The sequence below is a fragment of the Sander vitreus genome, chromosome 4, assembly GCF_031162955.1.
Source record: "Sander vitreus isolate 19-12246 chromosome 4, sanVit1, whole genome shotgun sequence".
Taxonomy (NCBI): domain Eukaryota; kingdom Metazoa; phylum Chordata; class Actinopteri; order Perciformes; family Percidae; genus Sander; species Sander vitreus.
The window spans coordinates 7147489-7387151 of record NC_135858.1 but is presented as its reverse complement, the minus strand read 5'-3'; the positions used below and the strand labels follow the sequence as shown (position 1 = coordinate 7387151).

General features: G+C 41.4%; 10 protein-coding genes across 15 annotated transcripts; 7 read left to right on the top strand and 3 right to left on the bottom strand.

The window, feature by feature from the left end:
- Positions 1–1144: 1144 nt before the first annotated feature.
- synpra (synaptoporin a) lies at positions 1145–27514 on the top strand. Its single transcript, XM_078247377.1, has 6 exons — positions 1145–1162; positions 1293–1358; positions 24150–24274; positions 24688–24886; positions 26264–26455; positions 27263–27514. The coding sequence occupies exons 1-6, from the start codon at positions 1145–1147 to the stop codon at positions 27512–27514; spliced, it is 852 nt and encodes a 283-aa protein (XP_078103503.1).
- A 7290-nt stretch (positions 27515–34804) lies between these two features.
- On the top strand, positions 34805–40642 carry LOC144516564 (uncharacterized). Of its 3 annotated transcripts, none has more exons than XM_078247941.1 (3): positions 34805–35137; positions 35259–35648; positions 36064–40642. In XM_078247941.1, the coding sequence occupies exons 1-3, from the start codon at positions 34945–34947 to the stop codon at positions 36948–36950; spliced, it is 1470 nt and encodes a 489-aa protein (XP_078104067.1). In that variant the 5' UTR covers positions 34805–34944; the 3' UTR covers positions 36951–40642. The 3 variants fall into 3 exon arrangements, with proteins under 3 accessions (XP_078104067.1, XP_078104068.1, XP_078104069.1); XM_078247942.1 differs by having other exon boundaries at positions 34807–35137; positions 35292–35648; XM_078247943.1 differs by having other exon boundaries at positions 34808–35137; positions 35295–35648.
- Positions 40643–43824: 3182 nt separating this feature from the next.
- LOC144516563 (interferon-induced GTP-binding protein Mx-like) lies at positions 43825–50280 on the top strand. 2 transcript variants are annotated; one of them, XM_078247940.1, is made up of 13 exons: positions 43825–44010; positions 44129–44330; positions 44527–44664; positions 44801–44955; positions 46444–46582; positions 46680–46878; positions 46969–47047; positions 47140–47262; positions 47366–47507; positions 47751–47909; positions 48015–48091; positions 48176–48427; positions 49201–50280. In XM_078247940.1, exons 1-13 carry the CDS (start codon positions 43924–43926, stop codon positions 49465–49467), a joined length of 2019 nt encoding a protein of 672 aa, XP_078104066.1. In that variant the 5' UTR covers positions 43825–43923; the 3' UTR covers positions 49468–50280. The 2 variants fall into 2 exon arrangements, with proteins under 2 accessions (XP_078104066.1, XP_078104065.1); XM_078247939.1 differs by having other exon boundaries at positions 49177–50280.
- A 3746-nt stretch (positions 50281–54026) lies between these two features.
- Positions 54027–65596, top strand: LOC144516562 (interferon-induced GTP-binding protein Mx-like). 2 transcript variants are annotated; one of them, XM_078247936.1, is made up of 12 exons: positions 56740–57245; positions 58658–58795; positions 58926–59080; positions 59594–59732; positions 60010–60208; positions 60291–60369; positions 62324–62446; positions 62554–62689; positions 62764–62922; positions 63053–63129; positions 63259–63522; positions 63647–65596. In XM_078247936.1, exons 1-12 carry the CDS (start codon positions 57059–57061, stop codon positions 63869–63871), a joined length of 1881 nt encoding a protein of 626 aa, XP_078104062.1. In that variant the 5' UTR covers positions 56740–57058; the 3' UTR covers positions 63872–65596. The 2 variants fall into 2 exon arrangements, with proteins under 2 accessions (XP_078104063.1, XP_078104062.1); XM_078247937.1 differs by lacking the exons at positions 56740–57245; positions 58658–58795 and adding an exon at positions 54027–54110.
- Positions 65597–70261: 4665 nt separating this feature from the next.
- LOC144516560 (interferon-induced GTP-binding protein Mx) lies at positions 70262–79825 on the top strand. The gene is made up of 12 exons (XM_078247934.1): positions 70262–70586; positions 76102–76239; positions 76363–76517; positions 76919–77057; positions 77146–77344; positions 77450–77528; positions 77620–77742; positions 77872–78013; positions 78088–78246; positions 78358–78434; positions 78513–78779; positions 78889–79825. The coding sequence occupies exons 1-12, from the start codon at positions 70400–70402 to the stop codon at positions 79111–79113; spliced, it is 1890 nt and encodes a 629-aa protein (XP_078104060.1). The 5' UTR covers positions 70262–70399; the 3' UTR covers positions 79114–79825.
- A 682-nt stretch (positions 79826–80507) lies between these two features.
- thoc7 (THO complex 7) lies at positions 80508–84043 on the bottom strand. The gene is made up of 8 exons (XM_078247935.1): positions 83974–84043; positions 83583–83703; positions 83346–83473; positions 82183–82269; positions 81221–81278; positions 81037–81103; positions 80869–80938; positions 80508–80663 (listed from the first exon to the last, which is right to left on the bottom strand). The coding sequence occupies exons 1-8, from the start codon at positions 83990–83992 to the stop codon at positions 80602–80604; spliced, it is 612 nt and encodes a 203-aa protein (XP_078104061.1). The 5' UTR covers positions 83993–84043; the 3' UTR covers positions 80508–80601.
- A 964-nt stretch (positions 84044–85007) lies between these two features.
- Positions 85008–112914, top strand: atxn7 (ataxin 7). Its single transcript, XM_078247932.1, has 13 exons — positions 85008–85156; positions 86521–86618; positions 90974–91186; positions 91381–91449; positions 97685–97789; positions 103749–104031; positions 106696–107024; positions 107481–107563; positions 107782–108062; positions 108256–108445; positions 108555–108676; positions 108816–109953; positions 111857–112914. Exons 3-13 carry the CDS (start codon positions 90982–90984, stop codon positions 111872–111874), a joined length of 2823 nt encoding a protein of 940 aa, XP_078104058.1. The 5' UTR covers positions 85008–85156; positions 86521–86618; positions 90974–90981; the 3' UTR covers positions 111875–112914.
- Positions 112915–114976: 2062 nt separating this feature from the next.
- On the bottom strand, positions 114977–119464 carry psmd6 (proteasome 26S subunit, non-ATPase 6). Its single transcript, XM_078247933.1, has 8 exons — positions 119179–119464; positions 118325–118530; positions 117029–117174; positions 116713–116932; positions 116364–116472; positions 115959–116127; positions 115286–115363; positions 114977–115193 (listed from the first exon to the last, which is right to left on the bottom strand). Exons 1-8 carry the CDS (start codon positions 119321–119323, stop codon positions 115097–115099), a joined length of 1170 nt encoding a protein of 389 aa, XP_078104059.1. The 5' UTR covers positions 119324–119464; the 3' UTR covers positions 114977–115096.
- A 2732-nt stretch (positions 119465–122196) lies between these two features.
- On the top strand, positions 122197–131625 carry slc2a9l1 (solute carrier family 2 member 9, like 1). Its single transcript, XM_078247376.1, has 12 exons — positions 122197–122253; positions 123861–123956; positions 124554–124714; positions 124791–124915; positions 124992–125121; positions 125459–125607; positions 127517–127704; positions 127806–127916; positions 129994–130095; positions 130683–130758; positions 130854–130981; positions 131429–131625. The coding sequence occupies exons 1-12, from the start codon at positions 122197–122199 to the stop codon at positions 131606–131608; spliced, it is 1503 nt and encodes a 500-aa protein (XP_078103502.1). The 3' UTR covers positions 131609–131625.
- A 9039-nt stretch (positions 131626–140664) lies between these two features.
- prickle2b (prickle homolog 2b) lies at positions 140665–235877 on the bottom strand. 2 transcript variants are annotated; one of them, XM_078247930.1, is made up of 9 exons: positions 235688–235877; positions 234991–235076; positions 154769–154952; positions 149216–149329; positions 148727–148864; positions 145204–145407; positions 144411–144597; positions 142496–143386; positions 140665–142271 (listed from the first exon to the last, which is right to left on the bottom strand). In XM_078247930.1, exons 1-9 carry the CDS (start codon positions 235727–235729, stop codon positions 141319–141321), a joined length of 2799 nt encoding a protein of 932 aa, XP_078104056.1. In that variant the 5' UTR covers positions 235730–235877; the 3' UTR covers positions 140665–141318. The 2 variants fall into 2 exon arrangements, with proteins under 2 accessions (XP_078104056.1, XP_078104057.1); XM_078247931.1 differs by lacking the exons at positions 234991–235076; positions 235688–235877 and adding an exon at positions 160580–161070.
- Between the last annotated feature and the right edge of the window lie 3786 nt (positions 235878–239663).

Below are 239663 nucleotides of genomic sequence, written 5' to 3'. Positions count from 1 at the left end.
TGAGATTCACTCCCTCCCCCTCTCTCTCTCTCTCTCTCTCTCTCTCTCTCTCTCTCTCTCTCTGCCTGGGCAAACTCATTAAATGACAAACTGCCCCATCTCTTCTGATAGACCTCGAGAAAAACAGCATTCAGCCTAGGATAATCACACAGTCACCTGTGTGTGTGTGTGTGTGTGTGTGTGTGTGTGTGTGTGTGTGTGTTCTTGTTTAACTATATTCGTGGGGTCCAAAAACCGGGAATACAGTATGGGGTGTGGGGTCCGGACAGCTTTGTGGGGCCAAAATGCTGGACCCCAGAAGTTTAAAGGGCTGTTTGAGGGTTAAGACTTGGTTTTAGGTTTAGGGTTAGATTAGGTTATGGTTAGGGTGAGGGTAAGGATTAAGGTTAGGCATTTAGTTGTGATGGTTAAGGTTAGGGTAAGGGGCTAGGGAATGCATTATGTCAATGACGGGTCCCCAAAAAGATAGTGCCACGCACTATGTGTGTGTGTGTGTGTGTGTGTGTGTGTGTGTGTGTGTGTGTGTGTGTGTGTGTGTGTGTGTGTGTTATCATTATTTATGTTCATTTGGTCATTCAGGTTTGACTAAATCACGTTCATCGAGATAATATCGGCTATGTATTTGTATGTATAATATTTTGATAATATATTGCTCCCCTTTAGCTGCAGCTAATATCAGCCTACAAGTTAGTATAGCAATCAGAGTAATGCAACAAATATATATATATATTTTTTTTTCTGATTAAATGTGAGCTTATTTTTGTTTCAAAATGAAAGTTTAAAATCATTTTACCTGGAGGCCGTAGACTTTATTAGATTGCAGTGCATCATATCTGATTTCTTTCATGTGATCAATGAGATAATTGATGACCCAGATTGGTAAAATAACAAATCAGTTCCCTCCTCTTTGCGCAGACCACACACACACACACACACACACACACACACACACACACACACACACACACACACACACACACACACACACACAATAAACGAAGAGAAATCCTCGGGTTCTTCCGGTTGGAGTCGGAATCAGAGCCGAGAGCCACGCGCGACAGACGCATCAACCGGTCTTGGCTTGCGGTTTGAGATTGTTTACATCCAATCAAACAATTAAGAAAGAAAGTAGCCTGCTGCTGAAATGGACACCTCTGATCAGGTGAGTAAAAACCAGCGAATAGCAAAATCATTGGACTCAGACATGTGTGTGATTATCTGCTAAATTGGCCGATGTGTCGTTAATTGGTGATAGAACTGAGAATGCTTGTATCCTCTGTGTCCTCGTGCAGCTTGCGTCTGTGGGGACGTTTCAAGTGCTAAAATTACCTCTGGGATTTATCCGTGTTTTGGAATGGGTGAGTTGGAACTTTGATGTTTTTCGCATGCAATAACGTAATTATTACATCCGTGAATTATAATGTAGGCCTATACGATGTGATGAGTGTCTGTGTGGTAATGTTATTCTTACACATGACTAAACATCTGGTTTTAACTTGGTAAATCCCTGCATCTCTCTGGTGCAACTTAAACTTTATCACATCTGTTGACTTTTGGTGTCTGCATTTAGTGGTGTTTGTGTTACTTCCACACGGCGAGGGACCCTACCCGCAATTATCTCGGCTATGATCCGTTTCACCGTGACTAAATGGCTCAAGTTTATGTAAGGATGTCTCCGTGAGAACTACACTCCAGGAGAAACCGCTCTGTAGGTTTTCAATTATGCGTATTTTGGATGCGTGTGCCAACCCTGCGCGTTTTGCGCCAGTCCACAAAAAATTGCCCCATTTTACGCCAAGTGAAATGATATAAGAGGAATCAACAATGAGAACGGGGTGTCCTAGCTCAGACTGAATCAAAGCTTTCCTACCTCTTTCTGTCTGGGTGCCGTTTGTAGTGTAATATTGATTGTACAGTGCAGAGAAGCCTAAAGGCAATAATAGATAAGTAATTTCATTTGATGTGAATTTAGAGAAATTACTGTAGCCATCAGCTTGTGCACAGATATGATGGATACGTGTGTGTGTGTGTGTGTGTGTGTGTGTGTGTGTGTGTGTGTGTGTGTGTGTGTGTGTGTGTGTGTGTGTGTGTGTGTGTGTGTGTGTGTGTGTGTGTGTGTGAGAGAGAGAGCTTGTCTTTCCCACTTTTATAAATGCCATCAAATCTACAGAGAATCCTCAAGCAGCACAGCGTTCATAAAAACAAAAACAGAGATGCAAAGGGAGTGAAGTCTATCAGTGAGGTGAATTTCCCAGTGTGTCCCTTTCGGCTGTTTGTGTGTGACCGTATTCACTGTGATATTTGTGGGCCAGAACAAGCAGATGATCCAAAGCACTATCTGTATGATTAAGATAACACTGTCATAGCTGTTCCTCTGTGTGTGTGTGTGTGTGTGTGTGTGTGTGTGTGTGTGTGTGTGTGTGTGTGTGTGTGTGTGTGTGTGTGTGTGTGTGTGTGTGTGAGGTGGAGGGCAGCATGTGTGATTGTGTGAAAATGACTACACGATGCTGATTGTTCCAAGGATCACCTGTGAAGGATCACCTGCTAAAAAACATATGCAATCCTATGCAAGGTACAATTCATTTGACATTTCCCCCCCTACACACACACACACACACACACATACACACACACAAACCTGAGAATGGCTGGCTACCAGCACAACTTCATGACACCATTATAAAAATGACCTTTTCCTCGCTGTGCCTTCTTATTTTTACTTAGGGAAACACTTCAAACTTCTCTTTTGGCCAGAGGGCTTATAAAAATGCAAACAATTCAAATTATGACCCAGGTATTTGGATGTATTCTGCAGAAGCATCATCTGTGGTGTAGTTGTGTTGTTAGGCTGTTCCTCTCTCATACCAGAGAGAGCACGAAGCCTCAGTTGGTCTCAGAATGATCTCACTTTTTCAGCCTCCATCTGGAGTGTAAATGATGTAACTGCCCTCATTTGGCCCATGATTACTCTCTGACTCCAGTTCAGTTCTGCTCCAGCCTCAGGAGACTCTGACAGAGATGTAGAAGTACTTTTTCAGAGTACACTGGAATTAGGACTAGGACTTGAGTATTTTATTTTACTGCAAGAAGAATGTTGACATTGGACAATTCTGCAAAACCCCAGATTATGTGTCAATGATTTTTTTTTACGTCTAGTGCCAATTTTTTTTTTTTATTCTCTCTACAATATCTGCGCATGACAACTAGGCCCTACTGTTACCATTAGTGGAAGACCGTGGTTATGGCAGCTAAACTATTATGGCATGATTAGGCAACTAAACAAAACTTTAAGGTTAGGGAAGGATTGTGGTTAAGATGAATAAAAAGTCGGTCTATGATGGGACACAAACTCCAGTCTCCCACATCATAGTCAAATATGTTACACCTTGTTACGTGAAGGCTACACCGCTTCATGCATTGGCACTAAATGTTGGATTTGGACATGAATTGTGAGGTGCAGAATCGTCCAATATGTATGTAATTCCTAGGAATTCTGGACTAGGGTTGTTAGCCCTCTGTTAAAACAGCAGCTTCTTTTTAACCTTAAATACATTCAGCTAAAGTTAGACTGACTTGTGAAAAACAATGTCAGGCACTGTATTTATGCTTTTGACAATCATTATTCATTATCAAAATGTCCCACATAATGACACCAGTGGAATATATGTCTGTCAGTTTGGTTTGTTTACACGCCATCGGGCATTAAAGGAGGTAGTTAAGGCAGCCATTGACATTTACTTTGGTAAAGATAACGAATCCTTGACTGTATAGCTGATTGGCCATATTGACAAACAGAAGGTTTTTTTAAAGGTCACGTTAACTTCAGTCAAGATAGTTGCAGTAGACTAGTAGTTTTCTCCATCTTTAGTCAGTAGGTCTACTGGGTCTGCATGAGCTTAAGGCAAATAAATAATCAGCCATGTCTGCAGGAGATTCTAGAGGATAGTGTGTGTGTGTGTGTGTGTGTGTGTGTGTGTGTGTGTGTGTGTGTGTGTGTGTGTGTGGCATATTCGTCTCCAAACAGCTGTAAGGTCCCCTCTTCTCCACCATGGACCAAGTCATGCAGAAGTGTCCTTTGAGATGTGCCCAAACTCTTCACTGTGTGTGTGTGTGTGTGTGTGTGTGTGTGTGTGTGTGTGTGTGTGTGTGTGTGTGTGTGCGCATGCATGCGTGTGTGTGTGTGTGTGTGTGTGTGTGAGAGAGAAAGAGACAGAGAGAGAGAGAGAGAGAGAGAGAGAAAATATGGAAGGAGAAATAGAGCAAAATTGTACAGTTGATTGAGCACATGATGCAAATGATATACATGTGTTTTTTTATGCACTGGTGCATCATCATGGCTGTTGTATCATCTCACATGGGGAGATTTACCAAGTACTGTATCAACAAAGTGGTTTCCTGTACTACAGCAAAACTCAGGCTGATGAGTCACAAGGAGTGAGTCCATCATGAGTCTAATTTATGAGTAAGGGTCCTCCTCTTATTCAAAACCCAGGACTTACCCACTGTCCTATGATGTCATCCTCAGTACCTTACTGTACGCCATTTTAGTTTGCCTGTGGGCTGAGCAGTGTGTGTGTGTGTGTGTGTGTGTGTGTGTGTGTGTGTGTGTGTGTGTGTGTGTGTGTGTGTGTGCAACAACAGATCACTTGTCATGGGGGGGGTTATTATTGCTTGGGCCTGAATATAGTATTTACTTACTAAATATAATGTCTATATATGTCAAATAGAAAATGTTCAGGAAGCGTCTTCGATGGGACCACTTAGTCCCGCCCACTTAGTTACTGCCTGTCAGGTTTTCCTTTCTCACATGGCACATATGCAGTGTTTTACAAAGTTAACACCAGTAGATTTACCAATTCTTCACTTCTTCAAATTCTCAGTACTTTTTGCAAGTATGGGTCCAACAATCTTTCTCTAGCTAGAAAATGTGTGTTCCTGCTATTTTTAAAAATGTAGCCTGAAAATTAAGGATAGCATATTGGTAGAACTGTACATATCCTTGGCAAATGCTCTTGGAGTCAAAGCTGTAATGCATATACTGTATGTTGGCCATTGTAAAAGTAAATATGTGATACCTATTATTAGGTTAGTCTTAAGAAAGCATGAAATCAAATTCTTACTCTGATTAATGCAGACATCTTTTTTGTATTGTAAGGAAATTACATATCCAAAACACTACGCCAAATAAACACTATTTCTTTTCATTGGGAACTTGAGTGTGAAGGGCCAGAATTAGTCTTCAGTTATGCAAATACAGCAAAGCCTCACATGAGTAAAATACACCACAGATTAAACAGATTTTGAATGCAGCAGGATTGGCAAAATTAGCATTTCAAATTGCATGGCAATCACAGCTCTTTCTCTCACTCGGTCTTCGTCTCTCTGTCTTTTCGTCTGTCACATTTTGTGTTATTTCACCTTGGTAATGTGTGATAGGTTTTGACAGATTGCTGAACAATGTTCATGATAGATGTTTGTGCAGGAGCATAAGCACACACACAGCAAAGGAAAACAAGTAAAAGCAGAGAGATGCAGATGGGGGAGGAGACAGCTGCCGACAGATATCACAAGAGACTTGCCTGGTCAAAGATCTGTTTTTCAACACTGAAATCACTCAGTTCCCTTTGACAAGGGGACACGAGGCTGGGGGAAAATGACACCACTTTTAAACGCTTCAAGAGATGGCGTTAAGCGTGTACTAGCCATTTAAACACGCCTCTCATTGTCGTCATTGGTGTCTGTTTGGGCCAGGCAGGAGAATTAGAGCAGCAGTGAAACTTTTGCAAAAGGGCATGTTTCATAATAACTATCACAAATGTCTCTGTAGCTGGTGGTATCTGTCAACCCTGACATCTGTCAGTCAATCTCTAATGTCTCATATCATTCAAAGTTTTATGTCTGATGATCCCTCTTCTCAAAGTTGGGTGTTGCAATGTGCAACATTTGCACAAAGATCCTAAGAAATCTTTTTCATCACAAAACTCCTGTGGATGTTTTTGTCTATTGTTTCAAATACTAATTAAATAACTACCTACCAATCAAATATATTCCAACCAGCAATACTAGTAAGTATGCATGTCCTTGAATGTTTTTGGGAAGCTCAAGGCTGGGATACACTCAGAGAGAACAGGAGGGTTTTTTACACTACACTCAGGATATGTTTAGACGGAAACGATCTGAAGAGAAAACGCAAAAGTGGCGTTGCGTTCTCACTTTTTATTCCACGTTTAGACGAGCGTTATGGGGGGGGGGGAATCTGCGTGCATATGGTGACGCAAAAGTGCGAAATGCGATCCACCAAGTCCACCAACCTTCCTTCTACTTGTCTCCCTCTCCTCCTCCTCCTCTCTCCCTCTCCTCTCCCTAGTAGTGCGAAGCAAACAACAAAAGCTGACAATTTTCAGACGAGGAGGTGGAGTTATTGCTCCAAACAATGCACACACAGCACACACACACACACACACACACACACACACACACACACACACACACACACACACACACACACAAGCACAGTGCGTTTTTACCCTTTAGACGGGAATGCGACGGTGGAGCGTTTTTAAGATTTCCACTCTGGAGGGTGGTTTCACTTTTTTTGCGTTTTTAAGCCCCAAAAATGCCGTCACCGTCTAAACGAAAGGCACATCTGACAAAATATTTTGCCGTTTTCACCCGTGAGTGTATTCGGGTTAAACAGGGCCTTAGTCCTGGGCCCTGCGCCTCATAACCGGTGGCTCACTAAACCCCACTCTACAGCAGAGGATTCTTGACAACACAAATAGGTCTAATTTAATGAAAACAATATTGTACTTGATTGCGAAACGAGGGGACTTAAAAGCTGCATTTTTATATTAACAATGGATCCATGGAACAATGGATCAAATCTTCAAGTTTGAAAAGAGTCGCTCTTTGAGACAAACCCACATGAGAGTTATCCCCTGACTCTGCCATTCCCCTCAGCTTCTACAAGCATGTTAGTGTATTTCAGCTAGTTGTTTTGGTTTTACAACCAGCAACTTAACTGTTTTGGTTCAGTCTCCTTGTCTCATTAGCCCCTATTCCTGCAGCAGGCAAAAAAAAAAAACCCTGTCCAGCAACAAATAACAGACAGAGAAACTAGCTGGTGAACATACTGGAGCATTTAGCAGCTAAAGAGACAGATGTTTTTCTCAGGAGTTGGTGTTGTCCAAAACAAAGTTAAAAGTAACGTGAATGTTGGACTTACATTCATCAGGGGTCCAGAAACATTGATGAATGAAATCCATGACCAAAAATCAATGAATGCAGGTTTAATCAATCTTCTAGTAAATCTACTAACTGATCGTGAATTATAAAGAAATGTGAAATAAAACAGTAACTTTTGGTGCATCTGCAGAAAGCTTCCAGCAGGAATGAAAATGTAATGGCAATCAACTAGTCTGTACTGTAGATGTTATTTCTGCTGGCCTCTCAGTAACAAAACAATAAAGACACTGATCTAAAATACTGACCTGCCAGGACTTTGGTTCTGATTTGGTTAGAAAGAAAACAATTTTTTTATCTAATGATTTTAGTGACCCCTGATCGTTCAGCACCAGTTACATTCCATGATGTGATCTTAAGGTAAGCTGGGGTTGAGGGCTGTATAGAGCTGCTGAGCTCCTGCATGTGACGTGGCATTTATTGACCATCAAGTCAGACCTAGACCTCTGTGTTTCTCTCAACCCTGAGATGATGGTCCGCCATCTGTGACTCGGGCAGGGAAAGGTTAGCCTGTCTTCTCCTGTTGTTAGATATGTCTACTCGAACAAGACATCCCACACACAAATAGTACATGGAAGAGCACAGGTGTCGAGACAGTATGTACGCGTAGGAAAGCATTAAAAAAAAATAGAAATGTCAAAAAGACACACTGTATTCATCTTACAATACATCAAGATTATTATAAGTAACTGAGATTAACCAAAAGAACGATAGTTACGTTATTGTAAATCCAGATTCTATGAGTATAGGTGTAGCCCTCTAAGCCACGGTATGGGTTTATCCCTTCGCGCATGCGCAGTCGTGAAGATTTTCTTTCCCGCCCTTGCGTACCGCTCGGGCTTCAACTACGTCCGTAAATACTGTATATAAACAGAGCGGACCCGTTGCTTTGCTCCTAACATAAGCTTTTTTTTTCAGCTAATGTAACTGGAGCAGGTGGCCCGGATCTTAGAGGGCTACGCCTATACTCATAGAATCTGGAGTTACAATAACATAACTATCGTTCTATTTCGTATAGGCTTCGCCCTCGAAGCTGATGTAGTCAATTCCACCTGCGACCCAGAGCACACAAGTGGAACATAGACTAAACTTTTGCCTCTCTCTCATGCACTGACAGGAGACTGTATCAGATAAGCCGTTATCTAGGTAACGGAGCCCACCATGGTAATGATTTGGCCTAGCTGGCTGTAAGGCCCAAGCCGAGAGTGCAGGCATGCATGATTGGTGAGGGTAATACATGATTGATAATTATGGGACGCCCGAGTTCCTCCAAGCCACCCAGAGTAGGGGGGGGGGGAGGACCCCAGGCAGTACACATGCAGCGGCACATATCATGATTGTAGGCGTGCATGGTGAGAGGAGAGCAGACAGAAGGCGGGGCATCATTTGTTGTTGAGTGAGGATAGGACCGAGTGAGTCAGAGAGGGTTCAGACATATATCCCGCAAATAGAAATGGATGAAAGGGCATGGGGACGCCCAAGAGGCCGCTGCGCAGATGTCAGCTACTGACATGCCTCTGAACAGAGCTGTTGATGCCGATAGTGCCCTTGTAGAATGTGCCCCGATGCCCTGGGGGGGTTCCGCCCCCTCCGTGTTATAGGCCTGGGTGATAGCCTCGGACAGCCAGTGAGACAGACGCTGTTTTGACAGGGCCGCTCCTTGGGAGTGTTCCCTATAGTGAACAAACAGCTGCTGTGTCCGCCTTATGTCCGCCGTGCGTAAAACGTACTGTGATAACGCACGCACCGGTCCGCCGGTCGTTGTTATGAGGCGGGGGGAAAAAACCATAGAGAGGAAAAAACCCTCGACCGAAAGGAATTTGTTAAGATTTTCGGTGTGAAAGAAGGGTTAGGCTGTAGGGTGGCTGCGCTCTTGTCCCCTCTAATGGAGAGACAGGACGGCGAAACTGACAGCGCGCATAAGTCGCTCACTCGCTTGGCTGACGTCAGGGCAAGGAGAAGCGCCGTTTTTAGAGACAGCAACCTGAGAGGGGCTTGTGTCAAGGGGAAAAGCGTATAGGAGGGTTCTGGGCCAGGGATGGTGGGAGAAAGCGTCCACGCCGAGGGGTGGATTGTCCCGTGTGCTCAAGGAAAACCACAGAGCGCACTGTGTGTTTTCTCGTGAGGCGAAAAGATCCACCTCCGCTTCCCCGAACCTGCTCCACAGCTTCTGAATGATAGTGGGATTCAATTTCCACTCGTCGTGAGAGGGCCCTCCCCTCGACATTAGGTCTGCTGCCCGGTTTAGTATCCCGGGGATGTAAACAGCCTTGAGGGACAGCAGATGACTGTGTGCCCACAGCAGAAGGCTCCTGGCTATTTCCAATAGCCGGGCCGAACGTAAGCCGCCCTGGCGATTTATGAGCGCTGCTGTAACATTGTCTGTCTGTACGACAACATGTCTCCCCGCTACCACTGGGGCGAAGTGCTTTAAAACCTTTAGCACCGTGGACAGCTCCAGGCAGTTTATGTGTGGGAGAGGGGGAGGTGGCCATTCCCCTCCCACCACCTGTGATTCGCACATTCCCCCCCAGCCAGTGAGGGACGCATCCGTGTACACTGTCACGTATGACGTCACCTTGCCCAGGGGAACCCCAGTTGACAAGGTCTGGGGGTTCCCCCAATATGACAGGTCTGACTGCAGAGAAGGAAGGATGGTCAGCATTCACCACTTGTGGCATATGGGGTCGACGCGCTGATGGAAGAACCACCTCTGGATTCCTCTCATGTGGAGAAGCCCCAGGGGTACTACCATGTAGCCCGCGGACATCATGCCCAGAAGGCGCATGACGGACAGCGCTGACACCTTTGCGCGTGACGTGGTGCACGACAGGAGAGAGATCAGCGCGTCTTGTCTTGGCGTTGACAGCCTGGCCCTCATAACAATCGAGTTTAGCACTACGCCCAGATAAACTATCAATTGTGTGGGAACCAATGAGCTTTTCTGCCAGTTTATGGCGAAATCCAGTGTCTGCAGGTGTTGCAGAACTGCCACAGTGAGCAGCGCCGCCGTTTCTCGAGAGGGAGCCAGGATGAGCAAATCGTCCAGATAAAACAGGATTCTGATGCCTTTTTTCCGCAATGGCTGAAGTGCCGTCTCCATGCACTTGGAAAAAGTGTGGGGGGCCAGTGAGTAACCAAACAATAGTCGGTTGTACTGGAAATGAGCCCCTTGGAAAAAGAAGCGCAGGAATTTCCTGTGCCTGGGAATGATTTGGGTGTGAAAGTATGCGTCTTTCAGATCCACAGATGTAAACCATTCTTGGTGGCGCACGCATTCCAACACATGTCTGATAGTCAGCATGTGGAATGGACGCTCCATGACACACCGGTTGAACTGGGACAGGTCGAGGATGGGGCGTAACCCGCCTTGCCTTTTTTGGAGTGAGAAAGTAGCGGGAGTAAAATCCCTCGTTCTCCTCCCCCGGAGGAACGCGGGAAATTGCTCTTTTTGACAGCAGTTCCCGTAGTTCTGACGTCATGGCTTCTGATTCTGCCTGGGATGTCACAGTTGTCTCCAACACGCCCGCAAAGCGAGGCGGGGGGGAAGCGAACTGGAGTGTGTAGCCCCGCGATATCAGTTTTGACATCCACGAGTCCATGTGTGTCAGCCTGATCCATGTCGCGCTGTGCTCTGAGAGCGGCGCGCGCATGTCTGTGTTGTTTACAGACATGGCTAGCAAGAACCGCAGAGCCCGTCCCGCCGCTGGGTGAGTTTATGGTAGGGCCCTATCAAAAGGGTCATCGTTGTCCTCATCCCGCTGGCATAGCCGGGGGGAGGAGGATAACTGAGCAGCGCTAATTGTAGCGGGTGGGCGTTTGCTCCCGCTGTCTGCATAGTGAGAGAGCGGTGGAGCTCCGCCAGCAGCGGTGACCTGGTGTGTGCTTGTGTGGGGAACATCTGTCATGACATCAGCATAATGTTCAGTGGGAACAAAGGCTGCTCGGTTGAAGGGAAACTGCTCTTTAGAAAGACTGAAGTGGCCCTTAAAAGGGCCGTTGTGTTTCCAGTTTTCAACCGTGGAGGGACAGACGTTCCCCGCGCCCCGTCATTGCCACCGTCAGCGCTGCTTGCTGGGTGGCTCCGGGAGCGGGTTTGACCAGGTGGGAGCCGCCTTCATGGTCCTTTGGCCCCGTAAAACCTGTCGGTCAGGGGCCGGCTGCCGCTGTGGGGGGGCAGGCGGAGGAGCGGAGGTCGAAGCCTGGGAGGGTGCAGCGGAGGCTGTGGGGCGTTTCCTCTTATGGCGGTTGGTGGAGCAGTGGCGCTGCTGTTGGGGATCCGTTTTCCAGGAGCCAAGCCGCCGTAGGCACTCCGCTTCCTTGGTCGCCTGGTGAAGGTGGGACGTGGCCGTCTGTAAGCGAGGCCCAAATAGTCCATCGGGAGCTATGGGGCCGGACAGAAGCTCACGTCTGACCTCCGTGGGTAGCTGTGACATGTGGAGCCAGATATTTCTTTGGGCCACAGTCTGGAGCCTGGATCCTCGACAACGCCACCATGGTCGCCGTGGTGAGGGTGAGGATGGCGGTCATAGCTTTGCCGATCTCCGTGGCTAGCTCCGGAGGAAGAGCCTCCGGGTTGGTGGCCATGGCGGAGACGGCGGAGGCTAGCAAAGCTATGTGGTTTTGCGCCGCCAAGCCCTGGGCCACACATTGGTGAGACCGGTCAGTTACCTGGGCGCAAACCTGATCCTGGGGGGACGGCTTCCGGTGGCTGAAAAAAGTAGCCTTCGGAAGCAGGATCGACGCCAGGCTCTGCTCCAGGGGGGGGACCGAAGGGAAGCCTGCCTCTGTGTCGCCATGAACCCGTGTGAACGGGGCATAGCGAGAGACTGGAGCCCTCAGTTTCCCGGGCTGAGAGGGAGCCTCCTCCACGAATGGCCGAAGTTCTGTAAAGCGCAGCCAGAGTGGAGCCTGTTTGGATGGCGGTTCCTGAGAGTAGACGTCACCACTCAGGAGGCCGCGAGTGGGGGCTGGAAGCTCTGCCGGGAGCACTATGCCTCTCTGGTCCGCCGCCTTTTTTATTATGTCCGGCAGGTCCAGAAAAAGAGCCCTGGTGGTGGAGGGTGGAGCCGTCTGTGGCAGAGGGGAAGACTGCTGAGGCGTAGAGGGAAGGCTTCGATCCCTGTCTTGAGTTCCAGTCCTCTCAGCGGGGAGGAAGGAAAACCGGTGAGGGAATCGTCATTCGGGGGAGACGAGTCATCGGACTCGTGCCCGTCGAAGACGCCCTCTTCCAGCGGTTCCAGGGCGTCGACGGTGTCACGTCGGTCTACCCAGCTGCCGTCCCCCTCTCCGTCGACCTCAAAAGCCAGAAAAGCATCCGCCCACCGTTGAAGCTCTTTAGATGGCAGGCGGGCGCAGAACGGGCAGGAGGCATCGGAGGTGAGAGCCTTGCCGGCGTGAGAGGCACCGAGGCAGGTCTCGCAGCGGGGGTGGAGGTCCGGCGAAAAGATGTAGCCGGCCTCGCAGGCGGGGCAGAGGCGGACGCTGCTGGAGCCGGAGGTCTTCATAATCTTCATACTGCTTGCTTGAAGAAAAAGTGGGAGCAGAGCAACGGGTCCGCTCTGTTTATATACAGTATTTGCGGACATAGTTGAAGCCCGAGCGGTATGCAAGGGCAGGAAAGAAAATCTTCACGACTGCGCATGTGCGAAGGGATAAACCCATAGCGTGGCTTAGAGGGCGAAGCCTATACGAAATAGAACCACTGCGCCTCACATATTCACACTGAACTCTACACTCATTTATTTGGACCCCAATCCTAGTCTGTCATTGCCAGACCTGTCTCCACAGCACTGTGTAGTAAGGTCTGGCTATACCACACATACATTCTGGGATAGGAAAAAAAACACTCTGAGTGTTTGCATTTCTTTAAACCAATTACTGTACAATCGTCTTGGGCGGCGCTAAGCTTCGGATGCACCGACTGTGGCTCTTCTAAATGGTCTCGGGAAGCAACTTGTTTTGGTGGAAACGACAACGCCACAAAAGAAAACGCCACATACAATATTAAATTAACTGTTCACGTTACAGTAACGTGAGCTATTTAAATTAGCTGGATACATGGTTAAACGTAATTTGCTCTAACCATTGTATTGCCGTGTGCACTTCATCCATAGCAATTCCCACCCCAATCGGTCCCAAAACGTCCCAGTTAGATAGTAGATGCCGTAAACATATTCTTTGTAAATCTTTGCAATCATCCCCGAAAGAACCAAGCAGGCCCGCCTTGTTGCACGATCCAACATTTCTTCAAAGCATGCCATTTTCAGCATGTAGCTTGCTAGCTCGAAGTTTGTTGTCGAGTTTGAGAATGGTGAGAAAGGTGAGGGACATCCGGTGTGTGGGAAATTATCCTGGAAATGTACTTCCATTGATCCAGCCTACACCGATCCAAACCCAGCCTTTACTTCTAATATTCCCTTTTAGAAGTGAGACACAGGGACTGACATTAATTTGTTTGATCTTATGTGGAAATTCCTTCATGCATATATAAACCCAGCATCATATATAACTACAGACACACACACACACACACACACACACACACACACACACACACACACGGTGGGGTTGTGTTACATTTCTGTTGGGAGCCCCAAGCTTAAGAAATGCAGTGACATAGCTAGGTCACCTGAAGTAGCTATGGAAAACCCCATGGGGAGAAGAGGGGACACTGATACAAAAATAAATGGAGATTTTCTTTTTTGCCTGCATGTGGTCAGTCAAGCTTACGGAGGGATTGAGCAGAGAGATAGTGGTAAAGATGAATCTGGGCTATGCAGGGCACAAAGCGCTCCCTTTGCAGGAAAGGAGTAGCCGCCGATGGTGCTGCTACTAAAGCAAAGAACAGACAGCTTTCACATGAAGGCTTTTGGTCGCTGCTTCTTTGTGTTACTTCTGTAGTCAGTGAAGTAGTTTTTCACACTAATGTAGCAGCCAAGATTAATATCATTGGAGCATAAGCATATCTGTTTGATGAGCAGGAAAACCCCTTTGTCTCAGGTATGAAAGTAAGGATGAAATAGTAAATTGACAGGGTTTTCTGCTACTCTTATGCATTTATTCTAGCCAACTTAAAAGTAAGGTATCATCAGTGTTACTTGAAAAGCCTAAAAGGAAGCTTCTTGTGGGCTTTTTTTTTTATTTTTATTTTTTTTACAATGTTAAGTGAATTAAAAACAATAACGTTCAATTTAAGTGCTTCTGTCTGCTCGCCCCATTGTGGTTCCGTTTCTCATCTGCGTTTGTCTTTTGTTTTCTTACTCAACTTAAATATGCGTAAATTTGCTCATGTTTGCACACTGCAGCAGAACAAGTGAGACTGTGTGTGTGTGTGTGTGTGTGTGTGTGTGTGTGTGTGTGTGTGTGTGTGTGTGTGTGTGTGTGTGTGTGTGTGTGTGTGTGGCTAATGCTTCTGCCTGAGTGGTGAGAGCAAGATATTTTGACTCTACATTGTCATACATACACATTGCATGCTCACATCTAGGTCCTTAAACACTCAGAAACGCACACGTGCACAGAGAGAGGTTACACACTGAGGCTCACATGCAGCCATGCACACACAAACATGGTGATATCAGTGAATGGGAATGCTGTACGAATACACAAGCAGGAATATACAGGCTTCTACATCCACAGTAGCATATTACATAAATTTGAAAAAAGCCTAAAAAAAAAGCTAAGTGCACCAAAGCAGAAGAGAAATGATAGCTTGCATGGGGCACATAAAGGAATTGGTTATCTCAATTGCTTTTGTGTTTGGTTAAGAATGTTCCTCAGCAGGTTTTTGGAAATTTGAGAATGAGACATGCTGTAATGGCTCAGAAATAGCAGCAAGCTTAACCATTAAGCACGACTCACAGACAGACAGGTTAAGATCAAAGTTCACGTTTACTTGAATCAAAAGGCAAGTGTCAAAATCAGGTTAGGGTTCGCACAGGCAAACTTATCCAAATAGGGGTTAGGCAAAGAATCATCAATCCATGGATCAGACAGGGACGGGTTTCAGGTTGCAGGGTTCAGTGTTCAGGGTTCAGGTGGCTGGAAAGGTAAGGGCACGAAGCGAAAATCTGGCCCGGGGAATAAGTGGAAACGTATATACTGCAGGGCTGACAAGGGAAAGTGGGAATAGGTAAGCAGGCACAGATAGTGACCCAGAGCCTGACACGTGTAAACAAACAGGCGTGTGCACAGATGAATAGGCAGCTAGTTCGGTTAGCCAGCAAGTTTCCCTATACGCACTTAGCTACAAAAACTAATCCAGGGGGCTCATTTCCGTTTTTACTTTTAGTCAATTCATGTAAAATTTATATTTATTCAGAAAGCTTTTGGAGCTTTGAGTGCAAAGTAAGCATGATCTCAAGTCAGGACAGCTCCAATTATGAGAAGAAGATCCAAATTAATAGGTGCTTCTCAAAATATTCCACAACAAAATAATTTGCCTTGCTGCATATGCTTGTCTCTCCTTCCTTTTAAAACCACTCACTCCATACGGTTGGTTTGTGTAGTTTTTAAGAGTCGTTTGATCTTAAATCATAGTAGTGGTTAAGCAATTTGAAAGTGATATGCCTCTCTCTCTCTCAATCTCTGTCTCACTCTCTGTTCCATCTTTCTCTTTCTTTCTGTCTTCATAAAAAGTGTCCTAGATATTTTCCCCTCTCCGTCAGGCAGGGATAGGGGCTGAACATTTGAGGCGGTTTTCTCCTCCTGAGGCAGCCACTTGACACCACACTGTTTCCTATCGACTTGAATAGAGCAGGTGGACGGTGTGTGTGTGTGTGTGTGTGTGTGTGTGTGTGTGTGTGTGTTTGTGTGTGTGGCATCTTTGTCTCATTTAACGTGATCCTCACCTCCCCGGTCAGTGCTACTTACATCCCTTCCTCTGCCACTTTAATAACATCCTCTTGTTCAAGCAGCTCCACTCTTGTCATCCCTCTTATTTTGTTTGATTGAACGACAAATGTTCTTCATTATACCAAGCCCCAATTATCATTATACCAAGCCCCAATTACTTAAATACTCTGTTTTTCTGCCCTACTTCACCTTTCCTGTTGCTTCTCTGCCTGGTTTGTTTTTTACTGCACCACCCTATTTGTTTTCCAGTTTTTCACAATGGAGGGCTTTTTGTATTGTACAGTAGGTCTGCTTGCTGGTGTTTAAGCCCACTGCAGACAGTTTTCATTCCTGTAGCATGGTTTCTCTCTCTCTCTCTCTCTCTCTCTCTCTCTCTCTCTTGTTCCCTGAGGAGCCCAGCTGGGAGAGGCAGATAAACACACGGGGGCGCAGGGCTTAGCACCCACCCTACTTCCACAATGCCACGCTCTCCTGTTCAAAGGCTCCAGCCTGAAATGAGAGGGGCTAAACCCCAACAGAAAATCACAGGGAGAGGAGGCAGCTGCAGGGAGGGAGCAACAGAGTATATAGACATACAGAGAAAGAGAAAGAGAGAGAGAGATGTTTATCTGGGGGTGTTTGTGATAATTAGGAGGGAGTATTTATTCTCTCGCTCTTCTGGTCACTTTTCTTCTACCATTTATTTGCTCAGATAATCACATGCCACACTCTGCATGTACAGTATTCATCAGTTCTTTTAGCTGCATATGTGAATCTATTAAGTATGTTAGCAGTATGAGCACATTTCTGTGTGTTTGTGTGTGGCCTCATCTTGCCTCAAAACCAACCAAAGCTAAAGAGAGTTAATCACTTAAAAACACTTCCGTAGGGAAATACCCTGCAGAGGTTCCAGCTGTGCAACCTGACAGTCAGGCAAAGCAGCATTCAGCCTCCCCCTAAGGTCTGAAGCTGCAGGAAACCAATACAAATTTGAGTCCTCTGTTTATCATACAGCACTCTTTGATTTAAATCCCCCTTTAAGGTTGCATATATAACAAGTAGTCGATGAAAACTCTACAAGGAGATTTGATGAATGGTTTTCCTATGCTCAATGCATGCATTTAGCCACAAGGTGGCATAAACCATACATTTTAGACAGATAGTGCACAATGGTTTCATGAGATGAGCCTTATGGCTAACATGTTTACCTTTTCAAAATATATCACACTAAAATCAGTGGGGACAGTATTTTTCTCTGTATTTCTTTATTTGATTTCACTGGTTTCCCAAAAAAGGGCTTCACTTTGCCTTCAGTATGGCCAATAAACACAACATCTGTTTGTTTAGCAGTTGATTCTATAAACAGGCAAATGAGCAGACAGAAGTGACAGTACATACAATAAATGGACCACCGAAATCAAATTGGTCCGATGAAAGTTGTTAGAGAATGAAACATACTCTCGTTTGAAACACACACCAAATGCAATGTTAAAAGTATTTCTTACCACATCCTGTATGCCAAACCATATCTCCAGTAGGAGTATGGTCTGGCTACATAGCTTATCTATTCTGGAATAGGGGAATCATTTCTTTAAAACAATCACAACCTTCCTGGGTGGCGTTAAGCCCCGGATGCAGCAACAGTGCCCTTGCAAAATAGATAGCGGAAGGGGAGGGACATCCCGGATGTCAGGCTTCATCCATAGACTATACAATCATCCCAGCAATGTACATCTGTTGAGCCAGACTACCAATAATATGACTCAGAGAATGTAACACTGATAAAGCCCTTTATGGTGACATGTTAGCTGTGTGTGTATGTTGACATCTGTCTGATTCAGTTTAGTTTAACATAACAGCTGTACACAGCAGGCTCATATTTGACTGGAAATACTGCATCCTCACATTTATGGCACACATTTAGTAAACGCTGTCCTGCTTAGTGCATATTTATACATTGTGAATGCAAACACATGCCTGAGACAAACATGCACACTTAATCTCTATATACTTCAATAACATGCTCACAGATATTGCAAGATGTGTGTTAGGCTACTGGCTAGTGCAGCTGAATGATCTAATAATGCTGATGCTTATTAAATAGCGCCCTCCAGAGGCTGAGGGGCATTTCAACTAGAGCGATATCTTCTCCCCAGCTGCTGGCAAGCTGCACATCCAGCTGCCTGTAATATGGGAGAAGGGAGGCTCGCACTAACCAGGCGTCAGATCTGATTATGGTGATCATCGTTGTGAGAAGTCTAGAGGCTACGGGAGCTTTATATGGAAAACTGGGCTGAGAGAGAGCGCATATTAAGGGCAGAGGGTGTGTGTGTTAGAAGGTTGGATGTACAGTATGTGTCTGTGATTGTGTGTTTTAGAAGCCTGTATGTCTGGCTGATCCTGACTTTGGTTCCAGTCCTTCAGTTTTAACTCAAGACACCGAAACCTGTTGACCAGCCACTGTCTGCCCTGTCAGCTGCAGTGTTCCTACCAGTCATGGAATACAATTAAGCCACTTAATCCATTGCATTTTCATTAAACTAATGATAACCGGTGTTAATGAATACATTCATAAACATCTTTAGCTGCACTGGTATTCATTTTTAGCCCTCTAGCCACCTCTAGCCACAAGCATTTTTTACTGCCTTTTGTTTAAATTTTTCCAATCACTCACACAAAATTGCTGTACTTCATGTCATTAAAACTACTTATCACGTTCAGGTCAGAGTGATGAGAGAAGAGCTAATTATCTCTCTCCTTTGTCAAATGAGGCAGGCAAAGTCCAACAATTATCTCTCTGTGGGCCACAGTATTGTTGGAGTGGGCAGCAGAGGAAACAACTTCATTTATTCACAGCAGTGGTAGTGGACTGTATGGGTAGGAAGTGAGAGAATGCTAATATATACTATATATGTCAGTGTGGGTTTTTGTGATATTGAAAATTAAGAAATGAGGAGTGTGGATTAGAATACAGAACGAACAAAAAAAACAGTTGATGTGTTATATAGTGGTTTTCATTAAGTTCCTCAGTCTCTTATAGAACACATAGCACAACCTCAGTATCACAAATGGTTGGTTTTATACTCATAAAAGCAGCAATATTTATTATTTTCCACCCATTTGCCATCTTGTACAGGCTGCAAAACATGTCTAATTGGCATTTAGCACTAGGTTGATCTGCTGCTGTTTGTATAATGTGTCCATAATGAATCTACTCACCGCTTCCTGTTTTGCAATAAGGTATCTCAGCCACGTTTTCTATCAGCTGTAGAGCTAAGAGGTTAATTAATCATTCATGTTGTTTATACAGGCAGACTGACATTGCATTAGTATAGAATTAGCAGGAGAGGAATACTAACAAAGAGGTTAACCGAGTAAATAACAATGTGTAGTCCAGTATCATCTTCAGAAATTGCATCTAATGAGTAATCTAAAAAAAAAATATGGGGCCATAGCCTCATTAGTTTTAAAATTAAAGCTTTAATTATCCTACTGTATGTGTTAGCAGGTTCAACTTGAGCAAACGGACGCTTAATTAGTCTTCCACTACATATTCAAAGGAATTGTTGAACCTTTTTACTTACTTTTTATTTCTTACCTAATCTCAGAAGCGGTAGAGGGCAGAATTGAATAGAGGAGTGAAGAGACATTAGCCACACACACACATACTCACATACTCACACACACACACACACACACACACACACACACACACACACACACACACACACACACACACACACACACACACACACAAACTTGCCGTGATTTCCTCAGGCAGCCTTGTCCAGCTTCTGTTTCAGCAGTTACTCAAGTAGGATTCAGTAGGCTACTGGATTACATCCTCTCGTCTTCAATGTGTATGGTTATATTTGCTCCGGTAAGTTCAAGTTTAAATTTTTTTTACTGTGGATAATAGCTCATTCAAACAAACACAGTGGGTAGTATTTTAATATGTGATCATTCTGCCTGATATTTGTGTCATCAAACTGTTGTTATAATGGCAGTAAATCAAATTGTGACTGAAGAGGTTTTTAAGTTGTACAGCCTGTAATGCAAGCTAAGCTGTGAGGTTCTGTCTTTGTTTAACTGTAATCACCTACAACGTTCTCTAACATATTGCTAATGCAGTTTTCCCTGTCAAATTACATTTTATTTTATACAATTGATATTTATTTCATTTAGTAATATACTTTATTCTTAGATTATTATTTGTTTGCTGCTGTGTTCAAAGTTTAGATTCTCCTTTGTGTCTGTGTTTATAGTCCAACGGGAATCATTTATTGTATTGTGGGGCCAATTTGAAACAAGGCAAATGCTCAAGGGAGAATATGAACCACTTTTTTTCCCTGTGGTGCTGAAGTCATCACCAGGTGCCAGACACAAACAGTGCTTGTCTCTTCCTCCAGACTCCGAGACTCCGTCTGTCCTAATTCAGCTCAGCCGACACACTCACTGCAGCTATTGTATCCATGTGCTGATGTAGCCAAAATGCTATCAGCTTGTGATAAATTGGCTTCACGGCAGTGAAATTGTTGAGATGTCCATAAGCAAAATGGTGGGACTGCTGATACTCACTGTTCACTACTTGGGCTTGTTACTAGAAATTCATTACACTTACAGTTTTAATGTTTCCTGTGGCTCAGTTTTGAGGTATAAAACTCACCAGGCACTTTGTCAAAGCTGCACTAATCAATATTTTATATAAACATTGGATCAAATTATTTTGTGTAAAGTGAGAGCTGTTGCTCATAGTGACAAACCCACAGGTAATTATTACCCAACTCTCAAATTCCCCACAGCTGAAGCGCTTTAGTGTCTTTCAACTCATTGCTTTGTTTTTCGACCCACAACTTTAAATCTGCATTGTTTCCAGCAGCAACAGCTGTTTTCAGCAGGCAAGTTCTAATAAACTCTACATGTCCATGGTTAGACAGACAGAGTTAGTGACGTCGCTGATGAACTTAGTGAAACATTTAGCAGCTAGAGGCAGATATTTCCCTCGGGAGTTGGAGGAGACCAAAACAGAGCTAAACATAAAGTAAATATTGGACTCACTTTCGTCAGGTGGCCAGAAACACAACTCAAAATGAACGCTAATGTTGCTCTGTCTCTGCTGGAGTTGTGATTAGGCATGCCAACTTTATAACGTGATAATATGTCCATGTTGTGTTTTCAACTTGTTCTGCTACCCCAAACGGCAATAAAATAAATGAATAACGCTTAAGTATATTCATTTTTGTTATGTACAATTGAAAAACAACCGAGTAGGCTACATTTACCATGGTTGGAGACACTGTAATCCAATGTTGATTGACTTGTTAGGGCAAACCTGTCATGGTTGACACTGGCCCAATCCCAAAGTCCTTAAAGGGCTTAGGGTTGTCCCAATGTCGAATTTCAAAGGGCCGAATTTCACTTACCGTGCCCTTTCCGTGAGTCTGCATTGATGCAGACTTCACCAAGGGAATTACCCACAGTTCAAAGTGTTGTGACGTTTACCGGGGTGACCATAGGGAAATCCGGAAATTACAAAGGTAAACAACTGCACGACACACGACCACAGAACACAGACCAACCTGTTGTCCAGCTTGTAAAACAAGAGTTTGAAAAAATTTAGAATCAGGCAGCCGTCTCTTTTGCCTTTGCCGTGTGGAAAGCAACAAACTTAAAATGAAAATTCCCAAACCAGCAAGTGTCAATAACATCTTTGTTATTAAACATCACCAAGGTAAGGTATGTGATCTCGTGAAATGCTGTCCCAATCCCATTTATACCTATCTGAGCTCATGTGGCCTCACACACTCACTCACTTAGCACCTGAGATCAATTAAGTCTGTGAGTTCTTAGTCCTTAGTCCTCAGGGCTCACTTTGGGATTGGGCCAATACCAATAAAGTCAGTTCAAACCAGAGCCAGCACAGCGGATGTGACTGATTTCGCCCATTTGCATAAGCCCAGTAATAAAACATCCAAGTTTAGCAGTGGCTGATACAAACAACAAACTTCAACACAACCTTCCACAACAAGTCCACCATCTTTGCTGGGGTCTAGACATAATTTCAGTCACTTGGTCACATTGGTGTGAAGTCATAACAGTGTGCTGTATCAAAGCTGACATAGCATATCATGCCAAAGGTTTATCCTGAAATTAGAACATTGGATGTGTTAAGTTATTCGCACATGTGTAAGTAGTGTAATCATTATCAAATCATGCATATAGACGAAATAATTCTCATTTGATTGTTGTATGTGGAATGTGTTCTGTGTGACTTCACAACACTGTACAACACTGGACTCATGGCTAAAAAGAAGAGAAAAAAATCTAATTCCCAGTAGTTTGAAGGTCCCATTTCCTCATCTGTGCTTGGCCTTAAAGGAGAATTCCGGCCAATTTTACGTTAATCTTGATCGCTATAGCTATGCGAGTACTTTCGATAGAAAAAACCCCGACCCGAATCAGTGCAGGTAACACGGAGAAGCTGCAGCTACATGTATAAGCGTCCCCTGAGCTAAAACGGCAGTTGTCGGGGCAAGTTTTAGAGTGCCTTTGTGCCTCTTAACAGACACAAACATGAACAGGGCCCTTACGTGTCAACAAGATGCGTTTTCAACTCAGACATTGTTTAAATTCACCTACCCTGGTCCCTGTCTCGATCCTGCCGGTAGGTAGCTTGTCCTGCTGTGAGTGTATTCAAACAGGCTTCTGTGATAATCATCCCAATAACAATCCACGGAGCGGTGGTGGTGTGGATATGTCCTCCAGAGGACAGGTCATGTCACGTCTTGAAGTTTATTCCCCCCTAAAAAAAAACAGTAGTGCGGTAGTAGCTGTTAGCTGCCCTCATCCCAATAACAATCCACAGAGCGGCGATGGTGTTGCTATGTCCTCCAGTTACTGAAGGCTAGCTTAGCTTGCGCTTGGAGCAGCAAGTTCATCTGCCTGTTGCCCCTCTGTCTGTCTCGTTCTTTCCAACTCTTGTGAGGCTAGTTCTTCGTCTGTATACTCGGGATCAAATAAATAAGGACGACCATCAAACTCAAAAGGCTCTTCCGTGTGTTGTATATCTGCTATGTTCTCCATAGTTACGTTACTCCAAGCTTCTTCCCTTGTGAACAACTTCGCTCTTCACTCTTCACACACTACTCTTTACCTTTTCCTGCTACAACTGAATTCCCAGGAGACAGCGCGATGGTACAGCTAAGCTTCAGTAACGCTATTACTGTGCAAGCCACAGACATCGTTTATCCCGTTTCCATGTAGTTACATAGTCACTGATATGGTCATAACCACTACAGTGCTCAATTACCTATTTTGAGGGGGAAATAATCTAAACTTTTCGCTGCGAAGGCATGATCTGGCCTATGCAGGACATCCACCAGACCACCGCCGCTCCATGGATTGTTATTGGGATGATTATCACAGAAGCCTGGCTGAATACACTCACCGGACGGCAGCTAGCAGCTAACGGCTATCTGGCTGTACACACTCACCGGAGGGCAGCTAGCAGCTAACAGCTACTACCGCACTACTGTTTTTTTTTAGGGGGAATAAACTTCAAGACGTGATATGACCTGTCCTCTGGAGGACATAGCCACACCACCGCCGCTCCGTGGATTGTTATTGGGATGATTATCACAGAAGCCTGTCTGAATACACTCACTGGACGGCAGCTAGCAGCTAACAGCTATCAGCTAGCAGGGCAAGCTAGCTACCGGCAGGATCGAGACAGGGACCAGGCTAGGTGAATTTAAACAATGTCTGAGTTGAAAACGCATCTTGTTGACACGTAAGGGCCCTGTTCATGTGGCACAGACATATTAGTTGCATTTTGTGTCTGTTAAGAGGCATAAAGGCACTCTAAAACTTGCCCCGACAACTGCCGTTTTAGCTCAGGGGACACTTGTATGTAGGTGCAGCTTCTTCGTGTTACCTGCACTGATTCGGGTCGGGGTTTTTTTCTATCGAAAGTACTTGCGTAGCTATAGCGATCAAGATTAACGTAAAAATTGGCCGGAATTCTCCTTTAAGTCATCTATTGGCAACTAACTTTAGATTTTTCTTTCTTTGTGCAGCTCTTTGCCATTTTTGCATTTGCGACATGTGGGGGCTACTCTGGGCAGCTGCGGGTTAGTGTGGACTGCATGGAGAAGGCCCTAAGCAACCTCAGCATTGGCATCGACTTTGCTTATCCTTTCAGGTGAGTTCATTCATTGTCTCAAAGTGTGATGGTAGGAGTATGAACCATGATGATCCATTCTGAGTTTGTAGTGTGAGCTTTTCTAAACACAAATACATCAGTGCAATCTGGACAGAATATGCAAAGGTTTTACAGCCTATTAAAACTAAAACTGTTAAAATACAATTTGGCATACCTCAGAGGGCAGATAGATCCCAATTGTACCTCAGAGCGGATGTTAACTGAAAATCTGTATAAAGACCTTTTTCTTTCTATAGGTATAATGCTAAAAGTCAGAGGATGTCAGAGAAAGTTATAAACAAGGGAAGACGTATACAAATGAATCACTGTATAATCATTTATGACCTTATGAGGGTAAAATCATTTTGTGTAGTGAGTAGGATTTGACCCCTGTACCTTCTTCTGTGTATCAGGTTGCACCAGGTGTCCTTTGAAGCGCCCGTGTGTGAGGGTATTAGGAGGGAACGCGTTTTCCTTATTGGAGACTATTCATCCTCTGCAGAGTTCTTCGTCACCATTGCGGTCTTTGCCTTCCTGTATTCCCTCATGGCCACCATTGTCTACATCTTCTTTCAAAACAAGTACCGTGAAAACAACCGAGGACCACTCATTGTGAGTACAATGGACTCCAACCGGGGACATTTTCAGTTGCTAGTGGGAAGTAGTCTATATCCACAACGTTCCACCTCCTGTATTGCTCCGTTGCCGGCGGAAATTCCGCCGTATGTCCTTCTTTTCGGACGGATGACCGTTACCTTTAGCTTTCTTTGTGTTAGAATTTTAAACTCCGGTGGATTTATGAGGACTATGGTTAACTGCTCCTCAGATCTCTTCAGGGTAAATACAGACAGCTAGCTAGACTATCTGTCCAATCTGAGTTTTCTGTTGCACGACTAAAACAACTTTTGAATGTACACGTTCCACCAAAACAAGTTCCTTCCCAAGGCTATTTTGCAGCGGCACTGTTGCTGGCTGCATAGCGCCGCCCATGACGATAGTAATTGCTTTAAAGAAATGACAATCAACCAGAGCACATTTTTCTCCCATCCCGGGAATGCTGTGTGTACTAGCCAGACCTTCCTCCACAGCGCTGCGGCAATGCAAGACTAGTGGGAAGTTACTCGACATTATACAATCTTCCCCTTAAATTCTCAATTAATTCCTGTGTTTCCATCTTACACTGACTCTGCAACATGACATCATGACTTTGCGTCATACACGCCACTTTCCTAAAGCCAAGTGGCGTGTTATCTGTATGCATTTTGAGCTATCCGCGTGTATGTCTACGCTGTATACAGCGGACGGCAGTCTGCAACGTCACAGCGTAAACATACACGCCACTTTCTAAAGCCACGTGGTGTGTTATCGCAAGGCTACCGTTGGGTTTAGGAAACGTCACACGCGGGTTGGGTTTAGGAAAAGAAGAACCAGTTGGGATTAGGAAAAGAAGAACAGGGTTGGGTTTAGGAAACGTGACATGCGGGTTGGGTTTAGGAAAAGAAGAACAGGGTTGGGTTTAGGAAAAGAACAAACATGGAAAGGAAACATCACACGCGGCACACAAAGGAAACGTCACACGCAGGACACAATCCCTGCTCTCCTGGGTGAAAGTCCTGTGTTTTACCCATCCTCCACCCGACCAACTTCCCCATGCGGATTTTCGTCCTTTCATACTACTCGCTACGGTGTCAATTCACACGCAATCGCAAGGTAATGTAAGTCAATGGAGGCCATGATAAATACGCTAAAAAGTGAGTATTCGTCTTGATAACACGCCAATAATGGCATACGAATTGGCGTATCATACATACGCCACTTCATGAGATCACTCTGGACTCTGCCAAATGAATCATAATGCTAAGACATAGCTGCTCAAAGCAAGCCCCATCATTCAACCACTACTTTAACAAAGTAGTGACAAAGTAATGTTGTGGTTTTTTGAGATTAATGTTTTTGATAATCTGTCTTCTCTCTCTTACATGCCATCAGGACTTTGTAGTGACAGTGGTGTTTTCCTTCATGTGGCTGGTCAGTTCCTCTGCCTGGGCCAAGGCTCTGTCTGAGGTGAAAATGGCCACTGATCCAGATGAGGTGCAGCTCCTTATCTCTGCCTGCAAAGTCCAGACCAACAAGTGTGTCTCTCTGCATGGACCACGCTGGTCCGGACTCAACACCTCAGTGGTAGGTTCACAGGATGTGTGTCCCAGCTGAAATTTAGCAGCTGAAACATTTTAAATAGTTCAAATACCAAAATAGTTGAAATTGTAGCTGATGTGTCAGTCAAAATAGGATCACTGAAGGAAGTTGAAATAGCAGTTAAAAGGAAGCACTGAAAGAACTTGAAGTTTTTAAGTGTAAGGGCTGAGGGAAGTTGAAGTGTCAGTTAAAGTACTGAAAGGATTTGAAAATTCAGCTGAAGTGTAAGTGATGACTTGAGCGGGATGTTTGAGTTGATGTGAAAATCCTGAGAGAAATTAGTGGCAGTTCAAGTGTATGAACTAACAGAAGAAGTTCAGCTAAGGTGTCAGTACTAAAAAGCAGTTGTTGTAAATTGTGTATGAAGTGTGGAAATTGTGAGAGCGAGTTAGAGATGAGTTATTTTGTTGTTGTTCAAATAGGAAGACCTGAAAGGGTTTGAATTGTCAGTTCAAGAGAAAGAGATGGATGCCGTTAAAATGGTATTTGTATTGGTATGTGTAACTGAAAGCTGTTAAATTGTCAGGTGAAGCTGAAGTTGAGGGAGGATAAAGAGGGTGATGAGGAGTCGAAAAGGTCCAAAGATTTCTTTTGAATGAAGAAACTTTCCTAAAGAAGCTGACATTTTGAAAGTTTGAATGTTTCTATGAGGAGGTATGTTAAAGTAGTTGAAAAATTAAAAATAGCATCCAGCAGAATAAAGATATAGGAATACTAGAATATGAGTGTGCACCGCGGACTAGAATTTCTAATGTGCTTAATATCGCTTTGCCTCGTTCTCTTCCCCTTTAGGTTTTTGGGTTTCTCAACTTTGTTCTATGGGCTGGGAACATCTGGTTTGTCTTTAAGGAGACCGGTTGGCACAAGGGCGCTACAAGGTTAGCAGGCGGGGCATCTGAGAAACAGTCCAACACCTTTAACCAGCAGCGCTACAACCAGGGAAGCTTCGACCAGTCAGGGAGCTACAACACCCAGGGAAACCTCGGACAGCCATCTGAGTACAGCCAGGTGGGAGGGCCCACCTCCTACTCCAATCAAATGTAGCCGTGCCTTTTCGATTCGTGAGTGGCACTTCTGCATTTTAAACTAAGGCAATCGGGGTTATCAGAGAGAGAAAAAATATGGTCATAAAATAAGGCATCAAAGGTGTCAAGTACACCCATTGTAGATACAAGTATTGTTTGGTATTATACAAAATTATTAGATATAGTCTTTTACTCCTTCTCTGTCAGAGGTGTTGTTTGCTGATTGTTGTATTTCTTGTAGTTTGAAACTCGTAAGTGATGGCCTCTCTCTCTGTGCTTGGTAATTGACATTCACTGTTACGACTGGATGTCTTTTTCAAACTGGTTTGCACTGTTTTAGAAGGAAAAAGTGCTCTATGTTTGTATACATTTTTGTTTCGAAAATGGGGTCGACTCAGTGCATGATGTCTTACTGTACATGTGCTAATATGCTCTCTGTGAAACTAGTAAAGTAAACAGTTTATCTCTGAAAGTTTACAAAGATCACATGCCCTGAATCATTACTGAAAGTTTATTTACATCCCTATTATAGCATATTCTTTATTCTTTTTTCTAATCTAACTGGAACTATATTTTAATATTGAGTGTTTCTTATTTAGATACATATTCAGAATTAGTGACGTTTCTGTTATATTTGTTAGAATAAATAGATTCCAATTCATGTCTGACATTGATCATGTCAGAAAGTCTAAACACTTCATTTACAAAAAACTGTAAATTGCAAAAAACACTATACAGGAACTGTGCAAGACAAAAGTACTGTATATGCAACCATTGCAGTATGTTTATGTTCCTATGGTTTCCACTTCTTAGTTGCATCTGCACAGACATCACAAACATCACACTGTCATTTCATATTTATGATGTAAAGAGGAAGATGTTCTCCCTAATTGTTTACAAGTGGCCGTTCCTGCTGCAAATTGCTGTGACTGTTTTCTATGCTATCCTCAGACTACTGGGAAATTATAGTTATATAATAATAATAATAATAATAAGTTATACCTCTCTAAAGCATGTCCAGAGTATTCTTTTACACTGCTGAAGCCCAGCAAAAAATGGCACATCAGTACTACAGTGATAATAGGGCTCATAACTAATATTGAGTTTTTGTTCTTTATAATCCCAATTCAGTTTTGTACAAATAAAAAAATAAAAAACTGCAATTTATGTATATTAATATTCAAAGGATAATTCCAAGGTTTGCTGTTTGATATGACTTGTGCAACCCTGTTTCTTGACCTCCAGCATGTGGCTTGCATCAGTATAATGAAGCAGATTGAAAATCCATGTACAGTGTGTATCATAGTCTGACATCCATGATTAATGTGTACGGGTCCATACACTGCCACATGCATTTAGTTCATGAGTATGGATAATAAAAATGCACAAATGTGCCCATAAACAAGCTGTTCTCCATGTTTCGGCTCAGATCTCTTTGTCTGCTCTGTGTGTGAAAAATTTACATAAACAAGTTAGTTTCTCTAGTTCAGTGATTTTCAACCACTGGCGGCACACTAGTGTGCCGTGAGAGGTCGTCCTCTGTGCCGTGGGAAATTATCCGATTTTACTTAATTGGTCCAACAATTTTTTTTTATTGAGTTACTGCAAATAATTTGCCATTGTTACGCATCTGTGCCTGCAATGTGATGACTGGCAGATAAATTAAATACTGTTCTGTGTCAGTAGGTGGCAGTATAGCGCAATAATGACCTTGTTGATTTAAGACAATAGAATTACTGCCACCTGTGGCAGTGACAGGATCATCGATGTAAGCCTGCAACAGTGATTGATACATTTTTAAAAAGGAAAAATGCAGATTCTGATCTTATTAGGCTACAATGTGTCATTTTCTAACATTTGTGGTTTGGTGGTGTGCCGCGGGATTTTTTTTTATGTAAAAAATGTACCGTGGCTCAAAAAAGGTTGAAAAACACTGCTCTTGTTGATGGATCAGATTGTACACCTGATGTTATGCAAGCACTTTGCCCTGAAAAGTGGTTGACCCCAGACCTTTGACCTGTTGCCTTGGTTGGATGGTCTTTGAGGGATGCTTCTTGTTCCATGAGAGTCTGCCAGGTACAATGAGAAGCCCACAATGACAGCTGATCTTTCTGTTGTTACCTGGGACACACAAAATAAGTAATTTACATGTCAATCAATTAAATGGGCCTTCAATATGCAAGTAGCCTACTCTGCACCATTTTTACAGTCACTTATTAACATTGCTCGGTATTCCCTGCTTTCCTAGTAGGCTACCCAACTGCTTCCTCCGCTGCTTCTACGGCACCCCAGCATTGCATATACGGCGTATAGCATAATAAAAGTCAAACCATAGACTGTATTAACCCAAAGATCCATCTATGACTATATCTATTTAAACCGTCTCTTATAGAGCTCAACAGTGACCGGACACTTTTTTAACGGCTCTGGTTCCGGAAGTGTTTTTCCACATTCAACTGTTTCATTGACGGTTTGAAAATTGCTTATATATAGAGTTTTAAGTCTGGAACCAAGCCAACTAGCTCTGAGATGAATCCCAGGTAGCAAACAGACTTTGGGCCAACGTTGGGCCACCGTCTACTGTTGTGTTGGGCCAACGTTGGGTGCTGACGTTGGCCCAACGTAATTTTGTCAGTTGGACCAACGTTGGGCCAACCATGTCATTAGACGGCCAGCAGACCTTCTGCCAACCTAAAAATACCTTACCAACCTTCTGCCAACTTAAAAACCACTAAAACAACATTGGGCCAATGTTTGGCCAACCATGTCATTAGACAGCCAGCAGACCTTCTGCCAACCTAAAAATACCTTACCAAACTTTTGCCAACTTAAAAACCAACTTAAAAACCACTAAAATGTTGGGTCAACCATTTCTTTAGACTGTCAGCAGATCTTCTAACAAATATAAAAATATAGCCTATTTTAACTATCTGCCAACTTCATAAATAGTAAACCAACCTTCTGCAAACTTAAACTTAAATAGGCTTTACCAACCTTACCCTCAAATTTTAAGATTGTGACATGGCCTATTCATTGTTGAATTGCATTAAGAGATGGCACAACAGACAAACTGAACTGGTTATAAAAATGAACCTATTTATTGGTAACAAAATGAACTTATTTATTGCAATTTAATGCAGTTAACAACGTGATGTGGTGCTGTTATTACTAACTAGAGCAGATAATAGATAAATAACACTCAGAAAAGTTACTAAAGAAGTCCAACTGTAGGCGTTACTTACAGGGGGGATGGAGGGGTTGAAACCCCCCAAAAAACCTATAATTTCCATCACAAATAAAGACTTTTGCATCATGACCTGACGCTGAAAAGGCACAGCTCTGCGGACACAGAATTCGTGCTCTTTGTCGCCAAAGGACGTAAGAAAGAAAGTTAAGACTGGTGAATGAAATGAGTACCACAGTATTTTCTGCAGATTTGAAACATATGAAAAACATTTCAATAAAACTCAGGATGTTAAAACATCTCCACCCCGAGTAGAACAGTCCAATGATACATTCTGCAGATTTTCATTCTGGATCTGCAACGATTTACTATTGCAACGATGAGTCAATTGACACAACATTACCATAATAATAATGTGAAGGCAGGAAAAGCAACAAAAAGGCGGTGGGAAAAATACAAAGACAAGGCAAAAAAAACAACAACAAAAAGTTGAAATAGGCGGAGAGAAAAAGCATAAAAAAGCAAGAACAAAAAAGGGACAAAAAAGGCGGCAAAGAAAAGCGGGAAAAACCCCGCTGAACACTGAGAAAATGTGCAGATTCTCTTCCGTATTCTGCAGAGTTTTTTTTGCAGATTTGAAGCGAATTAGAGATTGTGTGTGGCTCTGATGATGAAGACGGAGCGGAGGAGGAGAAGTAGCAGCATATTCTCCTGTAAAAAAAAAACAAACATAATGGAACTTTTTAGAACATTTAAGACGTGTCGTTATATTTAATTACACAACCCAAAACAGAAAAAGTTGGGGTGTTGTGTAAAATATAAAAACAGCAAACAGAAAAACTGAATGTGATCATTTGCGAAAAGGACATAGTCAACATATCAAATGTTGAAAATTACACATTTGACTATTTCATGGTACATTTTGATGTCCATTTTGAATTTGATGCCAGCAAGACATTTCAAAAAAAGTTGGGACATGTTGGGGTAGCAATTTTTTTATACATCTTCATGCAGTGAAGATAAGGCTGTAGGCCTAGTGACGATGAAATACACCTCTGTTTAATGGTGGGTTAGACAGAGGAAGAAAAAACAATCATTGGAAGACACTTACATTCACTTTCACAGCTGCTGGAATCTGCAGGAGGGGGAGGCATCTGCTTTTCTGTGTTAAAGAAAACAATATAAGTAGTAATTATCGAAATGTAAATGAATTAAAACTACAAACACTTGCAAAGGTATTTGATCAGCCTTGAAAAACATCACCATTACTTGTTAAAGGCCTTGTGTACCTTTTTCTGTTGCTCTTTTTTTTTCTTCCTCCATTTTGGTCTCCACTATACTTCAGCCAGGTTTTTATTTTTTCCTCAGCTTCCACTACTTTTGCTCCTTGTTTTTTGGCTGTATCTGTCAGCATGAAATTAAAGAAAATTAAACAGAGCAAGGGTTAGCCGACAGATTATCTGAGGTGTATTTTGTGGAGTTCTGTATCATTAGTTGATTAGCTGGCATTCTTCCATTGACTTGCATTGTATTTCATAAATATGACACATTCTGTGAGACTGTAAGGGGTTGTTTCCTCTGTTGCTATTTCTAAGTTATGTCTAAGTTTTGAATGTTTGAATGTTTTTTAAAACATATCACCTATGACAATTTTTGCCAGCAAGAGTGTAGAAAAGGGGCTCTTCTGTCCTCTCCCTTGCCAATTAAAATTGTTGGCCAACTCATCGGTTATTATTTCCCTCATGATTATGTGGACAATGTCTTTGGCAGATGTTCCACCCAAGCTGGTAAGATATCTTGTCTATGAAAATAAATCATGTGTTAAGCAGCAGTAAATCAGGTCGAGGTCTCTACATATGTTGGTATTATTTTAAGTGAAGTTACAGAACATCATTAGAATTTACCAGAGAACGATGTGTGTCTCTGTTTGACAGCCTATCCTCCAGATGTTTTATGCCTGCCATGCTCCTTAATGGAAACTGAAACTCCTCATTTCCAACTTCAGCTGCATTCTCTCTTCGCATAATGGCGTATTCTGCCTGACTTGACCCGTTATCTCTTTCAGCATCTGGTAGAGCCGGAGTTCTCTTTCTGAATCAGACAAACATAAGATGCAGCATTTATTCATTATAACTACACAGAATTCCTGTGTATGATTCCTCAAGGCTTAGTGGTGCAAGTTACATTGACCACTGTATGTTTTCGTCTGTACCTGTGTGGAGCCTGCTTGCTGAGGCCTGCACTGGAGGTCTTCCTGAGGCTGCATCAGATGTAAATATATTTACATATTTTGACGATGGTCTGTTGGACACGGACACATTAAGTGTAATCAAATGTTTAAAAGCGCAGTGAACATTAGTTGCAAATAAGCAGTAGTAATGTATACTATAGTGAGCATATAACATTTGATCGGGGCAAAAATACATTTTGAAAACGGCAAAAAAGGCAAAGGTACAAGACCGTGTACAGAAACTAACTTCAATCAATGGTAGAAGCTCGCCTCGCTCTAGCGTTCTCTTAACACTAGAAGTGCCGGAATTCCATAACTACTAGAACTGCCGTGAGCGGTCATTTTGACCGCCAGATTCCAAACTCTATAATCTCTCATGATAAATACCTAATTGCGATAATGTATTATGTATTGTGTTAGGATATCTTTAGAAAAACGTAATAACACAGAAATGTACATTTTAACGAGTTTAATTATACATTTGAGTAGTAATACGTGTTTCAATAATTCATATCATGGCATAGTAAACCGTAATTATTTCATACATTCATATCCCGAAAAATGTGGTGTGGAAATTCACTCAACTTAACTCATAACAGCCAAATAACAATTAAAAGTATCTTATTTGAACATTTAGCTATAACCTAACCTGGCACTGCCTCCGTTTTGGCGTCGGTGCGCAGCGCTGCTCGGACCGTGCGCCGCTGCCCTTTTTTCCTCCATAAACTCCGCTCTCAGCTCCTCTGTCAGTTGCTCCGGACAATTTTACTGCTGGTGCACTCCTTGGAGAGGATGTGTGCAATGATTCCAGCCAGCTCGAGGATGTATAAAGTTATATGAACATCTAAACAGCCACCGGCCATCTACGTGTTCCGCGCCTTTCACAGAGCGAGCGCCCGGTGTTTGCCTTCTGATTCAGAACAGAGTCCATCCACGCCGTAGTAGCCTACGTTACCGACTCGGGCTTTGCCTTCGGCCCATTGGTGATGCCCACACTTGTTACTTGAGACCGCTAGTTACGTTTCTCTGACAGAGACTACGGTAGTTACTAAGCAACCAAGATGCATCTTCAACCGCGCCAAAAATTAAAAACAATACCGCGAAAATTCGAGCGGTCAGTATGACCGTGTATGGCTGAAATAGGTCAAAGTGATTGTATTTTCTTTGCCTTTTGTGTAATGTATATAAAAACAATTTTAAATTAAAATACAGACTATTTTAGGAAAAGTCAGGCAGCAGCAGGATTGTATTTTTTTATTCAGCAAAGTTATTACACATATACATTTCAAAACGGTCAAAATGACCGGCATGTCCGTTCTAATACATCCATGGATTTCGCGGGTATGGTAAATGTTTCTATGGTAACAGCGAGTTGGACCAATCAGAGACGTTGCTGTTACGCTTAGGATTGTGGATAATGTAGTTTATCTCCATAAATCGCGGATAACATGTTTCTTCAAGGTTGATTTCATGCAGACTTCTAGCTTCTACAGGAGCAGGAACTTCCGTTTCACAACCACGTAGCTCGTGGTCAGTCTACCTCGGATGGTTTAGACATTATGGCTGATAATCTAAATCCTTATGGAGAAAATCTATGGGATTTTAGATGTGCAGTCTCCTGTGTGACCAGGAGGCGACAGCAGTCTTTCTGAGCGCTCCCCCCGCTTTAAAAAAACAAACAAAAAAAAAACCATACCGAGAGAAGAAGAACCGTCCACAACTGGGCCACGTTCAGCCCCGACAAAACGTTGCATCACGTTTTTTTAAACAGATACGAGGGCACTCTGCCCACGGGTTTACATACACATCTCTGCTGATTGGGTATCACCATAGACTGGTATCACCTGTGACACAGCCAATAAACGAAAGACACACTCACCCAACTTGAGGAAACATATCTCAAAGCCGTTGCACACCGTAGCAAAACGATGCAAACCGTTTTGAGATTGAACGTGCCCCTAAAGTCACATACCAAAATATCTTTCGTGTCAGAACAGCATCCGAGATGACATCGTTCTCTGAATAGGCTACATCCATGGCTGACATGGCCACTCTACACTATCTAAACGCTTTAATTTCTGAGCGGCTGACAGCGGCGGCTGTGGAGATTTTCGGGGCGGTGGAGAAAACGTTGACAGAGTACCAGGGAGAAATCAGCCGATCCAAGCAGGAGATAGATCACCTGAAAACACTGGTGCTCTGGCCTCAAGTCAAATTACATAGATCAGGTAGGTGGATTAAATCTCTCGACTCTCAAAACTAAGATGCAATGTCTTCATGTCACATTTAAGATATAAATGTTAAAGTAAAATTTAAAGTAAGTGTTGTTGTTGTTTTTTTTATCTCTAGTCTCGTCCCTAAATGCACTCTCATGTCATTCAGCAGCTCATCAGGTCAGTGCTCTCTGCTGTGATAAGGAGGCTCCTCCTGAGTGCTGCCCCCCAGATGTGAGCCTGAGCACCCTGCATATTAAAGATGAGCAAGACAGGAGGGCTGATCAGCAAGGACCGCCCTGTAGGCAGCAGGGCGTTACCACCATGTCTCCTCAGTTTGTGAAAAGAGAAGATCTCGAGGAGCCGCCCTCAGACTTCTGCAGAACATTGGCTGTTAAGCAGACAGCAGATATTAAAGCCGAGCCTGATGGCGACGAGTTAATAACATGTCCATCAACCAGGGAGGCTGAGATCCCCTGTGGAATAAATCCAGAGTCTTCTGGACTTCAGCGAGAAGCCCTGAAAGGTGAGGAGAGGACATCCAACACAGGCTAGGAAAATTAGAGCAAAAATGTATTATTTATGTATTATTATACACTAAAAATGCTCTATATTAAGACATTTTGATTGGGTTTGTCGGGTAAGTCGCACGTCCATTTGACAATGCAAAAACTAAAACTGCATTACAATAAGAAATATTTTCATAATGAAATTATTATTTGATATTCATGTTATCTGTCAGTTGATGTTTGCACTGCATGCCATCAACAGCAGGGTGAAAGAAATTCCCAAATGCAACACTGGATGTTCATCTTTACTTAGGTTTGAACATGCTGATAACACTTACAAAAGGTGAAAGGAGTTATATGTAGGCATGTTTTTGTGTTCGACAAAAGGTATCTTGCAAAATTTAGTACATTTCCACACCTCTGTCCTTGTAGATCTGCTTGAGATCACTCATCAGGGGCGGGATGGGCTTGATGGGCAGCAGTACACTGGACAAGACTGGAGCCCCAGTCAGGACCACAAGGACTCTGATCCCCCTCAGATAAAAGAGGAAAAGTTTCCATCATCTAGTCCTCAGGAAGTTACTGACCACTACTATGAACCCCCTTTTCAGTCAGAGAGCAGTTATGATGAGCCTAATTCTTCAAGCCCCAGCCATGGCAAGACTCGGAACAACAAAACATTTTACACAGCAGAGAAAAAGAGAAGAGCTGTTGAAGGAGAAGGCTGCAAACTGTCCGTACTGACAGTTCCTCAGCCCTCCTACTACTTCAATCTAGACAATACTGCAGCTCCACGTGAATACGGAGAGAATACAGAAGGTGTGGTGAATGGAGAATGGATTAAGAACCTCACACCAACAGGAACGAGGCAAAAGAAAAAACACAACTCCAACTTGCGCAGTAGGAAAAGAGACAGTATTGGAGTGAAAGAAGACATGAATGATCTGACCAGGGAGAGAAGACATACTTGTCCCATCTGTGCCAAACGTTTTAAGGAATCGGGCCATTTGAGGGATCATGTGAGAATCCACACAGGAGAGAAGCCGTTCCAGTGTAAGGAATGTGGCATGAACTTTAGACAGAGTGGAACTTTGACTTTGCACATGAGAATCCACACGGGGGAACGGCCATACCAGTGCAGCGACTGTGGTCGGCGCTTCAATCGAAAAGGTGACATGAAGACTCACAGGATGACGCACACGGGGGAAAGACCCCATCTGTGCGTGTTGTGTGGGAAAAGCTTTAAAAGGAAGAGCAACTTAAACACACATCTAAAGATCCATTCAGAGGACAAAATGGATTACAAGCAACCATTGTGATAGGTTAAATACTGTTTGAATCATTCAGATAGTGACCATCTGGAAAACATGGATTGTCAGAGACTTTAATATAGACTGTATAATATAAGATCATTTTTATCATCCTAGCGGCAAAATTTGTGATTTGTTACGTTGATGAGCCTCTACAAATTTAACATTAAATACATTTAAGACAATGTAAATATTAATTTTGCACTTTCATTTTCTCACTTGGTCTAGACATGCTAATTATTGAAGCTAGGCTCTATTCATTAGGATGTGTTTTGTTTTTATTTGAAGTGAGGATGATGGCTGGCTTCATGTTATTGGCAGGATGTATAAAACTGCTACAGGCCAAGTGATAAAACAAAACAAAAAATGTTTTTTTAACCTTCATTTATTCAGGGAAGGTTCACTGAGAGGCAGCCTCTCTTTTGCAGCAACGTCCTGATCACATTCACACAATTGCACACATTCATACCTGGAAGCTGCCCAGTACAACCACAGTCTGATCTGCTGGCCACTGAGCAGCTCTAATGGAGCGGTTGGAGGTTAAGGGCCTTGCTCAAGGGCACCTCAGTGGTGGTGATGAGGAAGGGACAAGCGCTGCTCTTTCACTTTCCCCACCCAGATTTTATCCTGTCGGTCTGGGGATTGAACAGACGACCTCCCGGTCACAAGCGTGCGTCTCGCGACATTCAAGTTAGAATGTAGCAAGTATAAGTATAATAAGTACAGTAAACGTCCAACGATCAATGAGGGGTTCTTGTTTATGTTAAAGTTTTAGTGCTTAACTTTTTGATATTAATGAACATCCCTCACATTCAAGCCATTGTTGCTACAAAGCTAATTAAGACTTTCGGCACACAACACAACTCTCTCTGTATTTCTCAGCATGGCTATATTCAGAAGATTGTGTCGTCCGGCGACTTTCCCGCGCAGAAACTCGAGTGAAGATAATTACCTCTTCTGAAGAGTCCATCATGTGTTTTTTATCCTCCGTGTCCTCCTTGGTCAAACTAGGCACTATAGCTTTAAGAGAAATCTTAAATCTGCACTTGAATATTTTTATATTCACAATAAAAAAATGTTTTGTCAATTTAGTTGCTTATTAAGTGGCACATGTGGGAGGGACCCCTCATTAGCTTATTGAAAATATTGAGTAGGCTGTGATAGTGTTTAACTTTGCTGATCCGACTGAAACGAGTCTGAGAAATTACCTTGATGTTTGGGATTATTATGGGGTCTTTATGATCATTTATGTTTCTTGCCCATCAATCTTCTTTTCAACAAAGAATGTAGGTACAGAACAAGTGAAGTTAAATGTATTTATAGAACACATTTATAAACACCAAAGTGCTTTAAAATGCGACGAAATAATTAAAATGACAAGAAACAGTTGACTGTAACAGACAAATGTTTATTTTAATCATTTTATCGTTAATCATTTTGACAAGAAATAATATGTTTAATGCAATGGCGTCCTCCTCTTCTTTCACCAGCGAAATTCTGGAGAGGTACGTATTTTTTTCTTACCCATTTAATTTGTGTTAATTTACCCATTTAAGTCCACCTGCTGTTAAATAGTAACAAACAAAAATATCTGGTGGTTCACGCCCTCGTTTTCCTTGATTTGGTCATGGAACATTAGACAATCACAGCACGGTACTGTAGGTAAAAGTAAGTTGAATACATCACCTTCTAATGAGAGACCTTTTATAAAGGGTTTGTAAGTTGTAATAGCTTTATTAGAGGCTAAATAATGTACTAATGTAGCCTAAAAATCTAGACGCACCCTAGCAGCAGCAAATGTAATTTGCAGCCAGGGGGTCTAGCAACTCTCCATTGGCTTGCGAGCTGGAAAAACCAAATCTGGCGGGGCCAATCACATTGTGTATAGAGTCGGTGGGCGGGCTTATGGCTGCTGCTGCTGGAAACAGCGGTCTTTCGAATCGGCTTTGGCCGCGACTCTGGAAGACTTGGAGTTAAGCTTTTCTTTGAGAAAAGAACAAAGAACGGTACTGAAGTCATTCTTAAAAAAGGAAGATGTGTTCGGAGTTTTGCCGACCAGATACGGCAGAAGTTTAATCTATCAACTAGCTCTGCTACCTTCTTCGTTGCTCTGGTTGGTTGTAGCGCTATCCTATTGCGTGCAGAGAGAATTTGAAAGACAACCGTTTATCCTGCCCCTCGGATTGAGCCCTGCCAATGGTGTGTTCCCAGACCCAACATTTTGATGTGGGTCTGGCTTGTCTGGCTAGTACTAATGCTTTGTAGCAGTTATAAGACATTCACTATTTGGGTTGCCAGGTTGTGTCTCGGACATTGCTTCTCCTCCTGCAGCACACGCTTTGTCTTCACAGCTCTTTAGTTCATCAGGTAGACTCCTCCAATGGGCCCATTGACCTCTGACCTTCTGGAAAGTACTCCACAGCATCTGGATCAACATCCATCTCTGTACAATTTAGTAAAAAGAATTGATGGATTGATTAAAAACCCTTTATTGATAACATGTTAAGATTGATGATTACAGATGACTTACTAACCTGCTGTTGTATTATTACAGTGAGAAACCTATGGCCCTCAATAATAATTTACTAGCATTTACAACTGCAGACTTGGTGGTTTATAATAAGATGAGACGCTCATTACTTTTTGTTAATTCCATTAATTATGGCCTAACTATTTAATGATCTGCCATGAGATTTTTTACAAGCTGACAATATTGGTTTATAGGTGTGACAAAGGCTCTGTCACTTTTGGATGACACATGGTAAACCCACACAGGTCACAAAGCACCTAGACAATTAATTTGCAGTCACACTTTCATACATATCATTCAGTAAAACACTGTTGAAAAAAACCCCACCACATTACATTAGTTTAGTCAATTCAGTTCATTCATTTAAAGGTTCAATGTGTAGGAATTTCTCCCATCTAGCGTTCTAGATCATATATCGCAATCAACTCTCTCGCACCACGCAGTTCAAAGTACGTATTACAGCTATGGTAGCCTTCACTCTTTTTTTCTGATTTTTTTCGGTCTCTTGCTCTTTTCAATATCCTTTTTCTTTTTCTGGGTGAAGAAGAAGACTCCTGTTCCTGAAAGTTGGATTTTGAATATGTGTGGTCCTCCATGTTTCCTACCCACGATACCCATTAGCAGCATTAGCAGCATTAGCAGCACGTGTGAGTTTATCATGTGACAGCGAAAGGCGAAGCAGTATGTCCTGTATGTCCCTTACCGGCTAACGTATTTCAAGATGGCGCATGAATATGGAGCGTCTACCCAAGGGGGTAAGCGTCTCCTCACAACCCGAACCTCCTATGGCATCATTTTGATGCTAATAAGCACTCACCCCCCGTTAGCATTCCATTGACTGCCATTCATTTTGACGTCACTTTGACAGCGAATAACTAAGCGTTTAAAGACTTTATTTGTCCATTGTTTATTTCTAAAGAAACACGACAATGTATAAAAGTCTCCATTACCATGTACCTCACGTTATGGCGCCATAGCAGACGTTTTTGTAAAAATAGGCTAACGATTGTGTCATAACCACGCGACTTACTGTTGCATAGTAGAGGAATTACCGTATAGTACAGGAGAAGCTCGCAGACAGTTTCGACTTAAATTAGCTGTTTAAGTTTAATTACTAATGTTAACTAGCATTTTAGTTAGCAATAATTAGCCTGTGTCCATGTTATCTCCTTACATATACCTACGCTCTCCATCTCTGCAAGATTGGGAATGATTGAAATTTTTCTTGGCACAGCTACCAGAAGACTTACAACTTTCAGACAGGTTGCTCATGTCACATTTACGCCGTCTCTCTCAGTTGGAGGCTGCGCAGTAACGCTCGGCGCTCACCGGAAAAGTGCTTCTAATGGCCTTCACTGGTCTCCGTCCAGAGCAACGGGATCTGTTGGTCCATTCTTATATACTGTCTATGCGTCTACCCCAGTTCATGCGAATCCATACCCACTCTGTCGCTCTCTGGGACATGTTTTCATGCTAATCGAATGAGTTTTTAGCTTGAAAGACGCTAGCACAGACCGCCGATTAGCTTACAACGCTAGTATTCGGGGCACAGGGAACGTAAAAACAAATCGCTATTTATACCACTAAAAAGGCTCAAAATATCACCAAACTTCAACGGTAGCATAATAAGGGTCCCTAAATGTTAACTGAAGCATTGAGAACTGTGTAAGTGTACAGACAGTTTATTGAAAAGATAGATTATAAAGACACTCGCGTTCACGTTTACGTGCCGCCGCCGTCTTGGAAACCAGTCATGACTTACAACTGGCGATGCAAACTAAAATCAAAAGCAATTTGTTCAATATATCTGAAATAATCGCACTCTGCATAACTTGTCTAGTGTACTTACTCAGTGGATAACTGTCCATCTGGTCCCTCCGGTCTGGGTCGCCGAAAAAGTTTCAAGTACAGCCCTGTTTATCAGAGAGGGGAAATCTTCAGACTGTACAAAACACTGCATCTCTTGAGCATCGCGATGCAACAGGTCCCAGTCCGTGCAACACAGACACTCCTGTTCGGTGGCCATAGCTTCACAATGTCTGCAGGTACACCACCAGTTTCCCGAAGTACGAGGCTGTGTTGCGGCATAGCTCTCTCTCTCTCGTAGACCTTTCATGGAGCTCCCGAAGCTCTTCGTTCATTAAACTGTCTGTACACTTACAAAGTTCTCAATGCTTCGGTTAACATTTAGGGACCCTCATTATGCTACTGTTGAAGTTTGGTGATATTTTGAGCCTTTAGTGGTATAAATAGCGATTTGTTTTTACGTTCCCTATGCCCCGAATACTAGCGTTGTAAGCTAATCGGCGGTCCGCGCTAGTGTCAAGCTAAAAACTAATTCGATTAGCATGAAAACATGTCCCAGAGAACGACAGAGTGGGTACACATCTGGTAATAACCCCTAGGTTTGTTTTGCGCCGGAATTGTCCTTTAAGTAATTTCTATTTTACAACAAACTATGTTACTTAACTATTATTTTGAACACTCAGGTGTGCTGATGGTGGTAGATGCCATATATCTGGGTCATGTAGGTAAGGGTAGATTTTCTGTGTGTAAGTATTTGTGTTTTCTAAAGTTAGATGAGTGGAACATGGTTTGTTCAAGAGTCTGTTATTTGTTTATGGTAGAAACTAGCAGTGAAATTATAAATGTCTAAATGGTAACATAATTGAGAGATAATTGAAGCAATTAAGAGTTGTTTGGTCTAGTGGGAGGGGCTTAGCATATATAAGCCTCTGGCCACCTGGGGATCAGTCTGAGGGTGGCTACAAACCAGACAGGTGATGTGAAACTTTGACAAGCTTTGCTAGTGAAAACCTTGTGTAAAAAGATGGGTTTTTTTTGTTTCTTATGTTTTTGCTGTGGACGTCCTGCGTTGTTAAACCACTTTTTTGTAAATAAAAGCACCTTCACGTTTTGCAACTCAAGCCATCGTGTTATCAACTTTTTTGTTCAGATTCCCAACACTTTCTTTAACAATATTATGTATTGGTTAAACATGAATACATTAACCTCTAGTATTTCTAAGGTAACATTAGATTAGTGGTAACCATGTTTTGTGTGTTAGTTTTGTCTCCTATCATTTACAGTTTGTAGTGTATTTGTCACAGCCTGATCTGTGTGTGTGTGTGTGTGTGTGTGTGTGTGTGTGTGTGTGTGTGTGTGTGAGTCAGTCAGTCAGTGTGTCAGTGTCAACAGGGGCGTGGCTCTACAGTCATTACCAGGCAGACCTGACTTCCATTTACCATCAAGCTCAGGATAAGAAACCCTGTGTGCCAGTTTAGCTGGTGATCATGTTAACTGGTGATATTTGCATAAAATCAGTGAATATTCAACAAGGCCCTGCCTACTTTATAAGAGCGTTCTGCTCTGCCTCCGAAAAATAAAACGAAACAACGCACTAGAGATCTAGCTGGGATTTGAACCTTGGATGTCAAGGTTGACATGACAAAAAAGTTAACAGACTAGCTTCTACATCATCTATGCCAGGGGTTTTCAAACTTTTTGTGTGTGTGGATCACTATTTGTGATCAAGAATTTTCACGGACCACCTCATAATACACATAATAAAATATGTCTACACACAGTCCTACCTGAAATAATCTGCTCCTCTTAATAGGCCTACTAGCACTAAAACTATAACTGGTCATCTCATTAGTACAACAGGCTCGTTAAAAGAAGGTTTACTACACACAACGGCTGCCACATATTTAATTTATTTATTGACTCAAGCGCCTGAGGGCATAATCAGGTTCATTTGAACAACAGGCTTATTTCCATAGCAAATAAATCTATACAGTAATAAGAACACTTGGATATAGTCAACATTTCAAAACCATTGGCGATTTTAATTAACATGGGCGTATATTTCTCTCATATGTTAACTCAGACTAAAAGTCCATTAAAAGTCCAATATATAGATAGAAGGGGCGGAGGCAGAGCAGAACGCAGGGCAGGGCCTTGTTGAATATTCACTGCTTTTATGCAAATATCACCAGTTAACATGATCACCAGCTAAACTGGCACACCGGCTCTTCACTCACTCATCGCCAGATTGTTTTCCGCTCTCCATGTGGTAACTCTACAGGCTTAAGACGCCAGTGAAGAATCTGACTTTGACCCGTTGTAGCGTAACTTGTGACTCTGCTGAAAATATCCTCACCTGTGTCTCCTCCGCCTCCAGCAACTGCCTAGGCTGAGCCTGCCTTCCTGCTGATCCTCTGCCATTGCCTGCCACAAACTCACCACCTCCAGACACCATCTGCTTTCACCAGGATTGCCACCTCACCACCTTGTTTTACTCGCTTACTTGCAAGTACTGAGATACAATAAAACTACTAACTCCAATCCATTGAATCCATTTTTTATTTTTTTTATTTTTATTTTTTTTATTTTTTTAAAGTAACAATTACAGTAGGGTTTGTTATCTAATTAAAAAAAAAAAAAAATTAAATGTCTAAAGCTGTAAACAGCAAGAGAAACAAAAGCGACTCCGGAAAACCGAGGTTGTGTGAGAAACGAAAGCCAGGAAAACGAAAGTTAAGTTTTGATTTCTCATTGCAGCCAGATTCTGCAGTCCGACTCCGGCACACCGAGGTTGTGTGACGGTGGCAGAAGTTGAATTGTCATTTACCTTTTTTTTATTTCCTTTTCACAGGAGACAAGAGTCAGCATGAACACTCTGAACCAACAGTATGAGGAGAAGGTGCGTCCCTGCATCGACCTCATTGACTCTCTTCGCTCTCTGGGTGTAGAGAAGGACTTGGCGCTGCCAGCTATCGCCGTGATTGGAGACCAAAGCTCGGGGAAGAGCTCCGTGTTGGAGGCGCTGTCAGGGGTGGCTCTGCCAAGAGGAAGTGGTAAGTCAGTAAAAAAACTCTTTACTTGTATCCTAATAGCTAAAACATACGGCATTCATCAACACTAGCGGTCCGTCCGTTGATTACAACTTGTAATTTTGTGCTATCAGAGACATCTTTCATAATTTCTCCCAAGTAGCCTACACTGGATTCAACGTGGACTCTTCCTCTCTTTTTCCACCCTTTTGTAATTCAGGCATTGTGACAAGATGTCCTCTCGAACTGAAAATGAAAAGAAAGAAAGAAGGAGAGGAGTGGTACGGAAAGATAAGCTACAAGGACTGTGAGGAAGAGATAGAAGACCCCGCAGATGTGGAGAAAAAGATTCGAGAAGGTACAGTATACAGCGTTCTCAAATGTCAAGATCAAAAGCCAACTATTGGAGGAGGTTAAAGGGAGTTGTATTTGCTTTTCAGTGATCAGCACTACCATCCTCTGTAATTATATTACATAATGTCTTCTCTCTCCAGCTCAGGATGAAATGGCCGGGGTCGGGGCGGGGATCAGTGATGACCTCATCAGTCTGGAGATCTGCTCTCCTGATGTTCCAGACCTGACGCTCATTGACCTGCCCGGCATCACCAGGGTGGCTGTAAAGGGACAACCAGAGAACATTGGAGACCAGGTATGCCCGAGTAAAATATCTTGAGTATTGGACGCATTGCGATGAAATCTGGTACAAACAGTCATCGTCCTCAAAGGATGAATCATAAGGACTTTGGTGACCCCTTCAGTGCTCTAGTGTCATAAACAGATTACATGGCCGCTTGTTCAACATGTCAGTTTATGCCCCAGGAACAGAAGACTTACTTACCCCCTTGAAATTTGCTGTGGATATCAATGCAACTTAAATGACGAATCCCAGTCATACAGATTTAGGCCCTGACCTTTCCTTGAGTAATGCAGTTAGGCTAAAACAGGGGTTTTCAAAGTCTTACACTGTAAAAGTTATCTAATGCTGAATTATCTATTACTATCAGTAGTTTCTGTTTGCACTGTTCCCATGCATCTACAGAAAACTAAAACTGGATTACTTTGATACTGAAGAAATCTTAAAAAATGGGATGATTCTCATTCAAATAAAAAGTCATCATCCTCATCAGTTAATGACCCACTTTGAAAACATGGAAATAAAGAAGCAAGAAAAATGCAAGGTTATACAGTACTTCTATTTCATTCTAGCATAATCCTGTTTGACTGATTAGTTTACATACTTGTTTGTATTTTCCAACAGTGTGTTTTAACAGATGACTGATAACTGATAAAGTAGCATCTAAGACCGGCTTTGCTTTCACTCTGTGGAAAAATACTACACAGTGGATGTGCTGGTCATAAACAGGGCTTCTTCTTTTTTTGTAAATGTAACCTGTAACTCTACAAAGTTGCCCTTGGAAGATATGCTGGGTTAGGTCACTACTGTAGGTAGTAAGCTAATTACTCAGATGTTGCTTAAATGGCACATTAGTGTATATATTTGTTTCCCCAGAGCATTGTGTTTTGTGTGATTGACTGTAGGTTACATGACACCGTAGCTTGATGTGGGGTTGCGTCTCCCCAAAAGTTGATTTTGTTTCAACTTTTCGCCACAGGGCTGCTGTGTATTTTTCCGGTTTCCTCTGCATTCCCCAAAGCCGCAGCCTAAACTCCGTACCCACATCCAAATGAATGTGAGGACTGGCATTTTTGCCACAACTCCTGATTTGGTGTGAATGCAGCCTTATGTCAGAGCAGAGAAAAACAGTTTTATTAATTTCTTACACTTTTAATATTGCATTTTTGGTATTCGGAAAGTCTAAAGACAATACAACCCACCCTTATTATACGCTATATTGCTCTTATTACAGCTCCATGCACACTACTTCAACACGTGGACAAATCCAAAGCTTGACAGGCCTAATACACCTAGGTTGTTTCTTTCCATTTTTCATCCATCCAACAATTTTGCGTGTCATGCTTATTTTAGCCTCGCTAGACAGTAGTGAGTTTTAGTCTTGTTATAATGTATTTGTTCATTATTTGATTGTAACAGTCCCAAACACCATAGTTACTTTGATAGTTGTACAGATTGTAAGTTTATAATTATACGTCATGTTATATGAATGAATACTTTCAGATAAAGAGACTGATCCAGAAGTTCATCAAAAGACAAGAAACCATCAGCTTGGTGGTTGTTCCATGCAACGTGGACATAGCAACCACAGAGGCTTTGAAGATGGCACAGGAGGTGGATCCTGATGGGGAGAGGACTCTGGGTAAATAGAGCTGATTTTTAAGAAAAGTCACCTGGCTTTTTAGTAACGCAAAACTTGAATGTACTTCTGTAGTTCGAAGTGGACTCTCTCTTTTCAGGTATCTTGACCAAGCCTGACCTGGTGGACAAAGGCACAGAAGAGACAGTGGTTAAAACTGTCCATAATGAGGTCATCCACCTGAAGAAGGGCTACATGATCGTCCGGTGCAGGGGTCAGAAGGATATCACAGACGAGCTGTCCCTGACTGAAGCAATAGAAAGAGAGAAAGCCTTCTTTAAAAACCATGTGCAATTCCAGTAAGTTTTTATGTTAATTTTATACAAACAATGATTTGCAGTTTTAGCAGTTGTGCAGCATGTAGTCTGTAACGTTTATTTGTGCTGTAGGATCCTCTACGATGAAGGCCGTGCCACTGTTCCTAAACTGGCAGAAAAGCTCACCCTTGAACTGGTGCATCATATCCAGGTAAATACTTCTTAGTGCTTCCCACTATTGTCCACCACAGATGACTTTGCCCACTTCAGTTGTTAAAGGTTTGACCCATCTGTGATTTGCAGAGATCGCTGCCTCAACTGGAAGAGCAGATAGAAAAGAAACTAACAAAGACTCAGGCAGAGCTCGAAAAATATGGCAACGGACCCCCACCTGACGCAACTGAGAGACTCGGTTTCCTCATTGATGTGAGTTTACGAGCTGACACAAATCAGAGCACCTCCTCGATTTTGAGCTTCTTAAAAAAACTAATTTGCCCTCTTCTTTTTATCTGAACCTGTTATATTTTAGAGAGTGACAGCATTTACATATGATGCTATCAGCCTCGCCGCAGGAGAGGAACTCAAATTTGGAGGCAGGCCTAATATCTTTGCCATACTCAGAAAAGAGTTTGCGGTATGGAAAGATGTCATAGAGCGCTCTGGAACAACATGTAGGTGCATTAACAACTTGGTCATTACATCACTTGAACACTGTAATGTAAACTACTGAGTAAGATAGTACAATATTGTCAATATGTTTTGCTGTAGACTGCTGCATTGACTGTTGTACTAACCAAGTGTCGACCTTCTTTATGTCGAATTCTCCCCCCCTACCCCACCACCACACACACACACACACATACATACACACACACACACACACACACACACACACAAATTCATCCCTATTGTAGTCAACTGGAATATTGAGAGAGAGGTGATTCAGTATGAACGAAAGTACCGTGGAAGAGAGCTGCCGGGTTTCATCAACTACAAGACCTTTGAGGGCATGGTCAAGGAGCAGATTAAACAGCTGGAAGGGCCTGCTGTCCTGAAACTCAAGGAGGTGGCAGGCATGTATTATCATGATGCTACAATGATTGCAGGCCATCTAAATATGCAAGACATTTGAGTTATTATTAGATCTTGTATTGTCTAATTTGTATTTTCTCTTTTAGAAATTGTGAAGAAAGAGTTGTTTGAGTTGGCACAGAGCAGCCTTGTTGGACTTCCTTACCTCATCAAAACAGCTCAGGTATCATTTTCATTGCCCATTGCTACTGTGTACATATGACTGAATATTGTTGAATATTTACTGACAACAGTTTGTGTCCTTTAGATGAAGATTGAAGCAATCAGAAAGGAGAGGGAGTCTGCAGCAGAGTCCATGCTGAGGACTCAGTTTAAGATGGAGTTGATTGTTTACACTCAGGACAGCACATACAGCAAGAAGTTAGGGAAGCGGAAGAGGGAAGATGAACAGCCGTGTGTGACTGTCTTCAATGGTGTAACAGTAAAGTCGAGCACCAGCAGCACTGACAGTGGGGCCACCCTGAAGGAGATGATTAAACACCTTAAATCCTATTACCAAGTAAGTGAAATTTACATGTTGGGCATTTTATTTTTGTGTCTCACAGCATTTAATACATCACACACTTTTTAGATGCCGTATAAAGGAAGGAAAGAAAACATTTATTTTAATCTTCCACTGCATAGACAATCTCCTGTATTCTTCTTTGAAGGTGGCATTCAACTATATTTTATTATCAGACTAAGTCAGCTACATGGTTGACATTTTATTTAATTGGCAGCTAAATAACACGTATTCAGTATGCAAACAAATTTATATTTACCAGTATAGGCCAATATTTTAGCCATCATTTTATTTTCATTAAATTCATTTAACTTCCATGTTTGTGTCTAACATACATTCAACACAAACGGCTCTGTTGCATGTAAATGTACTTAAAATAGCAATAGTATGCTTTATTTTTCATTTACTCATGTTGGCACAAGGTGGTGGTTACTGTATGCTTTATTTTTAATCTGAGCTCATTTCACAAACAGCAACTTTGCGCACTAATGACTATTTATGCCCTGACTTTATAGACAGTTGTAGCAAAATTTGCCCTCCAAATATTTTAAAAATTCCCTACACCGACTGTATGTAATTGGAGTATAAATGGCAGTAGAAAACAATTGAATACTGAATAGTATGCAGAGTAGATCATTTCTAACAACTTCCAGTATAAACCATGTCCAACTACTGTATAATCCAAACACAGATATTTTTTGTAACATAAACAGAGATAGTATATAGTATAATACTTTGTGTTACAGCCCTTTCTCCTCTCCAAACCACAGATTGCTGGCCAGCGTCTGGCTGACCAGATCCCGCTGGTGATCCGCTACCAGATGTTGCAGGAGTCTGCCGTCCAGCTGCAGAGGGAGATGCTGCAGATGCTTCAGGACAAGGAGAAAACTGAGACCCTGATTCAAGAGGACTCTGGCATAAAAGCCAAGAGAATCCACCTTCAGAATCGCCTCAAGCGCCTGTCAAAGGCACGCATGCTGTTGACTGACTTCAGTATTAACATATACAACTTCAACACAACTTATTGCAGTCCTTGAAACCAGATTACTAATAGAAGAAGTTGCTGAATTTTCGCATTCTTTAAAAAATTCTGTTGCAGATTTTTTTTCATGTTTTTGACATTAGTAATTTATTTTATTAAGTAGGGCTGTCAAACGATCATTTTTTTTCTTAATCGCTTAATTTCTATAGTTAATCGCGATTAATCACATGTTTTATCACATGATTAAAATTCTATTTATTTTTTTCAACATATGGGTTTTCTTGAGTATTAGAGTTTAGTTTTTGGCTTTTTTGAACTGACATCCTGCATGAAACCACAAAAGCTGCCTCTCAATCAGTCTGTCACAGACATGTTTGCACCGAGTACACCATTTACGTATTCAGCTTCACCGACCGTGTTGTCCATTGACGTGTCCCAGTGAGCCATCATGCCAAGAGGGTTCAACACGTGGGAGGTAGATGTACGTACTCTTTTAAAGCATTACCCCATAATAACTTTATTTAACATGATTTAACAACAGAGAGTAGCATTAACGTAATATTAGGTAATAGCCCAACAGCCAATCCCAAACACATGCTATATATTATTCATTGGAGTGTGTGAGATGTGAAAGAAACACTTAGCTAAGTTAGCTAATAAAGTTAAACAGGTTGATTAGTTCAGTGCTTATGATGTCAGCTGTAAGCCCGTTGGACATGCGAGTCCAAAACTGTAAAAACGTTTCATAGATTGTAATGTAAACATAACTTACTCAAATAAAACTGATAACATATGTAACCTCTCTTGTATTGCCAGTGCTACACATACTGTCTTGATAATGTATAAAATAAAAATATTCACCTCCTCACCTTTTTATATATACATGTTGCTGATGTGAAAATGCTATCATTGGTTAAATGCCTTTATAGTAACACTGAAGATAAAGTTATATTTGCCCAGCATTACCAAAACATTACACTATCTGTCTAGCTTTCGGTGTGCATTGTTTTTCACAGACTTACACTTCAACAGTTTTACGAATCTTGCAAAATGATCTTTTTTATTGACGAACATCAGTGTAATTTATGGCTCAATTCAAATGAGATCAAATAATTATTGGTCTCTCGCCAGTGATTACTGAAGCCTACATTTTTTTTTTTTACAAAATAAGGTTCCATGGTGGTCCACTGGAAGGGGAGGGAGTTCGCTCACAGGATTTTAGTCTGACCCACCGGATGTAGACTGTGGGTATATAAGCTGCCATTGGCCGCATATTTCACGTGGCATTCTCCTCCCCTTCTATCTGCATGTTACTGTTTTAGAAATCCTCTTTGCTACGGTAAACAACAACCTTCAAGTTGTCATAGAAAGAAATTCCGTATAGCTAGTCGTTAACTTGTGTTTAAAGGAATATGACTCTTACATTTTGCTCATCTATGGATCAAATTGATTTTACTACAGTTGCAGGACCATAACAACTTATGAATGCACCATGAAAAAGCCCAGACTCGCAAGACTCACGTGCCCGATGTGAATCAGTTTTCGGTCAAAGCCAAAGTCCCAAGTCAGTCGGAGATTTGGCACATCTTTGAACTCTGACAGTGACATGCACCAGTGACATTGACTTGACCAATGTACCTATCTGTTCCACTTCACACAAGCTTTTGTGATGTCGTTTTAATAACATTCTGCAAGAGCCACATACAGCTATTAAATCGTCTGTGGTTTTAACTTTGAAAAGTGTTGTTGTGGAGTTTTATGTAACATAAAACCTATGTCTTTTGAACCTTTGTACCTTTTTATAACAATCCAACAAGCATGCACACTTGACACAGCAATTGGCAAGGTGTGTGGAAATAAGTATGCATGATATGAGTCTCTCTTTCCAGCTCTCCTTTGCAATTTCAACTACTTCCTTACCTTTTTATTTGAGAGACTGTCTGAAGGTATGTGCTATTCTCCCCGTTTGTTTGAATCATTTTGTGTGATTCTGCTTTATGTTTCGCCATGTTTTCAAGTGTGACCATGGGGCAAGTGGTGTGATTATATTCGTTTCATTGATTTTGCCTTTATCAATCAACATTTGGAAGATGTAATATTAATTCAGCTTTTAACCAAACTATTAATATTCAGTCTAAGTATAAAACTTTTTGCAATTTTGTTAACTTGATTTCTTCATTTAGTCATTCATTCACACGTAATTTAGGCATTGTGACAAGATGTCCTCTTGAACTGAAGATGACCCCATCACAGGTCATTCAAAAAGTAGGTAGTGAAATGAGGGAAGGTTGTAGATATTTAGAATTTGAAGTCACCTGAAATGGAGTATTTCCAAATGTTATGCTTCCCTCCTTTTCAGAAGGTAATATTAGAAAAGTACAATTTAGTAAACTTTTTATTCCATTTTGCATATTGGATAACTGCACTTTGCAGATGAGAACTTGATACAGTTAATATAATGTTAAAATGTCAGTATCCAACTATATCCACCAGCTACAATAATATATTCTGTATACACATTAATGACTTAATGTGATACAAATAAATAGACCAAAAGCACATAGGCTCTCTGCCCACTGATGAGTCACCACCCCATTATTTTTATATGAAAGGGGATAGCATGAATTCCCTGAATTAAGACATCTTATGTGTTTGTACAATTTTAAACACACAAATGCCAGGGAAACAAAAACCTACCCTACGAGTTGGCTCATAATTTTCTATCGCCCGGAATCTGGGTTCAATGATTTGATTCTGGGAATATAGGCCATAAAAATTCTCTTTACAGTTTTTATTTTTACAAAAGTCTTCATGATGAACCCTCTAACAGTATGAGGAGAATGGGACTCATTGGCTCTCTGGATAAAACAGTGAGACATTTACAACTGCAGACTTGATAATGAGACATTATTTTTTGTTTAACTTTATTTATAGCCATTTATAGCCACCTGACCTGCTCCTCCCATGAGCTCACCTGCTTTCCATTTCCCTGCAGCTCCAGCAGTATTTCAATTATAACAACCTGCGAGCTAGCAACCTAGTTAAATCAAGACGGCCACCTTAATACATCTCTGGATAGCATAACTTCAATAGTTGTCAAGTTGTCAAAGAAAACTTCTGTATGTATGTGTCAGTATGAGGAGAAGGTGCGTCCCCTGCATCGACCTCATTGACTCTCTTCGCTCTCTGGGTGTAGAGAAGGACTTGGCGCTGCCAGCTATCGCCGTGATTGGAGACCAAAGCTCGGGGAAGAGCTCCGTGTTGGAGGCGCTGTCAGGGGGTGAATGCAGGAAATTAAGTCTTTGACTCTCAAAAATTTCCCTAGGGGAGCACACCCAGACGCCCCCACTTTGATATGTCCATTCTGTTCCATATATTTATATAGAACAGTATACCTAGTATACCTATATACTAAAATACATTAAACTACACCACTGCACTCATCCTTAATTCAGGCATTGTGACAAGATGTGAAGGAGAGGAGTGGTACGGAAAGATAAGCTACCAGGACTGGGAGGAAGAGATAGAAGACCCTGCAGATGTGGAGAAAAAGATTAGAGAAGGTACAGTCCATCCAACTGAACAAACGGCATTGTGAATATCTTGTAATAAAATAGTATTGATGAAGCAACAGAAATTATTTAAGTGTCAGGTAAACCAGAGAACATTGGAGACCAGGTGTGTCAGAGTAGTAGTTTTGCACTCAGTACTTTGGTTATTAATCACCGGCTGTAATGCATAACTATTACCATTTTAAGCATCAAAAACATTGGTTTGTCGAGTCATCTGTCTGTACAGATTATTATGGTCTTCAGACAATAAATCCTATTGACTTTAGGTGACTTTTCATCTAGCTCCACAAACAAACCAGTTTCCACTTGTCCAACTGTGGTTCATGGTAAGATACCTAAAAAATTCTCTTTACAGTTTTTATTTTTACAAAAGTCTTCATGATGAACCCTCTAACAGTATGAGGAGAATGGGACTCATTGGCTCTCTGGATAAAACAGTGAGACATTTACAACTGCAGACTTGATAATGAGACATTATTTTTTGTTTAACTTTATTTATAGCCATTTATAGCCACCTGACCTGCTCCTCCCATGAGCTCACCTGCTTTCCATTTCCCTGCAGCTCCAGCAGTATTTCAATTATAACAACCTGCGAGCTAGCAACCTAGTTAAATCAAGACGGCCACCTTAATACATCTCTGGATAGCATAACTTCAATAGTTGTCAAGTTGTCAAAGAAAACTTCTGTATGTATGTGTCAGTATGAGGAGAAGGTGCGTCCCTGCATCGACCTCATTGACTCTCTTCGCTCTCTGGGTGTAGAGAAGGACTTGGCGCTGCCAGCTATCGCCGTGATTGGAGACCAAAGCTCGGGGAAGAGCTCCGTGTTGGAGGCGCTGTCAGGGGTGAATGCAGGAAATTAAGTCTTTGACTCTCAAAATTTCCCTAGGGGAGCACACCCAGACGCCCCACTTTGATATGTCCATTCTGTTCCATATATTTATATAGAACAGTATACCTAGTATACCTATATACTAAAATACATTAAACTACACCACTGCACTCATCCTTAATTCAGGCATTGTGACAAGATGTGAAGGAGAGGAGTGGTACGGAAAGATAAGCTACCAGGACTGGGAGGAAGAGATAGAAGACCCTGCAGATGTGGAGAAAAAGATTAGAGAAGGTACAGTCCATCCAACTGAACAAACGGCATTGTGAATATCTTGTAATAAAATAGTATTGATGAAGCAACAGAAATTATTTAAGTGTCAGGTAAACCAGAGAACATTGGAGACCAGGTGTGTCAGAGTAGTAGTTTTGCACTCAGTACTTTGGTTATTAATCACCGCCTGTAATGCATAACTATTACCATTTTAAGCATCAAAAACATTGGTTTGTCGAGTCATCTGTCTGTACAGATTATTATGGTCTTCAGACAATAAATCCTATTGACTTTAGGTGACTTTTCATCTAGCTCCACAAACAAACCAGTTTCCACTTGTCCAACTGTGGTTCATGGTAAGATACCTAAAATACTAAATACTGAGCCAAACTTTACAACAAGGGTCTGTGCTGGGTCCTTTTTACACTCTACATAAACACTATATATAACCAGGGGTGTCAGACTATGGGTGGAAAGGGGACTGAGTACCCAGGGCCCTCGTTGTGAGGAGGGCCCAAAAAGATGCTAAAATGAATAGGTTCTCCAATGTTTTCTCAGTTAGCCTTTTAAAATTATATCAGATTAGTAAACAGAATGTGCCTTTGGAACATTGGATGACTGGTTGCTGATAATGGGCAATGTAGATATTGCATTAAAGATCAGCCACTTCTTTCTACAACAGTCAAGAACCCTTTTGCAATTATGTAAGCACATAATGTAATCTGAAAACTGCTGCCCTGGTTAAAAAAAACAATGCAACTGATCTTAGCTGGTATTCTGTCTGTAAAGGAGTGGAATGGAAATTTCTAAGTGACCCCAAACTTTTGACCGGTAGTGTATATGAACTACTGCATATACATGTATGCATATACAGGCACCATTTCATGAAATGGCCTGAACCTGTATCTTAACATTTAGACAATCGGAGCATGGTGTCTAAGAGTGATTGCAATCTTAATGATTAACAACTTAATGATGAGCAACATGGCTTAATGATGAAATAAGGACATGTATGGTCCTGGTCCATTCTTGTTTACTGCAAAAGAAAAAACAAAACAAAAAATGAATTAGGAAAACTATTATTCCTATTGTCAGCAATTAATATGTTAGTGTCATCACAGTCAGGATGAATTAAAATGAACATTATGATTTTCATTCAGTTTGATTCCTAAAGACCTATCTGGCCAGTATGTGTGGATTAACCGTACTTGTGGCCAGATTAGAGGCCATGTTTTGTGTTGCAGCTCTGTTGGGTTGCACCACATCACTTTAAAGCTAACCTGCTCGAGGCCAGGGCAGGAAGCAGCACTGGCAAGTAGAATAAAGCATAAAATGGAAGAACTCAAAAGTATAAGTAGCTCAAAATTGTAAGAACGTGAGTAAATGTACAGTTACTTTCAACCATTGATGCCAGGTCAAAAGAGCAATTGAAAACCCTTTAAAATCATTATGTACTTGTATAGTCCAAAACTACAATACTTGGCTTCCATGTATCGATACAGTATTGCAACGGAAAATATCGCAATCCTATGCTGTATCGCTCCCCCCCCCCTAGGTGGCACAGTGGTTAGCAATTGTCACACAGCAAGAATGTGTGTGGACGTCTCTGTCCGTCAGTGTTATAAGCATAATAACACAACAGCTCCATTCAGAACTAACCACTCATTTACATACTCAAATACCACCAAGTAGTAAGTCGGGTCTTGTTTATTGTTTTGAGTTTCAACAGCTGGTCCTGAGGTTCATCTGCAGAAGTTTCAGTGGCCCATTGTTATATTTGTGAAGCAACTTTCATATTTTTTTGAGGACTGTACTGTAAAAAGAAATTGTGGGAGTCCCCACAAGTCGGGGGTTGCTACTGATGTGGACATGTGACAACCAGCAGCTTACACAGTTTTAACTGAAATGAGAGCAGCCATTGCTGCAGAGATGATTGTTGTATTGGCACATTTTTGGTTAGTTACTGATAGATGAGCTCATAGACTTTCTTTTGCAATGATAGTTGCAAAGTTGCAAAATGATACTTGTTGATCAGCTGTGCTTGCTATTATACCTCATTAAAAAGGTATTATCCAAGAATGTGATGCATAATATGACCATCCTGCATCAGAGCTTAATATACACAGGTGGCACTAGGGGTGGAAATAACCTGAAGCCCCAAGGTATGATATTATCACGGTATTTCTGTCACAATACGATATTATTGTGATTTTTAAACATATTGCGATATTCGGCGATATATTGCAATTTCTAACTTTAAATGTCCCCAAAGGAAAACTTTGTACATCTCACTTCAATGAGTCCATCTATTGGACTGAAAAAGCAATTGATTTTATTATTCTTGTACCAAAAAGTTAAATGCTCATGTGTAATTTATTTAATAAAAAAGCAATACTTGGCATCCGTGTATCGATACAGTCTTGCCACGAAAAATATTACAATACTACTGATTTTTGTAGCCAAATGGCTAGTGAATGTTAAAAAAAAAATTGGCTGGTGAGTCAAGCAAATCTACCATTCTATCAATGTTGATTCCTGTTGGTATGTAATTTACATGTGTCTCAAAAGTCCAGCGCTGATTTTTTTTTTTTTACCCCAGTCCAGCCCTGCCTACTGCTAATCAACTTTCCTCCTCACATTCATGTCGTAGCATAAAATCAAATAAAAGAGGTTATGTTGATATGTTTTTCCTCGGAAGATGACTATATAGACTACGTTCGGTATCCGCTCCGTTAGTGTTTGTCCCTGTGTGACAGCAACAACAAAAAAGAAAGTCAAGGAAACGAAATCTAACTTTTTAATTTCCTTTGAGGGTTGCATTGCTGAACCTATCCGCAGTTGGCATCTGTCACACTTTTGGCATCCGAGCATCTGTAGCTCGGCACAGGCAAAACTAATTTCAGTGAACAGGATTTTTTTTCTATCGGTTTTATTCCTTTTTTAAACACAGTTTCTTTCCAGATAACAGCATGAACACTCTGAACCAACAGTATGAGGAGAAGGTGCGTCCCTGCATCGACCTCATTGACTCTCTTCGCTCTCTGGGTGTAGAGAAGGACTTGGCGCTGCCAGCTATCGCCGTGATTGGAGACCAAAGCTCGGGGAAGAGCTCCGTGTTGGAGGCGCTGTCAGGGGTGGCTCTGCCAAGAGGAAGTGGTAAGTTCCAGTCACTGAGACAAAAAAATTAAAATATTATACGTGTGTTTCCTAATGTTACACAAGTAGGCCTAATGGGTTTAATTAAGGTTCATACGTGCCATTGGTCGAATTAAGAAAGTGAGACCACCACCAGTGTCAGATAATATTTAAAGCTGCAGTCAGATTTTTGGCCATGGAGCAGAAGAACCACAAGCTAAAAAACACGACTCCATTATCAACTGGGAGGCGGAAATCTCAAAACCTGCATGGCTGGGTTTACAGCAGTTGTGTAAATGAGGACAGCATGCCAACTTGTAGGCTACAACAAAAACTGCCAGGTATCAAGAGAGGCACAACAAAAAATCACAGCCTTACAAAGATATCCGTGAAATTCCTGTTTGTGTGTATGCAATCGGCTTATCTGCTCAATGAGGTAACAATGCCTTAGAACAGTCAGAAATTATTTCTACATTATTGCCATCTGTTATATTATGTTGTTGTTTTCACTTTTACCTTTGTTGCATCTCTCTCTTCCTTCCTGTCATCTAACTGGCGCTATTTAATAAAGGCACAAGATGCCCAAATAATATTTCAAACTAGAGAGGCAGTATTCAGTTAAGGGTTCAGTATGCTTGAAAATAAAATAATAACTTTGATAAGTCTCTTCAAGTCATCAACAGCTGGTCCGGAGGTTCATCTGTAGAGGTTTCAGTGGCCCATTGTTATATTTGTGAAGCAGCTTTCATCTTTGTTGAGGAATCTACTATACAAAGAATCCCCAAAGAATCCCCATTGGGGATCAATAAAGAATTAAATTAAATTAAATTAAATTAAACGGTGGGAGTCCCTACAAGTGGTGCACTAAAGCACAAAAAATTAGCTTTAAGATAACTCTCAAAAACTCAGCACATTGTGATTTCATGTGAATGTGGCAGAGAGAAAGAATATAAGATGGACAAAAGCCTTCAAGAAACTGACCAGCAACATCAGAATGTGACAAGGGGACACTGTAGGAGCCTGAGGGTAATAGCCTAATAGGATATGTACAACTGTAATACTAATTACCACTGTTTGTGTGTATACAATCAGGTTACAATCAGCTGCCTATGTCAGCGTGCTAACATCCCCACAATGGCTCAAACTGTTTAGCAGGTATAGTGTTCACCATGTGTACATAAAGCCACACTACAGAAATGTCCCTGTTTACATTTGGGTCATGGATTTTGCCAAGAAAAAGTTGACATAGGTGTTAGACTTCTCTACCATATTTATTTTGCCTGGTACATGTTTTGAAGATGAAGAATATTGATCCAACTTTATAAAGATGGTCTCAAGTGTTTTCTAAGAGCGCCAACTGCTTTTCATAATTTCAACAAGCACACTGGATTTCACTTTTTCCCCTCATCATAATTCACTCTTCATTAATTCAGGCATTGTGACAAGATGTCCTCTCGAACTGAAAATGAAAAGAAAGAAAGAAGGAAAGAAGTGGTACGGAAAGATAAGCTACCAGGACTGTGAGGAAAAGATAGAAAACCCTACAGATGTGGAGAAAAAGATCAGAGAAGGTACAGTATTCAACATTCTTAAATTTCACCATCAAAAGCCAAGTATTGGAGCTACTGATTTTTTTTTTTTGGTTTTAGTGATCAGCAATTCCATCCTTTAATCATTTTACATCATGTCTTCTCTCTCCAGCTCAGAATAAAATGGCCGGGGTCGGGGTGGGGATCAGTGATGACCTCATCAGTCTGGAGATCTGCTCTCCTGTTGTTCCAGACCTGACGCTCATTGACCTGCCCGGCATCGCCAGGGTGGCTGTAAAGGGACAACCGGAGAACATTGGAGACCAGGTATGCTTGTGTTTTTTTAAAGGTAGTGTTTATGAAATTGCCGCAGGTCGGGCTCGGACCCTGGGCCTCTGCTTCAAGGAATAAACCTGTAACTGGGCCCCCAGGTGTGCTTGTTCAGTGTCCCCAAAACACATGGTGAGCAGTTTTCATATAGACATTGTCTTTGGAAGAAAGTTGTTCCAAGGAAAAATATTGACAGTGAGGTCTGTGGATTATCCAGATATAACCAGTATAGAAATCTACCAAAAAAAGGAAGGACCAGGGCCCTATTTCACCTACCCCTACACAACATCTCATTAATGACTTCCCATATTGACATTTCCACTAGCAAGACCTTCAGTCCAAATAGCAAAGCAAATTAGACTGCCATGAAATGGGGGCCGCTAGCAAAGCTATAGACTTTTAGTTGTGTCATATTCCCTCATTATGTGATAAGAACTGACTTGGGCACAATAGTGATTTGGTAGTTGTACAGCTTATAACTTGATGTATGATATGAATACATTCTTTCAGATAAAGAGACTGATCCAGAAGTTCATCAAAAGACAAGAAACCATCAGCTTGGTGGTTGTTCCATGCAACGTGGACATAGCAACCACAGAGGCTTTGAAGATGGCACAGGAGATGGATCCTGATGGGGAGAGGACTCTGGGTAAATTGAGCTTGTAGAGGCTAAGCCCAAGCATTAAGCCCCTGAGGTGCTGTACCAATGGTAGAATAATTGACAGACTGTTTACCTTTTTTGATCAATGAAAGTCCAAATCGTATTTGCAGTTGAAATCATTGGTTTCATTTATTTCCATCAAATATTTGTGTGTGTGTGTGTGTGTGTGTGTGTGTGTGTGTGTGTTATTGGCTCTTACAGAGCTAATTTTGAGAAAGCACCTCCTAGGTTACTCAGTTCTTAGGTATCTCTCTCTCTCTTTTAGTTATCTTGACCAAGCCTGACCTAGTGGACAAAGGCACAGAAGAGACAGTGGTTAAAACTGTCCATAATGAGGTCATCCACCTGAAGAAGGGCTACATGATCGTCCGGTGCAGGGGTCAGAAGGACATCAAAGACAAGGTGTCTCTGACTGAAGCTATAGAAAGAGAGAAAGCCTTCTTCAACGATCATGTGCATTTCCAGTAAGTTTATTCTTTTTGAGTAATTATACAAATTATAGGGTTTGACAACTTGTGCAGATGTTACTTTTTATTCTTGCTGTAGGACTCTCTATGATGAAGGCCATGCCACTGTTCCTAAACTGGCAGAAAAACTCACACTTACGCTGGTGCATCACATTAAGGTGAATTTGTCTTATTGCTTCATCCTAAAAATTCACTATATAAATTATGACTAGTCACCTTATGTATCTAGTCCATTCCTTCAACCACCTCTCTCTTCCCCTATGCCCATGCGTTATCATTCTTCATCCAACTACCATATGCCTTCAGACTTTACCTCATCTGGCCTGCTGTAACCCCTTTTCCTCTAGAACCACTCAGCTGACCTTCCCACTCACTCACTCACTCACTCACTCACTCACTCACTCATTCACTCACCTGTTTCCCATTTCCCCTAATCAGCCCAGTAGTACATATAGCAGTTATTTTTTATCAGGACTCTGCCAGTTTGTCAAAGTTGCAATGTCGCTTTCTTGCTTTGTGTTATTGCTTTCAAGCTTCTATTACCTGTAACCTGTATCTGTACCTGCCTACCTGCAGCTGCCTGTAAGCATAAATACCCTCGCTTTGACAATAAATCATTAATAAAACCACTGGGCAGACCGACTATTTTCACAGAATCGGTTACTTGAATTGATTATTATTGACTACTTTATTGACTACGTATTGAACCGTTCGAGATTTGATACTTTTTGCAAATATGGCATCAGTTTCTCTTTGACGCAGTCCATTATAGTATGTCAGCCTCTACAACACAGCTGTTGGCCATTTTTTGAAGCGTCACATCCCCTGCAAAATGACTCTTTCATTATCAGAATTTGATCAATTCGTTCCAATAACATTTGCAAAGTCTAGAAGAGCCGCATGATTAAATCATTTAATCCGCTTCAAGTTAGCAGAGTGCTAAACCGGAAGTAGCCGGCTCGGCCAGCGGTGGTCATCAACATTTTTGGCTTCATATGAATGAATGGGGCTTTGTCTCGAATGCTGTATCCAGCTTTTTTCACACATCCATGGGTTTGACAGGACAGTACATATCAGACACTAAAAAGAGTCGTTCAAAAAGATTTGTTCTTTCATTTTTGCCCATCATTAATACCACTCTGCATGCATTGTCTGCGTTTGGATCCAATCCTGCATATGCTAGTCATGAAACTTTAGGTGTTAGAACAGAAACAATTACGCGAATGCAGACACTATTAGAGCTACGCAAGACTGATTTCAAACATCGTGTTCTGGACTGTGTTACCTAAAAATGTGTGAGCTGCACTTTGAGTGTGCATGCTAGATGCGCTATAGCATGAAACAGAGTCAAGAGAAAGCCGCCCCCTTATGTTTGGGTACACTTCCGCTCAAAATGCCATGGCTGACCAGTTAGATGAAGCTCTATCTGAACATGTCTGTATGCCAAAGCATATTTATGACACTTCGTCACCTCTTCATTCAGACACACACCCCATCGTCTGTTTTCTTTTTTTTTCTTCCATCCGTGCAGAAAGCACAGCAGCGCACGTTCCTCCACAGACGACATGTTTGTTTACTACTGTGTAGGGCTGCACAATATGAGGAAAATGTCAAATTGCGATTATTTTGACTGATGTTGTGATTGCGATATGATTCACGATATTGTAGGGAATGTTACATTTTTGGATCATCATTCTCATTTTCATTGAAACACAAATAAAAATGTACTATAGTCATGTAGTGTGATTTTTGCGACAATCTGTACCAAACAAAGATGTTTTCCTTTAGTCTGTAGGATAGGATTTGTAGGCCCGGGACGTCTCTGCAGCACCACAATACTTCATTCAGAATTAGTCCATATTGCGATTTCGATAAAATTGCGATTAATTGTGCACCCTTACTACTGTGGTCATGGAAACACTCTGATTAGCTCTATCTTAGCTCTATATTGTCCTCTTGAGGACTTACGTTTGTAACCTACACCGGTGCGTAAGAGCGCACGTTCAGTATGTTCACCAGGGACCCGTGTCTGTACCAGAGGGGCCAGGTATTTGTGTACTTGCATGGACGATGTTTCTGCCCTTCAACTTTTGACCCATGTGTGATTTGCAGAGATCTCTGCCTCAATTGGAAGAGCAGATAGAGGAGAAGCTAGAACAGACTCAAGCAGAGCTGGAGAGATACGGCACTGGACCCCCAACGGATGACACTGAGAGACGTGTCCTCCTTATTTATGTGAGCTTCCTAACTCTAACACCTAACATTTACCTCCCTACAAAGACAAATGCTCAATACCATGTATGAATATTAAATGTTTATATTAAATATTTGTTGTGCTGCAGAAAGTGACAGCCTTCACTCAGGATGCCATCAGTCTGACTACAGGAGAGGAGTGTGGAGACCAGCTCAATGTCTTTTCTACACTCAGAAGAGAGTTTGGGAAGTGGAATGCCCACCTGGACCACTCAGGAAAAAACTGTGAGTGTATCATTTTGATCTGGTCTACAGATGTCCATCAGCAGGACTCTGAAATATTGGTTTATGTGTTGCAGTGAACAAGAGGATTGAGAGAGAGGTGGAGGCATATGAAGAGAAATACCGTGGAAGAGAACTGCCGGGCTTCATCAACTACAAGACCTTTGAGGTCATGGTCAAGGAGCGGATCAAACACCTGGAAGAACCCGCTGTCTTGAGACTTAAGGAAATAGGAGGTATATGATTCAATATATGATACATTTAAATGTTTTTATTTATTAATCAAGTTTTATTGTCTTACCATACAGCTGAAGTGCTTGGTGGAGATCAAGCTGCTTCATCTTCTTGTATTTCCATTTCCTCCAGATGTTGTTAGAAAGGTGTTCATACAGCTGGCCCACAGTAGCTTCATTGGATTTCCTAACCTCATTACAACAGCCGAGGTAGTACTCTTTAATGGGTTTGATATTGATTTTGTAATGATTTGATTGTCATCAGTATTTTTGGCTCTCACAATTTAATTTGCATTCTGTTTTGGCAGTGTTTAGACTGACCAGAATCTTATTTTCTAGGCAAGGATCAAATCCATAATGCAACAAAAAGAGTCCACTGCTGAAGCCATGCTGAGAACCCAGTTCAAGATGGAGTTGCTCGTTTCCTTTCAGGACAGGACATACAGCAGTTGCAGCAGTTTGAGTGACCGAATGAGAGAGGCGGAAGAGAAGGAAGACAAATGCAAAGGCACGAACTTTCATAAAGAAAGCAGTATTGTGTACAGCATGGATAATCATGCAACACTTCAGGAGCTGATGTTGCACATTAAATCATACTACAAAGTAAGTTTTAATGTAGAGGGATAATTCATGATCAAAAGTAATGACAGCAAAGTTTAGACAGAGGATATGTGTTTTTAATAACTGGCCTCGTTAGTCCAACTCTTCTATCTTTTTCCTTCTTCAGATTGTCAGCCAACATCTGGCTCATCAGATCCCGCTGGTGATCCGCTACCAGATCTTGCAGGAGTCTGCCATCCAGCTGCAGAGTGAGATGTTGCAGATGTTTCAGGATAAACCGAAATTGGAGTTGTTGCTGAGTGAGGATTATGACATTGGCAGGAAGAGGGTGGCTTTACAGAGTCGCCTCAAACACCTCATGAAGGCCCACACATACCTGGTGGAGTTCTAGAACAGCATGATTTTGTTTTTCAGCTTGTCACATACATTTATGGTTGGGCAGTAAGTATATTATTTGTCACTTTGGGTATTAAGTGTAGAATCGTCATTGTCTATACAGCTCGTCATATTAGAACATGCTCTGAAAACCAGAAGTTACTAATGCACCATTTCATGATTTGGCCTGAACACGTACCTTAACATTTAGGCGATCAGAGCATGGTGTCTAAGAGTGAGTGCATTATGATTGTGTTAGATTTATCTAGCATTCTCTCTGTTGTTGTGATGCTTCAAATTGATTATGTTGACACCAAAAATTAAGACATAGTTGCAAATACTATTTAAACAAGCTGTGTCTTGATAAGAATAGAGTACCTTTATTTGATATAGCACCTTTCACCGACAGTCACAAAGTGTTTCACATGATACGATTGTAAAATAACAATGGAATAAAAATTAAAAAGACTTAAAAACACAAAATTACAAACCTGAGCCAAAAGCCAGTTTTAAGCCGTTTTTTAAAAGCATCAACAGAGATCACAAACCGTAAAAGAATAGGAAGGGCATTCCACATAGAGAGCCACCACTTTAATGGATCACCTTTTGTGTTTAATCAAGTGCGTGGGACAACCAATAATCCCTGGTCAGAAGACCTGAGTGACCTATTGGTAATGTAAGAATGTAATGATGAAGAAATAGCAAAAGAAAACATGCAGTCATAATTCTCTATTATATACTTTTGTTCTTTTGCGAAAGAATACAAAAACTTATTTCCTCCAATTATTTGTTGGTGCTATTACAGTTGACATAAATTAAAATGACCATTGTGATTTCATATCACCTTTTGAGTACGCGTGGCTTAACCGTACTGGTGCCCACATCAGAGACCATGGGGCCTTTCCCAATTCCAGAATTTGTACCAGAGATAATATATTTATAGTTATATACCGGCCCATCCACAGACAGATTTGGATTAAAAGCGGGTGGGTGAAATAATACAATAATGAGGAAAATATTATTAACATTCTCTAATATGTGAACGTCACACTGGGTGTGTGGAAACATTTATTTAGCCTACTGAAAGCAGCCTCTCTAATCATGAAAGTAAATGAAAACACTCTACAGTATATTATTTAAAAAGCAATGTTGCCTACAGCAATTGGTGCAGGGGCAGTTAAATGTTAATGTGTGTCTCTAAAACGGAGAAACAAAAAGTCAGAGGGCCTCTGGACACAGAGCTGGACTCTAACAAATACATGTTTATGTTCAGGAACAAAAGGTTCCAATTTCTAAAAAAGCCTACTTTGTAATTGGCCTTTTGCCTCATTAAAAAGATGATTATCCAGGAATGCACATAAGCACATGGGACTGCAGATGAAAATTAGCTTTAAGATAACTTAACAACAACACATGCAATTACGGCTGGGCAACATATCAATATTATATCGACATCGACATTGATATATGAGGCTAGATACTTAGTCATTATATCCACATTATTGGTGATTGCCTGAATGATGATTTAGCAGCATTCACAGTATTGTTATCAGATTCTTTATTCTTCTGGTCGCCTCTAACTTCTGCATATTTTCAGCTACAAAAACCATTCAAATATCAAACTGTTCAGCTCTTTAATCACATGATGGGATTTTAACATCTTTCTGCTATTTATACTTTTTAAAACATTAAGCTTTTTCAATTTTTATTTTACATTAAAGTCAATGGAGCAATCTGCAAATCCTCTTCAGGCTTCTTTCCTTTTGAAATGCTACTCCTCCTACATACTTTCACCTACAGACAACATTCAAACTTTAAACTGTTCACAAAACCTTTAGCTATTACAGTTTTATTCAGATTTGTGATCTCATACACAGTTTTTGTGGTATCACTGTTTAAGCATTACTTAGAGTGGGTGATGACATCACTTGAGTGGGAAGCCTTGAAAAATAGTCTTAAAACCTCTATAACTTGCTCTCACGCCTACAACATTTACTTGTCATAGATACTTTATACATCAAAATGTAGCTATTATTGTCCTTTTTCAGCCAATGTGCTCATTTAAGCAATAAAAAAAAACTGATATGTAATTTTTAACTGTATCTACACAAATAATATGTCTACAGCTTTAACAAAGTCTTAGGAAGCTCAAAGTGAAGAAATTCCAGGAATACAGTTTACAGTTGACTGGGAAGCACGAAAACCAGCAGCGTGCTGCCAATCATTCTGAGATTCTTTCTCTCCCAGGTGTCACTTTGCTATCACTGACATCACACTACATTATGAACCACCCAGACCTGTCAGGTCATCTGAGACAGGTTTGCCTTCTGTCCCCAGAGTCAGAACTAACTTTTAGTGGGATTAAAATGTGATAAATATAGAAGCACTTTGAATTGCGCTGTTGCTGAAATGTGCTACATAAATGAAGTTACCTTAAAGGTGTAGTAAGTGATGTTAATCCAATAAACTTTGTCAAAATCAGTAAATATCTCCTCACGGTCCCCTAGTTCTGTTTTCTGTGTGCGTTAAAATAAACGGTGTTAATACACAGCCCTGGCTGTGTAAATGGAAAACAAACAAAGGAGTGCAAGAGCCATAAAACATTGTTCCAGCCAATCAGCAATAGGCAGCAACATTTGATGGTAGGGGGGAGGCAGTATTGAATGTGCCGGCCAGTAGTTATCTGTCTTTGAATCTGGGGGCGGAGCTTCTGAAGGTTGGGGTTGTATTTGTTTGGCAGTTGAGTTCAAATAACAATGTTAAAGGTGTAGTAAGTGATTCTGATTGTGTTAGATTGACCTAGCATTCTCGAGAACAGGACACATTGGCAAGTGTGGCAAGGGCAGTGGCACTGGAGTAACCGCCACCTGACTAACTATCCAACAATGCCACCTGGGAACTTTCACCACAAGATATGCCTTATCTCTGCCTTGACTGACACCATTATACAAAGGCTACACAAGTTCGTAGACTGAAGCAAGACAGAGACATGTTTCCAAAAAGAAATCAAATTTAGGTAAAAAATATAGAAATCCAGGTCCAGGTGGAAGTTTATCGGAGCCGACCCACACTGGCCAGTACCTAATGTTTGACTCTCACCACCCTCTAGAGCACGTGTCAAACTCAAGGCCCGCGGTCCAAATCTGGCCCCTTGCAGATTTAGATCCGGCCTGTATATAAATTTGGGTTCACAATAAATTTTGGCCCACCTAGTTGTGCGCCAAACCAAAAACACAAGAAAGTGCTTTTTAAACTGCAATTACCTGACATTCAAAACAGAATATGGCAGATATGCCAACTCTGAAACTCAGAAATTCCCCCAGAAGCAGAGAGTTTTCATATTCAGGCTGGTTGTTGTTAAAAAAAAAAATGTATCCTTGTTTTGCTCTGAAAAATAAACTGGACAAATTTACAGTTCTACCATGAGTGCTACAAAAAAAAATTAAGAACTGTGAGTGCCTTTGAAAATACTTGTTTTTTTAATTTATATGTGACATTCTGGGGTTCTTTTATTATATCATACTTGTTTTTGCAAAAATAAATAAAAAAAATAAGCGAGAGAGAGAGAGAGAGAGAGAGAGAGAGAGAGAGAGAGAGAGAGAGAGAGCGATCCGGGGCTATTCATAAAAAATTTGGGGGCTGTTAGTAGCCCGGGACACCCAGGCCTAACGATGCCTCTGGGACCACCAGTGTCAGATAATATTTAAAGCTGCAGTCATTGATTTTTGGCCATGGGGCAGAAGAACCACAAGCTGAAAAACATACCACTCTGATACATTATGTTTTATAAAGTTGTTTTGGCTAACATGTTATCCACTGCCAGACATTCAGCAGACATGAAGCAACATTAGCATTCAGTTGTGTTTCTGCCCACTCGACAAAATGCTGTTTTCCTTTCCTTTTCGCTCTGTTTTGGTCTCCACCAATCTTAGTAAATGGTTTATAATGCTAGATGGTCCAGTGTTCACCAGCTTAATTTTGATGCTGTCAACAGCTTTCATAGAGACTATATATTTCTTTGGTACAAATCAGTTCCCGTAAAAACTGAACTGGGACATTTTTTTCTGAAAAGACAAATCAAATTTTTTCATCACTGTAAACACATCTCCATTATAAACTGGGAGGCGGAAATCTTAAAACCGGCATGGCTGGTTTTACAGCAGCTGTGTAAAAGAGGGCAGCATGCCAACTTGTAGGCTACAACATATACTGCCAGGTAACAAGAGAGGCACAACAAAAAAATCACAGCCGTACAAAGATATCCGTGAAATTCCTGTTTGTGTGTATGCAATCGGCTTATCTGCTCAATGAGGTAACAATACCTTAGAACAGTCAGAAATTATTTCTACATTATTGCCATCTGTTATATTATGTTGTTGTTTTCACTTTTACCTTTGTTGCATCTCTCTCTTCCTTCCTGTCATCTAACTGGCGCTATTTAATAAAGGCACAAGATGCCCAAATAATATTTCAAACTAGAGAGGCAGTGTTCAGTTAAGGGTTCAGTATGCTTGAAAATAAAATAATAACTTTGATAAGTCTCCTCAAGTCATCAACAGCTGGTCCGGAGGTTCATCTGTAGAGGTTTCAGTGGCCCATTGTTATATTTGTGAAGCAGCTTTCATCTTTGTTGAGGAATCTACTGTACAAAGAATCCCCAAAGAATCCCCATTGGGGATCAATAAAGAATTAAATTAAATTAAATTAAACGGTGGGAGTCCCTACAAGTGGTGCACTAAAGCACAAAAAATTTGCTTAGAGAGAAAGAATATAAGATGGACAAAAGCCTTCAAGAAACTGACCAGCAACATCAGAATGTGACAAGGGGACACTGTAGGAGCCTGAGGGTAATAGCCTAATAGGATATGTACAACTGTAATACTAATTACCACAGAAGGGGGAGAGACATGATCTGAAAAAAATGTGGATTTTATTTGAGGAGATTAAAACAGAAAGTGAATATGGCTGCTGAGAAAGAAAAGCATTATGCAAGGTTAAATGAAATACATCAATTTTATTTTCTTAAAAGATTTTTACAGTAAAAAAATTGTTTCTTTATAAATTAAGAACACCTTTAGGGGTTCAACAAACTAAGATAGCTAGATAGATAGAGATAGATAGAGATACTTTATTAATCCTGAAGGAAATTAAGGTGTCCAATAGCTTATACACATACACACACACATATGCACACAGAAATATGACATCCACGTACACATACATACTACAAAAATACAAAGGAAGATCTCAATAGTGTGCCCTTACAGTAAAATTAAATTGTAGCAAAAAAATGCAGAAAGGTGCAATGGTAACATAGTGTAAGAGAGTTTCAGTGCAAGTCCATTTTCAGTGCAAGTTCTCTACCTACTCAAGTACAACAGGCTACACATATATCAAAAATAGAATAATAATTACTTAACTATACATAGACACTAATGAAAGACGAAAGACGAAAATGTTACGTTAAAGTTGAAAAATGTCCATACAGACAAAAAGAACAGGGTGGTGTATTGACCATACAGGCAAGCTAGTAAAATCAAATGGGCAGGTGGCTAATATAGCCAGTAAGGGTGGCCAACAGTGGCAATCAGTCCAGTCCAGGGTAGTTTATATGTATGCATAAAGGCACCTGGATGAAGGCATGGTATAAAGGGATGTGTGCAGAGCAGACTTAAAACACTTCAGAATCACACTCCTCCCCTTCTGTGTAGCATTGAAGAGATTAATGGCTCTAGGGACAAATGACCTACACAGCTGTTTTGCAAGACAGAGACAGGAGCCCACCACTGAACATGCTCTTCTGCTTAGAGAAAGTGGTGTGCAGGGGGTGGCAGTCATTGTCCATTATAGAGAGCAGTCTGTTCAGGGTCCTCTTATCTGCAACTGATGTCAGTGACTCCAGTTCCATGCCCACCACAGAGCCAGCTTTTCTCACCAGCCTGTCCAGTCGTCCAGCATCCCTCTTCCTAGTGCTGCCTCCCCAACATACCACAGCATAGAAAAGGACACTGGCCATGACAGACTGGTAGGACATAAGCAGGAGTTTTCTGCAGACATTAAAGGACCCCAGTTTCCTAAGGAAATAGAGCCTGCCCTTCTCTTCCTAAGGAAATAGAGCCTGCTCTGCCCCTGCAAGTGGGCTGAGGCTAGAAAATGGTCAGGCAGACTACTTAGGAGGTTATTTTATTTTGTAATCAAATATAAATCGTAGAATATTTTGCTCAAACAATAACTCATAACATTTTTAGTAAGGATTGGTATTACAGTTCATCTGCCTACATTAGCAGTACTGACTAACTTATGACAGTCAAGAAAAAAAAGTAAGAAAGAAAGCCAAGGAAACGAAACCCAAGTTAACTTTCATTTCCTTTTACCGCTGCATCCCTGAACCAATCCGCAGTTGACATCCGTCACGTCACACTTAAGTTTCGGCATTCGAGTATCTGCAATTGTAGCTCGGCACGGTTTCAGTGAATGGCACTTTTTTGCGGTTGTAATCCTATTTTAAACACAATTGCTTTCCAGATAACAAGAAGTCATCAGCATGAACACTCTGAACCAACAGTATGAGGAGAAGGTGCGTCCCTGCATCGACCTCATTGACTCTCTTCGCTCTCTGGGTGTAGAGAAGGACTTGGCGCTGCCAGCTATCGCCGTGATTGGAGACCAAAGTTCGGGGAAGAGCTCCGTGTTGGAGGCGCTGTCAGGTGTGGCTCTGCCAAGAGGAAGTGGTAAGTTCCAGTCACTGAGACAAAAAAGATGGATGGATAGGCCTACTTAAGGTTCATTATTCTCCTGTCGACTTTTCTAATTATATCTGAGTCAGCACACATGTAGCCTATGGCCGGGCATCATTTACTCTTTACCCCTCTTTTGCATCTTTTGTTGAGGAAGTAACCTCCTAAAATGTGCATATGACAATTAATCACCTCAATGATACATGCATTCATTTTAATTTTACAGCAGCTGAATGGGACTTTGCTTCCAAAAATCTACAAAAGGATGCAGTAACATTGTTTGATTTTCAGTATGAGTGTATTAAGTGATGCACTGTACTCAACTATGTCAATCATTGCCTGAAACTATGGACTCTTGTTATGGCACCTCCAATATAGGACTTTGGCAGGCAATTATTAAATAATAAAACCGTAGAACAACATGAGAATCACCACAGTGTTAGTCAGTGAGATGTATAACAATAATCTGGTGGAGTTTGCAGAAAACAATTTGATTTTATTTATTTTATTATGAATATAGTCTGCCGACACCAAGCGCATACACCTTGAGCCTACCACGCAACCTTGTGTAGACGCGCACTATATTTTTAAGCGTAGATGGCGTGACCGCGCTTCTCTGAAGCACAGATGGCGTGACCGCAGTGGACAATGTGACGGCGAGACAGCGCCGATTAAACATTAAGAACACATTTTTATTAAAGATTTGAGTTGGATTTTACAATGTGTTTATGGAACAAGTATCACTAAGTACAAGCGCAAATAACACCGCTGGATTTAATCTTCATGGTAACGTGGATGATATATCCATCCATCCATCCATCTTCATCCGCTTATCCGGGGTCGGGTCGCGGGGGTAGCAGCTCCAGCAGGGGACCCCAAACTTCCCTTTCCCGGGCCACATTAACCAGCTCCGACTGGGGGATCCCGAGGCGTTCCCAGGCCAGGTTGGAGATATAATCCCTCCACCTAGTCCTGGGTCTCCCCCGAGGCCTCCTCCCAGCTGGACGTGCCTGGAACACCTCCCTAGGGAGGCGCCCAGGGGGCATCCTTACCAGATGCCCGAACCACCTCAACTGGCTCCTTTCGACGCAAAGGAGCAGTGGCTCTACTCCGAGCTCCTCACGGATAACTGAGCTTCTCACCCTATCTCTAAGGGAGACGCCAGCTACCCTCCTGAGGAAACCCATTTCGGCCGCTTGTACCCTGGATCTTGTTCTTTCGGTCATGACCCAGCCTTCATGACCATAGGTGAGGGTAGGAACAAAAACTGACCGGTAGATCGAGAGCTTTGCCTTCTGGCTCAGCTCTCTTTTCGTCTAACGGTGCGATAAATTGAATGTAATACCGCACCTGCTGTGCCGATTCTCCGACCAATCTCCCGCTCCATTGTCCCCTCACTCGCGAACAAGACCCCAAGGTACTTGAACTCCTTCACTTGGGGTAAGAACTCATTCCCTACCTGGAGAAGGCACTCCATCGGTTTCCTGCTGAGAACCATGGCCTCCGATTTAGAGGTGCTGATCCTCATCCCAGCCGCTTCACACTCGGCTGCGAACCCGATCCAGTGAGTGCTGAAGGTCACAGGCCGATGATGCCATCAGGACCACATCATCTGCAAAAAGCAGCGATGAGATCCCCAGCCCACCGAACTGCAACCCCTCTCCACCCCGACTACGCCTCGATATCCTGTCCATAAATACTACAAACAGGATTGGTGACAAAGCGCAGCCCTGGCAGAGGCCAACTCTCACCTGAAAGCGAGTCCGACTTACTGCCGAGAACCCGGACACAGCTCTCGCTTTGGTCGTACAGAGATTGGATGGCCCTGAGAAGGGACCCCCTCACCCCGTACTCCCGCAGCACCTCCCACAGTATCTCCCGGGGCACCCGGTCATACGCCTTCTCCAGATCCACAAAACACATGTAGACTGGTTGGGCATACTCCCAGGCTCCCTCCAGGATCCTTGCAAGAGTAAAGATCTGGTCCGTTGTTCCACGACCAGGACGGAATCCGCATTGTTCCTCTTCAACCTGAGATTCGACTATCGACCGAACCCTCCTTTCCAGCACCTTCGAGTAGACTTTACCGGGGAGGCTGAGAAGTGTGATACCCCTGTAATTGGCACACACCCTCTGGTCCCCCCTTTTTTAAAAGGGGGAACCACCACCCCGGTCTGCCACTCCTTAGGCACCGTCCCAGACTTCCACGCAATGTTGAAGAGGCGTGTCAACCAAGACAACCCCTCCACACCCAGAGCTTTAAGCATTTCTGGACGGATCTCATCAATTCCTGGGGCTTTGCCACTGTGGAGTTGTTTAACTACCTCAGCAACCTCCACCAGGGAAATTGATGCCAATCCCCCCTCATCCTCCAGCTCTGCCTCTACCATAGAGGGCGTATTAGTCGGATTTAGGAGTTCCTCAAAGTGCTCCTTCCACCGCCCTATTACCTCCTCAGTTGAGGTCAACAGCGTCCCATCCTTACTGTACACAGCTTGGATGGTTCCCCGCTTCCCCCTCCTTAGGTGGCGAACGGTTTTCCAGAAGCACCTTGGTGCCGACCGAAAGTCCTTCTCCATGTCTTCTCCGAACTTCTCCCACACACGCTGCTTTGCCTCTTTCACGGCAGAGGCTGCAGCCCTTCGGGCCCTTCGGTACCTTGCAACTGCCTCCGGAGTCATCTGGGATAACCTATCCCGGAAAGACTCCTTCTTCAGTGGATGATATAGAGTGAAAAAATGTGCGTGAGGCATATTAATACTTGAAAATATTACGAGTAATCGTTATTCCCATTTACTTTCTGCAGTCCGACTTCAGTTCACCACCTCACCATATGCGTCGCCAATTCCTATTTTGTCTCCAAAATGTGCGTACGCATGGGTCAGAGTTTGCGTGGAGGTCCGCACATTCTCCCGTTAAGTTTGTTTTTTATAAATCACAACCTTTGCGTGGGAAGTGGCGTACGAACATTTTCAGCCCCGTTTTGTGCGTACGCCACGTTTATAAATGAGACCCCAGGTCTCTAAATGAGCAAAAGTTTAGGGAAGTGGCTGTACGCTGCTCTACATCGGAGGTGGAAACTACGACAGAAATACACGGAGCACAAACGCGACACATCTGACGCAGCATCTCCACGGCAGAGCGCGTCCATTATAAACCTGAAGCTGCATGGACCACGGAAGGCGCGCCGCTGCTCATCTCCATTTTTACAGCGAGAGTGGAGAGAGTGTCTCATGTGACCTTGTTATTTGTACATGCTGTTGTCATGACCTGGCTCAGGTGGTCATAACAAAGAGGGAGACAACACCATGTTGAATGTTTAGACAATACTTTATTAAACCAAATGGAACCAAATTAACAAGATACAGAATAAGATGTAGAAGTCAGTGGAAGCAGTGGTGTGTGCATGAGTGAGTGTGTGTTGGTGTTGTAAAGTGTAAACTCAGCAAAAGGCAAACCTAGGAGAACATAACCTAACCAAGTCAAACCTTGGTGTGCCTGTGGAGATAGCAGGGAGGGGGAGAGACAGAGGATACTGCAGCTTAAGAGGCCTCAGCACACCAGACCCAGGTGAGCTGAGTTACTGCAATTAGTAACCTGAGGCCTGTACTACGAAGCGAGATCAACATGTCCTGGATTTCTTTCAGTTACCCGGCTTCACCTAACCTAACACCTGCGGTCCTGCATAAGCTGTATCACGACGCTGGTTATCAACTAGTTCAGTCAACCCAGGGTTTCCCAATCCAGCGGCGCGCGCATTCACATAAAAGAGGCGGTTTGCACAGCACGACCAATCGCAAACATCTACCAGAGCCGCTTATATTTTACATAAGAAGAGGAAATTATAATTCTACATAAATATGAATAACACAGACACGGTTTTGCAGGCAAAACGCAATACAGTCGCTGCTTCCTAAAACAGGAAGGAAAGCTGGCAAAAAAATAGCCGACGCTGTAGATGCGTAAATCACAACGCTTATTAATATCACTTCCCCATCAGTCACGACCAAGATCTGATTATCATAATTACACTTGTGCACTTTCCATAAACTGTCGTTGCTTTAGCCTAGTATTTCAGTTGCAACCCTGGCAGTGGGAAGCCATCGTGAGAGCAAATAAAATATATAAAAACAAAATTCAAACTGATGTGCGCATTGGCAACACACGGCTCAAGATGCCGAGCCGATATGTAATTCCCTCCCATTACAATATATATATTTCATAAATATACACATCAGGGAATGTTAACGGGGTTGTCGGTCTCTAAATGTTTTAACTTTTATGTGCGCACCCCTCTCTCCCTCTCTCTCCCTCTCTCTCTCTCTCCCTCTCTCCCTCTCTCTCTCTCTCCCTCTCTCCCTCTCTCCCTCTCTCTCCCTCTCTCTATTAGTATTGATTGGTCAGTAGGCGGTGCTTTTACACTGGTTGATCTCTAATCTCCAACATAACCTGCTCCCGACCAGGTTAGGCGTTCAGCATAAGTTACCACGGCGATTGAACCCGATCACAAGTGATCCACCTTCGTAGTACAGAAAACCCTGTGTTGAACCTGAAGTTAGCTTGTTAACGCCAAATCTCGCCTCGTAGTACAGGCCTCTGGAGACAACAGGAGGCACAAGTCAAAACACACCTCCTCAATGTAGACAGCAAAAACGCTCAAATGACACCAAAGGGCATCACACTGTGAATATACAAATCACAACATCTAAACAGGAACATGTTGGCGTTATTTTGTCAGCTAACATGCTATCTAGCGGTAGGCTAGATGGAGCCGGTTACCTCCAGGATCTGTGCTAACCAGGCTAGCGGTGGGGGCATCAGACAGAGTTACGACACGCACGGAGATGAGAAGGGTATGTATGGACTTATCTAACTGTGAGGGATACGGTGAATAAGCTAAAGTCCAAATAAGTCGGCGTGTTCCTTTAACTGAGAGGGATGGATCAGGGACCCTCTACTACATACAGTATATGGTATAAAATAGTTAGTTACCAACAGTTAAGGTTTTTGAAGTTAACAATAATTTGCTGCAGTAACTCTGAGGACCCCCTAGGGGTCAGGGACCCCATGTTGAAGATCTCTGCGTTCGAGCATGCACTGGGTTTCATTCCAACCCGCTGCCATTTGCTGTGGGTCATCCCCTCTCTCCCCCCATTCCTGTCTGTTCTCCAGTCTATATGTAGGTGCTTTGCTAATGTCAGCGTGCTAACATGCCCACAATGGCTCATACTATTTAGCAGGTATAGTGTTCACCATGTGTACATAAAGCCACACTACAGAAATGTCCCTGTTTACATTTGGGTCATGGATTTTGCCAAGACAATTATGACATTGGTGTTAGACTTCTCTACCATATTTATTATGTCTGGAACATGTTTTGAAGATGAATAAGATTGACCCAACTTTATAAAGATGATATCAAGTGTTTTCTAAGAGTGCTGACTGCTTTTCACAAGCACACTGGATTTCACTTTGTCCCCTCATCATAATTCACTCTTCATTAATTCAGGCATTGTGACAAGATGTCCTCTCGAACTGAAGATGAAGCGAAGGCGTGAAGGAGAGGAGTGGTACGGAAAGATAAGCTACCAGGACTGTGAGAAAGAGATAGAAGACCCCGCAGATGTGGAGAAAAAGATTAGAGAAGGTACAGTATTACATTTCACCATAAAAAGCCAAGTATTGGTGGAGCTACTGAATTTTTTTAGGCTTTAGTGATCAGCACTTTGTACCTTTTGTACTCATTTTACATCATGTCTTCTCTCTCCAGCTCAGGATGAAATGGCCGGGGTCGGGGTGGGGATCAGTGATGACCTCATCAGTCTGGAGATCTGCTCTCCTGATGTTCCAGACCTGACGCTCATTGACCTGCCCGGCATCGCCAGGGTGGCTGTAAAGGGACAACCAGAGAACATTGGAGACCAGGTATGCCAGTTCAGTCCCCCAAGCCCACTGTCAGCAGTTTTTATCAGGGCAATGTCTTGGGTAGAAAGTTGTTCCAAAGATAAAAAAAAATAAATAAAAATTGACAGTGAGGTTTATGGATTATAGCAAGGCTGTACACTTTGGTCCTGTCATTTTTTACTCATTATATACTTAAGCACAATAGTGATTTGGGGTGGCAGTAGCTCAGTCAGTAGGGAGTTGGGTTGGGAACCGGAGTGTTTGCGGTTGAAGTCCCCATACGGACTGGTGGTGGACTGGTAGCTGGAGAGGTGCCAGTTCACCTCCTGGGTCCTCTTGAGCAAGGCACTGAACCCCCATCTGCTACATTTCCATGCCTTTCCAGCTCCCTCACTCTGACATCTCTCCATCTCTTCTTTCAGATAAAGAGACTGATCCAGAAGTTCATCAAAAGACAAGAAACCATCAGCTTGGTGGTTGTTCCATGCAACGTGGACATAGCAACCACAGAGGCTTTGAAGATGGCACAGGAGGTGGATCCTGATGGGGAGAGGACTCTGGGTAAATAGGGCTGATTTTAGAAAAGGACCACTTGGACAAATTACTTAACTATTAGATAGGTCACTGTCTGTTTGTCTTTCTCTCTCAGGTATCTTGACCAAGCCTGACCTGGTGGACAAAGGCACAGAAGAGACAGTGGTTGATATTGTCCATAATGAGGTCATCCACCTGAAGAAGGGCTACATGATCGTCCGGTGCAGGGGTCAGAAGGACATCACAGACAAGGTGTCTCTGACTGAAGCTATAGAAAGAGAGAAAGCCTTCTTCAACGATCATGTGCATTTTCAGTAAGTTTATTCTTTTTCAGGTAAACATTTTCACGGTAAATTATTAATGCTGTGATTTTCTATATGACATGACATGTACTCAGTAGCCTTTAATTCTTCCTGTAGACCTCTCTACAATGACGGCCACGCTACTGTTCCTAAACTGGCTGAGAAACTCACACTTGAGCTGGTGCATCACATTGAGGTGAATTCTTACTCCCTCAAATTAAGAGTTTACCATACATTGCTTTGCTTACTTTAGTTGTTAAACGTTTCTGCCCATGTGTAATTCACAGAGATCTCTGCCTCGACTGGAAGAGCAGATAGAGGAGAAACTAGCACAGACTCAAGTAGAGCTGGAGAGATACGGCACTGGACCCCCAATGGATGCAGCTGAGAGACTCTTCTTCCTCATTGATGTGAGCTTCCTCATGCTACATAACATTTACCTGGCTATAAAATGCTCACCGTGGATGCATTTAAAAAAGTATTACATAAACATAAAACCCCTGTAAACAATTGTTTCTGCTGTCACGTGTGTGCTGCAGAAAGTGACAGCATTCACTCAGGATGCCATCAGTCTGACTACAGGAGAGGAACTCAAGTGTGGAGACCAGCTCAATGTCTTTTCTACACTCAGAAGAGAGTTTGGGAAGTGGAATGCCCACCTGGACCACTCCGGAGAAAAGTGTGAGTGTATCATTTTGATCTGGTCTACAGATGTCCATCAGCAGGACTCTGAAATATACGTTTGTGTGTTGCAGTTAGCAAGAGGATTGAGAGAGAGGTGGAGACATATGAAGAGAAATACCGTGGAAGAGAACTGCCGGGCTTCATCAACTACAAGACCTTTGAGGTCATGGTCAAGGACCAGATCAGAGAGCTGGAAGAACCCGCTGTCAAGAAACTCAAGGATATAGGAGGTATATGTTTTACTTTATTACTCTAATTTTCTTTTCTTATCATACAGCTACCATTAAAGTGCATGGTGGAGATCAAGCTGCTTCATCTTCTTGTATTTGCATTTCTTCCAGATGCTGTTCGGAAGGTGTTCATACAGCTGGCCATAAGTAGCTTCATTGGATTTCCTAACCTCATTAAAATAGCCAAAGTAGCAATCTTTAATGAGTCTATCAAAATTCAAAATGCATAATATAGTGTTCACACTGACCAGAATCTTATTTTCTAGACAAAGATCGAAACCATCAAGCAACAAAAAGAGTCCACTGCTGAAGCCATGCTGAGAACCCAGTTCAAGATGGAGCTGATCGTTTACTCTCAGGACAGGACATACAGCAGCAGTTTGAGTGACAGGAAAAGAGAGGAGGATGAGGAGGAGGAGGAAGGCAAACTGTATCCCATATCACAACTTCATAAAGGAAGGAGTGTTGTGTACAGCATGGATAATCATGCAACGCTCCAGGAGCTGATGTTGCACCTTAAATCATACTACAAAGTAAGTTTCAATGGAGAGGGATGATTCATAAACAAAAACAATTACAGCAAGGTTTAGACCCTCATTCTTCCCTTGTCTGTCAAACTTTACATTATTTTTCCTTCTTCAGATTGCCAGCCAGCGTCTGGCTGACCAGATCCCGCTGGTGATCCGCTACCAGATGTTGCAGGAGTCTGCCGTCCAGCTGCAGAGGGAGATGCTGCAGATGCTTCAGGATAGAGAGAATTTGGAGTTCTTGCTAAAGGAGGATCTTGACATTGGCAGCAAGAGGGCTGCTTTGCAGAGTCGCCTTAACCGCCTCATGAAGGCGCGCAGATACCTGGTGGAGTTCTAGATGAGGCCTTCCAGGCCTCGAACAGCATGAGTTCACTGTACCTTGTTCATTTAGCAAACACAGTACATTTGTGGTTGCAGGATTGCTATGCTAAATGTTTTTAAACGTGTCAATTGTTAAATGGACACATTTGCTTTAGATGTAACAGCTAAGTCAAAACAGGTTACAAACAGGTTTGCGGGGGATCGTTTTAATTGTACTGTAATATGTATTCCGGTTAAAGAAGTTATGCCTGTTATTTCACACGGCAAAAGCAGATCATAGGAGCACACTATATAGAGCACACTATATAGGTCACACCCTAGTTCAATTCCTTCCAGGGAACTTATAGAATAGAATAGAAAGATTTTATAGTCATTGTAGTAAATACAAGGCAATTCGGAGCACTACTCCTGATCAGTGCAATACAAAACAACTGTCAACAAGACAACAACTTAAGCAAACAAACAGCTGACAACACAGCTCCAAACATAACTGTTTTAATATTATATATTAATATTATAACTTATCATCCCCAGAAAAGATTATTGATATTGTGCCAATATTTTGATGCTTTGTCATTGTTTCCTACTGATGGCTGGACCCCTTTAAACAAGCATAGTTTGTGTTTCTTAATTTATAATTACAGAATTAAACATTTTTCAAATGCATCATTTTTTTTATATATTTGTTCAAATGTATTTGTTTAAATAAAGCAACGGTTCGACTTGAATTGACTGTCTAATGTGGTTATTCCAACTTGCTTTTACAGGCAAGACTACTCAATCTTTTCTCTTAAAATAAATAGTTTTTGTTTTTTACTTAAGAGTTACATATTCTCAACATGAACAATTACTGACTTTAAAGGAAATGATGGATACTCTGACTACTACTACTAAACATTGATCAAATGGACAATTACTACAATCCTGATCTGTCTTCTTCCAGAATAGTATAGCAGTAGAGGATGTGCAGCACCTTCATATTACACTACATATATGAACAGTAATGACCAATTCTTTCCAATTCCTAAAAATCCATTAAACCACTCTTATTTTAGCTGCCTAGGACTGTCTTCTATCCGTTTGATTCTTGATGGATGTGGTAAACCGTACATCGAGCTTGCTCATGACTACTCACAAATAGTATCAGTATAAACATAAGTACTTTAGCTCCCCCTTGTGGTTTTACAGATAAAAATATACATATAAGAGATAGTCCAACCAAGCATCTTCCATGATTGAATTCATTTTTTTCTTGATTACCATTAATGAATGCTTTTCTCTTCAACTTTTATTCCTGTTATTTAATATCTGTCTGATGTATCTCTCTTGCATAGTCCTTTTCCATCATGAAATCCTTGCAAACAGAATTATGTTATATGAGAAATGTTGTGAAAGAAATTGAACAAGATGTTCACAAGTCAAATTTATTCAAAAATACATACAAAAAGTATTTTTAAGCAAAAACAAAAATCATTTAAAAGCGGTTCACTTCACGTCTTCAAATTCATTCCCCATTCTCTGCAGGGCTCTCTTGATTGATGTCGTCATTGTCTGATTTCTCGTCATCTAGGAAAGATAAAAAATGATTAGCAAGGCATAGGTACCTTTACTTTTACAGAACTTCACAGCTAAACATATCAATGGTTTGGTTTTTTTAAAACAAATGTACAGATCAACAGCTATTGAGAATAAAGAACAGAGGGAGTGAAAGGGAAATCGAAAAGCACAAACAATGGCAAGTATGGCACCCAAAATGTCCTTGTTTACTCACTCTCAAGTGTCTGCTGTAGTTCCTGTATGGTGCTGAGTAGCACATGGAACTGCTTCTTTCTTAATTCCAACTGTGTGGGACAATAGGAAGAGAACAATTTGAAATACAAGATTGCTAATGATTGAAGACATTAGAGTTAGAAGAGATGATAACTGTACTTGGCTTTACTTTTGCATCTACGTTCTCCTTGGTGCGAGACAGTAACTGGAGTTCTTTGTCAAGCGCCTCCAACTGCCTGGAAGTGACCAAACCAACATTAAGCACATCATCGGATTATCCAAACCAAAACTGCTCTAACACGTGAAGTAGAACAACTCAATATCTGGATGAAACAAATGAGAAGCTGACTCACTTCAGCGTTTCATGGCGGTCTGGGTGCTGCTGGATAACCTTAGCTAAAGCATCGTACTCTGAAAGGGAAAAAAAGAAAAGAAAGAGAGAAAATGTGAGCCAAGGAAAAAGATTCAAACTAGCCAACTAACCACAAATATGTATATACATTATTTTGACAACCTATATTGGCACCAATTCTTCTAAAATGAATGATGACTTCAGTGCAAAAGAAAAAAAATGCAGATACATTTATCTTTTTTTAACCTTTTGTCAAATCTGAAATCTATTGACTACCATTTAAATTTGTCATTTCCATTTTGAAATGCATTCTCTATCCATCTGTTATTACTGCTAAAAACACATTGGATGTCTGAAGGCTGCTGGTAAAACAATGTGTCTACTGCTCGATTTATAAAATTACACAAATCACCCTTATGATTCATCATTTGTTTAAACTCAATCCGTGAGCGTCCGTTTCATGAATTACAAACGAGTTTGCGGTTGTAATAATAAACTGTAATAACCTGCTAGACAAACATTGCTGAGCTCCTCAGAGAAATATAGTTTCCCCTGTGAACAATTTAGGTTTTTCAGTATTGATTAATCTGACGATTTTACAGTAAAAAATAAAATGTCAGAAAGTAACAAAAAATGCCAATCACAAGTCAAAAGGATTGCTTCTTTAGTCTGACCAACAGTCCAAAACCTAAAGATATATTTAGTTTACAATAATATATATTAAAAAAAAAAAAACAAATCCTCACATCAGAGAAGCTACTAAATGACAGAATATCTACTAACAGTTTCAGCACTATGTTACTATGTAACTGTTCAATGTATTGGTTTTACTTGAACATGGTTAGACTACATCTCCATCGTTGCCTTAGGTATCTCTCAGTCTATGTAAAACACTACAAGTATTACATCTTTTTTTTGTAAATAATTGCCTAAATCGATCTGGAGCACTGAAAATATTCTTACCTTGTCGATTCTTCCGTATTCTCTTTGCTCGCTGAATTTCTTTTTTGCATTCTGCTATCTTCTCGTGTGCAGACCCGATGCTTTGTTCTGCAACGTAGACAAGGTGGTGACAATGTTAACACCTTTATAACACAAACACAGACATTGTTTTGTGGTGACCCTGGTGGCCCAGTGCTGCTAGTTACCACATAGAAAGTATGAGTATTTCTGTTATATACAGTGGCTTGCATAAGTTTACACACCCATGCTAAAGTTGACTAAAAAGAGGAATAAAAAAACATATTTTGGATATTGATCATAATGCCTTCATTAAAAAACACCAATTTTCTTTGTGAATGAATAATGTATAGTAAATAGGGCTGTCAAACGATTACATTTTTTTTTAAATTGCTATTAATCGCTGAATTTCTATAGTTAATCGCGATTAATCACATATTTTATCACATGATTAAAATTCTATTATTTTGCATTTCAGAACAGTTTTTAAGTACAGATTAACAATCGAAAGCAATTCTTACCAGTGTATCTTGATTGGGAATCAAACGAATGCAAAGAAAGTGACTTTATGAACTTGATTTTAAGATTTGTAATTATTTATTTACTGTAAACAAAAGAAAAATGTGTGAATCTGTCATTATTGCACAATTCCTCCATGTACCTAATTAAAAACTAAAAATCCCTATCCTTACCAGAGTCAACATAGTGTTTAGTAACTCCTAAATAATGTTGATTACTCACTGACGTCCAGTGATCACTGGTTAATGAGACAGCGTTTGCAAGACTTTGCAGCAGTTCCAGTTGGGCTGCTTTCTCCGTATCGTACAGGCTGTGTATTAATATTTTAATATAGTATACTTGTGCTGTATTTTAAGGAAGAACATTTATTTATTTACGATACATTCTTCATTCACAAAGAACACTGGTGTCCTTAAAGGTTGGGTTTTTCCTCATTTTTTTAATTAAGGCATTAAGATCAATATCCAAAATATGTTTTATATTCCTCTTTTTAGTCAACTTTAGCATGGGTGTGTAAACTTATGCAAGCCACTATAAGAGAATATACAGATGACAGGTTGTCAACACTTTGTGTGCGTTATTAAATACAAAGGGGGTCTGGGTTATAAATAGTCAGAGCCAGTGTCAGCAAAATCCCTATACCTTACCTATGTTAGTGTAGATTTTCTCATAATTCTCCATTTCACGCAGATTCATGTCATAAACCATCAACGTCTTCCCCATGGAGAATTCACACTGGGCCAGTGTGCCCATCATCCTTTGATACTGTGTGAACCTGGACAGAATTACAAAACGGTTAATGACTCTAAGCAAGTTCTTCACCACACTTTTATAGAAATTCTTGGTGACAAAGTCCAAGGCTGGGATCTGTTGGGCTCACGTACCCTTCCTCTGGGGTCCCAGTCGAGTTGCACCATTTGGTGACACTCTTAAGCAGCACGTTGATTCGGCGGTCATCTCCAGCTCCGTCCCCGTCAATAAGAAGACGTTTCCGAATAACTTCATCTGGAATAGGGGCGAAAGCGGGAATCAAACAACCTTTTAGATACTGCTTAAAAAATTCAAGAGCCGTTGAGCTATCTGTGAGCTAACGTTAGCTAACATGGCTACTATATATTAGCCGTTTTGAAAGCAATCTGCTTCTACGTGTAACGGTTCGTTTTTGACAGTATGTCTGGGTACATATGGATACTTTAAGAACTTCGGCACACATTTCTACTTGTGTCTTTTGCCAGAGAGATGAAATAAATGAATTGAAATGTTAACGTTACTTACCATCTGTAACAGCTCCCATGTCTGTGTCGAGCTAGATAAACTTCATTGAACAGCAGGAAGTGAACAAAGCAGACGGCGATGATTGGCCACAGAGGAGAGCAGTGTGAAGTGAAAGTTTTTTTTAAAAGCTTTATTCAAGAAAAAAAATCCTTATACCTTATTATTAACAAGTCATTTATTAAATGGACTAAATACTATAACTATAATTATTTTCTCCCATTCAAAAACAGGGATAGCTTCTATTTCAAAGTATGACTACAGGCTGAAAAAATAACCCAGAGCTGCATAACAAAAGGACATGAGTTTTAAAAAAAGATCTGCATCTGCATTGACACTAAAATGCTAAAATGTAGCCTACACTGGAGGGTCAAAGAGGGCCTTTTAATTTTTCCAGTTGTGAGCTGCTCCTCCATTATAAAACAAAACATAAAGGTTCAGTTATATCACAACTTGGTGTCCTTGTCAAACATTTTAAGTTCAGGAATAAATACACTGAGAAAATGCTTCTTTTTTTTTTTTCTTTTTTTAAATCCACAAAAATCACACCTGTAATCCACAGCAATTCGAACAGTTATATTGTACATATTTGTTATGGTGTCTTTTACATATTTCTATTTTAATATTTCTATTCCATATGTATGTTCTTAATTGTTGCAGTACTTTGATATGTTGTTTATTGTCTATTCCATTTTCATATGTTTATTGTATGCACCAAACCCACCAAGGAAAATTCCATTCCTAAGTGAAAACTTACTTTGGCAATAGATCTTGTTCTGATTGGGATTCGGATTAAACATTTTCAAGTACACCTTTCACAGAATGAATTCTATGTAGTAACTTATACGACACCTCATTGACCTTGTTTTTTAATACCGCGCTCATTATAAACGTCCCAAGTTTTATGCCATTGTTTCTCATTTAAGATAACGGACCAAAAACACTGATGGATGAGCTGCTTTAACCGTTGTGGCTTATCAGAGTGAGCGTACGTGCGGGCGCAGTGACGTCTCTGTCCCAGAATGCAGTCTGGTAAACAGACATGGAAGCACCAGGTGAAGACCTCCACAGAGGCTGAGCACTGCACTCGCTCTTTCCCACCGTCTTCTGTCTCTTTCGCCCAGTGCATCCAGTTGATATATATCTGCTTGGTGTCACGTTTACGCCTACAGCCTCCAGAGGCTTGGTAAGAGTGAATTTGTTGTCGATCCGTGACGACTGCTAATGACTTCTGCTGTCTGGTCAAGCTCCTGCCAGCTTCCTCGCTAACGCTAGTCATGGCTGGCTACAGGCTTCAACTAGCAGGCTAATGTAGCCACCACTGCTCTCTAGTAACGTTTGCACCAGTCACAGACCCACACTAAATGGAGCCTGTTTTCATGACATAACTCCTGATAGACATTGTGTCTTTTTCACATGTCGTATATACGATTAACGTTTACTTTGTCTTTTCCATTAAAAAAAAGTGAATACGTGTGTAGTAGAGGGGGAAGCAACGCTAGCCAGTAAAAGTGCTTGCTCTTGTTGGTCTCTGCTAGCTAATGTCAGCTAGCTAACAGAGTTGTTCTGTCAAGTTGTGCACCTAACCTACTTGTCAATGACAAGTACTTAGTTTCTAAGTAAATTACATAATTATATCTTTTGTCAATCATGGCCTTTTGATATACTGTCTTTGTAGAGCCCAAACCACGATTGGATTCATACTGACATGTTTATATTGTAATATAGAAGACTGTTTGGAAGAACAATGTTACAGTGTTGATACATTCACTCTGATGTCAGTAATAGTTAGTGCATGTAGAAATGTGTAACTGGCTGGGTGACTTTTCAGTATGATCTTGTGTTGACTCTCAGTGGAATTGTATCTGGATAATATGATCATATATTATGGTTGTGCAAAATTAGTTCATTTACCCATTTTGTTTCTATGATTTTACTAATACACTTTGTTTAAACTGAGCACTATCATACAAAGGAATTTCTAGTCCTTGTAGCATATTTCTAAATTATTAACAGTTAATTCACACTGATTATGGGAAAATGTGTGTTCACAAGTAAGAACTATTCACTAACTTAAGAAATGAAGCCGAGTTTGAAATTATAAGTTGATTTGGTCCTGCGCTTTAATATGCTACAGCAAAAATATTTAATAGGCAACAGCGAAACCTTTGACAAACAACCTTTGAGGTATTATGCAAATTTAAACAAAAAGTAAGTGGTTGTAATGTATAGGCTACACAACCGATGAAATTGTATGGTTTTGTGTTTGTTATAGTTTTGCATTTGCTACCTCTTTGAATATTTTACAATGTGTCTTGCATCAGTTAAGACAACTAAAACAATCAGAACATGATACAATCTCAGTGTTTAAATGGGGCTGGAGAGGGTGGTTAGGGATGGCGTAACATGGATTGGATTAGAGCATATTGAAGAAGTCCACAACAATGCCCAGTGTTATCTTTCCTATAATTTAATATCAAGAAACAGCAGAACAAAGAACTTGATACTGACTCGTCTTCTCTGCATTCTTGTCTGTGTGTGTGTCTCCAGACTTCCTCTCCTGTGTGTGTGGCGGCCAACAATCACCAAAACTGATGAGGATCGTCTGATTGAGTTAAAATAACTTCCTTTTTTCTTATTTTGCCAAGGTAAGATCTCACAGGTACTCATTATTCTACATTCTATTGACAATAACTGTTTTTTTTAGCTGGACAATAATCATAAGTAGTTGTATAGCTTACAGATGTCTACAGTAGTCGCTTACAATAAAACATATTGGAGTTCAATTGTTTTCCAGAAGGCCCACTTACTTTTTATTTTCTTCAGGCTAATTTAAACATACACAACGTTTGTTTCTGGATATCAGAAACCAAAAGTTAAATTTTAGCTTAACTTTAGCAGTGATGGTCGGGGGCCGAGGATTTTGAGCAGGAAAAGAAAAAGGCGATAGATAGAGAAGAGGAGGTAAATGGCAAATAAACTAAGATTCTGTTAGCAGAAGTGCCAAACAGAGACATTCCTGCTTATCTGTTGAGTAGGCCCAAGAAACAGGCCTAATGTTTAAGTGTGGGTTGGTGAGTGGTGCGTAGGGGGATTTGAACCCATGACCTCTTGCTCTGAAAACCAGTATCAACCTTGTTGAGCTACAGCTCCGGTAAGAAACCATGTGTCCCCAAACCCAATCGCCAAAGCATAATGCCAGAGTACACAGTGGCATGTTAAGCTATGAGACGAATTAATGAGCTGATCATTTCAGACAGGTGTGTTGATGCTGATAAACATCTAAAACACGCAGGGAAGGTGTCCAAAGCACAATGGCTGATTATGTATAAGATGTAATACTGGGGTCTTGAACTCACAACCTCAGGACTCAGAAATTCATTAATCATAAAAATTCTGAGAATTTGTGTACTTTGTCTAGTAAGGTCTGTAATTAATTTTATTAAGTCAATCCGGGTCAATGAAATTACAATGCAAATGCAGGATTTTAAAATACTGTCAAAAATCAATGAATCACTAGTAAATCTTAGAATGTGTGTTCTTTGTCATTTATATTATAAGAATTGTATGATCATCTTGCAACACCAAGGGCTGGAACTCAGAACCTTTGACGCCGTAGGCAGGTGCTGATCTCAGCGAGCTATTATTTGGGTTATGACACAATTGGCCTCACAACATCTAAGTAGACAAGGGGCAGGATTGCATTAAAATGCAGAATTTTAAACTACTGTCAAAAATTCATTTCTCACTAGAAAATTCTGAGAATGTGTGTACTTGGTGTTGACAACATAGAGATGAATGTAATTTATTTTCACAAATGGTAACATATTCATTATATTCGGTTTTTGTTGCGGCTACAGCAACAGTGTGTTGCTTATTGAGGCTACATTTTCTGCTGGTGCTGTATTGGGTTGCATATATTGAAGGTGAGGTACAGTGTTTGTTTATTCAACCTGTTTTTTAGACTATAAATATTACAGATACCTTTTTAAATATATGTAACCCAATACAACAAAGACATAATGTAATTACAGCCTTTTGTATTGGACTGCCTAATATTTGACAGGGGTCTTTATTTTGTTATTAATAGTATATTATCAGAAGATCTCACAAAAATGCCTTGTGTGAGATTACCGTGCATGTCTAAAAGGGGCTATTGAGGAAATACTGTAATTTGAACAGTTTGCGATGGTTTAAAAAAAAAAAAACCTTCTGACAAAGTCACTGCTAGTAATAAAAATGGACTAGTATTAAGGCATCAATATGTTTTGGTTTTTTTAGGATTCTTTTTTTGGGCTCTTTTTGCCTTTAATTGTAATCTGGCCGCTGCAGAGTTGGCCTTGGCACATGGGGCGCATTCTCAACCAGGTGAGCTACCTGGGTGCCCCAAGGCATCAATATGTCTTAAATGTTTTGCTAGGTGTGGGCAATTAATGGACTGGTAATTAGGGCTAGGGATAATTAAATCTCAGTTGTTATAAAATAGTTCCTAAATAAATGTTTCAAATGCATTTATTCCTGTAGTAGTCTATGCTTTATAGCATATATAGGCTAGTCGAAATGTGTATCTTTATTCCAGTGTTGTCATTAAGAGGCCGAGTTTGTAGGAATATTGATCTGCATCAGAGCATGTGAGGGGAGCGCGAGGATCCCGCAAAGTGACCAGTGATCTCAGCCCCGCCGGCATCCGGTTAACTTTTTGCCGGCGGCTGAATGAGGAGCTCCAGGCACTGGCAGCATGGAGGGAGGGCAGGCACGTTCATCTGATAAATACAACGCAGCGGGGGAAATCTACTTGTTGATATGTAGAGTATTATGTGCTGACACACTGTTTGCTGAACGTAATGCAAATTTTATCTGTATAATATTTTTCAAAAGAACAAGGCACTAAAAGTTGAAATCTATTTTCACGTGGTGTCACCCTCAAACTACAGCAACAGCATCTACTGTAGCATCATACTTGTTATGCCTGCTCACCCAGTTGTTGTAGGTATCCATATAAATATTAAAGAAGTACAGTGAAATTGTATTGATCATCCAGGTAACCTTAATGTAATATACTGTATTCTACTCAGGTTTAACCCTGTGTGCCAGTTTTAGATTTGTTGGCCCTTCCGGAAACCTATGAATAATGTCAAAGTCAGATGTCAGACGCTAAGTCCATGTTTTTCTACAGTTTGACAATTTCAACAGTTCTTAAAGTAGCCAGTTTACATTAGAAAGGCTGAGTTCTGAAATGCAACAACCTCATAAGGTACATATCTCTAAGTCAAAAGTGGACTCTGGAGTGTTCATATCTTTTGGAACACTTTGATACAATGGATCAATTTGTGACTGAGGCGTATGCATGTGCAATAAATAAAGACTAAAGTAAATAAAACCTGTAAGACACTGTCAGCAGCTTCAGGACAAACTTATTAATTTGTATTTCTGTATATTTAGTGTTTGTCTTAAGACTAAGCCAAGTTTTGAACTATACACTTGAAATTAGCAACAGATGACCGAGGTCATTTTTGCTCAAGGCTCTTCAGGTACGCCACATGGGAATACAGTCATCTTTTCTGCCATTTGATAGGAGGATTGTTTTCATTTGATATCAGAAAAAAAACAGGGTAGAAGACAGTTTGAACTGGCCTTGTTTTTATGTCAAACTTACACATGTATTAAGATTTTTTGATTTGAAATAGAAAAGATGAATGGTTACATAATCAACCACTACATCATTTATATAAAATAGGTGGACGTAAGATGAAGACAAGACATGTTTGTGCCTTTTTTAAGTTAAGTCAGTGAGTGTATTACTTTGCCTTCACAAGAATCAACAGTCTCTATACTAAATGTTGTCTGTGGCAAGACATCTTAAAGAGCCTCCATTTCTTGTTTTCTTGCTTGGCAGCTTTTGTCAGTTGAATATCTGCATCATTGGGGTACATCACAAACATTTCATTTTGAAAGTGAAAGTAAAGACAACTTGGCTGTGGATAAGTCTGTCTTTACACTCCTGAAAAGTCTGTTATGGATCTAATTTAGTGTTTATATAACTTGTATAAAACTACTACATATTGCTGTGTAACCAGAGTGAACCAGAGCGTATGCATGTGTATGTCATATTTAAAGTGCTCATATTATGCTTTTTGGCTTTTTCCTTTTCCTTTATTGTGTTATATATCTTTTTTGTGAATGTTATAGGTTTATAAAGTGAAAAAGCCTAAAGTCCACCCCAAAGGGACTTACCACCTCCAACAGAAAACTCTGTTCACCAACTGCTCCAAACAGCTCCACTGTAGTCCAGCCTTTACTTCCGTGATGAACGTGCGTCACTTTGTAACACACGTTATAATGCTCGCCTAGCTGCTAGCGTGGCACGCCCTCATACTCTGCTTCTGACTGGGTAGTAGTCCTTACCTAGCTACTGCGCATGTGCGACTCCCAACAAAGATGGAACAGAAGTGAGATGTCTCACTCTGTAGCTAAAACAGAGAGCTCAACACACAGGGTGAAAAGAGGAGCTGCAGCAATGTGCAGTACAACAAAATATGGTGTTTTTTAAACCATGTAAACCTTTTCTCTTATAACCTCTTAATACCGTTATTAACCTGAAAATGAGCATAATATGAGCACTTAAATAGTCAAGATTTAACATTAACCATGAAGCCAAGTTGTTGAGCATGGCATGTTGCCTATAATATATCTATTTTTTGAATTTATTTTATTTGTTTATTTGTCAGGGGCCATGCACAGTTCAAGCTCTGTACCAGAGTTAGCTATACAGAAAGCTAACTAGCCAGGGACCCATAACCCCTCAGATGAACTGCCAGACAATTCAGTATATTTTATATAAGCTTTGTACTTGTTGCTTGTCAAGTGACCACACACACAGATGTTCTTCCTTTTTTGAGGGGCGGGTGCGGTGAAACAACACACGTTTGCCCGTGTCAATCAGTGAAAAAGTCCTCCTATCCCGAACACGACCAATGCTGACTCTCGTGTTGTTACATTGTAGCGGAAAGAATGTCGGAAAGGGCCGAGGATGACGTCAGGGGGGAGCAGCGCCGAGCGGCCAGGCAGCAGCTGAAGCAGCAGCAGATCCAGCGGAGAGAAGGCTCCACAGCAATGGCGACTGTTGCGGAGCGGAGATCCTTGCCTAGTCCAGAAATAATGCTGGGACAGCCTTGGAGCAACTGGGTCGACGCCGCCAAACTCCACGGCAACGACGGTGAGTTCCCCAGCGTCCCGAATGTGCGCGAGGGAGCGAGGTAGAGCGCGACAGTTGCCAGTCCTGTCCGTTTTTTGGCCGATTGCATGCAGTTTTTGGTGGAATATGAAGAAACGCTACTGGTAGCAACAGCACGAGCAGGCAAGCAAGTGCAACTATTTATTTGTCTATGTGTCGGATCGCCTCATTTTCAGGTGCTGAATCGGAGGAAAGTTTAAAAGACTTCGGGAAAAATCGAGAAGCCATGCGTTTGTGCAGAGAAGGTGAGTGTTTTTTTTCTTCTCTTGGGCCAAAGGTGTATTTTGGTTCTGGAGGTTTGCACACATATACACATACACATACACACACACACACACACACACACACACACACACACACACACACACACACACACAACACAACACATTGATTCAAACACTTCACACGCGTCGTTTGGCCAACATGTAAATCTACTGTATATCATGCCCTTCATGGATTGACTGGACAACCAACCGGATACAATAAGTGAAACGTGTCTGTTATTCCAGTGGCAGTTGACATTTACATCTGTCCTTAAAATAACTTAACTGTTAACAACTTAGACTCGCTGTACTTGGGTATAGGCCCAAATATAGTAAAAACAATACCATTTTCTGTTTGGGGAATACACTTAATGGACTTTGTTCATTATCCATATTTCTGCCATTTTACATATGCAACCATCCACCATATTTCACGTGTCTCTTAAAACAACAAGGTTTGTTGCTTTAAGAATTTTAAGGTTTTGAACATTTAGAAAGTTAATTAGTAGAAACGTGTATGGTTTTTCAATACAAGAACCCCAGATGGAAATGTCACTGTTGAAACAGCGATTGGGACTTTTGGTTGAAAGCCCTCTCTTAGTCATAGTTTTATTTAAATGGTATGCAGTTACGATATGGCTTGCTCCTATTTCACCAGCTACACAAAATAACCAACAGTAATGTCTTCGTCACCACATATTTTGACAAATCTTGTGATCAAATGGAAATAAATGCTAAATTTAGGATAACCTTTTAATGTATTTTGAAGCACGTGCTCACTAACCAGCATGTCATGTAAATTATTCAGGCCTGATACATGTAAACTTTATAAGTCTGCCATCACCATTAATAACAAAAATAGGATCCTGATTATGATCCTGTTAGTAACTGTGATCTCAGGCTATGGCAGGATTTCTCTCTGAATCTCAAACATATTGTAGGTTTGTCTAATTTAACGGGCAATAACGGGGACGATTCAGTCATTGGTGGCAGAATAAAGAGAAAGGACATCATTTGACATAGGCTAGGTAATAAAACCCACAATGTCAGAAATGCGCATCATCTGGCTTCTGAGCCACAGAGTGATGTTTCAGGGCAGTTTGAGCTAAACAAACACCTTGTTTAGCATTAACTTATTTACTCTGCTGGCAGGCCTGGATTTAGAATCACTAAAAAGGTAAATTGGTATAACAAGAAACAAACATGCACCATTTTCCAGTAAGAAAATCACTAAGACATCAGAATAAGCAAGTTGACAGGATGAGTTGAAAACCTGTTCATTTAACTCAGAATTTAATGAAATAATGATGAGCAAATTTGTGTGATACAGTGATTGTAGTTTTAAGCTTAGCTTAAAGCTATAGTGCGTAGTTTCTGTCTCCCCCATAATGAATTGTACGTAATGACAACAATTCTGTCAGTGCATCCGCATGACACAAGCCTTCCGTGATGGCGCTTCACCCCCACCCCTCCTCCACACAGTTGCTAGTAGCCAAGGAGGACACGGAGGATTAAAAAACATGATGGACTCTTCAGAAGAGGTCATTATCTTCACTCGAGTTTCTGCACACGAAAGTCGCAGGACGACGACACCAATTTCTAAACACAACCATGCTGAGAAATACAGAGAGATTTGTGTGGAGCTGATAGTCTTAATTAGCTTTGTATCAACTCATTTGGCAAGGTGCTTGAATGTAACTGACGTTAATTATTACAAAAAAGTTACGCACTAAAGCTTTAATGAAGTTTAATGACAGGTATGGGACGGTCATCGCAACTACTAGGACACCAACATTTACATTTGTCCTTTTCTTTGAACTAAGTGTAGAGGGAAAATAAATGTCCTCTGTTGTTTTCTGTTCTGAAAATGTATTTGTGTATATAATAGCCGCTTTCCGACTGGAGGGATTTTTGCAGTTCCTAGAACATAACATTCCTAGAACCATTTTTTCCTCCTGTTCCGACTGGACCATTTTGGGGATTATTAAGTTCCTCTGGCCGCAGTTCCTGTAACTCTTTCAGCTCCTACTTCAGGGCAGGGTCTTTTCTTTTTCCCTTTCCCGCATGTGGTGGTTAGATGGCTGTGTTACAATGACAAAAGGTCAGTTCCTATGTCCACTTGGCCAGTGCGAATGCAAATGGAAAAACCGGTTTTGGGGGAGAGTAGTTAGAACTGTTTAGAAGTGGACTGTTCCTATAACTACGTTCCTGTAACTACTTGGTCGGAAAGAGGCTAATTTGGCGCTAATTAAGCAAAAACCTCAAGGATCATCTTCTGACACTCAATTTAATTCTACAGCCAACAGCAAAGCGATCACTGTGGTGTGAATTATTGTCACTGAATTTGACAGTTTTCAGGCTTTGGTGATTTGTAATATAGAACACATTTTGGAGGCACACGTGTGTTGGAATGTTTCTATTTCTGTCTGAATGTGTCAATGAGGAGTGATCATCAGAAAAGATGGCACATTCCCCTTTGGTCGCATGATTTTGGCCCACACTTATGATGTCATCAGTGTGTCCAGATTTAGTCTTTTTATTTTATTTTGTTAACGTGTTGCTGAAAAGGAAAGTCGATTGCAGGCTACTTGACAGGGCACTTATCTAATGTTGCATTTGCATTGGTCAACAATGTGGTCTGTGTGCATACCCTAAGAACATTGCACAATGTCAACAGCATGTCACAGAGGTTCCCAATAACAACAAAAATAGAGCTTTCCTATTTCATACATAATATTTAAAATAGTGTGAAATACATTGCACTGCAGACACTGAGATGGCGGCTCACCTAAAGAGATGTTGTCTGCTTTGTGCTAAAGAAACGCTGCTTATAAGTGGATAAGATCTCCAGGTCAGAAAAAGCATTTTCACAGGAAGGCAGAGAGACTGAATGGTTTGGTCACTTGATCATGCAGCAGTGTCTGTTAGTGTTGGTTGTTTGTGTCATGGGGCTGATCAACACATGCTGCTCGCAGCAGAAGTATGTGTTCATAGAATGTTATTTTGTGTGTGTGTGTGTGTGTCTAGTAGGGGTATTACAAGTGCATGACTACCTCTCCGCCATGACTCACCACCAGATTCCTCCTGTGGTGTAACCGACATTCTAACGCACATTCTAATACACACAGGTGATTAGCACATTGTAAAAATTTATGGCAAATAATGATAAATCCACTCATCGTCTGCCTTGCCTTTTGTACATTTTTCAGTGGCACTATCACAGTCAGGGAAGCTGGGAAATGTAGTGCCAGTGTCAGCCACAGGTCAGATTCAGCCAGCTTGTGTTCTGCTCAGAGGCAGCCAGAGCTGCTACTGTTCCACCTAGATCATTCATCACTGCCATGGATGAGGATGCTGAGATTAACTGGACTCTTCATTCTCTTACTCTGTCTCGTGCTCACAGGCTCCCTTTCTCCTCCTCCAGCGCAGGTCCTCTGCTCACTCTCGCTTTGTCTTGCTGACGCCTCGGCCTGATTCTCTGCTCTCTTTTTCTCTGTGTTTTTTTCCCCTCCACGCTCCTTTCTTGGCTTCGCTTGGTCATTCTGTCTCCTCTTTCTCCTCCACGGTGACTTCCTTTCTCACTCTATCCTTTTTTGTCTCCTCCTTGCACAAGAAGAAAATGGAGATTGAGAATTGGTTAGACACAGTGGCGTTGGACCACTTTTCAAGTCAGGCCATTTCAGCGGTACAGTTCAGTCGGTGCCAGTGCGTTGAATGCAGAGTGAGGAGGCGATCTAGCCAGGCTCCTTTTTTATAGTTGAGCAATCCGTTTTGAAAAACGCTCCAAGTGAACAACAGCAGCAGTTTGGGAATGAGTTTTCGTTTGACCTCGCTATTGATCCAGCAAGGAAATGCGGTTGGCCTGTTGGACTCCACAGCTCTTGGCCTGTTTCAGTAAAGGATCTGAGAGAAGGTGGAGTTTTAATGGAGAATACTGCAAATGGGAAGTTATTGATTTAGCAAATATGTGTGCTCTGTTATTACAACTTTAATTTGCTAGTAGTACAGGAGAATAACTCATAGAGTTGAATAAAAACTGAAAAGTTACCCAGAACTCAGCCAGCTTCTAACGACTGCTGTAATGGATGGCAATGGGTGACCAGTGTGTGAGTACTGCCATCCACATCACATTTCTGCACTTGTTCTCTCTGCATAGTATTCAGACACGTCAGTGGCATGCTTCCCTACTAAAGTTTTATATAATTTACATGCCTTTGTCCATTAAGTGAAGACATTGGCCTTTCTTTCCTTGGTGCCAGCCGCTGTGAAAATAAGTCTTTCACTGTTAAAGGAGACACTTAGCAGAGTGGCTTCAGACATTTGACACACATTATGTAGCATCAGGCTTGTCAATTCATCCACACAAGACTGCTGCTGATCTTGAGAGGGAACCTCGCCAGGTAGGCTCTTTACATGGTCTTTGCTTAATAGCCCTCATCCCTTCCAGAATCGTCCAAAGATGTTTCGAGAGCCCTTGACGGCCCTGGTGGAGTACATATTGAAGAGGAGCTCCACTTCTCTCCTCTTGTCTTGTCTTCTGCTCATCTCATCATAACGCCCCAGGCAGTCTCTCAATTAGCCTCCTTAATTAGATGGTTTTTGGTTTTGTGTGCCAGGGTAAATTTTGATCACATTCTGGTGAGGAGCGGCACTTCCCTCTGATTTGCCTTAGAGTGTCTTGTGAAGTGTGAGACTTGGTTCTTACAATTTGGTGGCTAGAGATGCTGGAGCTGCAGCCATGTTATTCGTGTACCTTGGAACTTATGGTTCTTAGGCTTTTTTATGACCGTGTGCCTGAAAGTTGCACTGCCTTAGTGGCACTACAGGAAAATTCCCATCTTTACATCCTGATGAAATCAGCCATTTCTTCCATTTTCTCTTCATTTCAGTTAATCCAGACAGATGCACTGCAAGGAGTTGTCAAGAGTTTTTAGGTGTGTGTGTGTGTGTGTGTGTGTGTGTGTGTGTGTGTGTGTGTCCCCACATTTTAATTGTTACCTTATGTCTTCTTGTGTTAAGCATGAGCTGGCTTTAGGAGAGGAGGTTTCAGATGAGTCCCAACTCATTAGGAACGTGACCTCATGACTGAATTGGAATATTTTAATGTTATGGACTTTAAACATGTCTTTACATCTCACTGTGACATGCATCTCTTATAACTTGACAGATGAAACCCAACATCTCTGTTTTGAACTTCGGTTAAACATTTGTTAGTCTGTAAAATGTCCGAGGAAAACAAAGAGAAATGTCTATCACAATTTCCTGTAGGCCAAGTTGATTCAAATTGGAGTTCAAATTTTGTTATTCAGTTTACTATCACATGAAACAGAATCACTCCAACAATTAATTTATCAAAAGTTGCCAATTATTATTCTATTCACCAATAATCGACAAAGTGTTGCAGCTTTTTATATATTTATAGAGAGAGATTTTTTTTAAATTCTTTTGTATCATTTAAATGCAGTGTGCACACATTTTAGGCTGACAAATTGTAAGACATGAATTTGAAATAAGAAGACTGGTTTAAAATGAATAGAGATATTCATTATGAATTGAAATACAAGACCCAAGTTTTGGCGACTCTTCATAGAGTTGTGATGTGCCAGAATCTTTTAGATTAAGCCTGCTAACATTGGGAGCGTAAAAGAGATGGGAGAAGTTGCCCAGTACAAGAACAACACAGGAACCATTAGGGGAAAAACCTATTGAGATCTATACCATGTGATCCTCGAGAGACGTTCATTTTTTGACAGTGTGTAACCTTTTGGATTGCTGTCTCGGCCCTTTTCCTGCTTCTTTCATTAGGACGTTCCCTATGATGAGGGAAGACTCGCACTTGGGAGTGAGATGCATTTGCTTGTGCAAACTTTGCTTTGGTGATTTGTTCACTTTGTGTCAGTTTGCTTTAAGTGAGCGCTTCAGGTTTTTATAGTCTTAACTTGGTTAACTTAGGGGGGGTGTGTGTGTGTGTGTGTGTGTGTCCCAAATCTTAGCCAGAATGTGACCAATTTTCCTTCTTGATTTAAGCAACAAAGATTATGCGATCAAACTGGAGTTACCCTATCATGAGCTATTACAGTGTTATGACAACAAATGATGGCCGTTTCAATGTAGAGTCAGAGTCTGCTGCCAACTGGAGCACCAAGTGATCGTAGGTCTATTTTGTTTGCCTCTCCTTGACTTGTGCCCATCTGGTTGATTCCTTCCCTGTGAACAGACATGCCCATATTTGGCCAGTGTCCTGCACAGGACGACTTCTACCTGGTGATGTGCAGCCACTGCGGCCAGGTAGTCAAGCCCCAAGCCTTCCAAGCACACTACGGTAAGTGTCATGCACGTGCGCGCACACACACACACACACACACATACACACACACACACACACACACACATGAATATGCATATATTCAGAGTCATCGCTAATGTCAACACCATGCAGAGATAGCTTTTAGGAGTTTCTGAATTTTATAGATAACCACACACAAGAAGGGGGAGTGAACGTAGACAGTAGAGGCAGTAGATCAATGAAGAAGGAAGTAACCAGATACCACCTCAAGGCTGGTAGTGATATTTCACACACAAACACACTCTTGTTGCATCACTTCTCCCTCTGCCCTTTTGTATTCCCTCACCACTTTTCCTTCTCCACACAGTAACCCAAGATGGGACACCACAGACTTTGATTTATGTATTTATTTTAGGGCTGTCAATCGATTAAAAAATTTAATCTAATTAATTACATACTCTGTGATTGATTAATCGAAATTAATCGCTTTTATAATTAACGGTGCCTGAACCGATATACTTTTTAAGAAAGTAAAAAAAGAAAAGAAAAAAAAAGGGTACTAAACAACAGTTGGTGACATTAAAGAACGGCTTGTTTATTGCTAAGGCCATATATCAAAATTAAATGATTTAATAATAATGTATAACAATAATAACATATTTCACTAGTAAATTGCTGTTTAACGACAAAAACAACAACCAGATAGGAAAGGACATTTACAATAACTTGTGCCTTAATGCCTGAGCTGTAGTTACCAGTTTCATTGAACGCACCATCTATTGTTGTTTTCCGGCGGCAGCTGCAGTTATTACATCGGTGTTGAATCCTCTATAACCCAGTCACACTTCCCCACGATTTCGCGTTAGCTGTCCAGCATTGTGGCGTGAGTGTTTTAATCCGGCTACTAGCTAGCGGTGAAGCTAGTTAGCTACTGTTGAGTATTAATGACCAACTAACGTCCGTGCATGGGGTTTTGTGTTTCCTGTAATGTCCTAACTTTAGAGAGCATCAGAAGCGTGACATATCGGTAAACTTAGATTTTTAGTCTGTACCAGCGTCAATGGAATGGATTAATCTGCATAAATTTTTTTAACGCGTTATTTTTTTCTCAGATTAATTAATCGAAATGAACGCGTTATTTTGACAGCCCTAATTTATTTATTTATTTATTTAATTAACTCAATCACTGTCTCACTTGTGTGTGTTTACATTTCCCCTGTTAATATTTGATGTGGCTCTCTCGGGTCTTCCCAGCAATGTACTTTTTTATTTTTTAACACTTGCATCTCAGATCAGATTTCTGGTTCTGTTAACACTTTAGGGATGTGTGTGAGCATTTCAGTGGGTGGATTGTCACTGCTTAATAGTTAAGCTGGGTCTTTGACTGCAGTGCTTAAGTAAATGGATGAATTATAGATCTGTGAATAGAGTGACTGCATCACTGTGGATGTCTTTAAACTTGACAGAGTGCACGGCAGGCCCACAGTCACTAAAATAAATAAGCTGTTCTCTCTCATTTGCTTGAAATTATAAGGAAGGCTGTTTGTTAGAGTGACACCTACCATGCCCTGTGATGTAGGGCTGGTTGTTTGAAGTTATAATGTATAATAGTCTTTGTCAATCAAGTCAATATAAGAGGACAGGCATTGTTAGTCTGCTCATGTGAGAAATCTTCAATCAGTATTAGCACCAGTTTTTGTACCATCACTACACTCCCTCGCAGCATCTGAATCACGCATTTGATAGTATTCTCTTCCTTTTAATTTGGGTATTTATTTTTTTTGTCCTAAATGTGTATGTCAATGGTGTGCCTTCCCCATGAAGTGTCAGCAATTACAGTTGTCAAGGTCAGCCACAAGAGGGAGATGGGCACATCCTAGAGGAACTTGCCTTGCTACTGCATCAACAATATTCAAAGAGAGGGCTCCTCCCACACTGCTAAACAGTATAGACTGATACAAACACGTCTAGGCCAGACTATTATTTAGGATTATCACAGATGAGTTGAATGATAAGTAGACAAACATCAGAGGGCATTACACTGCCAAGGAAGTAAAACAGGGCTGACATCACAGCAGGTGGCCGCCGTACATCTTTTAACAAGGTGGTATTGTGAATGCAGACTGTGCATAATGTGATCTAAAATCTGATAGACTGATGCAGCTCTAATAATCTAAAAGTATTAATCACCTGTATGCTACCGAATCATTGTGTAAATCAAATAATACCAATTGCTGCATGAGCAGTTAATGGTGCCTCCCTAGATTTCCATTCAAGTAGGAGTTGCAAGCACCGCAATAGAGCTACATCTAATAATAATTTGCATTATTGATTAATCAGATGGTTATCTTTTCGATGAATCCTTAGTCCAGACAATGTGAGGAAATGTGAGGTCAGCAGATGTCTCGTTTTTTTTTCTTCTTTTTCTGTCCGGGAGACCAAAGATTTCCCATGTACAACAATATAAAACAGAGAAAAGTACCAATCCTGTTGAGAAAATGTTATTTGTTGTTAGTTTTTTGTTTGATAGATTACTGAAACGATTATTAGAAGAGTTGGTGATTCATTTTCTGTCGATTGACTAATCCTTTCAGCTCCACACAGGAACAGTCTACATCTAAGTGAAATTCTGTGGCTATGCTTCTATACGTGGTCATTCAGAGTGGGAGTGCTCTTGCTGGGATTTTCCTCCGGTCTTGTTCCTCTGGTGTCGTTATTGGAAGACCCCACGTGGCGTTAACATGGGGCAAGGGCACTGATCTCAGCACCATTGAGATGGTCTCAATATGATTTTAGCACACAGTTTTGGATCATGCACCTTGAGCTTGGATAGCAAGTAAACTAATCATAGTGTATTTGTTATTTTGACTAGATGAACAGGGCTATTATTGTAATACAAATAGTTTACAGAGGCCAGGCCATGCAGCGGCTTGCTTGTGGAGATGGTAGTAAGGCCATCATATATATATTTATTTATTTATTTATTTATTATTTTTGTGGGCATTTTAGGCCTGTAAAGGCAACCTGTAGGGGGACCGAAGAGGGGAAAGTTACATAGTATGCCTTTAATTTCACAGCACATATGAAGACATGAAAGAAGGGAATGACATGCAGCAAAGGGCCACAGGTCGGAGTCGAACCTGCGGCCGCTGCGTTGAGGAGTAAACCTCTATGTATGTGCGTCTGCTCTACCAACTGAGCTAACCCGGCCACAAGGCCATCACACTTGTACGTTAAGGTTTTTCTCTCATTCCCACAGTCAGGGATTCCCCTTAGCACTGAGCCAACTGTTTGACAGTGTAAAAGAGGAGAGAGGATATCAAGACTCCTCCTATATCTTGTGTCTGCTGTCCCCACCCCACACACACACACACATTTTTCTTGACTACTCTTTTATTCTGCCGCTGGTGTTGGCTCTCTTTTCTCAATGTTAGTGCTTTGTGGACAGAGCACTGAGTGTCACGCTGAGGTTTCCTGGTGTGAGTTTGTGTGCAGTGTGTGCTGTTGACTGTGACCGGGACAGGACAAGACAGCAGGGGAAGGAGGGAGGGCAGGAGGAATCGAAACAAAGGCTGCTAAGTAGAGTGAGGGAAGATACACGCAGTGTGTTGTGATTGGGTGTATAGAGAGAGGCCCCTTAAGTGAGAAGAAGGCACTCTTAAGAACACGTTTTCAACAAGGAAATTGGAAGAAGGCTAAACAGTTTGAAGGTGTGTGTTTCTGTGTGTGTTGGGGACTGAGCGAAATAGGGAGTGGCAGCTCTGTGCGTGCATGTGTGTTAGCATCCCATCTATTGTTTTTACAGCAACAAGCTTGTTTGCAGATCACCTGCTGAGACTTAGCTTTGGCCTATGGCCCGGTGCCCTGCTAGACCAAGCAGTTAGCCCAGTAAAAGGTTAGCTAACCAGGCCCACAGCTCACCACGTTAGCAACTGCAGACAGAGTCTTTCTGTGAAAACCTGTAGGCGCTCCTGAAGCTGTATTCTCTTACATTCATACATACATACATTGCTGTATGTTTGCTGTTAGGTGGTTGTTTTTTTTTCATTGTTTGCAGTTTTGCTCATGTGTCAGTGTTGACAAGAAGAGGGTAAAGTTAACCTTCAGTCGCCTGTTTCTTCTGAGCTCATCAGTGAACATCTCTCTCTCTCTCTCTCTCTCTCTCTCCCTCCCTCCCTCCCCCACATATGGTCAGAGTAGTAGTAGTGTCTGTCTGTATGACCCCAGGGGGCCCAGTATATATGTTAGGGAGCCGCTGCCTGGCCAACGTTTAAGACTTTGGTGCTCGTTGCAGTATCTTCTAAATAAAATTTAAAAAAAAGCCTTCATGAGGTTGCTGCCTTTTTCTTGGGTAGTTTTTGGCGTGGCAGTTGGTAGACTCTAGACTCTACAAAATGTGTCTCTGTTGTGGAACTTTATCTGTAATGTCAATGAAATTATTTTGAGAGTGCTATTTCATTGTTGTATGCTGTTACTAAAAATAGCAAGAGCTTCCTTTGAAAACCAAAACCCATCTATGATGATTGTGGGTGCACATGCAAGAGACCAACGTTTACATTTTTTTTTTTTAAGAGGAAAAGCTATTTAGTTTTGGATGCAAGCACAATGTTTTCTTTCTTCTATTTCTGTCTTTCTATTTACATCTCCATATCATCCTAACCTTTTCTGCTGTCATACTGCCTTTTATCAGTTTGCACAGTAGCTGTTCTTAGACCTGTTGGCTGCTTCTATTTCAGGCTAAGTTGGCATGAATCACGAATGCTGCTTATTTATTGTCGAGGTAACCTTCTGACTACTGTCAGATTTCTATGTCCCCATGTTTATTTCCTTTTCTTCTGACTTCCGGCCTAATTATTGCCACATTTACCCATATACATTAGTCTGTTAAAGGGCCCATTTCCACCTGGTATTAAAATCCATCTGTGAGCCATTCACAAGTGGACATCTCTAAGTACAGGTGTGAATGCACCCAGGGCTCGTTGAGATCCGATCACTCAGACCATATTTGAATGTGGTGTGGGCCACTTCTTATAGCAGTGTGTATGGGAATGTGTCCTGGGCCACATTAAGGGCCGCCTACCTAACTGTAAGCTGAATTACATACTCACTCTAAGTATTTCTGATTGTCATAGAAACCACTGAGAGTGAATCGCGTGTTTTTGATGTTATCATCATATTGTCGGGGATGTATCTGTGTTTTTGTTCCGGAGCTACCTGCTCTTATATCCCCGGCTGTCAGAAGCTGTGTGCCCCACCTTGTATACAATTACCCTATTTTTTTGTTTCATAAAATGCCCCCCAATTCACAAATATGCAGGATATTACTACAGACATTCCTGTTCTTGCGTCGTAAGGTCTGCTGTTGCTATTTAGAAGCTGGGGAGCCTGAGCGGTCAAAGCAGCGGCTGTAAAATATTGGAATGGTTATAATTCCACAATAAAAATGTGTTATTTAAAAGCAGTAACTTAACACGACTCCTATAAGCAAACATGAAACATAAAATAAAGCAGAAATTAAACTTAAAACCACAGATTTAGTTAGAAGCTACCTGTGGTAGACACTTATTTTAAGGTTCATAAAATGTACACATAACGCCATGGCACAGAAAGGTTCCGTCCTTGAGCACAAAGACAGACTGTGGCCAGCGCTTTTTCACTAGTCATCGCAGGTTTCTTCGCTCGCACACATCCAGCCCATATGCAAATGGCAACGAGTGTGTGTTTTTTGCATTTAGAGCGGGGAAGTGAGATCCGATCACAAGTGGTCACTAGGGCTGCACGATATTTTGTTTCATCGTCTACATCGCGATGTGCGCATGCGCGATAGTCACATCGCAGGAGGTTGCGATGTTGATGCTACAACTTCTTTGCTGCTTGATTTAAAAAAAAGTCAACTTTCACCGTTCTCCTTTTCCATGATTGTTACCGGCCGACCTCATCTTAATGAGTTAACTATTATGTTTTAATGCCAGCCTGGTTTATATTGTCGCTCCAGAGAGAAGACACAGTGCGGCCAGCAAGCCAGCCTCCACCTCGCCCTTCCCTGTGTTGGGCAGGAACCGGAGCAGCGGTCTTGGGTCTGGGCTGGCCTCGGGCTCTGTAGCTGGAGTGGCGAGTGGAGGCATTCTTAGCCGACCCTCCACCACTGGATCCAGCTTATCCTCCTCTTCAGCGTCCTCCTCCTCCAATCCTAAACTCCTCAAAACAGCCAAAGAGAAGCCAGGCATTCAGCGAAGAACCCCCTTTGCACCCTTCAGGACGCCCCAGCTGGACAAGATGTAAGTTTCACTGTGTAACGTTTGCAGTATAGTGTGTTTTCAGGGTTGTGCAATTTGTTGATATACACCAGAACTAGTGCTGAGCAATTAATCATTTTTATATCAAAATAGTGATTTAAAGTTTTAAGCCAGATATGTTTATTTCACTGGCTGTAATACAACTGCTGCCTCCAAATGTACTCGGCTGTAGTTAATTGACGTTGATTTGTTGTTTTGGCCAGGTAACAAAAAAGAAATTTTGGCTGTTGCCTGGTTAATATGCTCTCTGCTGTCTGTACATTTACATTTGGCCAAAGATAGCTTTGTGGAGAAAGAAATACCACTCTATAATTTTTATAGTTTAAATAAGGAAGGGGACTGTACCATTTTACTGTTATAAAAGACCAACTCAGTGGCAGATCTTCAGTACAAAAATGATCTAAGTAGGGATGTCCAAGTCCCAAGTTCTTTTGTCCCCTATTTGAGTCCTCAAAACTATTGGTAAACTTAAATTATTGTGTCTTTTAACTGTAGATTGACATGATGTGATCAGCTCATTCAAGAAGTATCTGTTAGGGTTGTGGGAGCTCTATTAGGAAGGGATCTTTTAATGGCCAGTATATGAACAGGAGGAGCAATTACAGCAAGCAAAAACAGCTTCAGTGTACTAGGGCTGTTGGAACGAATTCTGAAAGTCGAATATAATTTGAATAGTAAAAAAATCAATACTATTTGAATGCTGAAATTACTATTCGAATGTGATTTCATTTAAATTTTTTATAAATAGGTTGGCTAACGTTAGCTAATCTCCCTCTTCTCATGTCTGATGAACAATAAGTTACGGGAGTGAGAAACACAAGGCATTGTGAGCTAACGTAACGTGCCGAGTAACGTTAGTACAGGGGGGAGTGACAGGCTGCGGCTGGAAATCAGAAGAAGGGTGGGAAATAGTTTTAACATGACTTTAAAATCGACATCCACTGAGCCAAAATGCTAACATTATCATTAGTTAGCTCGTTCTGGTTTCCTAACTCCGTCCCGAGTTATAGGAGGTTAGCTGGGAGCTTCATGGAGACAGCTGTTAATGTTAGCTGCCCTACTGTCAAGAGTTAGCTTCGACTTCATATATTACCTTCTAACAGCTGTATTCTCAGTAATGTGACAATCTGCAAGAAACAGGTTGCTTTTAAATCACTAAAATAGTAGTGACGGCACCGTTTGGCTTAGTTATCAATGCCGTTAGCATCGTGGCTAACACTAGTGTTACTTTATGACAAATCATTTCGGCTGTGCTTTCTAACATGATGTCATTGTGCTAACCGAGCACCGTTAACCTTTACCACAGAGCCGCTTCACTACACTTGTTAGATAATGTTTCATTACAGAGTTCTCTGTTGATTTGTGTTTGTTGTTGTGTGCGTGGTGGAAAATAATGTAAACGGAGAGCGGCGTGCCAGAAATGCAATGCGCCGTGACGTAGGTCCCCTTCAAGGCCAGGCTGATGTTGGTAGTCCCTCTAGTGAGCATTTGATATTCGAATATTATTTGAATTATATTATTAAAAAAAAATAACAAATGAAATTTGAATGGTATTATAGAGGAAGACTGACAGCTCTATAATGTACATATAGGCACCCGGCTCATATTTTTAGACAGACCTGAAAAATTGTGACCCTATCCTTTTTAATGTTGGCTCAAGCAGCTACAGTGTAGTATCATCAGGGGTCATCAGTCTGATTGCAAAACATTGTCAGATGTGACTATCAAACAGTTACAGTAAATGCACAACTTTGCAGCAGCTGTTATAAATACATATAACACTGCTTTGAAATGTTATAATTACATTTGAATATTATTGAATAATGTCAAATATACCACTAATGTCATATCTTAACAAATGTGGGCTAAATTGGTCATTTTTTCAATAATCTAGGCCAGTTTACTGATCTATACCCGCATGTATAACACATCTATGCACATGCATTGCCATATTTAATTCTGAACTCCCCCAATTCTTAAAGCTTGTGTTCACATCACCTTGTACAGTTTTATTCAGATTTATTCTCTTTTCAATTATCATATTTTCTCAACGCTGGCTAGCCTTTGATGAGTCAACTTGTGTTTGAAATGTTTCTGCTCATTTGACAGGCTGCAGTCTAACTGAAAAAGAGTTGTAAGTGCAGTATGGTGTCATTTAGAAATGGGCCGTTATACGATTCTGACGGTCTGATAACCTTCAGCAAAAATCTCACGGTTTCACGGTATTGCAATTACAACTTTAAAAGTTTTTTTTTTTTTTTTTTTAAATATCTTGGTAATATCTTGTATTTTTTAAACACACTGCACGCTGGCAGGAAGACGGATTACTAAACTGCAGTTCTGTCCTTGACCACACTGAAACCGGTAACCAGCCCATGCCTAGTTATTATCAAAATCTCTATTTCGACCAGGATCTGTGTTCAGGATCTGCCAGAGAAAAATATATTTTGAGACCTGTTTTTATTTTTTATTTTTAGTTCGCTGATGAGTCTGATAAATGATGGATCATAGATTTATGTTTTGTCCTCCCAGCCCCCTCCATACGTGCACATCTGTCTCTTACCATGCGTTTCTCACTGGCTCCGTGTTTCTAACTCTCAGCTTCCTCCTTGCTGCCCTCTTCATCTCTGTAACCTTCTCTTCCAGCCTCACCCCGGCTGTCAAGGTGGAGAAGATGCATCTCAGGGTGGACTCGTCAGTTAAGCTGGTGCAGGCCCCATCTGCCCCTGCCACCACCTCACCCTCCTCTACATCCTCCTCTAGCATCACTGTGAGCTCCAACACTACCACTATCACCACCTCCTCATCATCAGCCCTTAAACCAGGCCTTAACTGTCCCTCCATACCAAAGCCTCCATTACTGGCCCCGGGTCAGATTCCCAACGGCAAGGGCCACCTCTCAGTCCTGTCAGACAAGAAGCAGGACAGCAGCAGCAGTGCCAGTAGCAGACGCCACATTAACAAGAAAGTGACAGGTCAGTTGGAGGGGAACTGTAGGGAAACTACTGTTCCAGTTTTGTGCTGTCAATATGTTGTACTGTCAGGTCTGATTCATGAATTCAGTTCAGACTATGATGTACAGTATTTTGATACTGTCTCATACAACATATTTCTGTGTATCATACATATATATATATATATATATATATATATATATATATATATATATATATATATATATATATATATATAAAGTATAGGGCACAATTTACCCAAAAGTATGTACACCACAGGTATAAAAGTTTGCTGGTAATCAACAACTCTTCACACTGTCACATACATCAGTTTAAAAGGCGAAGGCGCATCTACGGCAAATATGTTACATGACACAACTTACAGTTAAGCAAGTTACCAGAGCAGGTGATCTGTCACAATGTATGTAAGTAACAGTTTTCTTCTCCCTCACCTCACTCCTCTCTTGTGCCTTCAAGAGCGTGAGTTCAATGCAGATATCCACTGTGGCGTTGTGGATATAACGGCTCGGAAACCATGCACAAGATCCCTAACTTGCAAGGTAACCAGTCTTTATGCTTTGTGCTGTGCATTCAGGCTAAATTGTATATCATTTAAAACGAATCACACGTGTGCCATATCATCTGAAGCTTTTCAGAGCTGTATACGTCATGTACAAATCAGAGTAAAAAAAAAAAGCCCCATCATTAGACTGAAACCCAAGCAGACCCACCTCCCAAACAATAATTCTGACCTTTGACCTTTCTAATGTCCCGCCAGACACATTCCTTAAGCCAGCGGAGGGCGGTGCCAGGGCGGAGGAAGCGCTTTGACACATTGCTGGCGGAGCACAAGAACAAAGCAAGGGAGCGGGACAAGGACAGAGATCTCAACCAACCCCATTCCCAGCAAAACCCCTCTCTCAGGGACCCACACCCCTCCTCCCACCTTGCCACTGGCCATGACGCCCACCAGGTCGCTCATGGCAACGGCCCCGCCCCAGACGCCACTAAGCCTTTGCCTCTCAGCAAGCCCAAATTTCACAGCCCTGGTCTTCCACGGTACGACTTGCTCCAGATCTGTTATTGCATTTCGTTTTTGTGTGTGTGTGTGTGTGTGTGTGTGTGTGTGTGTGTTGTGACACCTGACAAACTAGCCTTTATCTTGAGAGGTGAAATTTTTTTGTATGGTTCTCTGAAAACAGTTTTTAGGATTTTAAGGTATAAATTATCAGCCATACTATCTGTCCATCAGACTAAACAGCGGTCACGGAGGTGGTACCCCCGGAGACCCCGCAGTAGTCCACGAGTCACCACACCATGCCCAAACTACCCCCGATGGGTTTTCTCGACCCTCCAGTGACGAGGGAGAGAACGAGGAGCGGGAGGACAGCGCTGACAAACTGGACTGTCACTATTCAGGTTATCACCCTCGACCGGCAGCTGTAAGTGCACCCCTACCATCACCCTTATTTGTTTCAGATTTCACAGAAATGTTAAGTACTATTTAGTATACTGATTTACTGAAAATTGATACCCCCTCTTTGTTCCCAGTTCTGTACATTCGGAAGTCGACTGTTTGGGAGAGGCTGTTACTCCTTTGATCGGCGATGGGACAGAGTGCGATGTGCCCTCACCACAATGATGGACAAGCATGTCAACTCTCAGATGTGGAAGTAAGTCTGTCCAGCTCAGATTTCATTATGGCCAAAGGACATAATAAATAGGACATAATAATTAGCCTCCTTGTCTTTCATGACCATTCTTGACTTATTAAAAGTCAAAGCTAAAGAATGATATCATTCCTTGTTGCAGGAAAATCCCCTTGGCCTTAGAGAACTCCTCCTCTGTTGCACCTACTCATAGGACAAGCACAAATTTTCACGGTAGCACTCCCTCTTCAGGCTTCCTGGGCCCCCCTTCCACCTTGCCCCAGACTCCTTATAGCCAATCCTACGAGGGCAAGTCAGTGCTCTCCTATGGGACCACCTTAAATGCCCGCAGCTCCCCACAGGGCGGGGCTGAGCACCCGGCCTACGGCATTACGCAGGCCCGACAAGTGTCTTCGTCGCCGCAGATGCCTTCAGCCCACTCATCCTCATCTTCTTCAGCTCCTTCCCTAGCCTCAGGCCGGGCGCTTAAGTCCCGTTCTTCCAGCAGCAGCACTACCAAGTCGTCGTCATCCTTCAGGCCTAAGGAGATCTCCTCTGGCTCCTCCACACCCGTCATCCCAAACTCCATTGGTGGGGGCAGCAGTGGACCCAACAGTAACAGTAGCAACACTAGCTTCAGCTCGGGGAAGAAGAGAAAGAACAGCTCAATTCTATCTTCGTCCCATGGCCCCTCTGAATCCTCCTCTTCTAATGCCAACTACTCTTCCTCGTCCTCCTCTTTCAAGAAGAACTGTGCAAATGTCGGCAGCTCAGGGAGCACCTACCACCACGGCTCATTAGGTCCTTCATCCTCATCGTCATTATCTTCCTCCCACAGCGGAGTTCACAGTGTGGGTCTTAACTGCGGCCCCACTGTGCGGACCAACTCACTCAGCCTCAAGGTGGAGCCTTCTGGAGGTTCAGCAGGCGGCTCCTCAGGGCCGCCTGGACGAGGTCCTCCCTCGGGCAGCCCTGCAGAATCCATCAAGCGCATGAGTGTGGTGATGAACAGCAGTGACTCTACCCTCTCCCTGGGACCCTTTGTCCACCACCAGTCCTCTTTCGCATCTGACCACCATACAAACTTCAGCCACCACTCTGCAGATGGGCGCCTGGAGGGCAAGAAGCGCAAAAACTCTCCTGCCTCCAGCGGCATTAATAGTGGAGGAGGAGGCGGAGGGGGACCTGGACCAGGTAGACCCAAAGTGGCCAAGTCACCTGCCATTAACAACATCCATGGGAAGCATGGGCGGAGCATTCCAGGGACGCCAGGGCTACCCAACAACTCCCATTTACATCAGGTGGGTTTTGTACTACCAATCGGGATGCTTTTTTATTTCAAAGGTGGAGTGTGTGAGTGTATTGTATGCAGGTAGGGAGTTGAGAAAAACTGCTAATTGGCATGTAACCTAAAGACACAACTTTGCAGCTGTGTTTTGCTGGGACAACTGTTAACTTAGCTGCCCAAAGTCATGAAGTCCCATCCTGTAGCTCAACGCAATCTCTCATTCAGCATTTCTTTCATCGGTCTCTGAAAAACCAAGATTGTTTCCGTATTCTAAGGCTACATCCACACTAATACATTTTTGTTAAAAAATGCATATCTTTTGCTACGTTTATGCCTCACGTCCACACTACTCCCGCATTTCCGAGCCCCTAAAACTGAGACATTTGGAAGCACTGCTGACCCCGTTTAAGTTTGAAAACTCCGTGGTTGCGTTGTAGTCTGGATGGGCAGAAACTGAGACCTTTGGAAACGATGATCAGTCAGTCGTATCAGTTAAGGCCGTCACAGACCAATCAGACGGCCGACCGTTGGCAGAAAAATCAGTTGGACTGATCAGTCTCCCCGAGTTGGTCAAAAAAGTGCCTCGGAACACACCAAAGCGACGAGACGTAATACGTCTCCATAACAGCAGGCGGCGCTAATCTGTATTGTCACCCAAAAAATGAAAACCGGCAGCTGATTGGATGAACGAGTCACGTGGGTCTGGCTGCTGCTTCTGGATTTTGGATTTTTCAACCGGCCATTAATGGCGACTCATTCAGAATACGATCTCGTATTATACTAAAATAGTTCACCGAAACGTGTTTCTGAAAACATTTTAAGCGAGAAATAGGCCATGCAGTTGCTGAATCTGTCTTCATTTCAGATCGACAAAGGTCAGTTTAAAAGATTTTCGTCAGATTTTGAGAGGCTTAGTCACGGTCATCCCGCTTGCCATTTCCAGGTGAGTTGGCTAAAATGAAGGCCGACAACTCCTCCAACGGACGACGGCACGGAACACACCGAACAGACTCGAGTCACTGACCTCGCCAGACTGTCCAACGGCCGATTATCGGCCCGGTGTGTAGCTGCCTTTAGGTAGGCGTACATACCTTTCAGTAACACTTCCACTTTGTAAAAATAAAAACGTAGTAGTGTGGAGCTGGCCTAAGACAAATTGGCATCCACAACAGCACTTGCTATGAGACGTTTGAAACCTTCGTGATTTTAACTAAAATAAATGTTGTACTCTTTCTACACCTTTTGTTTAGTGAGGTTAAGGTTTTTCTACCAGCATAACTTTTCAGACATTGAACGATAAAATGGTTAATTCCACTATTCTAACCCTTTGTAATTCCCTGGAATGTGTTACTTTAAAGCAGTTAAAGTGCTCATATTGTGCTTTTTGGCTTTTTCCCTTTCCTTTATTGTGTTATATATCTTTTTGTGAGCATTATAGGTTTACAAAGTGAAAAAGCCCAAAGTCCACCCCAAAGGGACTTACCATCGCCAACAGAAAACTCTGTTCACCAACTGCTCCAAACTGCTCTATTGTAGTCCAGCCTTTACTTCCGTGATGAACGTGCGTCACTTTGTAACACACGTTATAATGCTCGCCTAGCTGCTAGCGTGGCACGCCCTCATACTCTACTTCTGACTGGCTAGTAGTCCTTACCTAGCTACTGTGCATGTGCGACTCCCAACAAAGATGGAACAGAAGTGAGATGCCTCAAGAGGAGCTGCAGCAATGTGCAGTACAACAAATATAAATATGGTGTTTTTTGAAAATTAAACCATGTAAACCTATTCTGATATAACCTCTAAATACAATTATGAACCTGAAAATGAGCAAAAATATGAGCACTTTAATATTTTAGCAGAGAACTAGAATACGGACCGATTACTTAACCATTTTTTTCCCTCTTTTTTCCCCCCAGCCAAAGGCTCGTCCCTGACAGCGGTGTCCGGCCTCTGTGTATGGAACCGGCATGCAGATGGGGAAGTAGTCCGGAGCAGTCCACACACTGCTCTGGACTGCATGAGGCCTTCTAAAATCAAACCCACTTTACTCTTAGCTTCCCACAATCCTCAGGGTGGAGATGATCTGGACTGCCCAGTGAAGTCAATGTGGTCCTTACTATTTCTCCCAAAGCCATGTGTGTGTGTTGGGGCGAAGGGTGGTGCAATGGCATTGTATGTAAAGCGTGGAGTGCCAGTTCGTCTTAGGAGCGAGCCAAGGACCCCCTACACAAGTGTCGTCCCAGTATTCTGAGAGGTCTTCCTGTCTTGAAGTAGTAGGAACAATAGCAACAGCCATGGGTCTCTTGAGCTGTGGTTCAAAGCTCATTGGGTTCAGGTTAAGGGCTGCCGCAACAAGCCGACATGACGTTGAGCAACTGGGAGACAACAAGCCGATCTCTTCTGTTTGTTAAAGAATGAGTGTGTGAAAGTGAGTGCGTGTACGAGTATTTTTCTCATGGCAGATTCTGCTGGACTACTGGAATTTCCAACTTAATTACACCCCCAGCGCCTGATCTCAGAAGCCTTGGAAGGAGAGCAGGAGAAGCAGCTAACTGTTACTTGCAACACCTTAAACAACACACAATCACCTTGTTGTTTCACTTTTCGTTAGTCTGACTCTCTGGCGACACGTTTGTGTAACCTCTGGTTACCCACAGTAGCCTGAGAGGAGCCCATAGGGACGATCTGGTCAATTCTTTATTACCCAGAATAATTATGCAAGTGTTACCTTTTTATGATTTCCTATGAGCTTTTTACATTGAACTACCAAGAGTCTTTGTAGACACGGTGAAGACAGTTGTGCTTTCAAATGTGAAAAGATCGCCTGATGTGCCCATTCGATTGAATCCTTTGTCGGAGAGATAACTTGGTCTTAAGGACACCTGTCAATTTTCTAAATCTGTTCATTGTGCAAAATGATCGCCACAGTAGATCTACCCCCCCAACTGTGAACAGCACTAAATAACTACTTTCTCCACAGGCACCGCTTAGCAGTCCACAGAGCTAGCCAAAAGCTGCTATCAGCTTTGCCAACTACTTCTCTTTTTTTTTTAAAACTGAAACACCTTTCAGTCATGCTCATGAAGCGGTGATGGTGTATTTCTTGTGTGGATATAAAGAAAATCTGTACAAACTGTATTGTTATTGCCACACTTAACCTACTTTTTACCCAGCTGTGCGAGATCCACAGCTGTTGTGGGCAGATGTGAATTGAAATGTTTATTTTTCCTACCTAGGGAATCAGGTATGGTACGTCTTAACTGGAGCAAACTTTATGCACGTCACCTGTCTTCTGTGGGTTTGATTGTCCCTCCTTGTGTAACCACTACCCAAACTCTGGATGTTACGGTTTCAATGCCCCACCGGAACACTATGTTGGTCCGTGTTGAGAAGAGATTTATCACAGTAGAATGGATAACCAGGCATTATACTCTATTCCTTTGTCAAAATGGAGTCTTAAATCCGGCAATACTTGCCCATCTCGTCAGGATGTTTGCCTATTTAGAGTGGGTTTTATGGTGCGAGATTCATGGCGATGGCTTCACACGGACATATTTAAACTTTTGGAAACACCTGTTGATTTATTGAACCTCCACTGATGTCAGTGTGGAAAAGTAGAGGAGACCATTTCTTTATTTTTTAAGAATCTTAATTGAGCTTTCTTTTCTTGTAGCCTATGTATCAAACAAGTATTGAAGTATCCCTATTTGAGAATACATATTTTGTTAAATTGTACATAGTTAAATATGTATTTTTGCACAGGCTTTTTTTGTACACGCTGAATTTTTGGTACAATAAAAAAGAAAAGTCATTTATTTAGTAAAGATGAAGTCAGAGAACTTGATTATTTGAAGTGGTTCACTGCCAGGTCTATATAATGCAATACGCCTATATGTAGAAGCTGAAGCATCTCACGAATCGTGTACTGAGATCCTTTTAAGAAACAAAGGTGAAGTGTTGCCACTGTAGCATGTGTCTGTATGATGGAGGATATCTTTATTCACTTTTCAAGGTCTCAATCACATGTGCTTTTACAAGACATTTTACGTTGCCTATGAAATAACAAAACGGTTACTTTACGACCTAATTAGCCTGTGATTTTGAAACTGTCCCGCAGGCTTGAAGCTGTGCCCGTTGTCTATCCGGTTTCCATGGACTCTTCAGTCATACACTTTGTAAACCTTAAAACACATTTCATGATCGAAACACTTGCGTTCTTTTATAAAGGCTGAAGGGACTTAAGCAATCATTGCAAGGAAGAGGAACACATCAAACAGTCCAACTGCTTGCATCATCGTTGCCAAACAAGTAATTTGAATCAGCTTTTAAAAGAAATATTAAATTAAAAAAAGTGCCTGAATTTGTTTCACCCTGACTGTTTGAGGACAGTATTCTTTGCGTTGATTTACCTTACTTGAATGTTCAAAGTGTTTAGGAGTTTGCTTTTAAGTCTTGCCTATGAACCCTAAATATGGTGAAACCTGAGCTTGTCAGCTGCGCAGTATGAAACACTTTAGTGGTTTTTTTTTGTTTTTTTTCGGGGGCAGAGTTTATCCAAGTTTTCCAGACAAGACCGATATTTCGTTATCCTCAGTGTGTGGCTTAAGCCCCCTTCTGGTTTACTGGGATTTGTATGTAAAAACCTTCAATCGAGTGTTTTGTTTACCCTGATACTCCACTGACATCTTTACATTGTTTCCAGTAGATGGAAACATTGCGAAGATTTTTTTTTTTATTAGCACCATAGACTTGGAATGTGAAAGTGAGAGAGAATACAGTTCATTCATATGTAAAAGCGTGTAGATTTTTTTTTTTTTGTATACATTATCAATCATTTTCAGCTGGACTTATGTATTTGGCTGCTATGTAATTCATGAACAAAACATAGGTTAGAATTAATATTTAAAGAAAAAAGATTGTATAGTATATTTGTTTTGTAACAAGTTTCTGTAAATAAAATAATTTATACTGCTATTTATATGAAATGATGTCTCTGCCTCTTTCCTTAAATAAAGAAAACGGCCTAGAGAAATGCCAACAGTTAAACAAATTTTATTATATACACAATATAAGAGTCACTTTGTCAGACAAACTACTAGTTCCGGTATATCAAGACTAATGCAAGCCGTCCTTGCATAAAAATATGGCCACCATGGTTACATGTTGATAACTCTCGATAACTTCTGGACTCTGTTCAGCAGCAAGTCGCCCTTCTTGATGGTTTCTTGGTACTGCCAGTTTTTGCTATCGGGTCTGGAGAGAAGAACAGGACGAGATTTAGAGTTCTGCCTTTGGTTACTGAGTTAGTTCTGGATGTACTGAGGTTTGAAGAATAGTAACATTACCTGTTGGTTTCCACAATCTCATTCACTTTATCAATTTTACAGTGGAGACGTCCAGCAGCTATGAATCGGGACAGTTCCCTGAGAAAAGGAGAGAAGATTTAGTTCAGTTAGCCAGATCAAAAATCAGTGATGCATGATGCTTCCTTAAAATATAAAGCTGAACCCATGGTATGAAAAACCTACAATAAAAAGGAATTGTTCAGTATTTTGGGAAATGCACTTCGATGAGAAGATCGATACTACTCATGTCTGTACGGTATAGATGGAGCTACGGTACAGTCAGCGGCGGGTTAGCTTAGCATTACGACTGGAAATGCCCCGAATGAAATATTCCTTAAGTGTTCCCAGGAAGCCTTTATAAAACCACTAATGCATGGGGAATCAATGCACAAATAAAGCCTACTGGGAACAGGTCATTGGTTCCCATTTATTGAGCATCTGTGTTGTTTTGACTCAAGTCCCTCCATAGAATTTGGCCAATAACTCCAAACCCGAGTGCTGATCCATCTGAAAATGTATCTCTTGTGCTTGCTTATCTGGCAGCATGAACTACAGCTAGGATATCTGCAGTGCCATTGAGACTCAACCGGTGTATAAGAAGCTTTTTTTTAATTTTAATTTTCAGAATGTCTCCAGAGGATGTGGCGTATGGATATAGTGTACAGGCACTTACTGGTCGATGAACTCTGTGCTGACACCAAAGGCCTCAGCCATGTAGCCCAGGGTGAGGGAGCGGTAGGACTCTAGCAGCTGGCTGTAGGCCTGGATCCTCATCTCCCTCACGTAGTAGCGGTAGTGTGGCGCAAAAAGCCAGTCCTTCTTCATCTCCTGCTCCACCGTGGCTGTAGCGCAAAGAACACAAGTCTCACGAGGTTGCGGAGCAGGAGAAATACAACAACGTGTAATGCCAGTGACAAAAAATCCTAACTTGTTAAATAAATGAAATATTGGAGTATATTTAACAACAAACTGGAAAGAGCTTTACGAGGTTTGTAGTGATTAGCGGTAAAATGACACTTTACAAGTGACCAGACAAAGTGTTTGTTTCCCAGGCCAACAAAAGGAAAGGCTTCCTCACCCAGCGACTGGAAGAAGACCGAGTAACGGCACTCGTAGAGGGAGAAAAGATACTGGCGAATTGGAGGGAGACTGTGCAGCACCTCCAAGATCTCAGCTCCCTTTATTACCTAAAGAGGAACACATTTCATTGCAATCATACGGTCAACTTACACGCGTTGGAGAATGTGTAGTGCTAGCACTGTAACCTGATGGAAGGTATTTCACAAAGCCAGCATACATACTGTATGAAGCAATTCGTCAAATTCACCACCTTTTTCACTACTTGCACTAAGAAAATTCACAAATACAAAGACGCACACTAACTTCCTCAATAGTCCCTTTGTGAGTACACACTTGCAGTATCCTACCTTTTCACGGAGGTCAGGCCTTTTGAGGGCAATCATGCACACGTAGACCGTGTAGGTGACGAAGGTCTTGTAGTCCATGAGCTCGTAAGAGGTAAAGGTGGAGACTGTGTCGAGGAAGAGCTCGGCGGCTTGCTTGAAGTCCCTGATGGCCACACAGTACAGGCCCTGGTAGACCTTCAGACGATTCCTCCTGTCCCAGTCTCCCCCCTCCTCAATGAGGCTGCGGAGACAAGAGGCGCATCGAGAGATGAGTACTGGAAAGGTTACAGAGACGGTTGTTGGAAATGTTTGAGAACAAAGATATCGGCGCCGTTACCTCTTGGCTTTCTCGGAGTTGCGTGTGATGAGGTCGCTATCCATGTAGAAGAGTCCGATCCTCAGCAGGTAGAAGACGATATCTAGTCTGTGACCCAGAGCCACTGTCTTGTCATAGGTCTTCCTGAAGGCTGTTAGGGCGCCCTCCTGTGGACGCACAAGACCAAAGGCAGACATTGCCAATGAATCTCCTACTATTCAAATGTGTGTACATAAAACAACTTACTGTGCGCATGTCATGTAAGGGGCCTCTAACATGCGAAAGATTTTTTTTTTTTTTTTAAATAAAATAAAAAGACTCAGAATACCTGTAGCTACGGCTCTACTATTTCAGAGGGAAACTGCCAACCACTTTGCTCTAGTAATGTCGAGTCAGGCAATTTGCATAGGTAATGAGAAAATGACCAAAAGCCAACGATAGGCAAACATGCTTTGCTGATATGCTTTTGCATGCTATGAGAGTGCTTTGGTAGTAATTAGGATTTTGGCTCCGATACAAAGCAGTGTTGTATAGAAAAAAAACATCAGTGAGTGATTATGTCCCTTGAAAAATATACATATACTTATGATTGTTTGTGATATTAACTGGCACAAATACCAACATTAAACAAGTGTGCACTCTGGAAAGTGTATGAAATCGACCTCCATTGGGTACCGGTAATGTTTAGTGTTGCGAATTCTGTCCTGTGCTGAATGATGCATCTTTTCAGCACTATCACTACAATGTACCTGTCTGCAATAGTCACAATGGAAAGGTCGTAATCTACTACAAACTGTAATGACACTCAAACTCTTACTGATGAAGAAGAAAATGAAAGGAAGCCAAATCATTTTGAAAGAAAAAGGAAAACAGCATAGTCCTCAGATAAATAACATACTTTAGTCAGACTTTATGACTTCTTGGTGACGGGCCTAGCATGCACAGCGAATGACCATTCATAATTATTCTTAGTATTTATTTATTTAGGATCCCCATTACCGAAGTAAGAACTATTATGGTGGTATGGTGCTGAGGATTTCCGATACAACAGACACCACATAGAATGAGCACTGTGTATTACTCCTATCAATATGTATGTATATATTTAAACCCTGAGGATGTAGTGACCCGCATGTCACAGCAGCAGTACACGTACGAAAAACAGTGCAGGGAATGAAATGAAATATCAAAATCACAATCAAATGTCAAAAAGCACAAGTGCTAATATAATATAAGAGGACATGCCAAAAAAAACATACTCATACAAGTTCCATGTGCTGACTGATGAGGTTAAGGTCAACTTTATTAAGGAGTTACCTTGTCTCCAATTCTGATGAGGTATTCAGCTTTGGCCATCATGGCGTCTCGTATCTCGCTCTCTCCCAGGCTCTTCTCTGCATCCTCCAGCACATCATCCAGGCGCTTCAGCTCCTCCTCGTTGGCCTTCTTCATTTTACTCAGCAGGTCACCGTCCAGCTGCCACTTCAGATCCTTACACAGACCCTCATAATACGGTGCCATATCTGAAGCAGAGAGATAGTTTACCCTGTGAACTATGACAGCCCTCAGTTGAAAAACCAACACTTTGTGCGTCTCATAAACTAACCACTGAGGTTTTTAAGTTATTTTTCTACAACAGATTTAATTAAAATATTAACGTTACGCAGCCTCTTTTATTTCGGTCCCTGTTAAGTTCCAATGAAAGGCCATATACATTGTTGTTATATACATATACAGTTTTATTTCAATTTTCTCATTTTATACGTTTTTGTTGTCTTTTTTTATTTTACTCTTGTGAAACACTTTGTGAATTTGTTCTGTAAAATGGTGCTAGCTATCTTAAATGAAGTTCTTATTTTTATTAATGATAAATAATGCAGAACTTGAAAAATATAAATGAAACACAGTACAGTACTGCAATGTTACGCAGAGTTTAACAAAACCATTTGTCAGATTGCTTGTTGGCTAACGTTAGCTGACGTTTGCTAATAGCGTTAGCTAGCGTGCTAATTTCTTTGGGATGATCGTTGTTTAATTGGAATACTTTTTTTTTTTAAATTATCAACAATTACGAGACATTTGTGCACCAAATACTAAACGTATGTGTGTACATTAATGTCAGCACCCTGTTTATAATGACCAGGCTATAGTGCAGTGATATGCTAACTCACTGTTAGCTTTGATCGCGTCCATGAGCTCAGTCTTCACTTTAGCATCCTGGCGGTGACCGTCCATTGTGAGCAGGAACTTGAGCTGTGCTATCCTCAGATCAGGGTTCTTGGGCAGACCCTCTTCCTCCAGGTTTTCTAACGGCATTTTTATTTCAAAAAAATAGAAACAAAATCACAAACTGAAGGCTTTCTTTGTGCAGACAGAGTTCACTAACTGTTACTCGCCGTTACCAGCTAGCGTTAGTCAACGATGACTACGGAAAACACTGGACTGTGTTGTTTCCGCCGGAGCGTCAGTCAGCGAGAGGAGGCAAGAGCGGAGAACAGCCTGACATTTAATAACCAAGTTATCATTCACTGCCCTCTGCCGGACATGAGCGGGAACAACACCCGTGTCCAGATTTAATACCGCACACTAATTGTATACAGTATGTAACGTAATGTAGCGTTATGTAATGTATGTATGTATGTATGTATGTATGTATGTATGTACTGTATGCATGTATGTATGTATGTATGTATGTATGCATGTATGCATGTATGTATGTATGAATGTATGTATGTATATACTGTATGTATAGCCTACTTAACATATTACACTAACAGGACATGATAGAATACATGCTCTGAAGGATGTCAGTCAAAGTGTAACTTTGAAATTCCACTGCCAATAAACTTCCCAAAGATTTACTCAGGCTTATTGTTACTTATTAAATAATATATATATATGTCCTTTGATCTTTCTGGAGTCGTCTCACTGTTTTGCAACATCTTTAGTATGAAATTGGGACACAGTCATAGTTTGTAAAATTACAATTACAAATTGTGTATACCTATGTAATATGTTTACCTTATAATTTCCCTATATATATGTATAATGTTTTTGCATATTGTATCTTTTCTGGTGTTGGCTTTTCAACATGCAATGCTAATCATAATCAATGGGACCTCGTGCTGTCATATAAATATAAAGGTGTTGCCATTAGTGAAATATGCGACACATCATGTATTTCAGATCATCTGCCCGTCTTATTTACTGTGGTTGTCCCCTGCTCAGACGTTTCTACTGTTGCTCCCTCACACTGTGTGTGTGCAATTAACCCTTTAACTGCCTCACAGTTTTCTGCTGCTTTTAAAGTCTCAGTGTTGTACAACGTCGAGGATTGTAATCTTAATGTTGAGGAACTCACCAACCTCTTTGACTGTACTTGTACTGTACATATTGGAACCTGTTGCTCCACTGAGAAAGAAATGCACTAAAGCACTTTCAGAACCGTGGCTGAATGATACTACCGCTCTCTCAGACGTGCCTGCAGAAAAGCTGAGAGAAAGTGGAAAAAGGATAAACTCCAAGTGCCATTTTTAACGACCTTCTCTTAGCGGTTGACTCAGGAAACTCTGCTATTTTAGTGCTTTTAGATTTGACTGCTGCCTTTGACACTGTCAACCACTCTATCCTTTTATCCCGACTCAAACAAAGTGTTGGCATTAAGGGCATAGCCCTCAAATGGTTTGAATCTTACTTGACAGGAGTTTTGCTGTCCACCTTGGTAATTGTTCTTTATCTTCTGCCCCTCTTTCTTATGGGGTCCCCCAAGGTTCCATTTTGGGACCCATGCTCTTTTCTCTGTACATGTTGCCCTTGGGGTCCATTTAAAAAAAACATAACATTCCATTGTTTTGCAGATGATGTACAAATCTATTTGCCTGTAAAAAACAATGATAAGGACACACTTCAGTCTTTGCTTAAGAGATCTCAAAATATGGTTGGATCAGAATTTTCTATGTCTCAATGACAATGAGACTGAAATTGTTGTGTTTGGTCGTGCTGAACATTTTAGTGCCTGTGTAGATGCTCTTGGTACTTTAAGTTCCCATATTCGTCCTTTTACCAAGAATCTGGGTGTGATTTTTGACAGTGCTTAAATTTGACAAACAAATTAGGTATGTTGTTAAAACCAGTTTCTTCCAGCTGAGACTTTTGGCTAAAGTCAAGCCCTACCTACTACGCAAAGCGTGACCACGTTACACCAGTTCTGGCCACGCTCCACTGGCTTCCTGTCTGTTTCAGGATTGATTTTAAAATTGTATTGCTTGTTTTTAAGATTTTAAATGGGTTTATCGAAGCTTTTACATATCCATACACCTGTGAAAGCACTGAGGTCTTTGTTTTTTTCCTACTGTTGGTTAGTTTGTATTGTGTATTGTGTATTGTTTGTGTATATTATCATTTTTTTTTTTTTTTAGCTTGTTAAGCACTTTGGTCAACTATGGTTGATTTTAAACGTACTATATAAATAAAATTGAACTGAACTGAACTGAATGGTTAGCACTGTTTGAGGTGGTCCTTCTCCCCTTTATGCATGCTTACACAGTGCAAATACATACAGGCCAAGTATAACTTAACTCTAAATTATACATTTCTGATAAATTTGTTTCTTGACCAGTGTATGCTGGGATAGGCTTCAGCACTCCAAGTGACCCTTAATGAGAAGAACAGGTAGTCCTGTAGAAGAATAGACAGAATTAAATGGTTGCAGGAAAAACACATTTAAAAACTTTTGTGTGCTATGAAAAATGGGCCGCAGTAGTGTTGTACAGTTTGCCATAAAGGGTCTAAAATATGCCAAAGCACTGGTATGATCCTTTGTCATTTTACATCATACAAACCTACAAATTCTGATGATGAAATCTATGAAATCCTTCAGTTACATCATATGATTATGAATTAACAATAATAAGATTGATTTCAGTCTTTACAGACTGAGTTTACATGGTTTGCACCCCTGCATTAACTCAATATACAGTAGTAGTCTGTAACCAAGGCAAAGGCAGATCAGATCAATTGTCCTGCACAGTAACATCTGTCCACTCCACAGGGCAGATGAGTGACTCACACAGAGGAAGTCACTGTCAGGGTTGCGTGGTGGATTGCTGGTTACTTTATTTCTAGTCAGAAAAGTTAATGATAACCAGCCTGAAATACTTAACAAAGTCCATGTAGTCTGGACATACTGTATGTACGTCAAGGTCCCTGCCAGTGAAGACAGAATGGAAACTTTGCTACAACAACTGGTAGGCTTTTACTGAATTCTACTGAATTTGTGTATCATTTTATATAGGCCACGTATAAACAAATGTTCACAGGACAGTTTAAGCAGTGAGAAAATATGTTTGTGCTAAACTCTTTCATAAACGTTATCTTATATTAACGGGGAAATGGAAGAAAGCAGGTTGTGTTTTACAGTTTTAGCTGACTTTGTCAATTTTCTGAATTATTCTTTAAACTCTTACCCCTTAAAGAGTGACAGTTTAAAGGTCCTATGACATGCTGCTTTTTGGATGTTTTTATATAGGCCTCAGTGGTCCCCTAATACTGTATCTGAAGTCTCTTTCCCCGAAATTCAGCTTTGGTGCAGAATTACAGCCACTAGAGCCAGTCCCGCAATGAGCTTTACTTAGGACGAGCCATTTCTGTGTCTGTAGCTTTAAATGCTATTGAGGAGGGGGGGAAGGTGGAGGGTGGGGGTGTGGCCTTGACCAACTGCAACTTTGCTCATTTGAAAGCCATGATATCGCTCTCTCTCTCATTGGTGGGCCAAATTCTCTAGGCGGGCAAAGCAGAGAAAGGGGAGGTAACCTTCCTCCTGATGACCTCATAAGGAGGAGATTCCAGATCGGCCCATCTGAGCTTTCATTTTCTTGAAGGCAGAGCAGGATACCCTTTATGACTTTAAATGTAGCCTACAATGATATAGGTTAGGCTTTATGAAATTTACTAATTATATAAAATGACCAACTGAAACCAGTTGTTTCTAAATATCCAATCCCTTTTGTTTGTTTTTAATTGAGATCATGTAAGCAGTTGTTATTTGAAATTGTTGATGATCAGATTGGTCATGGAGTTACACACGGAGTGGTCCTCATTTCAGAGGATTCTTTTTGTGTATTCTCTATGCTTTTCAGATTGCATTTCTACATATAAGACCAAGGCACTGTTTGGGGGTGAAATCTGGTGGGAGGGAGTAGGAAATATCTTATAATACCTTATGTTTTTAATTTGCAGAGAAAGAAATGGTCTATACTTCCACTCCACTACATCTCAGAGGCAAATTATTCCACCACATTTGTCTGGCAGCTTTAGTTACTTAGTTGCTTTAGCACTTACTTACTTAATTTTGTATACCCTTTCTGTCCAGTGAAAAGAAACAACATTTTTTTTTTTTTTTAATATATCTGATAAACCAAAGGATTAATTGTATGTAGGTGTAATTGTATTTAAAAATCCTCTTTAATCAGCTGGAAAATGCATCGTCATAAAGCTGAAAACAGGGCTGTTTTTCTGAGCTATATATATATAGCACAACTTTAAAAGTCCACAGCAGTAAAATGCCAATGGCAATAATAGTAATCCAAAAACATCATATATAATAGCTTGAATATGAGATTTGTACTTGTAGTGGAGTATTTTCACAGTGTGGTATTGGTACTTTTACTTAAGTAAAGTACCGTATGTACAAGAATACTTCTTCCACCACTGCCTTTTGCACAACTTGAAAAGAGTCTAATCTCTGAAGTTACACGAAAAGAAGACCATACAGTTACAGTATATGAATCAAAGAGGTTAAAATTATTTCTGTTAGACCTGTGTCTAATCACTACTGATTCCCTCTGTTTTGTAGACCCGTGGTAATGCTCTGTTCCTCATCATTATTTTGGGAATTGGAGGAACCTTTCAAACTGGCTACCACAGTACTGGATTGAGTTCTCCCTCACCGGTGAGATACATCCCTTGCAGCATTTCTTTCCATCCTGTTGTTTGTTGCTTCATTCACTCCCTCTCTCTTCAAACCCCCACACCAAATTTTCACCTCCAGTTACTGCCGGATGATGAGAGAGTATGTGGTTAAATGTGAAAAGTGAAAGGAGCATTTTTTTTCTTTTCAATTCCTCATTGAGTTCAAGCTCCAAAATGGAGCATAGCGTAAGTTCTGGCAGGTCACGGAGTCAAGCTTGGCTATTATCTCAGCTCATAGCTGACAGTCCCTAAGCCAGCACACCAGCTGATGGCTCAGCTGATTCCCTCCTAAAGCATATGATTGGATTTCCCAAATAGAGCGCTCTATTTAAACTGCTTTTCCCAGCCTACCTCGCTGCATCTCTGCTAGCGCTTGCAACCCACCTCCACCCCAGCTCCTCCTTTTAAATTTATATTCATGTTGTCAATGTCATGTCTGTTGTCATTGATGCTGCTCTGTTCTGTACCCTAAGGGGACCCTGCCACTGCGGCTCTCCCTGCTTAAGGCTTTCCATGTATTTATTGACAAAGTGGTCCTGACTGAAATCTCCTTTTTCGTTCCTAACTTTCACTGCAGTACATTCGGCGCTTCATCAACAGCAGCTGGTACGACAGATATGAAGAGACTCCACCTCCTCAGACGATCACGATGATCTGGTCCCTTATTGTTTCCATGTATGCTGCCGGGGGACTCTTTGGTGCTGTCAGTGTCAAATTGATCTCCGGCATGCTAGGAAGGTGAGTATAAGAGAGACCTTATGCAGCATTCAGTCCTGTAGCCTAAAATACTTTAAGTGATGTGTTCCTTTATCAGAAAAAAGGTGATGATCTGCAACAGCTTTATTGCCATTGTTGCAGCAGGGATCATGCTGACAAGTAAAGGTGCCAAATCATATGAAATGATTATCGTGGCAAGGATCCTGTATGGCTACTCGGCAGGTAAGCCACCAGGACACATTCTACACAACACATCATGTTTGTACCTGCCAGATTAACGTCCTCTCGTGACCTGCAGGTTTGGGAGGCAGCATCCATTTAATGTACCTGGGAGAGATTTCACCCAGAAAGATAAGAGGGACTGTGACTCTGACCTCAGCAACCTTTGTGTCACTTGGTAAACTGTTTGGACAGATTTTTGGACTGAGGTATGCACTTATTGTCAATACGTATGGTAGGGCAACCGTAGTTTTGATTGTTTTAGAGGATAAGAGACCTTAATGGACACTGAATGTACAACATATTAGTGACACCTAATGAGGAGAATCCATGCAAAAGCCATAGTCTCCTATTCATTTTTTATATAAAAAAAGAAGAGATTTACATAAAGAGAGACAGAGAAGTTAGAGAAGCTTTTTCACGCTTTGACCATTGTGCAAAGAGAGCTTCAACACAATATTAGGAAGTGTAAAAAAAGATGCAATTGTCTACAAAAAAACCCATTTAAACTAAGCTGGAACACGACACTTCCTTTTGTTCTTTCAGTGAGATACTTGGTCGCGAAGAGCTGTGGAACATCGTACTCTGTGTCCCTGCATTTTTTTCAGTGGTTCAGGTTATAGTGTTGCCTTTTCTCCCTGAGGCTCCCAGATACTTATTCATAGAGAAAGGTGATGATAAGGCTTGCAAAAAAGGTTGGTATATTTCCCCATATTCATGCAGTACCTGACCGTAACAACCTTTGACAGTTTGAGTATTAAACACACAATAAAACAACTGCTATTCCCCAAGAATTATCTGAAGATGAGCTAATTGGCCACAAAAACACATTTACAGCGGGGAAATTAACGCGTCAACATTCTTCCCAGAAAATATATTTCTGATGGGGCTATTGGAATGAAATTTTCACCAGATGTCAGTAACAACCTAAGTAATCCACACATACAAAGTCAAAACTTCAATCAAAAAACTCAAAACATGTATGTCCATGAAAGAAGTTATGTGTAATAAAGTAGAATGATAATGTAAAAAGGCATGGGAAGCCAATAAACCAGCTGAAATCTATCAGTATTTAGGAAGCAATCAGGCTACCTATTAGTGCAAATTAATATCAGCTGGATTAGTCATAATTGATGGCCTATAAAAAGGTTTCTCATTACCAAGGTGTCACTCAAGAAGCATTTCATGATGGGTAAAAGCAAAGAGCTGTCCCAAGACTGTCGCAAGCTTGTTGTAGAAAAACATACGGATGGCATTGGTTACAGGCGAATATCTAAACTTCTGAAAGTTCCAGTGAGCACTGTTGGGGCCATTATCCGGAAGTGGAAAGAACATCATTTCACCATTAACCGGCCTGGACCAGGTGCTCCTCGCAAGATTTCTGACAGAGGAGTCCATAGAATACTTGTTGTCGAAGAACCAAGGACCACTCGTGGAGATCTTCAGAAAGACCTGGAAGAAGCAGGTACAGTTGTTTCAAAGAAAACAATTAGTAATGCACTCAACCGCCATGGCCTGTATGCACACACACACCACACAACACACCACTGCTCAAGAAAAGGCATATGGAAGCTCGCTTAAAATTGAACTCTTTGGCTGTCATAGCATACACCATGTTTGGAGGAGAAATGGCACTGCAAATCACCCTAAAAACACCATACCAACAGTGAAGTTTGAAGGTGGGAGCATCACGATGTGGGGCTGTTTTTCAGCATCTGGCACTGGCAGACTTCATATAATTGAAGGAAGGATGAATTGAGAAATGTACCGTGACATTCTTGATAAGAATCTGCTGCCATCCACCAGGATGCTGAAGATGAAACGAGGGTGGACATTTTAGCAAGACAATGATCCCAAACACACAGCCAAGGAAACTCTCAATTGGTTTCAGAGAAACAAAATCCAGCTGTTAGACTGGCCCAGTCAATCACCCGACTTAAATACAATTGTAAATCTCTGGAAAAAGCTGAAGATCAGAGTTCATAGTAGATGACCCCGGAACCTTCAAGATTTGAAGACAGTTTGTGTAGAATGGTCAAAAATCACAGCTGAGCAATGTGTGCGACTAGTTTCTTCATACAGGAGGCGTTTTGAAGCTGTCAAAGGCTTTTCTACTAAGTATGAAATACATTTCAGCAAGTGTGTTCAATACTTTTTCCCTGTGTCATTTCACTTTATTACACACAACTTAATTTCTAGACTTATTTGTTTTTATATCTTTGTATGTGTGGATTACTTGGGCTGTTACTGCATCTGGTGAAAAGTTCATGCCGATAGCCCCATCAGAAATATCTTTACTGAGAAAAATGCTGACGCGTTCAATACTTGGTTGTTTTTGAAAGACATCTGAGGGACAATGAAATTGATATCAAGTTTTTAAAATGTTATTGTGGCACACATACAGTACAATGTACTGTAGGTTGTGGTTTACCAACACATTTTAGATCATAGAGCCTTTGGCTCTTCTCAAATACATTAATATTTGATATCATTCTGTATTACAAACACTTATACAAAGACATAATATGTATTGTCTTGAATGTGAGCATATCAGCACATTTCTCAGTTGTTTGTGTCTGTGTCTCTGGTCTTTTTTTATCCCAGCTCTCCAGAGTCTTTGGGGCCAAGGTGACTACAAACAGGAGATGGACGAGATGTTGGCTGAGCAGGCGGCCATTGAGGCAGCCCCGCCAAAAAGCCCTCTGCAGCTGCTGAGGGACAGGACTGTACGATGGCAGCTTCTCACCATGTCCATCATCTACTGCTGCAACCAGCTGTCCGGAATAACCGCGGTGAGGATGGAACTTAAAAACCGTATTTCATGCTAATTTAAGGGTCAAACAATGAAGACTATAGCCTCTCAAAATTTAGTAAACTGTTCTCTCTTTCCCAGATCAGTACATTCTCTTTTGACATCTTTCTGGAGGCAGGTGTACCGAGAGACAAGATTCGCTATGTTACTCTTGGTCTTGGAATATCTGAAATCATCACCTACATCTCCTGTGTGAGTAACTCCCTCAGTCACCTGAGCTCTTTCTTTCCACTTCTCTTTCCACACTCTTGATTTTGCACAGAAATGTTACTTTTTTGTTCTACTTTACTTCCTGAGCTGTCATTGAGAATCTGTGTGAATCTGTTTGGAACCTGTTTGGTTGGTAAGTTCAGCCACTGCTAGCACTGGTTTGAACGGTCGCTGCCACTGCTACCACATTCCTGTATGTCTTACTCTTCCCACCAGAAACGCCCTGAGGTATGGTAAAAATCAAAATTAGTCTTGACCATTTGGCAAATGCAGCATAGCCTGATTCTTGAATTTTATTAAATCTTTTAATCTGGAAAGCACTTTGCCAGAAAAGTGCTATATCAATATTTTCTCATTTCAGAGAGATGAGGTCAGAGCGTAAATGGCAAACCTCAACATAATCATCGCCAATATTCAGCATTCACAATTATCCATTCTATGTGACATGGCTGACTGAACTGTATTTAAATGATTGACATACAGGATGTCTTCAAATCATTGGTCTTGGCTTTAAGAGCAAAGTGTAAACAGACAAACATTTGGCTCAGCACATGTGCATGCAGTAGTATGCCGTTTTTAATTCATATACTGTATTTATTTACTGTAACACTTAAGAAAAATGTCTGTAGGAAACCTATACTCGCAGCTAACACACACACACTGCAGGCACTATATCACCACACTAGACATGCCTTTATGGGACGCTTCACACTACCTTTACATAAAACTAATGCCATAAAGAAAACTAATTTCAAATTGAAACGTATTACCACTGCATTTAACACAGATTACAAGTGAGATCAGTTTTTAAAAAGGAAGTAAAATTAGTCAAAAAGATCATAAAGTGCTCACATTATGCTTTTGTTATATCTTTTTTGTGCATGTAATAAGTTAAAGTGAAAAGGCCCAAAGTCCACCCCAAAAGGAGTTACCACCTCCAACAGAAAACACTGTTCATGAACTGCTCCAAACAGCTCTATTGTAGTCTAGCCTTTACTTCCATGACAAACGCGCGTCATTTTGCGTCACCTTGTAAAACGTGTTATAACGCTGACCTAGCTGCTAGTGTGGCATGCCCTCAAACCATGCTAGTTAGAGTGAGGGCCCGAAGAGTTCAAATAGTTGTATCGCCATGTCCAGGAAACAGTGCAGAATTAAAATGTTGCATATGAAAGACTAATTTGTTAACATTTTAAATACCTTACCTCTCTGAAATGTCTTGCTCCATTCTAGGTTGCGAAGCTTGTCGGGTTGTTCTGCCTGTGTTTCGTGCTCGGACTCATGTACGGTTGAGCCGAAGCCATGGGTTACTGGCTGAAGCGGGTTTTGTTTTGGATCACACTATAGCTTGCTTGTCAGGGCCCGCCCTACTCTGCTTCTGACTGGCTAGTAGTCCTTACCTAGGTACTGCGCATGTGCGACTCCCAACAAAGATGGAACAGAAGTGTGATGCCTCACTCTGTAGCTAAAACGGAGAGCTCAACACACAGGGTGAAAAGAGGAGCTGCAGCAATGTGTAGTACAACAAAGATGTTTGAAAATCAAACCATGTAAACCTATTCTGATATAACCTCTCAATACAGTTATGAACCTGAAAAGGAGCGTAATATGAGCTTTGTGAATGTGTGGATTAATGTTCTGTTTACCTAAGTACGGACACTGGTGCAACGTGTCCATTAGTAGCTTGTGTCAAACGTTTGAAAGAAATTTAAAGGCATCAGTAGAACTAAATTGTATTGATGTGGAATTATTTATGTTTTTATAATATGTATAAAAGTATTCATGTAAACGTTTTTGTTTTATCTTGTGTGCAACCCCAGGAAGAATAGTTGTTACTACAGTAACAACTAATGGGGATCCTAAATAAATTAAAAAGCTCTGGAGTGTTAGCATGGAGCAGAAGAACAAATGCTCTAAGGCACATCAATGATTTGGGGGGTCAGCTGGGATAACTAACAATTGTGCAAACCCCCAAAAATGCCCCATCTTTTGACAGAGGCATTTTTCCCAAGATAACAATTGACATATTTTTATTTTGTTTTACCTTTCCCTCTCTCAGGGGCTGCTGATTGAGCACACAGGGAGGAGGCCGTTGATCTGGGGGGGTTATGGTTTCATGTCTGCTTGCTGGGTGTTGGTCACTGTCACGCTCAACCTGAAGGTACAGCTGTTAACCTTTTGAATACTGAAACAGTATTAGAAGCTTTGCAACGTACTTTAAAGGGTCATTTTACCCAAATTACAACATGTTCTTACCCTAAGTAGTGTCAAGACATGCAGGTTTTGAGATGTCTGACTCTGAGATTTATCTACCAATAAAATGGAAGGGAATTGAAATGTGTGTTGCTCACATTTAAAAGCATTGAAAAATACATTTTAATAAATTAAACAGCAAAAGATCTCCCAGCATCTATGTCCTGGTTCTAAATAATAGACGCAGAACACCACAGACTTTACTGTGTTTTCACTGGAACTACTTTCTATCAAACAAATGGTCCCTATAATTACTACAAATTAAATTCCAGTTTACCTCTATTTTATTTTTAAATCTCAGATGCCTCAAAAGTTTTGTAGGTAAAACTATTTACATGCCTTAACCCCACAAAGGGTAAGTGGAAAATGTTTTTATTTTTAACTTCCATTTAAGTAAAAGTGAAAATATACTGCAAACTAAGTTGAAACAGACCCTTTTCCATACAAAATGTTTTTATGAAATGCGAACTGTGAAAAAACATTGTTTTCATGCAGGATTCCAGCTACTGCGTTCCATACATTTCGGCTAGTTTGATCATCCTCTCCACCATCTTCTTTAGCGGAGGACCTGGTTTGTGTCTTACAGCAATTTGGCTCACATAAAAAAATGTTTGCATGCACAGATAACTAACTGAATCACCTGTATCGGCTCTCTGGTTCACCCAGGGGGAGCCACACAAACTGTCTACAGTGAGATCTTCATCCAGTCCAATCGACTGGCAGCGTTTGTCCTCATTGGGACCCAGCGCTGGTTGTTTCACGCTGTGGTGGGCCTAGTCTTTCCATTCCTTATTGTGAGTACAACAAACATGAACATTAGCAACACAGAATAGCTTACACTGTAAAAGCAACTGCAAATCTTAGTTTTTAAAGGTAAACAGGATTTATTCATTGGCAATATGGATTATATGTTGATATATTTTGACATTTTGTTGTACAACACTTTTCATTATGATTAAGATCAGTGACAGAATATATTTTAGTGTGTAGAATTAAACGTATGTGTCATAGTACCGAAAGACAAAACATCTCAGCACATTAAAACATGAAGCTCATTCTGTGGCCGGGTTAGCTCAGTTGGTAGAGCAGGTACGGATGGATGGATGTGTATACCTCGATGCAGATTTTCCTGCATGTCTTCCCTTTCATAGCTGGCTGTCCTTTCCATTAAAGACTGACATGCCCCCACAAAAAACATGAAGCTCATTCTGATGCTTTACACTGTTTCTTCTCTCTTCCAGAATTCCTCATACTGCTTTGTGCTGTTCGCCTGTATGTGCCTGCTGGCTAGTCTTTACACCTTCTTCCTCCTGCCTGAGACTAAAGGGAAAACCCTGCTAGAGATCTCAGAGGAGTTTAAAGCCATTACTGTCTGTGGGAAATCCTTCTTAGAGGAAAAGAGAGTGGAGACCAAGTTATGATGCAGTCCAGATATAGACTGTTGTTTCAAACCCTGTGTGACCTTAAGGACAATATATGCTTTGTGAAGTATCAATTGTAAAAACATCTGTCAATAAACCCTGTATATTATACAGGGGAAAACTGGTACAATGGAAGAACACTGGAGCTAAATTCCAGAGACAAACATGAACCATGATGTTTTAGTCCCTGTCATTGTCCATTTTGTCAGTTTGGGTATACTCACTGTCTGTGGCTCATCATAAAATTGTAACAGTACTGATGAAAAAGTAAATCTTTTTAAATATTTCTACTTTTCTGCACACCTCAAGCTGAGTTAAAGCAAGTGTTTTTACTCCATCTTGATATTTCTGTAATTCTTATTTAAACTTGCAAAAAATAGCAAAACCAGCTCTAGATCACTGCAACTACGTAGAGCACCCACACCTGACAAAACTGCACCTGCAGCTGCAATATGTTTGTCACTAAGAGGTCAGCAGTTTTTTTTCCTTCCTGCTCTCCAGTAATAAATCATTCACTGTTCCCTTTGGTCCTTTGGGACTCTACTGTCTGTTCTTTGACCACTGCAGGGAATGAAATTAATGGAAACTCTCCCACAAAGTCCCACAACATTGTAAAACACAATTCTTTTCTAATTGAGCGCTAAGAAATCAGGTTGGCGACCTTGATGTAAATCACCATCACAATCCCACTGAACTGGCATATTGAACTGAACTGGCATATGAACCATATTCTTAATTCATAAGTGAGACGATGCAACTTTTGGTCAACAGGGGCTACTGCTGCTACACGTGACAGTTATAGGGTAATGCTAAACTACTAGGCCTACTGTTTAGCATTTGAATTGTAACAGCAGCACAAGTGGAGGTATACAGTAATTAAGCTAATCTAAGCATAAGAAGTGGTCATACCGTTGTATTAAAGGTGCAGTAGGTAAGCCTTATAAAACTAACTTTCTGTCATATTTGCTGAAACTGACCATATGTTTGAGTAGAACTACATGAAGCAGGTAATAAAATAAAATCTGGCTCCTCTGGCACCACCTACAGCCTGTAGTGCGATTTACAAAAATCCACAGCTCCCTGTTCAGATGCACCAATCAGGGCCAGGGGGGGTGTCTGACTGCATGTCAATCACTGCTCATGCACACGCATTCATTCTCCCTTGTGGGGGGAGGGGCGTAGGAGACCATTTTGGGCTTTAGCAGTAAGAGGGGAGGGATTGAGAAGTTGTCGATGTTCACATTTTTTGGCTAAGTACTGGATCTTCGCAATCCTACCTACAGCACCTTTAAATTAGGAAACTGTACATTTTATTGGTCATGAATTCAACTTTTCATTTGTAAGAGGAAGAATGTGATATTTATCCTTGCAAGAGTTTAGGTCTTACTTTAAAGTAGACAGTGTCTGTTTGGCACTACCTAACTGTTAAATTGACTAATCTGACATGGACAGACTGAAGTATTTAACATGTTGTTGCTCATTTTCCTCTTTTAAGGACATCAGGTATTGTGTTCCATGTTGCTTGCTTAAGGATACATTATGTGACTGCACCACACTGTGTCAGCATTTTCTACAGAACACTAGAAGCAGAATTGCCTACTGGACAGTTTCTTCCTCTGGACAATTTTATATCCAGTCATTAGTCTTCTTCTTCTTTTTCTCTGAATTCTCCTGTTCTGGCCTGTGAGTCCTCCTCTAACCCAGTTGGCTATTTGATAGCTCCCAGGATATTATGACTGACACACACACACACACGCACACACACACACACACACACACACACACATGCTAGCAGCCACAAGGGCTTCATTAGCTGCCAAACACCCTGTCCACAGTTCAGCACTTTGAGGATGGGAGCTCTGTGATTGACAGTGTCTTGGCTTGGCTGATCATCCTGTACTGATGTCCTGCTGTGCCTTGTTAACACTTGAGGAGGATTAACTGGAGGATTAATTGGAGAAACCCTTGTGAGCAGTTTACTCTTTCAGACCTGGCTAGTCCCTGTATCCAATTTGTGTTTTTATTGGTTGCAAAATACAAAAATGATGGCAAAATGATAAGCAGAGAATTAAAAATGGATGTTGGTCCAATTTAAAGCATGTCCAAGACAATCACATGGATGTGTAATTAACATTTTTGAGAAACACACTGAATAACAATTCAGCAAAGTATAGTGTTACCATGTGTGTCTGAGTCTCAGCGGCTTTAGTTTACACCTGTTATTGCTCCATTACATCAACAGATGGCGATGTTAATCTTCTGCTGAGATGAAGCCTTCACATGCACATCCACACAAACACAAAACAATAACTGTAAACCATAGCAACCAGGCCGAATTCATTGAACCTCACAAATGTCTTAGTTGCTTTTATGTTATTTATAGCCGGTGGTGAACGAAGCTCACAGAAGTCCAAGTAAATAATTCCACTAACTGTTAGTCCTTTCATTTTGTAGCCTACTTCAGTTACAGAATATTAACTTTGCTGTCTTTCCATTACATTGTGACAGAATCCGTCTAGTGATTTTAAATGTTATATTCTCCTTTATGTATTTATTATTATTAATTAAGCAATCTGATTCAACTCTGATATTTCCTCTTTTAGCCATTATATGGGGGAATTGTGCTTTTGCACACAATTGATTTAGCAGAGTTCAAAAGCAGTAACTTTGAGTCCATGTTTGCAAAAGACACTCAACACCTCTTTATATTAACTTTATATTATTTTAAATATAGTTGTATATAATGAGGAAAAAGGCTAACATTAGAAGACTCTGCTCTGGGTCATACTTTAAAGCACCATTCTTAGACCTAAAGCCTAATGGTATCTTTAGCTCTTTTATATCTTTCACTGAGACTCCGAAAGAAAAACATATCCTCCTCCAGTGTTGAACGCATGCATAGCAAAGAAAAGGTGAAAGGAGGGCCATTATTCTTCTGTCTCTCCACCTAGCAACATTGAGCTCACTAGCAGCGCTGCAAATCAGAGAAGAATGAACACATTTTGGGTGTATTACAGATTCAATGAGTCACTGTTTCATAAGTCTCAAGTTTGTACATCGGTCTACTTGGATTTCTGGACATGCAATAACTGTGCTGATTTCTCCAGTGAATAGGCCTACACATGCTGCTCTGTGTAAGCCATGTGAATATGATTATTAAAAGAAACAATGCCAGTTCCTGCACAGTATGCCCAAAAAATCCACCTGATTAAATTGTCCATTGTGTCTAAAGATCATCTAACTGTTAACGTAATTTGTTGTGTTTAGACTATAGACATGGCTACAGTGGAGTCATAGCAATTTTGTGGGGGGATCCTCATAATAAAACATTAACAATACCCATAGTTTACACATGAGGTTGCCTGATATTCAGCCTAAATTACTATTTAGTTAATTTTTAATTTTTATTTAGACTATGTCTGAAAGGTGCTTTTCTCTCTAAATTGGCCTCCACTATTTGTTTGGTTTTGGTTACATTTGGTTTTTGTTCACTACCCTATTGTTCACGTTGGTTTAATTTGGTTCTCTCTTTTCTCTTCCGAGTTAAAAATAAACATCATGGGTAGTCTCTTTATCTTGTTCTTCAAATAGTTGAATTGTGACTATTCTCGCATTGCCAGACCTTCCTCCACACGCTGTGGAGGAGGGTCTGGCTTGTCCACACAGCATTCTGGGATAGGAGAAAAACATGCTGTGGTTTATTTGCATTTCTTTAAACCAATCACAATCGTCATGGGCGGTGCTAAGCTCCGCATGGAGCCGCTGCAAAATAGCCTCGGGAAGGAACTTGTTTTGGTTGCATTTGTACGTTGAAAAGTTGTTTCAGTCGTGCGAAAGAAAACTCAGATTAGACATATAGTCTAACTAGCTGTCTCAATCTGAGGATCAGTTAACCATAGTCCTCATAAATCCACCGGAGTTTAAAAATCCAACACAAAGTAAGCGGAAGGAAACAGACATCGGCGAAAATACATGCAATCGCGCTGAATTTCCTGTGGCACCGGAACAATCCCGGAAGTGGAACGTCGAGGATATAGACTAAATTGTGACAAATACCCAATCACAGTTTAAAGGTGACCCCTATACTCTGAAAACTACTATATAGGGCAGAAGGCAAATATCTTTAATGACTATTACTTAGACAATTAGAGGCGCAAAATGCAACAAATGGGGTTTAACATAATAAAAGTCTTGAAGTTTTCAACTTTAACACCTTTTTAAAGCCACTGAGGATGTGATCATCCTAAAATATTGAATAAACTTTCACAAAATAACCATTACACCTGCTGGAGATGCTGATGTAATCTATTACAGCTACAACTGCAAATGTTATTTGACAAAAAGGCCCATTTGCCTTTATATAGCTCACAGTGTAATTTGTAGGTCTTGGATAGTCTTGGAAAAATGTGTCACTGTGAAGTCAACATCACAGACCTTCTCTGCCTCATTTACAGCTGAAGGACTAATCGGACCATCCATCATCTCTGCAAAACAGACGGACAGAGAGAGAGGGGGAGGGGAGGGATAGACATAAGGGAATAGACATTTAGGTGGAATGCACGAGGGAAACATTGGAACAAATGTGAATGGTGTCCTGCATTAAATGTTGCTATCGGTGGTGATTTGGTACAGGTGGCACACAGATGGGGCCCCTCCTGGGACCTGAGCTTGTTAATGAATCACAGAGAGGAGGGGTGAAGCGGGCTGATATCATGAACCAGACAGATCCCTCTGGCAGTGCAAAATCGAGGTACCCAGCATGCCATTCTTCATTATGGCGAGGTGCCCTTTGGGCCGTTGGTCCTGCGGATTAACCCAAACCTGGCAGCCTTTCACCGTGCCACGTGTCAGACTGAGCAAACACTGGAAATGAATTGTTATTTTCTCTCAGTGTGGCTGAAAGATAACAATCAGGCCCAATGAGGGCCCCCATCGAGACTTATTATAAGCTCTAATTAATGGTACTGAGTGTGTTTCGTGATTCCTGTAAGTATACAGTATTTAAAACGTTAAAGTCAAGTCTGTTTTTATCAGGGATTAGTTTGAGAATTGAAGCTGAGTGGTATACAAAGTGTTGACTGGTCACAGTTGAAGAGTAAAGGTCATGCTTAAGTGGGTGAGAATGCATTTCAAGATTAGCGGGTTTAGTTAAGGTCTACAAGTGTAATACTGTGCTTTACTACTTAACTGTTATTCCCTATCCTTTTTTTTTGCAGACAATTGGTGGCTGGTTGAATGTACAAAGCAGGAAATCTTTCAGAGAGGATTACATTTTGGGTTTAAATGCAGGTGTTTCTTTCTAATTTCTTGTACTTGAATTGTGCATTGCCTGGGAGTGTGATGCAACATTTATAATTGTTTGTTTATAAATAACATTTCTTAAATTTTGCAGTAAGAAAGTAGGAAGTTAAGGAGTGGAGGAGTGAGCCTCCCGGACGTATCCTGAAATATTGTTGCTATATGGGGATTTCTCACCCTAGGGAAGAGAAAAGGCCTCCTAAACACTGATAATGAATTTGAAAATTCAAGTAACCTTGAAAAAGGGATTTTTGTCCCAGTCTGGCTCATGTATTTAAATATCAGATTTTAGTATGCTTGTGATATCTGTTTGTGTATCTGTTGACATTGTTCTGGTGCATTCTTCCCACATTAATTGAACACACATGATGAGGCTGAAGGAGGGGAGACTGCTGGTAAGGCCTTAGTCAGTCCTGTCACGCGTGTCCTTTTTACCAGCCCAGTGTGTGTGTGTGTGTGTGTGTGTGTGTGTGCAATAACACACTATTGGCATTCTTCATTTGTAAATAATTGAATCAGGCTATTTTAGTTTGCTCAGAGCACAGCTGTAATTTGCAGCCGATCTGCTCTTAAAGACCGGTAATTATGGCTTTTAGAGTATCCCAAAAAACAACTCAAATGGCTTCAACTCATGACAGCTGTGCATCTGGGCCTTTAAATACACACACATACAGGCACCTAATGTGTGGCTGTTAATTGAACTGGTATGTTCCAACTGAAGTGAATTTTAATACACGGGTACGACACACAAGTAGCCCACTTAGTATGTTTATGAATTAATGCAGGTTTTTTTTGTCCTATTAATAATAATGATTTTTTTTTTTTTTTTACTATTAGACCTTAATACACAATATATATGATACAGGCCACACAACTTCAAAAATAGCAAGAATATGCTTTTTATTTTTTTAATTTTTCACTTCATCACCTGATTTGGTTGTTGTGTATCCAGTGCAGACGCATACCTCAGAGTTAAGGCCTACAGAGTAGACATTGTCTGGAGAACAGACAGCCATCCTTTCATTAACAAACCAGAGTGCAGTCAATGTGAATTAATGGACGATTAGTGCGAGACGTGAAAACTAGACAATAACAAGCTTCCTCAGCAGTATGGCCACATGAGAACTTTGTTTCATACAAGTTATGAGACTGGAGCCAATTTGCACCTTAAACACTAATGAGAATCACCTTAGTTTTACTTGACAGGATCCTGAATTATTGTTTCAGTCACAGACAGCTGCTTTTCCAACTGAAAATAAAAATAATCAAAAACCAAATTAAAATGAACCTCCAGTAAATAACACTGAACTGTGTTTCCATGCAACACTTTATTCTCTTCAAAACGCTGCATTCATTCTCTGATTAGGAAGAGCTCCTGCTGTTAAACTCCAGTGGTAATCTCAGTAGTTACTTTATGTGTAATAAACACCTGTGATTTGAATGCACAGGTTTAGAAATTTAGGCAGCCCCCCTTATGTTTAATAAAAAAGTTTATATTAACCTTTTATTACGCAATTGTCCACTGTAAATAGGTTTTGACTGGAATGTTGTAAAAAGAAGAATTAAGAGTGGAGAAAGCAATAGCAGGAATAAGGCTGATATTTGAACTCATTCCACAATATGTAGTCCAAGACGTTAAATATCCTGAGTGCTATGCCATTTTCTAAACATGATCATTGTACTTGATGATTAATATAAAACAGGCTCTGGAAAATGTTGTTCAGGTAAAGGACTTCAAACTGATAATATCGATAGCGTTTTACAATTTTCATAAGTCAGACTAAGCGTCACACTTATCAAATGGTCGATTATGGCATGTTGGAGAGAACCACATATCTTATTCCTTTGGGATTGGACAGAAAAACAGCATTGTATCATTGACGGCCACACGATCAGAAAACAATAAAACCTTCTCTTCCTGAAGACAACTTCAACAATATCACCAGACTGGAAATACTTTGTGCATTGAATTAATCCTGAAGGCACCTAACCACTCATGGATCTAATTTACTGGCAGTCACAGCATGGTCGACAATACGACTATCACAACTGGAAGCATCCAAGCAACTCAAGGATTATCTCCCCACCATCCGCTACCTTGAATATGGCACGGCCCGGGAAGCATATGGCTGCAATCTGTGGCACCCCTCACCGTACGGCCTTCATTTGCTTTTAATTAAACACATGGAGACACCCCACGCTTGGGTAAAGGCCTGGCAAGGGAGTAATGAAGAAACAGACTAATAGGGGCTAAGATAATGACGATGTAAGGAAAGCTTGTGTCAAGGACAATAATATCCATAATACTAAAGACAGAAGTTTGCGTGTGTTTTATTGTATGTCTCATTACACTTCGAGACACTGATTGCTGCAATACTCATCCAAACTCGCAGCTGATGTGAGTAACAGTCTGCAGCTGTAGTTTGAAGACTTGCTAAAAGCAAGGGAAACTCCACATTTACAGACCAGGCCATCAGCAGACATAATGTATCTCATGTGTTTGTGCAGCTGGTTAAGTCGTATCATGGCTGACTAAATGAGGACTCTTTTCCTCCCCGTCTGGGAGTTATCCGATTGTCCCAGAGTAAACATGAAAACTGGAGCACACGCCCTGGAAGTTGAGGTTAGGTGAAGTAAATGCATTAATGTGCCAATCATGTCAACAGCATTAGTGCTTGAACACCTCTAATCATGAGGTTAGAGTTCACACTCCTTTTTCCAAACATATATATGTATGTGTGTGGATTATGGGGGCTAGCGGCAGTAATCCCTGGACCACATGGACGTCAGAGGCAATCCAATTTACGCTATGACACTGCTTAACTCATACAGATACAACCTGCTAGACTGTATATGTCAATATTTAAACAGGAGAGGTTGGCTTGTTAAGGATTTCACTTGTTTCTTACAAGTAGACAAGACTGTGAGGCTGCAGCCCCGCTAGTTAATAACTGAGGCTGTAATTGGGAACAGCGGTGACTTGAGCAAACTGTTAATGCCAGCATGGCATACTTAACCCTTATATGTGATCCTGCGATCTTGTAATATCGCAAGAATCCAGCTGCCGTGCAAGGTAATGGCATGCTCACAACTGCAATGCTAACATGCTGATGATTAGCAGGTATAACGTTTACGATGTTCAATATTTCATTTTAGCATGTTAGCATGCCAGCTTGCACTAAAAAGTAAATCTGAGGCACATGGGAATATCATTAGTTTTGAAGGGATTTGATCATTACCCAAAAGTATTGGACAAATACAAAATTTGACACGATGATGACGCTGCATTAAAAAGGAAGAGGCTCACCAAAGTTATTACAATTCATCCTGTGGGAATCATGAATGTCCATCCAATAGTTGAGATTTTTCAGCTTGGACCCACAGACCGGCACTGCCATCCCTCGAGCCACGCCGCTAGCATTCCTTACATACTTACACAAAGCATCACCAGGTTTCAATAACTAATTCCCTAGACCTTTGTCAGCAGTTTCCAACTTGTATAGGCTGATGCAATAAACCAGAACTTCAGGGGCATCTGTTTCTAGGACAATGGAGCTCTGTGTATTCAAATGTGACAGCACCCATTACCGTGGAAGTATAACAACCTAGTGGAGGGTGACTCTCCTAATCAACCACCACACCACATTGTCATTCATTTATGCATTAACAGATGGAGAAGGTGACTGTTATGCACTCTTGTGAACACCAGACAAGTGTTGTCATTCTCTGGAGAGAAACACCAGCTGCCAATCAAAACACTCAGTGAAGTTCTCCTTTATTCCAAATGCAGGACCAGGTCAGCCACATAAAACATGCATAAGTTGTGTTTGTCATTTTCTATCTCTACATTATAGATATTTAATACATAAATGATTCTATCCATACAAAATATAAAAATATGTGAGGCCTCATTTACAACCATATTTACATGGACTTCCTTAATTTAAGTGAAATTATTAATTCATTTATCTATGTACATACTATGAACTAAAATACAATAGTACAGTATATTCTATATCTAAATCACATTGCATGAAAAAGCTAAACTGTACCAAACCGACTACCTCGCACACTTGTTTGCTGCGTGGAAATGAAGTTATGATAAAAAGAAATAAAAAATTGCACATCAGCTTTTAAAAATGTTGTGACTTGATAGAACTGCACATATAACTGTTAGCCTTAATACTCAGGAGATATTCCAAAACATTAACATGAACAAACATGCAAGCACTGCTGCTTTTCACTGTTTACGAACTGTAATTCATCACTGATGTTCAATTACATCATATTCAACACTCAACAACACTGAATAAATGGACTGTGAGTTTTATTTATTTTACGTTCCATATGGAAGATGTTAGTGTACACAAGCTGGAAAAAAAGAGTAATTTCCTTTACCAGATGACAGGATGTTAGGAGATAATGCAGTTCTTGCTTTTTCTGCGTTTGCGGGTGTGTAACTGCCCACTGCGGTTGGGTCCTCCGATTCCTGTGTTGTTGTACTTATGGACGAGCTCCTGGTTGCTGAGGTAGCGCAGCTGGATGGGTCTGGGGATTGGCTCACCCAAGAAGTAACCTTCATCCTCTGATTCGGAGGATGAAGAGCAGGTGGAGCACCAGCCATCGTCGTCGTAATCATCCCAAGAGTATTGGTTCAAACCAGTGCGCCGGCTGGCCCCAGGGTTCTGGAGAGTCAGGTCTGAAGTGGTTCTGGGACATGGCCTGAAGGGTTGGGGCTGGAATCTTCCCCCTCCTCCTCCTACTCTGAACTGGTCCCTGGTGCTCCTTGGCGGCGGGAAACGGTCGTAATCCTCACAGACACGCAGCTGGGATCTTTCTTGAGGTCTGACTCTTCGCTCTGCTACCAAGTTGAGAGCATTTTCTGAACGAGACCGGCGGGATCTACGGGAGCGGTGGTGGTGGTGCCGGCGCCTCTGAGGAGTCTCCTCCGGAGCATTTATCCGGATACTGGCTCCCCTTCCACCTCCGCCTCCACCCACCCTGCGCTCACTAATGGGTGGCAGGCGGGCAGCGTTGGCGCTGCTCACCAAACTTACCCTATCCTCTTCTTGGAATGTGAAGCCAGGCGGTAAATGAGTCATACCCATACCCACACCCACACCCATGCCAGGGGGGTCGCAGTACTGCATCTGGTACTGGGAGGACCTGTGAGGATCCATTTCCATGTAGGGCTGACTGGCGGTGAGGCTGTGAATAGACTCTGAGCTACGAAACTGCACTGAGGAGTTGAGGGTGCCCATGTTACTTTTCTCTGACACGTTCATTCCAGAGTCTTTGCTCAGGTCCGGCATCGAGAAACGAGAAAGGTGCTCCTGACGCTTTCCTCCTCCATCTGCTGAGTTGCCTGTAGGGAAAAAGAGTTGAATTTGGTGTCATCTTTGCGGTTTATTCAATGTCATCCCATTAAATTGAAGCAGTACTTTTATCAAGCTGACGTAAAGTAAAGCAAAGTAAACACAAGTTGTGATGTATACTTCTAACAATACAAGCACTATTGTATAACAAAAACACACAACTTCCCTTGGTCATGCTAACATGGTGCCAAACCAGCAACACTACCATATTCACCTGTTGCATTGGACAGGGCCAGGGACTCCATGGATCCTCTTGGGGTCTGCTCCAGGGGAGTCAGTTGCTCTGTGAAGTTAAGTGCATTGATGGGGTTCCTGCTTCTTGCCACCTGGGTTGCTGATGGAGGCCCTGCCTCTCTGTCCCTGTCCCTCTGAAAGCCGTGCAAACTGATGGAGCGCTTGTCAGAGGAGAAGCCGTTGTGGTACTGAGAACAATGGGACACCTCTGTGAAGCTCTTTTGGGTCCGCAGTTTAGGTGGATAGTACTCCTCTGGAGCTGGCTGTTGGGACCACATCTCATTCAGAGAGTGGCCCTTCATGGCTGAGATGGGTGGTCTCTTTAAACCTCCGTTCTCCTTGATCCTGTGATCTTGCTGTTTATTATTCTGTCCAGAGCAGGTGGGGTTATAGGCCGTCCTGACATTGCACTGGCTAAGAAGCTGGAGAGGGGTGGGGTTGGCAGTTGGATCTGATTGGGATTCATAATTATAGCCATCACCTGCTTGCTCTTGGCTCTGCCAGGTAGGTGGCTCACGTGTCAAACTGGGTGTTTGGCTGGATAGACTCAGAAGATCCATTTGTAAAGAAAGTGGGTCCACCTCCCCTGAAAATCTTTCAGTCTGAACTCCACCCCCTCCTCCTCCACTCTTCCCTGCCTTGGAGCTGCGTCTGGACTCTCTGGTGGAGCGAGCGCTTTGGAAGGCCGAATCAGAGGAGTCAGAGCCATTGGGCTCCTCCCCCAGACTGCAGGAGCGTGAGCAGAAGATTTGGCCCTGCTTGGGCAGGAAAGGCCGACCCAGCAGAGAGCGTTTACAGCGGGCGCAGCAAAAGCAGCCCTCTGTGGCGTGCCAGTGCTGCCCATCATACGTCATCTGGCCTTGGTCTATGCCTGCAGAAAAGATACACATGAATTTATATAAAAATAAGATTATGGATGCACAATTAAATACAAAGCACCATGTCTTTATCAAAGAGCTGAAATAAAAAATCGTTTATTTAAAATGCTGTTTTATGTGAAAATAGCGGCATATTACAAGTTGCTTGTTGAGTGAGAAAATAAAACTGGAGGCTGTAACGTAACTGCGCCTGGGGAAAACTCATTATTGGTGCTTTCCCAGCATTGTATAAACACAGATTTTGAGTAGGATTGCAGTTGTTGCAGGGGGAAAGAAAACCAGCTATTTGCTAATGGCTGCCATCTGGTTCAAGCTTGTTTTCTGGTGGTTTCAATTTATAATCAGTTGTGCTTTTTAGCCAAATACCTTTCTATATCCTGTCTAACAAATAATTACAGAGCAGATTTGTTGAGAGGTATGTGCCAAAATCACACCTGGGCATCCTGTCTGGACCCACACACCCCCACAGAGTTTTAACAGGAGGTGGCATGGGGCCAAGACGTACTAATATAAAGGTTTCCCGCTGAAAAATACCCCAGTTTCTCCTCCCAGTGGGTTTGCCTCTAACACCACAGGTTGTGAGATGTTTAAATTTGTATTTAACTGACGCTTGGTGCATGTGTCTGTAAAAAAACAGATCCTGAGGGTGAAAAGTCATTTGACAGTCATGCCTTTGCCCCAGGTTGGTTTCATGCTGCATAATGATATATACATGTTTCTCTGTGTTTCTCTGTTATGTGCCCATGCCTAAAATGCCTGACCGTGACATCATTCAATGACTAACTGCTAAAAACCAGGACACATCGTCCTACTGTAGCTCGTTTCCCCTCTGTGTTACTCTATGCAAAAGAATGAGGTCTCTCCTCCTTAAAGAAAAACTGCAACCCAATAACCTTTCACTTTTTTCCCATGTATCCATGTATTTAGCATTATATTTTTGTTTCTGTAAGTGTCCCTTTTGACCTATTGGAGATTAATGCAGTTTCATATTAAAAGTGATAGATGCTGGCAGCATACCAATATGTTCACCGCAGGAGTCGCAGTACTCTGCGTAGAGGGACTCGAAGCAGGAGCAGCAGTAGGGCCGCCCCTCCTTCATGATGTAGCGCTGGCCCCCCAGCACAGTATCGCACTCGAAACAGCAGAAGTGCTTCATGTGCCAGTGACGCCCCTCTGCCTCAGTGCACTCATCCGCAAGGATGATCTAAGAAAGGACAGATAAGAAACAGTATCGTTTATCACAGGTCTTCAGAGGTAGAACCTCAGTAGGGTTATTACTGCCCGCTGAATGACAGGACAAAGGCTCGGCCTTTCTGCCCCTCCATACGCACCGTTTACTCCTCTGCAGCTTAGTAATCTTAGATCCTCCTCTTTGTCACCGACTTGTGTAGGAGGCTAATGTGTGTGGGGACTTGGTGAAATCTAGATGGTGCATTTACTTTTAATTACGCTGCTGTTAAAACACCGGGGTGCTTTTTAAGTACTCGTCCCCATTTGCAGAGAGTGTAACTCAGTGCTAATGGTTGGGAGATCAGGATATTGAGAGCCGACCCCATTAGACCAGAAAAACCCTTGCATGTGTTAAACTGTGACAGTGTGTATGGAAGCCTGTGAACATCATATAACAGCAGTTTGATGTTATAGTCATGCATTTTTGAATAATTTGTGCCTGTAAAAATTTAATAAAAAGCTCTACCGACACCGTCCCACATTACAGACACGGTATGATCAAGTAAGTGATGTGTGTCTGTGAACACATGATCGTCCATGTGCAGGCATGTGTGTGTGTTTGCATGTAAATGGTGTCTACCTCATCGCAGGCGGTGCAGCGTGGCTTCAGCCTCTCGGCGTGGTGCCGGCCGCAGTAGATCTTCCCGTCCTGGTAGAAGTAGATGAGGTCCACCAGAAGCTCGTTGCACATGCTGCACACAAAGCAGGCTGGATGCCAACACACACTGTGACCTGCCCGTGATGCAAATACAGCAATGTCTCCGCCATTTATCTGGCCTCCGCACTAAAAAGAGGTGGAGGAAGAGGAAGGAGAGTTTTTGAGTTAATGGTTGCAGCCACGTAGCTTTTGTCGGTACTCGTCACTACTTAGATCTGCTTTTTTTCTCCAGTACCAGTGGCCAAGTGGTGGACTTGCTCATGCTCCCTAGGTTTCCTGTCTGCCTATTACACTGTTAGGGCCCTATCTTGCACCCGCAGTGCAAAGCCCGACGCAAGTGTCGTTGCTAGTGTAAGACCGACGCAGTTGTCAATTTCTCCGTCCTGTGCCCACGTCGTTTAAATAGCAAATGCACCTGCGCCCATCTTTGCGCCCATGGGCGTGCTGGTCTTACAAGGAGGTGTGTTCAGGTGAATTCTTGGCGTATTGCTATCTTGAGGCAGCAGGAAGTGACCATTGACCAACAAAAACCTGGTCTAAAGTCAATAACGCAGCATTTCATTGTTATTTTAACAGCAAATTAGTACAATGCGCCTAGGCTAATGCACAGCGCGCACACACTATGCTTGTTACACACACACACACACACACACACACACACAGAAGCGCAGCAGCACACAAACATGCAAAAGATTAAAAATAAAAATATTACGGTTCAAATCCGCCATCATAATAGCAATGCGCCAAGGTACAAACGTGCCTGGCTTTTAAAGGGAATGGAAGATGACACTTTGATTGGTTTATTGCATGTTAGGCCCAAAATACACCTATAAATTAATGAAGACACTAAGTACAACCCTTTTGAAGCATGCGCCTGTCGCACGGACCCTTTTTTCCGCCGTCAAACTAGCAAAAGTGGATTTGGACATGCTCTAAATGCACCTGCGCCATGCGCTTCACGCCGTGCGCTTAGATCGTTAAAATAGGGTCCTAAATGTAGCCCAAAACACCAATATTCTTTAAAAAGGCTTGTGGAATTTCTATTCTTTCTTTGTTATTAACATTTCCTTATGACAGTGACTGAGAACCTAAGTCAGTCCCCTCCAGGATTTCGCGGCCTTTTTTTCCGATTGTTGCGGCCCAAAATGCCTGATTTTGCGGGAGCTTTTGTAAAGAATTGCGATTGCGATAAAAGTTGCGATGTCTTTTCCTATTAACCTTACCAAAAAAGTATTAAAATGGCTGGTGTATTTAAGACAAAAAAATAATAATTCATTGAATGAATCAAATTTGAACATATGTGTCAGTGGCTTGTTGATCTTTACATTGTTAATTTCCTATCCTGGGACACACAGTTATACGGTTTAATAAAGTACTTATTGGACTTTAACTTATCATTGCACTTACAATAACGAGCGTAGCTGTCCTCAATTTAGGTCATCCTGTACGTCTCATCTCCGGTTTTTCCTGCATCCACCGTGTGGGTGTGTGGGTTTGTGTGTGTGTGTGCGCGCGTCAGTCGCAGGGGGAACTCCAGGAGCCGACAGATTTGAAACAGCAGCAGCTTTCAGCGACTTTAGAGTGAGAAATTGTTACAGCGTATATTGATGTTAAAATGTATACAGGTTGGCAGGACGGTCTGAAATGTTTTGTCTTTCGCTGTACGTTTTATTGGTAAATGTGAGATGTTTGAGTCACGCACGTCTCGTCTTCATATCAGAAAAAAGGAAACGAATTTGGTGACATGCGTGTGTTACATCAACCCATTCTCTATCCCCCTTGGTCAGTTGCTCTCAGAGTCACATACTGATACAAAGTCTGGCACGTGGGACTGCTGTGATTGGTCAAAATTGCGAGTCACACCAAATTCACGGTGATTGATTGAATTTGCGTGAATTGTTGCGATCGCGACATCGCAAATTCCTGGAGGGACTACTAAGTAATCTACAGTAATGGACACTTGTCCAGAGTGACTTTTCTCCCTTGTACAATCATTGTAAAAGAAAAAAAAGCTGTAAAACGATTCATAAATATTTGAGAGTTACAAACCCAAAATAATAATAATAATAATAATTATATTATTATTATTATTATTATTATATAAAAAATATAAAATATGTATTTATAAGTCTTGAAAATCAGTATCAATAAATTATTTTCTTCCATAGCACGTGAGCGAGGGGCCAGCATGAAGTCAGCCAACTCGTCCAGAGAGGATGGGAACCCCTAAAAACACAATTTCCTAAAGCCTGAGGTCATGTCTTCATATTGCTTGTTTTATCCAACAGTCCAAACCCCCAAAGATATTCCATTCACTATCACATAAGACAAAGCACATCTTTACAAATGAAAAGCTGGAACATGGGAATGTTTAAATGACAAATGGATCAATTAATGGTTTCAGCACTACAGCAGATCCCCACTGAAGATGTCCAGTTTTCCAAGAAGTTCAAGAGCCCATTTCATGGGATCTTTAATAAGGTCAGTATTGGTGCTGATACAGATCGGTTGCATCTTGGTCTTTAACACAATTTGGCATGAAAACTTGAGAGCACGAGGGTGTGTTTACATGTGTGACCGGAGAGGACAAGCACACAGACAAAGAGAGGAAGTTAAAATGCTGCTGGAAGACATTGGTGTGGCAATAGGGGAGAAATACAAATTGAGGGATATATGGGAGGATAAAAAGGAGAGCTAGATTGGCGTGGAGGTGTAAAGGTAAAGAAGCCGGAAAGATAAATGAGAGGAAGTGCGCAGGGTAAGGTCGGGTAGGCAAAGTAGATTTAGAGGGGTTGGAAGATGGAGACGGAGCAAGAGTTACAATCAGGTTATCTAACTGGCACATAGGCTACTGCTGCAAGGAGGCCAAAGGGGGGCGGGGAATTCAATCAATACACACTCTCCCAACAATCTGCTCCCTCATGTATGTGTGTGTGTCTGCTGAGTGAATGAGAAACACAAGCTTTAAAGCAGCTATACACCCGAGGCACCAACACAACAGAGAGTAGCTCCGTTTTGAGACATTTTAAGACAAACAAAAACTGTAATTGATAGACAGCTGCTACGGCAGCAGGGAGAATGAGACACAACACACACATGCAACACTTTAAGATCTTCTTAAGAACAGCACTTTGAGGTGAGACTGACAAGGCCACAACGTTGTGATAAAAGCGGGCGACTGTACGTCTCTGCCCTTTATATGTCAACATCAAGCACCTCTCGTACATCATTACAAAGACCTGAAATGCCAGCGGGCTGTTCAATATGTCTGTCACACTATCTAATGCTTTCATTCCATCGGCCTCATGACGCACCTTTGACCTCATTGCGCTTCATTTGCTCTTGTCACGCAACGCAGAAATGAAATTTAGATCAGCTCTTCATATCTCTTGACAGCTGGGGAAACGACACAAAAATGTAGGTTTTGGATATTTCTGTACGATACCTGTTCGCAGATTGCCCCCGTCATCGTCACGGGGAACGGCCGGACGTTGCCGCGGCCCAGGTTCTCCCGTTTTCGCTGGTTACTGAAGAGCTTTAGTTCTCGCTTCTCCTCGTCGTCCAAACCGTTACAATAACGTACCTAGACACACACATCACATCAACATACATTTGTAAAATGGGATATGTTACGCAGACGCATAGAGTTGGTAGGTGGTTGCCTCTGTTTCTTTAAATCAATATAGCACCGTTAAACTAGTCAAACTTTGGTACTATACCAAATTGTTGGTTTATTAATGTAAAAAAAGAAAAAAGGAAGCTACAGACACAGAAACCTCACTTTTTCATTCCTGCCCATTAAGACAGACTATTATTTCCTGCTTTCTGTCTCATCCCTCTTATCTCTGTACTGCCCTGAAGGAGGGGATGGAGGGAGGGATAGATATATGGATGGCTGGAGGGGGTGGGGGAGGGGGTCAGTTTGGACTCTCACCTCATTGTCGTGGGGCGGGAGCTGCTGGAGCAGCTGTTTGATTCTGTATTTCTCTCCTGGGCTGTTCACATAGGGCACCTTGTCCTCGGGCAGGGAGCTGTAGTACTGGTGAACCTGAGCACGAGACAGACAGGAAGAGGATGTGCGTGATGATAAAGAACAACAACATATCTGTTACATGTAAAGTAGCTGACAATCCCAAAATACACTGATCATTTTCATTATCAAATTAACTAACCCTAAATTACTATTTCTGGTTAACGGATTTCATATTTTGTCTATGAAAGGTCACAAAATAAGGAAAAATCCAAGAGCTCCCATACTCTCACTTTTCCAATTGCTTACTTTGTCTGTACAATAGTAAAAACAGCTAAACGGTCAGATACAGTTTATAATAAGACAAAGAAAAGCTACAAATCTTCCTTTAGAGAACCTGGAACCTACACATTTTAAATGACAAATTACACAAAACGGCTAAATTATTATTAAGATGTCTATTTATCACTTCAGCACTAAAAAGGTAAAACTGTGAGGAGACAAAATTAACAGGATCTACAACCGGGAGTGACCACCACACAAACAGAAAATCACTTTGATTTATGGCCCACCCGCGGAGACTTAATGGAACCGCACCTCTCCATCTTTGCACATTGACATGGGAATGTATTGCTGACCTGTCAAATGTGCACACACACTCACGTACACACGGAATTAACACAAACGCATGTAGCAGTATGTGTGTGCATAACAATGTGTGTGACAGTGGGATTAATGCTTATCTGGCCATTCCAAATTGGTTTGGACAATCTTTACATTACAGCTGCAGACAATGAGTGTCATCTCTGTGTTATTTATGGCAGTCTTTTTTTTATGACACTGTAACAGGGGGCCGGGGTATAACAGAGGTCAGGGCAGTCATATATAAATGTGATTGGAGGGGGGTGCAAACCACGAAAGCCACAGGGTTTTAAAGGGAGATTCGAGGACAGAGGTTCAAGAAAGAGGAGTAGGAGAGGTGTGGAGAGGAAAATAAAGACATGATGAAAATTACAGATGGATGAAGAGAGTGAAAGTAGAAGAAGAATCAAGATAATGTTTGATTGAATGTAAGAAACAAAAACAATACAGAAGAACACACAATGAAGACTTGGAATGTAAAGAGAAACAACATGATCGATACCTGCTGACTAGGTCACGCCAATCTTAATGCCTTATCTGTCTTCCCAATGGATCTACTGCCTAGAAGCCATTAGCTTCGTCCTTGGCAATAACACAGTCACTCAAAACACTAAACAGATTAACTTGAATAACGCAGACACCCATCGGTATGTAGACACCAAAAAGAAAATATATTGCTTTTGAAAACTCATATTTTTAAGTTTTTTTGTCCTGATGCTATAGTGCCACAGTGTAAATGCATGTTTGTTGTTGGGATGAATTTACAGCAGGAACCTCTTCTTGTAAGTGTAACCCATTTCCTTCTGCTCTGCCTTTGTTGGCTTCCAACGGTGTTGGCGAGGGACGCCGGATCCGTGTCCAGCAACATGGCTCTGGACGCCAGGCGGATCTCAGGATGGTCCATGAAAGCACTGATAAAACACACAAAGCGCCTATGCTTCCAGATGCACACACACACACACACACACACACACACACACATACTGCTAATGATAAATTATGAAACATGCTTCCAACAATAACAGGGTTACAATCTAGAGGTGAAAGGATTGTTGCCTCGAGGAAAAGATCTAAAGACAGATACGCACACATGCACACTTAGATACACATAATGGACACAGTTGGAGGAGCAGCTTGTGATAATAACTGTAATCGAAAGCAGACCGAACTAAAGACAGGGCAGAATTTCGAACTGTACTGAAAGGAGTGTTTTAAAAAGCTAAAGCAAATGGTAGGACTTCACATCTAGTTGACAAGAGCACACGCTTCACACAGCTGGTTTCTATTGCTGTTAATGGCCAGGCAGCTAGAGGAAAAGACACCACCAGGCACCAGTCCTGACATTTTCTTAACAAGCCACTTCACAGTGGTTAGTGGACACGTAAGATATTATATTGTTGAGAAAACACTGGTAGTTACAGCCAAACATGGTGGGAAAGATGGTGCTTTCATAGTGAAGTGAGCAGATTTAATGACTGTTTTCATTCGCTGTCCTTCTCTTCTAATGTCTTTGCTGAAATGTTCAAGTGCCCACAGCTCAACACTGTAGTCAGCAGCACAGTTGTGGGAGCAAATTTAATGAAGTTTGAAAGTTAAAAAGGCCTGAGATGGGTTAATTAAGCACGAAATATAAGCTATACTCAATATATATGCTCAGTTACATGATATTGTGCTGATATTTAGCAGGTACAATGTTTACCATTGTCACCATCTTGTGCCATGTTCCAAATCACATACTTTTTCTATTTAATTTTAGTACGTACTGCATCTGACCTTACAAGGTACAGTGTGCATACAATTGGGACATACTACTTTGTCATAAGACTGCGCCTTTGACCGTCTTGCTCATAACCGTCAATAAGCAGTCATCAGGCTGTCGTCTGTGCTGCTCAGTCAATGTGACATATCTTACGCTGTGCAGAGGATTGTTGGTCAGAATAGCCAGAAAAGCATGCTGGCTTGCATACTGCAAAATGTGACCGAATGCAGTAGGACATCCTGGAATTTTGGGAATACTGCATTTGACATACTATGTATTGGGACATACTAAATCTGTTTCTGGCATACTAAATAGTATGGTAGTATGTGTATTGGAACGCACCCTCGAGGGTAAAAAACAAAACACAAGCACTTTTGTAATAGTAATTGTACACGTTTGTTCATGATAGTGCAGTCTGAAATGATGAGATCTAGAAACGATCTGACGGAAAACAATACTTATGAAATATAAGGTCTACAGGTGCTACATTAGGGGGTTAAAAAACACAATAGGATGTCACACAAATGGGCCATTTACAGCAAGTGACACTCCCACCGCCGCACAACCCTGTGGCGAATCGCCGGATAGCTTTTCTGGTCTGAATGGGCCCTTAGATTGGTGTTTTAGCATGGCAACATTTGCCAATTAGCAATAAACAACCTCATTGTGGCACTAGAGGATAGGTCAGTGGATCACCCAAGTCAGTGGCCTTCATCCTCTGGGGACCATGAATATCTATTTGTGGTGTAACGGACCATAGTTGATCCGTGGTCTGTACGGATCAACAGTCACGGTTCGGAATGCATGTGAACCGCGGATCAATTGCAAAGTTTAACCATAATAATAGTGTGTGTGAAATGCATTTTTACTGTCGCTGTTACTTAAAGTAAGCTGATAAATCTCTGAAGGGTTGCCGTGAAAAGATACAGGCAACATTTATTTCACTTCACGTAAACTTTTGTCGTTTAACCGCAAATTACTGGGGAACATTTTTAATTTAATAAATCATTTAAATTCCCCCTTTTTTGTGCTGATCTGAAAATGTAACCAATCCGTGACTCAAAACCATGATCCGATCCGAACATGGAGTTTTGTGTACATCATTTATCTCCCATTCACAGCTGCTGGCTGTAATCAGGTAATGGGCTGACATTTGGCATGTTCCTTTAACTTGGATGGGAATCAGTCAGGTCCATTTAAAAACAGGTCAAACTAGCCTCAGGTACCTTTCAGATGGGCTCTTTGTTGTCTGAAAGTTAATCCACATCAGAACCTGGATTACATGAAAAACCTTGAACTGAATTTCTATTCAAATATCCCACATGGGAGCAGTCTGAAAAAGCAGACTTCATGTTTGAATGCAAATTAAAATCAGATCCTGGTAAATGCTGAATTAATTAGAGTGCAGCTCTTGCTACATTATTGTAAAACAAAAAAAAAACAAAAAAAAACAGCAGAGACAGGCCAATGCTGAGCAACATTCTTGGCCTTGGCAAACTGTAACTTGGCAACAGTCAAGAATTGTATTTGAGAAGGATGGAGAGAGGAGAGCAAAAGAAGACAGTGGGAGAGAGAAACCATCTCCAACACACTCAGTAATGACTGCGTTTGGTGATAAAGGTCTGTTTTCCAGAGATTGTTGACAAAAATGCAAACACACACACAGGAGAGTTTAACAGTTCTAACTAGGTGCTGAGTTATCCCTCATAATCCTCAGATATAGCTGACTGAATGCCGCTGTCCTGGTCTGAAATCTCTCGTTACAGAGTGGTGACTTTACACCACTGCTGGCTGAATAGCAGACTTATCACAGCCCCGGCTCCCTACGGGGAAACCTAAACCCACCGTTTAGATCCTGGAGATTAGCTTTGTGTTTACCAACACCTTCTATTCTCACTCTGTCTTTACCTATTGCAGAGGAAGGCCGGGTGTTGAAAAGCCCCACATCAGGCATACTTCCGCTCCTCTGTAGGAGGTCACACAACAAGTTTCCGCAGCTTGAATGCCTTGGACGTAAGGTTGGGAACATTTTAATTGCTATGGCTAAGGACACTCTTCTTCTTGGCTGTTAGAAGTGCTCTTAATTGTCACAATATTTTCCACAAATACAAAAATAGCTAGTTTATTTCAAGATTGTTTATAGTGTTGCACTAATGCAATACTGCACAGTCCAGTTTCCATTATGGCCTGCCTGTTCCTGAGGTCATACCGCCACTAGACATGAACCTAATTGACTTCGGGGTTAGACGCGTGACCCTTGAGGGGGATGAAAAATAGCTGCGCTCAGTCCTCGGTGGTGAAAACTAGGGGCCGTAACAACATTGCATTGGCCTGTTCATTGCTTCCAGCTCAACAACATGAAACTAGCTTCCACAAACGCTTCTATTGTCCTATAAAACTGGAAACCCTCCCACACATGCATACTTATGGTTCAATTGAGCACTTTAAAATAGGATTTTCTTCAACATGCATGGGACCTTTAATGAGTTTGTGAATTACTCAGGCTTAGCTTTGTTGCCGTGAGAGCGATGAAACCTACTGTCAACATGTTTGCAGGCAAAATGAATTGGAGATTAATTTGACTGACTGCTGGCGCCACATAATCCTTGTTATCCATTAGCCTGCAGAAGGAGCAGTCAGCATCATTGGTGAGCTATCATATGGTGAGGTGGGGCTCTAACTGAATAATTACAAAATATTGGCATGAGGTGCAGCACAAACTTTCATTAGGTTTACACTACTGGTATGTAAATGTATAAACTTGTAATCTTTCTGTGAATATTACTGAAATCCTCCCCCCCCCCCCTCTGTGTCATTTTATTCACACTCAAATGTTTGATACACCAAACATGTCTCATGTATACATTTGAACTCCCTGAACTCATACTGTAATGTGTACATATAATGAAATCATAGCTTTTTGATGAGTGTAATGTGATCCCAGACTGTCATTGTCTTTTGATCCATTTTTGACATGCCAGTCTGTTGTTAACACCAGCTGCTGGACAACAAACAAACAATCTTTAGAAAACAGGACAACTGCGCAATTAGACCTCAGTTGTGCCATCCAGTGTGAATTTAATGTGGCTCAGATGAGTGTAAGATGTTCTTAATACCTGCTCAGGTTTGAGTCCTGGTGGGACCCAGGCGTACTCCTCCAGGGCACAGCCCGAGTCGTCGTCAGAGGTGGAGTTCCTCTGGAAGTCGTACATCAGCTTGGTGACCGTCTTCTCCATCTCTACAGGCATGGCTGTTACAGCATGCTCCTCACGGCGACACTTACAGTGCACACAGATCTTCCTACAAGACGGACAAAAACAGACAAAGAGCATCTGTTAAGCCAATGTCGTATGAAGACTTAACTTTGGTTCAACAATAATGAAAGATTTAATGGAATAAATGAAGGCAAAAGTTATTTGACCTCCTAAATTACGCTGTTGAAAAGTGTGATTTGCAAATAACTTTTGTACACTATAACTCTTTATACCCCAGAATACACCACCATTAGGGTAAAAACAACCCCTCAGTTTAATAAATCACAGAGTAAACAGAAATACATTTGGGGAGGTAGAGTTTCAACAGAAACAAGACGTCATACTGCAGTTGCTGTTTGGGCCTCTGAAGCCTGCCATCAATCACCGAAAAATAAAAATAACCTAAATTGCTTTTTTCAAAAGGTAACCTCAGACGACTACCTGTAAAAAAGAAAAAAAGGAAAATCTGTCACCCAACCTAATCGTCTGTAGCCATAGTAAAGCCCCCTCAAAAATTCTGTGAATCGCTTGATTTTTGTTCAAAACCACATGGCGTCTGTTTGCAGACCCTCTACTCGTAAAGGAAGTGAACACCACACAGTTTAGAAAAGGTCAAGGCTTCCCACTGCAACTCTCACAGTAAAATGTGGGTACCACAAATACAACGCTCAACAATCCTCTCGGGTGCCAAGAACAAGGATATAATCACTAACAGACTATGGATATTAGCAGAATACAGCCAATGACAGTGATGGAAAGCAGCCACACACACACACACACACAGGATTAAGAGACAGAAATTATTCGAAAACTTGAAAAGGACACAGAGCATGTAAGACATCTCCCAAAAAGCAGAAGAGGATGTGGGTTAAATACCTGACAGCATGGATTAAAAATAAAAATATAGGCCACCTTCACCAGGTCTGTACTTGGATCCAAAGGGAGAAGACACTGCATACGTAGTGATTCCTGTGTCCTTGACAGCTCTAAGCCTCTGAATGGAGATGTCAACTCTGGGTGGCCAGAAGGTTGCATCCCACTAAACCTTTCTCCCCCTTAGGTGGCCAAACCAGGGAGACAATCCCATTACCCAGATGGACGCCTGCCTGCCTGTCCGACAGCCCTACGGAAGAGCTTAAGGACAAGGACACCGTTTGACAGACTGACAGCTTGGTCGGCTGAGGATGTGGTAGTATAAAATGCTTGGAGTGCAGACAGCACCATGTGGAGAGCTGGCCAAGTCTCACCTTGTCTGTCATTCAAAAGGGGCACTTCTTGTCCAAGGGTTGAGTCTTGGTTAACAAAGCACTTCAGTCTACTTGGCTTAGCACTGATGGATTTTGTTGATAGAATGAACACTGGAAAGACTTGTAGCTCTCCAAGTAAAACATCCCATTGACATGACAACATATGACATATAATCCTTAGAAAGAAAACATACAAATATACAGGTCTAACGTTTGAAGAATTCTCCATCACCACTTGAGATTCATCGCCATCTGTGAGGAGCCTAACAGCCTATAACTGTCAGCTCCAGCTTTCAACACCGCCCTAAGCAGATAGGCAGACCCCTACAATTTCTGCAGTGAGCAAGTCACAAGCTTTACAAACTAACTCCATAAATATTACACATGAAGTGGCCAGATATCATCGGCATTAATATTAATGTTATGATAAACAGAGCAGCGATGCAGCTCAGGCAGACAAAGTCATCAAGCAGCTGTCAAGCAGGCCGACTCTTTAGAAAATCCCCGTCCCAGCGGCATGAAGCTATAGCCAGGGGCGACGCAGCATGCCTCATTACAGCCCAGCACCTTCACCATCATTACTAATGTAAGGCGGGTTAACTGGCTGACACACAGAAATGTGTGCATCTCCAAGAACACACACTCGCAGAGAGGATGATGAGTGTAAGTGAAAGACAAAGACACCATAAGGGAAGACAAAAAGCATTAAGCACGTATGGACACCCTTTCCAGTCTTATGACACGCTGCCAGGTGGTTAGCAGTTATTTTTGCCTTGGGGTGAGGAGGGACTCTTGGCGATAAGAGTATACAAATAGCCAGAGCTGAAGGAAAGCATTTCACACTGCATTCCTTCCGAGAGGACACATTACAACTTCCCTGCCCCACGCTCCGCCTATGGTCTCTGTGGAGTTCAATAGGGAGGCAGAGAAACTTGTGACCGTTGGAGAAACGCACCTATCCGACCCCAATCTCTCAGTCCCGATGTGTGATGATGACCTTCCTCAAGTGATTCAACTCGAAAATATCTGATCTCCCCACATCAGCGTTGGCAGAGATACTGTAGGCCTACAGGGGCCTGTTGCTCCTTCCATCCCCTTCTATCCTCATGATTTACAACACGCTTCATGCACATGCCTGGGATTTCCCCTCCACTGAAACCTAATCCCCAAGCTTCCCCTTGCAATCTACAAGATTTCAATTAGGAGAGATTTGGGGTCTTTGGTAATACAAGTGCATCGCTGTCGCCTCATAAATGACTGAGAGGTAAAGAGAAGGGAAGTTAAAAGGCTTGTTCTTTATTCAAACATGACTGGGCTTTCATCCCCTGGGAGATGTAAATGCTGATGTATCACTGGTCAGGTGGAGTGTGAGGTTTATTCAAGACCCGGGGGGTATTGTTTTTGGACAATAATCCCCGTGACCATGATGTCAGTAGAGAATGATTCACCGTTTTGGGTTAATTATCATTGTCTTGCTCCTCTACATTAGCCCTGTAACCCAGGGAACGGGTGGTTTTAATACGTAACTAGTCTGCCTGGAATCTGATCGGCACCTCTAAAAGTTACATAAGCGTTGGTTCAATTGCGTTAGATCACTGCTGCAAGATCTTCAGCAAGCATGGTCTCAAGTTTGGTCCAAAGAAGCCATGTTGTTGTTTTTGGGATAAAAATCTACCATCTTAGTAAATGTGCTTCAAAGCAAAGCAAAAGTTGACTCAAAATGATCTTTGCAAGGCAAAACAAAAAAATAGGGCTAGGGTTGTAACTATAATTCCTTAGGAGACGCTTTTCAACCCAAGTTTAGAAAACCATCTGATTTAACTGTATCCAAAAGCCAGGGGAGGGAGTAGCCTTGGAGGATTTGAAGCTGAAGTCTCATTCCACTCTCATTCCTGAGCAGCTCCCAAAACCGCTGCAGCTTTTCCATGGCATCACTCTAGATGGCCAGATTAAAATCCCATCTTTAAATGGCAGCTCTGCGCAAAAACTGAGGTTAGATGACAAGAGAGGAGAGCTCAGAGGAGAGAACAGCTGGGGGCACACTGCAGCCAAGCATGGTCTTCTTTTTTCCTGCCTCTGCTTTTGTTTTCTCTGAAAGTGGGGGGGAAAGAAGAGGACAACAGACTCTTTTCTCTTTAACTGTCTTTTGTTTGGTGAATACAAAATTTCTGTTGTCCAGTGTTGAATTTTCAGGATTCAACAATTAGCGCCGCTTGCTCAAATTACCAATATACAAACAAAGTCTTTTTACATACACTGGGCTGCATGTTGACATCAGAGCCATTAGGAGCCAATCACAGTTGAACATGACTGGAGGTGTTCCTGACAAGAATCAGTCTCGACCAAGACGTTTTCCATTAGTGGCTAATTAGTAGGACCCAGATGCAGCGTGTTGCCAAGGACAGAGATTAGGCCTGCATCCACCTGTCATAACAAATTATAAAGAGCCAAAGTCATGCTCGCTTTTCAACTAGCCTCAACCTGATGATGAGTTTCCTCTAGTGTAATGGACAGCAACATAGGCATCTTTGCATTTTTTTATCTAAACACGACTATTTAATTAGCATTCAACAATAAATGCTCCCATGAGACACTACACCAACTGTGCACAGAAAGCCCGCGTTACAAACTAGAGGTGTGGGGTTCAAGAAAAGTGGGCATTTACGAGGCAGTGGAGGGTCTAATCATAGACACTATTGAATATTATGGGAAATGTAGGAGCCAGTGTTTTTGGATCTTGGCCCACACTAGAGACTTAAAAAGTTGGGATATCTCGCCCTCTGCTGCTTCAATTTCAATCAATGGACCCCCCAACTTTATGAAAGCACAGTACAAAAACTGCTGGAGCACCCCTGTAATAGTGAACCTAAGACTCGTGCGAAATAATGACTCTCATATCTTGGTTGAAATTATCTGTGTTGTCCAGTAAGGTAAATAGCTATTTAACATATTTAGTATCAATGTTTCATGTTTTCAGAAAGAGTTATGAAGAAATATTTCAATGCCAAAATTATTGAGAGCCAAAAGCTAGTGGAACACAACCCAATGACAAATTTGGGTGAGACTTTCAACTGTATAATGTAACCTATAGTAACTGGAGATATGTAATACACACAAAACACATGCACTACGAGGACAACAACATCAGGGCTCAACGGTCACAGTAGTTTCTAAATTGTAGATCTGTAATAGACTGGGCTTTTTCTTCTATATTCACTCACTCAGCTTTAAGAAGTGAATGGTACATAAATACTATACTTGAGACTGGACCACATAACTTATTCATTCACTGTTGCCTTGTTCCATGAAGTGACTTTACTTTGGATGGTAACAGAGGGAGTCATGGAAGGGACAGGCTTCCAAGACAATCTCAGTACGTACAGACTTCAGACCATACTCAAACACTGGTAACACATTGCCAGGAAATCTGCCATCCTCCTAGGAATTTTATTTGGATAATATGTTGACTTTTCTCTTTCTTGTCAGTGGGGAAAAGAGCACCAACCAATGCGGTGAATTCCCCCAAAAAGCAGTTGCGGACGTTAGAAATAAATGATCTGGCGTTTAGGCTCCTGTCAGTTCAGTTAATGTTTGGGCTGCTCTCAGAGCCGAGGAAACCAATGATACTGCAGCCAGCTGCTGAAGCCACATTATTCATTATCTCCCCGTCAGTCTATTCATGTGCTAATCCTGTGACCCTTTACACGGCCAAAAAGTAGCCATCTAAATGGCTCAATTAGCCTGCAGTCTTGTAATGTGTTAAAAACGATTATGCAACTTGTTTCCGGTGCAGTTTGCAGCAAATGATTAGAGCATTTTAACTATGAAGACTCAATGACAAAATAATAAGACTTGACTGGAGAAACATCATGAAGCAAGTTGATCTGGAGGGGGGAATTACATATTTTACAGAGGCCTGTTTATTTATCAGTTAATTTACTAAGCAATATATATATATATATATATATATATATATATATATATATATATATATATATGGCACAGAGTCTGACTCTGCACAACAAAGACTTTCTGGCTGGAAAACGCACAGTAGCTTGACCATTGCGCCACAGGGGGTGGGGTGGGGTGGGGGATATTTAAACGGTGAAAGCTACAGTGCGAGTCCGACAACTCTGCATCCAAATAACACCCGGCGTTGAGCAAAGTGACAAAGAAGAAGAAGGCGAAAACTTATTTTCAAAGCCCGTGGCTTTTTTTCCCTCTTTTAGTGCCGTGACTACTTTACGCACACATTTCAAAGAGAGAGTAAAAAGCTTAGTCAGAAACAAATTCGATTTCATACATTTAAACACATGTGACTCAATTATCTTTTCCATTATGCTTTCAAAACCCCCAACAAGTCGTCAGTCGCGCTATTAAACGGCTCCAAACACAACATAAACACGATCAATAATCAGCTGCTCACCTTCTTACAAACTGCGACGGATGTCAGCCATAGCCCTGAAGTCGGTGCTGGTTGTGGTGGTGCGGGTTTTAAAATGAGTCTCTCATTGCAGAATTTGTCATACAACTCCAACGCCACAGCTTTGCCACGCAAACACCCCACTCTCCCCCGCTGTGTGGTGTCTGCACCCCTCTGCTACATGTACCCCCTCCGTTTAAAAGCCTTTTGTCAACCCCCTGCTCTCCGCAAACACATTCAGGAGTTCAGCAAATGAGGAGAAAAGCGCAGACGGAGAGCCAACTTAAAGTGCGTAAAATCAGATCCCCATTTACAGATCCAAACGAGAGCGCAGATTCCGACGAAATATTTGAAAATCCAAATGAATAAGACAGAAATCTCTCTTGGAAGCAGGGTTACTGCTGACGGCTCTAAATGAAGATCCGTGCGGAGTTTCGCCGCGTTAAAAGCACTGAGCTCTGGAGCTGCTCCACTCGCTGCTGACAGACCCACTGAATAGCTGCGCTTTAATCTTTAACCGGCGTCAAGAGCGTATTTATTACACGATCGCTTCCGGTTTTCACTTTCAAAATAAAAGCACCGTTGTCAAAAGTTTTGGGACATATTTTGGTTTATAATTTAATCTAATACATTTACCCTTTGTGATTTAGATTGTTCTATCCCCGTACATGTATAGGCAACACATAGGTACATATGTAGGCAATTCATGTTGTATGCATGTTATGTAACTTCAATCATATATAATATTTGGGAAAAAGTCAGGTTTTTCTTTTACCAAATTAAAAGACAATGCAAAAGGAGTGCGTTACAAAGGGAAATAGCTCAGTGATAACTAAACAGTCTTCTAAAATGAAGATGGAGATTGAATGCTCTGGAAAAAGCTAGGTAGACCTTAAGTTAAGATTTTACTTATGTAGGCCTATTTTGTAATTAAACTAGGGATGCACATCCAGATTTTTGGGGTTCGGCCGAATACCGAATCCACTGGTTAAGATTCTGCCAAATCCGAAACCGAATACTGAATCCTACTGCCATCCTCAGTCCATTAACACAGTAAACACATTAATGAAGTAAACACAGCAAATTGAACATGTAGCTCGACTTGAATGGCCTTCTTTTGACTGAAAGTACTGCCAAACGACACTTTTTCTGCTTTCACTTTCTCACAGCCTACAGCATTGAACGGTCCACCTACGTAATCAACGGCGGCGTCATTACGTCGACCAGCGTAGCGCGCGTAGTGCCAGCGTTGTGTTCGGCAGAAAAAAAAATTCTCGGCAGAAACCGAACCCCGTCAAAAAGCCCAATATTCGGCCAAATTCAAAGCCGAATCCTGGATTCGGTACACCCCTAACTTTTATACGTAGGCCTAATTATTGAGAAATCCACAGGTAGTAATAAGCTTTTATTTTTTTTTATCAAATTACTTCTTTATTGAATATCCTACTTAAACATGAAAGCCTAGAAACATTCTTTATAAGCCTAGGCTACATGAAGATGGGGTTTTCTGACCTTCCAGACAACAGTTGGCTTCTATTCATTTCTGTCCTGAGTGAAAATCAAGTCAATTTAAACCCCTTATATTAAGTTTTTGTTTCAAGGCAACGTCGCTTACTTCCTGTCTTATGGGCCCCCTCTGGGGTAACTTCACACACACACACACACACACACACACACACACACACACACACACACACACACACACACACACACACACACACACACACACACACACACACACACCCACCCTGACCCTCCTCCTCCCTGCATGCTAATATCCCGGTGTGATGTCAGCAAGTCAGCGTCTCAACACTGGCGTAATTAGCAGCGTGAATGACTGGTGTTCTGGTGGGATTTGCATGTGAATTAAACCACTTCCCTGAATCAACTGGCCCGGGACAAGAAGAGAGAGAAAGAGAGGAAGAGAGAGCGAGGGAGGGAGGGGAGAGAGGAGCTGCAGGGCGCTGACCTGCATGGGGAAATGGGGAGGTGAGCCCCTGTAAACAACACAGTGCTGTTTAACATAAGAAGCGGACATTAGCTGGATGAAGGACAAAAGGCCTACAGACCAATGAAAAACCTTTGAATCTAAAAAAAATGTAAAGACAATTTAGCAGGATCATAAAAGTAGCTTTCCCCCTGCATTGCACCTATTGGGTCTGTTTTTTTTTTTGTTTTGTTTTTTTAACCAAAGATTCATTAACAGAGTAAAAAGGATACTCTAACGACCATCTATACATATTTGGTATTTTATGTTATTACAAGTAGAAAATGCTCTAGTCTCTGGTGTTACATATAAATCATTTTGTAACTTCTGATTTGAAAAGTGCTTTATAAATAAAGTTTGCTTCCCACATTGATATTATCAAAATACAACTGACCAAAATACAAAAGAAAAAGGAAATTAAATCAGGGACTGATTTATATGAGCATGTGGAGTCAGTTAGCTCCGCTATTAGCAACAACATAAACGGCACAATAGTTCCCCAGCAGATTGCCACCATCTCAGCTATTTTGGTTCCTTAATCTCTCAAACACTCACATGACAATCTCTGCTATTTCTCTTCTCTTGTTCCTACGATGTGTGTTAAACCACGTCCCACTGCTGCTCCTCATTTGCATATTGGTGTAAGACAAAATGTGTTGAGAACAAGGAAAAATGGCCAAAAGTTTTCTGGCAATCAAAGCTGAACAGATTTGTGGAAGATTTCAGAAGGCATCTTGGAAGATGGATGGAAATGGGTTAGAGAGTAATTAAATCAAGATTTGTGTATATTTTTCCCAAAGTGCCCCACTGCTGCCTGTTGGCCAAACACAAGTAAAAACAAAATGTGTCAAGGAATATAAAAACCTTACTTTGAAATAACGTATGCAAAGCTACACAAGGAAGAATTTTGCTGTAGCTGCTGAAAACAGCCAGCAGATCTGAACAACCTCCTCAGTTTTTAAGGACAGTGCTGCAGTCTCTTTTCTCCTTTCAGTAACTGTTCCCCTGGCTTCCCTGGAGTCAGACTAAAGCTCTGCTTTTCTTTTTTAGTGAAAGCCGTCTTTCTGCCCTGGATTCTCCTCTCACACGTGGCGCGACGGCTCCCGCCTTGACTAGGTCTCATATATAAGAACATATAATCGCGGCCCCTTTACAAACACAAGAATATCAATTACAGCTCAGGCTGTACTTATAGCTTATCCACAATATTTTATGAGGAGCTCTAAGTGACAGTGTCCTCTGCTCAGAGCGACCACAGAATGGGTCAACTGGTTTGGGGCCAGCCATTTACCCCAATAAGTCATTCCCTTTTCCCCAATAAAGTGTTCCTTGACCTGCACTGAGCGGTTTTAAATGCCACGAGAGGACTGAATAAAAGCAGTAGAGGCCAGCTTGGGGGACATACCACAGATAGCATTGCATGCATGGACCCCTGGCATGCACCAAGAGACTCTGCTCGGTAATTTTAGACACAGAGCCAGGTTTACTCCCTTCCTAAGCATGCATAAGCATATTGAGGTTTTTGTCTCTATCAAAGCACAGGATAAGAGATATTGTAAATACATGTTCGCCTGGGAGCCAGGAGCCCTATCTGAAGTATGCAAGAAAGTTGTACTGCCTCAAAAGGATCTTATCCTACAAGAACATTATTCTTACCAGGGAAGGAACTGATTTATATACTGCATGATATGGTCAGAAAAACACTCCTGATAAATCAATGCCTTTATCTCGATTTGAAATGTTGCCAACATCCCAACATGGCGTCTTAATCTTTATTTCTCATCTGCTTTTTTAGGAACACCAGTCTCCTCTCCTTTCATGTGGCAAATGCTGATGGCTATCACTCGAGAGTCAACACACGAGGCAGCTGGGACTCACCCCAACAGCTGATAGCTCAGACATGTTGGGAGGGAGGGACAGAACCAGCTTTCTCTCCCATATAGCTTTTCTATCCCACTGCTGCAGGTTTCTTAAGCTAATTTATAACTACTAAGTAGTACTAAGTATTTACACTTCCTACAATCTGATCCCCAACTGGCCACTGAACTGTGTTGCAGCCCCTTAAACCAACTGATCTAGAACTGAGGCAAACATGATTTTGAGGGCAGGGTAATATTATCACTTCATATTATTCCTTAGCAACCAGACCTGATCTGCAATGAGAAGTATAGGGAGCAGCAAGGGGATTTTGGAGGTTTGACTGGAGAAAAAGTGACCCAAATTAATTGTAAATTGCAATTAGAGTTCAGGGATCTCAAAGAAATCAAAACTATATATTGTAAAGTAAAATGTGTACAGATGGGTCAAGATAAGGTCTCCAGAACTGCAAATGATATTGTTAACAAGTTGAAGAATAACTTCTATAAAGACAACAGGGAGTATTAAGGTGCCAGCATGCCTAAAAGTCAATTGCTTGTCGAAACGTCACCAGGCGTTAACGAAAGTCCTGCTGTAGATACCACTGAGCCTACTCATGTAGCCGCCATGCAGCTACATTGTAAACCCTTTACCCAAACCCAATTTACATCTATAAATATGCCTTAACAGCGCCTGAACCCATCTCTCGTACACCTTTTCGGCTTTGGAATCAGGTGACTGTATAAAACAGCTTCTGTAACTTCCTTTACTGAAAGCTCGCCCATTTCAAAAAGCAATTGGTCGGTAGTATATAGAGGTGAGAAAGAAAGCATGAACTTCTCTCAGGCTCCCGTTTTTTATTCTTCACACAACTACTTCTGTCATATAATAGGAATGGTTAATCAGGTCTCGCCTGTCTCCATGACGGCAGGATCTTTACCCCGCCATCGAGAGTGGCCATTCGGAACGGCTATGGACACTTTGGCCTTTAGATGTGGTCTTTGTTTAAGCCAACATGTTTCAAGCATAACCATAGAAAACCTGGAGCAGAATGGGTTAATCTTTAATTGCTGGATTCTGTGCTAGGACAAAGACCAACAAATCAAGCAACCGGGGTGTTAAACTCAGTGCATGGCACATTGGAGATGATGTGGAAGTTGTTGACAACCAGTGCTGATAATCCTGGTGAGTATGTTTGCTTACCTGCTGTTGGATAAAGGTCCTTCCGCTACATTAAGGGTGTAATGACTCATGTGAACACTCGCATCCAGTCACAAAGAAGAGGAAATGGCTGTAGTATAGGTATATATAAGGTTCACTGGTTTCCCTAACCCATTCAGTGAGAGCAGTGTCATTCTGAAACCACACTGACCTCCCCTCTACCATGAACTAGCAGTACTGCGGCCCAACTACTCTGCCCAGAAAGCAGATTTAGTGTGACACAAGACTGGGGTCTCACTATGGGTCCTACACCCAAGTGCCTCTCTGTACCCATGTTCCCAGCAGATAAGTGGCCATTATTCACCCCATGTTGAACATTAACTGGATTAATTCTGCGCGGGTTGAGGGGTGAAATTGTATTTGTCCAAAGGGAGGGAAATGGCAAGGAAACGAGGAGAGTAGCCAGCTTGGCTGAAATTCTAATTAGCTTGGGGATTCGTTAGCACACAAACTCAGCTCTTGCTGCAGAGATCTTGCTCATGCAGAGGCCTGGGTAAGCCATTAAGCCACAGAGGGGAAAATAGAGAGAGACAACGAGAAAGAAAAAGAGAGAGAAAGAGGAAAGAAAGAAAGAGTATGGACAAGTTTCACGCTTGAAGGCCCAGGGCAAGGAGGTGACTTTGTGGAGTGACTCCTCCTGGGGACTGAAGCTATTTTTTTTTTTGCCCCTCCTGGCCCACTTACACAAGGACTCTTCAGCACAGAGGAAAAACACACTCCAAGCCCTCCACCTTCGTCTATCCATTAGACCATCCATCTCCACAGTAGACAGTACTCTCCAGGGCGACGCAGTTCAATTTCCAGCGCGCTGTGCCCAACAACGGCAGTTTGTCAATGAGCTTTTCTCAGCCCGACTGTACATGTGGATTCTGATTCAAAACATAACTAGGTCATGCACTGGTTTGAAAAAAAAGAAAAAGAGGGAGGAACAGTTGTACGAAGTAAAGAAATACTGTAGTGGACGCAGTGGGATATGAGGAATGGCAAACAAAAGAAAGTAAAAAATAAGTTTGGACTAGGCATGGGCCAGTTACCGGTTTCAAGGTATACCGTGGTTTGAAAAAGTCAAGGTTTCAAAACCACTAAAATTTTCTGTCATACCATTCCTAAGGTATACATTTTTTTTATGAGCGGTCAAGGACAGAAAATGCAGTTTAGTAATCCGTCTCCCTGACAGTGTGCAGTGTGTTTAAAAATAAAATACATTGTGTTTAATGGAAAAAAGCTTTTTTTTAACCCAGATATTTAAAATGTAAGCTGTAATTGCAATACCGTGATATTTTTGCTGAAGGTTATCATACCGTCAGAATTGTATACCAGCCCATGCCTAGTTGGGACATTATTATTGTTCATGTTTTCGTGCCTTAGAAATATAGAGACACTTGGGAGAGGAGCTCTAGCTTTCTGAGTGCTCAACCCACCCTTTAATCGCCTTTAAAAAACAAAAAGTGAAGTAATGCACAAAAATCTCTCATTTCTCTCACAGCAATACATTAAGCGCTAGCTCTGATGCAGAATGATCTTGTGGCTCCATGAATGAACCATCCACCTCCGAACCTCCCACATTCAGCACCCTGCAGCACATTTCTCTGACTCAACTCTCTCATTCAGCCTCCGCTGATATTCCACTTTTCCACCTTGTCATCATGACCCAGATGAGTGGTGTGGGAGTTGATACTGATTTTCTGACACTCTCTATCTCTCGCTCTCTCTCTCTCACACACACACACACACACACACACACACACACACACACACACACACACACACACACACACACACACACACACACTCTCTCTCTCTCTCTCTCTCTCTCTATGTGGGCTTTTGTTTCATTCACTACATCGCTCCATCAACTAAACCTCTTCTGACTTTTATTTCTGGTGCTCTCTCTGTAACAAATCATCTTGCAGCCCTCACCCATGGCCACAAGCTGACCTACCAGATGTTCCATCATTAATAATGAAAATTTGCATACTCATTAGCTGGACCACAATTGTGGGGTGGCAGCCGCAGTCTTGATATATGATCTTACTGCTTATTTTCAGAAGGCAAGCCAACACAAAAGCCTTTATTTGGAGTTTGAGAGTTTGTACACACTGTTCTTTGTAAAGAAGCCAGGTAAAACCCATATATCCAGTTAGGGTGAGAAAGTGCAACAAAAGAAACACATGTTGAATGTGTATTTGGCTGGTCAGCCTCTGGAGCAGGCCAGATGCTCAGTAGGTTTATGGTACTTCCATAACATTCAAATCTAGAGATAACATTTGATAAAAGGAAAAGCAGAGAAACATGGGTTTGAATAGTGAAATAGAAGGTGAGGAATAATGAAAAGTGTTTGCCCTAGCGATGTAAACATAGTCTGCATCTGCAAAAGATATTCTATGCCAAGGGGGGATGTTTGAACTTTTTCCAGAGCTCTCCTGTAATGGTTTAAACTCAAACTTTTAGTTAAATAAACCCCAACAGTCAGCTATGTCACGTTTAAATATTTAGCTTTGGAGGACTTGTGGGTAGAGCAGCGACAGACAGGATCAGTCCATCAAACAGAGTTTGGACAGTGGGCTTTCGATCTACTCTGGAACTACAAAAATGTACATGAGCAGGGCGCTGTGCTTATGTAAAACTACACCATACGTTTGGTTTGCAATTTGCTATCAACACAATTCAACTGGATGGAAAAAAGACTCTTTCAACAACACAAACTGAGTTTCTCATCACAAAACCAGCCTGTGTTTTTGTGTGTAGCTTTGGGTAAAATAATTAATAGCAACATAAATAGTTGAACATGAGTAATGATGATAATGAATGAAGTCAATTATGAGGATACCCAAAGGTTCAATCATTGAATTAGCAACAAAAAAAAAAAGAAAAAAAGAAAACGATTTTGCTTCATATTACCACACACACACACACACACACACACACACACACACACACACACACACACACACACTGATCTAGGGCCACAGGCACAGGCATACCCAGGGTACACAGGAAACAGGGCCTGTAAAGACATTGGAAAATATAAAAATGTAATGTATGCATTTTGTTTAAACCCCTGTTATGTTGTGATGGTTAAAAAAAAAAATCTGATCACACTTAAAGTCATCGGGCGAAGTTTTGCCGAAGTTTTTATCTGAATGTAGGCTACTGCCTGCGCTGCAGTGAAACAAAGCCGGTGTCAAAACCGGTGTCAGAGACATGAAGACGGTAGCAGAGCCTAAATATTTTTGGAACTTAATGAGCAGGAAAAAAACAAAACAAAGTGACATGTTCTGTTACAGTTACCGCACACACAACAGCGCCGAACCTACGCATGCACCCCCTGGCACACACACAACAAACAGCGCTAAGAATACTGATTTGGCAACGGTTACCATGGCAACGGTCGAAGCTTCAAAGCATTTGGGTCAGCCCTAACTCTATAACATTAAATATTCAATATTCAGTAAATAAGCAACAATCACAGTTAAAGTTTGAAATGTTGTTCTGACAAGAAAGTACGTGACATCACGTTTTCCCAACTGAGCCCCGACCAATTCAAATCAGTGAGAAGAGCACAGAAAGAAAAAAACAACAACACAGAAATCCCTTGTGGAAAACATTTTGTTAAGCTTTTACAATCTGTTCATGTAGATTCATGGTCATGTACGTTGCTTTCAGTAATAAGCTGATTGAGAAAGTAGGTTTTCGAGGCCTTTATTTTTTCACAGGTGGCCTCACAGCAGAAAGTTTCACTTACATAGACAGAAACACCCAAATATACTCAATGGGAAGGTGGGAGGGAGCAGCCTTTCCTCCCTCTAGTTCAATTTGCCCCTTCTCACCCCAATAATCCATCTAGGAGCGGTTCAATAGCTATGCATCTCATGGGGCGATTGTGTTCATATACAGTAGGCCATTGGAAAAACGATGTAAATGAGTTGTACGAGAAAGAACGAGAATCTCTAGATGAGGTCACGTGGTAGTCTAAATAATAAACAGATGAATCTGACAGAAGGAATTAGGAGACTAAACTAAAATCGGATTCCGACTAAGCAAAAAACCTGAGTCACTTAAGCTAATAGACTAGTAAAACCACAGAGAACATACTGTATATTGAAAGCCCACAGAGATTCTTCAAAGATATCATTTGATGAAGTAGCAGTGTTTAATTTTGAAATGATTCCTCTCAGTCAGCTTTACGCTATTTCATTTCCCCCTTATTTCATCTTGTTACACTGTTTACCCTTACAAGGAGGGGATGGATGATGAGCAGATCACACACACAGACAACTCTCCCTACAGGATCTTGAAGGCCTGCAGAGATTATGGATTGCCATTTCCAGGACGTGACAGACTGGAGGTGTGTTTCATCACGGGCCGATAGAGACAGTCAACCCGGGTCTTTATTGACTGATCGCTGCCGAGAGGGGACACAGAAGGCAGCAAACACACATGCACACAAGGACAGACAAGGCTGTGGAGAAGGTACGGAAGGACGAATGAGTCACATTGAGCGATCCACCCACCCACACACACACACACACACACACACACACACACACACACACACACACACACACACACACATCCCATTAAACAACTTTTATCAGACCGAGGTCAAACTTTCAGAGTTAGCACATTTCCAAGCAAAGACAGGCTTTCAAACAATCACTTCTCGCGCCTTTTAAAATGTACTGTAGGCTTGTTAGGAATACCAGGTCTGAGCAATCTTCTTCACAAGACAGTCACATCAAAGTGACTGTAGCTGTTTCTTCACCCACTTTATTTCCCACTTACTGCTGCTCCCCCACGTTCCCCATTTAAAGCATGGCCCATTAGGAAGCAGTGCGAGAGAGCAATGCCCTGAGAGAAACTAAATCACCCCGGCCCGCTGTTGTTTACACCAGACCCAGCCCCGCTGCTTGAGCCACTGTTTATTTGAACTGTGAACCTCCATGTGAGGTGTGTGTGAAAGGAAAAGTGTAAGCGTGTGTGGGTGACAGAGAAAGAAAGAGAGAGCATGTGTACTGCGCAGGCGAGGGGGAGGGAACTGTTCCACACAAAACCCAGTGTCTCGCCCTCGGATTTCTTTCACACCTCTCTTAACACGCTTTTCACAGCGTATTTATTCGCCCCGCGGGCTCCTGGCGCTCCTCAGGTTCTTCAGGCCACAGACGGGCCTCTGTGCTAAACCAATTGGACACAAGGAGGCCAAAAACAGACCTCTTACACCCCCGTGGAGCTCCAGACACAATAATGTCCTTCTGCTGACCCACATATGACATCACAGCCTGGTTCTCACACAGTCACATATGCTCAAACACACAATCATACAGAAAACATACAGACACGTCTGCCACGTAGCATGCACACACATATGTGAGCAAGAATGCATGCAATTGTGTGCTTATTTTGTATGTATGTAAGGTGACACACACACACACACACACACACACACACACACACACACACACACACACACACACAAACTGGAGAACAGTAAGGTGAGTGTGGGATCGGTTAAAACTGTCCAAGGCAAAAGCAAAGGATAAGAAGACCGGAGCATCAATAAAGCCACTGTTTAAAAGACGCAGACTGACTGGAGGAGCGACGAGGAAAATTAAAGGCTGCCAAGCATTCAGACACGAGAACATGGACACACAGTAAGGAAACACACACATATACACATGAAATAAGAACACATTCAAATATACACAAACGTGTACACAGAGAGCTAGGCTTATCTAAATCCATTTGAATGTATTGAAAGACTTATCTACCTTTCTGCTATTCTTTTAAAAAAGACTAGCAGTTGCTCTTTCAGCTCCATTTATGTGTGGGTGGCTCTGAATTATCAGCACACTGGCAATAAACACGCCATTCACTCTCATGATTCAACTATCAAACTGACAATAAAGATGATATAACATCACTTCTTTTCATCAGATTCCAACGTGTGTGAGGCACGAACATGTAGAAGACCACAGGAGAAGTAGCAGCCAAAGCCTGGTTTGAGTTGAAAGAATGACAAATAAGTGATCATCAGCACTAGTTCCCTAAAGAATATGCACACATGCTCACTGACTTGAAGATATTTTATGGATGAAAAGAAGAAAAAAACTTGTGACTGCTGATGCGTGGAACAGCTAATCACTGTGTATCATTCCTCTCGCCTCTGTTGCTGGGCTCCACATGTCTTCACATAAACACAGGTTTTGGCCAGACAGAAACATACAGAGAGACGGTGCAAACGCACGATGCTTCACACTCACGCTCTGGGCATGTGTGTGCCAAAAAACACATGTACGACACATTCGTTCACACACAAAACCATGAAAACAATCATATCTGTGTCTTTAAAAGCTACCGTTTTCTCTAAAATTCATGCAAACCCATCAGCTATGGGTAACACAACAGAGCTACATACTAATCTGTGAAAAGGCGCTGTCGATATCCTCCATGTCTAATCACATCACAGCACTGCAGCTCAAGTACGTTTGGTGCCTGCTCTGGCTCCTCTCTGGTATCTGGGGCAGCATACCAGCAAGTAGAGTAAACTCAGGACAGGAAAGGCTGCTCTGTGTGTGTCTGTGTGTATCTGCATGCCAAGTCTGTGCCAGCCACAAGACTGATGCTGGCGTCAGAATGAATCGCACTTAGTCTGCTATTCCTTCCCTGCAGTACACCAAGAGGTTCGCTGAGAGAGAAAGACAGAGAGAGAGAGAGAGAGAGAGAGAGAGAGAGAGAGAGAGAGAGAGAGAGATCATCAAAACAGATCATAAAAGCAACATCAATGGGTGTTGGACCGAGTGAGAGAGGGAAACATTAAAGGGAGTGTAAAAACCAGGAGGGCTGGTGAGACAAAGCTTGAGAGAGAAACAATGAGGAAGAAAAAAACACAACAGAGAGGGAGAGCACACGGCATGACCAAGCCCATCCATCTGCAGCCAAGCTACATGCAAATACATTCACGCATTCTCTGGATTTGACCTATGGATTTGTCTAATTGTTGGTTCACCTTCCATTGTAAGTACACCGCCCAGTGGTATATGTGGAGGATACCGTTTAGAGTGCATGATGGATCAGACCAGTAGGGAATCTGACACTAGGCTGCTGCGATAGCGTCAGCCAATAAACAAGCAGTATTTCAAGACACTTACTGTAGTGACCGTGAGTTAATGCTTTCTCTCAAAGTCACTTTTCTATAGTAATTAGACATGTGAATGTCCATGTACATATATCAAAATGCACGCATAGTTTTTTAGATGTGTATAAATTAATTATATTTGCACTTCGGTAAATAAAATAAAATGGCGGACAGTAAATACAGCACACTATAGTAAATATGGAGTGATTTTGGACACAGCCTGGTCATGTTCCTGGCTGACGAGCGAGTTAGCGGGTAGTTCGTCAGCCAAAGTAGTTCACAAACTAGTTGTGTGAGTAGTCTCTACACACAGATCTTCACTCTGTCACTTTCTAGTGTCCAGGCCTTACTCCCCTTGAGTCCTCAATCAAAATGACCAATAGTGGGCTTCCAGCCTCAAAGCTGACCCTTTCACACAGTGACAGAGACAACCTGGCTCTGATCTCTATTGATCATGGGCTATTTTGCATTTAACTGCTGTGGCTGACCCTGCTTATTCATCTGATCCGCCAAAGGCCACACATCTTACCAACAGATCAGAGCGCTGCTTCGACATGCATCGTGCACTCTATTGATTACCCATAAAAATCAACTGAAATTTTAAACAGATCCTTTTGGGACAGACTTTCATTTTCTCAAACAATATCTGATCAGTGCTCTGGATGAGTCAGCAGGTTAAGCGAGAATAAGCACAAGCTTTACCACATCTAAATTGGAAAATGAATAGATAGTTGTGTAGACTTTAACAATAGGTCATAAAAATGTCTCCCATGTTGGGAAGCGGATATGAAGGAGCACAATTTTTTTTGATGACATAGCACAGATCTCGGGGTGCAGACAGCACAGCCTGAACAACTCATGAACCATTCACATGTGGGACACATTTAGTACCCATGTGCAATGTATTACATATTTCTGGAAACGAAGCCATGCTCGAGTCTGTAATCTGTTGATGGGAGTTTATTCCTGTTGTTCATGGTTTGGGCTGTTGTGACCTCAGCATGGTAAACAAAGTTTTTCGGAGAGGAGCTGACACAGAATGACTGAGGGGTGAAGAGGGAGGGGAGACAGAGAAGCTGGATAACGACACAGGGGTTAGAGAAGGAGTAGAGCACGTCAGACAGAAGTGGAGAGAACTGAAAGACTACAAAACCACGAAGCACAAAAACCCAAAAACAAATCCAATGCAGCTCTTTACACTCCCAGAATTCTCAGCTGCAAATTACTGTTTTAGAGCAGAGGGGTGGAATTTGTCACCCTCACGGTCGGCATGCTGGGTAAACTTTTAAGATCCTGTGTCAGCCTACAAACTCTGGTCATCAACTTGGCACTGTAATGACCTTCAACTAGAGAAGTACGCTGAAGATGGTTATTAACTAGATGGTTATTAAGTAATGTTCTTTGAGAGCCTTAAAGGAATAGTCTGACATTCTGTAAAATATGCCTATTCACTTTCTTGACAAGAGTTAGATGAAAAGATCGATACCGCTCTCATGTCTGTACAGTAAATATGACGCTACCACCAGGAGGTTAGCTTATCTTTTAAACAGCTAGATTTAGCTCTGTCCAAAGTAAAAAACAAACAAAAAAACCCATAATAATTAGCATGTTGCATCTTGTTTGGAGAAACCGACGTGTTTCATGCTGGACTATTTCTTGGCCTTCCTGGAAAGAGCCAGGCTGCTTCAAATCATTATGCTAAGCTAAGCTAAGCTAAGCTAAGCTAAGCTAAGCATCTCCTGGATCTAGTTTCATATTTAACAGACAGACCTAATTATCGGCAAGAAAACGAATAACCACATTTCCCAAAATGTTGAACTTTTCCTTCAACTCAATAAATACTATTATATTATATATTATTTATTCATTTTTTTTTTTTTAAACAATCCTTTACTTATTCAATTAGCAGTGGAGCTCTAATACTACAGTAATGTGATTTTTTCCATTAAACCATCAAAATTGGAGACTGTATCGACTCTTACATGTAAATCTTAGGATAACTTCCCTTTTGTTGCGCTGCTGCATGAATAATCACAGAGACCATGCAAAATGTATGTTCTGTTTTTCTCTGTGAATAAATGCCAAGTAGTGGGAATGCTTTCAATAGGAGATTGTTTTTTATGGGTTTTTTTCTCCATCTATGGTAGCTAAAAGTAAGAAAAACTATGAGTACATTGATTGGACAAAAAAAAGCTAGGGGGTGATAACATGTCAACCCAGAATTCAGTGAGAGACTAAAACTGCATCAGTAATTAATTACTTTACCCGTCTCTGCTGGGGGAAAATAGCTATAATTTCCCTGCAAAACATTACTGAGTACATTACAACTGTATACTGTTAATAATAAGCAAAACGGTATGAATTTATGAAGACGGTCAGGGTCTACCACTGACCCAAAGCCACATTAAATCCTAATAGGCAGCACACAAACTAACAAAGACATGAGAGCATGGCTTTAATAAACCTATTTAACATGAAGCTTTAAGATGGCCTGCCCAGCCCACGTCTAAACCTCATAGCAAACCTCAGTCAGCCTCTGTTTGGAGTCAGCACCCTACTGGCGGCTCGCTCCCGTGTCCACTTGCTTTTTAGGCAGAATGCAAAGCAGCCGAGCGGTGGTAAGGCTACTGGCCAAGCAGCCACTTGTTAGGTCTGTGGGGTTAGACAGCCACATCTGGTCTGCCTGCACCCACTTAGAGCTCCACCATGGTCTACTGTTCAGCCAAACCTCAGAGGTCAGACACACAACCAGAGAACGGGTGTGTGTATTTCAGTGTGTGTATTTGTCTGTGTGTGTATGTACCCCTAACCTTCCCATATATGAACAGGAATTGGATGGAAATTTGAAACAGTCCTAAATAAATATAAGCTATTCATTCAAATGATTCAGATTAAAGATAGCCCCTTATCCCTTATTTTTCAAGGATTTTAATTCATTTAGGCTGGGTCAGGGTAGAGGAGAATAAAAAGTAGCCGGCAGCCATTGATGTAGAACCAGAGTTAAATGAATGCAGCTCTGTCATATTCATCAAGGTGAGATATCACAGGTTCTGTCCTTGAGCTCTTTCACCTCCAGCCATTTTGTCACAATGCAAATGCCAGCACCTGATGTAATGCATCTGTTGTAATGAAAGACATCAGCGAGCAATAGCTTCATATGACGCACTCAAACATGAAATGATGATAAAGAGCTCATCATATCTGCAATAAAAACCTGCATCTTAAATCTTAAATGAGCCTCACTGCAAAAACAGTACAATTCACAAAGATCAGCTCTAACAGCCACACAGTTACAGTGAAATGATTAGCATATTCAGAGAGTTGGTGGTAAACACATGTATAAGGGGTGCCCTCTGCTTTAAATCATGCCATCTTCTTTTATAGTCCAAAAGTGTGCGTTTGAAAACACCAACAGCACTGACAGACTGGGATATTAAATAAAAATAAAAAACCTGCATATACCTGCAAATTTTGGTACAAAAAGGGTATAAGTAAGTATGAAGCAGCCTAAGGTCTTCTGTATGGTGGTGACAGGGATATTGCAACAAAAGTATGAAAGAATGTGCCACCCCAAAGAGGAATATTACAAAAATGCAGAGGTGAGTAAAGTGTTTGTTAAGCAAGTCATATCAAGTCCCATCTGTCAGCAGGGCACTTTAAAGTGGAACTGTGCTGCAGTGCATTTGACTACCATTAAACACATACAGTATCTGAACTGCACTGTACTGGCATGTTGCCATGCTCCCCTTATCTGAGGTGGGCTAAAAAGAACAACATGCAAACAAACTGTTCAGAGCAGCAGGCTAAAGGCCAGGATTACTTTGTCAGTCTAAAAATATTCTTTTATTTCAATAAGATGCAGCGACCAGAATTGGACTTTGTCACCGCACAGATTGTGAACAATTAAGCTGGGAAGCAGGTGCCTGCTAATGTGTCATATCTAGGCAGACATAAAATCTGGCGTTGGAAGATACATAAGCAAAATATGGCATGCGTTGATTAATGTACTGTTAATATGAAGGATGCAAAATGGTGGCACTGAAGGACACTGCTTCAACAAGCAGCAGTGAATGATGTGTTCGTCACAGCAGGGTATCGGCTGGCTATAAAGTGGGTTCTGCTTTTTGTTTTTGACTTTGAAGTGTGAGGCTATCTGATATGATTTAAGGTAAAATGGATGCTTGAAGGGGAGATATATGCCATGTTTGTGCTTGCAAGTGCACGTGAGAGAAAAAGCCTTTCTGTGATTGTGAGGGGCTTTGTGATAATTGCAAGGGGAGAGACAGATAGCGAGCACAGTTGAGATAAATGAACGACACTGACTGGCACCATTTCAGCGTCTTCATTACCCAAGACCACCAGCCTGCTACACAGCAGCACACATGTACACACACACACACACACAGACCGATAAACACATGTAGAGATAGAGAAAGAGGAAGGGAGAAAACATAATCGCTGACAAATGGAGGAAGCTTTTCTGTCACAAAACACCCCAGGGGCTCTAATGAGAGAAGTGGCAAGTGTATACCTACTTCCAATACATCGACTCATACCCTAGCATCAAAGCTGTGTTCTGTGGGAGTCTCACAGGGAGTTTAACCAGCGTTTGTTCCTTACAACATTGATTTTCTCTGCTAGAGCCGTGCAGCCAACTGCAATGTTCCTTCAGTGACTTAGGGACAGATTCAATGAGGAACAAGGAAACTCTGAGTACACATAATAATATCTTTGTGTGTGTGGACGAGGGGAAAAACTTGGTGTGCCAGATACCAGAGCATCTAACTGCATTAAACAGATTAATTAACAGCCAAAATCTGCTTCCTATTAGCTCTGTATGCTTGTAGATAGAGGTCTTTAGCCACACGCGGCGCTGTGTGGGGGGTGCGGTCTACTCCGATTACATCAGAGTCGGGCCAGGAGGGATCATTTTAATGACCAAAAAACTAAATCTCCAACAAATATCTCCATGATGCCCTATCACCCGCAGTAACAACCTCTTGCAGACTAACAGGCTGCAAAATAAAAACAAGTTTAACACAATGACTATTTCTCATAGCCACAGACACATTTTCATCTTTTTCTCTCTCTCTCTCTCTCACACACACACACACACACACACACACACACACACACACACACACACAAAGTGCATCCAGGAAGTGTTTCCTTCTGGAGTGTTTTGCGGCAGTGGGATGTAGCAGAAGTGTGAGTATGAATATAGAGGAAGGGGGGTTGTCAGAAAGCAACAAGTTGGAGGTCATTGTCCAACTTCAAAGGACACACCCATCCCCCCTAAAACCCCTCTGACTTTATGTGCTGTTTTACGATGCAGAGGCAGACACCGTTGAGTTTCTGGCAGTGTGTATTTTTCATGGTTATGATCTCCTCTTGGTCGGGAACAGGCACCCGCACAGGCTTGGATGGGTGGATGGATGCATAGATGGATGGATGGGGGGTGGCAGAGGAGGAGGGGAAAACCAACTTTCTCCACTAACTAACATTGACCTGAAGCAAACAGTGGGGGCCTTTTTGACTTCTCGGTGGGGGCTGGGGGTTAAAGGCAGGGGCTGCTTTTACACCTCGATGTCACCAGCACTTGTGCGTGTGTGTGTGTCTTTGTTTGCGTGTGTGTGTGTGTGTGTGTGTGTGTGTGTGTGTGTGTGTGTGTGTGCGCAAGAGACAGAGGTACAACTATAAAGCACTTTCCAACCGTGAGAAAATGCAGACCGAAACACAAGGAAGAGGAAAGAGAGCCCATCGAAAGGCAACATTTAGATTTTTATTTAAAAAATAAATCGGTTTTGTCACACAGTAGTGGGCGTATGAAGATAAAAGCCTTCCAAAGCATGGACTGGGGCTCTCTTATCTGCAGTTTTGGGCTCTGTTAGAGACTGTGGGAACATTCAGGGGTGGTCTAAAAAGCACTGTTTTTCCAGAGAGTCATTTGAAACGTAATAATAGGGCTTATGATTCAACGCTGAGGGCTACAGGTCACCGAAAGGCTAAAAGTGCCACACACTCTAGCCTACATACATGGAAGACATTCATTAATTAGTTTAGTCATTTATTCATATATTTAAACACACAAAAACAATACCACCACATGGCAAACACAAAGACCCTCCACATACACACTCAAACACTAACACACACATCACACATCCATTTGGTTTGGTTTGAGTCATCCAAATATTACCCTCTAGTCTACACACTGCCGTCAAATGTCAGTACGGTTTTGTGTGCACCTTTGTGTCTGTATAAGCATTTGCATGTCCATTGTGTGCTTGAGTGTTTGTGTCTGTAACTTTGCTCAGCCCTGCAGTGCGAAGTCTGCGCTAAGCATTTATGAGCTAATTAAGGTCTGGCCAGGACTGGAAAGCTGGTGATAAGGGCTGTCTCCGGCCCGCTCATTAGTGTTACACGCTCCGCTGGGGTTACATACACACACATACACATAGTAAAAAGTCTGCCCTCCAAAACAACAGTGGCACTTATTATTAAGTAGGCTTCCAGACGGATTGCTCAGATTTTGCCATTTGGGAGCCTGACTGGGAATTCTGAGTGACAGAAACTGAAAAAGGAAATGGAGAGGGTGTGATCGTGTTGCATTAGTATGTCACTAATCTAGCTAATAACTCTAGACTGGTGGCCAAATTCTGTCAATATGGAGGTATAATAAGTGTATTAAAAAAGCAATTTTGAGCCATAATTCTCTGTAATGTCACAGAAGGTTACAGAGGCAATTACTTTTTAAAAAGGTTTCTCACGTGTCTTTCTACAGCTGCACCGGAAAGCATTTTTCTCCATCTCTGTCAGTCTCTCCTCATCTTCCTTCCACCAAACTTAATCATCTCCTCTCTTCACCCCATTCTTCTGCTCCACATTCCTTTGTATTTGATCACTGCTGATGTTGATCTCTCACTCCCTCCTTTTGCTTCACAAATCAAACACAACCCAACATGCATACTCTCCTTGTAAATGAGAAACAATAAAAAACCTCAACAATTCACTGTGACAACAGCACATGCTATGTTTATGCGTGTGTGTTTGCTTTGCGGCATTCCTTTCTGTATAGATTTGGCAGGAGGAGACACGGATCACAGACTGCCGGGAATCAATTTCTAAACCATTACTGGCCAAATTACAGAGAGGAAGAAAGAAAGATGGCAAGACTGCAGAAAGAAAGAAGGAAAGACATCCTGAAGATGAGGGTATGTGGCAGGGAAAACAACAACTTGCAGCAGTGGAGGAGAAACAAGTTACAGAGAGCATGTAGGCTGGTTTGCTGGAAAGATGACCTGTTTGGAAAAGGACCAATCTACAGGCTGTTTGTCTGTATGAAACCGAGCCAAAGTAGACACACACACTGACCTCCACCACCCTGAACATGATAAACCTGCCCAGCCCCAGACAGGAGGCAAAGTTAGCTACCAGCTAACTATCTAGGGGAGCCAAAGATTCTCTATAACTAAAGCTAGCGCATTACACTCTACACCGATGGTATGAAACGGTACACACTTCCTGTCTCCTAAGTGGTCTGTCTGTCCTATGTTGCTCTTCATGAGGTTTCTTCTATTTTTCCCAGTTAAAAGGCTTTTTTAGGGAAGTTTTTCCTTATCCGAAGTAAGCGTCAAAGTAGGACAAAGGACAGGTGGGTGTCGTATGCAATACAGATTGTAAAGCAGCATTGTGAGGCAAATTTGTGATATTGGGCTATATAACTCAAATTGACTTGACCACCCAACACAAAATCACTTTTCTGCAAAAAAACAACGTAAATACACACAACCAAGCTTCACGCTGATTGATATGTGGAAATTGGATCATTTCAGAGGCAACTGATCCAAACTGATTCTTTTATCAGACCTAGTCTATAGCCCATTACACACTACTTATTATATGAAACCTTCCACTGATCCTGCTCCTGAATAATGTACTGTATACAGACCCAGCCAGGCATATAGACAAGCAGCTTATACCTTGCCAGGTTGCCATGGTTGGGCAGGGGGACAGATGAAGTGCCAGTGGGTCGTATGCTCTGAAACCTGCTCCAACTGGTTATGTGGGAACCAGCCTGACTGTGGGGGAGACACTATGTATTGGCGTTTTTCCATTACATGGTACCTGCTTGACTCGCCTCGATTCTACTCTACTCTACTCGCCTTTTTTGGTTTTCCATTACGAAAAAAAGTCCCTGGTACCTGCTAACAGGTACTTTTTTTAGTACCACCTCCGTTGAGGTTCCAAGCGAGCTGAGCCAATACCAAAAGGTGACGTGAAGCGACAGACGGGGGTGTCCTGAACAAACCCGCCATTTTTAAATAGTTTAGCCAGCTGAGTTTTTTTTTTGCTGCCTCCAGCTTCATTTGAAACAAAATGTGTCTTCTGGCTGTGGCAACAACAACACACCTTCGACGTTCTGTGTGTGTGTCGCGTTAGGTCACGGCAGTTTACTGCGGCGCCGCTATTACGAGTCGAGTCGAGCCGAGCCGAGTAGAGCTGGTACCAGCAGTGGAAAAACGCCATATGTGTCACATCTAGAACACATTAGGATGGTTGTCATTCTAAGATGGGACTTCCAGCATCAGAGTCGCCTGTTACCGTTACTGTCAAGTGTTCACACAGTTGAGGCCTTTGAATCCAACATGGATATGTTTGGAGAGTTACATTTCAGGTAACGAATTCCATGCAGCCACATGTGCTGTCCATGCTGCATACACAAGCACATTTAAGATACATGCACATGGATAGACGCACAACAACTCAGAGAGATTACTGTGGACAGTCATACAAAGAGAAGGGAGTAAGGGAAAGATCCATCGTTGCTGTCCTACTTTCCACAACAGTTCTCCTTCTCTCTCCCAGCTCCAGTCTTTTGGGAGGGATCTGTTAAAAACTGCCTGTCAGCAGAGTTCAGGCTATACTGTACATCCAGTGCTGTTCCCTCCTAATTCAAAGCTTCCCCTCTACAACACCACCAATGAAAGGGAGCAGAAATCCACTTTTCACCGCAGATACCAATTCACATGACTTTCAGGTTTGCACAAAATAGCATCTGAATTCATTAACAATCATGCACATGTGCACATAGTGCATACATCCATTGTCAAAGTGATATATAAACTGATCCTTTACAGTAGAAGAGATTCTTTGTAATTCACGGATGAAGAACACCACATTGCATCAACTGAAGTTAGTTTTCTGAAGAGAGGGGTGTAACATACTACCATTTTAGGGTTGAATGAGAGGTTTAAACTGTCTACATATAGATAATAATCAAGGAGACAGGCAACCGCAAGCAGAGACACAGCTAGAAAACAACACTTTTAGATTCCCCTGAAGTTCATGTATACTTATTGATATTAATCCACATGCAGAGATTTGTGGCTGAAACGCAAGTCAGAACGCTGTGAATAAAAAAAAAATCCTGTTTTTTTGGCTCTCATTGGTTGCATCACTGCAACCCAGAACAAACAAAGTGACACAGTTCAATGATGGTTGACTGTTGTTGTTTGTTTCAACTGAAAAATATCAGTGTGTAATATAAGATGTCACACACACTCATATCGTTTTGACATTCGCTGCTCTCATCTCTTGGATCCTCACTGACTGACAATAGTACTGTCTTCAGATTTTTTTGTTGGGCTGTATCACAGTGGTTCGGCCTCCACACGTACGCACATGCAAGGGGGGGTACTGCCATTGTTTTTCTCTGCACACTGAACATGTACTGTTTGTGCGCCAGTGACAAACTGGCAGGCTGACGTTTCAGTGTACAGCGGTGAAAACCACAGGACAGCACAGCTTGTTTACTGCAGAGGAGGAATTTAACATTTGTCTTGACTTCCATCACTTGCTGTGTGTGTGTGTGGGTGTGTGTGTGTGTGTGTGTGTGTGTGTGTGAGGGGTATATGGTGGGTGGAAGGAATAGACATATCATCTGTCATAAGTTTCTGTATGTAAAAATGTGCATGTGCTTTGCAATTTTTTATTTAACCTTTATTTAACCAGGTAGGCCGTTGAGAATAGGTTCTCATTTGCAACGGAAACCTGGCCAAGAAAAGCATAAGCGTGCAAGACAACATACAGTTTCACATTCAATAAAATACAAGAATACAGAATACAATAGGCTACATAAAGTGCAGATTAAGTAGGCATTACAAAGCCGGCGCAAAGTGAGGTGTAAGTAAGTCGACGGATATGCGAAAGTGATATGGTAATAACACAATATACATGAATAGACAGTCTATATCACTGCTGAGATGTAGTAAAGAGTAAAAAAAAGTTAGTGCAAATTGTGGTCTAGTTAGTTATGTAGATCAGTTATAACGCAATATATATGAATAGACAGTCTATATAAATGCTGAATGTAGTAAAGAGTCAATGTAGGCAATGCAGGAGCTTGTCACAAACTCAATGTGTGTGTGTGTGTGTGTGTGTGTGTGTGTGCTCTCTGTGGCATGATTGAGCGGGTCTGGCGGCCATGCCAAGGCTGCGGTTATTCTCCAGCCAGAGGCAGCAGCATAGGAGCACAGATACTTCATTATGGCCTCATTCATCACCCCTGGGACAGCTTGGCACCACTCTCAGCCCCCCTCTTCCTCCTTTCCCTCCCATCTCCCTTTAACCTCGTCCCTCACTCCTCTCTACTTACAGCTGCACAAGTCCCTCGCTCAGCATCTCCTCTACCTCTTTCACCTCATCTCCCTCCCTCTGTGCTCTGTTCCTCTGTGCTTATTACTCTTTTATTGTCCTGGTCAGATACATCCACCTCGCTCTGCTGCTTGTATGCCTCGTTCCATCGTTTCCCCACTCTCACTTTACTTACCTTTTCTAAGCTTCACCCTATACCCTCTCTCTTTTTTAATTAACTCTCCCTAATCCTCCGTGCCCTTCTGTCTTGACCCACCCTCCCAGGCTTTCATTAACTTCCTTACTCCCTTTTCTCTCCTTCTTCCCATAAACTGGGCTCATTTTTCATTCCCGTTACTGTTCCTGCTCCTCCTCCTATAACTGCGGCCCAGTCTGCTAAATTAGCTAAGTTGTGGCGTCCACTGCCCTCTCAGCTAGCCAGAGTTAAAATATGCAGCTACCAGCCCCTGTAAGGTACTTTCAGACAGCAAGCGGTTTTTGTGCAGGGCTATTTGCTATTAATGATGGTTGAACTTTTTTGTACCTGCCGCCACAGCTTGCAATGTATTCATGGCAACCACAACAACAAAAACTACAAAGATGAAAATGATAGCTTGTTAAACAATGTTTATAATACTAGTTAGCTTAACTTTGTGTATTAATTGTCTCATACTGCCAACCATTTGTTCTACTTTAAGCTACAGCCTGATGTATGTGGATGTTACGTGCTGTAACTATTTCTTGGCAGGCGACAACCGGTCACAGCAACTTCCTTTCCCCCCATGTGGGGAAAAAAAACACTGCACAGAAGTATTGGGTGGATGGATAATGTGTTCATCAAGAATTAGTTACACCACTTCCTCTGACACCACAAATAGCTGTTTTTACATTTCTGTTTGTGTATGGATTAAACAAACGCGACGCAAAGTGTTGATTGGTGAGCTTTAGAGGTGCTGGTAGGCAGATTTGTGAACTTTGGACAGCGCCAGACAAGCCGTTTCCTAGCTGCTTCCAGCCAGGATAAGGTAAGTTAATGGGCTCCTGACTGTAACTCCATCTGACTCTTTGAAAGAAAGCACATGAGCGCACTTCCCAAAATGTTGAACTATTCCTTTGAGAGGTAGTTGTTTGCCTTTCATATATTATCAACACCTGGAGAGGCTTCAATCTTTTTCATGGGATTCAAACCATAAAGAGGAGCCGTCAGCCTTCAATCTAGTGCCTGGCCCTTTACAGTACTTTTCCTAACTCTCTGAATCTGTACTGTGTGTGTGTGTGTGTGTGTGTGTGTGTGTGTGTTTGGACCACACGTGTGGGGAGCCTACCTGCTGTCCCATATGGTTGGCATTCAGCCTAATTAAAGCTTTTGTTGCCCCACAAAATGGGTGTATTACCATAAGTGCTCCCTGAAGTCGTGTATTTATGGCAACTTGGCATTATAAACAAGGATAAAAGGAGAGCAGAGACAAGTCTAAATTCTCTGCACGTCACCATAGAGACAGAAGAAAAGTTCTCAGGCAAAAACAGCAGCTAACCAGCAATGGCAGCTTACATGCCCACTTCATGACCGTAAATAGCGCTATTGTCATGTAAATTGCTTGGTTTTCTGGTCATAAAGACATATTTAGCCATTTCAATATATTCATAACAATTGTTGTTAGAAATCTATCTAAAATATTCAAAAGCAGCCAAAGCAACGCTCTTTGGGAAGATTAACTGATGTGTCTCGACCTATCTTGCTCTCACCATCTATGACACTGATCAAGCGGACAGTTATATAGTCAACAAAGCTCTCCTCTCCAGCCTTTTCCACTCTCTATGCTTATCCCACATAGCAGTCATACCTTTGGGACTAGCTCAGGGTGACCCGAGCAGAAGACATATGACACTGAAACATTAACACATGACCCTGAGCTCACTGGCTGAGGCTCAATGCGGAGAGGCTGCCCTCACACAGCCTGAATAATAGCCATGCTATACCACACTGTCCAGGTCAGAAGCATGTCAATTGAACAGTTCATAATTATCCCCCACTTTCATGGACTGTGTGAGAGCTGGCACTTCTGCAGCAAAACCAAAATAGCTTTGTTTTGTGTGGCACATGCAGCAGATGGATCAAAAACAAAGAATTTCCACTGCCAAACTTTCCACCGTGAAACTTTTTCCACAGACAGAGGTGGCGTGTCGGGCTGTTACGGGGCTCTACGTTCTTGACCAAACATGACGGAAAAACAAGGGAGGTGAGGAACAAAGGAGAAACAAAAATCAAGTTAGCTCGTTACTAATGCTGTGGCTCAGCTGTGTGTCTCAGTTTCCTTATTAACCCTCTCCAGAGATGTAAGACCGCTACGCATCTCATGAAACTCCAATCCATCTCTTCATGTGTAATGGACGCTAAAGGACCGGAGGCAGCCCTCAACTAAATGAATGCTACTCAGGCCACTTTCACAACAATGTCAAGAGATTGGGAAAGGAGATAGGTGAAGAACAACATCTGGGGCCTCTTTGATTACCGATGACTCTACGTGGGAGAGAAAAAAAATCAAGAAAAAAAATTAATAAAGACGAAGTGAGTCTGAACATATTTCTCTTTTTGTGTATGTGTTATCAAGGACACAAATGACTCAGAGTGACGTGTTTATCCGCTGTTGAAAAAAAGGCATAAGCAAAAACTAATTTCCTTCTACTTTAGCAGAAAAGTTCAGAGAGAAAAAGTTCAACTAGAGGATACTGAGGAAACTCTTCACCCTGCCACGTCGAACCGACACATCCCTTAAAAACTGCTGCTATAAGGCCTTACATTTTTGAATCAGGGTTCTGTTTCCAAAAAATGTCTTCCATTGTGAATCTTGAATAAAGCGCTATTGTTACGCCTGGGTCTCATCATGACAATGACTTGATTTCCATGAGATTTTTATGGTAATTGACTTAATCTTTGCAACCTAATCAGGTTTTAGGCAGTAAACAGCAAGAAATAAGAGAACAGGGGGTGAAGTTGTGGTTAAGATGGAAGTAAATGGAGGACGCTGTTCTGGCTAGCTTAACTGAGATCATTTCGACATGCTGCTACAGTAAGAAGTGTTGTTAAGGACGGGTGGTTTGGCTCCACAGCAAGAGGGTCACATTCTTTGTAGACCCCCCTTCTCTTCTTTCACTTCTTCCTCATTTTACCAATCTTTTATGGTTTCATGGATTCCATCCTGGTCCATTTTTTCTCTCTCTGACCCTCCTCGACTTCCTTTCTCTTTATTAATTTGCCTCAATCCTCTTATTCCCAAGCCACTCTATATCTGTCTTCCTGCCTCTCCATCTTCCTCTCTCACACTCCTCCCCCCTAATCACTCCCATCACTCTCTTGTGAAGAGGGGAGGGAAGCAGGCTCTTGTGCTTGACGGACAGGTCCTGAGTGCAGACATCTCCCCGTGGTCGACCTTATCACTGGCCCAGCCTGGCAGAGTTGAGTGGCAGCCTACTTTTTCTGGCTACACTTTTCGCCTCTGGTTGTCTCCAGAGGTTTTCTGTTATCTGAGTTAAAGTGTGTGTGTGTGTGTGTGTGTGTGTGTGTGTGTGTGTGTGTGTGTGTGTGTGTTCTGACACATTTGAGAACAGGCCAGTCTGATAAAAAATTCCACTAGAGACTATAATTGCAAACTGTTGTTTAATTCAAATTAGACAAGTGCTGATATTTTCTTTTTTTAATTTGAAATAACCTTCAGATGTCAGTGGGGCTGAAAAGAGCTTTTGTTTCAGTTGACCCCACCCCACATATACACACACACACACACACACACACACACACACAAAATCAGTAATAATTGTGACACAACCCAATTACCCAGGTAGTCTGTTATTTCATTCAAGTTTCATCCTGTCTGATCCCTCAGACGGCCAGCCTGAGAGCTTAGAAATGTCCCAAGACTGATATTGTCTGGCACTGGATAGAGATGAAGTACAGATTCTGTACTGTCCAACGATCAATAGATGGAAAACAGTGAGGAAGGATTCAACAAAAAGGAAGAGAAGACGAGAAAGAGAAGCAGACAAACTATGCAAGGGGGACTCATGCGTTCTGTCTCGTCTCTCCAAAGCTGTCTTTAAATGTCTGTGTAATCTCGCAATGAATAAAATCTTGACTGTGGTCACATTATAGCCAAAATGTTCGACAATTGAAATTCAATTTCTAACCATGCTAGCTAGCAATGCTATTCGGATGGCAATGTTGGTTGGTCGTTTGGTCGGACCACTACTAGACTAAAATATCTCAACTATTCGATGCGATTGCCATGAAATTGTGTACGGACATTTGTGGTCCCAAGGAATGAATCCTGCTGCTATTAGTGGTTCTGAACTTTTCCTGTAGCTCCACCAGCAGGACGTTTTCACTCATCCTGTGAAATATCTACTGGCTATCATTTTGCACAGACATTCATGATTAACTTTTTAAACAATGTATCCTACTGACTGCAGTGATCCCTCGACTTTTCCTCAAGTGTCACACTGAGGTTGACATTTGTGATTTTGAGCAAAATGTCTTCATAACCTTCGGATTAATTGGTATGATATTTTTTACAAAAATGTTCTTTTATCAGGTGTAATCATCAGATCCAATTTTAAATCTGTCCATTACTTTTTTTTATCACTAAATACACTACATCACTATCACTAAATACACTATATCACTATCACTAAGTAGAGCTTGACAGAGCCACTAGCATGACTGTAAATACGGCTAACATACTGTGTTAATATGAAGGAATTTTCTGTAATGATTTTTCAGAGATGTTTTTCCGTATTTAGATTTTTTGGTTTAACAGAAATGTCTATTAAAAAGGTACAGAGGATACACCGTAAATCTACAAAATGTTCTGTTTTTGGGTTAACAGAAATGGCCGTAAACTTAACGAAAAAGGTACTGGTAATATTCTGCCAGGGCATTATCCATTTTTCTACAGATTTTTTTCTTACAGTGTAGAGTTTTTGTCTTGTTATTTAAAATGGCCCATGCATCAAGGCTGGAACTATGCGACATTGCCAGGAGATGATGTCTCATTCTGAATATGTGAAGAATATTGTGGGAGGTGTAAATTCACAGCTAAAACATGAAGATAAGATTGGTTGAATCGTCACAATAACAGATCCTGGATGCTGTCATTTAATACATTTGATACTGATCAAAAAAGAGGAGGTATGATTAAATAAATTATGTCACAAAAAACAAAAATAAAACAGAAAGAAAAGACCATCTTTTTATGGAGCTACAGCAAACAAAAAGTAAATGAGTGGCACAATTGCAGCCCTTTCTAGAGATTCAGATGATGAAACCTAATTAGGATTAAAATCAATGGAACTGATCAATGCAGCTCTAAGTTGATACACCGCTGCGAGCCAGCTCCTTCACATCGATTGGTTGACAGCACACAAATGCAGGCGGTAGGTCTGGCAGCAGGAGGAAGGATGGGGGGGATGGGGGTGGGTGAGGCGACCGCTCGCTTACCAAACCAATTGCCACTCTCACCGCCTGAGGAGCAACTAAAGATCCACAATTAATTCATCCCTCTGTTTTCCATCCCTCTCCCTCCCCGACACCGAAACGTCAGTCTTCCTCCTGCTTAAGTGAGATTTAGTGCGACTCTGCAGATTTTAAATCTTTCTGTACTCCGGAGAAACTTTGAAGTGAGGGGTGTTTTTCTTGAGGTCTGGAAGGAAGTGGTAATAGGATGAGAGGGCAGGTCTTTCCACAACTGTCAACAAATCCATTTAATCTAGTAATTCCACTGATGATACACACAGACGCACACAAAAATACACAAGACGTTCCCTAGCAACACGTTTAAATCAGTCAACGCAGAGGCCATTTTTTTGGCGGTGTAGTCGCTGTGGGTGGGTGCTCGCCGCCCAGGTGCAGAGACACCACGAGCTCCATGGGGCTCAGGAAGCTGCACTTGCTGTGCTCTTAATCCAAGCTTCTTTTTTTTCCTCCCCTTGTTAGTCTTTTACCAGCCACTCACACAAGGGTGCCATCAACAGAGCTGGCAGCACGTCTGTGTGGAATGCACTCTGGCAATTTACGGACACACTCACACGGTCAATAAAGACTGTTGAGCCGGTGCTGGATCTCACACATGTAAACTGTTCTTAAACTTGTCACATATGACATGATTTGAGGCAGAACACACACCGGAGGCTTTAGAGAAAGGAGCCCTCGATTTGTCTGGCAGTGAAACTCATGGCACTGACATATATAGGCATGCGCTGATACAGTCACACAAAGACCCCCCGGCACATGCAAACCCAAACACATGGAAGCACACATACAGAGTTTAGGAGACAATAGTCTGCACACTGCCTGGACCTGGAAGACTAATATAAGTGTCCAGGGTTAAAAATAAAAAGGGGAAGGCATGTCGCACAGCTGTGAGATGCTGGGAGATTTTTGTGCTGTCAGCCCACTTAAACCAACAGCTGAGATAACAAGACACTGCTCTCTCAACTGCCTTTTCCTCGTCTTTCTACTGTCGTTCACTTGCTTTTTGCTCCCTCTAACTCAATCCATCACTACACCTTATAGTCATTTCTCTCCCCCTTCATTCTCCCCTGACACACATTTTCTCACTTCCATCTTCTTCCCTCTTGTCTATAGATAACGCCACCCACTCCTGACAACTGCATTGGCAGCCCAACAAAGCAGCACTCTAGAGAACGGAAAGACAAGATTCAAGTGACGCTTTTACTCAGTTGTTACTGTTAGTCAGTCGTAATTCACTGTAAAAATCTCAGAGACGGATTTGCACACTGACGTGCAGGCACAGCCCCTAAAAATTACACTCACACTTGAGAAAGCACAGATACAGCCAGACCAGCCATAGATTGCCTAAATTGTTGCGGTATGCATGCCCTCCAAAAATTAAAACATTCCATAATGTCTTATTCGTCAAGATACATCAACAGTGTTCTTAAGAAAACTAACTAAGGGGATTTGCTACCCAGAATGAGGGTGTCAAACTGCATAATTTACACCACCCAGGGGAAAAGTTTTGACTCCCTGCCAAAGACATCTCTTTTCCACCAATCAGTTGCCTCAGAAGAGGGCACGAACAAATCAGCAGCTGAATGATATGGATGAAAATGTTTAAAAGTTACTCACCGCTTTCTGCTTCCCCCCTGGCTGTGCTGGGAATGAGGTGGAGGGGGGGAAGAAACACACTAAACGACAGGAGAATCTCAGGGGGGGGGGCAGAGAGCAGCAGCAGTGCGGCAGCCTGAAGCAAACACTTTCAGTGGCTCTCCCTAATTGAAAAATGCTGTTTTCATCTCTCTCAGATTGGGAGAACGAGAGAGGGGAGGGGAAATCAAATGTGCATCAATTTGATTAGAGCTGCTAGGATTCATCGATTAACCAATAGTCGACCAACAGAAAAATAATCAGCAACTATTTCGATAATCAATTCATCGTTTAAGATTAAATTAGAAACTCTCTGGTATGTGAGAATTTGCTGCTTTTGTTAATCTTGTTATTATGGTAAACTGACCATCTTTGAGCTCACCTTTGGCTTTAGGATATTGTGACGGTAATTCTTTTTTTCTTTTTTTTTTTTTTTTTTTTTACTTTTCATCATTTTCAAGACTAATCGATTAATGTGGAAAAGAATCGGTAGATAAATCAATAATTAAAATAATCATTGCAGCCCTAAATTAAATACCTTGATTTGTCAGATAATTGCCAAAAATCAGGAATCCCCATGTGGCCATTTAAAAAAAATATTCACATCTTCTCAAATGAATTTCCAGAACTGAATTCTCCACCTAAATATGGAGAAACAGTCCAGAAGACAAATAATAAGAATTCATGTAAATAATGTTGATATCGTATTGCATTAAAAGGCTACACAATTACTCTGGCTAAATTACTCAAGTTTCTGATTCATGTGGTAGCACATTAATGCATCAAGTCAGCAGACTATAGAATAAGTTGTACTGTGTGAAACAGTGGTGATGATGATGATGATGATGATGATGATGATGACTGATGTTGTGTGTGTGTGTCCTGTCTTTTCCACACAGCAGCTCAGTGTTTGAGTCTGAAGGCATGCATGTTATACTTTAAGCATGAGCAAAAACTGTGTTTCAGTGAATTAAATTTAAATGCAAAATAGGTGTCTTAAGCTGTACAGTGACTGACCTTTACGTTTACAGAAAGTACTAGAGTAGATTCCCTCTTCGGCAGTCAATCAGTCTGCTTTCCCTCCTTTGAATCCAAAGGGGCAACTGTCTATGGAAACATCTGCTGGAGCACTTTCCAAAAGCCCTCTTCTGAAAAAGTTGGACTAATCTACATTCAGTAAGCAGCGGATAACTTAAATCATCCCAAGTTGACTGTGACCTTGTAATAGGTCTCTGGGTGCCAAATCCTAAACTAACCATAGCCCAAAATGGCCGACTCTGGAGCGGAGGTTTTTACCCCCCCCCATCCCTGCCTGCCAGTCATATGTCAAATAAATACAGGAAGAGAAACGGTGAGGGAAGAGAGTGAACACAGGGAAGAGTGATCTATATCTGCACAGTCTGAGGTTGAGGTTTCTGGCACCGACAGCGAATGTGATGCGGGCAGAATGTCATCACTTCTTCTGTGGTGCTTACACTATGCACCTACTGTTCTCGAGAGTGTGGGCTAGCCAGACCCACAGCTGTAAATCTTGATGGATTTCTGGAGAACAAGCAGCGCAGCAGCCAAGAGAGGTGGCTCCTGTCCACACCTGACAACAAAGACTTGTGTTGTCTCTGCTGAGAATATGCAGGTATTCACATATTTAACAATGACATTTCCCAAGGACAGACAAAACACACCCACACCCACACACACACACACACACACACACACACACACACACAAAATAAAGCAAGACAAAGACACAAGGAAAAACAAAAAAAGATAGAAAAGAATGCTTACACAATGCCAGTCACCAGCCTTTAAGACACACATCTCACGACATTTATGTAGATTAAATCAGTTACAGGAATCTTGAATCTTGCTTTGCCAGGCAAAATTGAAGGAAATGGCGAAAATGACCAGGCACCACCTGACTGCATGCAAGAGCTCTCTTGCGACAAAAAAGCCCCCACACCTCACTTTCCTAATGACCGACCTAATGCTTTTCAAAAAATGAGATCATTTGTCACCGTTAAAAAGAAAATGTGCGTGAAGAGGGCCTGAGGTGTGTCCAGAATGAAAAAAACGCTCCCTCCATCCCTACACAGAGAGGATAAGTCATGTACTCATCTCCCTCTTCCCTTCAGGAACAAATGAAGTTATCAATCAATCCCACGGTCCCACAGAGAGAGGGAAGAGAGGGCCAGAGGCATTCAGAGATCAAAGCTGAGGCAGCCAAAAACACTCAAAGAATACAAGATGATTGTGTCACGGAGGAGCCCTAAAGCACAGTAGTAGACAGAAAATTCTGTATACAAATACCAATTTTTACGTATTTATGCAAGTGTAAATCACACAATGACACAGTGCTGTCACTACATGAGCCAACATATTCATAAATCCTTTATTCCTAATTAGGTCTATAATAGTTATTAAGTTATAAGTGAGGAAATCTGTATATGTAACAATGCTTGTCTGCACATAGCATATATGCTATGTCCCACTGGAGTTGGTAGAGACCAAAACAGAGCTAAGAAGAATAGATTTACATTGATCAGATAGACACAAACACGACTCTAAATGCCGTTTTGTGTTTGCTCAATTTGTAAATAAGCTTAAAGAATGCATTTAAAGAAGTTATAGTAGTATCAAGAAAATGTGTTTTCTCTTGTTAAAGCGTAACTCTCGCCAAAATGCAACTTAGGGTATTTTTGTGAATGTACCCAAGCCAAACTTTCGTTTAAAATAGGGCTGTCAATCGATTAAAAAATGTAATCTAATTAATTACATACTCTGTGATTAATTAATCGCATACATAATTAATGGTGCCTGAACCGATACTTTTTAAGAAAGTAAAAAAAGAAAAGAAAAAAAAAAGGGTACTAAACAAGAGTTGTGATATTAAAGAACGGCTTGTTTATTGCTAAGGCCATATGGTCAAAATTAAATGATTTAATAATAATGTATAACAATAACAATAACATATTTCACTAGTAAATTGCTGTTGAACGACAAAAACAACCACCAGATGGTAAAGGACATTTACAATAACTTCAAATGCACCACGAAGCTGTAGTTTACCAGTTTCATTGAACGCACTGTGTTGTTTTTTTCCGATGGCAGCTGCAGATTGTTACATCCCGGTGTTGAATCCTCTACAGTAAAACACAGTCAAACTTTACACCGTTTAGCGTTAGCTGTCAGCATTGTAACCGTGTTTAATCCAGCTACTAGCTAGCGGTAGGCTAACGTTAGCTGCTGTCGAGTATAGTGACTACCAGCGTCACGTGCAGCAGTGTTTGTGTTGCCTGTATCGTCTTCAGAGCATCAGAGAGAAGCGCAGACATATCAGTGGCACCAGATTTCGGTAGCCAGGGTTGGCAGGAAGAAGATTTTTACAAGTAAATGTTCCAATTAATGATCCAGGCAGCACATTCTCGTCTCCCTCCTTCATTTTACAGTCGAATGGTGGCTAGAACGGCTCCGGGTCAAACGTCAATATGGAATGGATTAATCTGCGTTATTTTGACAGCCCTAGTTTAAAAGCATATTTAGGACGGAATCGTCACTTTTAAGATTTACCGTATTCTCATTTTTCGGTCAAATGGCCTTTTGAATGGGAGTGCTAAGGGCACTTTTATGCTAGCCTCAAAATAGCTATTTTTAAAACACTAAGAAGGCTCGACACAACATGAAACTTTGCTCCAAGTATGACCAGGGTCTCTACACCTTAACAAAAGCATTGACAACATTGTTTGTGTACACAGAGTTTACTAAAAAGAAAGGTTTTGAGCAACTCACTGTAGCTGTTCTTCTGGTTGCTGTCTATCGAGCCAGTCAAAAATAGTTGAGGGAGGAGAGTAAAGATGAAAAGTTCCTAAAGCTTAGTTCCATATAAATGATGGATAATTCGTTGTTTTGTCGTTAGTGAAACACAATATTGACCTTGTAGTTGAAAAAGGAGCCTCATATAGGAATGACATTTCCTCCTATGGAATCCGTTCATTTGCATTCGGAGATCGCCTATTTTTGACTGGGAAAATGGCGGATAGCGTAAACAACAACTGCTAACGTGAGTTGCTCAAAACCTTTCTTTTTAGTAAACTCTGGGTACACAAACAATGTTGTCAATGCTTTCGTTAAGGTGTAGAGACCCTGGTGATACTTGGAGCACAGTTTCATGTTGTGTCGAGCCTTCTTAGTGTTTTAAAAATAGCTATTTTGAGGCTAGCATAAAAGTGCCCCTAGCACTCCCATTCAAAAGGCCATTTGACTGAAAAACGATAAATCTTAAAAGTGGCGATTCCGTCCTAAATATGCTTTTAAATGAAAGTTTGACTCCTGTACATTCACAAAAAGACCCTACATTGCATTTTGGCGAGAGTTACGCTTTAATATGCTAATTTGTATAGCAAGTTGCTCCAAAATCTAATAAAATCTAAAATAGCGGTTTCTATTATTGTTGAGTTACTGTATGCATACCAATTCATAAGAATTTGTCAAGAATCAGACAAAACTATGACGACGTAATGCGCTGCATACCCCAGAGAGACGTAAAAGATAATGCAACTGTCATTACTATGTCTATACACAGTAGAAACTAGTGATGTCACGAGAACCGATACTTGCGATACCTTTCGATTCTAAGATGACAAAACACAGACGATGCCCATTTTTTTGAAGCACCGTAAGCACCGTGAGCGCCGATGCCAGTGTTAGAGCATCGGTGCTGCGCCTCTTTTGGAACTGATGGGGTCAGTATACGCTTCAGAGTGTTCGAATCGATACTTACATTCAGAAGTAGGAGGTCACGAACAAGTGGAACTACACATGGCATATAGAGCCAAAGTCACACCCTTCTACTTCCGGTCCATGGGACCCATCTTTCGAAAAAAATATGAACGAGACTCGCTGAAACTACGATGTTTGTGTGTATCGTACCAGGGATGTAACTTTACTAAAATGAGCAGTGGATCTTGCTTGTTCTTTTGCTTATCTGCTGAAAACACTTCACTGGATAAAACAGATCAGGTAAGATAATGTTACATGTGTTGTGGAACAGAGCTAAGCTAGCTAGCTAGCGAGCAAGTTGAGCATCAAGCTAGCATCAGCACTATTGTGTGAGACGAGAGATGTAGTTCAATGAGCGGTTTCACACAAAACTAAGTGGTCATATGACAAACCTACGGATAACTGAGACTTTCTTCGGTTGAAAAATTATCTTTTAAATTAACATGTGGTACCGAAATTGGCATCGAGAATCGTGTTATTTTACTGGTATTGGCACCGACTACTGAATTTTTGGTATCGTGACACCCCTAGTAGAAACTAGTTTTCTCTGAACAGCCAGATGCTGTTCAGAACATTAATTAGATGGAACCTATGCAAATGTAGACTAAAGAGTAAAAGAGGTACAAAACGAATCAGTCTTACAGAGTGCCAAAGAATGAGCAGCCTACAGAAAGTAAGTAGCTGACGCACAAAGACAGCTGCAGCTATTTCAGTCAATTGTGTCATGTTGAAACTGGGCTTTGGCTAATTACAGACTGAATAAGGACTGATCAGCATAAAAATGATGGCCTATGTTGCAAGAGAAACACTCCTTTCTCTGAAATGGACAGAATTGGATTCTCAAAGATGAAAACAAAGACAACCTTGCAGTAAGAATATCTCTCTGAAATCTCTATGAAATCAGTGTGCATGTCGTAAACACTCTGTAAGGCCACACTTATCACATGTAGCCACAAACAGGCCTGGAATTTGTCTTGTGACCTGGGATGTCCACACAGCTCAGCAGTGAACTCATCATCTTATGGTTTCTGGCTGTTAGTTCCCTCAGCTTGTTGGCTTGGTTGCATTTCTCTCTCAGACAGTGTGGTGGGTGATGAGGAGCAGTGAGGCAAAAAACCACGAGCTGAGCTTCAGCCAAGAACGATATGGAAAGACAGCGAAAGATCGAGGGACACGAAAAAACGAAGAGGGGAAAAAAAGAAAGAGATTGAAATAGTTGTGCTTTTGTTTGAAGGACAATAAAAACAAAGAGGGATGAGGAGGGAGAGGGCAGAATAAATGGAGTGTGGCCAGGAGAGGAGTCAAGAGACTGAAATAGAGAGGGGTGAGAAGAGAGAGTTTGCACCCAGTCTTCTCTTCTCTCTGGCATGGCAGTTTGCCTGTTGGCAGAACCTGAGGTATCCATTGCATATGGGTAGCCCTGTGGAGAGAGACGCACACACACATACATACAAACAAAGGGACTAACAACACTGAAACAACACTGAAAACTTTGAGGGGATATTTGAGGCAGGGTGCTTTTCTAAAAAAAAAAAAAAAATGTCTGAGGCATCACACCCCAACTAACTGAGAAGCCATGATTGACCTTTATTAGCCAGAATAATTTTCACAGGTGTTTCTGATGGGCCAAGAAGAGGAACGTAAAGTAAGGATTCAAAAACAAAGGAAGGAGAGAAGCACAGGCAAAAAAGATGTTGTGTGTGTGTGTGTGTGTAAACGCATGCAGTCATACAGGAGTAAATAACGTCCTCACTGAGCTCTGCAGGGACAATCCTACTTAGAGGAAGACTTGGATTTCACAACGCCCAGCTGTTTCACTTGCACAAGTAAAACCCTATGAAAATTCCTGCTTACAGTGAAGAGGCATCGCCCCACACACACACACTTCCAATATACAGGGGAATGAGCTCAAGGCAGTGGAAGATCAAGCCATTAAGTTCATAAGGGGTCTTGTTTCCTCTATATTTTTCAATCCCGTTTTTCTCTTTCCATCTCATCTTTCAATCTATACTCCCTTCTCATTCCCTCAATAGATCCTAAATCTCTGGGGAAGAGTGGAAACACACACACACACACACACACACACACACACACACACACACACGTATTCACAGCACATTCACGCACACTCCCACGGACACTTTCATAGTCTCCCCAGTTAGTTACTGTGTCATTATTAACTGTCCGGTCAAGCTCCAGCAGAGTACACACCAGCTAATAACCTGTGCACAGTGGCTGTCAGAGCTGTCAGTCAAACCAAACAGTAGGACAGCACATTAAAATAAAGCAAACACCAGCTGTCTTCTCAATGATAAATACTTGCTGCAATCACTTTTTTTTTAATTGAAAATGAGGGATAAAGGGTGCAAGAGGTGAATATAAAGAGCTTGGCAGACATTATAATGAGGACATAGTGAGAATAGATTTCAGTGTGACATGTTATTTCATACAGCACTTTCCAGGAGGTGTAGGGGGGAATAAAGAAGTACATGTATACTATTTAAAGGAAAAGGAAGAGAATAAAATAAATCAAAAAAAGAATAAATGTAAACTTCTGCTGACTGAGATTAAAACACTCAATCTACAAGTTTTAATACAGTTACTGCTTCTCTGGGTCACTCCTCTAACAGACAAGGATACTTGGCCATGATACTTGGCTCACTGGGTAGTGCAAAACAAAAGCACAGCAGCAAAGATCACCAAAGATGATATTTGGGACCGAGTTCAGTACCTCAAAAACCAAGTGTTATGCTTCTGGCAAATGATCAAACCCTATCAATAGCTTCTCCCATGTTTCCACCACCTCCACTACTGGGTCCTTTTCTTACTGCCCCAGTGAAGATACAAATGCTGCAGAGAACATATGCTGGCTTGCCATTCTCACAAAACACTATTACAATATGGTGTTCCCCAGGGGTCGATTCTTGGGCCACTATTAGTCCTTATTTATATAACAGAGGTCAATTTTCAATCAGATACAAGGGGCCCAGCTAATTGAACTCCTTATTTCATTCGGTTAATATATGATATTTTTTAAAGTCTTGCAGAGCTTATAACAAAACCATAATCTCTGTTTTACAATCATTTTTATATCAAGTACAGTTTGAATAATGTCAATTTATTCTGAAATATTTAGGTAAGAGTAGAGTAATAAGAACAAGTACAAGTAAGGAAGCAAACTAGCGGCTACAGAACGAGGAGTTTGAACTAATCCAAACAGCCAAATCTGTCCTTTTACAGTCAAATGTGCTGTAAAGGTTAAAGAAGACAGTCTGCTAAATGTCTAAAATGGCAATTACCTGGTGAATCAGATTCCAGTAAGGGTCATTGCATCATCAACCATCGAGGACAACTCCTCAGTGGGAGTCCCAAAAACAACCACATCCACACACACACTCTCACATACGTGCACACACACTTAGCTGAGTAATCAACCACTGGCTGTGATTGGAGACAGTCCATCTGTCATAGGTTTTCAAACACACCATCTCATCACAGACAAAGACGGTTACATGAAATCAGACGCACGTGTGTGCGTGCGTGCATGAGACACACACACATACACACACACACACACACACACACACACACACACACACACACACACATGCACGCACACAGCCATGTCTGATTAGGCCATGACCTGAGTGAATCCTAACCTGTTTGGATTATCTGTGTGTGGGGTCATATTTGTGTTTGTGTATATATGTGCACATGTGTCATGGTGATGCACAAAGAAAGTTACCACTTTCTGAATAATGCCTGAGTGACGTAAGCATCTCTCGCTCAAGCTGTAATTCATGATCTAACTACAGATTGTTTTTCCAAAAGTCTTCATAAAAGGTTTGTGTCATCTGTGTACAGTGTGTTCATCTGTGTCAGGTTGTGTGTGTGTGTGTGTGTGTGTGTGTGTGTGTGTGTGTACACATCTGTGGGTCTGTATGGGTGAGATGCTGCCTTTGTTTATCACCGCAGCCACACTGATGAACTGTGGCTAAAAGCCTCATGTCATGCAAATCCTAATGGCAAGTCCTCACAACTTGGAGTGGGAAAAACTGGAGGAAACCTCCCTCAATAACCAGTTCCAAGCATAACACTCCAAAACTAAACCTCTCACTATACACACACAACACATGCTTTGCTCTCCAGTCTCATTATAAAGCCATCGCCTCGCTCTCTCGTGTGCCCAAACAAATACAATCGTAAATTGAGAACAGGGTGGAGGAGCAAAAAATTCCCACAAAATGGAGGCGCTCCCTTTGTGGTGACTGTGGCTTCACAATATGGGATTTCTGGAGTGCTTCCAAAACTGGCGCGTGGCCCCCTGTTCTGACAACAGCTGAGGCCCTGAGCTCCCCACCCCTTCCCTCCACACACAGAAACACACACAAGGTCTCAAGGGATCAGCACTGTGTGACACAGTGACACAATCAATCAGTGGATATTGCTCTATTGACAGTCCCCAGAAGAGTCTCCTTCTGTTTGATGATCTGTCGCCCTTGTTTCTTTCTTTCATTCTTTCTTTTTTTCTTCTGACTTCACTCTTTGCTCTTCAGTTTCTTCGTCCTTTCAGTCATACATTGACCTTTGAGTCCAGATCTATTTTCTTTCCACTCTTTCATCCTGTACTTCTCTTCACCACCATGATCAACTCTGCACACCTGTTTTTTTTTATTTTTTTTATTTCCGCTGCCATTTTAAGAAAATATCTCACACACACACACACACACACACACACACACACACACACACACACTTCATTGATCCTAGCCCCTAACACAATCAGACAACACAAAACGATTCCTTCCTTTGGGGGGAAGGAATGAGAGGATGGGGAGGGGAGTCAAAGCACAAGGGCTCATGCATATTTCATATGATACACTTTCTGGTCCATGCATAATGCAGACAGTTTAAGGATGAGCATTGGGGGGCAGGGAGGGATTTAAGTTGGGGAAATTAAATGGAAAATGAGATAGCACCCACTACACATCACTCTATAGTTTAAACACAGCATGTCTGCACACAAATACCAGTCGTCCAGACTCAACGTTTGCCTCTGAGCCATTCATCAGAAGCAATAGATGGATGACTAATTTGAAATGATCCTTATATTTTAATCCAGAGGAGACTTTACATGCGGTGTACAAGATGTGTTAACAGGACCATCATATGTAACTCTATTCAGTGGGAAATGGTCAGCGATTGCTGTTGTGGAGCAGTGATTGTTGCTTCACCACCACTTTGCTCCAGACTGAAATAGCTCAGCAACTATCGGTTGGTTTATAACCAAATACCTGCAAAACTAATGACAATTCCATCTGCTTCAGTTGTACTTTCGGGTTTGTGTTTAATGTAAGAATGCTAACACTAAGATGTTGACCATGGTAAACATTTCCTGCTAAACATCAGCATTTACAAAGACTATAAGCATTGTCATTGTGAGCATGTTAGCACGCTGACTTAAGCATTTAGCTCAAAGCACTGCACCGAAGTACAGCCTAGCACGGTTGGAGCCTTTTAGTCTTGTCAACAAATAGTTCTGGTCTATTACAATTTTGGTCATATTAGCTAAACTTATATGGAAGCGTGAGGCAAACAGTAAAACTATTACTGACACTTCACAGATGGACGTGCTGGTTCAACTTTTACCTACCCACACACTGCACACACACAATTTTCAAGTGCATTGCAGGATTATTACTTGGTTTAGATCATCTGGCTAAACGGTTAGCTTGTTAACAACTTGTGTGATAATCTGACTGCTTGTGTTTCTTGTTGGACTTCATTGTAGCAATGTCACTGTGTTGCTAGATCTGAACAATTACTTAAGTGCTGGCATTGTTATCATAACTGACAGGATTATGGTTGAAACTACAAAACACAGGGCCCAAGTTGTTATAAAATGGAATGATCTTTCAGTGGGGGGAGGTGAAGCACATTACTACAAAGAAACACAGAGAAAATGTCAAATTCCCCTAGCAGTAGCTAATGTTCTTCTTCCATAAATTCCCCTTATGTGCACAATCCAGTTCCAGTTAACCAGATGTTGTATATCAGCCTCTCTGTGAGGAAGCCAAGCCACTTGTCCCATCAAGGCTTTCAAAGCACATGGTCTGAACATCCTCTGTATTCTGACTTAACATTCAACAGAAGACAGCAGGTAAACGGGGGTCAATAACTTTACCGCGACAAAGGAAATCCCTTCTCTTTAGTGGCTTTAACAGAAAGCTGCTAAAGTGCCTAATTCCTCTACTTTATCAGTGGATGTACATTTAAAACAGGAAACAGAGTCAAAGTGGATACTGGAGGAAGACAAGAGTTTAAGATGGTCTATCAGTCAGATGGAAACAAGGCAATAAGCTTTCTGGCAGCAGCCTGTCAGTTTAACGAGGCTTGATGTTGGCCTTCCTCTCTCTTTATAGCCTCTCTTTCCCTCTATTTCTCATTGAGTGATTTTCTCACACTGTGCGTTTCCATATTTCTCTGGCTTCCTCCATCTCTCTGTTCTCTCCTTCTGTAGCAATCCCAGACAGGGCTGGGATTGCTGATAGTTCAGGGAGACATTTCAGAGGTGAATAAGTGAGTCCTCTTTCATGAGTGATTTTAAGTTATTTCTTTTTCAATCCAAACCTCCTCCTTTTTCCCTCTCTACAGTCCCATCCCTCAATCCAGATGCACAACGCATGGAGAAAATACCAGAGATGCATTTCCATGTGCCACTAGGGATGTCCACAATCCATTTCCAGTCAAACAGATGTCATATATCAAGCTCTCTCTGAGGAAGCCAGGCTACGAGAGAGAAACGGAGGGAGTAGGGGAGGAAAAGAGAAGGAACAAAGGAATGATCAGGGAGGGAGGTTTTTGAAAGGCAGCAGGCTCAAAGTCAGACCCCACATGCTACAATGCTAGAACAAACACAAACACACAGTAGGATTGTAACAATGGTGAGGATGTGGTGGTTACCACACCATTATGCAACCTCTCTACTACTTGTATATCATCTTCTCATTACCCCCCTGACAATGCACACCACTACCACTCCTCTCCATCACTCCCACTGTCTCCAGACTTTCTCTGGTAAATAATAAAGAAGGTAATTTGCGGTGAATTTACTCACTTTTCCATTGAGAGACCCACTGTGCTTTTGCTTTCTGGCTAAAAGGCACCATAAAGGTTGTCAGATGGGCTCATTATGATTTGTTGGTGCTGAGCAGAAGTCATCAGTCACAATGGAGGGAGGGGGGTTGGCTGGCTGTATGGCTAGATGGTGGTTAGATAGATAGCTAGATTAATGGACAGATAAATGACCCCAATACATCTGGTGTTAACATGCATTCTGGGTAATAAGATTCTAATTAGATCTCTTCCACACTGAGTGGAAAATGTATAGAATCCAGCTGTAAATAAACCTAAGAAGCTCTGAAGATCAGAGTAGTATATGTAAGTATGCTTAAGAAGTAGTCAGAGGTACATGCTAGCAATATTAGTGATAAAGTGTTTGGTTAAAACTGATGGTAATGTTAACCATATTCACCATCTGTTAGCATGGTAACATTTGAGTTCAATTGAAGCGTTGACAGTTTTGCAGGTATTTGGTCATAAACAAAGTAATGGATGGATTTAAAACTTGACCAGATGATAAATCAAAAGTCTGGGGATCACTAGTCATTAAGGTACATTGTCTGGGGAACATGAATGTACAAAACTGTGTTGCAATCCATCTAATAGTTGTTGAGATATTTCAGTCTGGACAAACTTGGCAGACGACAGACGAACCCGACTGACAAACCGACATTGCCATCCCTAGAGAAAGGGCTCTAGCTCGGCTGAAAAGGTCACTTGAGTACCAAACAAGGATGTGGGGCAAATAAGACAACCAATCATCCACTTTGGCAACGTAAGGTTGAATGAAACTTTAGTGTGTATACCAGCTATGTAGATGTGCTCCCGTTTCCTCCCACAGCAACACATCCTCCAAACCATATGACAACATATGTTTACTCCTTCCCTCCAATACAACCATAGGAGTGTTTCATAAATTAACGCCCTTAGCAGTTGCAGGAAATATGACCCACAGGATAATTTTACATTACATTACATGTCATTTAGCTGACGCTTTTATCCAAAGCAACTTACAGTTGCTATATATGTCAGAGGTCGCACGCCTCTGGAGCAACTAGGGATTAAGTGTCTTGCTCAGGGACACACTGGCTGATGTATCGCAGTGGGGATCGAACCCGGGTCTCCCACACTAAAGGCATGTGTCATATCCACCCTGGATTTTCTCTCCTTAGTCCTGTCGAAAAACAAGCAGGTTCAGCAAATACGATTCTAACTTTGCCCGTAAGTCTGAATGTGTTGTCTGCTCTCGTCGGTCTGCCTACTCCTCTACCTAATGCATGCTGTCATTGGCTGTAGCCCTTCATTAACCTGATCAGCAAGTAGAAATAAAGGATGGATGGTTGGATGGATGTAAATATGGTCCAAGTACTAGTACACTAGGTCCTAGTAAGCTGTAGAAGAACCTGGATATGATGGATAAATAATGGATGGGTGGACGGATGGAGCGTGACATGTGTTATAAATCTAAAATCTAGCTCTAAATCAATTTAGATGAATTCTGAACATCACCTTGAAAACCCAGGGGGCTGAAATGTACTGTATATGACATACAAAGATAATTACAAGTGCTATGCATAAATTATGCATACTCATGAGCCATTATTGTGGACTCAATTGCAAACTTCTATATACTGGAATATCATGAAAAATACAATGTGTCACTAAATGTGACATCCAACACATCCACACCCATGAAGAGCAAATTGTAGCTTAGACTGATGTGTCAGCAACCACAACAAACTATATCACCTAATGTTGATATTCATATCTGAAATATAGATCAGGACTATGACTGACAGGAGACTGAGAGTTAGGCATCTGTCAGCGTATGACAATGACTATAAATTCTCCTTTTCTGTCTCCACGTCGCCTCCATCCCTCGTTTCATCCCACCCTCCTGTTCTCTCTTCCTCCCTCCCTGTCTCCGTGCTGGTGTCCTATCTGTGTCCAGTTTTTTTGTTTGTTCATGGTTCAGGGCTTCTATCTGCCTAAGATGATTCCCTTGTGGCGCCATGAAGTGAGACAGAGAGGGGGGGGAAAAAATCTCATTAAAGAAGGGATCATCTGCTGTCAACTAGCAGCCCCAGCCCCAGCCAAGCGCGGACACAGGGAAAATACAAATGGCCAGAAAGACCCACCAGTAATTTGGAGTGCTGCCATGCTGCACACTGTTTTGTGTCTACTGCATATTGGACGTTGTAGTTTAATAAACAAGAAAGACTAGGAAACCTCAAAACAATGGAACATATGAAATTCTGCTGATGGAAATGCCATCGATGTCTTTTGTTTTTGTTACTTTATATGTAATAGAATACATCGGGGGCAGTTAGAAAAATGAAATGAGAGCTGTAACAGGCCACTGAAAGCCTGCATGAGCAATGGAATGAACTATGGTCTTCAGTCTGAAGCACTATAAACCTAAAGAAGAGTTCCCTTAGCTGGGGCAAAAAATTGTCGTTTTTTTTCTGTGAAAAGTAGTGAAGCCTAAATTAATTACTTGATTTGAGGCACTGGTAGAAATTGGATGCTTGATTAGATCTCATGAGAAGCTGCATATTAGAACAGCGATGAGAGGAGTGCAGCAATTATTAGGCCTGCAAGTGAGTATTTTTGTTATTGATTAATCTACTAATTATTTTATTTCAATTTATCGATCAATTAAAAAAACAAAGCTATTCAATTTACGTTACGAAATTAAGGAAAGCAGACAAATATTCTTATTTGAGAAGCTGAAACCAGCAAAGGTTTGATATAAGCCCTTTTCATGGCATTTTGACATGATATAACGTTTGTGTGTAAATGTTTTATCTGATCATTCTTAATGTTACTCAAATCTATGTGATTGCATGTTAATTGTTAAAACTGTGTGTCACTGATATTCTTGGCCAGGTCTCCCTTGTAAAAGAGATCTGTGGTCTTAATGGGACAAACCTGGCTAAATAAAAAAAGAATTCAGTAAAAATGAAAGTGACTTCACACTGAAGCTAAGTTCCCACTACAAGACTTTCAAAGTCGCCAACTTACTTTTTTTGTTGTCTTCTTTTCACACTACCTGACTGACGACAGGGGCTCACACACACGATGTTCTAGATCTTTCACCAAAAGGAATCCCAGAGTCTAGTCTCTAAACTACACTTTGTCACAAAAATACACGTGAGAAGTGCCATACCATACCATATGCGAGACAGGATTTTCGATGTCCACCAGAAATAAGTGCTCCAAGGTGTTGGTGGCTGATTTGCAGCGATAAAAACAAAGAAGGACAGAAGAGTGCTTCTAGGGGGTGTTGTGGTTGGCACACATGTTCACGATATAGCTTGTTTCCACACGTCTTTACTATTTATAGGCTGCTTTATCTATGTGCAACAACAACTTCGGACCATGTTGCAAATGCAACACATACAGTAAAGTTACAAACGACCCCTCCACCCTGGTTACCCCTCAGCCCATGTATTGCGCTCTGATTGGCTGGAGCTTCCCGGCAGAGTCCCTGACAGCTGCTGCATGTGTCTGCGAGGCACCAGCGAGTCTCTCGTCTCGCGTTTATGAACGGTCAAGCGTGCCCCAAGCCAACGCCTATTTGCCTCCTATCTGGGGCTTTTGTCAGGGAGCTCCAAAAACTGTTGGCGAGCTGAAATAGGGCTACAATCCTGTAGTGGGCATTTACCATTAGCTACCATCGATCAATAGATGAATTTGTCTATATGATGTTTACTATCGACTTTCATCGACTCTTGTTTAGTTCAGGTAGTATCACACTCTCACTCTTTCCCTAAATTACCATTTCGAAGTCTCTGCTGTCCTGATTCCTTACTCTTTACTTACAGTTTATACCGCTTCGTAAAAAAATGACAAAAAGTGATAGGCCTACACAAAAGGCCTTTGATCATTTACTCGTTGTAAAGTCAAAACTACAATAACTTTCTAATTGGTATGATTTTTACCAGCTCTGCTGTTATTGTAGGAAAAAAAGCTTCTTCAAACCAAAGATAATCTTCTAAACACTTCTTGCTGCCCTATTTTTTGCAAATGATACTACGCACACCACATGCATTGCAAATTTTCACCTGAAAAAGGGTGCCTCATCCCAAAAAATATGCCTTTTTTTAAATTCAGCGCTCATTAGCTGAAATTAAAGTGAGGTTGCCTTTTGCACTACAAAGGTAGGAAGATGTAAATCAATGTGAAAGTGAAAACGGGAGATCAAGAAAAAAAGGAGGGATGAAGACAGAGAAATAGGAACTTCAAAGCATTGCTCTGTGGAAAAATAATCATTCCTTCTGGTAGTGATGCAACAGGTCGCCATCTTTGTACACCACCTAGAAACTCAGCAGATACCCTCACACACAGACACACTTTTTCTCAACATCTCATTCCCACTCGCTCCCTCTCCTTTCTTGTGGAAAGTAGCAACTCTCAAGAGTTTAACATGCTGAAACGCCCTGCCTCTGCATCTTCTCAAGCTCATCCAGTGATGATGTGACCTCTCCTCCCTGGCGTCTCACAGTCAAGCCTCATTTCCTCTACATCAAAGCCCCACCCCTGTGAGGTGCTCTGGTCAGACAAACCAGCGCTCCTCTGAGGTGGTTTAATCAGAGGTGACGCTCTAATGAAGCCAAGGAACAGTATGGTTTTGGAAGAGAGCAGGCATCCACAGAAACCCTGTCTTGTTTTCGAGCCCTCCCAGTCTCCTACTTTAACCAGGAAACTGTACACTGTGCAGTTACAGACAGGCCCGTATGGCAGGTGAATCCCATGGGGCTCATTAAAACCAATCTAGCAGATTAATGTTAGTTAATGGGGACAGCCAACCTGCACCTTTCTTTAGAAACTGCACTGTAACAGGCAGCTCCAGTTTATATTTGCAGCTTGGAAGAAGAAATATATAAAAGGTTGGGAGGGGTTGTGTGTATGTGTGAGTCAGTGTGTATGGCATATTAGCCGATATGTATGTATGTGTCTGTGCATGTGTGTGTGTACCATATGGAGAACAAATTAGACATCACACAAATCACTGAGAAGTCTGGTGTGGTGAGCAGGACTGGCCTTGGATTTTCTCCCGCTGTGGGATTTGAACAATGCAGAGAGAAACTGTCCATACCCGCCAAGATTGTAGTGCTATTGTGTCAAGGCCGGATGTTCTGTGTAGTGTTTCGAAAATGGATAGGAGCACGTCTTTACTTTTACTTCTGTCTTTGAAATAGTGTTGTTAAGCCATCTTCTTCTACATGCATTTTAGAGTTTTATACCAGCTGTGTCCTGTCATTGACAAAGTATATTCAAACATTTCTTCAGAGGAACTAAATACAAGAACTTGTGAAAGAGAAGCTGTCAACAGCAAACAGTACACATCCCACACAGCAGCTCATGACAGGACCTCATATTATGCCTGCCTCTGCACTACCACAACTCTGCTTCAACCTTTTTCCATTAAGGAGCTAAAAAAAAAAAACTCGGAATAAATTGATGCTTTCGCAATTCAAACCTATTTCAGGACAAAATTGCAGTAGAATGGGATGACTCATGCCACAAAGACCGTCAGAAATATCACTGAGAATAGTTAAAGAATAAGCTGCCGTGACGCAACAGTGGAAAGAGAGAGAACAACAGCAGCAGAGTGGGTGTAAAATACACCAGCTTGAACTAAATAGCCAGAGGGGTTTGTGTGATTCAGTGTCTGTTAAGTGAAGAACAAAACTACTGAAAGTGAATGAATTATCAACCTTTTTTCACATTAAGCTCTGAGACGTGATGTGTTTATAAGTAGGACCAGTTTTAAGGTGTGATCATGTTATCAATCAGCGGGCGTATGACTTCCGTGTCCTGCATGAACTAACGCTAAGCTTAATTATATATATCCACACACAAAAGATGACACATAAGGATTAAGATTTTGGGCCACCAACAACAGCTTCAAAGATCCTTGCCGGGGATGAACACCCTTTTCCTACCATTTGGTGTTTGATGATAGTGTTAGAGAGCACTGCCTAACATGTTGCTCCAAAGTCTATAGATTTTTAACTTGGTTGAGATCCACTGAAAGTCAAGGCCATAGCATATGATTCACATCATTTTCATACTCAAACCATTTCATGACCATTTCATGACCCCTTTTAGAATATGCTCTTATTCATTTGCTAAGAGTTAGAGGAGAACATTGATGCAGCTCTCATGTCTGTGCTGTAAACCGCCACAGCAGCTGGTTGGCTTGCCACAGGGGTATTCAAAGTCTGACACTGTGCACAGTTTTAAGTCTTTATGCTAAGCTAAGCTACTTGCCTGTCGGTGGTAGTTTCAAGCAACAGCAAAGAGACAATACAATCTACACAGACAGATGTGTTAGAACTTCATTGAATGGAAGTTAATGGGACACAAAAGTTTTATAAGGCTAAATCGACATATGAAAAGCAAACAAAGCCAATGGGCTAAATGAAAGAGGAGTTTGATGCATTTTAATTCAATAAACTTGAGTGAAACCCTGAGGAGCAATTAATCACTCAATGCCAATTGTTCATTATTCTTTCATACTGGTTTTTCAGATTCATGGGTTGAATTTCAATGAGCTTCCTGAGTTGTAATGGCTTAGATACTAGAATCAACGAAACTATGAATCAATGAATGCAAGCTTTCTGAAATATGATCATGATGGATGCCCACTTAGCAAGTGAACCCCAAAACTAGCCGTCCCCCTCTGCCAGGCTAACCTCTGGATCAAAATAAGTCCCACATGTGCACATTTGGCAGGAGCATGACCCTATTAACCCTAAAGAAGGCCTATGATGGGCCTTTGCTAATGACACCCCCCCACCCTCCCTCGTCTGGTCCATGATGGCTGACTGACAGTCATGGTCTGCACACACAAACAAACACACCGCATTATTACACACACACACACACACACAGCGGAGGTTGGTTGTGTGTCGATAAGGAGGAGGTCAAACAACAGATGGCAGCCAGAGGATTAGTAAAACTCCGTCAACTTCTAGTCAAACACAGCAGAGGGACCCACACACTTATACTGCTGCATTACAGCTGGGTTATGGAGGTCATCATTACTTTTCCTTAAATTATTTTTACCTGCAGTAGCTGGGCTAAGCTTCACACTCACACATGATATAAGACTCTACCTAAATGGTTCACAAACTGGGGGTTGGTACCCCATAAGGATCAAAAGAGAAATCTCAGAGTCACAAGATTTATTTTTTCTAATGCTTCTTAAATTGTTGCCTTTTATTGTTAAATCTAAAAACTGTCCATATTAAACAATCTGAGTAGGGAATATCACTATATGATTAATCTGCATCTCAATGACATATCATGTAACCTATGACAATGGGTTAGAAGTAGACATTGCTTCGTTTTAAAGGGTAACAAGCCAAAGTGGTTAAGAACAAGTGCCCTACCTGATCTCTAGCTGTTATAAAAATATATTTGATACAAGAAGAAAGGTGGCTCTAGACATAAACTCAGAAGATCACCAAAGTAACTCAATAGAAATCATCCTCTGGGGACCATGAATGTCTATCTGTAAATATAATGTCATTCTAGAGCTGGGCAATATATCGATATTATATCGATATCGTGATATCAGACTAGATATCGTCTTAGACTTTGAATATTGTAACATGACATAAGTGTTGTCTTATCCTGGTTTCATGAGCTGCATTACAGTAAATTTATGTCATTTTCTGAACTTACCAGACTGTTGTAACTGTTCTATTATTTGCCTTTACCCACTTAGTTATTATATCCACATTACTGACGATTATTTATCAAAAATCTCATTGTGTAAATATTTTGTGAAAGCAGCAATAGTCAACACTATAATATCGTTGCGGTATCGATATCGAGGTATTTGGTCAAAAATATCGTGATATTTGATTTTCTCCATATCGCCCAGCCCTATGTCAATCCATCCAATAGTTTAGATAGACATTTCAGTCTGGGCTGACAACAACAACAACAGCCAACCAACTGATTTGCCGAATGTCAGGTCGACGGACATTAGTTCTGCTTCTGCTGGCTCTTCTTATCTTACATACTGTATTACATGCCTAAACCAGAAGTTTAACAGCAAAAAAAATAAAAATTAAAACCTCACACAGTGTCAACAGAGGAAACAGATTCAAAAAGTTGTCAGTTGTAATCAGTTACATTTATCAGAGTCACAAAGCCTTCTGGGAGAGGGAGCTTGTCTGACAGATCTTCTCATAAATTGCTCCACAGGTATTGTGCAACTTTAAAGCTGAGCACTATAAAAATAAGCCAGTGTAGCAATAGTACAGACACCATTTCACCAGTTTTCAAACTGACACTTCCAAGCAACATCAGGGTCAGAATCTCCTTACAACACAAGTGATGCTTAAGATAAGTGTGTGTAGGCATCGATGTTTTTTCTCAGTTGTGCAACCATGACTGTAAACCTTTTAGGCTGAGCACGCTCACGTACCGGGAGAACTGCCAAATACATTGAGTGCTCTGGGGAAGCTTCGCAGCTGTCAGGCATTTATCATCACAGTCGCTTCCACAGAGACTTGTGAAGCTTGATGTCGACCAACATTATGATTCTGTCCCTGGAGTGAATATCCAGGTCAGTACAGTAAGACTTCTCAGGATTAGATGTCACTTTGTACAGCTTTATGCATGGGTAAGACTGGGTCCCTGTCTCTAGTTCTCTCAGGCAGTTAGCAGAACACAGATTCACACACATCTACATTTTTGTATCATTCGCTCCCAATTTTAACCTGCTGGAGCACACAGGTGTGTAGACTAACCAAAATCCAATTGCATCAGGCAGGCAGTCAGGCAAGAGCAAATTACTGTGTGAGAGTGTGTGTGTGTGTGTGTGTGTGTGTGTGTGTGTGTGTGTGTGTGGTCGATTATGTTTGGGAAGCAGATCCATTTACTCTCCCTTCTGCTGTCCCACATCATTAATTAGACCAGACAGAATATAGTCTCTGTGCTAATGATATGAACCACTAGCTCAGAAAGCAAACCCAATGAGTACAATGACAGTGTCCTACTGTCAACACACTCCATGTAAAAAATAAAATAAAAAAAAAGACAAAAACCAACATTAAGTTAGTCTTTAACTGCTTTCTGACTTCCCTGTCTGTGGCATTTAGCCTCATGCCTTTTTTAAATTTCTCACAAATCTATAGTTTTACTTTCAAGAAAAGCAAAGGTAATTTTCCCTAAAAAAACTGGGCACTGTAGTTTTTAGTCAATGTAAATCAAAACAAAGTAAATAGTGAATTTGCTGGGACATTCTGCTGTAGACTAATACGCAGTAAGTGCAATCAGAAATATTACGGTGAATGTGGGGTTGACTCAAAATAAACTATAGTGCAGAGGTTATTAGCAAGGAAACAAGATGTCACAGCATGTGTCATTCATTTCAATCATTGGTAAATATGCTTGTTCGCTTTCCTGTTCAAAGTCAGATGAGAATATCGATACCGTGTTTAGAGAGTGGTATCAATCTTTTCATATAACACTTTGCAAATGTTGAACTACTTGTTTTACAACAATGGTGGTCTATGGCACAGAGGAATAATCTATATACTATCAGAGTTTGACTATACACGGAATACTTCTTAGTAGGATCAATTCATTGTTGGTTTTAGTCTTTTCATGGGATTGGTTGACAATAAGAAATGTATATATGCAGTATCCTCTAATGGTAGCATGTTGTAATTGTTACTCTTAACATTACATTTGTACAGAATAAATTATGAATAGATTGCAAATTACTGCATTCATAATATGTATAAAATCTTTGCTGATCCACTCTAATCTTTTTTTTTAACAAGTATTTTTATTGTTTTAGAGAAGATACAATGTACAATGCAACATTACAATGTCAATTATAGACATATTTCTATTAACCCCATCAGACCCGCAACAAAGCCAAGGAAAAGAGGACAAAAACAAACAAAGAAGACAAATAAAAAAAATAAAAAATAAGCACCTTTCTTCTATTACTCATGATAGCAAATAGTGTGACCATTGTGCTTTACAATTCTTAGCAGTTATTAAGAGGGAAGTGTAGTAAGTCTTTCAAAGTAAGCCAGTAAAGGGCCCCAATTTTTGTAAAATGTTCTGGTTGATCCTCTAAGAAAGTATTTTATTTTTTTATTTTTAGAAACATCATGATATCAGAAAGCCATGTGGCGGCTTTTGGTGGTGTAGATGATTTCCATTCCATAAGTATTCTCCGTCGTGCTATTAAGGTTGCAAAAGCAACAACACTTTCCTTACTATTGGATATTACAAAATCACAACCTTGTACCCCAAACACGGCCATTGTAGGGCTAGGTTGTAGATCTAAATCGAAGGCTTCATTTAAGACTTTAAATATTGATGCCCAGAACTCTCTCAACATGGAACATGACTAAAACATGTGAAGTAAATCTGCTCTGTCCATTCTACATCTGTCACAGATGACATCCATGTCAGAGTATATTTTGGCCAGCTTAACCTTACTATAGTGCATACGGTGAAGAACCTTAAATTGAATCAAATTCAAACGTGCACAAGAAGAGGTCCCATTCACCCAGCTTAGAGCCCTGTCCCATACAGCATCTGATATATTTGTCCCTAACTCTTCTTCCCATTTCGCTTTGGTAGGATCCATGGATATATTGTAGAGTGACATAATTGAATTGTATATGTTAGAGATTTGGCCTCTTGAGGTCAGAGGGGTCTGCAGTATATCCTCTAGGTTAGAGTGCTCAGGTAATTGAGGAAAAGATGAGACATGTGTCCGAATGAAATGACGGACCTGAAGATATCTGAAAAAAACTGGACTTGGTGATGTTGAATTTACTGACCAAGTCAGTGAAACTGAGAAAGACGTTACTTATGAAAAACTCTTTACATGTAGAAAGGCACATACTGTCCCACTGTTTGAAAGCATCGTCCATTTTAGCAGCCGGAAAAAGATGATTATTACAGACAGGACTGAGTATGGAAAGGTCAGAGAAATGGAACGTTTGCCTAAATTGTATCCAAATCCTAAGTGTTGAACTTACTACTGGGAGAAGCGTGATGGGGAGAGGGGGAGTTTTGACGTAATCAGTGACGCCAGTTTACAAAACTTGGCCTCTGCACTACGCCAGTCTGCTTCAGGAGATTGAAACCAGTAAACAATTTTTTGTAAATTTGCAGCCCAATAATACATCATTAAATTTGGGAGGGCAAGCCACCCCTTTGCCTTGGTCTTTCAAGGAATTTTTTACATAGCCTTGAAGTTTTACCTCCCCATAAAACAATTTGAAAGTAACTTATCTGTTGCTCGGAAGAAAGACTTTGGAAGGAAAACTGGAAGACTTTGAAAGAAGTATAAAAATCGAGGGCAGCACATTCATTTTAACGCAGTTAACTCTTCCGGCTAAAGATAAATAAATGGTGCTCCATCGCTGGAGGTCAGAAGTATTGGAGTGAAGTTCGCATCAAACGAACCAGAAAAAGAGGGGGTTACATGGATTCCCAAATACTTAAACCCTGACTTTGATATACGAAAGGGCAAGTCTGTATCTCGTATTTGGTGCGCCTTCTCATTGACAGGGAAACACGTGCTTTTTGAATAATTTATTTTATACCCTGAAAAGCTACTAAAGTCTCCTAGAATCTTTAAAATTACAGGTGTAGACAATAACGGGTCCGTTATATAAATTAAGAGATCATCGGCATACAAAGAAATGTTATATTCCATTCACATCCTGCTAATACTGTGTTTGGACTGTGTGGCTCTAAGCTTTATTGACAGGGATTCTATCGCTAGAACGAACAGCAACGGACTGAGAGGGCAACCCTGACGCGTTCTCCACTCTAATCTTTTATATGAATTAACTGTCACACACTCAAGAGTTTGGACAGAAACATCAGCAGTGAGTGCACCAGCCAGAACAACAACATAACAAATACAACAGCATACAAACCAAGGCTGAGACACACACACACACACACACACACACACACACACACACAAGAAGAAATCCACAAACAAAAGTCAGACACATACATGCTGTCACTACCCGATGTGAGTCGAGTGCAGATGTGAGTTGCGCAAGCGTCACTTTGCGACAGATGCAGATCTGTTTTGCTGTTAGCCACAGAATAATGAGATAGGTACATTACATAGCAGTAATTTATTATTTAGCGTAAGGCATCACATTTTCACGGCATGATCCCTGATGTCAGTTCTAGATTAGAGGCTGAAGTATCCTACAAGAACCGACAAGAACCTGCTAATGAAAGACTTCTGTAATGTCAATACAATAAAAACGGACCTACATAACGAAGTTCGTTCACTGGTGGCTACAAGTTAGCAATCAAACACAACAAAGGCTGTCACTTGAATGGCGTTTTGAGCTAACGTTAGCAATCAAACAATCACAGATAGCTAAAACGTCTTGGAAATGATTTCCATCTTCTGTTATTGTTTGTAATGAGAAAAGTTTATTATTTTATGGATTTCACAATGCAGCCGGATGCATGTCAAAACACACAACATTCAACACAAAATACACAGAAGGAAGGGGAAGAGCCTCGAGCAGCGACTGAGTGAAGATTTATTTTTTCCAGACTTGATAATAAAAGGTCACAATGTAGAGAACACATGCTTGGAGTCCCACTGCCATCCATCCAATCTTGCATTGTAGACAGAATGGAACATGAAATTGGATATTTGGGCTGAACACCATCTGACAATGAAACATAAACTGAGGCACGCTTTCTGGCTCAGGTGTCAAGCTATTAAATATTACAGTTTTAAACTTTGCCGAGGCTATTCTTCGCATGCCGCCAAGTACGGGCAGGCACGTGTGGTAGCGTACACAAACACACTACACCTGCCTCAGGGCACACAAAGAGTCTCCAGCATTTAGCACCTGCTGTCACACACGCTGCCCCACACACACTCTGTATGCCACCTGTGTGAGGACGCCAATGTCAATTTAGAAAACAGGAGAGTGAGGCAAACATTTTCTTTTGTCTCCACATCCCCACACACACATTATATCAACAATTACCTATCTGACCCCATTGCCATTTACTCTCTATGTGTCAATCAGAGACAAGAGGCTTAACCCGACTGGCTGAAAACCTGATCATGAAACAACTGAAGTGTCATTACGCGCAGCCATGACAGATGCGGCTCAAACACTGGCTTATAAAAGGGCTAAGAAGAGGAAAAGGTTCTTAAAACACATTAGAGGATAAACAAACAAACAAAGCCAAGAGTCTCATAAGCCAGCCAGATTGGAGTTAAAATGTGCCATTAAAATATACAAGCCACGAGCTCAGGCAGTGTGATCTCCTTGTTCCCACATGACAGGAGACAGGACTTTCCATACACTGTGGGTTATCCAATCTGTCTTCCTCCTGTTTGATCACCAGAGCTGCAGGCAAACAATTTACATTTCACTCTGAATGTGCTCGCACGGCGTTCATTATATGTCAATTAAGTTTCTGCTAGGCAAAGACATTAAAGTTGCTGTAATGAGGAAGAAGAGGTTTGGTTTAAACAGATAAATAAATAAACACAGATAAATAAAAGGGCAGACGGGGAATGGTCTCGTCAGAATCAAACGAGAAACAAATTACACCCCAAGACCACTTATAAATATTGGAGTCTTTGATCTCCAAACCAAATGAGTGATTCGGCCTGTGGGGTGTGTGTGTGTGTGTGTGTGTGTGTGTGTGTGTGTGTGTGTGTGTGTGTGTGTGTTTATAATGTGGACTGTGTACACCCCAGGCCACATTACAAAGGGGGTTGAAATGAGGCAAAGCTAAGCTTCACTGTTAAAGAATGCAGACACAGTGCAGATCACAAGCATGCCTGACTAAGCAAGTCCAGTCAGCTTTACTGCTGACTCGCTGTTTGAGCAAATGTGGACTGATGATACCACTTAGCTAATTTATGTTCCGAATTTATAGCGGTTCATTTAAAAAGGCAGGGTTGGTACCTATTTCCAATACACCCCAACAGCAATAAATAACGTATGGGCTCTGAAAAAGGAGGGAAAAATATCTGTCATCTGTAGCTGCTGAAATCCTGTGAAAACACCCACCAATCACTCCCTTGCGGTCTGCTTAGAAAGAACCAATGAAATGTACTCTACCCCTCCCGCGTAAGTCTGAGCTCAACGCGCATCGTCACCGCATTGCTAACAGTAGTCATGTTTGTTTTAAACTTTTGGTATGATAAGATTAGGTGTTTGCTTAGTGGTGAATGGGACATGAAATAGAATTGCGGTCCTTTCTCCGCTCTGCTCTGAAGCAGCAACGCAGCGGTGCTTGTGCACATCTGTGTGTGGGGGGAGCCCCGAGGAGATGCTACTTTCAAACCGTGATAGCTTTTCAACATTACCAACCCTGCCTTTAACAAAAAAAAACAGAAACAAACCAATTCTGTATAGCTCTTTTTCAATTAGCTGAATTGATTGTATTAATACAATCATATTTATACATGTACCCTATATTTGGAATTGCAACTAGGGGGCTGAAGTGTTTTTTCAGCTGCTTGTAATAAGGGTCTGAACCACATTATTTTGCATGCTGCAATTGCCAAGCTATACAATTTATTATTGCAACTAGCTAGCATTTTCTCAAAACTGTAAAATGGATAAGTAGCGCAATACTTGTACAGAACATTAGTCAATTACAGTATCACTGCACAGTGGGCAATACAGTTGCTCGCTTAAAAATACGTTCAAATTGTGTATTCAGTTAATTGATATTTCATTTTGTGAAAACAAATCTGTAAATACACAGGCCACAAATGAGAAACCACTGGCACAGGCTAGCTACTTCTACTTAGCATTAAGCTAAAGTGCTACATGTGGCATGGAACGCCCAACTGAGTGATTTACCTGGGAGACGGGGATGATTTTGATGTAGTATCAAGTTTTCTTTGTATAAACTGATGGTTAACATCAAAAAGAGTTAATCTTTCAAAACAGTCTACTCATTTATATATAAGTGTACGCCTCTGAATAGACCTAAATGCAAATTAATCTCTAAAATAAATGGGTCGCTTTTTAAAATTATAGGGGATTTACTGTTTAAAAGCTGACCTCTGACATGTGTACAACAGCCTTTTGATTCAACAGATCAGCTCATTCTACTTTCCGCCTCTGGACTTTGCCGGCATGCTGTCACTTAACCAAAGTCACATTCACTGTCATGGCTGTACACGATAACACTGGTTCACTGTATACGGGTCTGTTACGTGACCGATGTGACGGTTGATGCGACAGCTTGGGACGCAGCTGAAAGCACAGCAAGTGTGATCACACCAACCTGATCTCACAGAATTCTGTGAAATTAACACGGCCCCTTAACTCAAAATATGTGACAGTTTCACGGACTCTGCGAAAATTCCGTGACGGGCCCACGGATGCGATGCCTATGTAAGTCAATGACTGGTCTACGCACGGATTCCCTGATCACAGCACAATTCTTTCTGCCAGTTGGGCTGTGGCAGAGAAGCTGTATAGCTTTGCTATTATTGGTATTTTTAGCCTAATAACTGCTGTTTTAATCAACATTTATTCACCAGATCGTATCATGGTGTATTTGTATTTCTTTTAATGTTATTATTTCGGTCTATTTCGGCCAGGGAAGCTGGATTGCTTTGTTGTTTATTTATATTTTTAAAACTATAACGCTGCATCTAGCAACATATATTTAGATGTTATCATAGTATACATTTCTTTATTTTAATAATATTATTTCGGTCTTATTACCCGTGAAATATTACAGTATGCTGTAGGCTAATACAGACTAATATCCGAGCTACTGACACGCATTCAAAGCCGATATCCCACAATGCAATGCGGGCATTGATTCACAGAATCAGACAGCGATCAGCGGGTTTTTAACGCCAGTATCGCTTCAATGTACATATATATATACACATATATACACACACATACATATACATACATACATACATACACACACACACAATATATATATATACAATATATAATATATAATATACAGTCAGTGGTTTAGTCACCAGCAACAACACGTTGCTCAGCTTTGTTCCAGTAAGTTATGCACCGTAATAACGTTTAAAAAAATCCGCGCCAATACTCGGAAGTAACGTGGTACGTGCCGCTTGGCAGATAAGAAGATAAAAAATACATAATATTTGTAATATTGATGTTTTTATCTAACGTTGTATTTGAGGATGTAAACAATGAAGATATTAATAATAATAAAATACAGTTTCATGTATTTGTCTCATGTATTGTGACAACAAATCAAATCAGCTGAAGACTCCGGAAGTGATGTAGTAATTACCGCACGGCGTCTGTGAAAGCTTGCTGCACGTTGTAGCCTATGTGAGAATTTGTACAATAAATATATGTATATTATATATACAAAAATATTGTTTTATGCTTATGTTTGACTTATTAGCATTTGTTTTGACTTGTTCTGTTGTTAAAAACTAAAAAAACAGAACAGATTCCACAATATGAACCTGGTAATATTGGATGGTGCACAGAACAGAGAAACACAAAATGAGCAAATAACTGACTTTTAGGCCTAACATATTCATTATTATATTCAGAAGATGATCCTCATATCAATCACCGTGGTTACAGCTTGTAGCCATATAGCCTTCAAAATTAAGAAGGGACGAGTTTTAGGAAGCATTTCAGGAAATTAAAAGGATAAGCAGTTTGTTGCTGAGGTTTTTGTTTACAGAGATGTAGCTTTGTTTGTGTACATATACAACATGTGTTTTGGCATTTTTTTTTCACAAACTGAGCAGTTGGTTGTGACGTTGTGACATGGGTCAGAGGGTATCAGAGGTCATAAATGATGAACCAATAATCGGCTCAAATCCTATAGGCACCTTGGTGTTCATGTGGACAACACCTTCGGCTGGAAGGCTCGTGTTCAAAGTGTGTGTTATCATTTAGAGCAGACACTCACGGTGAATCAGAGGGTTTATGTTATACAGGGCTGCATTACAGAGCATATTCATATGTCAGAAAGCATGACAATATCTAAAAACATCTCATTTAGTTTGGTTGTCAGGTGACTGTCATGAAGGTTGTGGAGAGGAATAGAAACCAGTCTCTCCAGGCAAGCACAGAGAATATGGTCTGACTATCTTTATTCTCCATGCCAAGTAGCTCTTATCCTCTGCTGGCACCCCCATGTAAACTAAATATTTTTAAACTATAGGCCTTATTTGGACCTACCTCAATTAAAACTTTAAATAATGTTGCTTAAGGCTGGTTGTGGAATAGCTTCATGATATAATGCATATGGTTGTGTGTAGGTCTTGTCACTGTTTGTGAAAGATGAGCACTAGATTGTGGCTGATAATGTGCTTCAGTCTGGCTGCATATCACTTTGTTTATGTTTTTTATTGCAATTATATGTCAGCTGTATGATAAAACAATATGTCAAGTGTTATGTGTGAAGCATTTGAACTCAAGGCAGATATCCCTCTGGGGACAATAAAGTATCACCTGCAAACTGGTCTCCATGATATAGTAAAAATTAAAACGTTGTCGTAGGACTATAGCAAAGACATCGTTGGAAACTTCTCAACCTGGACAGTAACATATGTCAGTCTGAAGAGGATTACTCCTGCTTTGAAATATTGACCTCTGAACCTTGAACCCAGTCCATCTTTGAAGGCTTGTCATTTAGCAACAGAAGGGGCTACACACATAGGACCAGCTGTTATAGAAAGCTCTGGACCTCAGCTGTCATGTAGATATGGTCACCAAAGTTTACCCACTGTAAGCACTGTCAAATATGGTAATAAGCTATTTTCACCTATTCCACGATTATATTTTTAAAATCTGATGACACCAGTGTGTTCCCCATCCCAAAAATCCCCAGGGTGTATCCAAAATTCTACACTACCAACTTCTAATTATGAGAAATATACCAATATATTTAAAAACTACAACTCCCACTATAGAGGGGCCCCAGAACCTGTTACAAAGCTTGTACACTTGTAGTTCTTCCGGGGAGGGTGGGGGGACATGTTCGACTCCTGTCTTTCTGCTGTCTGCCGTGAGTGGGCTTCATTCCATTTCAGACTGCCGCCGCCCACCGGCCGGCCGAGCAAACACATGAGACAAATACATTAAACTGTATTTTATTATTATTAATATCTTCATTGTTTACATCCTCAAATACAACGTTAGACAAAAACATCAATATTATGAATACTATGTATTTTTTATCTTCTTATCCGCCGAGCGGCACGTACCACGTCACTTCCGGAGTATTGCGCAGATTGTTTTAAATGTTATTACATTGCATAACTTACTGGAACAAAGCTGAGCAACGTGTTGTTGCTGGTGACTAAACCACTGATTGTATATATATGTACATTGAAGCGATACTGGCGTTAAAAACCCACTGATCGCTGTCTGATTCTGTGAGTGAATGCCCGCATTGCATTATGGGATATCGGCTTTGAATGCGTGTCAGTAGCTTGGATCATATCGTAATGTTCTGTATTACAGCATACTGTAATATTTCACGGGTAATAAGACCGAAATAATATTATTAAAATAAAGAAATGTATACTATGATAACATCTAAATATATGTTGCTAGATGCAGCGTTATAGTTTTAAAAATATAAATAAACAACAAAGCAATCCAGCTTCCCTGGCCGAAATAGACCGAAATAATAACATTAAAAGAAATACAAATACACCATGATAAGATCTGGTGAATAAATGTTGATTAAACAGCGGTTATTAGGCTAAAAATACCAATAATAGCAAAGCTATACAGCTTCTCTGCCACAGCCCAACTGGCAGAAAGAATCGTGCTGTGATCAGGGAATCCGTGCGTAGACCACGGATGATGCCTGTCATTGACTTACATAAGCATCGCATCCGTGGGCCCGTCACGGAATTCCATCCGTGAAACTGTCACAGATTTTGAGTTAAGGGGCCGTGTTCATTTCACGGAATTCTGTGAGACCAGGTTGGATCGCACATACTGGCGTTACATCAGCCTCTGAATGTGTGATACAGTCACACTGTTCATGTGAATCATCTCCTGATAAACTGGACCAAGTCAAAGTTGAAACTGCAGGCTCCCATTTTGATAAAATTTCCAGGTGCACATTAGGTTTTTCCAACTCTAACCTACCAGGTCATACATGTTTCCAGTGTTGGGTATCATAATCATAGTCAAAGCTAATTTGAGCCCTTTCAACATCAAATTCAAGAATTGTTACAGTCTGTCTGCTAGCCATAACTACAAGAGTATCAGGTTGAGAAATACATCATGGAGGGGGTTTACAATGAAAGGCTACCTTGCTGGCAAGTTACTCTGCTCTCTGGTTTCACAGGATTTTCAGACTTTACAAATGGAAGGCATACCTCCACAGCTCGAGCACTCTTGGGGCCACACTACTCCGTGAAGAATGAATCAGGGACATTTCTTTACATATATATCTACGTATTGCATGCCACAAACGTCTGGTTTTGATTCTTATGATGTGTGTGTCTGTTTTATGTTTCACAGCGGGAAGTCAATCAAATGTCACTGGCAGAAATGCAAACTATGTGGTATCGAGCAAAGCACTAGACTTTTGAATCAAGCCAAAAATAAATCAACAAGGTAACTCTGTTTGGAACTGATAAGTTAACTGAATCAAATCCAGCATTCAAGTTCAATATTTATTTAGGCTGAAGCAACTTAATGCTGATATTTTGACAACTTAATTAAATTTGACACTTTTCATCAGAAAAAAAGGCGAGCAATGTTTCCCACAGAATTTTCTTAGCTAGAGCCAAAATGCTTTTAAAACAACTTTCAGATAATGGTACACTAAAACATTTCATTGAATCAAAGCCAATAACAACCTCAAAAAACAATGTTAATTTTCTTCGCGTATTAATCTCGGAGTCTGACGTCAAGTGGACATTAGCAAGCTCTTTGTTTCTTAGTTCTCTCTCTCATCTTGTATGCATGTTCACTCTGTCTATCCTTATTTGTTCTGCTCCCATTGTCATACTGCTAATGCAGTACTTGTCTGGCCTGTTGTCAAGGCAGCAGCAAACTTACAGCACACTCATCGCCTTGGCAACCGGTCAACCTGCACAAATAAACTTGGCCAGATGAGTGATAAAGATAGATATAGAAGAAAGAGAATAGCAGAGCTCTAAGTAGTTACGCTGAAGCAACAGAGACACTATTTTGCGCAATAAGTGTGATGACGGCTTCAAACTGATTGCCTTGGCAGGTGTCTGCATCACTGCCTCCCATGTCCATCCATTTTAATCCAAAATGACTCAATGTCTTTGCCCGCGCAGTCTCCTTGCAAAACACAGGCCTTAAAAGTACATGTCATTGTACTTCCTACTGTCTGGACTGGCTACAGCATGCACCATAAAAATGTGCTTTGTGTGTTTCAATTCAACCATTGTTACATTATGTCATCCATCTATCAATCTATTTAATCTGAACTATATATTAATACAGCATGGAAAATGCAGGAACTACCAATACATCGTCCAATTTGACATATCGGGCGACAGTTTGGCGTAGGTCGCCTAAAAAAAAATCAGTGAATTGCTGCATAGAAATCCAAAGCTATGTTCAAAGTAGTAAGTTAAGGTACAGCGTCGCCCCGACATAGCATGCCAACATGCACACAGTAAAAAAGTTGCAACATGCTGATGTTTAGCAGGTATAATGTTTACTATCTAAGTTTAGCTTGTTAACATGCTTGTTTATAGGCAGATGAAAAGTTAAGGGATCACCAAAGTGATTACAATTCATCCTTTGGGGAACATGAATTTCTGTTTCATGGCAATCCATCAAAAAGTAATTTCACTGAAAATCTCAAATGTCAACGAAGGAAGAGTGAAAAGTGAAGGGATCACCAAAGTCAGTAGGATTCATCCTCTCGGGACCATGAGTGCCCGTTCCAAATTTTGTGCCAATCCTTCTGATAGATATTGAGATATTTCACTGGATAAATGGTGGCCTACAGCAAAAGTCAGGGGATCACCAAAATAGGATTCACAGTCTATGCAGCATGGATGTCTGTACAAAATATCATGGCAATCCATCCAATAGTTGTTGAGATATTTCACCTGACCGACCGACTTACCATCCCTAGAGCCATGTGTAGCAAAAAGAACCTGTCAATATATAATTTTCAGAGGATTTTAAACTCTTAATTATTGATATTGGCCTAATAACAGTATCTGATGGGCTATAGCAAAAGCCATAAATGAGCAGAACTGGAGCCTATTTGTCTATATTCTAAATTTGTATGAATAGTTTTAGATGAACACTTCAACACCACCCAGCACAACCACAATCATTACAGTAGTCTGCCTGTTTTCTACCTGGTTTGTGTGTGTGCTGACCTTATGTCTCAGTGTTACTTCAGGCCTCTATCAGAGGAAGCTGGCCATGCTTCAGAGCCTTTTTTCATCTCCTGCTTCCTGCCCCCTCTATTCTCTCTGCACCCAGACAAGTTGATATATACCTGTACAACTTGGCAGTGTGAGCCAGCCTACTCCCTAATCTCATCCATGGACTATACAGCCTTCACTTAAAAGCCTCTCTGCTAATAATGTTAACACACACACACACACACACACACACACACACACGCAAGTGCTGGAGAAAAAAAATGCCAAATACACGACCAAGAAAAAGTGTCGGTGAACTAGCTGAACAGAAGCAGGGACAGCATCACAGCTCAATCAGCCTATTAGATTCAGCTTTGACTCACGCAGAGCTGTGAATAGAACTACGACAGCTCGCCCACTCCTCAGATGACGACAAATCACAAATAGAGACAGACAGACAGGGGGAAGAAGGAAGAGAAAGAGATGGAGAGAGATGGGGATTAAGAGGAATATGCAAGGGTCAAAGCTGTGACGATGTGTGACGATAGATTAAATAGTTTAATTGGGTAAAAGAAGACAAGCAAGTGCAGTTTAGCAAATGGAAATGAAATCCAACACAAACACAAACACACACACACACACACACACACACACACTTTACAATTTGTTTTCCAGCTGACACATTTGGTCTTAAGGTATCAATATGCTCCATCAATACAAAAATGAGACTCCTCAGTGCTGTTTCATGGAGTGGCTGTCTGGGCCCTTTCTTTAATATTAGACACCAACAGTCAATTCTCTCAGATCAATATGTCACTTAGGCCAACCAATAATCAGTAGGCTCGCTGAATCAATAAACCAATCAAATAATTTAACACTGCAGAGTCATCAAGCTCCTCTTTTGCAGTTTGGACAAATTAGGCTTTAGGTTCCAATGGGATTTGGGGTCTGTAATGAAAATAGGACAAGTCATTAAAGTAAGGGGGAAGTCAAAGAGAAACTGTCAGCATCTCTCTAACTTATGATGTTAACCTAATTAACAAAGTAGTGATCTCTGCCTAGTGTCATATAGTACACTGACCATGTGTTATCATTCATACTGTATATTCATTCCTGGTCACTTTAAGAATCACATACTTAAGTTCATGTATGAACCAATGATACAAAGATGACACCGGGGAAAAGAATACTTTGCTGTTGTACAATGCTGACCTCTATTGGCTGCTACAATCTTACTGTAAACGTGAAACAGAGAACTCTTTTTCCAAAATCACTACCCCTGAGGAAGTCTTCCAAATACATGAAATACATCTAGGACTGCACTGGTACAGCTCTGATCAAGGACTTTCACCCCCCCGGATGGAAACAGGTGGCTGGACAGAGAGAACTGGAGGGGGATAAAATAAGAGGAGGAGAGAATCAAAGAGGTCTTTGAAGTGGTGCATTGCTTAAACCCTGCTGCACTGGCCTGGCAGTCTTTTAACTGGATGGATGAGGAGGTGCATGGATGGATGGGCGCAGGGAGGAAAAAAGAGGGGTTAGTGAGCGGAGGTAGATGCAGTGATACAGAGGGTATGTCAGAATCAAAATCAATAAGCACAGCATAAAGGAAACATTTAAAGAGAAGAGCCAAGTGGCACTGGAGTAAAAAAAGGAAAATATGAGAAGAGAGCACATCACATTTACGTTGTCCATGACTCACTCTATTTTCCATTAGGGCTGCACGATTTGAAGAAATTGAGATTATTTTAACTGATTGCGATTTGATTTACGATATTGGAGGGAATAATCATTTTTGTTTCATTATTTGTTTCATTCATTATTCTCATTTTCATTGAAAAATATTAAAATGAAAATGATTATAGTGTGATTTTTTTAAGATACTTTTTTGGGGGCTTTTCCCTTTATTCGATAGTGACAGTGGGTAGACAGGAAAGGGAGGAGAGAGAGAGGGGATGACACGCAGCAAAGGGCCCCAGGTCGGACTCGAACCTGTGCTGCTGCAAAGAACTCAGCCTACATGGGGCGCACACTCTACCGGGTGAGCTAGAGGTCGCCCCACAAAGACTTTTTTCTTTAGTCTGTAGGATACGATTTGTAGGCCGGGACGTCCCTGCAGCACCACACTACTTCATTCAGAATGGTTTGACACATATTTTGCCTTTAACAAATATTGTGCCCCCCTGCGATTTAGATATTGCACTTGTCCATATTGCTTTTTCGATAAAATTGCGATTAATTCTGCAGCCCTATTTTCCATCAATCCAATCTTCCCTGCACCCACCCATCTATTGCTGAATTGATCTGTGACTTAATTGATTAGTCGACAGCCAGATAACTCATCATATTTGATAACTTTGATAACTGATAAAATCATTCGTTAAAGTCATGGCTCTAGTTAGTCAGTTGGTTGGTCCACCGTTTATGCCCAGACTGAAATATCTTCACAACTATTGGATATATTGACATGACATTTTGTAAACACATTCATGGTTCCCAGAGGATGAATCCTAATGACTTTGGTGAGTCCCACACTTTTCCTATAGCGCCACTATGAGGTTAGATTGATGTATTGCCATGGAATTTGGAGTTCCCCCAGAGGATAAAAACTTTCTCTCCGATTCCTTTTTCTCAAGCTCCAATAATATCTCAGCATTTACTTGAGTTTTGGATAGACATTCATGGTTCCCAAATTATGCATTTTAATGACTTTCCTGATTCCCTAGTCTCGCTTTGCCAGACCTTCCTTCACAGCGCCGCGGAGGAGGGTCTGGCTAGTCCACACAGCATTCCGGGATGGGAGAGAAACATGCTCTGGTTTATTAGCATGTCTTTAAACCAAATACAATCGTGTGTAGTTCCAAACTTTCTAATGCCTCGTTTTATAAGTACAGAAACTATTTGTACTACTGTAGAAGTTTGGTATCATTCCGGGTATTATTAGTGGGGTAATTTACGAGATACAGATGTGGATCCATTAGCGTCTGCACTAAGCTAACCAGCTGATAACACTAACTCGACCAACGTCGGGGGTTGTTTGGCTCGAGGTCAATGTGCAAAGCAGCCTAGGGTGAAATTACTCCGAACCATCACTTTAAGGCTTTTGTGATATATATATATATATATATATATATATATATATATATATATATACATACATATATACATACATACATATATATATATATATATATATATATATATATATATATATATGTATATAGAGAGAGAGAGATTTATACACAATTTTTTAAATCAATAATTAAAATAATTGTTAGTTGACCAGCATGGTTTGACATGAGAGCGACTTTGATGATGTAAATGCAAACTCTCTGAGAAGGTGTGTGTGTTCCAACATAAATTGAAAAGGGACCAGTGATAATGTGTACTGTGCGTGTATGTGGTCAACAGAGAATGAAAAATTGGTGGTAAAGAGATAGTGTGTACTTGCACCAAATGCTTATACAGTAAATGAACGCCTGAACTATACAATTAATGGAAAATGTGCTTTTGTTCAAAGCACAGAGAGCAGCTTTAGAGAGCAATGATATCAGTTAGCTAAAGTCAAAAGCTAAACGTTCCACCAGGCAAATTGCATGAGGTAACTAACAGGAGAAGCGATCAGGATGACATGAATGAACTCTCTACTGGGGTGGGCGGGTTGGAACTGTAGGCCTGAGCACAGTAAATGCTAACTTGCTGTGCATATGACAGCAGTGAGCCTTCCTCCCTTTATTTTCAGTGACAGTTCAAAGGCAGCTTAGCATGCTAAGCCTTCATTAAGGCATGGTTCAGCACCAGGGCAAAAATCGGAGGGAATTAGGATCGCTAACGCACAGGTCGGGGAGAATTACAGAGGTTTGCTGATGTGAGAAGAATAAAAACTAGCTACCAGTGGTACAAGGCTAAAACCATGTTGTGTTCATTTAGAGCAACTGCAGAGTGCATGGCAGTTGTGCCAAATAGTGTTTAAGTTCAGAGGGAAAGTTTTTACACCTTATTTCATTATTATGTATGTGTCTGTGTCTATAATGTTGTTTTTCTGTCTCGTACAGTAATTTGTAAGGTAGCACATATTTTCATAATTTCACCAGGGACATTGTAACTTTCCTCCTTTTTCACTGTGGGATTTATGTAAGATTTGTGTCTCTGCTTCATCCTCTCATTCATTCATTCATTCATTCATTCATATCAGCTCTGACTGAACTCTCTTCCCCATATAGTAACTCACTCCACCATCCCTGATGCCTTTCATCCAAAATGACTGACATGTAAAGAAAAAAAAGTTAGTTAGGCATAAAAGAAGAAGAAGAAGAAGAAGAAAGCACCACTAAACTATTGACCTGCATGCATACTTTTATTTTCACAAGTTCACTTTTGAAGGGATTTAAACAAGTGAGACATAACAGTCTGATTTCATAGATAGTCGGTAAAAGACAGAGATTAAATAACACTCACTGTTTATCTTATCTTCATGCATTAGCCTTTATATAAATAAAAGAGCATATTATACCTAAAGTACACACATCAACACAAACATACCATCTTCTGTGAGGGACTAAAATGACTTTTCTGATGCCTATCAGTCTTAATCCAAATGAACGAGCACCTGTTAGAGATGACCTTGATAAGAGAAGCAGGGAAAATCCTGGAGCTGTGGATCAGAGAAAAGCTACTGGCTTTACTGCAGAAGCGGCCAGAAAACACTACACAGACGTACACAGCTGTGCTATAGAATAAAGCTCTATTGAGACTATATGAAAGAGAGTATGTTGGGTATGATTAGATAACACAGTTAATTAATCAATACCGCTGGAGTATACAGTAGCGATGCAATTTGTGCAGATTAAGGCAATATTGTATTTTTGATTATGGATTGTAATGTGGACACTAATTTTTGTCTTTTGGCTGCTTCATAGCTTAAGAGTAGTCATACCTGGCTCAGTTTTATGGTTGATCATTAAATGTCTTTCTGTTGCCAAATATGTCAGTAGCCTTGTTGCCACAACAGAATTAAAAAAGAGGATAAGCCTTCATGTATGCCAACGCACTATTTATTTATTTTTCCCCCCATTATATATTGTACCCCTTAGTGATAGTTTAGAAGTTACCATGTAAAACTCCATCGCCGCACCAAAAATTTAATCAAAGCAAATTCAATTTCTGGTCTCAATCTTAGGTCTAGGAACAATGGAGTGAACTTTCTGCAAACAAAGTGGCTGTTGGAGTTCAGTGTGTCTGAGTTTGACATGTTTGCCTCCTGCTGGTCAGTTAAGTGCACTTCACCACCGGAGAGGAAAACAGCTTTGGACTGAACAATAGAGATTTCTTGAAGCAGCTTGTGAGAGCATATTGCTCCCTTAATCTGACATACCAGGTCTTCATTTGATGTTTGAATAATACTATTGAATAAACTAAACAGAACATTTTTCATTTCACATCAAAATAACAGTGTTAACAATAACTCCTTCCTTCACGATGCTTCACTGGAAATATCAAAACTGCTGTCTTCGTCAACACAGGCAAATATACTGTAAAGACAACCCAGCTAAAAAGCAAAACTGCCACATTGTAAATGACAGGAATAATTATAATGCTGAGCTGACACACTGACCTTTGAATAGCGCTGCTTGAAAATAAAAACAGAGGAGTCACAGTGGTGAGGGTGCAGTCAACATGTCTGTCTGATGTTCTGAGGTGAGAAAACAGCCCTCACTTCAGCATCTCTTTCACAACACAAGGACAAACAAACAAGACAAATTGAAAGAAAATGGAACTATATTCTACCGATTGCTCTACAGCGGTGCACTCTTATTACTGTCCTGTTTAGTTTCACATGCATTGTAAATGACTGATGAAAATGTGGTTTTTGTCAAATATGGCATGCATAACTAATAATACAGGAGCAACAGAAAGTTCCAAAATCATTTTCAATCATAGAGCACAAAAGCAACCCAACACGTCGCAGGATCTCCTGTTTTATGCCTGGAGCTCACCTGGTGGGTGAGATAGAATTATCTGCTGTTAGATTTCACTGCTCACTGCGGACACATCCATCTTTGTTTTAGACATGAAGTTGAAAGCCTCAAACGTGCATGCTCTGTGTCTCCAGCCCCAGCATCTGCTCCAGAGGTGTCATATGTGCATAATTACAAGCTGTATCTAAACCAGATAACAGAGATAATTTCCTCTCTCCTGATAGGGTCTACAAATACACAGCCAGCCAATAAAACAGCAAACACAATGCCGCTTTATCGCACCAAATCAAACAGAAGAGGTGTACACTGCTCTGCCTGAAAACGCAATAAATTAGGTTGTTATCGATGCTTGAGAATACATTCAGAATATCTAAATTATATCATGGAATCACAGTGTATTTTTTTGCCAAAGGCAGTGAAACATTCTGTGCATTCAATATGACAAATCAGACAATATCTCAGGATTGTGAGAAACAAATATGTTTCTTTACCTGTGCTTATTATTAAAACCCAAGTCAACCTTAACACTGGGGGAGAGGAAATGAGGAACACTACTGGAATTCAGCCATGGTGCTGTATAGCTTTGACCTATGTGCGTGCTTTTGAGTCACATCTGCCTAGCGCTTGAATTTTGATGCTGGGTTTTCATTGGAATTCAGCAGCCGACCGACAGGCCCCTCAGGATCTCAGCCTGCCTCGGCGTTGACCATCTTTGGCTCCGTGACTGCCATGTTAATTTCCACAAAGTCCGTACCATTACAGTCAAATCAAATGTTGTCTTATGTGTATTTACCCAGGGGTAGTATGGGGTGATTTAGATAGAATGAGATGAGGGGAAAAACAAGGGGAAATCACAACAGGAAGGGGGGTGGGGGAGCAAAAAGCTGGAGAGAACAAAAGAAGAAACAGCAGAAAAAAGACCAAGAGAGTGAGAGGAGAGGGATGGGAAGTGACAAGTTCAGCCCGACACTGTCAGAGAATCCAAAGGTCAAACTATGATTTATATCAGGGCTTCACAGCTCTCCAGGTTTGAATTATCTGTGAACATCCTTCATACATCACATGACCCCGCAGACCTGTTAATATATAACCCCTTCAAAACAAATCTCCTCTAAATGACAAAGACAAAACACACCATTTACACAATAAAAAGCCCAGCTAAAAAAGTAATTTGCCTACTGACCCATACCATGCAATCACAGATGTTGCTCCTGCTTTCTGCTCCAAAACAAGCCCAGTGAAGGAAATAAGACAGCAGGGTAGGGAGTGTTTTCAAACCTGGACACTATCAAGCAAGGAGGCTTACCATCTCCATGCAAATACACAGACATAGCTTTAGTGATAAATCTGCTAAGTTTCTATTGTGTGGCACGGACCACCAATGGCTTCTTCTTTTCTCTCTCCTACCTCACCTCATACTGAGTCTTCTTCTTCTTTGCCGATATAGCCAGAGTCTTTTCATATGCCTGGGCGCCCTGACAGTTTTATTTGCCAGGCCGTCTTGTTAACACAGTGAATAGCTGGGCTGGCCTGTGTTATGCAGATCAGACTGGGTTACTGAGGGGACAGACGTCAGCAAGCCATTCAGGGCCGTGTTAAAACTCAACCTCAATCTCTCTTGTTCTTCTGCAACCATCTTTTATCCTCCTCTTCTACCCTTTCACTGCTGCTTTAAGCCAGCTAAAGTTTCAGCTAAGGCCCTGTTGCATACAAGGACAGGCTTTGTCCAGCCAATCTGGTGCTTTAATTGAAGTTTTAGGTTGTGCTGCTGGCTGGAGGAAATGAAGGAATAGCAAATGGCAAGATCTCATGGCATAAATCCTCGTTTGTAGTCTGATTTGTGTTTGTACTGACCTAACCCATACCAACAGGTCAAGTGTAACCTTTTAATAACACATTAGACGCAGCTCTAAAACACACCGGCATCGTGCAGAAGACGATCAGAAGGGACGATCAGGTAGCACATGAACACTCAGGGCCCATGCTAATAAGTCTGGTAATGAGTCTCATTAGCACAAGGGAAATGAATCAAGCCAAAGGCATGCATTAATAATTCAAAAGGAGCATGTTGTGCAAGGATAATCTACTCCTATGGCCAACCTGCCCAGAGGCAGCCCACTCAGCTTACACAGGCACACTGACACACAAGCAGCCAGGTAACAGAAGCTCGTCTTTCATCTGTCCATTTTTTTTTTACCCACATCAGGGTAAGCAGAGCAGCCAGGGTTTCCTTTTCCACAGCAACTTCCGCAACTTCAGCCACAGCATCCAGATAGATCTTACTGAGAGCAGAACAGTGTCCTGTATCTTCTACCAGGCCTTTAAACATGCACCTCCACATGGGCATCCATCCAGATCTGTGAACTTCTGTCATTGCAAATAAGCAGCAACTCTACAGCAAACTTCCGTCACACAGAATGAGACTGAACAACACCGTGCAGACAATCCTAATCTTAACCACTTGTTTCTGCAATCACATTTTTTAAGTCACTAGGAAATATTGTACTTTAAAGTGTATAGACACAGGCCACTGGGTTTAACATTCACATTTGAGTCAAATAACATCTACAGCAAATTCTTGAGGGTAGTGTTTTGGTAGGCCTGGGTGATTTTAAATACCCATCACTAGACTGGCTCCTCTCTTGACTCTGAATGGGAAATGCCTCAACACACTCAGTCAACTTACTATAAAAGAAAAAACCCCCGGAGTTTAGCTTAGTGGAAACATCTTATACAGAGGCAGTAAAGAATAGAAGAGGAAGAAGAAGAAAGAAAAGGGAGAAAAACAGTGCTTGTAATGTACATTCATCTATTGAATATTTAGAGAATCATCAATATTTCAGTGAATTTTGAGACACACACACCTGACCCCAAAGAGCCCTAAGATTAATCTAAGGGGTCCCCTTCTTTTTATATTAATTTTTCACTATTGCATTCTTTTTGTGAAATACTTTTACCTCATAACGACTCTAGAAATCCTTTGAATAAAATACATTGAAAAAATAAAAATTAAACCATCAGCAACATTATTCTTGCTAGCTGTAATTTAGTCTCACATTGCCAAACCTATCTCAACAGCGCTGAGCGCTGACCATAAGTGTCTACACCACATTTCACAGCAATCCATCCAATAGTTGTCACTTAAAAACCACAAATGTCAACCTCATGGTGGTGCAAGTCATTAGCATCCATTCTCTCTGCACCAGATTTTTTTGAAATCCCGTTGATTTGCTGACTGCCAATTTTCATCACTTTGTTTTGAAGGAACTAAAGAAAAAGCATATCTGGTAGAGTACATGTGAGTTTGAGAATATAACAATCCACATGTACCATAACTTATATTTGCATTAGAGAAAACTAATCTTGTTTTGTCTTAGTCAACTGAGCAACAGACAAAACAGTATGTGCACACCTGCCCCCCTTCATCTCCCTATCTCTAACCTCAGGGTCACTTAAAGTCCATCACATTCCAAAGCAAACCATTACTACCATACCTTGCTAAATTAGCATGAAAACACATTTATTTTTGCACGAGGAAAAAGAAACAGGAAATTCTTGAAGTGCTCTATGCAGGAACAAAGACTTGTTGGAGCCATAAAACAGCCTTTTGCCTCCGTCGGGCTCCTTAAGTCTGTGTCCACTGACAACGTTTTATTCCAGGTTGTCGGAGGGAAAAGAAGTTGACTTTTTATTGTGATACTGCAAAGACAGGCAATTAAAGGCTGCATTCCTGAGCCCACGGTCACCCTGTAATAGTTTACTTTACAGCAAAGGAGGCAGGATGGCCTTTATGGTTCAGACCCTCCCCTTCTATTGTGGAATCCCATTAAGAGAGAAAATGCCTGACGAATCCATGGCTGCCGTGTTAACTTCGAACAAACTGGCTCCAACCTGGTTGACCTTTCTTTTGCCAAAATACTGTCTTAATATGAATTACTCAGTGTTTTTGATGAAAATTGGTATTAAGGGTAATTCTGGTGTGCTACAGAATGAAGCCGTGCAGGTGTAAATAAAATTTAAACTGAATTGAACTACTGTTTTGTTGATCTTGTAATTTTGGACCTCACCTCCCCAAGTAATCCTCAGTGGACCAAGTCAAGCAGCTTATTGTGCTCCACGATTACAATGTAGGATTTGTAATCAGTGCATAATGTGCCTTTGGGTTTTTTGTTGATTACACAGTCTCAGCTTTAGCAGCCACTAAACAGCACAGAAACACTGATATAGCTCACAACATCTTTATTACAATTACAATATTGTTATTAATATATTACCATTGCACTGATCTGCCTTGCACTGTACTCATATTTAAATCCTAAAATCTCAGTCTATTGATCAATATTGCACTATGCCTTCCCTTTCTTTAGTAAAATTGTAAATTCTATTGTATTGTTATACTGTACACTATTTTTTATATTCTTACCATCCTCTCTGTTTTTACTCCTAATATGTTAAGTGTTGTACTTTGAGAGCAAAGATTACCGGAGTCAAATTCCTTGTTTGTCTACCTGGCCAATAAAGCTGATTCTGATTCTGATTCTGATCCTGATTCTGATTCTGATTCTGATTAGTACTGCTTATAGAGTCACTTTGTTACTGAGTGATTGGTGGTTATAAGAATCAGCTGATACCGGTAAACTAACAGTGCTTAGTGCCCTCGTCGAAAATATTTGATGCTATTTGTACTGCATTCCTAAGACATAGTTGCACACATTAGTCATACTCTTTCACACACTAACCCAAACCACCTGTATTTCATAGCAGTATCACTTCTTATTACAATATATGGTTTGTTTTACAACATACCAGTAAGTAAATGTACCAGAGATCTGAAAGGGTTCCTCCTGAATGCCACTCTACTTGAGAAAATACCTTACCGTTGTTTTGTAAAATTAATATATCACACGGCAGAACAGTTACTTTGTTAAATTGCTACTGACTTTATAGGCTGGTTACATGCAGCAAATAAGTCATGGTTTTAACTCTCATCATGTGTTAATTCACTCACTGATGCCTCAGCTGACTGCAAATTCACATCAGTCTGCAAGAGTGGTTTGATATCAAAAGCACTCCTATCTTTGACATGAAAACATCTGCACATTGGAAAGGACACCGACTGTGTGGGCATCGATGTGATTTTGTTGCATGGAGCGAAGAGAAGCTGTTACCTCCACTTGTGCAGGTCAAAGCCAGGACACTGTTCTCCACAGGTGATGCAGGGCTGTCCTCTCTGCGGCTCATCTGCAGGGTTCAGCTTGGGAGAAACAGGAACATGAGATGGTGGGTCATAGCTTGCACTAGCTTTGTCCATTTAGACAACATTTCTCTAAATGTGATCGGCTAAGTGTTGAATTATTCTATGAGTTACTTCACCTACTGTGTCTAAATAGTTTTCAAAGCACCCCAACATACAGTGGTAATGTGCTATTTTAGTACATATTTTAAATGGAGTTCTTTATGTAACCTGCATTAATTACAGTAAACAGATGAATGAGTTAATTATAAAATAAACACCTCAAAGCAATAAATGACACATTTATTTTGGCTCTTCGTCAGCTAAAAAGGATGCGTCTTGCAAAACTGATTACATGTGCTATATTCAACAACAAAAGCCACTGGTTGAAACAGAGAAACATATCTTTCATCATGTTCCATGTTGTGTTGTTAATGAGGCTTGTGCCAGCGTTATCATAACAGAGCAGATGTAAGTTGATGCCCTTAGCAACAGGACAGAGCAGAAAGAAAACAGGGAAAACTTCACATCAAAATAAGTCGCATGCGTATTTTTTAATTACGGCGCAAAAGCAAGTCGAGACATGCGCTATGGAAACCACCATACCTCTAACTTTTTTTATGCCTACCTACCGATTTGCTGGAATCTTTTCTCTTATAGCTGCGACTGAACATGACAGGCTGATGACAGCAGAGGTAAGGCACAGTCGGCTACTACCGGGAACAAATAGCACACAGACGAAACTGGAGATCAGTGCGCAATTGATAAAATGTCCTGACGACTTTTTCAAACGCACCGAGCCCAGGCTGCAGTCCTATCCTATTAACCTCCTTCATTAATGAATGAAGCTGTTCCGCATCGTGGCTCCACCCTGTTTCCTCACAGCCAATAGAGGACTAGGAAAATACTTTTGAAAGAAAAGGGACAAACTATAATTACACTTGGACAAAACTAGTGATGCTGTGGTAAATGACAGTGTGGGCGAGTACTGACGTCCAGTCTGAGAACATGTCAAGGCAAATAACATACCCTGTAATTATTGAGAAAATAAATGTTTTATGCTTGCATTCTCCTTCAAACCCTGTCTTCATATAACCGGTTTCCTATTATTCGCTATGAATTGCAGGGCAAAGTAGCAAATGCCATTATGCCAAAAGACTCAGTTTGAAAAGGTGAATACATTCCAAAAATACTTTCACTCTCAGCTCATTTATATAGGCTAGCTCACGTTACTGTATTGTGTGAACAGTTAACTTCATTTAATATTGTATGTGGCGTTTTCTTTTGCGGGTGCAAATGTTCCACCAAAACAAGTTCCTTCCTGAGACCATTTAGCAGAGCAAGCGTCGCTGCGTCTGGAGCTTAGCACCAATAAACCAGAGCAGGTTTTTCTCCTATCCAGGAATGTTGTGTGGAAGAGCAGGACCTTCCTCCGCAGTGCTGTGGAGATAGGTCTGGCCTATCCTATGCTCCTAATTCACATTTGTTCAGACTAGATTCATTCCTAACCTCTATTCATCTCACCAGAAATGTCTGCCATGTGCCCTAAGGGGCGTTTTTTCTGTCGGGTGGACTAACAATGTTGACTCTCTCCAGCAGGTGCTTATTCTGTTCATCATCAGAGAAAAGGCATAGCCCCAGTGTGAGATTGCTTTGACTCAGAGGCACTCTTCCACCAAGATTTGCTTATTATTTCGAGACACACATTTTGCTCAAGGCTCTTCTTTATACCCATTATGTAGCTTTGTCAGCCTCTTTAAAGTTTAGGCATGCACAGTGCTGTGGGGTGATTGTCATGTCATTCTTTCTGTAGGACACACTATCTGTTTTCTTTTTAAATGGACTTGTACTAACATTGCATTTAATTGCTTTAATGTTGGAGGGTGACGTTTCTAAGTAGGCTGACTAAAAGATTGTGAATTGTGCTGAATGGGTCCTAAAAATAATTACAAATCAACTCTCAAGTCACGATCATACACAGGACAACGTGTAGTGAAACCTCTTACTACTTTTTAAAGAGCACACGTTTATAACAAATGTACACATACTGTCTGTCTGTTGATGTCGTTTGTGCTCAGAATTGGCCTTTGGGGGAACATATAAAGCAGGAGGGTCTGGGGGTCCTCCCCCCGGAAATTTTGAGAGTAAAAGACTTCAATTCCTGCATTCTGATAAATGTTTGGGCACCAATTTATGGTAACAATGTCTATATTTATGGCAAGGAAATCACAAATTCTAACACAACGAGACGTTTTTAACCGGTAATGAAACTGTCTCAATTTAATACTGATGCCGTCAGACGGCCGCACGGACGGACAGCAGTCAGAGCTCCGGTGGAGCTCTCTGCCCGTCAGCAGCGGCTTCTCACTGCTGCAGTCGGTCCCCCAGAGCAAGTGCTTGATTTTGACTGAATGTCCCAATTTGAGTAACTTCTGACCAGCCCGGCCGTTGCTGACTGGCCAAATGCTTAATATTTATTATTATTAATATTATTAATATTATTATTATAACCATAGTGAAATCGTGCAAGCGATAAAAACCAATCCTCTGAGCTGCCGGCCTGTAAAGACAATTTATTTGTATATTAAAAAAAAAAAATCGGACCGGCCCACATAAAAAAAAATGGTCTGGCCCCTCTGGCATTTGCCAGATGGCCAATCCGCCCCTGCAGGCCGGGTTGCCAGATATACCTGTAATAACATAAACCCAGCACACTACAGCTGTAACGCTAGTACAGCCATGAAAGCAGGAAATAAACGAACAGAATCAACGGAGATAGATTCTACCCGACCTAAAAAAATCTGCCGTGACCAGAGACATAACAAACCCCGGGTAAATATTGGAGATGTATTTGAAAGATGGAGACAGCTTAGAGCCCAAAAGGACACAGAGTTGGCTAATTTCCTCCTGAACAGGTAGACTAAGCATTAGCTTCAGGCTAATTTATCATGGCTACAAGGGACGGGCTTTTTATGTCATTACAACATTTGTGTACTCACATTGAATTATATAGCTAGAGTACCCGAGTTGGTTACTCGCAAAAACAACTGAGACACAGCCAGTAAAGTGTTCCCGATTGGTCCTGCCTAACGCCGCCATGCTAACCCTGCTAACTGCTAACGTTACCAGAGGACCAAGCAAGTGGGCCACGGCTGTTTACAACGTGTAACGTTAGCCTGTTTAGCGTGTCCCGTAGCCGACAACGGTGAGTTATTTTAAGCCAATAGAGGGTGGCTGTTAATTGGAAAGAGATGACCGTGAGTTTGCAGTGTGTTTAGCTATTGTTGCCGTAATTCTAAGCCAATAAAGTGTGTTAAGTCGGGTGGAGAGGACGGTATGGTAACGTTAGTGCTTTTTTTTAGCGGTTCTCACCGTAATTCTAAGCCTAGGAAGTGTGTCTGTCCATCAGGTGGAGAGGACAGCGAGTTTGTTGTGTGTCTAGCGGTTCCTACCGTAATTCTAAGCCAAAAAAGTGTGCCTGTCAGTTGGGTACAGAGCTCCGCGTGAGCATGGGCTTTTATGACAATATATTTTATGTCAATATAGCCAGCATCTAACATTAGCTACTCCGCTGTGCTGTGAAGTAATGTCTGGCTATGTGAGACAAGCGTCTAGCAACATTGTTGTGAATGCTGCGGTCTCAGCCTTGCAACCTCTGTGAACTTTGAGTCTGGAGAGGAGGGGGTAGGGGAGACGACTCTCTCCAGTATTTTGAATTTGTACTGCAGTAACTATTTTAAACACTAGCAGTCAGTTTACATATTGCACCTTTAAAGGTTGAAATCAAAACGTCACTTTAGCATAAGGACTGTAAACCCTGGGCTAGTTTGTCTACAGAAAGGCAGGTGGCAAAGCTCACCACAGTGCCAACCATCTCACCACAAGGTCCATTCAGTAGCTGTTCTCGAGCTTTCGATTGTATCATACAATTTCTAAACATTAAAGCTACAATTGAAAACTGTCTTTTAGGCCACTTGGGGGCAGCAGGAATCAGCTGTAAACATAACATTGACATAGCATCTTACAAGTTGCCAGTTTACATTAGTAATCATTTGGGGTCTTGTTTGCATCCATCTGGTGAATGGAAGTCCAACAATCCCTCTCCTTTCAGCTCTGTTGTTTAAAAACCCTCTGAGCGACCTCACCTTATGTTATATTTAATATCGCCGCATCGCTTCAAGCTAGCCTCATTCTTTCCAAAGAGGGCTTCGGTGCGATAGCAGCCCTCCCAGAAGCTTAGTAATCCGGCCTGAAACTTGTGTGACTTTTCATGAGACTTTGCTAAATAATTCCAGACCGATAAATCCACAACTGAATGAATATTTAGACATCTATTTGTATTTAAATGTATTGTTTACTGTTAGTCACCGCCATCTTGACTTCTGACGGTCTGGCTGCTGACTATGTCAACCAATCACATGAAGTCATGTCAGGAGACAGGCAGCTTGCTCAGCCAATAGATAATCCTAACCTGATACAAGCAGGTGGGCCTTGTATATAGTGTGTGTGTATTGCAGACATAGCTGCAGGTCATTCAGGCAGCCCTGATGTGTAAATGAGTGTTATCTGGCTTCCAGATTTCTCATAGCAGAAAGGAAATGCATTGGA

Coding starts and splice junctions, on each gene's coding strand:
- synpra (XM_078247377.1), top strand. Junction 1,359..24,149: donor TTATCCGTGTTTTGGAATGG/GTGAGTTGGAAC, acceptor TTCTTTGTGCAG/CTCTTTGCCATTTTTGCATT. Junction 24,887..26,263: donor ACAACCGAGGACCACTCATT/GTGAGTACAATG, acceptor ACATGCCATCAG/GACTTTGTAGTGACAGTGGT.
- LOC144516564 (XM_078247941.1), top strand. CDS start 34,945: ATGGCTGACATGGCCACTCTACACTATCTAAACGCTTTAATTTCTGAG. Junction 35,138..35,258: donor AGTCAAATTACATAGATCAG/GTAGGTGGATTA, acceptor TTTTATCTCTAG/TCTCGTCCCTAAATGCACTC. Junction 35,649..36,063: donor TCAGCGAGAAGCCCTGAAAG/GTGAGGAGAGGA, acceptor CTGTCCTTGTAG/ATCTGCTTGAGATCACTCAT.
- LOC144516563 (XM_078247939.1), top strand. CDS start 43,924: ATGTCTAAAGCTGTAAACAGCAAGAGAAACAAAAGCGACTCCGGAAAA. Junction 44,011..44,128: donor GAAAGCCAGGAAAACGAAAG/TTAAGTTTTGAT, acceptor TCCTTTTCACAG/GAGACAAGAGTCAGCATGAA. Junction 44,665..44,800: donor GGAGAAAAAGATTCGAGAAG/GTACAGTATACA, acceptor TTCTCTCTCCAG/CTCAGGATGAAATGGCCGGG.
- LOC144516562 (XM_078247936.1), top strand. CDS start 57,059: ATGAACACTCTGAACCAACAGTATGAGGAGAAGGTGCGTCCCTGCATC. Junction 57,246..58,657: donor GGCTCTGCCAAGAGGAAGTG/GTAAGTTCCAGT, acceptor TCATTAATTCAG/GCATTGTGACAAGATGTCCT. Junction 62,923..63,052: donor GAGACTTAAGGAAATAGGAG/GTATATGATTCA, acceptor CATTTCCTCCAG/ATGTTGTTAGAAAGGTGTTC.
- LOC144516560 (XM_078247934.1), top strand. CDS start 70,400: ATGAACACTCTGAACCAACAGTATGAGGAGAAGGTGCGTCCCTGCATC. Junction 70,587..76,101: donor GGCTCTGCCAAGAGGAAGTG/GTAAGTTCCAGT, acceptor TCATTAATTCAG/GCATTGTGACAAGATGTCCT. Junction 78,014..78,087: donor GGACCACTCCGGAGAAAAGT/GTGAGTGTATCA, acceptor TGTGTGTTGCAG/TTAGCAAGAGGATTGAGAGA.
- thoc7 (XM_078247935.1), bottom strand. Junction 82,270..83,345: donor GAAAATCTACACTAACATAG/GTAAGGTATAGG, acceptor TCTACGTTGCAG/AACAAAGCATCGGGTCTGCA. Junction 80,939..81,036: donor AGGAGAACGTAGATGCAAAA/GTAAAGCCAAGT, acceptor TGTCCCACACAG/TTGGAATTAAGAAAGAAGCA.
- atxn7 (XM_078247932.1), top strand. CDS start 90,982: ATGTCGGAAAGGGCCGAGGATGACGTCAGGGGGGAGCAGCGCCGAGCG. Junction 104,032..106,695: donor ACGCCCCAGCTGGACAAGAT/GTAAGTTTCACT, acceptor CTTCTCTTCCAG/CCTCACCCCGGCTGTCAAGG. Junction 107,025..107,480: donor CATTAACAAGAAAGTGACAG/GTCAGTTGGAGG, acceptor TGTGCCTTCAAG/AGCGTGAGTTCAATGCAGAT.
- psmd6 (XM_078247933.1), bottom strand. CDS start 119,323: ATGCCGTTAGAAAACCTGGAGGAAGAGGGTCTGCCCAAGAACCCTGAT. Junction 116,933..117,028: donor AACTCCGAGAAAGCCAAGAG/GTAACGGCGCCG, acceptor TTGTCTCCGCAG/CCTCATTGAGGAGGGGGGAG. Junction 115,364..115,958: donor AGCACAGAGTTCATCGACCA/GTAAGTGCCTGT, acceptor TCCTTTTCTCAG/GGAACTGTCCCGATTCATAG.
- slc2a9l1 (XM_078247376.1), top strand. CDS start 122,197: ATGTACGTCAAGGTCCCTGCCAGTGAAGACAGAATGGAAACTTTGCTA. Junction 122,254..123,860: donor AAACTTTGCTACAACAACTG/GTAGGCTTTTAC, acceptor TCTGTTTTGTAG/ACCCGTGGTAATGCTCTGTT. Junction 124,916..124,991: donor CCTGTATGGCTACTCGGCAG/GTAAGCCACCAG, acceptor CGTGACCTGCAG/GTTTGGGAGGCAGCATCCAT.
- prickle2b (XM_078247930.1), bottom strand. CDS start 235,729: ATGTTCAGTCGCAGCTATAAGAGAAAAGATTCCAGCAAATCG. Junction 154,953..234,990: donor TTTGACCTGCACAAGTGGAG/GTAACAGCTTCT, acceptor TCCGTCTTGTAG/GAAGATCTGTGTGCACTGTA. Junction 144,598..145,203: donor GCTGCACCGCCTGCGATGAG/GTAGACACCATT, acceptor GTCCTTTCTTAG/ATCATCCTTGCGGATGAGTG.